The sequence below is a fragment of the Pongo abelii genome, chromosome 15 (assembly GCF_028885655.2).
Source record: "Pongo abelii isolate AG06213 chromosome 15, NHGRI_mPonAbe1-v2.0_pri, whole genome shotgun sequence".
In the NCBI taxonomy this organism is placed as follows: domain Eukaryota; kingdom Metazoa; phylum Chordata; class Mammalia; order Primates; family Hominidae; genus Pongo; species Pongo abelii.
Genome location: NC_072000.2, coordinates 108,364,631 through 108,651,343, shown reverse-complemented (window position 1 = coordinate 108,651,343; position 286,713 = coordinate 108,364,631). Strand labels below are relative to the sequence as shown.

Below are 286,713 nucleotides of genomic sequence, written 5' to 3'. Positions count from 1 at the left end.
CCAAATCCATTGGCGTTCCTTATGTGCCAGGCACCACTAAGCCGCATACCCCGGGCCAAATCATCTAACTGAGCCCCAGTGAGGTAGGGGTGAATACGAATCTCCAGTTTCAGATGAGCACAGAGAGGTTCAGTAGCACACCTGGGGTCACACAGCAGGCGGAATTTGCACTCAGATAGCCCAGCTGGTCTGGGCACTGAGGCCAGTCACTGCCCGACACTCTGTGTCTTTGTGACACTAGGTGAGCCCCACCCAGGAATGGGAGGCAGGAACTGGCAGGCCCTGGGCCGTGTGGTCCATGCAGGTGGCTTCCCAGGCAAAGTCGCCTCTCCCTGCGCTGCTGCTCTGTGATGGACAATCCACAATTGCTGTTCAGCTGACAGCAGCGTGGATTTACGAGCAGCTCTCCGCCTCCCCACGGTGGCCGAGCCACCACGCCCACCCCAACCTGGGACCAGTCCTCAGACCTCCGAGGGTCTTGGCCCACATGTCCACTGTTCCCCTGAATACAGGTGCAAGGGGAGGCCCCTGCTTGCATTCCCCACCTCTGCCTCTCACCCACCAAAACTTCTTGCTCCAAAGCCTCTGCTCTCCCCATTCAGGGACCCACCCACCTCCGCTGTGCAGGGAGCCCTAGGCCTCCAAGTTCCCATTTCCATAATGGGGAAACTGAGGCCCAGGGGGCTGAGGTCACAGGTCGGAGCTGGCTCCTGCAAGACCAGGCTCTGGCTCTCGCCAGACCTTTCCGACCTCCACCCTTTAAGGTGCAAAGGTCAAAGGTTAGTGTCATTTCACCAGTGCGAGGCCGAGGGGCTTTCCTAGGTCACAGGGCAGTTTTTGATGCTGAGTCTGGGAGTACAGCCCACCTCTGCAGCCTGGCTCATGGCGGGGAGCTGGGAGGAGGCACGGGATGGAGGCAACTGGGGTTCAGGACAGTGAGCTGCAGGCCCGGCCAGCCCCACCCTCTGCCCCCAGGCAGAATCAGGAATGGAGACAGCTAGCCTGGACCCCCGGCCTCCCCAGCACTCCCACCTCAGCCTCTGCGCCTGCCTTTCCCGCTCCCAGAGTCCCCTCTTCAGAACCAGCCACATAATTTTGGGTGGGGCCCACAGCGTAACAGAAACCCTGGGCACCTTATCCAAGAGTCGTTATGAACTTCAAGGTGGCAATGACTGGGCATAACACGGTGTGGGTCCTTCTGAGTGTGGCCCCATTACTGACCAGGTCTCAGCCCTGCCCCTTCCTTCCATCCTGCCTCCTCCACCCACATCCCACCCTCAGCAGCCCCCTTGCCCTCCCACACACCCCCTTCCCTGGGCTCCACAGATGCAGCCTACACCGGGAAGCCCATCTGCCCTGGGGGGACCCTCTGGGGGTCTGGGCCAGTCTACCTAGGCTCTGGCCTGGAAGTCACCAAGCACAGCTGGCACAGGCCACCAGAGGCCACCTTCCGACGCATGTCCTGGCCGGGTACCAGTCTGAGACAACAGTGGCCCAAAAGAAGCTTCTGGAAGAAAATGCTGGTGCTCTACTCTAGGTTCCTTCAGCGGACACTCCAAAGCATCACTGGCCTCTGAGCTGAAGCTTCAATCCCCAAACTCACAGATTCCCAGGTCCTCCCACCTCAGATCCTCAGACCCAGGACCCCCAGATCCCCAAACCCACAGCCCTGAACCCCCGACCCTGGAGCCCGGCCTCCTCCTCCCGGCAGCAGCTCAGAGGCCTCCTCTGCCCGCAAGAGCAGCCCCTGGTCTAGCACCTGAGCCCAGGTGTCCAGCAGAGTGGGCTTGGGTCCGCAGACCACCCAATCTTTGCTGGGCAGATTTGCTCCTCGTGCTTGTCAGTGGGAACCAAGGCCAAGCTCCTCGCCTCCCCATAGGCTTGCCAGGAAGAGCTGGAGGTGGGGACTGGTGGGGGAGCCCCCATGCCAGGGCTCCAAGAAGATGGACATAAGCGCAGGGCATTGGGTCCCATGACTCCTGAGTGCACGTGTATGTGCATGCATGCTCCCATGTGTGCATGTGTGTATGTGTGTGTACATGTGTGTCCCTAGGTGCATGTGTGCCCCTATGTGCATGTGTGTGTGTGGGTGTGCCCCTACGTGCATGTGTGCCCATGTGTGCATGTGTGTACATGTGTGTCCCTAGGTGCATGTGTGTATGTGTGCGGGTGTGCCCCTACATGCATGTGCACCCATGTGTGCATGTGTGTGCATGTGTGTATACGTGTGTGTCCCTAGGCGCATGTGTGCCCGTGTGTGCATGTGTGTGTATGTGTGTGCCCCTAGGTGCATGTGCGCCCGTGTGCATGTGTGTATGTGTGTGGGTGTGCCCCTACGTGCATGTGTGCCCGTATGTGCATGTGTGTGTACATGTGTGTCCCTAGGTGCATGTGCACCCATGTGTGTGCACGTGTGTCCCTATGTGCGTGTGCCTGTGTGTATGTGTGCTCATGTATGTGTGCACCTGCACATGTGTGCACACACCAAGTGATAAATCTGGCCACCTAGAGGAGGTGTTTTACTCTCTTCTGCGCCTTATTAACAAATTGCATGGCCTGACGTGCAGCTGGGGACTGAATCTCTCAGGCAGATCAGCATAACGGGAAGTAAGTAAACAGTGGCCCGCACCAGCCACCTGCTCAGCCTGACCTATGTCCTGCACCAGCCTCCAGGTCCCGCCTCGGACTAACTGAGCCTGGGCGCCCTCCTGCACCAACGGCTCAGAGCCCTGGCCATGCCGCCAGCCCCGTGACACTGTGAAGCTGTAGGGGGCCTGCTACCTGCCTCCTCACCCCCTGTACTGTCCTAGAGACCCTGGCTCCCCTCACACAGCAGCCAGCCCTGAGGAACTGCCCTCCCAGGCGCTCAGCCAGCCCGCTGGGTAAAGCTAACGGGAGCCTTCTGGGCTGCTAAGGAGGAAACAACGAACACAGGTGCAGGGGGGCCTCACTGGGGTCCCCCCGAGACAGAGTGCATGGCCCCCTTGCTCTCCAGGCCCCCACCAGGCCAGCCGGGCCCCATCCCTGCTGATCCCAGGGAGCTTCTCCGGCAGCCCAGGTGGCAAGTGGTAGAGCTGGGGTTGGAACCCAGGCAATTTCCAGTGCCGATGCTTTGCAGGCTGTCTCAGAAGCAGAGGCCCTCCTGGCTCACCCACCCTCCAGGCCAGAATGGACTGATCCCTCCTGCCTTGGCAGAGAGGTGTCACCTGCCCATGCCCCAGGAAGCCTGGGTTCCCTACGGGCAGGACCTGGGTCTCCCTCATCAGTCCTCTCTCAGCTCAGCCCGGCCCAGAGCCCAGCCCATGATGCTCGAGAAGTGCCCCCTGGACAGCTGTGTGCTGTGAAACCTCCTTCCTGCAGGTGAATTCCAACGCTCCCGGAGCAGGAGGAACAGGAGGCAGACACCTGGCTGCCCTCTGCCTGGGCCAGAGCACCCCGCCCAGTGGGTGTGCGCGGCTGCTGGCAGGCGGGGGCCGCCCAGGCTGTAGATCACACCCAGCCTGCCCTGGCTCTCAGCGAGGCTCATCCTGCCTCATAAAGATGCCAGCTAGCCCTGCGCCAGCACAGGCAGGCCCACAAATCAACCTGGGCACAGGATTTAGAGTGTCACTCCTCTGCCAGGCGGATTAGCTTTGCAGGACAGCCGCTGAGGCTGCAAGAAATACAGCCTGCCGCCCCTGGGGCTGGAGAAACGGCAGAGATTTATTCCAAATCAGCCAGCTCAGACGCAGCAGACGGCTGCTCCTGCTACAGGAGGGGAAATCAAGACACAGAAAGGGGGCACCTGCCCAGGACCCGCAGTGCAGTGGCCGGCCAGGCCCCACCCCTGCACCCCTCAAGCCCCTGGTCCCTTCCTGTCCAGCTATGCAAGGTCCCTTCAGGGTTCCAGTGTCACCAACGGCCCCGCCTGGGAGTTTCCTCTGTGAGGCACATGGGCTTCCCCTTGAGGGCAGCAGAGCCGTTTCCCGAACCTGGACCAAATGTTTCCCCAAAGGGCTGAGATAACCAGGAGCCCACTGAGGAGAGAGGCTGCCTTCCTCCGGGTCCACAGTGGGAGCAAATGGTGACCCTGTGGCCCCCCAGGAATGGCAAGGAAGTGGCAGCAGTCTCAGCCCTCCCCACCCCCAGGCCGTCCCCGCCAGGTCCACGGGATGCTTCAGAAAGCCGGCTGAAGCCCCGTATGGCAGGCAGGGCAGACTGGCCGGCACTGGCAGGGGGCCTGACACCCGGGGGCAGCACGTCCATCTGACCTCACACTCCCGGGATGGTGACGACAGTGTGAAGGCAGCTATGCAGTGATGTCACCCTGTGGGTTCTCAGGAATGTCATTACCCCAGGGCCAGGCCGTGTCACAGTGGCAACTAGCCCAGCATCGCCCGCCCTGGCAGCCAGCAGGCGCCTCCCGCATGCCATTCATCCACTCCGGGCCACCGAGTTCACCAGGGAGGCCCCAGCCTGGCACGGGGCTGCGACCCTGGACAGCACCCTCCTGGGGCATCTCCAGGGGCCTCATCTCACCTCAGACCTCCTCGGGGGAGGGTCCTGGGCTGCTCAGGGGCCTGAGCAGGGGTGGGGTCCCTCTTCCCAGGTACAGTTCCTCCCAGCAGGAGCTCCCGTCTGCTCACGGGGCCCAGATACACTTCCTTCCACCTGAGTGCTTGGAGACCTCAACCCCCCACCACGCCGGGGCCTCAGCCATTACATCCCCTCACTTCTGCAGCTTCAGAGGGGTGGAGACTCCCAGGCCTGGGGGGTGTCAAGCAGAGAACTAAGGACTGTGCGAGGCAACTGGTGTGAAGTGTTATCCAAGGGCCGGGGCAATGGCTCATGCCTGTATTCTCAGCACTTTGGGAGGCCGAGGCAGGAGGATTGCTTGAGCCCAAGAGTTCCAGACCAGCCTGGGAAACAAAATGAGACCCCCCTCTTTGCAAAAAAATACAAAACTAGCCAAGCACGGTGGCACACCTGTGGTCCCAGCTACATGGGAGGCTGAGGCTGGAGGATCACTTGAACCTGGGAGCTTGAGACTGCAGTGAGCTGTGATTGCACCACTGCACTCCAGCCTGGAAGACAGTGAGACCCTTTCTAATAATTTCTAATTTCTATATATATATAATCACACATCCTGGCGGGGACATGTCAGCCACGTGTGGGGGGGCAGGGGAAGGGGACGCACATGCCCGCAGGCCTAGGAACCAGGCAGCACCAGCTCATGTCTGGGGGCCACGGGGACCTGGGGGCAATGGTTGAGGACTCAAAACCGACGCCAGCCAGCTGAAAGGCTCCCAGTGGCCAGAGCTGGAACAGCTTTAGTCATGAAACTAATAGTATTGAATGTAACCCAAAGTACAAAACAAACATCTCTAAGTCCACACTGCTGTAAGTATTTGGATAAATTAATAAATGAGAGAGAAGAGACAAATCTCCCGTGCAGAATTCCAGGTGCTTTACGTCTCTGCCCCCAGAGGTGGAGCCCGGAAGGGGTAGCACACAGGAACTCGGGCGACCTGAGTTGGGGCCGCCACCGCCTGGCTGCATATGCTCGTAGGAGGGGGCACTGGAGCCTGCAGTCAGGTGTGGGAGCTCTGTGTGAGCCTCAGGGTTTTTCTGCAAGCCCAAAAGAAGGCTTAGTTTTAAAAGATGATTCTGAAACAAACAGCACCCCCAAAGGCCAAGGTCTGGTGCAGCTGGGCGGAGGCAGACGGGGGAGGCTGGGGGGGCCCCACATTTGGGACATGACACCTCCTCCTGACAAGGCGGCCAGGAAGGCGTTTAGGGGGGACCCTCTGGCTGCCCCAGGCCCAGGCACGGAGTGAGCACCTTCGGGGCCCCACTCTGCTCCCAGCCCTCCTGGAAGCCTCTGCCCTGAAATCACAAACGTCCCGGCTCACGCGTCCCCTGTGCCGGCCACAGGGACTCTGCAGAGGGAGACACCGTGCCCCTCAGCCTTGGCCTGTCTGAAGGGAGACAGACCTGGGCCTGGGCCTGCAGGTCCCAGTGACAACATGGGGACACAGGGACGTTCAAGGCTGCCACCAAATCCAGAGCTCTGAAGGGGGTTCCACCAAGGCCACCCGGAGCCCCAGCAGCCTCCCTGGACTCCTAGCTGCCTATCACCTGTACCCCCAACACCCACCCCACCCCACCCCATCCTCCACACCCACCCCACCCCATCCCTTCACCTGTACCCCCAAACCCACCCCACCCCACCCCATCCTCCACACCCACCCCAACCCATCCCTTCACCTGTACCCCCAACACCCACCCCACCCCATCCCACCCCATTCTCCACACCCACCCCACCTCAACCCTTCACCTGTACCAACACCCACCCCACCCCACCCCATCCTCCACACCCACCCCACCCCACCCCACCCCTTCACCTGTACCAACACCCACCCCACCCTACCCCATCCTCCACACCCACCCCAACCCATCCCTCTACCCCACCCCACCCATCCTCCACACCCACCCCACCCCACACCTCTACTCTACCCCACCCCACCCCTCTACCCCACCCCACCCCATCCCTCTACCCCACCCCACCCCATCCCTCTACCCCACCCCATCCCATCCCTCTACCCCACCCCACCCCATCCCTCTACCCCACCCCACCCCATCCCTCTACCCCACCCCATCCCATCCCTCTACCCCACCCCATCCCATCCCCTACAATCACCCCAACCCATCCCTCTACCCCACCCCATCCATCTACCCCCATCTCTACCCCCACCCAATCTCCCCACACCCACCCTCACCCCACCCCATCTCTCACCCCACCCCACTCCTCTACCCCACCTCACCCCATTCCTCTTCCCTACCCCATCCCATCCCCTACAATCACCCCAACCCATTTCTCTACCCCACCCCATCCATCTACCCCCATCTCTACCCCCACCCAATCTCCCCACACCGACCCTCACCCCACCCCATCTCTCTACCCTCCCACCCCATCCCTACTCCAACTCCATCCCCCTACAGCCACCCTCACTCCACCCCATCCCTCTACCCCCACCCCATCCCTACCCCAACCCCACCCCCCACACCCACCCTCACTCCACCCCATCCCTCTACCCCCCACCCCATTCCTATCCACATCCCCACTACCACACCATCTTTTTACCCCACCTCCACCCCATCCCTCTACCCCCACCCCATCCCTCTACTCATACCACCCACACCCACCCCACACCTCTACCCCCACTCCCACCTCTACCCCATCCCTCAAACCCAAACCCACCCACCCCACACCTCTACCCACACTCCGACCCCCACCTCATCTTTATCTCACCCCCACTCCATCCATCTACCCCCACCTCTACCCCCACCCCATCCCTCTACTCATACCTTCCACACCCACCCCACACCTCTACCCCCACTCCCACCTCTACCCCATCCCTCAACCCCAAACCCACCCACCCCTCACCTCTACCCCCACCCACTCCAACCCCACCCCACACTGCCTGCCTGTCCTACAGGAAGCCGGAGCGTCTTGGCTGGCCCAGGGAATTCCTTCCCAGCCTCTTCCAGCCTCCTGGGTTTCCTGTGTGGAAACAGGCCTGGATCCCGCCTTGGTAAACACAATGTCAGGAGGGAGAAGTCACCCTGGGCTTCCTGTTTGCTGGGAGCACATCCCAGGCCCCCAGGCACCGTGGGGCGGGGCTCGTTCCCAGGAGAGGAGCAGAGAGGGGGCCTCCACCCCAGGAATCACCCTCCCACCAGAGCTGCAGACAGGCCCTGGGGCGTGGGGCGCAGTCACGGGGCAGGGGCCTCCTCGGATTCCCAGAGAACCAGGGCGTGGGGCCCGAGACTGGTCCCCTTCTGGAGAGCCCAGAGCACCGTCCATTCCACGGCAGCCAGGGGCGGCCCTGGGGAGGAGAAGCAGATGAGGACAGGTGCTGAACCATGTTCACACACATGACCGCACACGTGAACAGGAACCTCGGCAGAGGGGGTGACTGAGGCTCGAGACACGGGGGGACTGGCAGAGCCTCCCCTCTGGCCCGGGACCCCGGGGGAACGTGGCATCATCCGGCAATGATCCCCGCTGCTGGTTATTTAGGGCCCCCATCTCGGGCACTGCAGGCGGCCCCCATTCCCCCCTTCAGCTGCTGGGGCTCAGGGCCCAGTGAGAACCCTGTGGAGGCTGCTGATGTGACCTCACTCCCAGTTCCCAGGGGAAAAGGGGTCGGGAAAGGACCAGGCTCGGGCCACGTCCTGCTGGCCTCATGAGGAAACACACAGGCCCCAGGGCAGCCAAGCGACCAGCAGGCCAGGAGGGGCGACACTGCCCCATCAGCCAGGCTGGTTGGATCTCTGCTGCCACCATCCCCAGTACTGCTGCTGCTCTGCCAATGGCCCCACCCCAGCCACCACCACAGCCTCCCTGCCACCAACGCTCCTCCGCCAGCACTCCTATTGTCATTGCTGCCACTGTTCCCATCCCACCCTAGTGTCACATCCCCATGGCCATCGCTATGGGTTGCACTTGCGGTCCCTGGGATGGTGAAGAGGAGGAGGCTTGCAGGGAACCTCTGAGCCCAGCGCCTGCTACTGAAGCTGCGGGCAGCTTCCCAGACGCCTACCACGCCCAGCCAGATAGGAGGACCCTGAGTCCAGGGATGAGGGGCCTCTGCTCTTCTGCCTCCTGCGGATCCCAGTCCTTGGAATAGGGAAACCCCCCAGCCCTCCAGGAAGGAGCGGGGCAGACAGCCTGGCAGGGCCCCGGTAAATCAGGCTGTGGCTCACGGACCCTCCGCCACTCTGGGAGCAGGGCAGACTGTGGAGTGGCTCTGTGGGCCCCCCAGGACATGTAGCTCAGCTCCTGTCCCACTGGCCTGCCCAGCCCCCCCAGCTCTGGCCTCCTCTTAGCCACCTCATGGCCCTCTGCCCCTGGTTGCCCCACCCCACAACGTGGCCCCCCATGCTAGGGCTGGTGTGGGCAGGGCCGTCCGGGCAGGCCTGGACTTACTGGGTGAGTCAGGCAGGCACCTCACTCCATGGCAGGTGCCAGGCCGGCCAGGTGCCAGGCCAGCCTCAGGGGCTACAAGAGACACCACCTGGGAAGACCTTGCCAGTGCCCGGCACAGCCCAGCAAGGTCCTTTCCTGCCACCACTCCCCCAACCCCAAACCCGCCTCAGCTCTGGCCATCCACCGTCGTCAGCTGCGTGGCTCCCCGTAGGCCGCCACTTCTCCCCACCTCAGCTGACCCTGACCTCCCCTGTGAGCCCCTCCTATCCTGCCCCTGCACACTCCAAATCCGCCCCCTACTCCTCAGGGAACACCTGCTGGAGGCTCAAGCAGCCCTTGCCCTCTCAGGGCCTCAGTTTCCCCAAGTGTCCCAGAAGGAGGCGGCAGAGGCTCCCTTGCCCTCTCAGGGCCTCAGTTTCCCCAAGTGTCCCGGAAGGAGGCGGCAGAGACTCCCTTGCCCTCTCAGGGCCTCAGTTTCCCCAAATGCACCGGAAGCAGGAGGCGGAGGCTCCCTTGCCCTCTCAGGGCCTCAGTTTCCCCAAGTGTCCCAGAAGGAGGCGGCAGAGGCTCCCTTGCCCTCTCAGGGCCTCAGTTTCCCCAAGTGTCCCAGAAGGAGGCGGCAGAGGCTCCCTTGCCCTCTCAGGGCCTCAGTTTCCCCAAGTGTCCCAGAAGGAGGCGGCAGAGACTCCCTTGCCCTCTCAGGGCTTCAGTTTCCCCAAATGCCCCGGAAGCAGGAGGCGGAGGCTCCCTTGCCCTCTCAGGGCCTCAGTTTCCCCAAATGTTCCAGAAGCAGGAGGCGGAGGCTCCCTGCAGGCTGCACTGGTGCCACTGCCTTAGCTTCGGTTTCAGTCAAAGAGCTGGGTCCTGGGCGGCTGCCACTTTCCCATCCATAAAATGGGTGACTCCTACTTGGGCCGCTCCCCAGCCAGCTTTCCAGCCCCTAATGACAGGGCTGAGGGCTTTGATGTCCCAGATGAAAGGCCGCCCTAGCTCCTGGGCTGGCCCCAGGACAGTGGATTCCACGTCCAGTAAAACAGGCACCGCCCTCTGAGAGCCAGGCCTGAACTGTGGGAAATGGGCCCGGCCTGGCCTGCCCAAAGGCCACCATCCCCAAGTCCCCAGCCACGCCAGCCCGGCAGGCAGGAGCACCAGGGTCCAGACAGGGAGGATCGAGGTCCAGGCAGGGAGGACCCGGGTCCGGGCAGGGAGGACCGGGGTCCAGGCAGGGAGGACCGGGGTCCAGGCAGGGAGGACCCGGGTCCAGGCAGCGAGGACCAGGGTCCAGGCAGGGAGGCCCCGAGTCCAGGCAGGGAGGACCCAGGTCCAGGGAGGGAGGACCAGGGTCCATGGCGGCTCCCCAGCAAGAAGCAGGCTCTGGACCCCTCCAATGACAGAGGGACGGGGAGGGGGCAGGGATGTGCTCTATGAAAGAAAGGGACCCACCCAGACACGCCTCAGCACCCACCCATCCCCTGCAGGTGAGCAGGTGCAGGGCAAGAAGGGAGCAAGAGCCCCGCACCCCGCAGTGGTCCGGGCTCTAGGGCAGCTCCCCAGCCTCCCTCCTCGGACCAGCATCACTCAGGTCCCTGAGGATGAGGTACCCTGACCCACCCAACCCCACTCAGACCCCAGCACTGTCCTGGATCCCATGGACAGAGTGCCTGGCCAGCACCTCTGTGCAGGTCAGGGGTCACAGCAGCTGCACCGGGTTTCCAGGACACCGGCCGGGTGGGCTTCTCAGGCTCTCCTGAGAGCAGGGTCCTGAGAGGATCACCCCTCCCCACCCCAAGCTCCATCACACCCCGCCCGGACCCGACCCCCTCGCCAAGTTCTCCAAACCCAGCACAGAGCCGGCACGCGTGGCCCTTGGCTTGTCGGGAACAACCCTGCCCTCCACATTAGTCTGAGCTTCTGCTGGGACGCAGCGCTGGCCGCAAACAAAAGCAGGGCTGGGGCTGGAGGATCAGGGACACCAGCGGCCACCCAGGCTGGCCTGCGACCCCAATCCCAGAGGCTGGAGTCCCAAGGGCCACCTGCGACGGACACTAGGGGCCTGAGTGCGGGTGGCCCTGTGGCCTGACCTGGGGGGCCCTGTGGCCACACGAAGGACTGGGTCTGTGTGGGACCACAGTGCAGGGCCGGCGGGAGGCTCTCTGCAGACGGCTCAGAGCTGTCCTGGACCTGCTTCCACCGCAGCCAGAGCCTCTTTAAGGGGATGATGTCATTAACGTATTCACTCATTCCTTCTTCAGCCAGTGTCTCCCCAGCCCTGCTGGGCCTAGCCCTGTGCCCAGGATCGGGGAAGGTGATGACTCAGACCCCACCAGGCAGGGAGATAGGCAAAGAGCACAGGAGTGACATGCCATGGCGGAGAGGCCTAGGGGCTTCCACCAAGGAGGGGCCCCACGATCCCCCGCCTGGAGCCAGGGAAGGGCACCTAGCCGGGGACAGGGGGAGCCCCCAAGGGAGGGAGGGGCTGCACAGCCAGCCGCTGGGCAGGGGGTCACAGCACGGGGAATGGTGGGGCCTCATGGCCAGGACCTCGGGTTGAACGTGGAGTGGAGCAGCTGGAAGCCAGTGCAAAGACGCAGAAAGGGGCAGGTGCCCAGACACAACCTTCGCAGGCCAGGCAGGCGGGGAGTACTGGCATGGGGACAGAGTAACAGGTTTAAGGAAGCTAACTGGTTCAGCTGGGGACCTACCAAATGAGAAGCAGATAGGACTCCGAAGAGGCCAGGAGGCAACCAGAGCAACAGCTAAGATGGCCCCAGAGGGCACATGTACAGGTCAGGTGAGGCCATGAGCTCAGAGCATTCAAAGGGCTGGGGATCCCCCAAAGGGCCTGGGGCCTCTGACCACGGGAAAGCCCAGCAAACTGGGGTCAAGACAGACCCAGGCCTGAGTCCTCCAGGGAAGAGCCTCCATCCAGGCTGCCCCAGGAGGGGGCTCCTGTGGTTCGGGGGTCCTGAGCCCATGAGCAAAGGCAGGCAGAAGGCAGAGGGCAGAGGATGGCAAGAAGACTCTGGGAGGGAAATGCTGCCATCACTCCTGCCTCGACTTCCCCATATAGCATAACCCAGAGAGAAGGGAGCCAGGGGCCGTTTACACAGAGCTGTTCCCTGCCAGCCCAGCCCCCAAGCCTGGCTCCCTGCCCCAGCCTCGGGACCCTAAGATCTCGGCAGAGTCAACAAGAAAGCAAATCAGAGAGGAAGCACGGGCTTGAATCCCAGCTCTTGTCATGTTCCACCTTCTCTGAAGGGCCCTCATGGCACCATGGGCCCCACAGGGGCTGCAAGGCAGGCCCTGGCACAGCACCCGAAGCCCTGGGTCCCCGTGGATGTGTCCTTCCCACGCTTACTGCCCCTCACCCTGGGGACCCTCAGAAGGCGGCACACCAGGGCGTGAGGAGTCTGCCGACACCCAGTGAACTCGGCAGCAGTGAGAACCATCGATGCATCTTTAATTCACAAATAAAAGCTGTAACAAGATGTCATCTACACATTTGTACAAAGGTTCAGACGTCCTATGCTACGCACGATCCTCAGAAAGTATGAGCCTGTCATGCGGGGACGTCGCAAACGCTGGCAGGCTCACCCCTCATCTGCACCTGCCTCCCAAGGCCCCCCACCCTGCCCAGGGTGCCCCCCAGAGGGAGCAGGCCTCCCACAGCTGGAGAGAGCCCGGCCCCCAGGACCCCTTCCCTAGAAAACCATAAAAACATAGATCATTTGTCTTCAAATTCCCACGGCAAATTCTGCATTTATGGGCAAAATGATACAAAAATATGAACCTAACAGAACCTTTATAAAACCCTACCCCTCGTCTTTGTTGTTGGTCGTGGTGGTCTGTTTTGTTTTTTGCTTGTGGTTCTGGTAAAAATTCCTGCCGTGGAAGAGGCAACCTGTACCTGGGGCTCAGCCCTTGTTAGCTGCCCTCAGGACAGAGCAGGTTCTCAGGAAGGGAGGGGACTCGAGGTCAGCCATCCCTGCCCGAGAGACCCTGGGATGGATCTGTGTTGGGAACCCCACACAGATCCCCCACAACCCGGGCTCTGCCAAGAGGAAACCATTGTAAAAGAAAAGTCATCCTGAATCCTGAAAGACCCCTGGGGCGCGCAGGTAATCCCGCTCCACAAAAACTGCTTGGCTGCAAAGAAGGCAAGGTGGACACAAACACAACCGGCGCCAGCCCCAGCCCGGACAGGCGCAGCGGGGCCTGGCTGAACACAACTTCTGCTGGTGTCTCAAGTCTGTAGCACCAAATGCAAAAGGGAGAAAAGTCCAAATCAAGGTCAAAGGCACTTGCGTTGCTGTTGGGTGGTGACGGTCTTCTGATCACGCTGGCACCCTCGCTCTGTCCACTGCGTGGCCGGCCCTCCCTCCCCCATGCTCCGTCTCCTCTCTGAGACTCCTGTCCTGCACAGAAACCCCTCCACATCCTCCCCCCGCAGCCCCCACCACATCCTCGCTCCTGTCCCACGTCCGGTCCTCCAGCCCCCTGCACGCCCCTTCCTCTTGTCCGGCGCCCAGCCTCAGACGTCCACCTCCTGCCGCCCCGGGACAGCAGCACTGGCTGCAACGCTGATGTCGAAGCAGGTGACCATCATGACGTGCGCCTTGCACAGGTTCACGCACTGCTCCAGGGCCGCCGTGGCCCGCTCCAGGGCCGCCAGGTACTCAGCTGACTCAGGCTCCAGCTCCGGGTCCACCTCAACTGGGGAGGGGAGGAAAGGGGAAGGGCACCTGCGTCAGGCCCGAGGCTGGGGCAGCCACCTGGCCCCCCAGAGGCCCCAGGAAAGGCATCTTGGCCCGGCCGACCCTGCCTTCCAGCCTTCCCACCACGAGGTACAGGAGAGCAACGGGGCTCGGGGAGGGGTGGGGAGGGCAGCTGTCAGGGCACACAGTGGGCCGGGCTGGGTCCGTGGGCGGGCAGGACTCACACTGCTCCAGCCAGCGGCCAGGCTCCAGCATCAGCCGGCCCTGGGTCTCGGCCAGCTCCTCACACAGGTGCTCATGCTTGGCCTGCACCTCCCGCAGCCGCTGCTGCCTGCGCTCCGCCAGCCGCAGCCTTGTACTGACGCATGCCAGACCCTGGGAGGCAGGGCGGGTGGGAGGCTCAGGCATGGGACCCTCTCCCCAGGGACCCCCAGCCGCCTTGTACTGACGAACACTGGACCCTGGGAGGCAGGGTGGGCGGGGGGCTCAGGCATGAGACCCTCTCTCCAGAGACCCCCAGCAGCCCTGCCGTGGGCCCCGCCTCCCTTCACCTGCCAGGCCTTGGCAGGCAGACAGTGGGGCTCCAAGGGCAGGCAGGGGGCGGACAGCCCACCCATGCCCATCTAGGTCCTGGCTCAGCTCTAGGACCACCCTCCCCACGACAGGGGAGAACTCCAGCGGACAGCAGCAGTGGCCTCAGGACCCCCCAGCCACCCACCCACCGCCCAAGGGAAGTGTCGGAGCTGCAACAGGCTTGGGCTGGGCAGGGCTGCTCCTACCTTTGCGTCCTGGGAGGAATGTGGACAGAAAGTGAGGTCAGGGGCTGCCCAGCCACACCCACAGAGGCCTGACCAGCCCATCAAATGGCTCACTCTGCCATCTGCGGCAGGCTCCCCACCAGGGCTCATAGACCCCAGCCCGCCAAAGGCCCTACCTGTGTGGGGGCCTCCCTCGGGGTGGGGCGGGGCCGCTGAAGGCGCTCCACGTCGTCGATCTCGTACACCTTGATCTCGAACGGTTCCTTCAGGGAGCCAGACAGGGGCGGGGGCAGGTCCACCCACTGCCCGGGGAGGCTGGGCTTACGGCCCAGGGCAGCGGTGTCGGGCAGTGGGGCGGGAATAAGGCGCCGCCGCTGCAGACCTGGAAAGGAAAACCAGGCACAGGGTGAACAGAGGCAGGGCCCAGCCCAGGCACAGCCCCTGCAGGGACGCTGAGGAGCCAGCCCGAGTCCTGACAGGGAGGCCTTCGGGGTCCAGTCCAGGAATCCTCAGGCTGGCGCTCTGCCCAGGGCAGGGAGGAAGCCGACCCCAAGCCAGGCCTACAGCTCTCAAGGGCGCTCCCACCACCACCAGGGCCTCCCGGTTTCCCTGCCATGACCTGAGCAGTTCTGTCCCTTGGGGAAACCCTGGCGGGGGCCTTCCAGGCAGCTGGACACTCGCCAGGGAGGCACCAGGCCCGGGACCCAAACCCAAGTCCAGTGCCCCAGCCTGGCAACCTGTGCAGGGCTGCCCTTGTGCTCAACCTGACACAGACCAGGATCAGCCCCCCAGGGCAGGGTGGGGCCAGAGAAGGGCAAGTACAGGGTGTTTATAAACTGCAGAGGGCCGTGCACATCCACACACAAAAAGCCCCAGGCGAGTCTGTAAACTGTCCAGGGCTGTGTGCGTCTGAGACCTTGAAGGCTGTGCCCATCTGTCCAGCATCTCCTGGCCCTGTAAACTGTAGAGGGCTGTGCACCTCTACACACAGAAAACCCGTAAACTGTGGAGGGCTGTGCACCTCTACACACAGAAATCCCGTAAACTGTAGAGGGCTGTGCACATCTACACACAGAAAACCCGTAAACTGTAGAGAGCTGTGCACCTCTACACACAGAAATCCCGTAAACTGTAGAGGGCTGTGCACATCTACACACAGAAATCCCGTAAACTGTAGAAGGCTGTGCACCTCTACACACAGAAAACCCGTAAACTGTAGAGGGCTGTGCACCTCTACACACAGAAATCCCGTAAACTGTAGAGGGCTGTGCACCTCTACACACAGAAATCCCGTAAACTGTAGAGGGCTGTGCACCTCTGCACCCACCTGTGGCCCTCTTCTTGGGGGACTTGAGGCTGCGGGTGCGGGCGCCTGGGGAGGCAGCCCCACTCTCGCTCATGGAGTCGGGGGCGGAGGAGGCGCTGCCGGTGGCCTCGCTGTCGCGCCGCAGGCTCTCATAGCCGCTGCTGCCACCGCTGTGGTGGAAAAGGGCGGTGCGGCCCATGGCGGGCGGCAGCTCTCCACTCAGCACGCTGCTGTTGTCGCTGCCATGGCCGCTGCTGTAGCGCTGGGGCCGCCGCGGGGCGGTCACCTTGCTGTAGGGGGAGGGCAGGGCCGGGCCTGTGGGCGGCCGCTCCTCCCCCACATTCACGCCGCTGTCATGGCCGCTGTCTGAGTCCGCCGAGCCCCACGAGGAGCCACCTCGGCCCGGGGCTCCGCTGGCTGACAGCTCATGGACGCGGCTGTGAGCAGCCCGGAGCGCCTGCTTTGTGCCCATGATGGTACCCCGGCCAGCCTTGGCCCCGACACTGGGCCCGGCCCGTGGGGCTGCTCTGGGACCGGCCACAGGGCCGCCAGGGCTCCTGCCCGCCACGGAGGCCGTAGACAGCTTCACCGAAGGCCCCAGAGCCCGCGACCCACCAGCCACTAGGCTACGGCCCTTGCCTCCACCAGCAGGGGGCTTGGGGGCCCCCACAGCCTTGGCTGCGCCGCTCCTACAGGCGGGAGCTGGACCATGTGTGGGGCTGGAGGGTGGCACACCCAGCTTGGGTACAGCCCGGGGAGGCCGCCCAGGGGCTTCCCGGCCCTTGCTGCTGCTGTGCGCCAGGCCTTCGTACCGCTCCAGAGACGCGTGTCCGGCAAGACGGTGTGCCACTTCTACCTTGCCGGCCCGGGCCTTCAGGCTGGACGTGGCCCTGGGGACAGAGTGGTCAGCCCGGCTGCTGGGCCTGGGCTCCTCCTCCCCTCGAAGGACAGCAGCAGCCCCGGCACGCGCCGGGTTCACAGCATGGGGAGGGGCCGAGGCCGGGCTGCTCCTCTGCTCCAGGCTGGACTTTCGCGTGGGTGGGGCCGGGGGGACCGCCCCACTGGGCCTCGGGAGGAAGCCCCCCTTGGGAGCCAGACTCTTCTTGCTGGTGGGGGAGGCCTTCAGGCTGCCCGAGCAGGCCACCACCTCCACGGGAGCATCCCCCCAGGACACAGCTGGCGTTGTCACACCCAGCGTGGTGGCACCCCTCCGCAGCGGTGGGATCCGAGCCACAGCCTCTGGCCTGCGGGCTGCCCTGGCTGCCACCTCACACCCATCCACCACTCTCTGGGCACAGGCTAGCATCACCTGGGCCTCAGGCAGCCGGGTGGAGCCAAGTGTGGGGCTGGGGGCCCTGCCAGCAGAAGCTGCCTGGGCATCACACTCCCCTACCCGGAGAAGCCATGGGTCCTCGAACAGGCCTCCATGGCCAGGTGGGCTCTGGCCCGGGCGAGCACAGCCCACGCGGGTGGTGGCAGAGGCAGTCCTCGGTTTCCGGGGAAGGCTGGAGTGGATGGTCTGGGCTGTGGATGCCCCCCGCGAGGGCCCGGCCTGGGGCTCCCTGCCAGGTCGGGATGGGGCCACTACAGCCACTTCCCCAGGGCACGGACCCCAGGTTGGCCCGGGACTGTCAGGTCTGTCTGGCTCCAGGAACCCAGAGCTTCTGTCCTCCAGGGAACCATCCAGGGCAGGGGGGCCCCCAGGGTCAAGCCCTGCCAGCGAGTCAGGGCTGAAGCGGGGCTGCGGTGTGGGGCCACAGCTGTCCGCAGTGCAGACACTGACCTCGCTGAGCCAGGAGCTGATGGAGGAGCCGTGACTGCTGCCGGCCCAGGCCGCCCCCTCCAGGGGACCCCCCTCAGGGGCCTGAGAGGTGTAGGCGTCAAACTCATCATTGATGCTGCTGATGATGCTGACCGGCCGGGACCCCGAGGCCAGGGCCCGCAGGGAGCAGTCACTGTCGAAGCTAGCCAGGCTGGTGGGCCGCCCAGCTCCGGCAAGCTCCCCCAGGGACAGCTCCTCCACCACCGTGAACACCAGCTCGTCCTCGCCGTTGAGCTCCACTGGCCGCTGCAGGGTAACTGTGGTGGTGAGCAGGCTCCGCTCCGGACAGCGACTACCAGCAGCCAGGCGGGGGCAGGTGGCCCCAGGAAGCATCGGGGACCCAGCCACCTGCCCACTCATGCCCACGGGAGGGGTCCGTGCCATTCTCTCAGTGCCCCCTCCCCCAGGCTCTTCTGGGGCTCTGCAGGCTTCCAGCAACTGAGGGGGTGGGGGAGCCGGGCTGGGCAGTGGCCTCCTGCCTCCACCCACTGCAGCTTTTTCTGGGACCAGCAGCTCAGGCCAAGTGCTGCTGTCCTCTCTCTGGTCACCCCAGACAGTGGCCTTGCAGGGCTCAGGGGCACCCTGGTGGATGTCTGGGCCAGAACTGCCTCGAGGGGTGCTGGCAGCCATCGGGGTGCCCACGGCCTTCCTGGGGGATGCAGCCTCTGGTGGCGAGGGCTTCCGGCCCCCTCGGGCGGGGCTGGCCTGAGCTCCATCAGTGCCTCCTGGACCTCCTGAGGGACCTTCGCTGCCGTCCATGCATTCTAGCCGCTCCTGCAGCTCCGCGAAGGTGCTGCAGCGGAAGTGGTCTGCGTCTCGGGGGCCCTTGGAGGGCCGGTGGCGGCTCAGGGCAGGGATGATGGGCACGAAGTCAGGCGGACCTTCGTTGTCAGTGAGCTCCCGGTCTGACAGCGCCGCCCCACCGGGCCCCACGTAGATGACCGTGTCACAGGACTGCTCGCTGCTGGAGGAGTAATCGGGGTCACCGGGCAGGCAAGGGGGCATGCGGTCGGGGTCCAGGGCCACAGTGCGTGGGTGGAAGGGCCGCAGGTGCGGGGGCCGACGGGACCGGCCTTCCTCACAGGAGCTCTCCCCGCCAGAGGAGCTGGAGGTGTACTGGGGGAAGGAAAGTGGAGCTGCTGAGCCCTGTCTCCCCTACACCCCCCCGCTTCCCCGACCCTCCCCAGAGCACAGGGCCAATGCTGTGGTCACTGTGATGAAAACCACAGCAGCCACCACCAACCATGTCCCGCCAAACGCTGGGAGCGGTACTGAGTCTCAGGGGAAGAACCTAAGTGACCATTCTTAGCAACTTTACAAGGAAAACGGTGTCACCCCGCACTGGGAGGGAACGGGAAGCTCAAAAGACAAGCATGCGTGCCCAGGCCAGTGGCCAGGACTCACACCAAGGGCCGTGTAACCCCAGAGTGCCCCAAACTCCACCCTCCAGTCCCAGAGAGGGGTCCCTAGGAAGTCCCTGTGGAGTTGGTGCGGCTCTCCTGAGCACCCCAGGGCCTGTGCGGGGGCAGCAGGCTGGAGTGAGGCCACATAAGCCGCATACAGCAAGCCCCGATTCTGCCCACTGCATCCAAGGACCTCAGGCTGGGCTCCCCACTCCCCGGGGAGGGCCACATGGGCATAGCCTCGTGACACCAGAACACACAGGACATCTACCCAGGCTCCAGGCCACCTGCTGACCCCCGCCCCAACCAGGCCAGCAGAGGCCTGCAGAGAACACAGGAGCCGGGAGGGCCCCGAGATGGGGCGGGCAGGAGGTGGGGAGCACCTTGGCCTTCTTCTTGCGCAGGCGGTGGATGCGGGCGGCGAGCTGCACGGTGCTGAGCGTCTCCGCGTGCTGGGCTGGCGCATCCGACACGTGGGCGATCATGGTGGTGCGGCAGCCGGCGGTGGCCAGGGACTCACGCAGCAGCATGGTGAGCTTGTGGTCCCTGGGGGTCGGGGCGGTTCAGACGCAAAGGGCTTAGGAAGGGAGCTTCGGGGACAGGCTGGCCAAGGGCAGCCCTGGGGACAGGCTGGCCAAGGGCAGCCCTGGGGACAGGCTGGCCAAGGGCAGCCCTGGGGACAGGCTGGCCAAGGGCAGCCCTGGGATCAGGCTGGTTCCCACCCAGCTCCGGCACCAGCCCAGCGTGGGGCCCCAGGCAGCCCAAGGGCAGCGAGGCCTGTCAGCTGGTGGAGGAGCAAAGCCCTGAAGAGCTGGGGGCCACAGCAGCGCCGGGCACACCAGACACGGATTTACCAGGTCACCAAGGGGCCACCCTGGTCGGCACCTGCCAGGCCCTACACTCACCGGTACGGCACATGCTTGGCTCCATTAACCAGGGCCAAGATGACGCTGCCCAGGGCCGACAGGGACAGATACAGGGGACCCCCAGCAGCCTCCCCGGCCCTGCCAGGCGGCGCCTCACAGCTGCCCAGGTCGATGAGGTGCAGGCGGCTGCGGCCTCCGGACACTGGAACCGCAAGGCAAGCAAATGACGGTGTGGCCAGGGGCCCCCAGACCCTGCTCCACATCCCCACCCCAGGCCCAAGCTGGGGACCCCACCAGGGACATCCCCAGGAGCCACTGGATGACAGGCCCCTGTGCCTGGGTCTCTGCTGACACGCATCCCACAGGGGCCCGGAGTGCGGGCATGGCACCTACTTCCTCCCCAGCTGCACTTCTCCATGCGGTACTGGTAGACGTGCAGCGTGAACAACATGTGGGAGCTGCGTCGGGCGTCCTCGCCGCAGCCCGCTCGGCTGGTGCTGCGGGCCGCCAGGGCCGCATCCAGGTAGAAGGCCGCCTTCTCGGCCGTGGGTGCCCGCAGCTCGCTCTGGTTCTGGAGCTGCAGGAAAGGCAGAGGCTGCGGCATCTCCAGCGGCTCAGGGCCAAGTGCAGCCCCCCTCCCCCAAGGTGGGACAGTAGGCAGGCGCACCTGCGCCCCACACACGGGGTCCTCCCGCAGGTACACTCCCGGAGACTGGGTGTCCTGGAGGCTGCCAGGGGCCACCTCGGCCAGCAGGTCCCGCAGGCTCTGGTCGCGCCCGCACACCTCCACGGCTGAGACCCGGACGGAGAAGCGGGTGCCGGTCCTCTCCCTGCGCTCCTCGATGAGCCTGAAGAGCCAGGAGATGGCGCAGGGCACGATGCCCAGGCTCTGGGGTGAGCTGTCCTTCCCGATCATGGTGTATGACTTGCCTGGGGGCCACGCAGGCGTCAGGCCCCACCACACACCACGCAAGGAGCCTTATGGCTCCTGGGGTCCCCGGGGCCAACCAGGGGCACTGAGATCTTAGGGGCCTCTTTGGATCCATCCTAAGCCCTCTACCTTTTAGTTCTGCAGGGGTTCACCTTCCTCACCCCATATGCCCACCACAGCCCATGTGTAGGACCAGCCTCCTTTCCCACCAGAAGCTGCCAGCAACCACCGTGATGAGGATGGGAGGGGATGGCCAGCAGCAGGACCCATCTAGGGTGGGGCAAGGGTGCTTACCCAGGCTCATGTGGCCAAAGGAAAAAATGCAGCCATCAGCCCCACTGACCACCGACTGCAGCACGTCGGCCACGGTCCCCGAGCAGACTTCAGCCTGGGGGGGGGGGGCACAGAGAATCAGGCAGGGCTGTGGCCCCTTCCTTCTGCCACATCTGTGGGCCTGAGGCCGGTCTGTCCTGGCACATGCAGGCAGTCAACCCACAAGGAGATTGGGCTGCACACCTGGGACCAAGGACAGATCCCATGTGCACACGAAAGCCCAGAACACACAAGAACAGGACCCAGGACACACTCAGGATGGACTGGCCAGACACGTGCAGACACACACCCGCAAAGCACAGAAGTCCAGCCACGGGGGGCAGGGGCAGACCACCACGCGCAGAGAGACGCACACGCAGACACACGGTGCACAGCTCAGCAGGAGCAGGGAGCACCGGGCGCCCCCAGAGCCCAGAGCCCAACAGTTGCGCAGAAAGCTTCCCGGGAGGGCGGGCTCCGGAAAACCAGGCCTTTCCCTGTGGACTTGGCCCAGAGACTTGGCAGGGGCGGGTGGAGTACACCCAAGGACGCCGGCCAGGCCAATGAGGGAGGTAAGCAGGCAGGCGCCGCAGGCAGCGGGCCCCTCGCTCACGCTTCCTCTGTGCCCTGCATGGAGAAGCGGGCGCAGATCTGACCCACGTGCTGAGCCAGCAGCACAGCTCCGGGTCTCTGGGAGGACGCCCAGTCCGCCTGCCCGTACCTGCTCGGAGTCCTGGGGAAAGACGGCGTCGAAGGCAAACATCTTGGGAACTGCAGCAGTGGCGGCTCGCCGGGGGCCTGCGCTGCCTGGGGGACCGGCGGCGGGATCGTAGAGGATCACCTGCTTCTTCCGAGGGTCCACCTTCAGGAAGGACATGGCCTCGGCCGAGCGCTGGGCCCCCTGTGCGGGCCAGATCCGCAGCATAACCTTCACCTGGGGCAGAGGTGGGCGGCACCTGAGAAGCTGCCTCCGCCCAGCTGGCCACTAATTACAGGGCAGGTGGGGCCCAGCTCAGGTGGGGACAGCGGGCCAGGCCTCACACTGGCACCCCCACCGCAGGAATGTGGACACCGCGCCCCTGCTCCAGGCGAGCGCAGATCCCGTATGAGGTCAGCAGAGCAGGGACAAGGTGAGGGCCGGCGAGACGCAAGGCCGGTGCACAGCTTGTCAGCACCGAGTGTGCGGCACAGAGAATGAGGGGGCGGCGGGCTCCAGGCGCCTCCGTGAGAAGACGGACGGACGCTCAGGTCCTGCAGGGCAGCTCAGTCCAGGAGAGGGCAGGAGGGAGGAGCACGGCCCACTGGCCCAGCCCCCGCAGGCTGCTCCCCAGGCTGAGGGGGAGCACTTGCAAGATAAGGGAATGAACTGCCCCACAGAGGTGTGAGAGCCGCACAGGGCTGGTGCTGCCAGGGGAGCCATCCAGGGGCATGGCTGCCTCCGACCCGGGCCAGCTGAGGGAACCGAACGCTGGCAACCTGTGGCCTGCCGGACTAGAGTCAGCAGAAAGCAGGGGGAAGCCCATTCGAATGCAAACGGGGACGGGCAAGATAAGAAGGATCCCATCCAGGAGAAGAGACAAATTCTGACGCCTCGGCCTCACCGGCCCCACTGCAGGCTTGGGGAGACTGAGGCTGGGGGGCAGGCTGAGGGTGGGTTGGGCTTCCAGCCTGACCTCCCGAGCCAGCAGGGAACCAGGCAGCCCTGGTGCTGGGCAGAAGCAATGGCGTCTCCAAAGCACACACACAGATCCCAAACTGGGCCGCACACAGGCACCGGACTTGGGAAGACCCTGACACTAGCCCCAGCACCCTGAGAGGGGGCAGACGCCGGGGAGGGGCAGGACCCAGGATGCTGGAGCCCAGAGCAATCACTGCAAACACTCCGAAACCCACGCACAGCAGGGACACCCCACAAAGGTGGGTCTGGTGCGTCGATGCCAGGAGGCGGCGGCTCTGACCCGGCAGAGGCTGCGCACACGAGGGCCACCCTGAACCAGGGCTCCAACATGGAGCCAGAGACAGGCCCCACTTCCTGCTGGAGGACACCACAGTCCACTCTGCGCTGAAATCTCTGATTTCTCCACTACAGCGTAAATCAAATTACCCCAGACTCATTTCAGAGCCAATATTTTTCACGGATTTAATTGTAAGTGACAGATACATAACGCCGGCAAAATTGGTTTACCGTGGGTAGTTCGCACCAGGCGCCACCTACTCCCCTGGGCACGGGGCACACTGATATGCAAGCTGCTGGAGTCGGGAGTGCCCGCTCTCTGGGGAGCAGCGTGAAGAAACACTTTTCTATTGTACTACTCAGAACCTGGGCTCCATTAGGCGAGAATCGATTCTTTTATTCCCCCGATGACGTGAACAAAACTATTTCATTTCCAGACGCTGCCGCAAAGCAGACGAAAACGTGCACTTCCCGGTAATTTTTGGCAATTTTTTTTCCAGTGTGAACTCCTCACCACTTCAGGAGCCAAATGGGCTCTGCAGATTTGAGAGAATTCCTAGCGTGAAGGAGTGGCGTGGAGAGGCCCACCGTTTGGCTCTCTACGTCTGCCGGCTGCCCTTTCCACCAGCGGCATTAATCCCACAGCAGGCTCACAACGAGGAGGAAGGGGGGTGCGGGCCTCCCCAGGGAGGGGATGGAGCAGCCCGCAGTGGAGGCACCGGCCATCTAGCCTGCTCCACACTGCCCCGGTCCCAGCGCAGGCCATTGTCTGCCGAGAGAGAACCCTGTCATTACTCCGGGGAAATGACAGGGTCTTTGCAGGAGAAGGCACAGCAAGCCTCTCCCCTAAATGTTCAGATATTACAAAGCCCCACGGAATAGCTGCCTGGGAGAGAAAAAAACACATTTTGCATTTAAAAAGGGCTTCCAGCTCTAAAGAGGTAGCCCAGGCAGGGAGGGGGAGGGGCGCTGCTCAGCACCCACCCAGACAGGGATGTCTTTTTTAATACCACAATGTGATGAATTATCTTAAGTGGCACATTAATGTCAGAAATTGAACGTAATCTAACTTCTTTTCTGTGACAATATTAAACGCCTTTCAGGAGGCATTTCTGACTATGTGACATTAGTACTAATAACACCTGGGGAGCTGGGGGGTGTGGAGGGTGGAGGGGCTGGAAGGCTGGTGACCCAGGGCTCCTTGTTGCTGGGGAAGCACTGAGCGCTCCGGAGCAGGGTGGGGGTGTGACTGCCATGGAGAGAAGGGAGAAGCCCGGCCAAGGCTGCCCCCAGGAGGAAGTGGGGCAGAAGCTGTCCCCTAAGAAACGCAGGGCCCTGGGAAAAGTGCTGCAGGCTCCTGAAGGAGCTGCTGACTCCTCTGCCCCCTGCCCCAACTGGATGGCACAAACAGGCTGAGTGCCAGGCCCAGGCCAGAGCCAGGGCCCCGATCCCAGGCTAGGCGGGGAACCTGGATGCTGCCTGCCCACCACCGCCCACGCCTGACCTCAGCGTCCTCCTGAGCTCTCGGCACAGCTCTGCAGCCCACATGGCCAGGGCAGCAGCAGCCTGGCCCTAGCACCCACCTGCCCTGTCTCAAGGGGACTGTTGAGGGTGGGGAGGACCCAGGGTGCCCCAGCCAGCCAGGCCTGGGCCCAAAACACAGGCTGACGCCACTGGCCTGGCATCCCAGGGGACTGTGGAGAAACAGAGCGTGCCGGGCACACACACAGAAATCAGGAGCCCCCTTGTTCCCCGCAGACCCCCGGCAGTGCTAGGCAAAGAGATTTCCAGGGAGGCAGTGACCCCCGGCCTAGACCCCCAACTCTGCTTCACCCACCACCCCTGCCTCACCCCAGGCCCTGCCTTGCCCCAACCCCGGCGGAGCAATGACAAGTCCCCGCTCCAGGCCACACAGCTTCCCCTGCCCCCGGGCCTCGGATGCAGAATGTCACCTCTGGAGGACAGAGATGCCAGATGCCCGCCAAGCCCTCCTTACCACAAACGGAAACCAGTGCCCAGAGGGACAAGCGATCCATTCAAACCCCGGCAACTGGTGGGGTGCTCAGGGTGGAGACCCAGAGTCAGGGAGATCAGGAGGCTCCTGGTGGTCTCACCACACACTCCCCTCTGGACACACATGCAGCTCCAAGGTGCCAACCGCCCGATACCCCCACCCGGACCCGCCATGGCCTTGAAGATGGTAGGAGCTGTCAGGTCTGCCCCACAGGCCACCCCAGAGCCCCTATACCCCACAGTGGCCCTCCCTAGGGACCCACCGCTGCCCCAGACCAGTAACCACTGTCAATTCAGGCCAGGGCTGGCCTGGAGAGGTTGGGGGGCTCAAGTCACTGAAATTAGCATTCCAGGGGCTGCAAGTACAATGCTCACTACATCACCGGGCAGGCAGGGGGCACAGCCCCCAGCAACTGAACCACTGAGGGCGGGGCCAGACACACAGTCACTTAAAGCCCTTCCCCATAGCCAGCATGTTGGGAACCCTCCCACGAGCCTGACACCTCCTGAGCTCTAACAAAGTCCCAAGATGTGGGTGCTCAGGAGGCCCCTCCAGGACTACAGAGCTGTGAAGGTCAAGCAGGCTCTCACCAGGACAGCGGGGGGTGCTCCTGGCACTCTAGACCCAGTACAGCTAGGGCAGTGGGAGGGGCCTGTGGTACCCCCAGGCCCAGGGACAGGGGCCTTCTGCCAGGGGATCTCCAACGTGGGCACAGTGTCCCCTCCAGACCCTGTCCCTGGAGAGCTGAACCCCTGGGAATCATGCTCCGAGTCCCGAGGGGCACGGAACCTGATGGCCCATGTGGGGTACAGAGCCTCCCGGGCCTGGAGACACCAGGCAGTGCGTTCGGGGTGCTGGGCAGGAGGGGGCTGGCTGCAGAGCAGGCCGAGGGGCAGGAAAAAGCCACCGGGGGCACACACAGAGCTATGTGACTGACTTCCCACCCTCCATGGGCACGAAGAGCCCACCTGACTCAATGGGCCCACGAACCAGGCACTGCCAGCTCCCAGCACAAGACAGGGCCACGTCCAGCCAGGGCAGATATTTCTCCAAGACTCGGATGGCACAACCAGCAAGCCACAGGCCCCAGGCTCAGAGCTCCGGGGGCAGCCAGGAGCCAGCCTGTCCCATCACCGATGGAGGCCCTGTGCCCTCCACAGGCCACAGTCTTCTCATGTGGTGTGCGGCGCCAGAATCAACGCATCGCACATCCCGCTTTCCCATGGCAGGGGCCCGCCTGCACACGGTGACTCTGGAGAGCAGAGTCCCCTCCTGCCCCCAGCCCCCTCAGGGCTGCGTCTCAGTGGAGCCTCCGCAAGGGGCTTCCCTGGATCAAACCCAACCCTTAGTCCCTGGGAGTCCCGTGACCTGGCTGTCCCGCCCCACGCTGAACCTAGTACATGTCCCTGGGACCCCTAGGACACGCCACTCCCCTCCCATCCCCGCAGTCCCAGCCCAGCACAGGCTCCCAGGCTCCCTGCTGCCACCTGGGCCTCAGTCTCCCCATGGCACCCCACTGACCACCCTTATCCAACCCAGAGAAGGAAGTGGCAGCCCCTCCACTCCCGCACCCCTCCTGCGTCTTCTCAGACGCCTCTGGCCTCCCCACCCAGGGCCCCGAACTCGGGGCTGCATCTACCTTCCCGATGCTGCCAGGGTTGTCCTTGGTCTTGGAGGCGGCCCTGAGCAGGCAGGGGGGCGCCGGGGGTGGCCACAGCTGCAGGACCCCGCTGAAGTCGGTGGGATAGGTGGAGGTGCCGCGGGTGGCTGGAGGCGGTGGTGGGTGGGGCTTCTTCCGCTTGGAGGCCAGGCTGAGCTTCTGCACAGCCCTGGGGAGGAGAGGCAGAGGGAGGATCAGTAATGGGTGACAGCAGCTGTTCCTGTTACCCGCCTGCGAGTCACCAGGCAGTCCCACCCTGGGACTTCATCAGCCACCATCCCAGGAAACACAGCCCAAAATGTGGCTGGGAGGCCTGCACTTCATTTCTACAGTGGACGGTTCAGGCTGGGGCCTCCGTGACGTCCCTGCCCCGGGGGCTCTGCCCAGCATTCGGACCAAGCTTGTGACACGGTCCCGACCCACACAGGCTGAGTGCCCCCCCCCGTGCTCTGCACTGAATGCCATCCCCCCACCAAGGGGTGTGCCCTCATCCCCCACCCGTAGCCGCTGTGGGGGGTCGGACAGTGAAACCTGCTCCCACCCGATGCCCAGGCTGTGGTCAGCCATGCACAGCTGTGACCTGGGCACGTCTACCTGGCCTGCCTGTGCCTCAGTTTCTACATCTCCAAAGTGGGATGAGGTGACAATGGAGGCCTCTGTGTGGCCCTAATGAACTGACACACTCAAGGCACCCAGCACAGTGACCACATACAGGAGGGGCTCAATTAATGCTGCTGTCAAGATTACCACGCCCCAGGCCCCAGGCCCCAGGTGAGGCTGCCTTGCCCCTTGCCGATCACTGAGGCCCTAGAGCCACGCCCTGCTCCTGGGGCCCTGGGGCCCCCGCCACCCTTGCCACTCAGGGTTGCTGGGAAGTGCCCCCGCTGCCACCCTGCCCCTCAGCCAGGGCGAGCGCCTCCCCACCCCAAAGCCCACCCTGAGGCTCAGCCTTGCCCCAGCACCGCCAGGGGTGGGGGATTCCTGCACCCACAGTGGCCCCAGGGAACTCCCAGAAGGTGCAGAGTCTCCCAAAGTCCCCAGACCACAGGACCTCCCGGGGAGAGGCTGACACTTGGGTTTAACACACCCTCCAGGGGAGGCCAGTGCATGCTTGGGAGCCACTGGGGTGGACTTGCCAGGGGACTTCAACATGCACACCCTACAGAGACACACACAGACACACAAAAACACAAACATGCATACAGAAACACATAGACACACATACGCATACAGAGACACAGAGACACAGAGACACACAGTCACACACATGCAGACAGAAACACAGACACACACACATGCATACAGACACAAAGAGACACACACATGCATACAGAGACACAGAGACACACACATGCAGAGACACACAGACACACACATGCATACAAAAACACACAGAGACACACAGACACACACATGCATGCAGAGACACATACATGCATACACACACACACACGCATACAGAGACACAGAGACACACATGTGCATAGAGACAGACACATGCATACAGACACACAGACATGCAAAGACACACACATGCATACAGAAACAAAGACACACACATGCATACAGAAACACAGACACACACAGACACATAGAAACACACACATGCATACAGAAACAGAGACATACGCATACAGAGACACATACAGAAACAGGCAAACACAGAGACACATGCACGCATACAGAAACACAGAGAGACACAGAAACACACACAGAGAAACATAAAGACATAGAGACACATATACAGAGAGACACAGGCACACAGACACTCAGAGACAAACACACATACTCAGACACTCACACAGAGACAAGGATACACAGAGAAAGAGAAATGCAGACACACACACAGAGATGCACACACAGACACGCACACACAGAGATGCACACGCACACAGACACGCACACACAGACACGCACGTACACACAAACGCACACTCATAGACACACACACAGACACGCACACACACTCACACACATACACAGATGCGCACACACACAGACATACACACGCAGACACGCACACACACACACAGTACAGGCCCGCCGCGCCTCTGAGCCCTGGCTGTGCTTACCCTGCTGCTGGGGATGTGTCCCCAGGTCAGATCACTGTGCCACACCTACTCATTCCCTGGGGTGGCTTCTCTGTGGCCCACCCACCCCACCTCTGCAGGGCCCCACACCCTCCCAGCACATTTTCTGCCACAGGCACCCAGAGACCCTACCCCGGCTTGTGGACCCACCAGCACAGGGACACCAGGACGCCACAGGGGTGAACGAACACATACACTGGGTGTCACCATCTCCCAACAGGAGGCGCTCCCATGCGGGCCAGAGGCCAGGATGCCACCCGGCGACAGGTGTGGTGAACGCTGCCCACCTGCGCTCTGCCGACCCACCCTGGGCTCCTCTGTCCCCTAACGTGCCCCACGCCCCCCGACAGCCCTCGGCCTCTCAAGTCTATCTTGACTCCCTAAAACTGACCCCAATGTGGAAGGACCTGCACCCCAGAGCCGGGCCGAGCTGGGCCCAGCCTCTCGCTGCCCCACTGCGGTGGCTGCAGCGCTGGCGTTTTGCTTAATTTCTTTCATCTTGAATAGGAGCTGTCTTTTAAGAGACCCCAGGGATGGCTTTCCTCCTAGTGAGGTGTCATCGTGGAAAATAAAAGTAATCTACCACACATGGTGGAGTCCTTAATGGGGCAGTGGCGGGCGGTGCCTGCGGCCACCCAGGCAAGATGTGGAGCCGGTGGCGGGGGGGGGGTGCCAGGAGGAAGAATCCCAGGAACCAAACCCAGGGCTACCCAGGAGAAGCCCCGGTAGTTCCAGGTGTGGGAAGCCCACCCGCCACCTCGGGGACTTGGGCTCCTTGCCCACAGCTGGCACGGTATTGGGTAAAATGCTGGTGATGCCGGGTGAGGTCCAGGGGTCTCAGGCACACAGGCCTGGGCCCCAGGATGCAGGTGTGAGTCAGAGCCGGGGTCGGGGCCCATGGCCGCCCCGTGCCGCACATGCTCAGGGTTCCGGCATCACTGGGGTCCCGGGTTCGTGACCTTCTGGCGGCTGAGCCACACAGGGTGGGGCCCAACGCGGCAGGGAGGCCTGCAAGGGGAGGCAATGGCAACTGCATCCTGGGGCCCAGGCCTGTGTGCCTGAGACCCCTGGACCTCACCCGGCATCGCCAGCATTTACCCAATACCGTGCCTAAGCCTCGTCTCTAAACCTCGCAACTGCCCTGCAAGGAAGAGGCCCTTGTGCCCTCCTCGCCCAAAGATCACTCACACAGCAGATCAGGGACAGGATGGAGCCCGACACAGTCGCCCACGCTGTCTGTGCGTCTGTGTGTCTGTGCGTCTGTCCACAGGGCAAGAAGCCCGGGCAGAGGGGACCACTGGGAAGCGCAGAGGGCAGAGCCACAACCCAAACCTCAAAGTGAGCCCCCATAGCAGGCAGGGAGACTGGGCAGGGGCCTGGGCGAGGCCAGAGGCAGGCAGGCAGGGCTGCATCTGCCCGTTTGGGGGCACGGGTGGGAGGAGGCTTGGATTTCACCAGTGTCTGCTCTTGGGGTTCTTCCTGCCCGCCCACCACCCCAGCCTCAGCCTCCTGTTCCAGACCCCCCACCCCACGACCTTGGGTTACACCTCAGCTTCCTGCCAGCTGCCCGCAAGGGAAGAAGCTGCAGCCCTGCTTTGGGAAACATCCGCATGTAGCAGGCAGGACTGGGACAGGGCTGCCCCACTCTGCTGCCTGGCGCTGCTCCAAGGCTGGGACCCTAGGTTTCTCGGGCGGGGAGCGGGGAAGGGTAGGGCCCTGCAGGTGCAGGTGGGAAGCCCCCCAGCCTACCTGGACAGGCGGGGCTGAGGACGGTCCCCACGGTGGCCCCTATAAGAGAGAGGGAGCCTCCCTGGACCCCTTTCCTCCTCTGGAAATGGATGTAGGGGGACGCCCAGCACAGGCCCTCACTTGGAGGGTGTTGGCTCGGCCTCAAGTGGACGGGGGGAGGTCACACCCACCCAGAGCCAGCTCCTCCACCCTCCCCTGCAGCCCCTCCCTAGGCTGGGCAGGGTCAGGATACCAGCTGCGACCCAAGGCTGTGGGCAGTAGGGCATCGGCACCCACACCCCCAAGCTTCCAGGGGACACGGAGGCCGGGCAAGCACCGGAGACTGGAGCGGCACTTGGAGAGGCCAGAGGGAGATTGAGGCTGGAGCCTTAGGTCTGCAGGGGCCAAAACCAGGCTGGCCCTTTGCCCCGTCGGCCACACGAAAGGCCACGAGGGCTCTGCCCCTCCAGTGACCCTCCCAGGAGCAGCATCTGCAGCACAGACCTCAGGTGTGCCTGGGCCACAGCGGGCACACCCAGGGCCCAGGCCGCCTAGACAGAGGCTGGGACCCGGCGTCCTCTGTGGTTCCACCAGCCCTGGAAGTCTGGAAGGTTGTTTGCCCCACATCTCCACCACACAATCTGACCTAACTTGAGGCGCCTCCTCCTCCTGGGGCCCATCGCCAACAGGCTGCACCCCAGCCCGCTGGGCCCTCCCAGTGCCTGCTGTTACAGGCTTACCTCACTGGTATGACTCAAAGGCCTGTCACTGCATTAACGAGACCCCAGAACGGGCACTTTCTCCTTTGATGAAATTCAGGCCCCCATGGAAACGCCCGTCAGACACAGCAGCCCCCACCTGGCTACCACGCTTGGGTTCAACAGCCCTTGAGGGCCCCCAGCCCTGTGGAGGCAAGAACTTACTTTCTGAGCAGTGAGGTTGTCCCCCTCAGGCCACAGCAGACACTGCCCACACCCAACACTGCCAGGCAGCGGCGGCCCTCAGTGGGCAAGTCTGAGGGGTTTGACTCTGAAGGGAAGACTCAGAAAAGCAAGAACTTCACCTGCATAAACGGCCCCCATCCTCACAGGACACCTCCTCCAGGAAGCCTGCCCTGATGCCCTGAGATGGGTATCCCCAGCCCCTGCGCCTCCTGCTTCTATAGCAACTACCCCCTGCTGTGAGACACCAGTTTACACAGCTATGTCCCTGCCAGCAGGGGGTCTGGGGGCAGATGCTCACAGAAGACGCTCAGAACATGCGTGAGCAAGGAGAAACAAGACAGCGGGCACCTGAACGGACCCCAGAGCCACCAGGTGTCTTGCTGCAATCCCACAGCCTTGCCTGGGCTCACTGGCCCTGGCCATTAATTCATGTCAACAGAAAGGGAAATATTTTCCTTTTTACAGAGAAAAATCACCTCTTCCAAACAAGAGGGTAATTTCACAGGCAGTTGGCCTTGATGGCGAGGCCCTTAATTACCCCAAGGAGACACACGAGCCTGTTCTGTCGCGTGCAGGAATCAGTTATGGCCAACACAGAGCTTCCACACTGGGCCGTGTGAGGCTGGTGGACGGAGCCCCACCCTCCCTACCCCCACCTCACCCCAGGGGCACCTGCCACCTGCCGGACCTGCCCCACCAAGGAACCAGGGCAGGCATTGGGGGACCCCAGCTGGGTCCTGCAGACCTGCGAAGGGGACCCTGGACCCCAGCTGGAGGCAGTTGGGGACTGAGGCATCAGCCCCTCCAACTCCCAGCCCTGCTGTGGCCCGCACTTCCTGTGTCCTGGATTTTCACCCACAGGCCAGAAGACAGGTGGCGAAACCTCTCCAGACAGTGCCTTCCATGCGGGTCCCCAGCTAAGCCTCTGGGCAGTGCACTCCCCCCAGGCGCTGCACTTCTGCTGGGTGCCAGCCTGACCGTCCATGGGCCTGGGCATCCAGGCTGACACAGGGGGGCTCTGCTGAGGCCACAGCGGGGTGGGGAGTGGGGGGCCTGGGTACCTGCGAGTGCCAAGAGGTGCCCCCCACCCAAGGGAAGCAACCTCCCTTAGCAGTTTTCTCGAGGACATTTGATTTGGGGTCTTGGAGGGGACCCCCATACTAGCATGGCAGCAAGCGAGAGTATGATGATGGAAGTACCTCAGAGGAGGCACTGCAGAGGCTCCCAGCGCCGGCACAAACCAGCGGGGCCTCAGACAGTGTCATCAGAGTTGCCAGAACCTTCAGGGAACTCCTAACCCCAGGGGTCACCAGAGCCTTTGGAGAACTCCTAACCCCGGAGCCACCTGGCCCACGCGCCCCACCTTTCTGAACACTTTCTGGGCCAGCATGCCAAGCTCTGTCACAGCTGCGCTGCCTCAGTCCCTTCAGCTCCCCCAGGCCCCACCCAGGGGGTGAGGGCACGGGGCTCAGCCCCTGCTCTATCTATGCCCGTTAGCATTAACGAAACTCGGGTACCCGGGCACCCATGGGATCACCCCACATCCCAGCTTCCCCATGTGGAGATGAGGAGCCCAGAGGCCACTGGAAGGATCAGGGGGCAGCCTGAGGCTGGTGCCCTAGCCGGGCTTGCGGGTGCTTGTGGGCAGCAGCAGAGCTGAGACTCCCCAGGCCCACAGGATTTAAAAACCTAAACTCCTGACCTCCACCCCATTCTGTCTCCATTTGGCAATGCTGCCTGCCAGACTCCTACTCAACCCTCAAAGCCCGCTCCCTGAGAGGCCACTCTGCCCCGGCTCCTGCAGGGGTCCCGTGCTGCCACCTAAGGCTGCCTGCACAGAGGTGTCCCTCGGTCCCTCCAGACTAGAAACTTCCCAAGGGCAGAGCAGGGGCTGGGGTCAGTGCCACCCCCTCCCAGGTCCTCTTCGAGGGTGGAGGTGGGAGCACAGAAGGTACCCTCAGCATGTGCCCAAGACCCCCGGGGCAGGGGCTGAAGTTCCACTGTCTCCTGGTGGACTCGTCCCCACTCAGAGCCACAGCCCCACACCCACAAAACCCAGGAGTGGACACCCTCTCTGATCTCACCCGAGGGTTCAGGGTACTGCAGCCCCACAGAGGAGGTCACCCACCACTGACCCCAGCCCAGGTCAGGCACCCACCGACAGTGCCCACCTGCCAGGACATCCCCTGCCACAACCTGACCCACGACCTGCCACCTGCTGTGGCCTCGCAGAAGCTGCTGAGACCCAGGGTGCCTAACAGGCTGGAAGTAATGGCAGCCGGCAGCGCCCCCGCCTCGGGAGACCCGCCTCTGGGTCCCCAGCCCGATGCGCTGGTTTCTATGGTAACTTCCCAAGGTCAGCAGGCAGAGCGGCTGGGGAGCGGCACCGGCCTCGGCTCCCAAACAAAAGGCAGCCAGGGCCGCTCTGCTGGGCTCCAGGTCACCAACGCGCCAGCCTGGGGGCCGACACCCTACCCTTACTTCCCAGCGTCAGGAACCCTCCTTGGCACCAGGGGCTTAGCATCAGGAACGGGGGGAGCGCTCAGCACTGGAGCTATTCTTTCTTTTCTGGAAGTCTCCACGTTTCAAATCCTCCTGCCAAACAGGACCCAAAGGAGCATGGCCACAGGGCTGTGCCCAGACCAGCCGCACAGGCCCTTTAATTCAGGACTAGGCGGGTTGTGACGGGGTGTGCTGTCACACACACGGGGGACCCCAGAGCAGGCTGGGCAAGACCCCCATCTGCTCCCAGCAGGGTCCCAGCCAGCCGTGCTCTCGGCACCTAATTGGGGTGGCGCTGAGGCCACCCTGGTCACGTGCGCGGCCTGGCTGTGCTCCAACGCGGTGGTGCGCTCATCAGCCCTCAGCCCGGCACACGGCGTGCGACAATGCCCTAATCATATGCCCCGTCACTCTGCAATCAGACCACACAGTCCCCAGGGCCAGCGCTGATAAGACGCCCTCGTCTCTGGCCGCCGGGTGTGATGCATGTTCAAGCTTATCAGCACCCGTGCGGGGCTGCTAATGGGACACTGACCCGCGGCTGGGCCTGCCATTACCAGGCATTATGGCAATTACATCCTGTAATCCTCATCCTTACACCATCAGGATGAGAGGAGGCTCTGCCACGGGTCCCAGGACCAAAGACCCTGCCGGGAAGGGCCCAGTGGAGGCTCCCACGCCACGCCCCTCCATGCCAACTCCTCCTCCCCACCTCTGCTCTCCTGTTCCCTCTGCCTGGCCCACCACATCCATACCACCAGTCGGTCGAGGACCTGGTGCCTGCAGGGCCTCAGGCTTGGCATTCCGGCAGTGGTGGGGATCAGCGTGGGGAAGCGCAGAGAAACCAGGCACCCTGAGCTCGGGGCCTGGGAAAGGAACCAAGTGATGTCAGAGATGGTCCCCCAGTGTGGGATGCTCCTGGTGGAGCTGGACCTGCCAACCACAAGCCCGGCTGGCACCGTGGGCACCCGCTCAAGCCCTGCTGCCCCGCCCCTTGTGCTGCCTGAAGGCCAGCCTTGTCCTCTCCGTGGCCCCAGCCTGCGCCTGCCCCGGGCAGCCCCCGATGTCCACAGCTGAGCTGCCCCACTCTGGGCCACATTCTCCGGACTTCACAGACATTTTCTTGCTGCAGTCACAGCGACTCTATGAGGAAGAGCCCAGCTGACGGGAGGAAACTGAGGCACAGAGAGGTTAGTTGATTTGCCCAAGATTGCACAGCTCAGAAGAGGCAGGGACCAGGCTCCAACTCAGGCAGGGTCCTGGCCACAGAGCCCCTCCTTGGCAGTGCTCCCCCGAGGGTGAGATGCCCCCCAACATCGGGCATGGGGCCCGAGGGGCTGGCAGGCTGCGAGCAGCTCAGCAGTTGTGGTCTGAGCAGCTTCCCATCCACTCATTTCGACAGCACGCATGCCCGAGTTCCCCCAGGAACGGCCCACAGGTCCCCAGGGGCCCAGAGCCTGGGCCATGGGGCCCCGCCCACGAGGCTGCCCAGGAAGCCCCAGGACGTACCTTATGAAGAAGGAGGCTGCAGCTGAGGGGCCTGTGGAGCCCCCCACTGAGCCCGGGGTGGGGGTGACCAGGGCTGATGTGCAGGCTCCACCATGGCCCCAGGCCTTCGACAAGCCATCAGGGCCGGCCACGGGGGGGCCTTCTCGGACCGTGTCTGCCACCGCCACGGCCGCCACCGCTGCCTCGGCCTGGAGGGAAGGAGAGAGTGTGTATGAGGAATGCAAGCGCAGATACACCACTGCCCCCAGCACCCGGAGTGGGAGAGACAGGCCTGGGCACCCCAGAGCCCAGCACATTCCTGGGGGCTCTGCACCCCCAGGGCCCAGCCTGTGAAGCCGGGAAGGCCCCAGAAATCAGGGCTGGGAGAGAGGCCAGTGGGGAAGGCCTGCCTGGGCCCTGAGGTCACATCCCCAGCTTGGGGTGTGTGGGTGGTCTGCCCCAGCAGGACTCCTTGGAGGCAGAGAGGGAGGCAGATGGTGGCCCAGGAGCCAGACTTTCCGCCTCTCCCCCATCAAACTCCAGAATCCCAGTGACCACACTGGTCAAGACCGATAGACACAGACCCCCCACCCTCTCACCCCTGAGCCTCCTGGGGGCACCCGCAGCATAATTAGAGAAATACCACAATAACTATTTGGCAGGAGCACTAATTGCCCCACGTATGGTGACGTATGGCGCTCCCCCATCAGAAATACTACTCTGGCATTTCCAACTCATTAGCTCAAATAAATCCCAGAAAGGGAGGCCTCCTCATAATGAAGCACAAACGTAATTAAACGCCCGGGACAGCCCAGCAAACATGAGCTCCACCTCCACACATTCCGTTCCCAGACACGTGGGACCCCGAACCCTCAGGCCAAACCTGGCCCTGGGCGGCGTGGGGGGATGCAACCCCAGGCAGGGCAGGGAAGGCAGCCTGCTCCAGCCTGGCCACCCCTCGCCCCAGCCGCCTTCCCCAGGGGCCCACTGCCCGAAGCTCTCCAAGGACCCCCTCGGGCACCATGGCCTGGTCAGGTCACGGTCATCCAGGTGCCAAGCGTCATTCTGCCCCAAGTGTCCAATCAATAACCACTGCCTGAGGCGTCCTTTGTGCCCAGGCTAGCAGAGGACTGGGGTCCCCGTGCTGAGGGGACGTGGGCTGGTCTGGAGGGCCCAGCATCCTCAGGGTGTCCCAAGTGGCACAGGCCAGAGGCCAGGCACGGCACATCAGTAGAACAAGCCACCCCGGGACCCAGGAGGGACACTCCAGGTGGAGGCCCTGCCGTCCCAGACAGTCTCCCTCCTCACCACCATGGAGGGGCTCACCACTCTGCCCAACCCACGGCCGGCACCAGCTTCCGGGCCCCTTTCCATATCTGCGTCACAGGGAGCCCCAAGACTTAGGCTGGATGGAAGCTGGGTGCCCCCTGGGCCATAGGCACCAGCCACTCCTCCGGGCTTCCAGAAGGACTGCCCAGTAACAGAAAAGGGCGAACCTGGGACCTGGAACAACTCACTGGACATTGCGCCAGCACACCACACCCCACCACACCACACCCCACCACCAGCCTGCAGGCCTGGAACTCCTGTACATCCCTATGAATCCAGCCCAGCCAGCCCTCTCCTTCTCCAAGCCACTCCCCTCACCTCAAATGTGAATTCTATTTTATCACTTAATGTATGTGCTCCCTATCAAAGGCCTAAACTCCTTTGCTGAGCAGACAGGAAACAGTTATCTTTAAAGTTACAACGTGAACAGCAGGTCCTGAGACCCCGGAGCAGAGCTGGGTCTGGTTGAGCACCCCTGGGCGTGGCAGTCAGCACCCAGGGCCAGTTCTCCTGGGGGCCGGGGCCGTACCACCCCCAGCCAGCGCTGCACCCACAGGTGGCTCGTTGCGATGGCACCACCGTGGGGCCACATTTGGCATCCTGGGCCAGGCCCGATCACAGTGTCCAGTGAGGCACCAGGACACCCTGCCTCCCCCACTGAACAGGGGCACCGAGGCTGGAGGGGCCACAACAGCGACAGAGCTGCTACACCACAGCCCACCCGGCCCCTCCACCCTCTTCCCAAAGGGCCCGAGCCCTCCCCCATCTCAGGCCAGCCACTCCACCTCCGGCCAGAAGGTTCCGGCCCCGCCCAGCAACGGTGCAGGCCTGCGGCCAGCTGGGCCTCCCCACACTGACCTGTCTCAGGAGTCCGGCACGCGCCTCGGCTCCACCATCCCACGCGCTGCCGGGACACCGCCCCATCCGCCGGGACGGCCACTGCCAATTCCTGCCGGAAGCAGAGCCCGGGCATGCCAAAAGAAGCCGTCTGGCAAAGCGAGAGCCGGGGGCGGGGGGGGACGGCGAGAGGGAAGACCACAACACGGGGGCAGAAGAGAGGGGGGGCGGGCGGCCAAACAGAACATGTGATGGAGGCGCCACAGCAGCAACGGAAGGAAAGGCAGGAGAGAGGGGAGCGTGAGGCCGAGGGGCGCAGAGCCAAGGGCCCCAAGCATAGCCACGCGGGACCCACCCCACGGGGAGCTTCCTAACCACAGCAGGCACCAGGCGGCCAGCAGAGAGCACCTGCGACCTCGGGGAACACCAGGGTTCCATGGAGCACAGTTTAGGAGACGCCAAGCTAACCCTCTTCTTAGGAGCCCTCCACGCCCAAACGCATCTGTAAGGTTCTGGCCCGTGAAAGACACCAGCCCCCCAGATAAACGCCTCACTGGGTGCTATTTTGTGCTGAGAAGTGGGGGACAAAGGGAGGAGGAGGGGCTGAGGAGCGGCCAGGGAGGCTCAGAGCCGAACTCTCAGTTGCCAGCGTCACCCCTGCACGGGTATGGATGTGCGCCACCCTGCAGAGCCCCATGGGGCAGACTCACCCACCCACGCGAAGCTCCAGCCTCATCACTCAAAGGGCCCTAGGGCCTGGACAGCCCTGAGTTCAAAGATTTGCCCCTGCCTGGCCCATCTCAGCCGTGAGGACCACGGGACACCCTCCAGAGCCCCTGCAGCCCAGCACAGGGGTGGCAGGAGCCCCCAAGCTGGTGCCACCCAATCTCCATGTACGGAGGCACCCCAGCTCCTCAGGGCCACCACCAACACCTCCAGCACCCCGCACTGCCCGCCGGGCCGCCCCTCTGTGGAGGTCCACGGTGCCACTTGCAACCCCCTGTGGGCTCTGAAGGCCAGAGCCTCGGTCTCGCAGCTCAGTTCATAGCGTGAAATGGGCCACGGTTCGCAGCATGTCCCAGACCATGGCAGCCTCCGGTGGTGCATGCAGGGCACTGGGGTGGCCCCCACGACCACTGTCCAGAGCTCTCAGGGCAGGAGGGGCGGGGCACAGGCACAGGGCCAGGCTCCGTGGGCAGCTTCTGCCCTCTGCAATGGCAGCGCTGCCCCAGTCCAACAGTCTGGAAAAAACCGCTGGACAGCCCTGCCAGGAGGCTCCACAGCCCAGGAGTCTCTGGATGCTCAAGATGTGGGATGTTCCAGGCCCCACCCTGGGAGCCCTGGGCCACCCACCACCCCTCCAAGGACCAGCCTTCTGGCCAGACCCAGCCACGTTCAGCATCCCCTGCCAAGCCTCGGCCGAGGCCAAAGTGCCATGGCTGGGCCCTGCCCCTCCTCTCCACATCGTGTAACAGAGGTGGCTGCAGCACCCCCGTCCCACCCGCTGGCCCCAGATCAGCGTTCGCCTTGGAACAATCTCACTCAACCCAGGGGTGGTTGACGGTCTGCGGTGGAGATTTGCAGTGCGTCTCTCCACAAGTATTTAACTCTAGAGTCTAACAGGCACCATTAACATTCCAGGGCCACGCTAATGATCGATGCCCTAGTTCAGGGGAAATTACCTCATCTGAATCCTGAAGTTCTATTTATGGTTCTAAGAATCTCCCTATTGATCGCCCAGACTGCTGTCTAATTATAAATCCATTCCCACCCACCCTGGCCATGAACAATGTGCACACAGCGCTGGGAGAGGGTGCCTAAATGCCTGCCGTTCATGGTGCGCCATCCACCAGCAGGGCTGCCCAGCAAGGGGCCTGCGATCTTCTCCACCCCCACCCGCTGGGACCCTCAGCCACGGGCAGGGTGCAGTGAGGCCGAGTGGCCCAGGGAGACAAGAGCAGGAGACGGAGGTGCCTGTGCCCACCATCCTGGGTTTCAGGCCCAGCCCCTGATGCTTCCACACAGGCCCAGCTCAATGAGACCTCCTCCAGGATGCTGCCCAGCTCACCTGCTACAGCCCCCAGCCCCATCCCCGCCCACCCCTCCCAGGATGCCCAGCTCTGGGGCCAGGAGGCACCTCATGGCAAGGGTGGGGTTCAGCTCTGGGGCCAGGAGGCACCTCATGGCAAGGGTGGGGTTCAGCTCTGGGGCCAGGAGGCACCTCATGGCAAGGGTGGGGTTCAGCTCTGGGGCCAGGAGGCACCTCATGGCAAGGGTGGGGCTCCCTCTTCTTGGCCTCACCACAGAGTTCATAGGTGGAAGGGTGTGGGTGCCGAGGCCGCAAGGGAATCATCACACCAGCTGGGACCCAGGGGGTGTCCAGAAGTTCCTCCCATGAGCCTCTATGCACCTCGACCCCTAGGGCAGCCCAGCAGCCTTAGAAGGACCAGCCCAGCAGCCACTGCCAGGGCAGCTAGTGCCAAGGCCAGCCCCCAGCTGGGGCAGGATCTTGATGTCCAGACAGGCCACCTCACCAGTCACAGGGAGGCCGAGAGCCCAGAAGGCAAGGGCAGGGTCTGCCTGGCCTCAGGATCAGTGGCCAATGTTGCCCCAGAGACTATGGGGTCTCCGCACCTCTGTCTGCCCCTGGAAACACCACCAGGCCTGGAGACCAAGGGAGAAGGGCGAGCTTGTGCTGGTTGCTGTGTGGTGACTAGACAGTGTACCAGGCAGAAACAGGGCTCTTCACAGCCACCCACATGTACCTCTGCCCCCGGGGTGCCACAGGGGCAGGCAATGCAGGGAGGCTTCTCCAGCAATTGCAACGGCTGGTCCCCCGCTCGACGTCCATGGATGCCTCACACCCCCAGGCCTCCGCACAGGCCCTCGCTCTGTCGCAAGGGTCCTCCTACTCCATCTGCCTGGTGAACCCCGATCTACATATGGTGCACTGTGCATCGCCAAGTCCTGTGCTGGGCACTGGTGGGCCCTCAGCCCCAGTCTCAAAAGACAGACAGGGAGGGGCACGTGCTCCCAGAGAAGGTATTCCCTGAGTCAGGCAGGGACCTGAGAACAGCTGCTGTGCACCATCAAGGGTGCATCTGATGTGGGGCCCCAGGAGTGTCTGGGGAACCCCCATGCCCGCAGTCCCCTCCCTTCAGGGAAGCCTTACTGCATGGCACTCAACGTGGACAGGGACCCCCGAAGGAAGCCCAGTTCTGACGAGGAGGCCAGCAGCCCCCATCCGCTGAGCAAGACACTCACCAGGCACACTGGCGGGAGGAAGCTGTTGACCCGCGAGACACTCCACATGCCCTCCAGGCACTGCTGGGCCTGGATGGTGACCGTGCTCAGCGCCCCTCCAAGACCCGCAGGTGCTACAGACACCTGGACACTGGGCCCGGGGGGCCAGGCCAGCCCCTTGGTCCTGTCTGGCCCGGCTCGGCCTGGCTGCCTCCCTGCAGGACCCGCTGGTCCTGGCGTGTCCCTCAAGCTGGTCGTGGTGCTGGGGGGTGCGAGGCTGGGGCCTCCATGGGGGGCGTCGAGGTCCTCGTGGCTGGCAGGGGCCTGCAGCAGGTGCATGGCCTCCCGTGTGAGCTGCTGCAGGTGTGTGGCACAGACGTCACAGCGGCGCTCGGCCTCTGGGCGACAGGCTGGCAGGGCCCCAGGTACCGGGAGCTTGTCGAGAAGCAGGGCAGAGAGGCAAGGATCCTGAGGACAGCAAGGGACAAAGGCAGGGTCAGTGCCTGGGGAGGGAGGGCCAGCACCCAGAGCCCACCAGCACTCTCACCCTCCATGACGCTGCGAGCTCCCGCCTGGCCACCACACCATCCGTAACAGATTAATAAGCCCAAACAGTTTCATCCACATGAGCCCAGCAGGAAAATAATTATCGGGCTTCATCGTGAGGCTCGCAATGTCCTTGTTAACTGCCCACCTTCCCGAGCCGTCATTAACCGCCCCGGCCTGCGGCTAACAAGGCAGGTTTGCGGCTCCCGGACAACCGGACCACAGTCAGCTAAGGCCGCCTGGCCGGGGACACACAGGAGACTAGTGAGAAGCAGGGCCCCTTAAAAGCAACGTCTCTTCAGAGCCACGAGGGCCTCCCTCACCCACACTCACTCAAGGCGGAGCCAGGGGCAGGAGACCCTCTCCCTTCCTCTTCAGGTCTCCAGCCCCAGTGGGGCAGGTGGAAAATCAAATCAGTGCTGCTGTAAAGGTGTCAACAGAAGCCAAGGCCGCCCGCGGAGACACTCCTAGAGGGCACATGAGCTCACCGCAGGGCGCAAAGGCCGCAGGATCAGGTACAGCCCAGGGCCCCGCCCCCTGCCGCACACTCCATCAACTCCCCCCCAGGGTCTGAGCTGTACGCTGGGCTGCACCCTGTTTGGTGACTGCCCCCTTCCCTGAACTGGGGGGACACACAGGTTTCTCTGGCCATGAGACTGTGTTCTAGAAACGGCTAGAAACAAGAGCCAGGAGAACCCAAAGGAGGATGCTCCTCACCCAGCCTCAGAGTCAGGGAGGGCTTCCTGGAGGCAGTGACATCTTCCAGGAGGAGGAGGAGGAAGACCAAGAAGGAGACAAGCCACAGAGCAAAGCTCACTGGGAGGGAATCGACCAAGAGGCTCACTCCTCCCTGGGGCCCACCCGTGTCCCTCGTCACCCCACCAGGCTCTGGCCTTGCCCCTCCCTGGGACCACTCTGCAACAGTCAGGGCCAGAGCCAGGACCAGTGTCTGTCCTGCTCTCTGGGGAGGGGGCCAGACCCTCTGCGTCTGTACCCCCTCCCCAAGGGGTGTCTCAGCTATAGGGCACCCAGCCTGGGCAGCCCCCAGGACAGCACCAGCCCAGCCCTGCTGTGGCTGTGACCACCCAGGGCTTTCCGAACACCACCCAACAGGGGTCCTCCACCAGCCCCCAACTTCCCCACCACCCAAAACCTGGCACCAAGCAGTCCCTGGCTCGATGGCTGGCCACATTGCCCCAAGGGATTCCAGGCAAGACCAGACTCCAATGCAGCCACGCTGTTGGCCACAAAAGGCACTGCAGCCTTCTCAAACATGCCCATTTCTCAGATGAGGAAGCTGAGGCCATCATCCCAGGGAGGGGGTGTCTCATTCACCCCACCCACATCCCTTGAGCCTGCCCTTGGCTGGCTGGGCCCTTGTCCACAGACGCCCTGGAGGCTCACAGTGGTAACAGTTGTGGTCCAGGGTGGCCGGTGCCAGCCAAGCATGTGCGGCAATCATGTTCCCCCAGGACCACCTCACACTCCCCACAGTCCCAGGCACGTCGCATGAAAGGGCGACCCCCACCAGGCCCAGTTGCCTGATTTATGGGCCACTCCAGGGGCCTGGATTTCCTCCAGCCCGGGGCCTGCAGAGCCTCTGAAGTGCCTGGCGCGTCTGGTCCCGATTAGCCAATGCCCCTCCCTCCTGCTGCTTCGGGGATTCGCTGAGATCAGCCACAAGGAGCCCTGTAGAGGAGGACGAGGAGGAGGAGGAGGAGGGGGAGGGGGACGGAGAGGGGGACGAGGAGGGGGAGGGCCCTACCAGAGCAGACGCTGCAGGAGCCCCGCTTAGCTCTGCTGATGCGGCCAGTGGACACACAGGTCTACATGTGGAACCCAGAACTGGCCCCTGGCCTCAGTCCCCAGCCACAGGCTGAGGGCAGACAGGGCCTGTTTTCCAGTCAGGCTCAGATTATGCTGATTTTCCACTCAGCAGGAGGCTGCCCTGGTGGCCCGTGTGAAGGGGAAGGAAGTCCCCGCCTGCTGGAGCCATTAACTCAACCTGACAGGCAGCCCGGCCCCCAGCTCCCCGTTCTGGAGCCTCCAGACAGGCCAGGCGGCCTCTGCCCGTCCAGCGACCTCAGGCCTTGGGAAGCCCACTCTGCCCTTCCCTCCAGGGCTGCACAGCAGGAGGCAGGAAGGACACTGGAGGACAGGGGAGGGAGGAAGCCCGGACTGACCTGAGAATGCACCGCCCACCACGGGCTGGCCAGGCAGAGGGGCAACAGGGAAAAGGGGACAGGAAGCCAGAGCGGCCCCCGCCCAGTGCCCCCCGCCCAAGCCCCCACCCAGCTTTGCCATCAAGAATTCAGACAGCAGCTGCCAGGGAGGCCCCAGCCCTACCCAGGCCTCGGAGCTCCGGGCATCCAAGTCTCAGGTGTTTGGGGGCCAGCGCTGGAGGGGGGCCCATCAAGCTGAAGCCCCCGCTGGGGACAAGCTGAAGCTGCTGGTCACCTGCTCAGCAACAGCGGCGGCCCAGGCATCTGGGCCAGGGTACCTTCCCCCAGCAGACCAGGTGCCAGCCAGCATCCTGGAGGCCGGGCCCCACGGCGAAAGCCCACGAGTGAGCCACGCACCCCTCCCCAGGACGGGCCACCAGGCCCTCCTCTCAGGGACTCTCACCACCCAACCCTGACCCAGCAGGCTCCATGGGGGCACTGAGAGGCCCACCCAAGGCCCCAGGAATTCAAGGCACAGGGCAGGGGCCATCTCTCCAACGCTAGTCACTTAGGCGAGACCAGCCTAGGGCAACACAGCAAGACCTGAATGGGACCAGGCGCCATCACCCCCACCACTGAGCCATCGCACCGGCCAGGCCGCACCAGGCTGGCACAGCACAGGGGCCAGGGCACACACTGCTCAGGTAGAAACAGAACCACAGGGCTGCTTGCCGGGGCCACTCAGAGCCACACAGCCCAGCCCAGGGGGACCCGAGACCTCCTATTTGCGGGACCAGCCTGGGGCGCAGCACACCGTCCAGCTAAGACAGGAGGAGAACTCGGCACCCCGCTCAGCACGCGGGACCAGCACTCAGGGCTCCAGGGAGGGGCTCAGGGAGGCCGCTGCTGACATGGATGGCTCCCAGGGATGGGCATCTTGGGCCCCAGAAGGCGAAGGCGAGGGTCTCCCACACCACTGACTGCTCCCCGCACAGCGGACCCCAGACGCAGCCCTCAGAGACAAAGGCCGCCCAGCCCTGCAGCCCTGCCCCTCCCCCTCCCTGCCGCGCACAGCCCCCGCCGCCAACAACAACAAATCCTGCTCTGTGGCCACTTCCTGCACCTTCCAACCTCTGCACAGGCTGGGCAGTGGGACCAGGCCTCCTCTCCCAGCCATCCCGGCAGCTCATGGGGTCCTCTGGCCCAAGCCCCCAACGGGTTACTGCCCCAATTTCAGGAATCTGAACTCCTCAAAGCCCCAGCCAGCAGGCCCGCCTGTCACCCAGGCCTCCACAGCCTGGTGCCTTAAGGAAGACAGTAATTACTCCACTGCGAAATATGACTTTTAATTTTCTCTTTATGGTCTAATTACACAGATACTTTACTTGCATTTGGAAAATGTTTTTCTTCATTTGATTCAATTTAGCATCAAGCATAGCCCACCCATCGCGCGCCTGGGTTTTAGGGAGTCTCCGTCCTACTTACAAATCATGACTTTGTTCTTTATTTTGTTTCTGGGGTCTCCAAGTTGCTTTAAGTAATCCTTCCATTTTCTCCTGCGTGTGAGGCCCGGGGGACTTTACCAGGGACTCCCTGCTCCCCATCGCTGCAGGAGAGAAGTCTCCCCGCTCCAGCCAGCCAAGCCACTGCCCATGGGAAAGAACAGCTGATCAAACCTCCCCGCCAGGCAAGGCCACCCTGGGACAGCGAGGGGGGTCCTGCTCCCAGTTCAGAGACGCCACGTCATCAGGCCCCCGGACCTCAGCCATACGCGGCCCTCCCTGAGTCCCCATCACCCGTCTCCACAAACGAGCTCTGGCACCCACCGGCAGGGCCGCTGGGAGGGCAACTAGGCCCCGAAGCCCCTCCCCTACCCACGCAGTGAGGCCTGTGTGTGTGGGCAGCCCTCGTAAGGACCCCACGGGCCGTGACTTCCAGATCTTGCCCTCCCTTTCCTTCCCAAACAAAGCGTGTTGGGCTGCAACCCCGAGCAGCCGCTGTTTCCGGAGCTGACAACAGATCCAGGAAGGGACCCCCGGCCAGGCGGCAGCCCGCGCAGGTCCTGCTGTCCAGGACATTTCCACGTCTGGTGCAGCCCATCAGGGTGAGGGGCAAGGAGCAGGCTCGGTGCTCCAGTCTGGAAACTGGCTGGCCACACCTGGCTGCCCCGGTGCTCCTCCTGCCCAGCTGGGCACCTCTCTAAAGGCCCAGACCCTCCCTGGTCTGCCAGCCAGGACTCCAGGGGCCATTCCCATCCTATGGGTCTGCAGCTCTGAAGGCCTCCTACCCCCTTCCTCCTCTGCTGGGAGGGGAGGGAGCGGGGACACAGCCCAGTCCACCCAGCACTGGCCGGCACGCCATCCCCAAGGGCCTGTGCCAGGCGCCAGCCCAGCTGGGCAGCTCGGGGCACAGACAAGCTCATTGAGACCCTCATCCCCTCAATGGCCTCCCCTGTCTTCCATCGCATGCCATGACTGGGATCTGGGGCTATGGGTGGTTAAAGGCCAGACAGGCAAGGATGGCCCCGGCGAGGTGGGGTGGCAGAGGGGCAGGCTCATCAGGACCCCCAACACTCAGAGACGTGCTCAGTACACCGCAGGAGCCTGAGGGTCACCTGTACACTCAATCCAACTCCGTGCAGGCTGCAGTCACCGGGCGAACCAAGGGGCCCCATGGACTCGGTTTCAAATCAGGCCCCTGCCTCCCAGCAGCCCCAGGCATCCCTGAGCAGAAACCCGGAAACCTCTGCATGTGAGGAGCCACAGGACTGTCCACACCACCAGCCCCTCCTACGAGGCGGCCAAGAGTGCCCAGGATCCCAGGGCTGGAGCACATCTCCACTCCAAACACAGCCCCCAGAGCGCCTGCCTCCTGTCACCTGGCCTGCCCCGTGACGGTCTCCACGTGAGCTTCAGCCAGGCCCATCTCGGGGCTTTTCGCACGCCCACCCCTTGGAGACCCTCATCCCGTCTCCTGGGTTTAACTCTCAGATCAAACACTGCCGCCCCAGGAGCCATCCGGATGCGGGGGGACTGCACCTTCCCAGGGCCCTTCCCATGGTCACAGCAGTTTGCTTATGGAAACACAGTGGCGAAGGAGAAGCCAGGGAGAGCCTGGCTTTGTGGCTGTCCCCACTTCTTCCCCACCACGTGAGGCAGCAGCGGGCACAGAGGATCTGCGGTGGTCACCGCCCTCCGCATCCCCACTGCCCGGCTCCTCAGGCCCGAGCCCTCCATGCTCTTCACACCACACGGTAGGCACAGGGATGAGTTCAGACCTCCCGGCCTCTGCCCTCAGGCCCCTCTCCTCACAGGCCTCTGGGGCATCTACAGAGGGCAGGGACCCCATGCCCCACAAGCTACAGCCCCTCCCACAACACCAAACGCAGCCAGGAAGCTGGGCAGGACCAGGACGAGCCTTCTCCCAATCACCCAGCAGGTAGGCTGGGCCCCTGGCACCATCCCAACACCCAGACACACCCCTGCCAGGCACCCCAGGCCTCCCTGCACAGCGCTAGGGGCCACCCACCCCCAAAAACAACCACCCTGGTCACCGGCTACCATGAGTCTGTGACCCCTTTATAGACTGAGGCTCGGAGAGACTGAGACACCTGCCTCTGGCCCCACCACCAGGGTCGCAGAGCTGGGGTTCCAACTCAGACCTGGGTGACTCCAGGGCCCAGAGACGCACCCTTGCCACTGCCCTGCTGGCCCCTCTTGGGGAGCCTCTGGGCTGATGGGGGGGCCCCAGCCCCATCCTCAGGGGAAAAAGATGGAAAGCCAGGCATGGAAGATAAAGCTTGGAGCCAGGTCGCCTGACACTTCTTCCTGGTGAAGGCAAATTTGCGGGGGTGGGGGAGAGGGGGCCCTAGGGACGAGAGCAGGAGGGGCCTTTCAGCCTTGCCCACGGCAGCCCCCATGGGCTAGGTCAAGCGGCTGGAGGATGAGAGCTTTGTGGAGGCCATGTTGGCGGCAGGGGTGAGGGTTTTGGAGACAGAGCTGGGTTATAGCCGTGAACCGAAGCTATGAGCTGGGGAGGGAAGATAGGGACAGGACATTTAGGAAGAGCTCCCTGAGGGCACCAGGCAAGGGCCAGCATACAGCACGCTCCACCAGAAACAGAGGCCAAAGCTCAGGCAACACCCATCACATGGGGTCAGAGGCCAGCGCAGGAGGGACGCAAGCACATCCATCCCAGTCCCAATGCAGCGTGCTGAGCTGAGTGACCTGGCGCTGGGCCAGGCGGGACTATACATTGCCATCAGCCCCGGGCACCGGGCTGGGCCACCCACCCCTCCCCAGCCCTACAGCCAAGGCCTGGGATGCTGCTGGGGTTGGGGACAGGTGGGCTGGGGAGTCTCCACGGAGCACAGTGCAGCCCTGCGGAGGGCCTCGGGCCACCCCAGCCCACGGGTCCCGCCTAGAAGACTCCATCCTGGAGAGGCAGCTGTGGCCAGAGCATGCCCGTGAACAAAACGGAGACACTGTGACACTGGAAGTGACCCTGAGCGCCAGAAGCAGCAGCAGTGATGATGCAGCCCAAGGACTCTGTTCACAGGCGGGAAACGGAGGCCCTGCAGGACAAGGACACACTGTGGTGGGGATAGCAGCCTCCAGAGCCTGCCCTGAGAAAGTCTCATCAAGCACAGTGTTCACCCCAGCAGGAAGGGAGCAGCGGGGGTGCAGAGCTCAGAGGCTGACGAGGGCTGCCCGTTCCTGGGTCAGGACTTCCAGAGGCCAGACCACCCAGCCTGGCTCCCATCAGGAACCGGGGAAAGCCCAGCTGACAGCCACTCCCCTCAACAGCACAAGCTCTGTTTCCATGGACCAGATGAACAGGCTGAGGCAAACACGACGAAGGCACAGACAGTCCACTTTTACTCTTATTTATTTACCCATAGCCCACACTGTCTTGCACAAAGATTGCGTGGTGGCTCGCAGGAACTACAAAATACAAGCTAAAAACAAAACCATGAAACTACAGTCAGTCATAATTGGAACAAAAAGAATGATCCGTTCCCATTAGAGACAGAAAAAAGTCCCACGCGGCCCAGAGGTGAGTAACAGATTTGCTGTGAGCTTCCTAGCAGGCAAAGGAAGAGAAGAACTAGACTTTCTTTGTTACTCAAGGCAAAAACCAGCTCTTCTGACTCCCAAATCAGAGATCCTTCCAGGGTACTTAAGGGAGCTTTGGGAAGGCCCCAGTCCCATCCCCTTAGCCCACTCCAAACCCTCACAAGCCCCTCCAGCAGGACTCTGGGCAGCTGAAGGTTTGAGGGTGGCCTGCAGTCCCCCTCCTTCCCTGTCCTCTACCGGGCAGCAGAGAGGAAGTGAGGCCAGCGGCCACAATCCCATCCCCACCCAACCCACGTGTGACCACGGCCAGACTCCCCCAGAGCACGCCCCTGCCCCGACATAAACCTTGTACCCCGGAAGCGGCTAGGGCTCCATCTCTGCTTCTGGCTGGTGTTCAGAGGACAATGGTTCACATCCCTCAAGCTCAAGTGCTCCCCCAAATGCCCATCCTCAATCCCTGGGACCCCAGAGCAGCAAAAGAGACAAGACGAGCACAAGGACGTGCCCTCCATCCATCACATGCTGAACCACAGGGAATCCCGGAGGCAGCACTGCCCGTCCAGGGAAGAGAAAGCCCAGGTCCCATAGAGGCTGCACAGTGAGACTGGGCCCAACCAGCCTTCCTCCCTCCCAGCCCTTCCCTGGGCTCTGTCCCCGACAGTAACTCCGAGCTCCACGGCCTCCCGAGCAGAGCCCTTCCTGGTAGAGTTAGCCAGTGCCCTGTCTCCCAGCCAGGGAGCCGTGCCCCCTCACACCTCCCCAGGCTGCCACCGAAGCCTGCGACACCTGGGCTCAGCTGGGAATGCTGCTGATGCCAGGCACCCCACCCTGTGGATCCCCGAGGCAGGTGCCACTGCCACTGCCAGGCACAAAGGTGGCCCCGGCAGCAGTGGAAGCTGGGCCAGGCTCCAAGCAGCGAGGGAAGGTGGCAGCCCCAAGTCTGGGGGCCCAGGGGCTCTGACCACAAGTGGCAAGCTTCCATCATGGGACCACTCGGGCGCAGCTCCCACCCTCCCAGGACCATTGCCTATTTGGGGGCAACAGGCCTGGGGGTTGTGGAGACAGAGACGCCCCCACCCATCCAGGGGGCTAAGAGGGCTTCCTCGGACAAGTGACAGAGGAGGAACGAAAAGCTGGCAGGAGTCACCTCCAGTCAAACCAGAGAGGCAACGGGAGAAGCAAACAGAGGCCCACGAGCGGCCTCCAAGGAGAAACAGGACTCGCCAAGCCACACAGAGCGTTAGGAGGGCTCCCAGCCTCAGACCACGACAGCTGACTCCCTGTACACAGGGGCCACCCTGGAGCTTCGCTGGGAGGAGAGCCCAGAGCCACAGCCTCGATGGACAGCTTCCCTCACTATTCAGTTGCGTGGCACCAGCAGGCAGCACCAACAGTTGTTCTGGAGTTCTTGGGGGCATAAGGACGAGGCTCCTGCCTGGATAAGCAAGAGATGCACAGGAGCTAAATGAGAATTGATCATTTTCTCCATTGGGGGCGATAATCAATTCAGCACCGGTATTGACACTTCAAATGTCACGGGGTCTCAGGAGGAGTCGACGCCTCACATGACGTGTCTGTCAGCAGCTGGAATGGATCCCCAAACAGGGACCCTCTCCTTGAAGCAGGGAACCATCCTTTGTGGGGGAGGGGGATGGTCATCCTCCATGGGAACTGTCATTTTGAGGGGCGGATAGCCGGAATCCAGCCCCAGCAGTCCCGGGGGTGACCACCAGCAAGTGGGGTGTGGGAGGAAAAGCCTGGTCATACAGTCATTCAACAAACACCTCCGGGTGACCCGGACCCCATGCCTGACCTGGCAGAGCTCCTACTTGTGAGAGAAACCAGGACTGGGGTCGAGGAGAGGGAAGAGGTCTGCCAGAACCAGTTCGTGGTGGTGGGTGAGCACGGGAAAGGGAGGGGGGCCTCGGATGTGGAGAAAGAGGGAGGCCCCAGCTTTGCCTGCTGAATGGGAGGCACCGGGCTGCAACCTCCCACAGGGACATCTCAGAGTTGGGGGCACCCGAGAAGGGCCAGAGCAGGGACACTGAGGGGCCTCCAGCCCAGGGAGGCCAGGGGGTCTGGGGATGAGGACAGCATCTATGGCAGGGCAGACAAAGCAGCCCATTACAGAAAGGTCCCTGGAGGCCACGGGAGGCCAGGCCACAGGGGGCCGCTCCAGGCCATGGGGGTCCTGAAGTAGTCAGCCCGGAGACAAGGCCTGAGGACCCTGGTGAGAGCAGAGGGCACAGTGTGGGGGTGCAGTGAGGAGCAGGAGCCACGGCCAGAGGCCCATCATGGGGCTTCCCCTCCACACCCAGGGCCAAGCACCCTTCTCAGATCAGGAAAGACAATCCCGTGGGGCTCCAACCTGGGCAGGAAGACAATGTCCCCCTCCCCTACAGCCCCAGACGGGGCAACAGGGCTCAGAAACGTGGGGAGGGCAGAGTCTTATCCATGCCACGGGGATGAGGTCCCCGGATAGGGGACCATGGTCACCCTCACTGCCCAGACAAGGGAACTGAGACAGGCTCAGGCAGACGAGAGCACACAGCAGCAAGGGAGAGGTAGGCGGGAACCGGGCTCCAACAGCCCCAGGCACCATGACTCAGAGTCCCTAACTCAGCAAACAGCAGCAGCAGCCGCCAAGGTGAGAGTGTGTCCCTTCCAGGCATTGCTCTACGTACCTGTGCAATGGGCACAAAAACGGTCCCATGCCGCAGAGGAGGAAACAGTGACCAAGAACTCTCGGGAACCTGTCCAAGGGAACTGCCTCCTGGCAGGGGGGTGGGCAAGGGCCCAGCAGGGGATGAGCATGGGCAGGACCATGGGGGCATTGCGGGCTGGCTAAAGAGCAACACATTCAAGGAGACCCTGGCAGGCTGGCCCTCGACCCTCTAAGCCTCCCTCTACGACGGAGACAGGCAGGGAGCCCGGAGGCGAGGGCCTCTAACGGCCAGGCCGGGTCCCAGCAAGTCTCTCCATTTCTCTGGGCTTCTGAAGATCCAAGCATGAGACAGGTGGATGATCGTGAAGTTCTCTGTAAACTGTAAAGGGCTATCCTCATAGAAGCTCATCTCTCCCCTAAAAAATACTAAATGGGCCCCTGGGGAAATCCTAGAACACCAACCCTAAATACCCCTTGCCACGTTGGCCTTAGAGAGCAGAGGCCAGGGCCCACTGGACAGTGCACCGGACTCCGGGGAGCATACTGGGGTCCCCCTGGCCACCCCAGAGATTTCCCTCCCAACCCAAACACAACAGCAGCCATGTCCACACATCTGGGCCCAGCAGGCCAAGTCAGGGCTGCAGGCTGCAATTTTGCTGGGACTCTGGGGACAGCCCAGGCCCACACAGGGGACAGGACAATGACACCCTAAGGCCCCAGGATGGCAGGCGCAGCCCCGCATGCCCTGTGGAGAGATAGTGGAGGATGGGGCCTTCTCTCCCAGGGGCACAGCACCCTGCAGGTGGGACAGCACTTCACAACAGGCCCCAGGTGACAGACGAGACCACAAAGCAGAAGAAGGGGGCCCAAAGCAGAACAAAGCCCTGGCTGAGACCAGCCTGGGACCCCGGTGTGCTGAGTGCCAGCGCCAGCCAGGGAAGGGGGAGCTCCCAGCTGGCACTCAAGAGGAGTTTCCAGTGTCAAAGGCCAAGCTCAGGGGAGGCTGGAGATGGGTGATCTGGGGCTCCCCTGACGACCTATCTGCCAGAAGAGACCAAGACACCCCCCTAGATGAGGAACCTCGAATCCACCAGGGACTAGTATGACCTGCAGCCCTCTCCACTAGGACCCCTGGCCTGCCCGTGACCAGGAGCCCCCTCCCCTCCACGAGTCCATATCAGGACCATGGCCCCAGGGCTAGGCAGCATCAGCAGTCCAAGCCCACTCCAAGAATGGGGAGACCAGCTCAGTCCTAATGCCCCTCCTGTCTCTGGCCTGTTTCCCCTAATGGGGCAGCAAGATGGGCCTTTAGCTCTGGCTGGCCCTCTCCAGGGGGCCCTCAAGGGTCTCCTGCTGCCTTTTAAACTAGATACAGGCCACTGGGGCATAGAGTATGGCCAAGGCTGCAGCCTGTCCAGAGCAGAGGACAGGGCGGGTCCAGCCCCACCCCAGGACAGGCCCACAGGCGCCTGGCCTGAGCCAGAGAGAGAGGCTGCAGCAATCCTATCCCTCGCCAAGACTCCAGAGGGCCCGGAGAGGGTGCCCAGGACAGAAACCAGACTGGTACCCTGCCCCACCCTGCCCTGCCCCAGACAGGGCAGTCAGGGTCTCAGCTTACTCCAACCCCCACAGCCCTCCTTAGAGAACTATATTTAGATTCAATGGGGATTATGTAGACTTCCCAGGAACTCTTTCATAAAGGCTGAAGGTCGGGCAGCGGGCTTCCTCTGGAGACCCTCACCCGCCCCCAGCCTTTGCAAACTTCCAGCATGCATTGTTCCTGGAACAATGGTCCCTGCTCCCTCCAAAGCCGGCAGGCCCACTGGCTGGAAATCCAGGAGAACCCCTCCCCTGCAAGCACCTGCCCCTGGGGCTGGAGCCTGGGGAACCCAGAGGGCCCAGACTCAATTCCCTATGGGCGGCCACTGCCTCAGTCTGTCCCAGGAGATGTGGGACAACAGTTCTTATCCTTGAGGCTGGGAGAGGAGTAGGCAGGGACCCCCCAGCTGCTGTGGCCCACCCTTTCACCTGCCAGGCCCCCCGGCCCCAGGTATGTAATTTCCAGACACCTGGCTGGGGGCCCAGGTGCCCCAAGGGCCACAATGCACCAAATAACCTCTCCCTGCTGGCAGGGCAGGAGCTGCCCCGCCCTGGGTGGAGTCCCTGCCATCCTCTCTCTCCCCTCCTCCTCCCACACAAACCTGTGTTCCAGCTGTGGGACATCTGGGCTGGGGGAGGTACGCCAGCCCAGGCCCCTCCCATCCGAGGCAGCAGGGCCCCTCGAGCTGAGCTCCCTAGCTCACACATGGTGTTACAGACCGGGAAATTGAGGCCCGCAGAAGGGAAGTCCTGGCTGATAACTCTCTGTGGAAACAGCAGCAGGGAAGGAGTGGAACCCTGCTTCCCTCCAAGCCCCAAGTTCTACCCAAGTTCGGCGTGGCCCTGCCCGGAGGGGTCGGCCTAAGGAAGTGTCACTTACCCGGAGGGTGGTCCCGGGCCCGCTGACCAGCTTCCACGCCTGTCGCTTGAGCTCCACGAGCTTCGTGTGGCAGTGGCGGCACCAGCCGCCTCCGCCGGCCGAGTGGCCCTGCTCTGGGCCGGCCCCGGCGCCCTCGGGCGCAGGGCGGCTGCCGCATGGGTCCTGGTCGGGCCCGGCGGGTAGCCTCTTTCGCGGGGACACCTCCAGCAGCGGCGGCGGCTCGCGGGCCGGGCCGCCCTCGGCCACCTGCAGGGTGTGGGGGCGGAAGCGGACAGTGAGCCTGGGACGTCCGTCGGCTCCAGACCCCTGCGCGCCCTGCCCCAGAGTGACGCTCTCGCCAAAGTTAGGAGCCCTGGGCACGACCCTGGCGCTCACCCACTCCCTCCATCCCCTGAGGTCCCGCCTGCGGGTCCGCTACCCTCAGCAGGAGGCCCGGCCCCCAGGGATCCAGCGCACACCGCGAGTATCTTCGCCGTCCCGGGCCCCCGCCGCCCGCCTCCCTCTCCAGGCCGGGCCGCGCGTACCGCGGGCTGCGCAGCGCACAGAGGGACGCCGGGGCCGACCATGGCCGGGGCGCGGGAAGAGCCCGGCGGGCGCTCCCGGCCACGCTGGCTCTCCGGGGGCGCCGCGGCTACGTGATCCGGCCCCGAGGCGCCCCCATGGCCCGGCCCAGCCGCTCGGAAGTTCGCAGAGCCTGCGAGTGTCGCGGGGCTTGCGGTGGCTTCGGTGGGCGCGCTCCGGAGGCGAGGGCGGGGCCGGGGAGGGGCGGGGCTCGGGCTCCGGGGGCGGGCGGCGTGGGGCGGGAGCCCAGAGAGTGCCCCGCCCTTGCCCAGTGCTGGGCGGCGCGTGGGGGGTAGGGTCCCCGCTTCCCCGCGCGGCCCCGCGCACTCCAAGGACCCCAACCTGTTAGGTGAGTCCCTGCCCCGGGGAGGGGCGCTGGGGGCGACGGCGAGGAGCTAGTTGCACGCGCGCATGCGCCTCCCGCCCCTCTCCCGGGACACCAGGGCTGCGCGTCTCCCAGGAGGCACCTACGCCCCTCCCTCTACAGGCGGGAAAACTGAGGCTGCGGAGGGGACGCTCTTGCCCAAGTCCCACGGCGAGGTGGGCCGAGGAAGGGGCGGGACCCGGGCCCCGAGACTCCCAGGCGCCTTTCCAGCAAGCCCAGCGTACTCTGCGTGTCGCGGGCCACTTTGGGTCTGTCGCGCGTGGGTGAGTGTCGCCGCGGTGTGCGCCTCGAGCCGAGCAGCGACCGCGCCGGCGTATCTGTGCCTCGGCGCGTCTGCGAGAGGCACGTGTCTTTACAGCCGCGCGTGTGCCCGCAAGTGGGTGTGCGCGCCGTGCCGCCCGGGAAGCGGGAGGTCCTGCGGGCGTGCGTCGGACCTGTTGTCAGCAGGCCTGGCAGATGGGAACTCAGCTCCGGAATTAATTGCTTGTTTGTCTCCGGCTGGGAGGCCTCCCACCCCCCGCCCTTCCCCGGCGACCAGTTGCTCTGTGCCTAACAGGGCCCCAAATGTCTTCGGCATCCGCGGCCGCAGGCAGCTCCCGGGCCTGGCTCCGGGTCAGCCCCAAAGCCCGGGTCAAGGAAGGCGGGCGCGGCGGGCGGGCTCCCCGTGACACGAGCGCCCCCTGCCGGCCCTGCGCACACGGCTCCGAGACTGGGGAGACCCAGCACCGCGCGTCCCAGGCCTGAGGCACACTCGGAAACTCCGAAGGTCGTGATCCTGGCGGAGACCAGGACACGCGGCTGCCGGCGCATACAGTGAGGCCTTCGCACAGACTCAATACGTCAAAGTGACCCTTTCCGTTTTGCCCACCCGATTTTACTTGGATAAGCCTCCTCGCCCACGCACGCACTCCCCAGAAAGTGGGGTGGGTGATCCCCTCCCGGCTTTCCGGGTCGTTGATGACCTTAGGGGTTCGAAAACGCAAGGGGGTATGGAATAAAGTGGCAGGGGTTCTCCACTCTCTTTCTGAGATCCGTAAGCCTGCAGTCCCTTTCCGCCCAGCCTGGGGGCCCGCAAGCGCTTCCCCTACCCATCTCATCGCAGCCTGGAGAATGAAGACGGGCATCAGCCCACATCCGGATCTGGGTACCCAGGACAACACCCAAACCCCACCCCGCACTGCCGGCAGACAGCACCGCCTCCCGCCGCTCCACTGCTCCGGGACACACACACTCTATATCCCGTCCCCCCACCCACACACGCAACCCAGAAGCGCGCAGCGGTCGGGAGCCCAGATCCTGCGCCCCTGGCCAGCCACGCCCGCAACTTCAGCGCTTCTACCGCCGCGGCGCTTCGGGAAGCACAAGCTCACATCCCATATCCGCAGAACACGGGGTGCACGAGGGGACTGGAGTCACCTCGGGGGCTCACGATCAGTCAGAGGCCCCGACCCCCTACTTTGCCCATCCTAGCAAGGCGCAAGGTGAGCCCGAGAGTCCCTGCGCTGCGCTCTCCGCCCTAGCCACAGCCTCCGAGTGGGTCCGGTTGGGACACAGCTTTGAAGGCAGAGGGAGATAAGACAACGCTAATAGGGGAAAGTGCGGCAGCGAGTCCCAGCCCGGGCTGCGGGACGCGGCTCCGGACCTGCCGTCTCCTTCCCGGCGCAGCACCCCGGGCCGCGCGAGCCGCGCGGCAAAGTCGCAGGACGGCGCCTACGCCGCCCGCCCCTCCCGACAGCCCTCACCTTGCCTCGTCGCCGCAGGAGGTGGCTGGTGAAGCCCAGGATGATCTCAGAGTCCAGGCAGAGCGCCCCCATCTCCAGCAGGCTGGGAGCCTTGCGGGGCGCGCCGCGGGGCGGCTCGGGCGGCTGGGGCAGCGCCATGGAAGAGCGAAGCGCGGGGAGCGGCCCCTAGCGCCTCCCGCCACCGCCGCCCCGCCCGCGCGTTCACTGGCCGCGCGCCCGCCGCCGCCGCGCCCCGCACCGCGCAGGGCCGCCCGCCAAGCCCCCGGTCCTCCGCGGCCCGCGCCCCCGAGCCCTGCGCTCGCTCCGCGCCGCGCGCCCCCGCGCTCCGGCCCCGCCCGCCCGCGCCGACAGCGCCCCCTCCGCCCCGGCGGCGAGCCAGACACCAGCCACGCGGACTGGAGGTGTGGGGCGACGGCCCCGCGCGCCACGGGGCGGAGGATGGAGGCCAGAATCGGGTCGCGGTCCGCGCCCACCTGCCTCGCTCGCCCCCAGACGTCGGTGTCTACTGCCGGGTATCTGGCAGGGAGAGGGCAGCGCGGCTGCTGTAAAACCCTTCCGACTGGGGCATAATCGCAGCCCCTTCCCCCTCCAATCTGTCCTGAGGACACGGCGCGTTGGGGTCCTGGCCCATGGAAACGCTCAGAGCCCAGTGACCTGTGCACTCCACCCCGCCCACGCTCCAGAGCCCCCATTCAACCTTGGCCAATGGACCTCCAAGGCTCACCCCAACCGGACCACGGAGCGTGCGCAGCGGGACCCGCAGTCTGCGCCTCCACTCCGGGATCCCGATTCTGCCGCCACCCGTGGCCTTCCCTGCCCCGACCCCGACTCCCTGAGGGCTGGAAGATTAGGGCTGGCTGCCAGGCACGACGACATTACTTTCAGGGTCCGGAGCTAGGGGCGGGGGTGGGCGCTCTGCCTGGGTGCAAACTCAAGCCCGGGTCCCGCGCTCCTCCTGTGGGCTGCCCCAGCCTCGCGCGCAAGTGGGTGGGATGCCTGGATTGAGGGAGGAAGGGGGAGGATCAAGCAGGCAGAGAGGTTCGCCTAAATGCGCTAGGCCCACGCGGAAGGTCTTTGGGAGTTAAAGAAGTGTCAGGGACCCTGCCCAGGGGACATTATGCTCCTTGAGCAGGACCTGGAAGGTGGACAGGCAAGGGAAGGAGAACGTTTTCAGCGGCGCCAGCGCGCACCTATGGCCTGGCTGGGGTGCTAAGGCTGGGCTAGACTTTCTGTGCTCTCTGCCCCCTGCACTCCTCTACTCTCCCCTAGGAAGGACCATGGCCACGCCCCACAACCCCACTGCCCCAGCGCCTGAAGACCGTCCTGCTCCCCGGGTCCTTCACCTGACTCCCCCCAGTGGAGGCTGAAGAGCCCAGCGCTTCCATTTGTCTCCAACAGAATCACCATAAACGCTGGATTTGCTGACCACATGGCCGATTGTGACCACCTGCTCTGTACTCACCCCGGCTTCCGGTCAGGAGAGAGGCGGGGAAGAGCTGCCCCCTCCCTGCGTCCACCATCACTCCTGGCCTGGGATCAGGGCAAGTTATAAAGGGGGCCAGAGCCCCCCCTTTCTCTCTGTCCCTCTCCAGGACACTCTGGGAACCACCCACCCTCCTCCCTCCCCCACAGGAAGGGGACTGGGGAAGACTGTCCTCTTCCCCCATCCTGTCTCATCCAAGACCCTGAGCCTGGGGTGGCGGGGCAGGGGGGGGGCTCCTCCCTTCAGCGGACCAAGGGCTTCTGGGAGGCCACCCGCCATGTCAGTGGATTGATTAAAGTCATTGTGGGGATTTCTTTTAACATTTAATTTACCAGGCACGCGGCCGCTGGTCAGAGCTGTCCCCAGGGAAATCTAGACCAAGGGAGCAAAACAGAAAAAACCTCCTACCATTCAGCAGGGCCCCTCTGATGGGATTAATTGCCGGAACTCAGCTTCCAATTAGACCACACGCAGCAATGTTTCAGGGAGGGAGGAGGACATGGGGCTTGAGTGCTCAGATTCCTTCCCTGGGTGCTTGGAGCCCAGGGCCCTCCATACCGCCATCTCTCCCCAGCCTGCTGGTGCCGGTCAAGAGCCCCGCCCCCCACCTCTCCGCACCTTCGTGTCTCCATGTGTGATGAGGTGGACGGTACCTGGAGGCAGACCGGTCCCTCCAGAGCTCACCCCACCCCCATCCACGTCCCTTCAGCCCTGCAGGGTGAAAGCTGGGAGGCACCCCAGACACGCTCCCATGGAAATTGAACACTTGCCAGAGGTGTCTGTAGTAGTGGAAACCAGCTGGGTAGGAATGGCCAGTCTTCACTTCATCCTTGGCGACAGTGGATGGACGGCAGGTGGACCCGGGACAGGGACGGGCACGCAGTGTGCGGCACAGCCCTGTTCGCCTTTGCAGAGAAGGTTTATGCTTGTGAAGGTGGGGACCTTTCCTGGGACAGACACAAGCAACAGGTAATGATTGTTGCCTCTGGAGAGAGCGTAGGGGTGGGGTTCAGGAGAGGTTTCACTTCCATTTTACACCCCTCTGCATGGTTTTGACTTTTGTGGGGTTTTTAACCATCCTGTTTAGCATTTAATAAAGAGTTAAGGAAGGGTTACAGGGCCTAAACTGTCCACAATAAAATGATCCAAGGCCCATGGCCCTAGGATCACACCTGGCATCAGACAAACCCTCATCCTCTCCAAGAGTTGAGGGGGATGAAAAAAACCCTTCTCCTCAAGGAGGCCTCGGGACACTCCCCACACTTTCCCAGGTTTGACCAGCTCCCTGCTCCCTGCTCACCTATCCCTCCTGGAGGCCAGGATCATGTCTGGGGTGCAGGAGAGAGGATGCCTCAGGAAGGCAGCCACAAGGGAGGCCGACCCCGGCTCAGGGCAGGGCCTCCTAGTCAAGTGAGGCCCCTCCTCCTCAGCACCAAGGGCAGGCTTCAGGTGGTCACTGCACCAGTTCTTCAGAGGGTGTCTGAGTGCTTGGGGGAGGGTGGCCGGCCGTGGGGTTTAGCCAACACCCACCTGCTCTCCGGACCAGGCTCTGTCTTACGCACTTGGTAATATCCACTCATTTAATCTGCCCAACAGCGCTAGGCATGGGTATTGCATGATCACCATTTCACAGGTGAGGAAATGAGGCCCAGAGTGGGGAGGTCAGTCTCCAGGTTTCACCCAGGAGTCTGTGCCCCTAAGCACTGTGTTTACAGCCTCCTTCCCCCTTCCCCCAGGGCCCAGCCTCAGGAGTGCGGCTGCAGAGCAAGGGACCCCAGCCCTGGCCTCGGAGCCAGGACGGAGCAGGAGCAAGGGTGGTCAGCTCTGAACTGAGCTCTGGGAGCCCAGCCAGGATCCCACGGAGAACCCTGTGCTAAGGATTTGCTGAGTAGGGAGAGACTGGGGATGCTCGCTGGTCACCAGCTGACGGCTCCGCAGACCTCACCCAGCGCCAGAGGAGCCCCAGGTCCAGCACAGAGGGACAGCCCAGGACGCGGCTTCAGCACCTTGGCCAGCGCCAGGAGGGGGCTTCTGCAGGCGAGGGGAAGGGGGATGGAGGAGTGTCTCCTGGGGTGTCAAGCTCTCCATCACTCATTCGCTCATTCACTCTTTCTTTCTTTCTTTTTTTTGGAGTCTTGCTCTGTCTCCCAGGCTGGAGTGCAGTGGCACAATCAGCTCACTGCAACCTCCGTCTCCTGGGTTCTCGCCATTCTCCTGCCTCAGCCTCCTGAGTAGCTGGGACTACAGGTGCCCGCCACCACGCCCGGCTAATTTTTTGTATTTTTAGTAGACATGGGGTTTCACCATGTCAGCCAGGATGGTCTCAATCTCCTGACCCTGTGATCCACCCGCCTCGGCTTCCCAAAGTGCTGGGATTACAGGCATGAGCCACCGCACCCGGCCTCGCTCATTCACTCTTTCAATTCAGTCATCCTGGAGTCGTCCTTGACTCCTGCTTGCTCACCGCCCCCACAGCCCATCCATCAGGATCTCCTGTCCCCACCACCCTAATGGAATGTCAGCCCCTGGAGGGGGTTCTGCAATGCCATGCCTGCTTCAGCACAGCCGCCAGGTGAGCTTTTAAGAAGGCGGTGGGCTCCTTCCACTTCTCGGCCCTGGCTGACCCCTCTCCTCCTGCTCTGCACCCCCTACGCATTCTGCTCCAGCCCCAAGGGCCTCCTCGCTGTTCCCAAACGTGCAGTCACCCCCATTTGAGCATTTGCTCCACTGTTCCCACTGCTAGGGGGGCTCTTCCCCTTGATATCCACATGCCTGACTTTCTCCAGGTCTTTTCTTTTTTGAAATAGGGTCTTGCTCTTTCACCCAGGCTGGAGTACAGTGGTGCAATCACAGCTCACTGCAGCCTCGACCTCCCAGGCTCAACCGATCCTCCCACCTCAGCCTCCTGAGTAGCTGGGACCACAGGCACGCACCTCCACACTGAGATAACTTTTTGATTTTTTTGTAGAGACCAGGTTTCACTATGTTGCCCAGGCTGGTCTTGAACTCCTGGGTTCAAGCAATCCTCCTGCCTCAGCCTCCCAAAGTGCTGGGGTTATAGGTGTGAGCCACCAGGCCTTTTCTAAGCAAAGCGTTCCCTGCCCACCTTACCTAAAACGTCTGGCCCTTCCCGCATCCTGCAGCTTCGCCCATGTTTCCTCTCCCTCCTTAGCACTTACCAGGAGCTGACTTAGATGTTGCTTACTTGTCTAGTTTATTGTCCTTCATCCCCTTTAGAATATCAGCTCCACGAGGGCAGGAAATGTTTGGTTGAGCACCTGGCACAGCATTGAAGCTCATTCACATTTGTTGAAGAAATAAAGGAATGCATGAACCCCAGGCTTGTTCTCTGTGCCGCCAGGTCCTGCCGCATTTCCCCTGCAGAGGGGCTCCTGTCCTTCCTATCCCAGCCTTGTCCCGGCCCTGCCATGCCCCCACCCTATATTCTGCCTGGCCACCTCACTGGCCCCACCCTGGCTCCTCCCACCCCCCACCACACTGCACCTCGAGGCTGCAGTGCCAGACCCCACCCTCAGGATGCCTTGCCCGGGCTCCCACAGCCCAGCCCTAAGTCAGCCAGGTTGACCTCATGGGACCTGCAAGCCAGTGTGTGGCTCCCAGCTGCCCCAGCCTGAGGACTTCCTGGGCCCAGGTGGAAGCATTCCTGATCTACCTGCACCTTCTCTGTCTCCTGGGACGAAATGTGTGTAGCACCAAGTGGCCTCCAAACCTTCCAGCCAGTGCCCTCCCCACCAGGGTGGAGAGCCCTGGCCTCCAGCCCAGCCTGCAAGGCCTGCAGCCTGGATCTCTTCCCGCCGTGCTTGGCTCCCCTCTCCCCTCCCACACAGGATCTGGCTGCCTGAACCTCCCTCCATGCCCACAATACCCAAGCCCTGGCAGGACTCCGGGGTCTCTACCTCCGTCAGCCACATCTGAAACAGGGACACTGTCACTTGTGGCCAGCAGATGGCACACTTTGGCCACGGTTTGTGGCCAGAAGACGATTAAAGCACTCTCTTGGTCCAGTTCCCCTTTTATGCAGATAGAAAGACTGAGGCCCTGAGACAGTGAAGGGTGCACCAGGACATGGAGTCCAGGGCTCACCTTCAAGGCCCACCAGGCCAGCCCTACGGCCTCACCAGTGCCTCCACTCCACCTAACAGGCCTTGGTGCATCTAACCCCATACCCCTGACTTCCTTCTCCCCTCCTGTTCCTGCCTCTTCTCCCTCTACTCCTTGTAGGCTGGGCTCAGCCTCCAGCTTGAGGATAGGCAGTGACCAGGGAAGAAAGACACCTGGGTCAGGAGTCTTACTGAGTCCCCAGCCACTTTGGCTGAAGGTGCAATCTGCAAAACTTTGAGAAACCCCTTAGCACAGGTGCATTGCCTAGACAGCCCCGCCACCATGCCAGAAGTGGCCCTGCTCCTTCCTGAAGAGCCTAGGGGTGAACCTCATACAAAAACCCAGCTTCCCTCAGCTCTGGATCCCCAGGGACCAGGGCTGGGCATGAAGGCAGCCTCATGAGTAGAGGGTGTGTGTGTGTGTGTGTGTGTGTGTGTGAATATGGCTTCACATGAGAGTGTAGAGCATTGATGCACCACACAGAGAGTGAGGTGCTGAATCAGTGAAGATGGGAATGCTGAGGGTGCCACTCCCTCAGACCCTGGGGTCCAGGCAACACCATTCACCACATCAAAGACACCACACACTTCAGGAGCTGCCACCCGGGGCCAAACAGGATATGGCATCTCCACAACTAGTCCTGAGCATGCCTGTGGAATTTCCTCAGAGAAAGAAAATATTGACTTCCATGAATTTAAGTGCAGATGCAATTCAGAGGACAATTTAAAAAGCACTTGGAAAATAAAAATATAATAACAAATAAAATTCAAGAAAGAGGGTGAAAGATAAAATTAAGGAAACCTCCCAGAAAGTAAAGAAAAAAGAGTTGGACAATAAGATGGGAGCATTTTTTGAATTACAGAATTAGAGAGGAAATTCACTATCTGAATCACAGGAGTTCCTGAGGACAGAAAAAATATGAGTAAGGGAATAATGCCAAAACATTTGCCCAGAACTAAGAGCTAGAAATCTTCAATGCCCAGCACAAGAAAGGGGGGAAGGAAAGGCCAAAATCTTGAAATTTCAAAATAACACCAGGAAAAAACAGAAGACACTAAAAGCTTCTGGGGGTGAGAGGAGGAGGATGGATCAGGAAGCCAATTGACATCTGACTTCTCAACGGAAACAATGAAAACTAGAAGACGATGGATTTCAGTGTCCAAAACTGAGGGAAAATGATTCCCTGTCTAGAATTCTATACCCAGCTAAACTATTAATATCAGCTTAGCCATAAAAGTAAAGACAAAAAGGTTTGCCTTTGATTTTTCTCTTTCTTTAAGTTCTTGGATAATGGGCACCCCCACAGCAAGGAACTAAACCAAGGAAAAAGAGGATGTGGAATCAAGGAGATGGGAGCTAACCCAAGAAAGTGGTGAATGGAGATCAAGGATGTCCACTGAACCGCAGTCCCAACAGGTCCATATTGGAGCAAGCATTAAGCACTCTTTACAGGTAGGGAGAAGGAAAAGAAGGAAGGAATTAGATTACTTCATGTATTTTAACACATTTAGAAGAAATTTAAACTTCTATCAAAGAGCATGGGGCTGGGCATAGTGGCTTATGCCTGTAATCTCAGTACTTTGGGAGAATGAGGCAGAAGGGTCACTTGTGGCCAGGAGTTCAAGACCACCCTGGGCAACATAGTAACACCCTGACTCTACAGAAAGAAAGAGAGAAGGGAAGGGAAGGGAGGGGAGGGGAGGGGAGGGGAGGGGAGGGAAGAGAAAGGACTAAAATTAGTCAGGCATGATGATGCAGGCCTGTAGTCTCAGCTACTCAGGAGGCTGAGACCAGAGGATTGCTTGAGCCCAGGAGTTTGAGCTTGCAGTGAGCTAAAAATCACACCACTATACTCTAGCCTGAGTGACAGAGCAAGATCCCATCTCAAAAAAAAAAAAAAAATCAAAGAGCATGGGAATTATTCATAATACAAAAAATAATTATGCCAATTTTAAAATAAAACAATTTTTAAGTTTAAAGCTATATTGGAAAAGAACTGTGATCATAGTATGCTAAAAGGCTCAGTTGTGAATGATCTTTACATAGCTCACAATCCTAATGTAAACTCTGAATGCTGATTTAATCAAAAATTGTGACCAAGCTATAAGAAGGATAGGAGTAGGGTGGACAGAGAAAATGGTCAGAGTAATATAAAATCTTCAGCTTCCATAGTAGATCCCTAGAAAGGACATAAAACTGAAAAGTAAAAATTGCAGGAAAAGTGGGTTATTTGGAATACAGAAGCAAATGGGAGAAGCAGCTAAAAGAGGTCACTGCCAAGAAGTGGAACTTGGGGTAGGAATAGGTGGGGCAGGAGGCTTCTGTTTTTCTTCTAACACTAACGATCCTTTGACTTCTTACATTATATACTGTTTAAATTTCATTTTAAAGTAATTATTTGTTTAATTTAAATATGTAGATATATACTTCTGAGTAACTCCTAGAAGAGATCTCAATGGAAATTGTAAAGAAAGCGAGTGAGTAAATACTACATATCACCATGTGTGGTCTGAGACCAAAGTGGTTCTCAAAGGAAAATTAAATCCTTATATGTGTCTACTAGGAGGCAAGAAGGAGTATTAATAAAAGCTAAATAACACTTTGGGAGGCCGAGGCAGGTGGATCACCTGAGGTCAGGAGTTCAAGACCAGCCTGGCCAACATAGTGAAACCCTGTCTCTACTGAAAATACAAAAATTAGCTGAGAGTGGTGGCACCCACCTGTAATCCCAGCTACTCGAGAGGCTGAGCCAGGAGACTCGCTTGAACCTGGGAGGCAGAGATTGCAGTGAGCTGAGATTGTGCCACTGCACTCTAGCCTGAGCGACAGAGTGAGACTCCATCTCAAAAAAATAAATTAATAAATAAAAAGACTAAATAGGGCCAGGCGTGGTGGCTCACATCTATAATCCCAGCACTTTGGGAGGCCAAGGCGGGTGGATCACGAGGTCAGGAGATCGAGACCATCCTGGCTAACACGGTGAAACCCCATCTCTACTAAAAATACAAAAAAATTAGCCGGGCCTGGTGGCGGGCACCTGTAGTCCCAGCTACTCAGGAGGCTGGGGCAGGAGAATGGCGTGAACCCGGGAGGCAGAGCTTGCAGTGAGCTGAGATGGCGCCACTGCACTCCAGCCTGGGCAACAGAGCGAGACTCCGTCTCAAAAAAAAAAAAAAAAAAAAGACTAAATAAGCCAGACTGCAAAATGTGCTACTCTGTGCTGTCTTAGCTATGGAGTGTTGCTTAGCCTGTGTATTGGCATGTCTTTCCAATAAACTATTCAGTCGGGAGGATGATTTGGGCAAAATTTTAACTGGAACTAAAGGAAGGCTGGCAGGGAGTGAGGTGGGGGAGGGGAATATCTGGAGAGTTCCCTCAGAAGGGACTGAGTTGGGCTGGGCGCGGTGGCTCACGCCTGTAATCCCAGCACTTTGGGAGGCCGAGACAGGTGAATCATGAGGTTGGGAGATCGAGACCATCCTGGCTAACATGGTGAAACCCTGTCTCTACTAAAAATACAAAAAAAATTAGCTGGGCATGGTGGTGAGCGCCTGTAGTCCCAGCTACTCGGGAGGCTGAGGCAGGAGAATGGCGTGAACCCAGGAGGCGGAGCTCGCAGTGAGCCGAGATTGTGCCACTGTACTCCAGCCTGGGCGACAGAGTGAGACGCCGTCTCAAGAAAAAAAAAAAGGGACTGAGTTGGCTGTATTACTTAGACATCATCAAGTGGACACTTCTAAACATACCTCTCCTGCATGGTACTTCTGCTGACCCCTAGCCTTCAGGGAAGTTGTGTGAGTATGTGAAATGGTACATATATATACAACTTGCTTATGATAGGTGAACACACGTCCCATCCCTGAGCCTGTTGGTACATCTGAGCCCCCAGGAGAATGCAGCAGGTGGTGTGAGGAGTCTGGCAGAGCTCTGGCTCCAAATGAAGGCCTAACAGAGGGCGTGGCACAGGCCACCAGGGCGTACCTGCAACAACATTGGCAGGCCCTGGAGACAACCACGAATGTCTCAGGAAAGGGAATGTGGTTAAAAAAAATGTCAACAGTCATTACAGGTAGGAGTATGAGCCAGTGTTCTTGGGGTAATAAGGAGATGGGTAAGGACTTTCACTCTGAGCCAAGATAAAGTAACAGAGACCAGATTTATACTCCCACCAGAAATAACTTAAACATTGGACAAAGCATATGAAACACCAGTTTACGGACATTGTCTATCAGGCAGGACAGGAGAGTGATCCCTGAGAGCAGGAAAACAAAGGTGAGCCCTGACTGCCCCAGCCTGGAGAGAGGACAGGCCTCAGCATGAGAAGGGAGGACCCAGGAGGGGCCCACAGATGCCCCTAAACAGAGGAGACACAGTTGAGAGTCTGGAAAGACCAAGGTGGCTAGAGAATGCAGAATAGAGTCTGCACAAAAACTTAGCTTTGGAGATCTGCAGAGAGTGCCCCTTGAATCTTCAGCTGAGTATGGATCAACTCATGAGAGTCCATAAATTACCCAAGCCTTTGGATAAAACCACCTAAAAGGAGCTGAGGGAAAGCTGCCCACATTCCACACCATGCTGGGAGCTAAAGCAGATGTTTGTGTACCTATGTTCACAGTAGCCAACAGATGGAAGCAACCCAAGTGTCTGCCAGTAGATGAATGGATAAACAATATGTGATATAGCCATACAATGGAATATTACTCAGCCTTAAAAAGGAAGAAAATTCTGACACATAGCACAACACAGATGAACCTTGAAGTTGCTATGCTAAGTGAAAAAAGCCAGTCACAAAAGGACACATACCACAGGATTCCATTTAGATGAGGTCCCTAGAGTCATCAAATTCATAGAGACAGAAAGGAGAATGATGGTTGCCAGGGGCTGGGGAAGGGGAAATGAGGAGTTATTGTTTGCGAGGTAGAGAGTTTCAGTTTGGGAAGATGAAAAGTTACAGAGCTAGCTGGTAGCAGGTGGTTGCACAACCACGTGAGTGTACTTAATGCCATGAACTGTACACTTAAAAATGGATAAAATGGTAAATTTTACATTATGTATTTCCTCAAAAAAATTTTTTTTTTTCTTTTTTTTTTTTTTGAGACGGAGTCTTGCCCTCTTGCCCAGGCTGGAGTGCAGTGGCGCGATCTCGGCTCACTGCAAGCTCCGCCTCCCGGGTTCACGCCATTCCCCTGTCTCAGCCTCCCGAGTAGCTGGGACTACAGGTGCCCGCCACCACGCCCAGCTAATTTTGTTCTGTATTTTTAGTAGAGACGGGGTTTCACCATGTTAGCCAGGATGGTCTCGATCTCCTGATCTCGTGATCCACCCGCCTCGGCCTCCCAAAGTGCTGGGATTACAGGCGTGAGCCACCGCGCCCGGCCAAAATTTTTTAAATTAAAAAAAAAATTTAACCCATGGTGGGAATAGTTTCTGTTCCCACCAACCAGAAGGAAAAAGTCTTATCATTTAGAAGACATGGGGTAGACTACTCAGAAAGGTCGCCTCATTGTTGGGGAAAAATTAGTCCCATAATAAAGGCTGAACTGGTCCCACTTAACAGAGCTAAAAGCAAGCCTCAAAAGGATCAAGCTATTTGCAAGTAATGTAACCACATCCACAAACAAAGCTCACAAATATTTATAGGAAATGAAATTATCCAGCACCCAACAATGTAAAATTCACAATGTTTAACAACCAACAAAAATTACCAGGCATGCAAAGAAACAGAAAAATACATGATGAGATGAAAAAAACCTATCTGTAGAACCCAAAAATGAAGCAGGTGATGTAATTAATAGACAAGAACATTAAATCTGTTTTTATAACTATATTTCAATATGTTCAAGAGGATATGGAAACATTGAGAAGATATAAAACAAACCTAATTAAACTTCCACAGATGGAGAATATAATGTCCAGGATGAAAATTACACTGGATAGAATTAATAGCAAATTAGACACTGCAGAAGAAGTAGTTATTTGGATAGCAACAGGAACTATTCAAAATGAAACAAGAAAACCCAAAAAAACTATTTTTAAAAATGAACAGAGCTACAGTGATCTTTGGGACAACTTTAAGTAGCCTGATATATATGTAATTAAAATGCTATAAAAGGGATAGGGGTTTGTACACAATATTTAAAGAAATAATGGCTGAAAACTTTCAGAATTTGGTGAAAACCATAAACTCACACATCCAAGAATCTCAATGAACCTCAAGCACAAGAAACATGAAGAAAACATCAAGGCACATAATCAGATTTCTGAAAACAAGTGATAAAGAGAAAATCTTAACTACATGGTAGAGGGGAGGCATATTAAATGCAAATGAACAAAGATAAGAATGACAGCATTGTTCTCATCGGAAATAATGCAAGCCAGAAGACACTGGAACAACTTAAATGCAGTGAAAGAAAAAAACACTTTCAATCTAGAATTCCATAGCCAATGAAAATACGTTTGAAAACCACATGCAAAATTAAGACTTTTTCAGATGTTGAAAAGGTGAATAATTTATCAACAGCAGACCTGTACTACCAGAAATGTTAAAGAAGTCTTACAGGCATAAAGCAAATTGTACCAAATGGAAATCTGGATCAACACAAAGGAGCACCAGAAATGGCAAATATGCTGGCAAAAATAAAATATTTTGGCCAGGCATGGTGGTGCACACCTGTAATCCCAGCACTTTGGGAGGCCAAGGCGGGTGGATCACCTGAGGTCAGGAGTTCAAGACCAGCCTGGCCAACACAGCAAAACCCCATCACTACTAAAAATACAAGAATTAGCTGGGCATGGTGTTGCGCACCTGTAGTCTTAGCTACGTAGGAAGCTGAGGCAGGAGAATCGCTTGAACCTGGGAGGTGGAGGTTTCAGTGAGCCAAGATCACACCACTGTACTCCAGCCTACATGAAAGTGTGAGACTTTGTCTCAAAAACTAAATAAAATAAAATCTTTTTTCTCTCATTTTTACATCTCTTTAAGAGATAACTGACTAAAGAAAAAACTCACTATATTGTAGGGCTTAGAACATATATAGAAATAAAATGAAGAATAATAACAGCACAAAGCCTGGGAGGGAGAAATGGAAGTGTACTGTTATGTATCTATGAGGCTGCAAGATTCTAATACTATACATAATTTTTTACACTGTACATAAATTAATATTATTTTAAAATGGAATATGATAAGTTAAAGATGTATATGTAAGTCCTAAAGCAAACAATGAAAAAACATATCAAAGAGTTGTAGCTAATAAGACAACAAAGAGTATAAATTTGAATCATGAAATAGTCCATCAATCCAAAAGAAGGCAAAAAAATAAATAAATGGAGAACAAAAAAATGAATAGGACAGAAAGAAAACAAAGAGCAAGATGATAGATCAAAATTCAAATGTGTCAATAATCACAGTAAATGTAAATGGTCTAAATATCTCAATTAAAAGGCAGAGATTGTCTGACCAAATAAAAAAATAAGATCCAACTATGTGCTACCTACAAAAAAAAGCTTAAATGTAAAAAGAGAAATAGGTTAAATGTAAAAGGATACAAAAAGAAACACATAAACACTAATCGAAATAAAGCTGGGATGCCTATGTTAATAACAAAAAGGCATATTAAATGCAAATGAACAAAGATAAGAATGACAACATTGTTCTCATCAGAAATAATGCAAGCCAGAAGACACTGGAACAACTTTAATGTAGTGAAAGAAAAGAAATTTCAGAGCAAAGAATATAATCAAGGATAAAGAAAGCAATTTCAGGCCAGGCACGGTGGCTCACGCCTGTAATCCCAGCACTTTGGGAGGCTGAGGCGGGTGGATCACGAGGTCAGGAGATCGAGACCATTCTGGCTAACACAGTGAAACTCCATCTCTACTAAAAATACAAAAAAATTAGCTGGGCGTGGTGGCGGGTGCCTATAGTCCCAGCTACTCGGGAGGCTGAGGAAGGAAAATGGCGTGAACCCAGGAGGCAGAGCTTGCAGTGAGCTGAGATCGTGCCACTGCACTCCAGCCTGGGCAACAGAATGAGACTCCGCCTCAGGAAAAAAAAAAAAAGAAAGCAATTTCAGAATGATAAAAGGCTTATTTCAAGAAGAGGACATAGGAATTATAAATGTTTATTCACCATATAACAGAGGTCCAGAAATACATGAGGCAAAAATGAATAGAACTGAAAGGAGAAATGGGCAAATCCATAGTTATAGTTGGAGACTTTAACATTCCTCTCTCAGTAATTGATAAAACAGCTAGACAGAAAATCATAAGGATACAGTGGGCTTGAACAACACTATCAACCAACTTAACCTAGCTGACATTTATAGAACGGTGCCCCCAATGACAGCAAAATATACATTATTTTTCAGTACATACAGAAAATTTACCAAAATAAAACATATTATGGGCCATAAAACAAGTCCAATAAACTTAATAGGACTCAAGTAATACAGAGTATGGTTTCTGACTATGATGGATTAAATTAGGAATCAGTATCAGAAAGAGACTGTGAAAATTCCCAAGTATTTTGAAACTAAAACCTATACACTCCCAGGCCAGGTGTGGCGGCTCATGCCTATAATCCCAGCACTTTGGGAGGCCAAGGCTGGTGTATCACCTGAGCTCAGGAGTTTGAGACCAGCCTGGGCAACATGACAAAACCCCATGTCTACAAAAACTACAAAAATTAGCCAGGCATGGTGGCGCACACCTGTAGTCCCAGCTACTTCAGGGGCTGAGGTGGAAGAATTGCTTGAGCCTGGCAGGTAGAAGTTGTGGTGAGTGGAGATTGTGCCACTGCACTCCAATCTGGGAAACAGACTCAGACTCGTCAAAAAAAAAGAAAGAAAGAAATGAAAGAAAGAAAGAGAGAGAGAGAGAGAAGGGAAAGGGAGGGGAGGGGAGGTGGGGAGGGGAGGGGAGGGGAGGGCAGGGCAGGGCAGGGCAGGGCAGGGAATTCTAAATAATCCAAATGTCAAAGAAAAACTCAAAACGGGAATTAGCAAGTATTTTAAAGTGAATGAACCTGAAAGCACAATACATCTAAATTTGTGTAATGGAGCTAAAGCAGAGCTTAGAGGGAAATTATAGCAATAAAATACTATATTAGAAAAGATGAAAGGTCATGTATCAGTGACCTCAGCTTCTACCTTAAGAAAAAGAAGTTGAGGAGATGGTCAAATGATTCAAAATTTCAGTTAGGAGGAATAGGTTCTAGAGATCTATTGTATAACATGGTAACTATAGTTAATAACAATGTATTGTACTTTTAAAAATTGCTAAGAAAGTGTTCTCACCACAAAAAAAGATAAGTATGTAAAGTAATGCATTATATTGATCAGCTTGATTCAGGCATTCCATAATGTATATGTATATCAAAACAACATGTTGTACATGATAAATGTATGCAATTTTTATGTGTCAAATAAATAAATAAAACATTAAAAAAAAAACTAGAAAAAGAGAGCAAATCAAAGTCAAAGTCAGGAGAAGAAAGGAAATAATAAAGATCAGAGTGGAAATCACTGAGATAGAAAACAGAAAAACAATAGAGAAAATCAATAAAACCAAAAGCTGGTTCTTTCCCAAAATTGATAAAAATTATAAACCTCTATCCAGATGGATCAAGAAAAAAAAAGAAAACACGTAATTAATATTAAGAATGAGAAATGGTTCATCACCACAGAGTCTACAGATATTAAAAGATAATAATGGAATAGTATGCATAACTTTATACCAATAAATTCAACATTAGATTAAATAAATCCTCTAAAAGAAACAATCTACTAAAACTCACTCAAGAAGAAATAGATATGCTGAATGGTCCTATATCTGGAAATATGTTGAATTTGGAGTTCTTTCCAACAAATAAAACTCCAGGGGTGGGAGGAGTTGGGGAAGTAAAGAGGGATCACCAAGGGCTGGATGAACCCTGCAGGTAGCTGTGTTTGGTCAACTGTTTATCATCTTGACATCATGGTTTCACAGATGTGCACATCTATGTCAAGAGTCATCAAATTGTACACTGTAAACCTGTGCACTTTACTGTATGTCAATGGCATTTCAATAAACCCAAGAAAAATAGTGACACTTCCAACAAAGACTGGAGGGCTCAAGGCAACTCTGCTTCTATGTGTGCCCTCCCAGCACAACTTTGCTGCCCGGGCAGCCTCAGAACCACAGAAAGATACTCAGAAATCCAGTCACAGTGACCCCACAGCCCTGTGACGGATGTGCTGTCCCATGGGGCTTATCTAATCACCTAGGAAGGAGCCATCATCTGTCCTGCTGATGATTCTCAACTGCAAATACATTGCCATGGCTTGAGTGCTTGTGACCCCTCCAAAATTCATGTTGAAACTTAATCCCCAGTGCAACAGGATTAAGAGCTGATGCCTTCAGCAGCTGACAAGGCCATGAGTGCTTCACCCTCATGGGTAGGATTTGTGCCTTATAAAAGGGCATGAGGGGGCGAGTTTGCCCTTCCTGTCCTTTCTACTGTTCATCCCTTCTGTCATGTGAGGACATGGTGTCCCTCCCCTCCAGGGCACCCACGCAAGGCACCAACTTGGAAGCAGAGACTGAGACCTCACAAGGTATTGAACCTGCCAGCACCTTGATCTTAGACTTCCAGCCTCCAGATCTGTAAGAAATAAATTTCTCATGGTTCTTTATAAATTATCCATCTCAGAGGTTTTGTTACAGCAGCACAAATGGCCTGAGACCCGCATATACAATCAGATTCCATGAGCCTCGAGTGGGCACCCCCAGACCCTGGCCTGGCAGGTTACCTGTGCAGCGGGCGCTATGGACTCCTCTGGGAAAGGACAGAGAGGCTAAGATGCAAATTCTACTCTAGGCTCCTGCTCCCAGGGAGTAGAGGCCAGGCACCACCCATAGCTGCAGATTCAGGGCCTGTCTCCCCTTCCCCCAGCCTGTCTCTCTTCCTGAGGTCTCTCGCCTAAGACAGCTGCTCTCAGCCTTGGGCATTTATCAGGCTCGCCTGGGAACTTGGTGAAGACCCAGATCCCTGCCACCCATCCTACTCACTGAGCCTGGGCCTCTGTGGTGAGTCAGAACCCCGGCCTTCGCATACTGGTTTAGCTACTTTAACAGAGACCAAAATAACACTGGCTTCAAAAGGCAGAAGGTTCCTTTCTCTTGTGGAAAAGACAAGCTGTTCAGCTGTCCAAGTGGGTAGGGCAGCGTGTGCATGAGCTGGTCCCACGTAGGGTGATCAGCAGTCCCAGTTTGCCCCAGACTCAGAAGATTCCAAGAACGTTTCAGTGCCAAATCTGGAAACATGCAGGCACACCTGGACAGGTGGGTCGGCCTCGTGCAAGGATGCCTTGCCCTGCCCCGGTGTGGCCCTCCAGCAGCACAGCCGGCACGTCTCAGCACCACAGTGCCCCAGTTCCACCCAGAAGTTGCATCTGCCTCTGTTCACACTCCCCTGCACAGAACGGTGGCATGTGTCTCCACCAGCAGCCCAGGAGCCCCACATGCTCAGCTTCCCTTCAGGAATTCCATGGCTAAAGGAATGGACCCCGAGAAGCCATCCTCCACCTGAGTCAGGGGCAGAGGCTGGAGAGGCTGGAGTGGAGGGGCTGGGGTGCCGGGAAGCACAGGTCTACTCTCAGCAAAGTAGGGGCCTGTCCTCCTGGTGTCCCCAGGGACCAAGCAGGGGCCTGTTGTAAGACCACACCTCATTGCCACCTGAGGCCTTCCATTGGTCCTCCGAGGCCCTGGCTGAAATTCGGCCTCTCCAAGGATCCCCCACTGGCCCTCCCACATCAGCTCCAGTGACAGCTTTAGCTCTGCCCAGCTGAGCACTCAGAAGTTTGCTGCATCATCTCAGAGGAACCTCCAGCGAGCTCCACGTCATCCTACAGAAGGAAGAAACAGGTCCTCCGAGGGGATAAGGGACTTGCCAAGGTCACTCGCTTGTAGGCATAGAGCTGGGGTTTGAATGCGCGACAGACTCTCAGTCCCCTGTGCCGGGGCAGGGAGGGTGGAGGAAGGTGCCTCTGTCTCTTCAATCCCTCAGCCCTCCCCACCTTGCTCATGCTCCTGACCAGATCCCCAGGGCCTACAGGCGCCAGCGGGAATGAGCGGGAGCCAGCCAAGGTCCCCAGGGCCTACAGGCGCCAGCGGGAATAAGCGGGAGCCAGCCAAGGGACCAGTGTTGTGGTGAGTGGGGGGAGTGGGAGCAGGCTGGAGCCCCTGAGAGTGGGGCCCCTGGGAGCCAAGCCCTTTCCCCAGCCTGGCTCCTTGAGGCAGTGCAGCTCAAACCTGAGGGAGGGGGGTCTGGCCCAGTGGCCCAGGGGAGGTCACTGCAACGAGAAAGCTGGTGGCAGAGGCTGGGGGCTTCCCTGGAGACCAAAGTGCCAGAGGCAGAGTTGAGGGAGGGTCTTGGGTAAGGACCAGGCCACTGCCCCCCCACCAACCATCCTCATTTCTGCCTCTCTGAGATTAGAAGGAAAAGGGTGGCTTGCTTTCGAGGGAGAAACCACGCTGAGGCCTGGGGGAAAAGGACAAGCACCCCAGGGACACAGCGATGCTTTGGAACATGTTTATTGTTATCAGTCTAAATTGTACAGACGCACACCGGACAGAATGCCTCCAAGCCACAGAACAGGGACACAGCCGCCATCCCCCACCTGAGCCTCGGCCCCTCTCACAGGGCTACTGAGGGTTGAGGGCCCATGCAGAGGGCATGGGGGAACGTGCTTGTAAAATGAAATGGCTACAAGGGGCTGCGGTGGTCAGCAGGCAGCAGCTGGGGAAGACACTCCAGCCCCTCCGATGCCACAGACCCACTGGGCGCTCCCACGGCCGAAGCTCTGAAGCCAGAGCCTGAGAGGTGGCCACAGTGGCATTTACTGAGCAACAGAGGAGGTGCTGGCCAGCGGTGGATGCTCCCCGGGAACTCCACTCCCCCCACCTGGGTGGCCCGGGGACCCTGCTGTCCTGCAGCTGGCCCTCTTCTGGAACAGCCCTCCACAGTCACCTCCTGTCTCCTCACATCAACCCCCTACGTGTGCAGGTCGGGCTCAGAGAGGGCAGGCGACTGGCCCAAGGCCACCCTAGCAGGCCTCAAACCCAGGCCTGCCTGACCCATCTGCCAGGACTCCCCGCAGCTCTCTAAACACTGCGTGAGGAGGTGGGGACTGGAAGGGGACCCTCCATCCCAGAGGGCACAGCAGGCCAGGCAGCACCAGGCAGAAGACCCCGGCCCCTGGCTGGAGGTGGGGACAGATTCGACCCTTTGCTGAGTCCCTCCCAGGGCCGCCTGGGGCTTCACACGCAGATTGACGCCCACACCTCTCCTGTGCGCGCTACCACGAGGTTCCAAGGAGGCTCTGGCGAAGGCACCTGTCATCATGGGCACTGCTTCTCTTCTACCTGGGTGTGGTCTCCAAACTTCCTCCCCACCCCCAGTTTCTGTGCCTCGAGGTCCTTCATGAGTTTAGCGCGCACTCGTAGGAGCCGCGCAGCGCTCCCCAAGGCCTCAGTGAGTGGAGAAGCTCCGGGGAGCCGGCAGCGGGAACCATCGGCCGGCCAGCAGGCTGCGGCTGCCGGCAGCCTGATCGGCAGCTCCCAGGAAGCCCAGGGCAAAGAGCACTCCTCAACCCTACGGGCCCACCGCCATTTCCTCGCTGGGAATTCCACGGAGTTTCGAGGTGCGGGCCCTCGGGGCGCAGGAGGGCGGCGGCGGCGTCTCCAGGCCGGCAGCGCGCCAGGAGCGTGGGCGACCCAGCGCGCCCCCACCCAGCGGTTCCCAGAGCACAGCCCGGCCACGCCCGGCCACCTCCCAGCAGCACTCGGCTCTCCGGCCGAGGGTCTTCCCTGGCAGCAGGTGGAGCCAGCCAGGCCCTGGGGACTGCGGGGCGCGGCGCATGGGGCGGCCGACCTGGAGGGCGGAGCGGGTCCGTGGGCTCCTCTGGATTGGTCGCCGGCGCGCCCCTGACAGTAACTCTGACTCCAGGCCGCGCGTGGGACGCTCCGTCGCTGTCGCCGTGCCCGCCGGGTCTAGTGGTCCTAAACATTTCACAATTGCGCTACAGAACTGTTGAACTGTTAAGAACCACTGGACCCAGCGCGCGAGTCCCCAACACCGTCGGTTCGCCGAGCTGTGGAGAGAGGAGCCCCCGACGCCCTTGGGACCGCCCGCGTCGCCTGCGGACCCCGGGGACCGGCCCCTGCGCCCAGATCCCCGCTGGTCGTGCACCCCCTACCCTGCTGCAGCTACCCGGCCCCGACGCCGTACCGGACGCCTTAGACGCCCTCGCCTGGCGCTGGAGGATCCCAGCCGCCAAGCCCAGCCCCGCCGCGTCCTCGCTGGCCCCGGCGTTCCCTCGTCCCGCGGGCCCCGCGTGGCAGGGCGGCTGAGCTCCGAGCGGCAGCGGCCAGCGCGGCGGCGCCTTTTATGCGGCGCAGCCGCCCTTCCCGGCGCCGGAATGTGCCCGCGCCGCGCTGGCCCGACCGGTTTTTCCGGGCGGGGCGGCTCCCGGGCCCATAGGTCCCGCGACTGATCCTCCACGGCCCGGGGACCTGCTCCGCGCGCCCGCGCGGGGGTGGCCCTGACTCAGCGGCCGCCCCGCCCCACCCGGCGCCCCAGCCTCCAGCGCCCGGCATGGGCGCACCTGGCCTCCCGGGTTCTGGGTCCCCGCCGGGCCACGCCCGAACCGTCTGGTCTGGGCCGGGGGCGCTCGGGCGCACGGAGTGCCCTGGTTCCACCTGGGCAGGGTTGAGGCCCAGGGTGGCCCCAACAGGTGAGGACCAGCGCCCGACAGGAGCCCAGGGCCGCGCTAGCTCTCCGGTGGGTGTGGGGGCTGGGCTGGACACACCCGCCCCAGCCCCTCTCACTTCAAAGGGAACTTCGTGGGAGGGGGAAGGGGAGGGGTAAAGAGAAAGTGAAACTGGAGGGAGGGAGGTTTCTGCTTCTCAGACCCTGAACCCTGAAACCGCCCAGCAGGTTTCTGCTTCTCAGACCCTGAACCCCCACCCCGCAGCCCACAGGGGTAGCCCCGTACCTGCCTCCTCATTTCCCACGCGGGGGCAGGGACGCCCTACCCCCTCACACAGCAAGGACCTGCGCCTCGCTCCCCCCACTCAGAGCCCAGCCCCAAACGTCCTGGCGCAGCTGGCCCTGCCGGTCCTACCCACTTAGTCACCTGGAGGTGTCCAGGCCTGACCAGTGGCGCCTCCCAGGGACTCTGCTTCAGCAGAACATGGCAGCTGAGGGGAGGGCTCAGGCTCTAGGAAATACAGAGAAGTGGGGAGGTGACCCCCTTCAGCACTTGCCCCAAGTCTGGAGCCATTGGTGTGTCTGTATGGGGTTGGGCAGCAGGGTGGTGACCATTCATTCCAGTGCAGGGTGGTGACACGCCATCCCACCACCCGCCCAGCCAGCCAGGAGCCAAGAGCTCAGGAGCCAAGGCTGGCCCCAGACCAGAACACAGCCACCAGATCTGAGGGACCCCCTAGACATTTCCACATGTGCTGTGTGTGGCTCAGCTATCGCAGCCACCCTGGAAAGGGAATCAGAAAGGTTTTATTTTCATTTTGCAGTTGGGGAAACTGAGGCTCAGGGAGGGACAGTGACTTCTGGGGACTGCACAGCTCTTGGTGGTAGAGAAGGGATGACAGGCCTTGCCATCACTGCATCTGCGGGGCTCAGTGCCTGTGTGTGGAGTCCGAGGGGCTGCGGCATGGGGGTGGGGATGGAAGTGGGCATACGGGAGCTTGAGATCAAGAACAGGAGCTTGGGAGCTCCTCCCCCACCACAACTGCATGGGCAAGAAGAACCCACCTCTCTCTCTTTTTTTTTTTTTTTTTTTTTTTTTTGAGACCTAGTCTCGCTCTGTTGCCCAGGCTGGAGTGCAGTGGTGCGATCTTGGCTCACCGCAACCTCCATCTTCCCAGTTCAAGCGATTCTCCCACCTCAGCCTCCCAAGTAGCTGGGACCACAGACACAAACCACCACACCTGGCTAAGGTTTTTATTTATTTTTTAAGAGACAGGGTTTCACCACGTTGGCTGTTCTTAAACTCCTAGGCTCAAGCTATCCACCAGCCTCGGCCTCCCAAAGTGCTGGGATTGCAGGTGTGAGCCACCAAGCCTGGCCACCTCTCCTTAATTCTAAGCCCTGGTCTAGCCCAGTCCTGGGCAGACTCTTCCCGACACACAGCCACTTGGATAGGCTCTCCTTGCCCAGGTGGCTCCTGTAGCCAGCATCCAAGGGGACTGATGAGAGAGGACGGGGAGGAGGTGACAAGTACAAGCACCTGCAGTTCCCACCAGCAGCAGGAAATACTGAGGTGTGACCAGAAGGGGAACTTCCTAGCATACATGAGAAGTCTGGTTACCTCCAGCTGGGGAAGGGCGGTCCTGGAGGGCCCTCAACTGAGAAGTCTGATTTTAAGATAGAAAATGCTGGTAAAAAAAAAGACAGTAGTCGTGATGGAGAGATATTTCCCAGAGATAGCCCTGGGATCCAGGTGATTCGAGATGGGCTATAGGAACCAAGGCCTCCCCCAGCATGAAATTACCAGGTGTGAGTGACGCCACCCCACTGTGGGGAGGCGGGTCCCACACGCACCGGGCGCCCGGCTGTGCCTCATTCTTGTGTCTCCCATGGCCTCATGCCACAGCGAGAGACAAGGCGGCCCTGATTCACAGCCCAGCTCTGGCCTGTGCCAACGCAGAGCCCTGGGCGCAGGACGGGGCCACTCTGTGCCTTAGCTTCCTCAGCCATGAAGTGGGATAGACGGGGGCCCGGTGCCCTCCTACAGGCACAGTGGGGACGAAACACACCAACAAAGCGCAGGACACGAACGCTCCAAGCCTGTCTGTCCCGGCTGTTCCCACTGCACACCAGAGAGCCAGAGGCCTTGGGGCCAGGTCACTGCCCAGCGCAGAGCCCAGGGAGCCCCGAGCAGTGGCCCTGCACCTCGTGCCACTTCTGGGTGATGCTAGAGGAATCCCCTTACCCAGGGCCCCTCTGGCCTCTCCCCAAGGGGCACAAAACGGCCCCCAAGGAAGCTCCCAGACTCAAGCCTATGACTTCACAGCCTCCTGAGACACTGGCCCAGTCCCGGGGCTCCCTGTGGTAGGGCCCTACATCCCACGAGGGTTTGGAGGGGCCTGACAATGGGGGTCTGGCTGCCCAGCCTTGTGAGGAGCTCTCCGCATCTGCCCAGCCCCTGTGGCCCCCAAGCCATCTCTGCCGAACTCTATCAGTGACCCAGTTGGACAAAGGCCAGCTTGACAAATGCTCTCTGCGGGACAAGCAGGATGAGTGGGTGTTTCTATACTACAGGACACTCACCCCAGGCGTCAGTGGGTGTGTCTACACTGGCAGGTTGGCACCTGCTCTGGGAGGGTGCTGCCATGTGGGCTAATGCGAGCCACCTGCAGCTTTCACAACCTGGGGCTCTGAGGGCCTGAAGCAGCACTGAGCAGGGTGGCGTGAGCAACAGCCTCTGCCCAGCCCCTCGGGAGCTGAGGGAAGCAGGTGGGCACTGCCGTGTGCAGGAGCAACCGGGGAGACCAGGTGGGCTCAGCCCAGGGATGCCGGAGGTAGTCCCACCTCTTCTCACCTGCACCAGGCATTTGTCCAGATGCCCCACCGCCTCCCCCAAGGCCCCCCGAGGGTCCCGGCCATCCGGGGACAGCAGGGGCTCCTGGCTCTGGGGCCCGGTGCCACCCTTCCTCCACCTGCAGCCTCTCATGGGCCTCACCAGGGTGAGGAGCAAAGGCTTCCCCGGCCCTGCCATGCTCGCGTGGCATCACCTGTTGTGCAAGGCCCAGGCACACCTGTGTTGGGGTGAGGACAGCAAGGATGCCGGCGGCAGTACCAGCCAGGCTTGGGAACCAGGCTGAGGAGCCTGGGGTATGCCCAGGTGCCAAGGGCCAGCTCTGGGGTCACGCTTTTGCCCTCCTGGGCCTCCAGTCCAGGGGCCGGCCAAACAGAGGGACGGACAGGAACCGTCACCTGGGCAGGTAGAGAGGCCTGGAGGGAGGCAGCCTCCACACTCCTCACACCCAGCAAGAAGGGGTGAGGGGCCGGGGGCAGCAGCAGGGAGTCCCTGGCCATCCCAGGCCAGTGCATGGACACATGGTGGGGGCCAGGGGTCCACACCCCCGATTTCAGCCCCAGCTGAAAGAAGGCACGAGGCTGCCCCTGGCCTTGGAGCACCACCCCCACCGGGCAGCAGCAGGGCCCGCCCCACCCACCCACCTGCCCAGGCTGTGCAACCAGGCAGGCACAGGTCACCCCTCCCCTTACAGGGTGGCCTGGCTCACGGTGGAGGCTGCATCAGGAGCTTCAGGCAGAGCAGGGGCTGGAACGGTCCCGAGGGGCTCACCACCAGAGTGTGAAGCCCCCTTGACAGTCACGGGCTTCCACAGCCCCATGGAGCCCGGTGTGGCCCTGGCCTGAGAGGGGGGCCGGGTGCAGCGATGCTGGGGTGACAAAACCAGACAGCAACTGGGACGGGACTGTGAGGACTAAAGAGTTAAGCAGAAGCAGCATGCTCGTCCAGGGGTTGGAGGGCTGCCTGGAGGAGGGGACTTCAAGCCCAGAATGAAGGCGCAGGAGGTGAGGAGATGGGCAGAGGGTGTCTGGAGGAGGGACCAGCCTGGGCAAAGGCAGGGTGGCAGGAAGAGGGAGGGGCAGCTGGGAAAGGACCGCTTGGCCGAGTCACCTCCGTGCACCCCACCCCGCCCAGCTCACGCTCACAGCTGCCTCCGGAAGGATGGGCCAAGTGCCCACCCCCAGAGACCCCACAAAGCCTGGGCCTGACTCCCCACACACATCCACAGTCCCGGACCCAGACAGAGCCTCTCAGAGCCAGGCTGTACAGACCCGGTGAGGGGATGTCAGAGACTTTATTGCCATTCTGCCCAACAGAGGCCTTCAGGCTTTGCATGAGAGCAGGCTGGGAAGCAGCCCCAGCAGTGGGGTCATGCCTGAGACCCCTCCAGCCGGTCACGGGAGGAAGGAATGGCTTACACTGCAGCAGGACGGCTTCAGGTTAGACACCAGGCAGCACTTCCTGAAAACATGAAGGCTCCTGAGAAGGATACCCAGGTAGTGTGCGAAGGCAGGGCAGAGAGACAAGCCCAGGCACCCCGTCTGTGCGGTACAGCCCAAGAGCCTGAGCAAACCCAGCTTGAGACTATGGGAGGGCCACACAACCGAATGGGAATGGGGGTGTCAGCTGGGAACTGGCCTGGGAGACATACGGAAGTACCCAGCCTAGGAGGTCCCGGGGGGGGGCAGGGTGCAGGGGCAGGTAAGGGGATGCTGAGCCCTGGCTGGGCCCTCAGTGCTCAAGTCTGGTCAGTTCCTTCAGGAAGCCCTCCCTGACTGCTCCTTTCTCCTTCTCCTCACCTCTAAACTGTGTTCCACCCTGGACAACCCCAGGAGGGGCTCTGCAGACCCTAAACTGGCTGAGATCCATCTCAGCCTCCTCCGGTTCTGTCCCGCTTGGTTACGCCCCCCGAGCCGGGATCCAGCCCTGCACTAGAAGCTCAATGTGGGGGTGTCAGCCCTGCCTGGGGTGGGGACTTACTGGGCATGAGGCCTGGGCACCAACCGCACCCTCCAGGCTCTGTAGAAAGGCCACCACTGCCAGGTTCCCGGCTGCCTCTGCCTATGGGGAAGCAGTGGGGAGAGGCTGCCTTGGGGCCACTGATTAGCAGCCTGGCCCAAGGACCCCCATCCCCAGGATGCCCTCCCGTCTCCAGCCCACACACACAGGGCCCCAGCAGCTTCTCCACTCTCGTCACCCCCACCGCTCAGAGCCCCGGGAAGGGGACCCAGTCTGTGCGGGTCCTGCATGGGGAGGACCGGGCATTTGGGGGAGGGGCAGAGCGGGGAGGGGCAGAGCAGTGAGCTGGTGAATTGTCCAGGTGTCCTTCCTGGAGGTGGCAGCCTTTGGAGAGGGTGCAGGGGGTGGGGGCACTCACGACATGCAGGGCGCTGTGCCCATCATAGCCTGGCTGCCCCAGGTCAGCCCCTGCCTGCCACCACACCTGCAGGCCTTCGAGGTCGGCCCTGTATGCCAGCCTGGGGGTGGGGGCAGAGGAGGAGTTGTTGGGGCCTGCTGGGCACCTGTCCATCTGCCCACCTGCCTGTCCCCCAGGTGGCCTGGACACTCTTACAAAGCCAGCCCCAAACAGCTGACCCAGCAGCGACCTAGTCCTGGGGCAGGAGTCGCTGGGGGCCATCGGGCAGCCTGGAGCCTGGTTTCACCCAGTGGGTGGGACTGCGACTCAAGTCAAGGGTGCACATGCACAAACATACATGAACACACATGCACACACAGCGGCATCACAGCAGCATACATGCACACACAGGAGCACACAAGCACACACCCACACATGCACAAGCACACACCCACACATGCACACACACACAAGCATATGTGCACACACACAGGAGCTCATGCGCCTTTGCACACACATATGCATGCCCACCTGCCGAGCAGCCTACGCCAGTTTCGTGTTTCACAACACTGCTCTTCCCGGGGCGGGGTCCGCAAAGGTGGAAGTTTGAGGCAGCCCAGCGGTTCAGAGAGGGGGACACAGGAGGCACCCCGGGATAACAGTTGGCCCTGGACCCCGGCAGACTGCATGGGGGGTCCTGGCTGGGACAGGGGTCTGGGCCCACTTGCCCTGGAGTGGGGAGCACCTGCCAGGCCCTCGCCAGCTCCTTCTCACCCTGCCACCCTCCTGGGAAGAACTCACTCCCCACCTGGGGAGGCCAGGCGCAGGCCAGGTGGGGACCCGGCAGGGAAGGCTCCACCCACCCATGGTGTGCAGGGGCTGGGGGAAGTGGCCTGGTGAGGAAGGGGCTGTCCCCTTCTCCGGAGGGCCCTTAGGGACTCTGCACCTACCCAGGAAACAGCAGCAGCCCTGCAGTGGCACTGGGTAATCTCTGCGGTGAATCTGCTGGATGGCCTCACTGGCCCCTCCTGGACCTGCCCCAAGAGGCCAAGCTCCACACACACACTGGCCCCTAGGAAGGCCTGGCCGAGGGGCTCAAGTCTAGCCAGGAGCTCGGGCTGGCCAGGCCCACTTCCAAGCAGAGTCCTAGACCAGGGTTCTGGTCCCAGCTCCCACAGGACCTGACTACTGCCTCAGTTTCCCCATCTGTCAATGGAGCCAGCAAGGCCTGTCTGGAGTGCAAATGTGGACCAAGTCACCCCAGAAGTCCCTTCAAAAGCAAGACCAGGGGTTGTGGGCCGGTCCCAGAGGAGGAGTCAGAGCTGCTAGTCCTCCTCCTGCTGGGCAGGAGCCTGAATCCACTCCCCTCCCAGCCAGTGAGCCAAGCCCCTGCCATCACCCACTCCCCAAGCCTGGGACTCTGGACTTACAGGGACACAGACCCCGCCACTCACAGCACCCCCACCCCAGCCACCATCTGCACCTGGCCCAGGTCTCCTGCCTCCAACTCTCCCTTTTGGGTCCCTCGGAGTCGTCCTGGCCTCGGGCAGCCCAGGCGGGGCACAGGAGGCAGCGCCAAGTCACCAGGCACAAGGCATGGGGTGGGAGGCAGCGATTCTGGCTGCGGCGGACAGAGTAGGATCCCTGCATCCCTAGCCCACCTCCACCGACAACCAACACCCTCACTGAAGGCCTCCCTGCGCCTCAGTCTCTCCAACAATAACATGATGTTAGAAGGCCTGAGCCTGCCTCGGTGGTCACTCGGGCAGCGTGAGATCGGAAGGCACACTGGCCACTGGTGCCATGCGGCCAGCAGGTGGAGGCAGGGCCTAGGTCAGTTTATCCCAGGACAAGAACCACGCTGGGGAGAACAGAGCTCACCAGACCTATCACCTGCCAGGGGCTTCAGCTCCCCGGTGCCCCACCTGCCCCAACCTCCCCAAATGCAGCCCCAGCCACCCCCCAGCCCACACCCCAGCCCCCTCACACCCAACCACCAATTCCCATACCCCTCCTCAAGCCCACCACACACACACACACATGCAGGCACACACACGCATACACACATGCACACACGTGCACATACAGACACCCTTGCTGGACTGTTCGCTCAGCTGAAAACAACTCCTTCCCCTGCCCCATGACATGGTCCAGGGTAGACAGCTCTTCCCATCAGCCAGGCTGGTGCACACTGAGGTCAGCGGGCCTCGCCTCTGAAAGCCCCCACACCCTGACTCACTTATGCCTCCCAGCAGGTCTGGCTTCCCTTCCCCAAGCTATGTCCCCCACATCCCTGGAAGAGCAGGTGCTCTAGCTGCGCTCACCTGCACAGCTCCGTCCCTGCTTCCTCCAGCTCCTGGGTGGACAGGGAGGCCCCGGCTTCCCGCAGCAACCCAATGACACCCGGATGCCTGTGTGAGAATGAGCATGCTGACCTTCTGCCCTGGCCAGCCCAGCCCCGCTGTACCTCACTCAGGAGCCAGCAGGGCTCATGTCCTGTGCACAGGGACAGGGACCTGCCTGCCCAAGACTCCACAGCCCTAGCCTCAGACAAGGGCCCATCCCCCCATCCTCTGCCTAGGCCCATGCAACATCATCCCGGGATCCCACCACCTCCATTTGTCCAGTACTCCTTCTTAGGGCAGCTGAGGTCTGCAAGGGGTGGGGTCAACTCTGCGGCAGCCCCGCACCCAGCACCCAAGGGAGGGCATTGGTTGGTGCTAGCAGAATAGCTCCTCCCAGGGCAGTTTCCCTGACCCATTCCAAGGGGACAGCCCATTCCAGAGGACAGCCTTACATGAGCTGACTGGCCCCACTGCACACCCAAACGCTGATCACACCCCGTGGTGACCTCCTCAGCCAGGCGCAGCGGACACTGAATCAATCCGGCCGACTGCCCTTGGGGTGGAGTGGGGGCAGGGCACCCGGACAGTGGAGTCTGTGGGGGTGGGGTTGGGGCTCTAGCCAGGCCTTGGAGCAGAGGCACAAAGGCTGGAGGCCACACAGCCCGTTGCACAGGGTGACCTAACGATTGTGCCATAATCACTGGCCGTGCTCCCACCCCTGCAAAGCACCACAAATCCCCCCGTCACCCCATTTAGGGAGCCTGGGAATAGGTATGAGGCAGTGGCCTCCCCACACCCCACTCAGGCACAGCAGGGCCAGGCAGGCGGCCTCAGGGAGCCTGGCGGTGGAGCGAGGCTGGGAGACCGGTTGTGGGGGGTGCTGTGAGCCTGGTCCTGTGAGTTAGGAGGGGACGAGGGGGCGGGACTGTGTGAGCTCATCTCCGCCACCACCCACACCCAAGGACTCCCAGTCTAGAATCTCCAGTCCGGATCACCCCAGCCCTGCTTGGGGGGACCCTCACAGCCCCGCCCCCTCTTGTCCACCACCCTGTTCTCTCCTATTGTTTTGAGCACCCTGTCAATGCTCACAGGAGCGTGGAAAGAACCTTCTACCCCAGTCACCCACTTCACAAAGGGCACCACACCCCACCCCAGGGCTCACTGCTGGGGAGGGGAACCCACAACTGAACACATCAAGGTCACATGACCCCAGGCTCAGACACCCCGGCCTTCTCTCCATGGGACTCCTGAGCACTCCCTCCCCGAAAAGAACCCAGGGTCCTGCAGGCCAAGTCCTCCCACCCGCAGGGAGGAATCCCCAGGAGCCCTGGGATCTCTGAGCAGCCCCATGGGTCTGGGCAGCGGCACTGGCAGACAGGTCCTCGGCCTTCCCAGGCCCGGGGCTGCTGGGCGTCCAGGGGCAATAAAGAGTAGGAAGGGGAGACGGGACGCAGATCCCACCAGTGCTGGCCTCACCCCCCATGCAGGGGCACAGGCATACACTCCGTCTCTGCTGCTGCTCTGGACTTTGGGAAGAGACACCAGCCAGGGCTTGCTGGCGGGGGCAGGGGACCCCCACATGCATGGGCTGGGCCTGTCCTCCAGGGCCCAAGTTGCCTGTCACAGCCCCAGATCTGCTGCCACGTAGCCTGCTTTTTATTGACCGCGTCTGGCTGCTGGGCCAGGACCTTCTGCCCCACCTCCACCCCAGACCCCCATACCCATAGCTGCACAGAGATGACTCAGGAGCACCGGGTCCTCCCGGCTTTGTCCATAACATTTTTGTTTTCTAGGAACTCTGGGCCGGAGTCTTACTGGGCCCCGGGCTGCGGGGGCAGCCTTTAGGAAACAGGTGTCCTCCACCTCTCCCAGCCCAGCCCCGGGAGGCTGTTTGAGTGCAGGAGCCCATAGCTTCTCTGTGCCCACCTGTCCAAGGCAGCTCTGTGCAGCCCCTAGCCCCATTACCTGCCCCGCACGGCCAGCAGCAGCGGGCTGAAGCCGTCTGTGTCCCGGGTGTTCACATCCACACCTCTCTGCAGCAGCATGGTGACTGCCTCTGCGTGGCCTCCCCGGGCGGCCGCGTGCAGTGGGGTTTGGCCGTTAAAGTCCACCAGGCCCAGGTCACTGCCCTGGAGTGACACAAGGACATGCGACTCCTGAGGGAGGCCCAGGTGGGGCCAGGTAGGCCATGGGGAGGGTGGGGTCCCTCTGAGGGTAGGGCCCAGCACAGCCCCTGCACCCACCCTCAAAGCCTCAGTGAGACCCCACAAGCTGGCAGGACAGTCCTGCTGCCCAGTCTGGCTGACAAGGGCTTAGTGTGGTCAGTGGGTGGATGAAAGGCCGTCCTGCCTACAGGGTTCAGAGCCCCTGGGCCAGGAGTGGCTGGGGCTGGGCCCCCAGGGTGAGGGAGGCTCACCAGCTCCACAAGCGCCTGCAGCGCCTCCAGGTCACCGGCGTGGGCAGCAGCACAGGCCAGGCTGGGCATCAGGGCATTGCGCAGGGCATCTGCCTCCTAGGTGGGGAAGGCGGCACCCTGGGACCCACGCCTCCCTTTGGCATCTGGTGGAACTGGCAGTCCCTGGTGCTGTGTGACCCCTGCCAGCCCACACACAAGGGCCCGCAGATCCCAGTGCGTGGGTGAGAAGGAACCTGAGCTGCCACGTCGGAAGGCCTGGGGTTGAGCCTCACCACCCCACCCCACCCAGGCCCACCTAGGACCCCTTCCCCTGGAGCTAAGGCCAGGCCATGAGACCACCATCCAGCCCTGTCCCCAAAGGGTGTGTGGCCCAGTGCCTGCTACCCACCCTCCAAGACTCCCGTCTGGTCCCACCGCTGTCAGGACGGAATCGTAAGTCACCCGCGTAAGGAGAGCATGAGAAGCGGAGCCAGTCCCCTCCCCTGGAAGGAAGGTCCTGTTCCCACAGCTGCACCTTCCCAGAAGAGCCACCTGCCCCCAGCACCGGGCACCCAGGAGCTCCCCAAGACGCCAAAAGGCCACGGTCCTGGCAGAGGCCCCCAGGGGCCACCTTACCCAGCGGTCCTGGCAGAGGCCCCACAAGGGCCACCATACCCAGCGGTCCTGGCAGAGGCCCCACAGGTGCCACCATACCCAGCGGTCCTGGCAGAGGCCCCCAGGGGCCACCATACTCAGCGGTCCTGGCAGAGGCCCCACAGGGGCCACCATACCCAGCGGTCCTGGCAGAGGCCCCACAGGGGCCACCACACCCAGCGGTCCTGGCAGAGGCTCCACAGGGGCCACCATACCCAGCGGTCCTGGCAGAGGCCCCACAGGTACCACCACACCCAGCGGGCACAACGTGGCCTGGTGACAAGGCTGCTGCCTCTGGCCTGCCTCCCTACAGCATTCAGGCCCCATGCAGTCACCCTAATAATAGGCATGCACGCCAGTCCTTTCCATCTGCCCGTCACCCGCCCCAGCAAGTGGCAGTTGCAGCACATGGCTCACAAGACAGGTCCATCCCTATGGGGGGAAACTGAGGCACTGAGGCTGGGGCAGGACCCCAGGCAGTGGGGAGCAAGGCTGTCTGGCCTGCCAGGCCCCATGTCAGGCCTGGATGCTTGGCCCAGCAGCCAAGCGGGCATGATGCGGGGTCCAGGGAGGCCCCATCCCCCTGAAGACCCCAGGCCTCAAAAGCCCCCCTTCCTAGGTCTGGGCACCCCAGTTGTGCAGGGGACGTGCTCAAAGGCTGGCCCTCACCTCCGGGTTCAGGTGGGGGCCTGGAACCCCTGGTACTCAGAGCCTGGGAGAGCCCAGAGCAAGCACCGCCCCCACTCACCCGCCCTTCTTCTGGACAGGCAGCTCCCAAGGCAGCCCCGCACTAAGGCAGCACTGCCAGTCAGAAGGCAGCGACCTGCCGAGCCCCGGCCCCAGCCTCCCTGCTGTGTGCCCACCGCCTGGCCCTTCCTGGCTCCTACCCTATGGACCCTGCAAACCTTCCTTGCTGCAGACCCCAAATCCTCCTCCTGGGCCCCAGAACCCGGGTGTGCCTAACTGTTTGGGCTGGAGTGATGGCTACAGGGGCTCGTGCCTGCCTGGTGCATCCCAGGGTGACCAAGAGGGTGCACAGCCCCCAGCTGCCACTCAGGCCCGTGTCCCACGCCATTACCTGGCTGCCGTTCAGACTGAGGAGCCAGGAGACCCCACGGCCCAGTGTGTTGCCCTGCAGTGAGGGCCGGCGCTCTTCCACCGAGGGTGGCGTCATCTCCCCACGAAGGTCCTTGGTCAGCAGCTGGGGGAGAGAACAGAGGCGAAGTGGCTCTGCCAGGGCTGGATGGGCAGCCCAGAACAGCCTGGAGGTTCAGGCTACCCGGGCACAGGCAGGGGTTGCCCTGGGCCTGAGCCTCGGCCATGTGTGCTTCATCCCTTGGGCCAGAGTGGGCCGGGTCCCCTCACAAGGCCAGCCCCACTCCCCGGCCCTACCAGCTCAGGGTCTCCAGGGGCCCCAAAGCCTCTGCCCAGCCCCAGGGGCTGGCAGCCCAAGGGTCTGGGGCCAGCTGTGTCTGAACCCCACCCTCCAAGAAGAGTGGACAGCAGGAGAGGATTTCCTGGTGACAGTTAGGGGAGCCTCAGGTCTCCATGCAGGCTGAGAAGGCACAAGGACAGGCAGAGCCTGGGCTGGGGGTCCGGTGAGGGCTGTGGGGAGCCTGGGCCCAGAGCTGCCCTTCCCCACTATAGGGAGCCACATCCCTCCCCTTCCCAAACAGGACACACCCTGGGCCGGCCCCCAGGCTCTTCCAGCATCGCCCCAGACATGCCCCTGGGAGCCAACTGACATGCCTGTGCACACCGAGGGTTGCCCACAGCCCGAGAGCGCCCGCACCTCCTTCCTGTCATCCAGGCTCAGCCCTGGCTGGCCCAGCACATACGATAGCTTGGCCAGGGCGGCCTCCGATGTCATGTCGAAGCCTGAGATGACGCCGGCTCCCGCCATGGCCTGTGAGGAGGGGGTGTGTGGGCAGGAAGGGCAACTCACCACGGCCCCCTGCCCATGAGGGGTGGGTCAGAGCCCACCTCTGCCAGGCCCTCAGGCTGTCCCCTTCCCCGCCAGGCCCTGATCTCCCGGCACTACCATGCCAGCTGCATAGTCTGTGGTCACAGCCCCCTGGAGGCAGTGGGTACAGTTGACGATGACCAGGCCGCGCTCGGTGGCCACCCGCAGCTCCTGCAGCAGGTCGGGCTTGGTGGGTCCGTTCCCCGAACCGAAGGTCTCCATGACCATACCCTTCAGGGGGGGCTGCAAGAAGGCCCGAACCTGTGGGGCGGTGGGGTGGGGGCTGGATGGTGAGGGTCTCTGCCCTCGGCAGCACTGAGACTTGCCCCGTGCCCTCCCAAGGAGGGGGACCCCAAGCCAGGGGCAGCTGGTGCCTGCTCTGCTCCCGGGACAGTGGGGTTCCTGGCAGGCGTGCATGGCTGCTGGCACCTGGAGGGCCTGCTCCCCCCACATTCTCCCAAAGGGTCACCCTGTCTGTAGGGACGAAGGCTTTGTGTGACACAACGCCGTGGAAACACTTCAGAGAGGTGGGAGAGGAACCAAGAAAGCCATCAGAGGCCCCAGCGCAAACACCCTCGTCCAGCACAGCAGGGGCGGCTCCCAGCCAGCTGGAATCTGCAGGAGGATGCTGCCTCTAGAAAAGCACGGACGGAAGACCCCGTTCTGGCTGTGAGCTGCGCCCCAACCCTGCCCACTCCCCAAGAAGCTGGAAAGCGCCACGACCGATGACAGGGGACAGGGCCTGGGGCTGGTGGGGCCACATTGCAGACATCTCAGGTCCATGCGGGGTCTGCACTGGCTGGTGAGGGCCCCAGGGAGCCTGAGGGCCATGGGAGCTGCAGAGGGCTGGGGCTCAGGGCTGTAGGGGCAGGATGGCCGGGGCGGTCCCTACCAGGGCGGCAGGGATCCCAGGGTAGAGGCGCAGCAGGCCCACGTCCTGCTCCATGCTGCTGTGCACCACCAGCCCAGCCTTCCTGTCGACCTTCCGCACCAGCTCCCTGTTGACTGAGGACAGGGAAGGGCCTGTGTGGTGCCTTCAGGCCTTCCACCAGCCGAGACCCCAGCCCAGCGCCTGGCCCTCTGCACAGGCCGCCTCCTCCCTTGTTTTCAGAGCCCTGAGCCTTCGCGGCTTAGCCCCCTTGCCCTGTCTCCTCTCTGGAAGGCAAACCGTCCCATGCTTCGGCGCAGTCAGGCCTGTGCCAGGCTCCGCAGCGTGCACAGGGCTGCGGGAGGAGGCACTCGTTGGCCAGAAAGAGACCGATGGCCGAGCAACGGGCAACACAGTCTCAAGGGTGAAGCCCAGGGAATCTCCGCTGGCCAGGCGAGGGGGCAGGAGGGTCCTGCAGAGATGGAGGCCCGGCTGTGTCTTGCAGGCCACATGGGGGCGTCGGTCGGGCGCAGAGGCGAGGAGGGCAGGCGTGCCCAGCTGGGGAGCCACCAGCAGTCACTGCGCTGGGTCACAGGCGTGGGGCAGCATCGTCAAACCAGCCAGCCTCCTCTGCCCCTTGACGGGCACCCACTGTGCCCACTGCCCACCGGGTCAGTGGTTGAATGAGTGAACAAATGGACTTTCGGACCCCTCACCTCTGGGGAGAGAAGGCCTCTATCCAGTTCACCCCAAAATCCTAATGTGTGCCCATCACCCCCTCCCCACACCCAGGGTGGGTGATGGTGGCGGTGCAGGCTCCAGGTAAAGTGGGGAGGGATGGATATTTGGGGTCAGTGCCCGTTGAACCCGTCCATGCAGAGGGGCTCTCCAGAGGACACGCCTGTCCTCGAGCTGAAGGCCGCCACTCTGGCAGCACTCGACTCCCCAGGGTTCTGCCGACCTTCCTGCTCCACTGTGGGTGGAGGTGGGAGGCTGATGCTGTAAGCCCGGCCCCCAAATCCTCAGAGGCCAGCGCCAAGGATGGGGTCCATTCCCTCTGCCCCTCTCCACACTCATGGCAGCCTCCAGCAGAGCAGGGCTGGACACCGGGGACTCCCACCGCACTGTGCGGTGTCAGAGCCTGCCCAGGGCAGTAAACACCCCGGAGGCTGGAGAGCCCAGCCCAGGGAAACCAAGGCCCAGGGGTGGGGAAGGGCCTGGGTGCCTGGAGAGCCCAGCACAGTGCTGGGACAGGAACCCGGGCAGGAGGACCCCCGCACAGGGCTCTTCGTCCTGCCCACAGGGAGATGTCACCCACGTGTCTCCGGCCGCTTCCACCAGAGCAGCTTGCATGCAATAAAAAGGACTTTCCTGGCACGGTGGAGCTGAAGCGGGTAGATGTGGGGTGCTGCGGATGAAAGAGGGGGGAGCAGAGACCTGGCAGTGAGGCTTCCACCCCCACCAGAGCCCACAGCATCAGTCAGCCCCACACGATGGCAGCATGAGATGCCCTTTAACTGAGGGCGTGTGTCTCAGCCGGACAAGCAGATAAGGCGTCAGGACAGGGAAGGAGGGGGCACCGCTGCCACCGGCAAAGAGTTATGGCTGAGAGGGGGCTACACAGAGACAAAGAGGGCCCACGCCCAACCCTCACTGACCTCCCGCCTCCTGAGACTCTGTGGAGACCACCCCTGGGATCCCAGTCCTTCCTGTCCAGGCCTGCTGGAGGCCAGGGGAAACGTGACCCCACGCCCGGGGGCAGAGAGGAGCGGTGGTGGCTCTATGGCCCGGCGAGGCCTGCTGGCTCAGCCCCTTAACCCCAAGAGGGGCTATGGCCCTGTTTTACAGATACGGGAGCTCAGCACAGGAGCCGAAGGGTGTAGTCTGCGGCCTCAAAGCTGGATGCAGCACAGCTGGGGTGGCTGGGACATGTCTGGGAGGGAGGTGGCTTCTCCCAGTGCACAGAGGAGGGCTCTGGGGCTCTCCGTTGGGGTGACCCAGCGTAAGGACCCATGGCTGGTGAGTGACAGGCCTGGCCTAACCCCACAGCCATGTCCACTTCTCCACCCTCCTCTGCTCCAAAGGCCCCAGCAGAGTGGGCCAAGGCCAGGGTTCAGCACAGAAGGGTAAGTGTGCAGGATTTGCCTGGGAGTGACAGTGTGTTCTCCTCAGACACATGGAAAGGACAGGGCCAGCAGGGCCTCCTCCAGCCTCCCACGCACCCCCCCACCCCTTGGCGCTGAGCCAACTGTGGACAGGAGCATCAAGCCCGCCCATGTCTCCTGGACCAGCCCAGCCCCTCACTTCCCAGACAGTAGGTAAAAAGCCCAGGACAAGCCCTCGACAGGGTGCTGGCAGCTGGCATCCCAGCCCAGGCTGGCACTGCTACCCCCAGCTGGCTCAGAGAGGCTGAGGGTGCACACTGCCAACCCGTGCCCCTCCCCAGGGGCCCCAGCAGCCACGCCCTGGGCAAGGCCTGAAGTTTCTCAACACCAGGTGCCAGAACCGGCCCGGCAGCCTGGCATCAGGTTCCCACACCCACACGCACGTGGGAAACACTCAGGGGTGGGGGGCTGGGGCCAGGGCAGCCTCCCACCCAGACCAGCCTTAGTGCTGCGCCCAGGAGCTGATCCTCGGCCCTGGGCCTGAGGCCGGTGTGTCTTGAGCCTCGTGGCCTGCCCGGGCTTAGTACCCGGTGCTGGCGGAGTCCCTGGAATCCGGAGCACGGTCCTCTATGCACTGCCGGGGCGGGGTCCACCCACCAGCAGAAGCTCCACTCCTGAGCCCCAGATAAGGTGTGAATCAGGCCCCATGGGGGAGCCGGGCCTGCAGGGCACCGCCCACACCTCTTGCTGCTCCTTCTCCCTGGGCTGGAGGGGCCGAGTGCCAGCATCCAGCATGGGCAAGCAAGCCAGTACCCGACCAGCACCAGCTCACAAGCCACCTCTTCCAAGAAGCCTTTCAGGCTGCTCTGGCCCTCGGTGAGGAAGTGGACCCCTGCCCAAGCCCCTGAGACCCGGTGTGCTGCACACACGGTAGACACACTGATGTGTTCTGGGCCTCACACTCCCTAGAAGGTGCTCAAGGGAGCAGCAGGAAGAAGGGATGGGGTGTGAGCCCAGGACAGGAGACAGTGCACAGGCTTGAGTCGGTGCCTCCCTGTGGGAGCCTGCCTCTCTCTGCCTCCATTCCTCACCTGTAGAACCAGGCAGTTTCCTCTGTCCTGTCCTGCTGAGGGGCCCTGGGGCAACAAGCAAGTCAGCCACCGAGCCCAGACTCCCACATGCTGCCTTGTCTTGAGATCCAAAGATGCCGGGGACTTTCGGAATCATTTGCCTCCACCCGTTTCTGCAGATGGCCCCACAGCCAGACATGCCCAGAGCCCCTCCTGTCCCCCGGCTTCTGGTGGATGCTCCAGGAAGGTCCCTGCCCTGCCAGACCCTTCCCAGGGCCCCCTCATGCCAGGCCCTGGGGCTCCCCAGGGTCCTTGCCTGTGTCTGGGAAATCTTCCGGGAAGCTGTGCCCCAGCAGCCCATAGCCCAATGCTTTCTCCAGGAGGGTCTGCTCCTCCTTAAAATGGGGGAGTGGGGAGCCTCTGCTGCACCGGGAGATTCCCTAGGAAGTGCCTCCTCAGGCGTCCAGTGACCTTGTGGGCCTGACCCACCAGCCCGCCATGGCCCAGGCCTGGACAGAAGCCCAGCATGGGTGAGGGGGCGCCTGCACCCCACCCCACCCCAGACAGGAACAGCTGCTTTGGTCCTGGGCAGGCAGCCCCACCCAGCCCCGGGCAAGGTGTCAAATGCTCCCAAAGGAAGCCCAGTGCTGCCAAGCCCTGGAGCCTCCCCCGGGCTGGACCCCACCTCAGTCCATCAGGATGAGACACAGGGCAGATCTGGGGTTCCCTCGAAACAGCAGGGGGCCAGGGCAGGCAGGAGGCATCGCGCAGGAGGGAAGGGACGCTCCAGCCGCCTCAAGGAGGGGTGCTGGGGTGGGGTCAGAAGGACTGGCCATGCCGGCCGTGGACCTGGAGCAGGCAGGGGCCGGGTAGAGTCCAGGAAGCAGGGGCTCCCTCAGCAGCAGCACATCCCAGATGGAGAGACGGTAGGCCAGGGAGGGACTCCCGGGCAGGCCATTGGAGTGGCCCTGCATCTCAGGTGAGGCCTGGCAGGGCACCGGTCTCTGAGAACAAGCTCCAAGGCTGCTCCTACAGCCAGGGCCAGGGAGCGGGCTGGGCCCCCCGCCAGGGGGAAGCCTCAGGACACAGGACCGCTCGAGTCAGCCCCACAAGGATGGCCAGGCTGCCCGCCAGAACCAGAGGACAGAAAGACTCCCTGAAACTCCTGGGGACGAGGCTACGGCACACAGAGGTGCAGCAGAGCCAGGTGGTCACTGAGGACCTCCTAGGCCTGGGGCCAGTGGTTGGGCAGGACACACGAGGGCCAGATGCCCCAAACCTCTCTTCCAGGCCTCCCGCCTCTGAGCCTGCAGGGACCTGTGGAGGCCCCCACCTCTGCAGCCACCCAACAGCCCTGTCCACGTAGCCCTGGCTTCCCCACAGCCCAGGGCAGAACCAAGCCAGGGCAAGTCAGAACCAAGCATGGTGCTCTCAAATTCTGCTGAGTCCCAGCCACGAGCTCCCTGCAGCAGCCCCTCACCCAGCACCAGCACTGGGCAGGCACCTGGCCCTGCTCTTAAGGGGCTTACTTGTGATGTCAGCACCCACTGTGGCCAGAGGCAGCAGGTTCGGGGAGCAGAAGGCCGCGAACCTCCGAGCGTCCACCTTGGTCGTCCGGTTGCCCCGAAACAGCTGATTCTGGAAGAAGAGGCAGACCTGCAGGAAGGGAGCGACAGAGTTCAGAGCAGTGGCCACCCTGTCCCCGACCCCTCTGCCCTCCAGCTTCCTCCCTGCCATCAATGGGGTGCCCAGACCCAGGGGGAGGCGGGACTGTAACCCCACCCACCGCAGGCAGAGACCCTCCTGGGAGCAGGTACTGCCCCTCTCGGGCCCTTTCCTGCCCTGCCACCTACCCCTGAGCCTGCAGGGGCCTGGGGACCCCAGGGCCTGGGGCGTGCAGGTGGCTGGGTGGCAGGAGGGTACCGTACTTCCTTCCCTTCCCACCTGCACTGCCCCCACCCCTGCTTCTTAGAGAGCCCTGAGAACTCATCCCAAAGGTACAGCGAGCACAGCTGATGCTGGAGGCCCCTGCCCACGGTGAACGGGAGTCCCTGAGGCCCATGATCAGGAGCCTGTGTCGGGGCTCTAGTCAAGCTGCTCAAGAGCCTTGGGTAAAGCCCCTGCCCCAGGGCAGGGGAGATCTTTGCACACTCCTTCCTGGGGCGCCACAGGAAACAGGGAAAGACATGGAGGAGGGAAAGTGACACCCTTCAGAGCCCTGCTGGCTGCAACCTATTTTTATAGAAACTTCCATACATATCTCTAACGTAAAACTTCCATACGTATCTCTAATGTAAAACTTCCATACGTATCTCTAATGTAAAACTTCCATACGTATCTCTAATGTAAATATCCACAACATAAGATCTAGAAGACAGTGCACCCAGCTATCGGCAATGGCGTCTGGGGAGGGGGCCGGGGGGACTTTGTTTCCTGGCTGCTCTCCGGGCTCCCGCCCCCGCCCCCGCCCCACCTGCCCCGCCTCCACGTGCGCCAGGCAGGTACCTCTGGGATCACATACTGGCCGGCCATGAGCAGTGCCCCCAGCAGGTTCTCACGGCCGTCGCTCCACAGGGCATGGATGGGCACCTGGGGGAGAGGCCACAGAGGAGCTGAGGCCTGGGAAGCCCAGAAGCCCAAGATGTCTGGCTCATCTCTTCAGATAAACCCCCAGACCCAGCCCAGGAGCCCCAGGTGGGGTGTGGGAAAGAGGACAGGCAGGCTTGGACTGCAGCGGGCAGCCTGGAGATGGGTGCCTTGGGGGAACGGGGCACTCAGAGGAGCTGGGCAGTAAGCCCGTCTCCAAGGCCGCCAACAACAGCTGTCCCTGCAGACGATGCCAGCCTGCACCCAGGGCCTCAACCCGCCCACCAGCTCCCTCTACAGGTCCAAGAGCCCAGTGCTGGCAGCAGGGGCCAGCCGGTCCCCATACTGGAGAACGCATCACAGGCCTCCCACCACAGCCGCCCTGTCCAGCTCCCTCGCTACCCCAGCAGAACTGTGGGCTGGAAGGAGGGTGGTGGGGGTGAGGGGTGGGTGGGCTGTGACAGAAAGGAGCTGCCTCAGGATGCCAGGCACAGTACAGCTCCTCCCGCAGCTGCCTGTATCTAGCATGGGCGACTGTGCTATGGTTGACTGAGCAGCGCGTCCCAGGAGGGCGCAGGTGGCCGTGCAGAGGCCAGGGTCTTCAGGACCGGGAAGACCATGCAGAGGCGGCTGGGAAGTGGTCAGTGCAGGGCCTCTGGAGGGAGAGAGCCCTGGCAGAGGGTGGCAGTCCTGGGTCCTGGGTGCTCCCTGGCTCAGCCCTCACGTGGTACATGGCTGTGGGTGAGCCCCTGACCTATAAGCCTCAGTTTCCCCACAGGTATAACAGGGATAAGGATGTCCCGGCACAGGCCAACATCAGAGTGAGGAAAACACACAGGTGAACGTTCCTGGGGCCTGCAGTGCTCGTAACTGTGCCCTTGATCCCCTAGAGAGGCCCACGGGATGTTCCGCTCCTACAGGGCTCAGGAAGGTCTGGGAAGAGGAGAACCAGCTGGAGCCCTGTCCCTCCTTCTCAAGTTCTGGGGCGGGAGGCGCTGCTCCACTGCTAACAGGTGTGTGCAGTGGGCCCTGGGGAGACCTTGGAGGGACAAGGGAGACAGTGCCAAGCAAGCAGAGTGGGGTGGCTGAGCCACCTCCCCAGACTGCTCCCCACAGACCTCCTAAGAGGGCCTCCATGGGGCTTTCTGGAACTGCCACCAAGCTCAAAGGGACACAGGTACCGGTTTCCCATACGAGACCTTAGCCTCGGCCGTGGGAAGGATCCCAAGGGGTTCAGGTGCCCACTGCCACCCACAGGCAACAGGGACCCCTAATCAGCCGCTAGCCAACCTCCCCTGCCACCTCCCCTCAAATCCGGTTTTCCAGAACACTCTACTGGCCTTGGCTTATAGGATTTGTGCTGGGTTAGGGTGAGAGAGGCAGGGAAATCGTGTGCCAGGGCCCCCAGGATGGCATCGCCTGGAACCACAGTGGGCGGAGCAAAGAGAGGAACAAAGGCAGGGACATGGCTGGGGCCTCCCGGTGCTGCTCTGTGCACGGCCACCCTGCTGCGCCAGATGGAGAGGTGGGCAGCAGCCGTGAGGAAGCATCGGGAGGAGAGGAAGGGATGCCTGGCACCCCCAGGGCCGAGGTGGGCCTGGCTCTGGGTGCTCCAGGGCCTCACAGCTCCCGGGGCCACCAGCAGATGACGACTCCCCCTCCCGCGGGGCAGGTGGTGCTGGAGATGACCCCCCCTCCTGCGGGGCAGGTGGTGCTGGAGGTGACCCCCCTCCCACGGGGCAGGTGGTGCTGGAGGTGACCCCCCTCCCGCGGGGCAGGTGGTGCTGGAGATGACCGCCCTCCCACGGGGCAGGTGGTGCTGGCACCCGGGCAGGATCTGAGCATTTGTGAGCCCCAGCACGGGCCCTGCAGCAGCCACCTCAGGAGCTGCTGGGCTGAGCAGGAAGCCCGCGGTCCCGCAGCGGCCACCCACAGCGCTGACTTGCCCTGTGGCCTCAGCAAGCCCCTATTCCTAGGATCCCCGGGCCCCTGGGATTACCTGGGCCCCAGTGAGGATGACAGTCTTCTGCAGGTTCTCCAGCATGAAGGACAGCATCGAGGCAGCAAAGGCCATGGTGTCAGTGCCGTGGATGACCACAAAGCCATGGTACTGCTCGTAGTGCCTCTGCAGGAGGGGCGCGTGCTCAGGCAGGCCAGCCCCTCGGCGAGCAGGTGTGGGGGAGGGTGCAGCATGGGGGAAAGGGTCCAGATGCAGAGGAGAGGACTCAGGGGAGGCGCCCGTGGGACCCTGGCCTGGAAGTCCCTCTCTGGAAGATGAGCCCCTGGTGTGGAGTCCTGGGACTCCCACGCTCTCCCTGCCCTGAGGCTTCCATGCCACTCAGGTGCACCCACCACGCTGAGGCTCCCCTCAGAGCACTAGAGAATGAGTCCCTCTAAGGGGCCTCTGCACACTCCCCAAGGGCGGGAGAGCGCCTCTCCATGGCAGCAGGGGGCTGTGGTGGTGCATGAGCCTCGAAGCCCAGACCGCGGGTCAGGCAAGAACACAACGGTGGGCACAAGGACGCCTGCAGGGTCAAGGCACAGCCATGGCCGGGAGCCAGCAGGTGATCCTGGAGGTTGCCTGGATCTGGACCTGGGCGGCCGGGCAGGACACTGAAGGGCAGCAATGAAGCTGGCCATGCAGGGACATCCTCCGGCCACCACCCCCTGGAGGGTGGCTGGCCCAGGCTGCGGCTGCCAGGGCACCGTTCCGAGAGCCCAGGGCCCTATACTAAGCCTGGGCCTGCCGGGTGGGCCATTAAAAGACCCAGCCTTGTAGGCCTGGGAACTGCAGAGGAGCAGAAGCCAAGGAGGGGAAGGGCGCTCTCTGCTGGCCACTCGCGGCAAGACGGCAGGTTGGGCCACCTGAGCTGAGAGAGCCTTTGTGAGGCTGTCCAGGGCTGGTCCCTGCAGCAAGGACCGCAGGGCACCTTCATGGGCCTCAAAAAGCAGTCAGGCCTTGCCTGGTGAGGGCTGCCGGCCACAAATGGAGGAGCCTGTCCTGGGTGGTGCTGCCTGCCACCCCGCTGCTGGGAAGGGGAAGCCTAGATGTTCCCATTCAGGGGAGCAGGGGGGTTATACGGGAAGCAGGTGAGATTGGGACTGGAGGGGGCAGGAGGCCCCCTACCAGGGGAGGCAGCTCAGGTAACATGGGAGCGTGTTGTGATGGGGGAGAATGGAGAAGAAAAGCTGATGGGGCGGGGGGGTGGTTCTGCCTGCAGGGTGAGCACACAGGTCGCTGTAAACCACAAGAGTCTTGGAGAGGTGCTGTGGTCCTAAATCCACTAAGACTCCAACTGGGCGGGGGACGGACAGAGGGCAGTGAGCAGGTTACCAGCCACACACAAGGAGCTTGCTGGCCCTCAAGGTAGCATCACACACCACATACCATGCCCCAGATACTAACTGGGGCAGGCTAAGACAGCTGTTCCCGCTGTGTCCTCATCTGGGAAGTCGACTTGGCCCTATACGCCCACCCCCAGCTTGCATGGGGGAGAGGAACTCAGAGCCTTGCCCACAGCTCTGACATGTGGACCCTGCCCTTTCCTGAAGCTGCCATTCCCAGATGCTCCCAGGCCCCAGGCTGGGCAGGCCGACTCCACCCCAGACCCTGCAGCTCCTCACCTGTCCCAGAGTGTTTCTGCCGGCCACTGCCCATCCACCAGCCCCGCCCATACCCACAGCCCCGCCCACACTCATAGCCCCACCCACACAACATAGCCCCACCCACACCCTACAGCCCCACTCACAACACAGCCCCACCCACAAAACACAGCCCTGCCCACACAACACAGCCCAGCCCACACCCACAGCCCCGCCCAGCACTCCTCAGCCCCACCCACACCACAGCCCCACCCACACACCACAGCCCCACCCAGCACTCCTCAGCCCCACCCACACACCACAGCCCCACCCACACACCACAGCCCCAGCCAGCATTCCCCAGCCCCACCCACACACCACAGCCCCACCCAGCACTCCTCAGCCCCACCCACACACCACAGCCCCACCCACACACCACAGCCCCACCCAGCATTCCCCAGCCCACTACCTCGATGGTCTGGGCAACGCGAACCCACTCAGCGATGGTCATGTCACTAGAGTCGAAGAGGGGCTGGCACTCCAGCACGGTGTAGAGGATCCTCTGGTTGCGGCTGGCCGGGCTGCGGGACAGAAACAGCACGAGGCGGAACAGCAGGCTCCTGCTCTGCACCTCCTCCTGCTCTAAATGCCCTGATCCGCTCTGTTCTCCTCCGGCAGAGCTGGGGCCCCTACGCCAAGGGCTCTGCACATACCAAGTTCTCAGCATCCCAAGTACGGGGCCCGGCCCCCCTTCCACCAGGAGCCCCCCACAGAGGCAAGGACATGGGTCAGCATGGGCCACTCCCAGCGGTCTTCTTCCCACACCAGCTTGAAGAGGGGGCTGGGACCAGCCCATGCCCAGGCAGGAGAGGATGCTTGCAGGAGGCTCATCTATGGCGTCTGTGGCGGTCAGCCCCAACGAGGGCAACTGCCAGCTCACCCCCAGCTGTGGGGACATCAGGGAGCTGGGCCCAGGGCTGAAAAATGGAAGGACCTCTATGCTGGGGGCAAGGCCACCTGGAACAGCCGACTCCTGATATACAGGGTCCCTAGACGGGGAGCCCTCATCACACTTGCCGAAGGAGCCTGGCTGGGGGTGTGGGAGGAGGGTGGGGAGGGAAGGTGGGACCAGGCACGGGGGCACCCTCAGAGGTTCAGGCTCTGGTGGAAGGCGGCTGCTGGTCAGTCCTAAAGCCCTGTAAGCCGAGCGGATGTTAGAGATGGGGGTGAGCAAATGGCTCACGTGGGCCTGGCCAGCAGTGCCCAGCCTCAGGATCGGTACCCCCCAGCAGCCATGCCCTGCCCGGGACCAGGAGGAGCCCATACTCACGGCAGCACCAGGGTGTCCTCAGAGAGGCCGTGGGCTCGGGCATGCTCCTCGTCATGGAACATGGGCAGTGTCCTCAGGATGGCAGCCAGGCCCGTCCCGGGCACAAGCACTGCAGACAGAGTCCAGGTGGATGCTGGGATCAGGGGCTGAGAGCCATGGCCTCCTCCTCCCTCACTGAGGGGCAGGACCAGAGCTGGTGGGATGGGGCTCCAGTCTTATGACAGTCAGAGGCTGGGAGGAAGGGCTATGGCTGCCCCTGGGACCCCTCACAGGGCAGGTGGCTGACCCGTGTTTGGAAGCCATGGCTTCCTGCCTTGGAGCCCATGGTGATTCCTCATTTCGCACCTGGACAGCCCCAGGAGCTCTGCCCAGGTCTCCAGCTGCTCCACCCAGGCCCTGCCCCTGCTCCCACCTCCTTCTCCAAATACTTAGTCCACACTCTCCACCAAGGCCCACGGGGCTCAGCCTTTGCCTCACTGTGGATATGCTGTGGGCTCTGCCTGGAAGTCCTGCCTCATTCCCACTTCTCACCCAGTAGGTTTCTCAAGGCCCAGATTGGGACACCACCCCCAGGAAGCCCTCCCAGATGCCCAGGCTGTAGTGCTATTCCCACATTCTCCCTCACTGGCCCTCAAGCTCCCAAAGGGCATGGACTGTGTGACTCCCTCAGGGTCCAGCCCAGGTCCCCTTCCCCAGCTCCCTGACCCGGAGGGCCTAGCACACAGCAGGTGCACAGACGGGTTGGTCCCACCCCGAGCAGCTCTGTCACCTTCCTGCAGCCTCTGCATCTCAGTTCTGTCCCTTAAATGGAGACCTGGCCACACCACTCATTCCCTGGGGCCAGCTGCTCAGTATAAAGCCCTGACCCCTCAGCCACCCCTCCAGGGCCTCCAGCAAGCCCCAAAGCTCCCTCCCCCAGCAGCAATGCCCCATCCTATCCTGCAGACCCCAGCCATGGTCACCTGCTTTTCCCCCTTGCCCTCTGCAGCTGTACCCATCTCCTATCACTGGCTCACAAATTAACCCCAAACTTGGCGAGTTAAAGCAGCCCCCTCTAATATCCCTCCAGCCGCATCCCTCCCTGCCATCGCCCTCCACTGCTGGGCTCAGCCTGGTCTCCACATCTCTGCCCGTTAAGTCACTGGCCCCGGGACACCAGCCCCTTGGCCCCGTGAAGGTTTATGGCACCGTGATACTCCTCTGGCCTTACACAAAGGCCCGTGGAGCCCCAGGGACATTTGCCAGAGGACTGGACGATGCAGGTCGGCTGAGGTGCAGCTGCTGACAAAATCACCCCGCCAGTAGGGCTCAGCCAGCAGAGAGGGGAGGCAGAGCCCGCGCATGTTTGTCTGCCCGTCTGCCCTCCGAGGCGCCCAGAGCACAGCCAGGACACGGGCTGCCGGAACAAAGGTCTGGACTCACCAGCCTTGTGAACCCCAAGGACCCAACCTCAGACCCTGGGCATCCGGGGGGCTCAGGGTCCACCCCACACCGGTGTCCAAGTGTCCCCACCTCATGTGCAGTAGGTTGAAAAAGCATCCTAGATGTCCGCATCCCAGGGCCGGGCGCAGTGGCTTAGGCCTGAAATCCCAGCACTTTGGGTGGCCGAGGTGGCAGATTGCTTGAGGTCTGGAATTCAAGACCAGCCTGGCCAACATGGTGAAACCCCGTCTTTACAAAAAATACAAAAATTAACTGGGCGTGATGGCAGGTGCCTGTAATCCCAGTTACTTGGGAGGTTGAGGTGGGAGAATCACTTGAATCTGGCAGGCGGAGGTTGCAGTGAGCCAAGATCGCACCACTGCACTCCAGCCTGGGTGACAGAATGAGATTCTGTCTCAAAAAATTAAATAAATACATAAAAATAAAAAAAGATGTCCACATCCCAATGCCCGGTACCTGTGGGTGTCACTTCATATGGAAGTGTCTTTACGGATGTGATATTAGGGGTCATGGGGCGGGAGGTGGCCCTGGACAATCCAGGTGGGCCCTAAATGCCCTCTCGTGTTTCCTCACAGGTGGGAGGCCACACGGCACGGGGAGGGGAAGGCCATATGACGACAGGGCAGAGCGGCCCTTGGAGATGCTGGGCTGGATGACTGGAGTGATGTGGCCACAAGCCAAGGATTGCGGCAGCCACCAGACAGTGGAGGTGGCAGGGGTGGCTCCTCCCGCAGAGCCTCAGGAGGGAGCGGTGCCCTGCAGCACCTTGGCTCAGCCCGGGGAAACCCTTCTCAGGCCTCGGCCTCCAGAACCCAGAATGAACTTCTGTGATGTTCAGCCGCCCGGCACCGTGGCCACAGGAAACGAAAAGTCACTCTCCACTCATCACGGCAGGTGAAGCTGGGGTGTCTTATGGGGAAGGTGCAGGGGGCACATCTGGTTTGGTTTTGTGGGACATGCTCACATTGTGCAAGGTACCTCCAGCTGCTGCTGACTCATGTAGGGGAACAGCTTCCAGAAACGTCCAGGAATGCTGCAGAGTGGTAGGCGTGGATATGGGCCCTGCTGTCCCTGCTGGGGGCATGTGTGGGTACCACAGGCGAAATCAGCCAAAGACAAGACTAAACTCTCTTGGTGTCCTCTTCTCTCAAGCAAAACACTCCATGTGTGCTTTTGCAGTGGTTTTTATGGCTCACACCTGTAATCCCAGAATTTTGGGAGGCTGATGCAGGAAGATCATTTGAGCCCAGGAGTTCAAAACCAGCCTGGCCAATTTCTTTCTTTTTTCTTTTTCTTTCTTTTTTTTTTTTTTTTTTTTTTTTTGAGACAGAGTCTCGCTCTGTTGCCCAGGCTGGAGTACAGTGACGCCATCTCGACTCACTGCAACCTCCACCCCCAGAGCTCAAGCAATTCTCCTGCCTTAGCCTCCGGAGTAGCCGGGATTACAGGCATGCACCACCACACCTGGATAATTTTTTATTTTTAGTAGAGATGGGGTTTCGCCATGTTAGCAAGGCAAGTGATCCACCCGCCTTGGCCTCCCAAAGTGTTGGAATTACAGGCCTGAGCCACCATGTCTGGCCAAATGTTCCTTTTTCAAACCTATACCATCGCCAGTAAAGTTTTCTTACCAACCTGCAAATGGACCACTTTCCAACTCTGGGCTCCAGCACTCACCCCACAGTCAGTGTGTTGTACATCAGCAGCCATTCTAACAGGTACGTAGTGACATCAGTATTTTTTGTTTGTTTGAGACGGGGTCTCACTCTGTCACTCAGGCTGGAGTGCAGTGGCGCGATCTCGGCTCACTGCAACCTCCACCTCCTAGGTTCAAGCGATTCTCATGCCTCAGCCTCCCCAGTAGCTGGGACCACAGGCACCTGCCACCACATCTGGCTAATTTTTTTTTTTGTATTTTTAGTAGAGACGGGGTTTCACCATGTTGTCCACGGCTGGTCTTGAACTCCTGACCTCCAGTGATCCGCCCACCTCAGCCTCCCTAAGTGCTGGGATTATAGGTGTGAGCCACCGCGCCCGGTCAGCCGGGGCAATTTCTTTTGTTATTTTAAATAAATACCGGCTTTCGGCAGGGCACGGTGGCGGGGACCTGTGGTCTCAGCTACTCGGGAGGCTGAGGCAGGAGAATGACATGAACCCGGGAGGCGGAGCTTCCAGTGAGCCGAGATCGCATCACTGCACTCCAGTCTGGGCATCAGAGAGAGACTCCGTCTCAATAAAATAAAAATAAATAAAAAATAAATAAACACCGGCTTTCACACCTAACTCTGATTTTGTAACTTGTATTACTTTTCTCAATGAGGGCCCTCCAAAAGGTTCAAGGGCTGCAGAACCTGAACCCTCTGGCCCTGCCTGGAACCTCTTCCTTGGCCCATCCAGGCAACTGCCTGAGTTTGCTGGTGACTCGGAAACTCCTCAGCCCCCTGCCAAACACCTGGAAGGGAGGCTTTGCTCTCGAAGACAATGGGCCCCACTGTCACCAGCGAAGTCAAGCTTAGGCTTAGAACCTTGTGAACGTGTAGCACCCATTCAAGAAGGAGGTCCAGGCCAAGGGCACAGCCGCCACTGCAGTGACCAAGAAGCCACAGGCATCCCTCCACTGACAGTCTCGGCTGCTGGGACTTGTGTGGCCACTGGGCAGGGAGCTTCTCTCAGCTGCCTGGCCCCAAAGCTCTGCCCTCCCTGCTGTGCCTGCAAGGAGCCGGGCTCAGGAGGGACTTTGGGACAGGCCAGCAAGCGGGTGGGGTTCCCAGTTTGACACAGGAAGTCTTCAAGTTTCCCGGGTGTATGGAACGTGGCCACTGATGCCAGCTTGGGCTTGGGGTTATCAGCCGTGTTTGGATTCACTATGTCCCTTGACCTGTGATAGCTTCAATGAACTCAGAGAAGGGATGGGTCGAGGGGCGTCCCCGCTGGCATCACCTCTGCCCTCCCTGAACTCTGGCAGGGCTCCAGGTGTGCAGCGTTCCACCCACAGGTCACTATTTACCAGCAGGCGCAGAAGCCGTTCCAACAGCGACAATCAAACAGCTTTACTGTGGCAAAGCCACCATTCCCCTCTCACCTCCCCAGGGAAGGCCAGAGCCCACGTCAGCAGTGTGGAGGGAGTAAATCATTGACGCCTGACAGTCTGGCTGCTCCAACCTCACGAGGGGTTGGGGGAGCCCATTCCCGCGGGTTCCTGGAAGTGGATGCCCCACATGGGTCAGCTAGCAACAGCAGGGGGTGACCTCGCAGCCACACGAGGACGGGCTGCTGAGCACAAGCCAGGACCCCAGTGCACAGAGCACTGAGGGATCTCAGAAGGCTGCTTCAGGTCTGAAGACTGACGCCCCCACACCCAGTTTCCAGCCTCAAAGTCTCTTATTTCCCACCCAGACAAAGGACCTCACAGCCTCTTTCAGAAATGCAGTGCACACGTGTGAGTGCACCCACAGGCTGCTGCGGCGAGCACGCGGGGGCCAAGCGAGACGGGCGTGTGGTGGGGTTGCAGTCAGAGTCCACCTGCCCCTGCAGCTCGGACTACTCAAGAACTATGTGTTGAGCTCAACCAAATTGCAGTTGGCCACACACCAAGCCTGAAGGGGTAGCGTCAGGGGCGTCGGACGAGGCCCCAGACAGAGTCCCCAGGTCCTGTCACCACTCGGGGGCAGCTCTGGCAGGCTCCAGCCCTGCTGGGCTCCCCACTCCTCTTTCCTGCACCTTGCAGGGCTGCTCCTGGCCTGGCCCTCTCCCATCTTTGTCCTGCAGGCCTTGTGTCCTCAGAAAAGCCCTCCCTGGGCTGCCTCAAAACTCCACGCCACCCACACACCGGGCCCAGACCGTTATCAGCCCACAGCCCCTACAGGGCCCTGGCAGATTCTGCCCCGGGACTAGCTCCTTAATGCGTGCCATCTCTTCAATGGCAACCTCTCTCTCTCTAGCTTGTGAGGGCCAAGCACAGGAACTGTGTCACTCTGTGTCAGTGGAGTGTCACACAGGGGCGTCTGCCAAGCTGTGAATGACTTTGTTCCATTCACAGGCAGAAGAAGTGCAGAGGAGGCTCCCAGCAGCCTGGACAGCCACGTTCCTGGGGCCTGAGTCCCTCGTGGACGAGCCCCACTAGGCTTTGTCTCCTGGGCCTCCAGAGGGGTCTGCACCGGCCACAGTGTGGTGGGTGGAATCTGAGAGCACCGACAGAGTGCTGGTGGCTTCTGAGCGGCCACTTCAGCGGAAAGGGGTGGCCAAGAGAGGCAGCTGCCAGGGAACAGGCCGTGAGAGGGGATGGGGAAAGGAGGGGCGGGGAAGTGGCTGGCAGATGGGCGAGGGACAAGAGAATGTTCTGGTCATGCCAGGGGAAGCCGTGGGGCTCTGGCAGAGCCGGAGAGGGTCCCAGCCGTCTCAGGAGAGAGAGCTGCGCTGGACACAAGCAGGAGTGTGGGCAGTGGCCAGGGCAGCAGGGAGTGGGAGGAGGAGTGGAAAGGGCTCCTGAGGGAAAGGCAGGCAGTGGCCCATGGAGGGTCGCAAACAGGTTCAAGACAGGGTGAGGGGGCTGTCCTGGCCCCCAGGGAGGGAGCACCCCACATCACAGCACAGCCCACCTGGGGGCCCCAGGCAGTGTCCTGCCCTCCTGGGGAGTGCCCGGGCATTCTGGAGGCTCCAGTGCAATGTCCTCTCCCCATCCTGGTGGCCTCAGGCTCCCCAGGCTACCATCCTTCCTGTGCCCAGCCCACGCTGGCAGCACTGTGCTGGAGTACCACAGAGCTCGGTGCCTGTCCCAGGCCCTGACCCCACCCAGGCAGAACTCAGTCCAGATGCAATCGCTGGTCTCTGGTCAACCAGGTCCACGCAGGGGCAGAGGAAGCAGGGCTCTGAGGCCACCTCGGGTGTGAACACGTGCGTCCCCGCCGATGCCAGGTAGCCCCAGTATCGTGCCAGCCACTGCTGCCTGACCAGGACCCCAGGGGACTCAGAGGATGGGGACACCCTCCAGGGTGTCGCAGGTGAGGGGTCCTTGCAGCCTCCTAAGCCTTCTCCAGGGCAGCCTCCTAAGCCTGTGTCCAGGGCAGGAGCAGCAGGCCAATGCCCTGGGGCCCTCCCGCCCATATTCCACGACTCCAGGACGCTGGCCCTCAGGGGCACAGCGGCAGCACAGGGGGCCTGGCCCCAGGGTCGCAGGGCGCTCCCGGGAGCACTGCGACGGCGAGAACCCACCGTGACCTCCTGTCCAGGTGGGGGCTCCGCGCGCGGGGACGCCGGTGGCCGGAACCGAAGGAGAGCGACCCCAGCCCGCACCCCCCATCCAGGCGTGGATCTGACTCCCCAACGACCCCCGTGGGTGCAGGAGGGTCCGAGGCTCCCGGTCGCGGCCAGGTCCAGAGGCCTACCCCGCCCAGGACGCTGGGTCTCGGACTCACCGCCGAGCTCACTCCGCATGCCAATGGTGCCGCCTGTGTAGACGGCCAGCAGCCTCCGCTCGGGCCCCACCGCGCGCGCCATGCCGGACCGGGGACCTCGGGAGTGGACTGGGGGTGCAGCGGGGACGCGGGGCCTGCGGGACTCAGGGACTGCGGAGAGGAAGCCCGGGACGCCGGGGGCAGCCTGGGAGGGCGGGGCCGGCGGGGGAACCCACGGGGAGGGGGCGGGAGTGGAGTCCGCCCGGGAGGGTGGGAAGCCCCGCGGAGGCGGGCGGGGGGCAGGACCTGGGGGCGGGGTGGGTCCCGGGGACTGTCCAGGGTCGGAGAGAGAGGCGGGGCCTGGCAGGGTGCGGGGCGGGGCGCGGCCTTGGAAACGTGTAGGAAGAGGTGAGGTCTGTGAGTGCGGCAGGGGGAGCTCCTGCCTGGGCAAGAGATTGGGTGGGGCCTGCTTGAAGGTCGGGAGCGCCTGTCCAGGGACTAGGGGGCAGCCAGAAAGGCAGGGACAGGGGTGGGGCGGGTCCTGAGCCGCCCTGCGGGGCCATCGGCCCTCCCTGGTGGCCCTGGGTGTTTGAGTAGCTGTGACATGTGGTGCCTAGCAGACCGTAGTGCCCGAGGCCCTCCACGACCTGCGCACAGAGGGGGCTCCGTGTCCTCTCAAGCAGCCTCCACAGCCCCGGTGCTCCAAGGCCGGCATTGCTGCCCAGGCCCTGCTGTCCCTCCTTTGGATGGCCAGAGGCAGGCAGAGCTGAACCAGCCCCTCCACATGTGCCCATTCACACACCATCCAAGAGAAGAGCCCGAGGGGCCCCCCAGGGCTGGAGCGGGACAGAGCAGGAGTATGGCCGTCTTGGACAAACACCACCATTTTAAGTTCCCTTTGATTAAAAAGCTGCTTAAATCCAGCCCAAAACACATCAGCCTAATAGCTAATGTCAGCACGACCATAAACCACAAATAACATCTCCAACCAGAAACATGCCAACCTCGAGATAACCTCCCCTCCAACCAGAGACATTCCAAGTCCGCAATAAACTTTCCCTCACATAGAAACATTCCCAGCCTGCGACAAGCTCCCCGCTTCCTAAACCCTTAAAGATCCTTAGTCTGTAGGAGAGAAGGCTCCTGACCAAAATCGGCCAGAAGTCCCTCTCAGATTTATTCTCCAAAATAAACCTGTCTTTGTTGAGCCGCTTTTCATGTTTCTTTCCTCTTTCTTTAACTCCTACAGAGCCCACCCTGCTTCACTCCCATGAGAGCCCAGGAGGGCAGGGCAGTGGCGGGTGCAGGGTCCCAGGAGGGTCCCAAGCTGCAGGCTTGCTCCCAGGTGGACAGAAGATCCACGGCCTCCTCATCTCCTGGCACCTTGACTGCCTGGGGCACTGATGCACTTTGGTGGGAAACTGTGTGTTGCCCCCAGAAGGCGCCAGCATTTGACACTGATTCCATAATAAAAATTATTATTATTCTGTTGCCTGGAGGGGCAGTAGCAAGATCTTGGCTCACTGCAACCTCTGCCTCCCAAATTCAAGCAATTGTCTTGTCTCAGCCCCCCGAATAGCTGGGATTGCAGGTGCACACCAAACCAGGCTAATTTTTTTTTTTTTTTTTTTTTTTTGTATTTTTAGTAGAGACGGGGTTTCACCATGTTGGCCAGGCTGGTCTTGAACTCCTGACCTCAGGTACTCCACCCACCTCGGCCTCCCTAAGTGTTGGGATTACAGGTGTGAGCCGCCACGCCCAGCCCCATATAATTATTTTGATAGCAATAGTGCAATAGTGCAATAGTGCAAAAGTAATCTTGTCTGCAGAGAAGCAAAGGCATTCTGCTCAGCAAAGGTCTGTGTTAGTTTTCTGGGACTACAGTAACAGAATGAGTGATTTACAGTGCAAGGAGGTCTTCCTCTCACAGTTCTGGGGAGTGGAAGTCTAAGGTCAGGGTGTCACGGGTTGGTGTCTCCTGGGCAAGCAGACGGTGCCTTCTTGCTGTGCCTCACAGGGTCTTTCCTCTGAGCAGTCATGCATCCCTGATGTATCTCCAGATGTCCAGACTTTCTCTTTTTATAGACATACCAGTCATATTAAATTTGGGGCCTTATTTTAATTCAACCATCTCTTTAAAGTCTACCTCCAAACACAGTTGCATTCTAAGACACTGGGGTGTGGGGGACTTCAACATTCGAATCTAAGGAGACAATCCAGCCCATCACAGCCCCTGAAAATCCAGTTTCACATCTGTCTGCACAGAAAATAAGTGTTTGCAAGGATGTGGAGACATTGGAATTCTGGTGCACTGCTGGTGGGATTATAAAATGATACAGCCACTATGGGAAACAGTAGAGGCTCCTCAATAAATTAAAATTAGAACTACCATAGAGTCCAGCAATTCCATTTGAGAACAGAGACAAAAGACTGGAAAGGAAAGTCTGGAAGAGATGTTTGCACACCCACGTTCATGGCAGCACTGCTCACAAAAGCCAAGAGGTAGAAGAAACCTGTGTCCATCCACAGATGAGTGGATAAGCAAAGTGGTATCTCCATAGAAAAGGAAGGAAATTGGCCGGGCGCGGTGGCTCACGCCTGTAATCCCAGCACTTTGGGAGGCCGAGGCAGGTGAATCATGAGGTCAGGAGATCGAGACCATCCTGGCTAACACAGTGAAACCCCGTCTCTACTAAAAATACAAAAAAATTAGCCGGGCGTGGTGGTGGGCACCTGTAGTCCCAGCTACTCGGGAGGCTGAGGCAGGAGAATGGTGTGAACCCAGGAGGTGGAGCTTGCAGTGAGCAGAGATCGTGCCACTGCACTCCAGCCTCGGCAACAGAGCGAGCCTCCGTCCCAAAAAAATAAGAAAAGGAAGGAAATCCTGCCACGGGCTACAACATAGGGTATGCTAAGTGAAATAAGCCAATCACAGAAAGACAAATACAGATGTTTACAATGGGATTATGTTCTAATAAACCCATCATAAGTCAAAAAATCGTTAAGTTCAACCATCGTAAATCAGGGGCCTTCTGTATAATAGGATCCCACTTATATGGGGTACTAGATGCTGTGGTCTGAATGTATCCCTCAAAACTCACTTGTTGGAAACTTAATCCCCAATGAAACTGTGTTTGGAAGTGGGGCCTTTTAGGAGATGTTTAGGTCATGAGGGCGTGCCCTCGTGAATGAGTTAATGCCACTATAAAACAACCTGACTGAGAGAGTTTGGTCTTTTTTCCCCGTCTGCCATGTGAGAACACAGACTTCAAGGTGCCATCTTGGAAGCAGAAGCCCAGATCCTCACCAGACGCCAGATGCCAGCTCCTTGATCTTGGACTTCCCAGCCTCCAGAACTGTGAGAAATAAATCTCTGTCGTTTATAAATTACCCAGTCTCAGGTATTCTGTTACAGCAGCACAAAACAGACTGACTCTATGAGGAGCCAAACATATAGAGACAGAAGTGGAATGATGGTTGCCAGGGCTGAGAGGAGGAGGGACTGAGAAGTTGCTGCATAGGTGCAGAGTTTCAGATGTGCAAGATGAAAAAGCTCCAGGATCCCTTTCACAACAATGTGAATATACTTAACACGACTGAACGGTGCACTTAAAAACAGTTAAGATGGTAAATTTTTATGTTTTCTGCCACAATAAAAAAAGTGAGCAGGCAAGGATAGACTAGAAGAAAATGTTCACAAGACATATACCAGACAAAGGACTTGCATTCTGACTAAAGAATTCCCACAACTCAATAAAAATACAAACAACTCCCCCAAACAGGGCTCAAGACTTGAGCAGATACTTCACAAAGGAAGCTACGGGCAAATTTTAACATAAAAAATTGGGGGACCAGGTGTTGTGGCTCATGACTGTAAACTTAACACCAGGAGGCCGAGGCAGAGAAAATTTTTCTCTACAAAAATTAAAAACTAGCTGGGTGTGGTGGTGCACACCTGTGGTCCCAGCTACTCAGGGGGCTGAGGCAGGAGGATCGCTTGAACCCAGGAAGTGAATCGCACCACTGGACTCCAGCCTGGGCGACAGAGCAAGACCCTGTCGCTAAAAAAATAAAAATAAATGTTTAGTTAAAGGGGATTAACTACTGAGAAGGGTAGAAACATGTCTAAAGAACACAGGAAGAGAAGATGTGCAGCAGCCTCTAGGATCAAGGACAACACCCATGGGAGGAAGAAACCTGGAACAGCCCTGCTCCCACACCCAGAATGAGACTCAGACCTCTTCGGAGAGAGAGTGGCTGAGGCCACGGAATGGCCAGAGGTGCAAAGGCTGGGCCTGGGGGCAGGAAACTGCTTATTGCTGAGGTGCTGGGAGGCCACCTGCTGGCAAGAAGCACCAGAAACAGGAAGAGCAGTTCCGCTCCTCTTGCAGTGTCCCTCCAGTGTCCTCTGCCGGCAACGCCTAACATTGCATCAGCTGGGAAAGAAGAAATGTTTACAGTCTAGCTCCAGGACGCCAGACGGCAAAGGTGGATTGAGGGCTGAGAGAGAAAAGCTCCAACTAGCACGGAATGTAAGTATTACAACCGCTTTAGAAAATTTGGTAGTTTCTTACAAGATTAAACAACCACCTGCTCAATGACCCAGTAATCCCACAACTCCTCGGTATTTATCTAAGAGAAACAAAAATATCTATCTACAGACTTGTTCACAGAAATTTTATTCATAATAGGTAAAAAGTGAAAACAATCCAATGCCCATCAGTAGAAGAATAAAGAAGAATAAAGCGTGTGTGTGTGTGTGTGGTTTGAGACGGAGTCTTGCTCTGTCACCCAGGCTGCAGTGCAGTGGCACAATCTCAGCTCACTGCAACCTCTGCCTCCTGGGTTCAAGCAATTCTCCTACCTCAGCCTCCGGAGTAGCTGTGATTACAGGGGCCAGTCACCACCATGTCTGGCTAATTTTTGTATTTTTAGGAGAGACGAGGTTTCACCATGTTGGCCAGGCTGGTCTCGAACTCCCGCCCTCAGGTGACCCACCCACCTTAGCCTCCCAAAGTGCTGGGATTACAGGCATGAGCCACCATGCCCAGCCAAGAAACTGGTATATTTATACAATAGAAAACAAAAGAACAAGTTATTGACTTAAACGTGTATCTTGGTCTGTTATGTGCTGCTATAACATAAATAAACCTCAAACAAACATTATATGGAGCAAAAGCAGCCTGATACAAAACAGTACATACTGTAGGATTCCATTTACATGAATTTTTACAAAAATCAAAACTAATCTATAGGCTGGTCACAGTGGCTCACACCTGTAATCCCAGCATTTTTTGGGGCCAAGGCAGGCAGATCACTTGGGCTCAGGAGTTTGAGACCAGCCTGACCAACACGGTGAAACCCTGTCTCTACTAAAAATACAAAAATTAGCCAGGCATGGTGGCTTGAGCCTGTATGGGCAGCAAGCCACCCAGGCACCGAGGCAAGAGACCGAGGACACGAGCTGTTCCGGTATAATAAAATATAAAACAAGAATAGTTATACCAGATATAGATCTTAGATATGATTATATATGAATATGATTAATCATTAGTTGGTAGTAATTACTCTTTATCCCAATATTATAATAATCCTCGCTCTATAATCATTAACCTAAGAAAAACCAGGCCATACAGAGATAGGAGCTGAGGGACATAGTGAGGAGTGACCAGAAGACAAGAGTGCGAGCCTTCTGTTATGCCCGGACAGGGCCACCAGAGGGCTCCTTGGTCTAGTGGTGACGCCAGCGTCTGGGAAGACGCCCGTTGCCAGGCGGACCGTGGTCTAGCGGTAGCGAAAAGTGTCAAAGAACAACACCCGCTACTCAGCAGACAGGAAAAGGGAGGCTCCTTTTCCCTGGGGGAGTTTGGAGAAGACTCTGCTCCTCCACCTCTTGTGGAGGGCCTGACATCAGACAGGCTTGCCCGCAGTTACCTGGAGGCCTAACCGTCTCCCTGTGATGCTGTGCTTCAGTGGTCACGCTCCTAGTCCGCTTTCATGTTCCATCCTGTACAGCTGACTCTGCCTTTTAGATAGCAGTAGTAAATTAGTGAAAGTACTAAAAGTCGCTGATATGCAGAAATAATGGCGTAAGCTGTCTTTCTGTCTCCTCTCTCTGCCTCGGCTGCCAGGCAGGGAAGGGCCCCCTGTCCAGTGGACACATGACCCACGTGACCTTACCTATCATTGGAGATGACTCACACTCTTTACCCTGCCCCTTTTGCTTTGTATCCAATAAATAACAGCACAGCCAGACATTCAGGGCCACTATCAGTCTCCGCGCATTGGTGGTAGTGGTCCCCTGGGCCCAGCTGTCTTTTCTTTTATCTCTTTGTCTTGTGTCTTTATTTCTACACTCTCTCTTCGCTGCACACAGGGAGAAGCCCACCGACCCTGTGGGGCTGGTCCCTGCAAGCCTGTAGCCCCAGCTACTTGGGAGGCTGAGGCAGGAGAATTGCTTGAACCTGGGAGGCAGAGGCTGCAGTGAGCCGAGATCACGCCACTGCGCTCCAGTCTGGGTAACAGAGCAAGACTCTGTCTCAAAACAAAACAAATCTATAGTGAAAGTAATCAGAAGGGCGGTTGTATGTATGGGAACTTCCTGTGGTGATGGAAATACTGTTATCCTAGTAACGGTGTGGTCACATGGGTGTATCAATTCATCAACGCTATATCTGCACTATAATTGAGATCTGTACATTTCTCTGCAAATTATGCCTCAAACAATTTTAAAGGGGAAACAAGAATCTCTAATCTACAGCTATCTGAAAAAAGGAGGAGGGAACACAGACTACCAATGCTGAAGTTCTATTTCTTACCCTAAACTACCCTTTAGTTTTACACCATCCCAAATCAAAAGTTGTTACAATGAACCTAAATGAGCAATAACATCAAAACTCTTAATATAACAGTTCTCCAAATTCTTTTTCTTGTAAGCAAACATTGAGAATGTTATTAGAACTTGTTTATTTCTCCATTGGTTCATATTACACAGGCTTACATGTGCAGCTAGGATGGGCAAATGTAAGCATACTTTCTCTTTTTCATTTTTTTGAGACAAGGTCTCGCTCTGTCACTCAGGTTGGAGTGCAGTGGCACGATCATAGCTCACTGCAGCCTCAAACTCCTGGGCTCAAGTAATCTTCCCACCTCAGCCTCCCAAGTAGCTGGGATACAGGCACATACCACCACACCTGGCAATTTTATTTTTCTGCAGATGGGGGTCTCACTGTATTGCCCAGACTGGTCTCAAACTCCCGGGTTCAAGCCATCCTCCTGCCTTGGCCTCCCAAAGTGCTGGGATTACAGGCATGAACCACCATGCCCAGTGTCTTTTTAAACTTTTCTTTCTTTTGATAGATTTAGGGGGTACAGATGCAGTTTTGTTACATGGATATGTTGCCTAGTGAAGTCTGGACTTTTAATGTAACTGTCACTCTAATAAAAGTATACATTCTACCCAACAGGTAGTTTCTCATTCCTCACCCCCATCCCACCCTTCCACATTTTCCAAATTCTTTCTAAATATGCCTCATGAAGTTGGAAGAAGCTATGCTTTCTTAACTTGCCATTATTTCCCATCAATGTTTCCAGTTGTTGGGGGTTTTCTTCAGTTCTGAGGTATCTGCTTCTATTAATAGTTTGCAAGCTAGTATTTAGAGAAACTTCACCTGTTGCCTACAAAGTCAAAAGCTGCAGAGGCAAAACCTGAAGTTCTGAGAGAAATGGGCTAGATGGCAGTGCTGTTCTCTCAGTGACATTTCTCAATTTACGAGGGGAAAAAACGTCCCCTAGTCTTGAACTAAAGCCCAAGTATAAGGATCTCATTATAAAATACAATTTAAGCAGAAAATATTACGTCTGCGATTCTATGCCCCTTTCTAATTACAGATCTTCAGAAACACAGTCTAACCTAAGACTCCCCTAAAGCCTTTGCCAGTCAGATTTCCGCATCATACTACGGCCATGCACCACATCATCACATTTTGGTCAACAGACCACCTAGAAGACAGTGGTTCCATAAGATGATACTATATTTTTCTTGTACTTTTCCATGTTTAGATACTTACCAATGTGTTACAATTGCCTACAGTAGGCCGGGCACGGTGGCTCACGCCTGTAATCCCAGCACTTTGGGAGGCCAGGGCAGGTAGATCATGAGGTCAGGAGATCAAGATCATCCTGGCTAACATGGTGAAGCCCCGTCTCTACTAAAAATATAAAAAATTAGCCATGCATGGTGGTGGGCGCCTGTAGTCTCAGTTACTCAGCAGGCTGAAGCAGGAGAACGGTGTGAACCCAGGAGGCAGATCTTACAGTGAGCCGAGATTGCACCACCGCACTCCAGCCTGGGCGAAAGTGCGAGACTCCGTCTCAAAAACAAACAAAACAATTGCTTCCAGTATTCAGTAGTCACATGCTGTAGAGGTTCTTAGTAGAGGAATAGGCTTCACCAGATAGCCTAGGTGTGTCATACGCTGTACCATCTAGGTTTGTCTAAGTGCACTCCATGACGTTCACACAACAAAATCGCCTAATGGCACAGTCCTTGGAACGTATCCCTGTCAAGTGACACGCGACTGCACTTCTCTAAGGTTATAATGGCATCTTTCTCTTGCTTAAAAAGCCTTTTCAAATGAATGTACTAAGATAGTTCTTCCAAATACAAAAGTGAATCCAGAGAATAATCAAGAACCTGCCTAAAGGCCGTAGCACTTCCTGGCCCTGCTATTTCATTACAGCATCTGCTACTGTGCCCTAGTTTCTTAGTGAGTCTTAACGTGGCATCAGGAACTGGGTCATGTCCATCTTCTGTATTCCTTAGGGTGGTTACTTTATGGTGGAGAGAGAAGATGTTTAATAAATGCTTTGGTACCTGAATTGATTATTGAGATACCGCCTGTGCTTCTAAATGGAAGCAAGCCTGAACTTTTCAGAGTAGAGAGTAGGCTTTGGTCGAGTTACTTTGAGCTTAGGCAATTGTGAATAAATAGCCTGGAAGCAAATATACATGACCACATGCAGTCTAGGATACCTCATTTACTGTGGTGTCTTAATTCCCACTTTTAATACTCCATCTGCAGCTTAGCACTTTGTGATTGAATGTGTTTTCTTTTGATTTCTTGAGTTTTTTTAGTATATACTGTTTCAAACAACTATGGCTGCTTGTAACACAGACCAAACCTAACAGAGGCTTTAAAAAGTTAATTCCTCTCCCACATGAAAGAAGTCTCCAGGTAGGCAGTCCAGGCTGGTGGGATGGCTCTATGGTTGAGAGGAACCCAGAATCTGCCATTGTTTGTCAATGGTTTCCATTCTTAAGGTCCCCTCAAAGTTGAAGATGGCTGCTGAAGTACCAGCCATCATGTGTGCACTCCAGGGAAGAAGCAGGAAGACATCTAAAGGAACAAAAGGGCCCATACCACCTGTCTCTCTTTTAAGGGAGGAGGCTTTAATCACTTCCTGCTTTCATCTCATTGGTCAGAACTAGCCACATGACCATGCCTAGCTGCAAGAGATGCTGGGAAATGTAATCTCTTAGGTAGGCACACTGCTGCCTTCTCAAGAGAACCAGTTTCTGTTACAGAAGAGAAAAGGGAGATAAACTATAAATTCTGCCACAGACAACTACTCATGGATTTACGTATCTTTGGTGAGTAAATGTGATCAAATGCATGCATCTGAATAATCATGTTCCCATCTATCCACGGCTCCCTCTCTCCCTTTACCCTCATTACCACCCAGTTCCACCATCTCCCACCTCGGATGACCGAGGTCATTATCTAGAACATCCTTCCACACTGTTCTCTGTGCTCTTAATCCCATCCCAACACGCACAAGCACACACACTTACACAGATACATCTATGCGGGTTTTCTGGTTACTGAATTTTTTTTTTTTTTCACAGAGTCTCACTCTGTTGTCCAGGCTGGAGTGCAGTGGCACAATTGTGGCTCACTGCAACCTCCACCTCCCAGGTTCAGGTGATTTTCCTGCCTCATCCTCCCAAGTAGCTGGGATTACAGGCACATGCCACCATGCCCAGCTAATTTTTTATATTTTTAGTAGGGATGGGGTTTTACCATGTTGGCTGGGTTGGCCTTGAACTCCTGACCTCAAGTGATCTGCCCACCTCAGCCTCCCAAAGTACTGAGATTACAGGTGTGAGCCTTTGCACCCAGCCTGGTTACTGATTTTTAGGAAGATATTACGCACACTTTTTCATCTTTCTTTCTCACTTGCCGTATCTTGTGGACATCTTTTCAGGCCAACAGCTGTAACTCTCACCTCACTCTTCACATGGCTGCACGGTATTCCTTGACATTGACTGCTATAATGTGTTTACCATTTCCTTCTGTGCGACATTCATCATTTCTAGTGTTCAGTTATTACACTGTACAGTTGTCTTGACATATCTAAGTCAAAGGGTATGCCTGTTTTTAATTTTCCCAGATGTTGCCAGATTGATTTCCAAAAGAAACTGGAAGACATCATACATTTACCAGCAATATGCAAGTATTTCTTCCCTCCACCTCCCCAACAACAAGCCATACAGCTCTTTTTAAAATCTTGCCAGTCTATAAAGCTCACTGATTTATGATTCCCTTACTACTAAGGAATTTGAGCATTTTCACGTGTTAGTCATTTGGACAGTTGTTCATATCATTGTCATGGTTTCCTATTTGACTCTTGTACTCTTCCCTGACAATTGTTTTAAATTTTATTTCTCAGAGTCTTGCTATGTCACTCAGGTTAGAATGCAGTGGTGTATTCATGGCTCACTGCAGCCTCAAACTCTTGGGCTCAAGCAATCCTCACGCCTCAGCCTCCTGAGGTACTGGGACTACAGGCACTCACCACCTGTAATTTTTTTTTTTTTTAAAGACGTCAGGTCTCAGTCAGGCACAGTGGCTCACACATGTAATCCCAGCACTTTGGGAGACCGAGGCAGGCAGATCACTTGAGGTCAGGAATTCGAGACCAGCCTAGCCAACATGGTGAAACCCCATCTGTACTAAAAAAAAAAAAAAATACAAAAATTAGCCAGGCGTGGTGGTGGGCACCTATAATCCCAGCTACTCAGGAGGCTGAGGCACGAGAATCACTTGAACCCGGGAGGCAGAGGTTGCAGTGAGCCGAGACTGCACCACTGCACTCCAGCCTGGGTGACAGAGTGAGACTCCATCTTAAAAAAAAAAGAGAGAGAGAGAGAGAGAAAGAGATCAGGTCTCGCTGTGATCTTGAACTCCTGACTTCAAGCAATTCTTCTGCTTTGGCCTCCCAAAGTGCTGGGAATACAAGTGTGAGCCACCACTCCCAGCCTTGCCTGACAATTTTTAAAAAGGTTTTTGTGTATACATAGTAACCCTTTGTTGTTTACATCAATCTGTCCAATCCAACCTATCCACTGATTGGTTATGGTATCTTTTGCTACATGAAGTTTTTAAAATGTTATATCGCCAAACATGGGTATCTTTTGTCATATGGAGTTTTAATGCTTATGTACTCAAATATGTTTGTATATTTTTACATGGCTTCTGATTTTCCAATCTAGGTTAATATACCTAAAATGTGCATACAGTAGAATTCTATTCTTAGGCATTTATTCATCTCCACAAATTTTAAGATACTTTTTATCCAATTCTCAAAAGACACTGTTGAGATTCTAATTGGAATTACATTTTCATATTAACTTGGGAGAGTTGACAAAAATGATATGAAATCTTCTCAGCTATGCTTTTTCAGCTGTCTGGATTTTACGTCTTTTTTTTTTTTGAAACGCAGTTTCGCTCTTGACGTCCAGGCTGGAGTGCAGTGGTGTGATCTCAGCTCACTGCAACCTCCGTCTCCTGGGTTCAGGCGATTCTCCTGCCTCAGCCTCCCGAGTATCTGGGATTACAGGCTCATGTCACCACGCCCAGCTAATTTTTGTATTTTTAGTAGAGATGGGGTTTCACCACGTCAGGCCAGGCTGGTCTCGAACTCCTGACCTCAGGTGATCTGCCCACCTCGGCCTCCCAAAGTGCTGGGATTACAGGCGTGAGCCACTGCGCCCGGCTGATTTTGTCTTTCAATAAGACCTCAGTTTTCTTCGCTTAGGGATAGGTCCTGCACCTTCATTCTAAAACATCTTATTTTTTTTCACCACATACACAGAATTTTTTTTTTTTTTTTTGAGATGGAGTCTTGCTCTGTCGCCCACGCAGTGGCACGATCTCGGCTCACTGCAAGCTCTGCCTCCCAGGTTCACACCATTCTCCTGCCTCAGCATCCCGAGTAGCTGGGACTACAGGTGTCCGTGACAATGCCTGGCTAATTTTTTGTATTTTTAGTAAAGATGGGGTTTCACCGTGTTAGCCAGGATGGTCTTGATCCCCTGACCTCGTGATCCACCTGCCTCGGCCTCCCAAAGTGCTGGGATTACAGGCATGAGCCAGCACACCTGGCCACACAGAATGTTTTCTCCATTGCTAGGTTCTTATTGCCACAGCGGAGAAGGCCATGACTTTTGTATCTTTAGCTTATATCCAGAAGCCTTAGCAAAGTATCTTACTATAGCAGGGGTCTTCTAGCTTATGCAGAAAAAGAATTCACACAGCAAGCCCAAGACTGCACTCCTTAGAAAGGTCTGCTTCCAAAGTTGGCCCTTGATTGGCAGCCGGTAGCCTGAATTTTAGGAGGGTTCCCATCATTCTCTGACATGGGTGTCTCACTGTGCCTCAACTATTTGAACAAACAATGTGGTCTACACTGAACTGGGAGTCTGGAATTTTGGCACATGCTAGGCAGAGGGTTCCTACGTGACCAGTCTCCAATAAAAACATGGGCACTGAGATTCTGATGAGCTTCCCTGGCACACAACACTTCACCCACATTATCACAACACACTGTGGACAAACTAAGAATGTCCTGTGTGACTCCCCCGGCAGAGGACCTGATTTTCTCTGGACTTCATCCCGTATCTTTTCCCTTTGATTTTCTCTGCATCCTTTCACTATAGTAAATCTCACCCATGAGCACAACTACATGCTAAGTCCTACGAGTCCTGGTGAATTACTGAACCTGGGGTGGACTTTGGCATCCTCAACACGTGTATACATCAGAGCAGCAAAAAGAGCTTTATCTCTTCTTGTCTAATGTTATGTCGGTTATTTCATCTTTCTTTTCTCATTATAATTTCTAGGCCTTCAAGTCATTGTTAAATAACAGCAATAGTAGACATCCCTGAAAGTTTCTAATTTTAACTGAAATGGCTTTAATGTTTTGCCACTTAAAAGAACGTTTACCATTATTTTTTTATTTTCATCACATTTCAGTATGAGTAGTCCTTACTTTACATAGTTGTGATATGCACACATTTCTGTTACCATAGTTCAGTAACAAAGGTACCCCCCAACAGCACAATTCAAGTAACGGTTTCCCTGGCATACAACCCTGAGAAACCGCACGAAGAGTAAACTGTGCTGCCAACTCTTCAACCCACAAATGTGCAAATCACAGGCGTGCATCAGATTAGTAACCCATCCCGACACTTCTTTCAAAGCCCGTCAGGAACTGATCACTGAGCACCTGTTATTCAGCTCACACAGACAGAAAAGTTTGTTGCCTCCTTGCCTCCCAGTGATAAGCCCACACGACAGTTTATGAAAATGGAAAGAGGGAACCAACCCACAAAGGTGAAAATGCAGCAAAGAAATGAAATGTGACAACCCTGGAAGTGACATTTGAATCAAACCTAAGTGAGGTCACAGAGAAAACAGCTGAGGGGGGGAATGTGGACGCTGCTGCCAACCAGGGGCTCCAGTGGTGCAGCCAGAGAGGCTGAGAGGGGGCAGCCTGTCCGCGTAAATGAGTGTATTAAGGTGCTCTAAAGGGACAGAACTAATAGGATATATGTATATACGAAGGGGAGTTTATTAAGGAGTATTGACTCCCATGATCACAAGGTGAAGTCCCACAATAGGCCGTCTGCAAGCTGGGGAGCCAGGAAGCCAGTCCGAGTCCCGAAACCCTCAAAGCAGGGAAGCCAATAGTGCAGCCTTGTCTGTGACCAGAGGCCCAAGAGTCCCTGGCAAACCGCTGGTGTAAGTCCAAGAGCCCAAAAGCTAAAGAACTTGGAGCATCCAACACGGGAGAAAGATGAAGGCTGGAAGACTTAGTAAGTCTCTCTCATTCCACTTTCTTCTGCCTGCTTTACTTTAGCCACGCTGGCAGCTGATAAGATGGTGCCCAACCAGATGGAGGGTGGATCTGCCTCTCCCAGTCCACTGACTCAATGTGAATCTCCTTTGGCAACACCCTTACAAACACACCCAGGATCAATACTTTGCATCCTTCAATCCAATCAAGTTGACACTCAGTATTAATCCTCACAATGAGCAAACAGTTGTGACGAGAAGGATGAAGACAGCCTGCGGGGTGTGATGCCAGCAAAAACCCCACATGAAAGGAACTCTGGGAGGCATTTTGCAACACGAGATGTGCAAATGATACAGTGTTGGAAGCCGATCCAACTAGAAAGGAGCGTGGCAACTCAACAGGCCCCGGAGAAGATGCTCGGCCAGAAGCCCAGAAGTGGAAGCTGTAGGAAGAGGAGGCAGTGGCGGCAAGTGCTGTTTAAACTACTATTGACAGGACTTTAGAAGGAGACAAAATGCTTTAATCCCAATGTTTCTAATGTTTCAAATCACAGTGTGCTAAATACATTAGTTTTATTGCTCTTTTCATTTCTCTACACATTTGTAACCAATAACAAACAGTGCGAGTTTTTACTGTACTGCTTCACAGGTGATGGAGCAGCTGCTTCTCAGTAGGTTTGCTCTGCACAGTTTCGGCTTGCAGAACCACCATTTTTATGATGCCGGCCCTCCACGCAATGCAAAAACTACTGTAGCTTTTTCCTATTTCTATTTTACATGTTTTATTTCTTCTTTTAAGTTAGGAATGGGTGCTGAACCTCAAATGGATGCCTTTTCAGTATCCACTGATAGTCACATATGATTTTCCCACGGTATCTACATTGGGCTTGGCCAATGATTCTGGCTACAGGTGAAGTTCACAGGACAGCTGCAAGTGCACGTCCAGGCTTGACTAGAGGCCTTGTACACCTGCTGCTGCTCGGAGGTGCATTGAGAAAAAAACCTATGGCTGCAGGGTGAAGAATGAGAGAAAAGGCAGCAATTCGAAATTAGGAAACTCCATCTACAAGGCACCCTGACTCCAAAATCACAACCCTGTTGATATGGTTTGGCTCTGTGTCCCCACCCAAATCTCATGTTGCATAGTAATCCAATGTTAGGGGAGGGACCTGGTGGGAGGTGACTGGATCCTGGGGGCGGATTCCCCCTTGCTGTTCTCATGATAGTGAGTTCTCACGAGATCTGGTTGTTTAAAAGTATGTAGCACCTCCCCCTTCACCCTCTCTCTTCTGCTCCACCATGTGAAGATTGTACCTGCTTCCCCTTCACCTTCCTCTATGATTCTAAGTTTCCTGAAATCTCCCCAGCCATGCTTCCTGTACAGCCTGCAGAACCACGGGCCAATTAAACGTCTATTATCAATAAATTACCCAGTTCCAGGTATGTCTTTAGAGCCATGTGAGAACGAATGAATACAGAAAACTGGTACCAGAGAAGTGGGGCATTGCGATAAAGATGCCTGAAAATAAGGAAGCAACTTTGGATGGAAGTGGGTAACGGGCAGAGGTTGGAACAGTTTGGAGGCCTCAGAAGAAAACAGAAAGATGAGGGAGCGTTTGGAACTTCCTAGAGACTTGTTGAATGGTTGTAACCAAAATGCCGATAGTTATATGGACAGTGAAGTCCAGGCTGAGGTGGTGTCAGATGGAGATGAGGAACTTACTGAGAACTGGAGTAAAGGTCACTCTTGCTATGCTTTAGCAAAGAGACCAGTGGCATCATGTCCCTGGCTCTAGAGATCTGTGGAACTTTGAACTTGAGGGAAGTGATTTAGGGTATCTGGAAGAAATTTCTAAGCAGCAAAGCATTCAAGATGTGGCCTGGCTGCTTCTAAAAGCCTATACTCATTTTCATAAACAAAGAAATGATCTGAAACTAGAACTTACATTTAAAAGGGAAGCAGAGCATAAAAGTTTGGAAATTTTGCAGCCTCATTATGCAGCAAAAAAACAATTTCCTGGGGAAAAAGTCAAGGCTGTGGAAATTTGCATAAGATGAGCCAAATGTTAATTAATAGCCAAGACAATGGGAAAAATGCCTCCAGGGCACTTCAGAGACCTTCACTGCAGCACCCCCCATCACAGGCCTGGAGGACTAGGAGGGAAAAATGGTTTTATGGACCAGATCCAGGGCCCCACTGCTCTGTGCAGCCTCAGGCCATGGCACCCTGTGTCCCCGCCACTCTCAGCTCCAGCCATGGCTAAAAGGGGCCAAGGTACAGCTCTGGCCGTTGCTTCACAGGGTGCAAGCCCCAAGCTTTGGTGGGTTCCACATGGTGTTGGGCATGTGGGTATGCAGAAGACAAGAGTTGAGGGTTGGGAGCCTCCACTTAGATTTCAGAGAATGTATGGGAACACCTGGACGTCCAGGCAGAAGTTGGCCTGGGCTCCCATGCAGCCTGTGGGTGCACAGAAGTCAAGAATTGAGGTTTGGGATCTTCTGTCTAGATTTCAGAGGATGTATGCAAATACCTGCATGTCTAGGTAGAGGTGTGCTGTGGGGGTGAAGCCCTCACGGAGAACCTACTAGGGCAGTGCAAAGGGGAAATGTGGGATTAGAGCCTCCACACACAGTCCCCACTGGGGCACTGCCCTAGTAGAGCTGTGAGAAGAGGGTCCCCATCTGCCAGAACCCAGAATGGTAGATCCACCAACAGTTTGCCCCATGTGCCTGGACAAGCCACAGGCACTCAATGCCAGGCTGTGAAAGCAGCTGCAGGTGCTGTACCCTGCAGAGCCACAGAGGCACAGCTGCCCAAGGCCTTGGGAACCCACCCTTTGCATCAGTATGGCCTGCATGTGAGACATGGAGTAAAAAGAATCATTTTGGAGCTTTAGGAATTTAATGACTGGCCTGCTGGGTTTCAGACCTGCATAGGGCCTGTAGCCCGTTTTGGACAATTTTCCCTTTTGGAATGGGAGCACTTATCCAATCCCTATACTCACATTGTGTCGTGGAAGTAACTAACTTGTTTTTTATTTTACAGGCTCATAGGTGGAAGGGATTTGCCTTGTCTCAGATGAGATTTTGGACTTGGACTTTTGAGTTAAAGTTGGAATGAGTTAAGACTTTGAAGGACTTTTGGGAAGGCATAATTGGTTTTGAAATGTGAGAAGGACATGGGATGTGGGAGGGGCCAGGGGCAGAATGATATGGTTTGGCTCTGTGTCCCCATCCAAATCTCATGTTGAATTGTAATCCCCAGTGTTGGGAGAGGGCCCTGGTGGGAAGTGATTGGATCATGGAGGCAGATTTCCCCCTTGCTGTTCTTGTGATAGTGAGTTCTTACAAGATCTGGTTGTTTAAAAGTGTGTAGCACCTCCCCCTTCACTCTCTCTCTCCTGCTCCTCCATGTGAAGAAGGTGCTTGCTTCCCCTTTGCCCTTCTACCACGACTGTAAGTTTCCTGAGGCCTCCCCAGCCATGCTTCCTGTGCAGCTGGCAGAACTGAGTCAATTAAACCTCTTTTCTTAATTACCCAGTCTCAGGTAGTTCTTTATAGCAATGCAAGAACAGACTAATACACCTGCCATTTCCGACAAAGTGCGAGTTTAAAACATTTTTTTTTCTTTTTTTTTTTTTTTTTGAGACGGAGTTTCACTCTTGTTGTCCAGGCTGGAGTGCAATGGTGCGTAGTCTCAGCTCACCACAAGCTCTGCCTCCCAGGTTCAAGCGATTCTCCTGCCTCAGCCTCCCAAGTAGCTGGGATTACAGGCATGTGCCACCACACCCAGCTAATTTTGTATTTTTAATAGATACAGGGTTTCTCCATGTTGGTCAGGCTTGTCTTGAACTCCTGGCCTCAGGTGATCCACCCACTTAAGTTTAAAACATATTAATCAGCATTATACGAATGATGAATTTTCACTGAAAAAGTATTTTCTTAAATGAATTTCACTAAGTCAGTATACTTCTTTGCTCAATTTTCTAAACAAAGTAGTTTCTACTTTTTATATTTTCTTTTTAAAATTTCCTAAAAGATTTTTCATCAGGTTAGTTCTCTTCCAGACAAGCTTTGGGGAGGCAAGTTCTGCCTATGTTTTTTTTGGCGACAGCATCTGTGTACGGATTATCTTTGGGAGCCATTATTTTCCTGGGTCAAATTTTACAAAGATGGCTGTTGTCTCCATTTTTAGACAGTAACCACTGTCACTGGCTGTGGTTTTAGGATTATTCCTGTCAAGCTTACTTTTCCCCAGGTAAATTCTAACAGTTTTCAATGTTACCATTAAATGTAATTCTTTAGCTTTCTATAATACATTTTATCATTGTCTGCTGTATTTTGTGTTTTCTACCAACTGCGTTTACTAGGAATGGTATCAATGATGGGGCTGTGTCTACCTCCTGGCTAAGCCATAAGAGGGTTGCACCAAGTGCTGAGGACAAGGTGGTGAAGTGCCCTTCAGTAGAGCTGAAGACAAGGAGACGAGCTGAGGCTCAGTGGACCACCTGCCTCTCACTCCCTTGGCAAAACAAAACCAACAGAAACACTAAACCTGCCAGCGCCTGGCAGCAGATGGGGCTCACTCTACAGAAAACAATCAGCATACGTAAAAAGAAGGACATCTTGTCATTTGTGACAACATGGATGAATCTGGAGAACATTAAGTTGGATGAAAGAGGCAGAGAGACAAATCCTGCATGATCTCACTCACATGCAGAACCTACAACAGCTGATCTCATAGGCAGACAGAGTAGAAGGGTGGTTACCAGAGCTTCGGCGGTTGCAGGGAGTGCAACGGGGAAAGATGTTGGTCAACGGATATATAATTACAAGGGGCGGGACGTCCAGAACAGGCATGTATATAGAGACAGAACAGGCAAAATACAAAGACAAAGCAGATAAGTGATTGCCTGGGGACAAGGGTGAGGCTAGGGTGGGGAAAGGGTGGAGTAGTGAGAAACTGGGATGACCTCAAATGGTTCCAGAGATTCTTTCTCGAGTGATGAAAATGCGCTAACGTTGATTGTGGAGATGGCTGCAGAACACTGTGAACATACTAAAATCACTGGACAGTACACTTTTAAATAGGTGAATTACATGGTATATGAATTATAACTCAATAAAGCTGTTTTTTTTTTTTTTAAAGAAGGAAAACAATGTGAAGGATCTGGCTTCAAAAATACCAGGTTCTGCACCACTGAGTTCTTCTCACTGGCTAGTATTAATCTCTAAAGAAAGTTGTGGTACTCACTCTTCCACAACTTCACTGCTAAGTTTATAACATCATTATCACCACCAAGAAAAAGCATCAGGCCAAATAAAGATAAGAAATCAAACATCTTAGTGGTTCTGGACACTTCAGGAAGTCCCAGCACCCAGACCTCCACATACTCCCTTGTCCCCTGGCAGGGAAGGGTTTCTAAAGATGGACATCAAAAGACGAGAGGCAGGATTCTGTCCCCCACTGGAGTGACAGCGTACAGACTTTAGGGCAGCACACACCACTTGGCTGTGGTGTATAATCCTTCTAATGTGCTGTTGGATTTGGTTGCTAGCATTTTGCGAAGGATTTGTGAATTTACATTCATAAAAGTATCAGTTTGGCCGGACGCAGTGGCTCATGCCTCTAATCCCAGCAATTTCGGAGGCCGAAGCAAGTGGATCACGAATCAGGAGTTCAAGACCAGCCTGGCCAACATGGTGAAACCTCATCTCTACTAAAAATACAAAAATTAGCTGGGTGTGGTGACACGCACCTGTAGTCCCAGCTACTCAGGAGGCTGAAGCAGAATTGCTTGAACCTGGGAGGCAGAGGTTGAAGTAAGCCAAGATCATGCCATTGCACTCCAGCCTGGGCAACAGAGTAAGACTCTGTCTCAAAACATAAATATAAATATATATAAGTATATAATATATATATATCGGTCTGTAGTTTTCTTGCAGTATCTTTGGCTTTGGTATCAGGGTAGTGCTGGTCTCATAGAATGTGTTAGGAAGTGTCCCTTCTGTTCATTTTTTGGAAGAGTTTGCAAAGGATTGGAGTTAATTCTTCTTTAATGTTTCACAGAACATTTGGTGGTGGGGCTGTCTGTTCCTGGACTTTGGTGGGAGGATTCTTACGGAATGGGAGAAAATATTTGTAAATCACATATCTGATAAGAGTATAATATCCGGAATGTATACAGCACTCCTAGCACTCAACAAGAAGACAAGTCAATTTAAAAATAGCCACTAGGGCCAGGTGTGGTGGTTCACACACCTGTAATTTCAGCACTTTGGGAGGCTGAGGCAGGAAGATTGCTTGAGCTGAGGGGATTGAGACCAGCCTGGGCAACACAGCGAGATCTGGTCTCTACCAAAAAGAAAAAAAAATCAGCCAGGCGTGGTGGTGCATGCCTGTAGCCCTAGGTACTCTGGAGGCTAAGAGGAGAGGATCACTTGAGCTCAGGAGATTGGGGCTACAGCGAGCTGTGACTGTGCCACTGCACTCTAGTCTGGGTGACAGAGTGAAACTCTGTCTCAAAAAAAAAAAAAATAGTCACAGGACTTGAACAGATATTTCTCCATAGAAGATACACAAGTAGCCAACAAGCACATGAAAGATGATCATCATCACTGGGGATTAGGGAAATGCAAATGAAAACCACAATAATATATGCATACCCATTAGGATGGCTTTAATTTTTTTAAAAAGGGGGAAACTAAGAAGTGCTGTCAAAACTGTAGAGATACGGGAATCCTCAGACACTGCTGGGGGGAATGTAAAATGGTGCAGCCAGTTCAGTGTCTCCTCCAAAAGTTAAGCATAGAGTTACCACATGACCTACCAATCTTCCTCCTGGGTATATACCCAAGAGAAATGAAAAAACACGTACACACCAAAACCTGTACACAAATGTTTATAGCACCATTATTCATAATAGCCAAGAGTCTGAAACAATCCAAATGTCCATCAACAGATGAGTAAATAAACCAACTGTGGCATCCACATCCAGCAGGATATTATCCACCTAAATAAAGGATCAAGGCACTGATACACGCTGTAACGTGGATAAACTCGACAACATTATGTGAAGTCAGGGCAGCCAGACACAAACGGTCACCTACTGTATGATTCCTTGTATATGATGTATCCAAAATAGGTAAATCCATAGGGACAGAAGGCATATTAATGGTTACCAGGGTATGGGGGAAGGGGAAGGGAAAAGGGGAAATGGTTACTTAACTGGTAAGTACTTACTTAATAAGGTGCTTTTTTGGATAATGAAAACATTTTTAAACTACAGAGTGTTCCAGAACATTGAAAATACAATAAATGCCTGAATTACACATTTTAAAGTGGTTAATCAAATTACATCAATTTCACCTCAATTTAAAATTAAGTAAAAAGATGGAGAAAGACACATCATGCTAACACACAAATCAGAAGAAAGCTGGAGTAGCTATATTAATTTCAGACAAGCAGACTTCAGAACTAAGGACATTAGAAGGGCTAGAGAGGGGCATTACCTAATGATAAAGGGGTCAATTCTCCAAGAAGACGTAACAACCCCAAATGTGCATGTGCCTAACAACAGTGTCCAAATACAAGAGGCAAAAACTGAGGGAACTGCAAGGAGAAATAGACTAATCCACTATTATAGCTGGAGACCTCAACATGCATTAGTAATTGACAGACTGGCAGGTGAAATTTCGGTGAGGATACCATTGAACTGAACAGCATCATCAACCAACTGGATCTAATCAACACCTACAGAATGCTTCATCCAACAAGAGCAGAATACACATTCTTTCCAAGCTACATGGGACATTTGCCAAGGCAGACAACATTCTGGGACATAAAACACTTTAATAAATTTAATAGAAATCATAGAAAGTATGCTCTCAGACTACAGTGAAATCAATAACAAAAAGATGGCTAAAAATCCCATATTTGGAGATTTAAAAACGTATTTTTAAATAACACATGGGTCAAAGAACAAGGCTTAAGAAAAACTTTAAAATATTTTTAACTAAATGCAAATTAAAATACAACTTTTCAAAATTTGTGGCATGTGGCAAAAGTAGTACTCAAAAGGAAATTTATAAAATTAAATATATACATTAGAAAAGAAAAAATCTAAAATCAAAAAATTTGAGCTTCCATCTTAGGAAATTACAGAAAAGAGGAGCAATATAAACCTAAAGCAAGCAGGAAAAAATAAAAATAAAAATTAGAGTAGAAATCATGAGACTGAAGACATGTAAAACTAAAGAAATTGATCAAACCAAAAACTTGTTCTTTGAAAAGATCAATAAAATTTATAAAACTCTAGCCAGGCTAACCAAGAAGAGTCAAGAAATATCAATTACTAATAACAGAAAATAAAGAAGGGCCATCACTATTGATCCCATGGGCATTAAAAGGGAAATTAAAAAATATTATTTGCAACTATATGCCTACAAGTTTGATACCTAAGATGAAATAAACCAATTCCTTGAAAGACATAGCCTACAAAAACTCACACAATGAGAAACAGATCATCTGAATAGGCCTACATCTACTAAAAAACTGAATCAATACTAAATAACTTTCCAAAAAAGAAAGCGCTAGGCCCAGATGGTTTCACTGGTGAATTCAACCAAACATTCAGGGAAGAAAGGATACCAATTATCTACAATCTCTTCCAGAAAATAGAAGCAGAAGGAATATTTTCAAATTCATTCTAGAAGGCCACCATTACCCTAATACCAAAACCAGATAAAGACTTCACCAGAAAGGAAAATTACAATCAGTATCTCTCATGATCCTAGATGTAAAAATCCTCAACAAGATCTTCAACAAAGATTAGTGAATAAAACAAAGATGAGCAAATAGAATCCAACAATGTTTTTAAAAATTATACACCACAACCAAGTGGGACTTACTCCAGTTATGCAGGGCTATTTCATCATCCAAAAATCAATTAATGTAAACCATCACATCAGCAAGGCCAAAGAAGAAAAATCATACAATCATATCAATAGGTGCAAAAAAAGCATTCAACAAAATCCAAAACCCACCCATGATTTTAAAAACTCTCAGCAAACTAGGAATAAAAGGGAATTTCCTTAATATAAGAAAGGTCATTTATGAAAAACCCACAACTAACATCGTATTCAACCTCAATGAAGAATGACTGAAATCTTTACCGCTAAGCCAGAAATAAGGCAAGGATATCTCCTTTCACCACTCCTATTCTACATTGTCCTGGAAGTCCTGGCTAATACAGTAAGACAAGAAAGGGAAATAAAAAGTAAAACTATCTTTGTTCACAGATGATATGATTGTTTACACAGAAAATCCTAAAGAATCTACTTCGAAAAATCCTCCTGGAATGAATAAAGTTGCAAGATACAAGGTTAATATACAAAAATCCATTGCTTTCCTATATTACAGCAATGAACAACTGAAATTTGAAATTTAAAACACAGTACCATTTGCATTAGCACCAAAAAAGAGAAATACTCAGGTATAAATATAATAAAATATGTGTAAGAGCTATATGCAGAAAATCACAAAACTCTGATGAAAGATACCAAAGATCTACAGAAATGAAGAGATATTCTACTTTCTGGGCTAGAAAGACCCAATATTATTAAGATGTTAGTTCTTCCCAAGGTGATCTAGAGGTTCAATAGAATCCCAACAAAAACATTTTGTGATATTAAACTGATTTCAAAATTTATATGGCGAGTAAAAAGACCCAGAATAGCCAACATAGTACTGAAGAAAAGATCAACATTACCCAACTTCAAGACTTACTATAAAGCTATCATAATCAACACTGTGTGGTATTGGTGAAAACAGACAGACAAATGGAACATAACAGAGACCCCAAAGACATATCCACACAAATACAGTCAATTGATCTTTGACAAAGGAGCAAAAGGCAATTCAATGGAGAAAAGACAGTCTTTTCAACAAATGGTGCTGGAACAACTGGCCATCCACATACAGAAAAATCAATCTAGACATAGACCCTTACACCTTCTACAAAATTAACTCAAAATGGATCATAGACCTTAATGTAAAATGCCAAACCATAAAACTTCTAGAAGAAAACACAGGACCTGTGTGACCTTGGATTTGATAAGCTTTTAGTTTTACCACCAAAACCATGACCTATAAAAGAAAAACATGTTAACTTGGGAATTATTGATATTAAAAATATCAGCCGGGTGCAGTGGCTCACACCTGTAATCCTAGCACTTTGGGAGGCTGAGGTAGGCGGATCACTTGCGGTCGGGAGTTCGAGACCAGCCTGGCCAACATGGTGAAACCCCGTCTCTACTAAAAATACAAAAACATTAGCTGGGCGTGATAGTGGGTACCTGTAATCCCAGCTACTCGGGAGGCTGAGGCAGGAGAATTGCTTGAACCTGGGAGGCGGAGGTTGCAGTGAGCCGAGATCACGCCACTGCACTCCAGCCTGGGCCACAGAGTGAGACTCTGTCTCAAAAAAAAAAAAAAAATTTAAAAGCATCTGCTCTGTGAAAGGCATAAAGAGAATGAAAAGCTATATACTGGGAGAAAATATTTGCAAAAAAAAAAAATCTGATAAAGATTGTTTCAAAATATACAAAGAACTCTTAATTAAAACTCAACAAGAAGAAGACAACCCAATTCAAATACAGAAAAGATCTGAATAGACACCTCATCAAAGAATACATACAGATGGCAAATAATCATAGGAAAAGATGCTCAACATCACGCCATTAGAAAAATGCAAATTAAAACAATAATAAAATACCACTACACATCTGTTAGGATGGCAAAAATCCAAAACACTCACAGTAAACGCTGATGAGGACACGAGGCAAAAGGAATCCTCATCCACTGCTGGTGGGAATATGAAATGGTACAGCCACTTTGAAGAGAGTATGACAGTCTCTTACAAAGCTAAACACACTCTTACCATAGGATCCAGCAATTGCATTCCTCCGTATTTACCCAAATGAGCTGAAGGCTGATGTCTATGCAAAAACTTGCACACAAATGTTTATAGCAGACTTATTCAAATTGCCAAAAACTGGAAATAGCCAAGTAGCCCATTAACATCCATAAATGCAAGTAGCCAATTCGCATCCATAATTTTTATTCCTGGAATATTATTCAGCAATAAAAACGAGTTACTGAGCCTTGAAAAGATATGGAGGAACCTTAAATACACATTGCTAAGGGAAAGAAGCCAGTCTGAAAAGGTTCCATACTGTATGATTTGAACTATTAATGTATGTTATTCCTTTGAAAAGGGTAAAACTCTGGAGACAGTAAAAAGATCAGTGGTGGCCAATGGGAAGGGAATGCGGGGCAGGATAAACAGGTGGCGCACAGAAGATTTTTAGGGCAATGAAACTATTCTGTATGATACTATAATGGTAGACATGTCACATCGGGCATCTGTCAAAATCCACAGAAGGTAAAACACAGTAAACCCTGAGGATGTAAACTGTACGCTTTAGTTAACAATGTATCAATGTCGGTTCATCAACTGTAACAAACGTACCACATTAACACAAGATGTTAGTAATAGGGGAGCTGTGTGGAGAGAGAGAGAGAAGAGAGAGGCACAGGGGAACTCTCGGTACTATATGCTCAATTTTTCTGTAAAAGTAAAACTGCCTTAAAACAATAAGGTGTGTTAATCAACTTTTAAAAAATAATATGTTAACTGAAGTTCTAGAACAGGCAAAGCTAATCTGTGGAGAAAATACTCGGAACTGTAGGTGCTTATCTGTGAGTCAGAGGCTGCCTAGGAAGGGAGATGAGCGAATTTTCCGGGTGATGATAACGTCCTGTATCTTGGGGTTTGGTTCCATTCACCAGTACTCACTGGATAAACTTAAGATTTACATGTTTCACCGCATGTACGTGTCACAAAAAAAGAAAAAAAGAAAACACTGCAGTTAATATGTATGCTGAAGTATTTAGGGGAAGTGTAATGCTGTCAAGTTTACTTTGAAATGCATCAAAAAACAAGATGGACTGAAGAATAGAGGAATTGATAAATAAGTGATAAAACAAGTGGTAATGTAAAATCTAGGTGGTGAATATACTGATGTTCACTGTAAAATTAACTTTGCTGTATGTTTGAAAATTTTCATAATGCCAAAAGAAAATAACTTTTACAATAGCAAAAACATGAAATACCTAGGAATAAAACAGTAGTGAGAGAAGGTTAAAGAAGAGTTAAGTAAATGGTGAAAGATACCTTGTTCATCAGTTTTCAAGATGTGCTCCCCAAATAGTCACAGACTCAACACAATCTCAATTGGAATTCCAGCTGGCGTTTTTGTAAAAATTCATAGGCTGAGCCCAAACTTTATATGGCAAGGTAAAGATCTAGAATACTAAAACCATTTTGAAAGAAACAAATTTGGAAGAATTCCACAATCTTATTTCAAGGCTTAGCATTTTAAGCTGCAATAATCAATATTGTATTGTATGGCATTACTGTTTTAAGGACAGACATATAAACCAGTGTAACAGAAGAGAATCCAATTGTGACCCTATATGGTCAACTGATTTTTTACAAAGTTTTCAAGGTAATTGAATTTAGGGTCAGAGTATATTCTTCTCAAAAAATGTGTGGAAAAGCAAATCAAGCTCTCATCACCGCTGATCCCCCTCCCCCCCCCGAAAAAAAAAGCAAAAAATTAAAAATAAAATTTGAAATGGGTCACAGCCCTAAATATAAAAGCTAAAACTATAGAACTTCTGAAAGAACACCTAGTAGGCAACCTTTGCAATTCTTATATGTAAATTTTACCTCAGTAAATTTTATGTACAAAATCAAACCGTAAGAGTACCAGAAGTAAATATGGGAGAGAATTCTAATAATCTCAAACTAGGGGAAACACTTTTTGAGAAGGCATAAAAATTCATAAACTAAACTACATAACAAGATCAATTTTAACACAAAGAAAGCCTGGCAAAAGATATAAACAGTTCACATACAAGGAGAAGCCAATGGTCCTTAGCATCTGAGGATGCTCAGCCCACTCATAAGCAGAAACTCAAGACTACTCATCTGCCAGAGAGAAAGGGCATCTCCTAAGTGTCCAATACTGTCCTAACTCGGAGGGTGAGAGTCTGGGTATGGACTGTCCTATAGTGCTGGGGGGAGCGTGTGCTCTATGGAGAGCGATGTGGCAACATCTAGGAATGGAGTGATTTACTAAATGCCCTCTGACTCAGTAATCCCAATCCTAGGAAGTTATTCTATAATAAATTATACACATGTGAAATGACAGGTGTACAAGGACATCCACTGCAACACTGCGTATAACAGTAAGACTAGAAACTATCCAAATGCCCATTGCGGGGGTGTCATTAATTATGAAACATCAATAAAATGATATAACCATGAAGTCCTTAAAAAGAATGAGGCACCTCTTTGTGCAGGATCTAACAGTCAATCCACAACAATCAGTGAAAAGTCAAGGCAGAGATCAGCATGTGCAGTATGCAACCACTCATGAAAATGAAGAGGCTTGTGTCCATACACAAAGAGGAGCTCCGAAAGGACCCCGAAGACACTGGCTGGATTCTCTTCCTGGGGCCACCAGGACACATAACCACAAACAGGGGGCTTACAACAGAAACGGATTCTCACAGTTCTGGAGGCCAGAACTCTCACACCAAGGCGTCCAGGGCCACACTCCCTCCGAAGGCACTGGGGAGAGCCTGGCCTGGCCTCTCCCAGCCTCCAGCAGCCCCAGGTCTTCCGTGGCTGTGGCCACATCACTGCGATCTCAGCCTCTGCCTTCACTGGCCTTCTCCTCTATCAGGACATTTGTCATTGGCTTCAGGTCCCATCTTACATCCAGGACAATCACCTCATTTTGAGATCCTTAACTCAGTCACACGGGCAAAAACCCTTTTCCCAAATACGGTCCCATCTACCGGGAGTTGTGGGGGTTTGGACATGGATACAACCCCAGACTATGTCCAGGGAGGGGGTCAACACTCTGCCCACCACCATGGTGCCTCCAAGAACCTTCTCCTCTGAGCCGCGGTGCCGCGCCTGTCTCTCTGGTGCACATTCTGTCTGGCCACCCTGCCCTTCCACTGCTCCTACCCCTGCTGCACGCCAGTGTCTCTCCCTGGACTTAACTGTGCTCGTTTTGCACCCTATGCCCCATGCAGCAGCCAGAATAATCTTTCTCAAAACGTCATCAAGGCATGACACTCTCTTGTTCAAAACCCTCCAGGAGTTCCCCACCTCACTCACAGTAAACTCCAAAACCTGCCTGTGGCCCACCTGGGCTGGCTGCTCTCCAGCCTGACCACCAGTACCCTCCACACTCTGTGCCAGCTGCACGGGCTGCCTGGCGGCTCCTCACGCGCACCAGGCCTGCTGCCTCCTTGGAGCCTCACGCACCTCCTCCCAGCTATTCCAGTGCAGCCTAGGCCAGGCCTCTGCTTGAATGTCACATGGGAAAGGCTGTCCCCAGCTGCTTCTCTAAAGCAGTGTCACTCCCTGTACTTCCCCCCATCACAGGATCAGCAGCTAAGACCCAAGCTCAAGTCTGATGCCTGTTTTCATAAATCAAGTTTTGCAGGAACACAGCCCTGCTCATTTGTTTATGGCTACTCCTGAGCTTCAACACAAAGCTGAACAGCAGCAGCAGCAACGACATGGCCCACAAAGCAAAAACAAGTGTGCACGCTCCTGTCCTGCCGCTTGACAGCTCTCACTCTGTCGCCTGACGCATTTGACCATCTGCCTCTACCCACTGCTCCCTGAGTGCAGTGAAACCTGGGCCACTTTGCTCAGAGTGGATCTTCAGCGTCCGTGACAGTGTGTGGAACACAGGGTGTGCTGACGGGATGCACCAGGATGAAACAACGACTGCCTCTGAGGAGCACTTGGGCTGGGCATGAGAGAGACTTCACTAGAGACCCTTTTCAAATGTCTTCATTTTATGTCATGGACATGTATTATTATACTAACATTAATATGTATTTAAATGTGAGGAGAATTTTGCAAATAAACAAGGCAAGTACCCTCTTAAGATAGATAAGGAAGGCAACGCATTGAAGTGCACCACTTGGTTTTACAGAAAATAATTTTCTTTGCTATCTACAAAATCCATGTTACAAAGCACAATGACTGACCTGGCCAGTGATATTGCTGTGACCGTGCAGAGAGATAGCAAAGAAGGTGCAGAACAGTGGGAAGGAGACAATATTCATCTACTGCTCAACAGCTGATGGCTAAGATGGCAACCATGAAAAAGCAGAACAAAAACATTCCTCAGCAAGATGACAGCAATTCCAGAAAAATATAGGGAAGAGTTAGTATGGTTTCCTTTGAGAGTTGTGTGTTTCTGTTTTTAAACAAGCCTCTTGGTACTACTTTTTTTTGAGACACAGTCTTGCCCTATTGCCCAGGATGTAGTGCAGGGGTACAATCACAGCTCACTGCAGCCTTGAACTCCTGGGCTCAGGCAGTCCTCCCACCTTGGCCTCCCAAAGTGCTAGGATTACAGGTGTGAGCTACTGCACCTGGCCTACATTTTTAATCACTTACTAAAAGTCTGGTTAAAAAGCGAACAGAAGGAGTGCTTGACTGTTGTTGAGTGCCCCTACTGCTAAGGTCACACATGGTAACTTTGCGCACATGGACTAAGTACTCATAGGTTGGCAGAGCAAAGAGAAAAGGCAATCAAAGTGTCTGCTGCCTTCCCCAGAGGCTTTCTCAGAGGGCTTTCTGACGACGGGGAAAACCACTTTAAAGCGGAACTAAGTTTTGGACGTGCTCAAAACCTTCCAAGAGCCCTCCATGTGTGCCAACTTGGTATGACTGCTTCCTGCCTAAGGCTGGGAAGCACATTCCCAGGCCAGGACAGTGGCCCAGTGACAGGGGTGCAGTGCTGCCCAGCCACCACAGCTGCTTGGTGGTCTTCCCACTTGGCATCTGCCAGCTTCCCGCTGCTGGCCAGCGAACCCACAGAGGCCCAGCACAGCGCCGATGCTCCCCAAGATGTGACGGCTTCCGAGACCCCACACAAGCTCCCGTTTATGATCCCAAGTTGATGCCCACACACATGCTTCTCCTGTTTCCTCACGATCTTCAAATTGTCCATCTAGGACAAGTCAGTTTAAACAGAGCATTTCTCTGATCCTACAACTTCCCTCTCACGTGTGAGCTCACCGGCGTCTTTCACGGCTGTATTTACAACAGCTCTGTTCTTCTGACCAAACCCTGACTGATGTGAGTTGAGTTTTTAAAAGAGGTCTGTATCCCTGTATCAGTTTTACAATTTCAGATTTTTTGGAACTAAATACATCTTAATCTCCTCTGACTAAAAACTGTCAGAAACAGAAACTTCATCTAATGCTTTTATTGTTTTAACACAGATAAGCTATGGCCATGTAATCTGTAATCTCTGATTTCCAAAATGTGAAGCAAGAACTATAACTCAACTTAGTCTTACAAAAATTAGATATTTTCCCTCATGGAAAAAAAAAATCAGAAAATACTACATGGTTTTTTCGTTTTTAAGTTTTTTCCTATACTACTGGTTTAAATCACTGTAACAGAACAGAATATGTAAGCACATTCTGGAACCTTACATCTAAGATTAACTACTTATATTTACCTTAATAAATTTAAAGCAAAATACAGCTCTTTATCCAAACAGTCTTCTTTCAGAACAATTTTTCCAAAATATTTAATACAGTGATTTTCTGTTTCTAGAAAACACTAGAGTTTCCAATCCTTCCCACCTGAACAAAAACACCACTCTCTGACTATCACCCAAAGAGAAAAGAAGAAAGAAAAGGCCTTTAGGATGCAGTGGACACAGACTGTAAAGCCCAGACACAGAGGAAAGTCAGTCTGCAGAGGGAGCCTGGAATCCAGCCTCCGCAGCTTCCTGAGGGGTGTGCTGGAGGCCACCTGTGGACACGCTCAGGTGCCGAGCACAACCAGTTTGTGGAGCTGGTAGAGAAAGGTGTTCTTCCCTCTGCCGCTCTCGTGGTCGGCCTGCTCCATGACCAGCTTTGGATCAACCTAATGGGGTAGACAAGAGGACCAGTCAGGCTCTGTGACAGGGCTTTTCCAGACATAAAATACACATGCATTAACATCCAGGATGCACAAAGTATAATTCAGTTCTCCAAAAATATTTACAGAACCCTTCTCTACTCTCGCACTTCATATGTTTGATAATTCATTTTTAATTTCATGTTTAAATAACCCCATTAAAGATGGACAAAAGACATGAACACTTCTCAAAAGAAGACATTCAAGGGCCAAAAACATTTAAAAATGCTCCACACATCACTCATCATCAGAGAAGTGCAAATCAAAACCACAAAATACCATCTCACACCAGTCAGAATAGCTATTATTAAAAAGTCAAAAAACAACAGATGTTGGCAAGGCTGCAGAGAAAAGAGAATGCTTATACACCATTGGTGGGAATAAAACTTAGTTCAGCCACTGTGGAAAGCAGTTTGGAGATTTCTCAAAGGTCTTAAAACGGAACGACCATTTGATCCAGCAATTCCATGACTTGAGCATATGTCCAAAAGAAAACCAATTGCTCTACCAAAGAGACACAGGCATTTACACATTCACCACAGTATTATCCACAATAGCAAAGACATGGAACCAACCCAGGTGCCCATCAGCAGTGGATTGGATAGAGAAGACGTGGTGTACATATACCATGGAATACTACACAGCCATTACAAAGAATGAAATTGTGCAATCGGGACGCAGCTGGAGGCCACTACCCTAAGCGAATTGATGCTGGAATAGAAAACCAAATACTGCCTGTTCTCACCTAAAAGTGGAGCTAAACACTGAGTACTCATGGACATAAGATGGAAACAAGAGACACCGGGGACCACTAGATGGGGGAGGGAGGCAAGGACTGAAAAGCTACCTATTGGGTACTATGCTTAGTACCTGGGTGATGGGATTACTTGTACCTCAAACCTCAGCATTATGCCACATACTCAAGTAACAAAAGCTGCACATGTACCCCTTGAATCTAAAATAAAAGCTGCAAACAAATAAATTCATGATCAATACTACAGCAAGCTTCACTGAGAAATCTCCCGTGCACGCCTAATCGCATTACAGTCTTGAAGACACTGACAGTCTCTAAAACACACTAACCTCAAAGTGAAATTCTGTTTTCAAACAAAGTCCTGCTACTTCATCACCCTCAGACACTCCAACCGAGCCTGATGGCCACGGGGGCTGGTGTGGCCGCCCCTCTCCTTGCCCATGGAGCTCTGCACACAATGGGGCCAGCTGCCAGGATCAGCCTTGGGGTCTCTAAAGAGGGACCTAGGCGCAGGGCACAGGGGGAGCAGGCGAGCCTCACAGCAGGAGCAACCTTGAGGCGCAGGATGGGACACAGTCCTCCAAGGTAGAGCCTCACTTAGATTGTCAAAGGGGAGGGGAAGACTGCCCCTGTATCTAGAGACATCCCTGGCTCTAGAATTAAATCTCCAAACTCCTTTGGGCCCCTTTCTCTGAAATCACATTTTATTCCATTTCTAGCCCTACAGACAGGAAGTACCAGGGAGACTATGAAGGGCTTTGTCCTTCTTCATGACTCAACTGTGGCCCCTGAAAATTCCTTCACTGAAGCCCGAACCCCCACTGTGATGGTATTTGGAGATGGGGCCTCTGGGAGGTGATAAGGGTTAGATGAGGTCACAAGGGTAGGGCCCCAAGGATGGGATTTGTGCCCTAAGAGAGGACGTCTCTCTTTCACGTGAGGACACAGTGAGAAGGTGGCCATCTGCAGATGTCCCTCAAAGGTCCGCACAAGGACCCACAAACTGGCACCTTCCCTAGGACTTCCAGCCTCCAGAGCTGTGAGAACAAATGTCTTCTGTTCCTAAGCCCCTACCCACGGTGGCACTGTGACAGCAGCTCAAGCAGACAAAGACAACAACCAGTACAGCCCGAAAGCCACCAAGCCAGCCACATGGCAGGAACAGCCAAGGTGCATTTCACAAAGACCAACAAGAGCAGGAAGGTCCAATCCAGACCCTCATACCTTTTTTTCCCAACTCACAGGCAGTGAGTTATCCTGGTGTCTGACTCTTTGCCGGGACATCACATAGAAGACACTGTGCAGAAACAGCCTGTCTGGTCTGAGACATTTGCCGGCTGGCCCCCAAAGCCATCCACTTTGCCTCCTGTCTCTGCCTCTCGGACCCTCGGTGAGCCCTGGCTCTGAACTCCGGGTCTGCCCAGGGCCTGTCCCCTCCTCCACGTAGCCTCTGCTCACGTAGCAGCCTGTGTCCCACTCACCTGATTCCACTCGTAGGGCTTTTCATGCCACTTGGGAACAATCTTCTCCCTTGGTTTTGACTGACAAAACAAACTATAATTTTAAAAAAAAGAAATTATCTTAATTATATATTAGTAACTGAAAACACTGCTGTGATTTTTTTAAAGATTTAAATCCTGTATACTTCCCACAGAATTGGAACTAGAATAAACTGTTTAAAGGTCAACATTTATGCAGTTATGATCAGAAAATATTTTAATCTATAGCATATTCAAAAGCAGAAAGAAATGGAGTGTAGCAGATCTGTAAGACCTAGTCTTGTCTCTATGTTCCCTTAGCAACCAGCACTGCACATCACCACACGAATGAGTCAAGTTCTCTGAAATGTAACAGGACATTTTGTACCATTAGCTCTCAAGCAGTCATGACAAGTTGGAAATATCATCAGCTTAAAAAGATAGGAAATTTGAACAATGAGGGAGTAAAGAGTTCTGCAGAGCCTCTCCCCACTAAAAAACTATAAAACAAGGCAAAACTGTAAACAAACACACATACATACATACATACATACCAACAACCATTTGAAGGCTCTGGAAATTAACCAAAGGCAAAGGCAAACAACAAGTTGAGAAGCATTCATTCATGACAAACTGCCAGCTCCAGGTGAGAACAGTGGAGTGTGTGGGGTTCTTGCTGGGGTAGGGAGCCGCTCCCACCCCATACACCTCCCCCTGAACCCAGCACCACAGCACTCCCAGGGCCATAAAGCCTATGTGATCTGGATCAGAGGGTGAAAAACCCTCACACCTTGACTTGGAACATTGTCAGTAAAAACAGCAATGAAGGAAACAGACGGGGAAAGCCCATAGCTTTCCAGCCTCAGGCCACATCCTGCTTGCGGCCAGCAGCAGACCAGACTACTCGGCAGGTAAACGGGAGACCCTGGAAAGGAGAGTGCCACAGAGGGAGAGCAGGCCCTCCACACATCCCTGACTGATGGAGGGGTGCACACACGTGGGAAAAACCTGGGAAGCCCTGAGAAAAATAGAGGCCAGGGAAGAATCAAAAAGTGCCTGAATTCGGAGTGCACTTTTCAACCCATACTTAGCTCCAATGGCAAAGGGCAGAAGACTTCAGGGCAGTATTTAAAGACAACTTCTGACTGATCACTGGCTAAGCACTAAGCTGTGCGGATCAGATACAAGAACAACACCTAGGAAGCCAGGCTAAAAAATAAGAATAAGAATAAACAAAACAAAACGAGCTGGGTGTGGTCACATATGCCTGTAGTCCTACCTACTTGGGAGACTGAGGCATGAGGATTGCCAGAGCCCAGGAGTTCAAGGCTGCAGTGAGCCATGATCACATCACTGCACTCCAGCTTAGGCAACAAAGTGAGACCTTGTTTCTATAAAAATTAAAATTAAAAACATAACAAAACACCAGAACCCAGACATCAGTGACCTCACATCATGGGGGATGGACTTACAGGTTAAGTCTAGGCACGTTTCTAAAGTGAAACAAACAAAACAACAAAACCCAAAAACAACAGCTCTGGGGGAATTGCTCCAGTACATTATCTAAAGTACCCAATTTCCAACAAAAAAATTAGGAGACATCAAAGACACATGAATGTGTGGCCCACACACAGAAGAGCAGCCAGTAGAGGCTGAGTGTGTGGCCAGCTGTGGGTTCAACACTCAAAGACCTCAAGGCAGCCACTGTGAACAGGTGCCAAGAAATTTTTTAAAAATAGGATAACAACGAATCAGAGATAATCTCAATAAAAATTAAAAACTACCAAAGAAACAACAGAAATCCTAGAGTTGAAAAGTAAAATGACTGAAATGGAAAATTCTCCGTACCACATCCATGTCGATCTGAGATGAAATAATAAAGGATCAGTTACCTTAAGGATAGATCAACAGAAATTAACCAATCTGAAGAACAAAGAGGAAAAAGACTGAAGAAAAGTAACCAGAGCCTCAAAGACCAGTGAGGCCGTATCGATCGTGTTAGCATGTGTTTAACACCAGTGCACTAACAGACGTGCAAAGCAATGTCTCCCTAGGGGATAAGAGAGCAGGCACGAGGCAGAAAAAAATATTTGAAAAAATTCAAAACTGCAAATATACTGTGAGTAAAAGGACAGAAAAAGCTATGCTACACAAATGGTAGCTAAAGAGAGCTGGGGTAGCTATATTAATATCAGACAAAATAGGCCTTAAAACAAGAAGTACTACTAGAGAAAGAAAGCTTTCATAATAATAATGATCTTGTATGTAGGAAATCCTAAGGAATCTACAAACAACTACTAGAATACAGAAGTTTAACAAGGTCACACGATAAAAGACCAATATATAAAAATCAACTGTTCCTTTCTAAAAAAAAAAATTCAAAAACAAAATTAAGAAAACAATTTTATTCACAATAGCATTAAAAGAACTAAAATATTTAGAAACAACTAAAGTGCAAGACCTGCACACTGAAAATTCTAAAATAGTGTTAAAAGAAATTAGAGAATACCCAAATGAACAGACACTCCATCTTCATGGACTGGATGGCTCACTACTGTTAGGATGGCAATTCTCCCCAAACTGACTCACAGGTTCCACACAATCCCTGTCACAATTCCAACAAGGCTTTTTATACAAACTGACAAGCTGATCCTAAAATTTACATGGAAAGGAAAAGAATATAAAAGAGTAAAAATAATTTTGAAAAAGAACAGGCTGGGTGCAGTGGCTCACGCCTGTAATCCCAGCACTTTGGGAGGCTGAGGTGGGTGGATCACGAAGTCAGGAGATCAAGACCATCCTGGCGAACACAGTGAAACTCCGTCTCTACTAAAAATACAAAAAAATTAGCCGGGCGTGGTGGTGGGTGCCTGCAGTCCCAGCTACTAGGGAGGCTGAGGCAGGAGAATGGCATGAACCCAGGGGACAGAGCTTGCAGTGAGCCAAGATCACGCCACTGCACTCCAGCCTGGGAAACAGAGCGAGACTCCATCTCAAAAAAAAAAGAAAAAGAAAAAGAAAAAGAATAAAACAGGAGGACTAATGGTACAGCAATTAAGACAGTATAGCACTGGTACAAAGATAGATATAAAGTAATTGAACAAAACAGAAAACCCAGTAATAAATCTTTACATTTATGGCCAATTCATTTTTGACCAAGGTACCAAGGCAATTCAATAGTAAAAGTATAGCTTTTCAGTAAATGATGTCATCACCACTAGATATTCATACGCAAAAAATGACTTTAGGCTCTTGTATCACGTACCATATACAAAATCATCTCAAGATGGATCAAAAACCTAACTATAAAAAATTACAAAAAGAGAGAAAATGATTGTGACCTTGAGTTTAACAAGGATTTTTTTAGATATAGCACCAAAAGCATAATTCATTTTTAAAAAAGATAAAGCAGGCCAGGCGTGGTGGCTCACCCCTGTAATCCCAGCACTTTGGGAGGCCGAGGCAGGCAGATCACGAGGTCAAGAGATAGAGATCATCCTGGCCAACATGGTGAAACCTTGTCTCTACTAAAAATACAAAAATCAGCTGGGCGTGGTGGCATGGGCCTGTAATCCCAGCTACTCGGGAGGCTGAGGCAGGAGAATTGCTTGAACCCAGGAGGTGGAGGCCGCAGTGAGTCGAGACTGCACCACTGCACTCCAGCCTGGACGACAGAGCGAGACTCCGTCTCAAAAAAAAAGATAAAGTAGTGTCTTAGTCCATTTTCCCCTGTTATAACTGAAGACCAGAGAGTGGGTCACTTATAAAGAAAAGAAATGTATTTCTCACAGTTCTGGAGCTGGGAAGTGCAGGAGCATGGCTCTAGCACCCGGCCAGGGCCTTCTTGCTGCATCATGGCATGGCAGAGAGGCAAGTGAGTACTTGAGACAGGAAGAGGCACCGGGGCAGACCCACTTGACAACAATCCATACTCTCTTGATAACTAACCCTCTCTCGCAATGATGACATGAGTCCAGTCAACCCCTTATTATGCCCAACCTTCCAACACTGTTACACTGGGTGTTAGGTTTCAAACATATCACATTCAAACCACAGCAAGTAGATTTCATCAAAATTAAAAATTTGTGTTCTTTGGAAGACATCATTAAAATAAGAAGACAAGCTACACAACGGAGAAACTAATCGCAAATTACTTACCCAATAAAAGACGTGTATCTAAAATTTAAAAACAATTTCTACAACTAAATAATGAAAAGACAAATTTTAAAATGGGCAAAAGATCTGAACAGACATTTCACCAAAAAAATAAAATAAATAAATGACTGGCTAAGAGGAATATAAAAAGTTGCTCTACATCATTAGTCATTAAGGAAACAAAAATTAATGCTACAATGAGATACTACCATACTCACCAGACTGACTGCAGTAACAATACATGCCGGTGCCTTGTGCTGGTGAGAATGTGGAGAAGCCAGAGCCAGCCTATGTTGCTGGTAGAAATGTAACATCGTACAGCTATTTTGGAAAACAGTTTGGCTATTTCCTTTTTTTTTTTTTTTCCTGATAGAGTTTCGCTGTTGTCACCCAGGCTGGAGTGCAATGGCGTGATCTTGGCTCACTGCAACCTCCGCCTCCTGGGTTCAAGCGATTCTCCTACCTCAGCCTCCCAAGTAGCTGGGATTACAGGCATGCGCCACCATGCCCAACTAATTTTTGTGTTTTTAGTAGAGACAGGGTTTTACCATGTTGGCCAGGCTGGTCTGGAACTCCTGACCTCAGGTGATCTGCCCACGTCAGCCTCCCGAAGTGCTGGGATTACAGGTGTGAACCAATACGTCTGGCCCTGGCCTTTTCTTAAAAGATTAACATAAACCTACCAATACAACCTACCAACTCCACTCATAGATATCTTCCCGAGAGAAAAATACATGTTCACAAAAAGACTGTATGTGACTATTCATAGCAGCTTTCTTCATAATGGCCAAATACTGGAAATAATCCAAATATTTTATCAACTGGTGAATGGATTAAAAAAGTGGCATATACAAACAATGAAATATTATTTAGTAAAAAGGAACATGATACAACATGGATAAACCTCAAAAGTACTAAGCTAAGTGAAAGAAGCCAGATTTTAAAATTAAAATGTGATTCCACATATATAAAAATGTCAGAGAAGGCAAATACATAAACAGAAAGCAGATCAGTGGTACCTGGGCTGGGGTGGGAACAAGACTGCGTGTAAATGGACAGGGGGAACTTTCGATCCTCAACACAGCTTTACTGAGGTGTATTTTACATATCCTAAAAGTCATCAACTTTAGGAACATAATTTATTAGTTTTAGTAAATTTATGGGGTTGTACAAACAATGACACATTCTGTTTTAATATATTAGTCAAGCAGGTGGCATCTGTTGCCTGCTGCCAGGAGAAGTCGGGGCACCCCTGCATCTTGTCTTGGAGTCGCCAAGGAAAACACACATAGTCAGACCCTGGCTGGAACGAACCTTTACTTACAGAGAGAGGGGACAGGACAGGATCAGCTCTAGTGACTGGCATCGGTCCCTGTGGCCAGCAGGTACCTCCAGAAGACAAGGCAGGCCTGCAGGCCTCTCTCTTATGTGGCAGCAGGAGAGCCCTGTCCCATCCCTGCAGTGGTGGGATTGACCAGGTACTGTATGACACCCAGACTTAGGCAGGGAAGAGCCTGAATCAAGGAAAGATCTTCCCACACATGGCAACGAGCCCCCCACAGGCTGTGAGGACCCTTAATCTTATGGGAAGGAAGCGTTCCAAGCCCAAGGCCTGTTCTCAGACAGCAGAGAGGGGATCAAAGGCTGCCTGCACGAGACTGCATTTCCTGACAATACTTACGAGTAAACTTTGGATGACAGAAATGCTGAAGAACTAGGTTGTGTTGACAGACTGCACAACTATAAATTCACTAGAGTTACTGAATTGTTAAAACAAACAAACCAATACCTACCTATGGCATAATAAGGCATGATACAGTTACCCTTGTTTTGGGGGCAGGGAGTGATGGTGGCTACAACCACACCCACACACCCTAAGAAGCACCAGGGCTCTGACCTCGGTGCTGGCCACATGGGCATATACCTGTGTACTTAAACTTCAACCCACATTTTACATAAAAATATTTTTATCGGCCAGGCATGGTGGCTCACACCTGTAATCCCAGCACTTTGGGAGGCTGAGGCGGGTGGATCACCCGAGGTCAGGAGTTCACCTGACCAACATGGTGAAATCCTGTCTCTACTAAAAATACAAAAATTAGCTGGGCATGGTGGTGGGTGCCTGTAATCCCAGCTACTTGGGATGCTGAGGCAGGAGAATCACTTGAACCTGGGAGGTGGAGGTTGCAGTGAGCTGCGATCGTGCCATTGCACTCCAGCCTGGGTGACAGAGCAAGACTCCATTCTCAAAAAAAAAAAAATTACCAGCTTAGGCAACATAGCAAGACCTCATCTATATAAAAAATTTAAAAATTAGACAGGTGTGGTGGTGCACACCTGTAGTCCCTGCTACTAGGGTGGCTGAGGCGGGAAGATCATGTGTGCCCAGGAGTTGGAGCTGCAGTGAACCATGCTCGCACCACTGCACTCAGCTTGAGCAAGACAGTGAGACCCTGTCTCTAAAAATAAATTTAAAAATATTTAAAATATTTTTATATAAAAGAAAATGAAGAGAGAAAACTAAAACTGGCCTTTCTCACCATTTCTAAGACAGCTATATATAGCTTTTTAAAAAATGCTTATTAAACTAAAAGAAACCAACCCAAAAGGCATAGGAAGGAGAGAAGTGTCACCGTGATACCAGATGCCACCTGCTTTCACAGAGCTCCAGGTCCCAGCCAGCACAGGACACTGTCAGGCAAGGAAGGACCGGGCCCTGCCCAGGGAGACTGGCTGTGGGGCAGGAGCACAGGACTGGGTAGGTCTCCTCCATGGCCACTCCCACTCTTCCTGGCCTTCCCGGGGCCCTCAAGCTGCCTTGGGCTCATGGGCTACACCAACAGGAGCCTCTGTCTCTGCATTCTGGTTTGGTTTGTCCCACGGAGAGTCCAGCAAGAGGTGAGAGACAGGGAAGTCAGGTAAGAATGCTCCTTCTCCGACCTCCCCTGCAGAGAGGTTCAAGAGAGGCCCAGCTCTGTAAGGCCCAGTCCTACAAGCCAGACTCCCCTGATCCCTAAGACACCCACCACTGGGAATGGTGGGTGATGCGTTACCCACTGTGGCTTCCCATGCCCTGCCCATGCTGTCCCTTCAAGGGACACACACACACGGGACAAGGGTGCTGCTCTCCACAGGAAGGGCGTGCCTACATTCTGATGCATGCCAGTGCTGCCTCCAGCACTGGCACTCCACTTCCGTTGATCGATATGTCACATTGCCTACACAATTCAAAACAGCCATGATCAAGGCAGCTGAGAAAGTTGACTGGGAAGAAAAGAAGCCCGCGTCATCACACAGCTTACCCTAAAAGCTTCTGACGGGCACTATCTTGAAGCTGCGCAACTCTCTCTGGCCCAAGACACTTGCATCCATTTGGTCCATCACAGACTAGCTTGTTAATAGCAGCCCTGAGAATATTAACCTGTAAATAAACAGCAACATAAACACTCATACGGCTCCACCGTAACTGAATTTCATCCCATGTTAGAGAATTCATAGCATTCAGAGTTAGTATTCTCTGTCATCAATATGGTTTATCCACTCGCCTGCTGAAGGCATTTTGACTGCTCCTAGTTTTTAGCAATTATGAATCAAGCTGCAATTGACATTCACATACAATTGAAAACTAGCGTTTTCAAATCTCTTGAATAAATACCTACAGATGGGATTCCTGGGTCATATGGTAGATGCAGGCTTAACTTCATATGAAACTGTCTTCTAAAATAGTGGTACTAATCTGCATTCCCACCAGCAATGAACAAAAGGTCCCCGGTGCCCCTGCACCACATCCTTGCTGTTGCTGGTTACTATCAGGTTTTGGATTTCAGCCATTCCAGTTAAGTATGTGGTGCTATCTCATGGGAGTCTCAATTTGCATTTTCCTAATGACATATGATGCTGAGCATCTTTTCATGTGTTTATTGCCATCCATATTTTAATGTTGTTGCTTGTTTTCTTATAATTGAGTTTTAAGAGTATCTTACATATTGTGGATTCAAGTCCTTCGTCAGATATGTAACCTGTAACTATTTTCTCCTGGTGTGCACTTGGTCTTTTCTTCCTCTGAGGAGGGTCTTTTGCAGAACAAAAGTTTTTAATTTTGATAAACTCAAACCTATCAATTTCCCCTTCACAGATTGTGCTTTGGGTGTTGTATTTACAAACTCATGCCACACCCAAAGTCACACAGATTTTCTGAATTTGCTTGTAGCACTTTAATAGTTTTACATTTTCCCATTAGGTCTATGGCTTAAGGAGTATTTTCAAGCCCACAAGCCCCTTCTTGTGACCAGGCAATTATGACTTAACAGCTGCAGAGACAACACCGACACCTGCCCCCGGAGCATCGGCAGCTGTCTCTGCAGCTCCTCCTTTCCCCTGGCCCTTCAGTGTGGTATGTTAACCTCACCCGTCTGATGGAACTTCTAAGAAAGAAAGGCGATTGAGTACTTAGAAAGTAGCATTTCTCAAACTATTTGTGGTAAACAATCAGTTTTGGTTTTCCCACTTTGTAAAATGCAATAAAAATAAATTACTCCAACGATGAAAGATTTTTTTTAATGTACACAAATACGAGCCCACATTTCCCATTATTAGATTCAAATGACATACAAATACTTTGTGTACTTGCTACACAGTTTCCCTGTCTGCCTTGCCACCTCACCCCAGAGCTAGTGCGGTGCCCGGACAATGCTGCAAGCAGCTCAGCTCTGCACTCACGCTGACCCAGCCCTCTGCTCAGCATGGTCACCAGGCCGGGAGAAGGGCAGAGGGGCAGGACCTTGTGTCCTCCTTTCCCAGTAAGAACTAGCAAGGATGTTCTACTTCCTGACTTGGAATGAGACCCAAAGCAGCCCTACAGCCCCGTGGTTTAGCTCATTGACCAGAAAAGCTTATGCCAGGAGACACCAAATGAGAGATTCAGAGAGCACCATCTATCAGGAAGTTACTTTTCACAGGAAAGATACATCAAACTGGCAAGTTAAGGAGCGGTCCTCCTGGAGGGCAACCCCAGGAGGGACAAGGAATGTGTGCATCTCCAGGACCAGAGGTGTGCGTCTGCACCACCAGCTCCACAGCAGACCCTGCACTCACTGTCAGGTAAGCAAAACCAGAGAGAGACAGGGTTGTGGCGCCGTGATGCTGCGCTACCCTTACCTCAACAACGTCCTCCACGCTGAACTGAACGTCAAACGCAAGCTCCATGTCGTGCTCGGGCAGTATGGAAGCCCCTGTAGTTGGATTCCACCCCAAACCACAAAGGACTCCAGTATAGTACTTGCCATTCTGATCAATCCTAAATGGAATGTTTTCAGAAGAGTCCATTATTTCAGAATTGTTAAAGTACATGTTTTAGCATGTAAAAATTGACCGATAAAATTATCCTAAATTCTGCCAGCCCTAGTACAGCAATTAATTTCATTTGTGCATTTTTTCTGCCAGTTTTCACAATCAAAATATAGTTATAAAATATAAGAACAGTAAATTCAGTATTTTTATTAATATTTAATATTTAATTTGTATTAATACTTTATTAAGTTTCTAATGTGGTAGATAATGAAAAGAATATTTTATCATGAATGGGTTTTTTTTCCCTTGCCTTCGAATTCTTTCCATGGGTTAAATTCTTATTAGGGAGATTTCTGGAGAAAGGGCTATGCACATATTTATGACTTGTGAAACAAGTCTAGCACTTAGTAAAAGCCTAAAAAAATGTTCCACCTTCTCATCCTAAAACAATGGTGCACACTTACAAAGTTTTGTATCCCAGTTTTATCACCACCCTCCTCTGACCACTGGCACGTCCTGTCACTTTTATCACTCCCTAAATCTGTTAGCCTCTCCATGGCTGCTGCCAACAGCCTGGTCCAAGCCACTGCCATTTCTCACCTGGACTTGGTAACAACTTTCTGACCAATTCCCTATCTCTTACTCCTGCCTCTTCCAATCTTTTCTCCATATAGCACACAGGAGTAGCTTTTCAAAACAAACACAATGTTACTCCCTTGCCTAAGGCATCTCAGTAGTTTCCAACCACACTGTGAATTACAGTGGGACCTAGAAGCCACAGTGGTCTACATGTGACTGTGACTACAGTAAAACTCACGCTGTGTGGCTTCTGCAGCTAGATTACAAAAGGTGACACAGGCCAGGTGATATGGTTAAGCTTTGTGTCTCCACCCAAATCTCATCCTGAATAATCCCCACATGTCATGGGAGGGACCCTCTGGAAGGTAGTTAATCATGAGGGTGGTTAACCTCATGCTGTTCTCGTGATGGAGAGTGAATTCTCATGAAATCTGATGGTTTCGTAAGGGGCTTTTCCCCCTTTTGCTCGGCACTTCTCCTTGCTGCCGCCATGTGAAGAAGGACGTGTTTGCTTTCCCTTCCACCATGATTGTAAGTTTCCTGAAGCCTCCCCAGTCGTGCAGAACTGTGAGTCAATTAAACCTCTTTCCTTTATAATTTACCCAGTCTCCGGTATGTCTTTATTAGCAGTGTGAGAATGAACTAATACACTGGGCACAGTGGCTCACGCCTGTAATCCCAGCACTTTGGGAGGCTGAAGTGGGCAGATCACTTGAGGCCAGGAGTTTGAGACCAGCCTGGCCAACATGGCGAAACTCCTTCTCTACTAAAAATACAAAAATTAGCCAGGTGTGGTGGTGCACACCTGTAACCACCAGATGTGAGCCTGGACACCCACCAGCCTTCAAATCCTTCAGCTGGAGGCCCCAACATTGGGAGCACAACAAGCCATCCCTGTGTACCCTGACATAGTTCCTCACCCACAGAGGCAAAGAAGGTTGCTGTAGCCCACTGAAGTTTTGGGGTAACTTGTTTTTAGCCACAGTAGCCGGAAAACCCAGTTAAACAGTGAGAGTCTTCTTTCAATCCACCCTCATTTAATTTTTGTGGGTACATAGTAAGTGTATATATTAATTTTTAGGCTTTAATTGATAGAACTTCTTGTTGTTGTTGTTTAAAGATCCCCCCACTCTCTCATGCCTGTTCAGAAGCACCATCTTCCCAGGGTTACAGCACTGCCCTCAACACGTGACTTACCCTCTAAACCATGGCCAGCATTTGGCAGTCTCCCCAGTAGCAAAATCTGGCTCCAAGAACCAAGGGAAGGAGGTGAGTACAGTGTTCTTGTCACTACACCAATAAGAGCGTGTTCTCAGATGTCTGCTCCCATCCTGGAGGTGCCAGGCTCTGCTACCATGGAGCATTCTGCTCACCCATGGAGGCGGCCTCCACGAGGTAAACAATGATGATGCCACTGAATCCAGGCTGACACCATCAACTACTCCAACTGTTCAGGGAAAACACCTCGAGGACAGGGGCAGCAAGAGGAGTGACGCACTCCAGGGACAGATGTGTGGTGGATCAGCTCCACGATGAAGGGAAGAGGAAATCTGGCACCAAGGCTCAGTCACCCTGAGTTACGGAGGGGCCAGCTACAAGCGAAGGTCACATGGCAGAAAGAACAAAGGAGGGGAGACAAATGGCAGCTAGGTCAGTCCACAGCCAGTTGGCAAAGAAGGGGACAGTGGCCTCCACTTAGATGTCTCTGCTTATGAATGGGGGGTAACACATATCTCCTTTCCCTTTTTAAATTGAAAATCAAGATAAAATTAAGTTTTCTGCTTATCTTCCTTTCCTGCCACTATTGTACAAAGAGTATGTTAGAGGTGGCAAAAAATTATCACTTAGTCGTAAAGTTTAATCAGTTGTGACAGGACAGTGACACATGTGGAGGGAGAAAAGACTTTACCCAGAGACTGCAGGTTTCGCGTTTAACAACGGGGGCCAGGACAGCCTCTAGCACAGCAGCCAGACGCCACCCGAACAGGAGACGAGTCCAATGCAGGTGCGCATTAGAGAGGTGGCTCACAAAAGGAAGCAAACGGGCATGGGTGCATGGCCTGGCAGCGGCTCTCAGGAGCTGTGGGCTTTGGAGGACAGCTCCCCTCTGGAACGCACCTAAGACACAGTGATGGGACCCCTGGGCCAGGTCTGTACTGAAGACCCCCTCCTGCTCGCTGCAGAAGACTACATATTTAAAGTGAAAGGAAAGGAGAATGCTCATCCCAAATCAAACAGTTCTCATCTTTCAAAGTTTCTCAAAAACAATTGTTACTCACTCAACAAATTAAAAAAAAAAAAAAAAAAAACTCCAACCTGAGAGACAGAGTGAGACCCTGTCTCAAAAATCAAAAACAAAATAAAAAACAGCAACAAAACCAAGCTTATACAACTACTCAGAGGCAGGCAGAGTTTGGAGGAAAATCAACGAGGCCCCCCTGCTATCTTTCCGATAATCACCTAGTTAAGCCTGTGGATTCAAACACTGTCACATAAACCGTCCCAAATCTGGCACATTTCAGTTAATTCAACAAAATGAATATAACCACCAGCAAAGCACTGTGTATTGTTATATATAACCTTTTGCTATTAAGCTTGTGCTTTTTCTAGAAAGATGCTGTTTTAAATACCAAGTATGTCAGTATTTCTTGAACGTCTACAACCTAAACACTTGCACTCTGGAGTTGTGAAAATAACACACTATATTACTGAAATCCTCAAAAGCTGGTGTTTAAAAGAGGTGAAGCAGGAGCTTTGTCTAGTTAAAAAGGCAAGCAGGGAGTCCAAAGTGCCACGAGAGGAAGGGACCTGCTTCTGCACCAGCCAAGTCTCAGGCCTGCATGTGCACAGCGTGCTATTTGCTCATGAGATAATCCCACTGCCATGTGTGGTTCCTACACATCTGTCTCCCCAACGAGGGCTCCAAGATACCTGAACTTACAGAGATATTTATTGCATCATCATTGCAAAATTAGGCCAAATTTCAACAATTAAAGGCATATTCAATCCTTTCAGAACAACAGCTGCTCAGAAACAAGTGCCTGTATAATTAAGACAGGGCGGTATTTTTGTAAGCCATCATATGCCCATTCAGTGATATATGATGCAAGTATCAAAATGGATATTTACAAAGATATCATAATATGAAAAACCTGATATTTGTGGGAAAAGAATACAGTATAACAAGAATCTTAAATAAAAATATGTATATACATATAAATTTAAAATAAGTATACTAAATATTTAAGTTTAAATCTATAAATTTAAAAGTGTTAATTTTTCCCATTCAGCTTTTTCTAAATAGCACATATTTTAATGAAAAAAATATTCTTACAACTAAAAAAAAAGCACTACACATTTTGAGATTGCACTGTCAGATTCTGAACAGGTGTAATGGCAAAAAGGACTGAGTAAACGGTGGGGCCCTTCCACCTGCCTTGACTGAACTCAGCCCCCTAGGTCTATGGACCACCCCCCCATGCTCACCAGCTGACTAGAAAAGAAGAAAAGGGTAACTTTCCATGCCCCGACTCTTGAAGTGCTACCAGGCCTCTGCTGCAGTCTCGTCATGGCCATTTCCATCCTGCCCAGCAGAATGTGAGTTCCTAAAGCCCAAATATTACTCTTTTTCTAGCCACCCCCACCCACTGCTCCACTAAAACCTATGTTAGTGCTTTCCCCACAGAGAATGCTCTGTCAATCCCTAGTCTGCAAACAAAACCTTACACAGCAGCAGCCCCCACTGTGAGGGTGCCTTTAAGAGCTCTGCTCCTAACATCACACACTCCTCTCTATCCAAGTCTCTGGGAGAAATCCTGGCTTAATCATGGCACTAACAAGAGCTACAATCTGCTGGGCAATCTGCCTTCTGATGTCATGGTTACCACAGGAAGGGGGACTGACAGGTTCTTGTCGACAACTGGTCACCAGAAAACTTGGAATCACATTCACCACCCATTAACAATGGAATGTCCATCACCATGACATTTATTTTGAGCCTCATTCCTAGCTCCATTTTTAATTTATTTTGCCCCACTTTTGCCTCAAGCTCCTATGTGACACTGTGTGTACCTTTACAAGCTTTCTGAGCTTCTTTCAAAATCAGCCCAAGCATAAATAAATCAATAACAATACAAGCTTCACCCCAAGCAGCGAGACGTGCCGTGGCTAGCTTCCGTAAAGGCTTTCTTTCCAAAAGGAGCAAGGAGAGGCACCCATTTTTTCCCGCCCAGGTTCTTATTTTACAAAGCCTATAGACAAGAGGGATGCCCGTACCTTAACTCCATCACCGGTGAGAATAACATGCTGAGGAGAGCCGGGAGGCCAGGGATATGAGGCATCAGAGAGGTTTCTCTCAGCAGCATCGTAGATCCTGTTCAAGTCATGCTAAATCAACATCAGGCATTAACTCACGCTGCTCAGGGCAGCGTTCCCTCCCGGCCCGCTCCTACTCATCTGCAGGCATCCCCTCCTCTGCTGAGTCTGTCCAGTCCCCACAGGCCCACCCCAATAGTAACGTACACTCCCTGTTCTCTGTTCCCACAGTACCCTACAGAGAGACACTCCGCTATGATGCGTAAGCTTTTACCCCACTTGGGGATAGCTCCTATTTGGTCACTCTTTGCATCTCTTTCCCCTCATCAGGCTATTGGGTTTTTCCCAGGGCCAAGAGCTTGGATGTATTCTACTCTGTAGCCAAGCAGGGTGGAATGAATGAAAGATCCAGGGGTCAATTATTAATACTTCCCACATCTTTGTATAAAAAGTGAGAATGCTCCACTGAGTAAACTCGCACCAGCCAAAGCAGTCAGAAAATGGCCTAAGAGAACAGCATGTAAGCTGGGCGCGGTGGCTCACACCTGTAATCCCAGTACTTTGGGAGGCCAAGGCGGGTGGATCACGAAGTCAGGAGATCAAGACTATGCTGGCTAACACAGTGAAACCCCATCTCGACTAAAAATACAAAAAATTAGCCAGGTGTGGTGATGGGTGCCTGCAGTCCCAGCTACTGGGGAGGCTGAGGCAGGAGAATGGTGTGAACCCAGGAGGCGTAGCTTGCAGTGAGCAGAGATCGCGCCACTGCACTCTAGCCTGGGTGACAGAGTGAGACTCCGTCTCAAAAAAAAAAAAAAAAAAGAATAGCACGTAAGTGTAGACTTGTTCACCAATTATAGGATAAGTTGTTCCTAGTAGCTGAAGTCAAGGAAAAGAAAAAAGAGAGGACAAGGAACAAACAGGATCTTTAAATTACCAGTCGCATTGATGGAAAGGGAAGCTGCAACCAGCATTCTCTGGTGAAAATCTTCAGGGGCATCACTGATAATGACAGAGTTGATGCTCTCCTTCTCAACCCAAACACACCTAAAAGGCAGGAGCACCAGGAGATGGGGTGACTGATCCACCAACCAGGCAATGTGCTATGCCAATGCACAAGCAACCCATTTCAAAAATATAAACAGGCAACTGCGATAATAGACGGGAAGAAATATTTAACCCCCCATTCTCCTGCACATCTCCTTTTACTGGACCACCTCTTCACATAGGAGTCCTCAAGCCGGTCCTCAGCCCTCTTCTCTCTCCACTCCCTCGTGCATGATCCCGACCACTCCTTGGCTTAGGAACCACACACACGCTGTGGATGCCCGAACCTCCACCTCCGCTCGAGACCCTCTGTCCTGCACTGTCAACCCACAAGAGCCATCACCTGCATCCTGGCAGAGGGAACTGAGTGTGGTCCACTCCACAGTTCCTCCGTCACCTCTCAGCAGAAGCCTGCTGCAGCCCCAGCAAGGGCACACTTAATTCTTCCTCTTCCCTTCAGCACTGACTCTAATGCAGCTCCATCCTGCTGCTTCCGCTCCAGAAATGCATTCCACACCAGCTGCATTCCACACCAGAAATGCGCTGGTGAAGCTGTTCCTGTATCTCCTGCCATGGATTCAGTCTCCCATATTCCCACCCTGGGTTACAGCAGGGACCAGCCTCAGAAGCACAATACTGCCTGAGGATCTTTCTACTCTGAAATCCAATGCCGGCTTCACACTGGGGCTCATGAGACTGTAAGCGCAGGCAGGTCGCCAGAGGCCTTGTGGAAATGCAGGCTCATTTGGAAGGCCCAAGGGGACCTGGGCATCTGCATTTCCAGTGCGCTCCCCGGAGGACATTTTGAGAAGACAAGACTTACCCCAAAGGCATCATTTTAAAATGCACATAGTAAGGTTCACCAGCCCTTTCAGAATGAAGTCCACAAAGCTTGCCCTCGTCTACCACAAGCTTGGCACCTCCCTTCCCCCCCCCCCCCATTTCTCCAATCTTACTAAACTTACTCGAGTTACACGTGCAAACTCTCAAAACTCAGGCCTATGCACTTGCCAGTGGAGCCACCCTCATCCCACCTCCCCTCTCTTCCTCCAACACCTGCACCTTGGCTGACGCCTCTGTATCCGCCAGGCCTCAGATTTCTCTGGAAAAGCTCCATGATCTTTCAAGGGTGGCTGGGCCCCCTAGATGCTTTCATGATGTTCTGTGCCCTTATCAAGAGCCCTATCACCCTATGTTGTAGTTACCAGCTTCCTCTACGCCCCCCACCCACCAACTGTATCCATAATTTTCATGAAGACAAACAACTGTTTCTTGTTCACTACAGTTTGCCCCAAACCACACACTGCTCCTGGCATACAGTGGGCTCTCACAGCTTTGCTGAAGAACAATTGTAACAAGAACAGAAAAAAATATAGTCTCTGATAAAAGATACTCAAAAATATCTTATATAGAATGGCTTTCACGTGTGTGAGAGAAAGAATACCTTAAATCAGGAGCTGGGAGAGAAATGAGAAGTTAGAAAAGATAACACATTCAGGCCGGGCGCAGTGGCTCACGCCTGTAATCCCAGCACTTTGGGAGGCCGAGGCGGGTGGATCACAAGGTCAGGAGTTTGAGACCAGCCTGACCAACGTGGTGAAACCCTGTCTGTACCAAAAATACAAAAATTAGCCAGGCGTGGTGGCACGTGCCTGTAATCCCAGCTACTCAGGAGGCTGAGGCAGGAGAATTGCTTGAATCCGGGAGGCGGAGGTTGCAGTGAGCCGAGATTGCACCACTGCACCCCAGCCTGAGTGACAGAGCAAGACTCTGTCTCAAAAAAAAAAAAGAAAAGAAAAGATAACACATTCCAACAGTTTAGACATAAAGATACATTATTTTCTGATGAGGTCTATAAATAGAAATGCAGAGAAAAAAATTCATGGAAAACTTAAGTTAATCATACCTGAATTTGGATATTCTGGTCAAACTATGGCACTTTAGTTCATAAGGGTTAAAAGGCCCATGAAGTTCTGCCTGCATGCACAAAATATAGGAACTGTTACCAATAAGCAAGATAACACTTAACATGAATTTTTAAAACTCAAAAGTCAGCTCATCCTTTAAAGGAAAAAAAAAGACATCTCATTCATAATGTCTTTATGATTCAGTTAAGAAAAAGTGCCTTAAAGAAGGTATTTTTCTGGGATGTAACTCATCCTCTTCAACGATTTCACTAACATTCCTTGATATACATGTTTAAGAAAGCCTTTGAACAACAAAAAAGGAATCATTGACAAATAATTTAGTGAAAATACTATTATTTCAATTGCAGCAGACCAATCCAGTTGCACAGGTAGACCTGAGACCACACAGCCAGAGGCTGGGGAAACACAAGTGGAGTCCCTGAACAAGGAGACACCCTGGCCAGCCCTCCTCTCCAAGCAGGTGGGCAGCACCGGCTCTAACAGCCAGCCAGGGAGTCCAAGGCTGGCACCAGTTCTCTGAACCCACATGCTGTGCTTCCTTTAGTCTGACAAAAAATCACATGTCAGGAGGGTTTTAAAAAAAAAAAAAAAAACTAGTCAAAGCTTCTCTCTAAACCCCACTAAACACTAAACCCCAGGGTTTTTTCTTATTATTATAAGAGGATCCATTGTGAGAAAAGTAACAGCATTAAAAGCCAGAAAAGAAAAAACCACCATGACTACTGACTACAACTCTTAGCACATAAATGTAGAATGATACTAAGCTTTTAAATTACATGTTAAAACTCCTACAATTACCTTACAGTTTGGAGTACCCAGTTTATTGGAAGAAAAGCTCTCTAACAAAATCCGGATGAGATATTTCTCGTCGTCTTTCATGGGAAAGGGCACAGAGCCATCTGTCATGTTTTCTACTGACTTGGAAAAGAGGCCCTTGAGAACTTCATGGCTTTGCTGAACAAACAAGAAAAGTTTGTTTTGTTAAAAGAATACATTACAAGCACTTTCTTCCAAACTAATCAAAATATTTCATAGGCACAGTCTTACTCTGATTTCTATGTCATTAATTAAAGTATAGGGAAATAATTTTATCGAGTTCATTTTAAGATTCAAACAAAAGAAATAAGACGGGATTTACAACCTTATTTCTTCAAACAAAAGAAATCCGGCAGCCTTTGCAACATTTTAGCCATTAGAGAATTTAAGAGAAATAAACATTTTTTACAGTTTTTTGGGAGTTTTTTGTTTGTTTGCTTGTTTGCTTTTTTTTGAGATGGAGTCTCACTCTTGTCACCCAGGCTGGAGTGCAATGGTGCAATCTCAGCTCACTACAACCTCCGCCTCCCGGGTTCAAGCAATTCTCCTGCTTCAGCCTCCCGAGTAGTATGATTACAGGTGCCCACCGCCATGCCCAGCTAATTTTGTATTTTTAGTAGAGATGGGATTTCACCGTGTTGGTCAGGCTGGTCTCGAACTCTTGACCTCAGGTGATCTGCCCGCCTGGGCCTCCCAAAATGCTGGGATTACAGGCATGAGCCACTGCACCTGGCCTACAGTTTTTTTAATTTTTTTTTCTTCTCTTACTATCGTTTGCAAGAGAGAAACATTTTTACAGGACTTTTTTATATGTAAAATTTTGGTTTTACACTGGAAATATTAACATAATTCCCTGAAGTGTTTTTATATAAATTAAATACAGAATTTAGCCAGCACTCTGGCTAACATTTTGCTAGACTGTCCTTTCCTGATACCCAGTATTCTTCATCCCCAGCAGAAATAACAGAAGTAAAAGACCTTCAACATCAGCTTCAAAAGTGGCCTCTCTGATCATCTCAATAGATGCAGAAAAAGCACTTGATAGAATTCAACATTACTTCAAGATAAAAAATTATCAGCAAATTGGGTATAGAAGGAACATATCTCAACGCAAGAAAGGCCATACATGACAAACCCACAGCAAACATCATACTGAAGAGGGGAAAACTGCCATCTTTTCCTCTAAGAACAAGAACAACACAAGGATGCCCACTTTTACCATTTATATTCAACAAGTACTGGAAGTCCTAGCCAGAGAAATTAGGCAAGAGGAAAAAAGAAAGGGCATCCAAATTGGAAAAGAGCAAGTCAAAATGTCCCTCTTTGCAGATAACATGATCTTACATATAGAAAAACCTAAAGACTCCACCAAAAAACTTTTAGAGCTGATAAACGAATTCAGAAAAGTTGCAGGATACAGAAATCAGTATACAAAAATCAGTAGCATTTCTATACACCAATAACTAGCTAAAAAAGACATCAAGAAAGCAATCCCATTTACAATACCTACAAAAATAAAATAAAATACCGAGGAATATATTTAACCAAGGAGGTGAATGATCTCTATAATGAAAACTACAAAATATCAGTTAAAGCAATTGAAGAGGACACAAACAAATGATTAAGACATCCCATGTTTATGAATTGCAACAATTTATATTGTTAAAATGACCATAGTATCCAAAGCAAGCTATAGACTCAATGCAACTCCAATCAAAATACCAATGACATTCTTCACGGAAACAGAAAAAACAATCCTAAAGTTCATATGGAACCACAAAAGACCCCAAAAGCCAAAGCAATCCTGAGCAAAAAGAACAAAGCAAGAGACATCGCAGTACCTGACTTGGAAATACACTACAAAGCTATGGTAACCAAACCAGCATTATACTGGCATAAAAACAGACACACAGATGACCAATAGAACAGAATAGAGAACCCAGAAATAAAGCCACGCATTTACAGGCAACTGATTTTCAACAAAGTCTCCAAGAACATTCATTGGGGAAAGGAGAGTCTCTTCAATAAATGGTGCTTGGAAAACTGGACATCTAAATGCAGAAGAATAAAACTAAGCCCCTATCTCTTGCCATATACAAAAATCAACTCAAAATGGGTTAAAGACTTAAATGTAAGACCTAAAACTATAAAAAACTACTAGAAGAAAACAAAAAGAAATACTTTAGTACACTGATCTAGGAAAAGATTTTATGGCCAAGACTTCAAAAGCAGAGGCAACAAAAACAGACAAATGGAACTATATTACACTAAAAACCTTCTGCATAGTGAAGGAAACAATCAACAAAATGAAGAGACAACCTGTAGAATGGGAGAAAATATTTGCAAACTACTCATCTGACAAAGGAATAACATCCAGAATATACAAGGAACTCAAACAGCAAAAAAGCAAGTAATCCAATTAAAAAGTGGGCAAAGGATCTGAACAGACATTTCTCAAAAGACGACATACAAATAACCAACAAATATATGAAAAATGATCAACATCACTAATTATCAGGGAAATTCAAATCAAAACCATCGTGAGAGACAGCATCTCACCCCAGTTAGAATGGCTATTATCAAAAAGACAAAAAGTAAATGCTGGTAAGGATGCTGAGAAAAGGGAACTCTTATACACTGTCGGTGGGAAGGTAAATTAATACAGTCTTTACTGAAAACAGTGTGAAGGTTACTCAGAAAACTAAAAACAGTACGAACATACAATCTGGCAATCCCACTACTGGGTATTTACCCAAAGGAAAGGAAATCAGTACATCAGAGATACCTGTATCCCGTGATTACTGCAGCAGTGGTCACAACAGTCAAGATACAGAATCAACCTAGGTGTCCGTCAACAGATGAATGGATACTGAAAATGCGGTATATACAAAATAAAATACCATTCAGCTACAAAAAGAAAAAATCCTGTCACTCTTGGCAACATGTATGAGCCTGGAGGATGGTATGTTAAGTAAAATAAGTCAAGCACAGAAATATAAATACGACATGTTCTCATTTATGTGTAAGAGCTAAAAAAAAAATTGAAATAATGGAAGTAGAGAGTAGGATTGTGGGTATTAGAGGCTGGGTAAGACAGGAAGGGGAGAACAGAGAGAAGTTGGTTAACAACACAAAATTACAGCTAGACTGGAGGAAGAGGTTCTTGCGTTCTGCAGCACTGTGGGGTAAATATGGTTAACTATAAGGTATATTTTCAAAAAGCTAGAAGAAAGTTCTTGAATGCTTACAACACAAAGAAATAATAAATGTCTGAGGTGACAGATTTGCTAATTACCCTCACTTGATCATTACACATTATATACACATATCAAAATATGACTCTATATCCCATAAATATGTACAATGATTATGTGGCAATTAAAAAAGGAAAAAAAAAGTGGCCTCTCAAACCTTCAGATCGTGAAAAATAACTGTAACACTGATTTTGAAAGAAATAGTTGAAAGAAGTTTTGAAATGCTTGAAATATTTGAAATATTTTATTAACTACTTCCATTAGGGAGATAAATCTTGGAATCCATTTTTAAAACTCCCCACATATATAGAACATTTTCAAATCTATCCTAAGAAGATAAAAAGCTGAATACGAGGCTGGGTGCAGTGGCTCACACCTGGGAGTACTCTGGGAGGCTGAGGCAGGAGGATCCCTTAAGCCCAGGAGTTTGAGACCAACCTGGGCAACACAGGGAGACCCTGTCTCTACTAAAAAATATGTTAAATAAATAAATAAATAATTTTTTAAAATAAGCTAAATAGGAGACAAACAAATACAATACTCACCAACAAAAACAATACCCAGCCACCATAATTTAGTCTCAGAGAAATCTAGAAGACATTTAAATTGGTGCCGCCAGTCTTAACATAAGTACAGCACACCAAATGGTGAAGAGGAACACTGTCCGCATCCTCCTATCTCAGGGTCCACAGAGGAAGGAAAGCCCGCCCCGTTCTCTCTCACACAAACGCGTGCTCCAGCAAGGGCAAAAGCACACACCTTGGACTCATAGGACTCCTCCGTGAGCTCGGCATAGCCCTGCTGGATGAGGACGTCTCTTATGTTGATGGCATCCTGGACCCCCGAGTACTGGTACACGTCCACGTGCAGGACACTGTGCACCACAGAGAACACCTTCACAAGGAGGGTGCAGCCGCTCACCAGAGAGGCGAACCACTGGCTGGCCCCATCACTCCAGTGCTCGCCACAAACAAGAGACTTTGCCGATGGTCTCATTTTGCAAATCTTAAATTCCAAAGCCTACAAGGACAGAAGGGCACAGCTCAAACAGCTTTATAAATAAGTAAAACACTCATCCCAAATACCACTGAAAACAGACCTTGTTCATGTATCTTCAACAGTATTTTCATAAAAGTCCCAATAAAACTGATGTTGGGGTAGTGAGAATTTCCTAAAGAAACTTGGTTTGCTTTTTAACAACAGTAAGAAATATTTAGAATAATTTTTAGATTGTCTTCATACTGATGGTAAGGGCATGTGTGACTATGTCTGTGGCCTACCTAAAAAGTCTGTCTGGTTTCAACATAACCAGAAAACTCAGAAGCAGTATTAGAAGATACTACTGGATTAAAACAACTTTTTTTTGCTAAATCTGAAACCTTTCATGTATTTTTGGAAGAGCAGAAACCAAATTTGGCTACTGTGACAAAGCAAGTCCCTTCCCTGTCCTGGGCCTTGGCTCCCCCAGCTGTAAGCCGAGGAAGGGCACCATATGACCCAGGAATCTACCCAGGAATCCCGTCCAGCATGCAGCATTCATTCCCTAGAGTCTTCTCTACCTTACCTGGAAAGGAAGTTCAAGAAATTGACAGGGAATCTCCATCAAAAGATGCAGATCTACATGAGACTTATTGCCATAATCTACAAAGAATACCTAGAAAATAAAGCAAGTATACACTTTACGACGGGGTCAAAAACAATGCCCTACCTGAGCAATAGCAATGCAGCAGTCTGCTCTAATCCTATAATTATAGAATTCTTAGAGTGACCTGAGCTTAAATCCACATATCAATGAAGGAAACAGACTACTTTGCTAACTGCAATTATTTTAAATTTAATTTCCACCTACAATTATAAAAGATATTTGATAAACTGCTGTATGTCTGTCTGTCTCATTTCCCTTCCAGTGACTTGTTACAGAAAAACCTACCTCAGCAGAATTTCCAGAAACATAAAGGACTTGAGCTCTAAAGTAGCGCTGTTTACCAAAATCAGAAAAAGGTGCCAGACAGACCAAGTCTGGATGTGGGTAAGTGGGCAATGGCATCAGCGTCAGTTGGTTGATTTCAGCAGTAAGCTTTTTCAGAATCTCTGAGTTTTTTTCATCAATCCTGTATCCCCAAAAGTGTCCCACTTCAACCACCTAAAAAGGAAGAGGAGGAGCAGAGATGAAATCTAGAAAGGACTTTTGTAAGGAGGAAAATGAGCTTGAATCATAGGGCTGACACCCTGTGCTGTACAACGTCTCACCAGCGTAATCCTTGGAACACAAGTATTCTACAGGTTTTTAACAGGTGTTTATGAGACAAAAAGAGGGGGTCCCCTGGTGAACTAAGGTAAGGAAATGTGTGGAATATATCCTTTTCTTGGCGGTACAAGACTCATTCTTACATAAATAAAGGTTCTGACGTCATATAATCATTTCAGCGGGGCACAGTGGCTCACACCTGTAATGCCAGCACTTCGCGAGGCAGAGGTGGGCAGATCACTTGAGGTCAGGAGTTCAAGACCAGCCTGGCCAATGTGGTAAAACCCCATCTCTACTAAAAGCACAAAAATTACCCAGGCATGGTGGCACACACCTGTAATCCCAGCTATTCAGGAGGCTGAGGCAGGGGAATCGCTTAAACCCAGAAGGCAGAGGTTGCAGTGAACGGAGATCATGCCACTGCACTCCAGCCTGGGCAACACAGCAAGACTTTGTCTCAAAAATATACATACTTTTTTTTCCTCTAACATGTACCTTGTTAAATCTGATTTATTTCAGCATTTTAAATGTACTTGATATTTTAAAAATTAACTTTGATTCTAGAATAAGTATGTTTCAATTTCCATTTTAGTCATATTTCAATTTAACAAGTACAGTGATAATTCAAACTCACCCACATTAACAAGATTACCAAGGTGCACAAGTTCTCTGTGTGTGTCTGTGTGTGTGTGTGTGTAAACTTCCTGTACACAACATGATGATTTTAGATTAAGAAGAAGGAAAAGCTCAATTACTTCATCCTTACCTCTGTGACATCAATAGTTAGAAGGAGATCTGTAACTGTCTGGGACCTGTCTGATGTGTTAAAGGAGACTTGCATAGGATCTACCGTCTGCTTCTGGAAGTCCACATTCACCCTACATAATACGAATTTTTAATAAAATAAAAATCAAGTTTTACAAAGAAAACACATTTACATATGTGAAATTATCACTTGAACTATTCTAATATTTCTACAAGAGAAGAACATTTCAATAAAATACCTAAGCCAGAGATGACAAATTTGATTTCATCTCAAACATGAATTTCTGCTGGCTTTTTGAAGAGCTCTGGAAGGGGTACACATCCCAACAATTATATACTACACCCTCCAGGTAGTATGCAACTGTGAAGGCCAAGACTCTCAGAGAATATCTACTTTCATGGTATTATCAAGATAAATAAATTATTAAATTTAGACTTTCAAGGTCTGAGATAAATTCTAAATCTCAGACCTGCAGTGTTTCCTAACTTGTGTTTTCAAATGTGCACCTTGACATTTAGAAAACTAGAAGAATCCATGCTTGGCTCAATGCTATGTTAGAAAACACACACATGATTTTCCAATAAACCCCAAAAATATCATTTTCCCTTAAAGGCAATAAGATAGTAAATGCTAAACTTCTGGAATACAAAAGACAAATTTGATAGAAAATAAAAATTTCCTAATACTTTATTCTAAAATGAAGAGAAAGAATTATAAGAAAGATCTTGATACAACTCTTTTCCCAATCTCTAGACCCATTTTTAATGAGTGACTCAGGCAATGAGTGACTCCCCGGCATTCGATTACAAAAGTAAGTGAAGTCTGACCTCACTAGAGCAGGACAGGCCTTCTCTGCATGAAGGACTGAACCCACTACCCTCCCAAACTCTCAGAAACCAAAAGTCACACACTGGGTGAAACCAGATGGAACAGATTTCCCTTCCTCCACCAACTCCTCAGATTCCTGTTAAGTTCCTCCTAGAACTGAAAACTCTACAATTAAGAAATAATAAGTGAGACTTCCCACATATGTGACTATGGGGATATGGCCAAAAGGCAAGCAGTCTGTCACAAATACCATGGGTGACTCAGTTGGGTCCAAGAGAAGAAGATCCACCAGGGTGATGACAGCTGCATGCAGCAAGTGCTCCTGCCCTGGGCTGACCAGCCTTACAGACAGCCCTGGCCCTGTACCACTCTCTGGGTGGGAAGGAAAGATGTCATTTGGCAAGGAAGGGCAGCTTACGCTGGTAAGCAACTAGGTGCTCCCAGCTGCATCTCCATTATGTCCCACTGACTGCTGTGTTGAAGACAAAGAATATTCCACATTACTTAAAAAGAGAATTTGCAAAACAAAACGCATAATCCTATCTAGGAAGACAGGAAATTAACATTAGATTTAATCCCTACTATTTAACTAAAAATTACATCAATGATATCACTCAATCCTCTCAACAGCCTTACACCATAGGTATCATTTCTTTTCTTTTTTTTTTTTTTTTTTTTTTGAGATGGAGTCTCGCTCTGTCGCCCAGGGTGGAGTGCAGTGGCGTGATCTCAGCTCACTGCAACCTCTGCCTCCCAGGTTTAACTGATTCTCCTGCATCAGCCTCCTGCGTAGCTGGGATTATAGGTGCCCGCCACCATGCCCGGCTAATTTTTTTGTATTTTTAGTAGAGACGAGGTTTCACCATGTTGGCCAGGCTGGTTTTGAGCTCCTGACCTCAAGTGATCCTCCCTCCTCGGTCTCCCAAAGTGCAAGGATTATAGGCATGAGCCACCTCACCCGGCTGGTATCATTTCTATTAAACAGAAAAAAAACTGAGGTTCAGAGAGGTTAGGTAATGTGCCCAAGTGCACACAGTGAGGAGATGATGCAACCAGAATTCAACAGCAGCTCCACTCAACCACAAAGCCAGTGCTTTTTTATTTATTTATTTATTTTTTTTAAGACAGCGTCTTGTTCTGTCGCCCAGGCTGGAGTGCAGTGGTGCAATCTCGGCTGACTGTAACCTCCGCCTCCTGGGTTCAAGCAATTCTCCTGCCTCAGCCTCCCGAGTAGGTGGGATTAAAGGTGTGTGCCACCAAGCCCGGCTAATTTTTGTATTGTCAGTACAGACAGGGTTTCACCATGTTGGCAAGGCTGGTCTCAAACTCCTGGACTCAAGTGATCTGCCTGCCTCAGCCTCCCAAAGTGCTGGGATTAGAGGCGTGAGCCACCACATCCAGCCAAGCCAGTGCTTTTAACATGAGCTGAAGCAAGGTCAGATCAACAGTCATTTACAAATAGTATCTGAAAATGTGAAAGCAGGTACAGCATGTCTGCCACCCCCCTCGTGAAAGTACCTTGTGTTCCTGAGCTTTGAGACATTCATGCCTCGCACCTTCCCTTCAATTTCCTCTGCAGAATGGACGTTAAGTTCAAGTGAAACTTTTAGTTGAGACATCTTAATTGCCATATATACTGCAGGAAGGGTTTTAAATCTCTCTGTTGGATTTCGTGAGAATTCCACAAAGGCTCTGTTCCACAAACGTAAATTTAAAAGTAAATTTATCAGGCATCTGATTAAAAACTGCATATTCATTTCTCTCAAGATTAGACAGAAATTCTGTCACATCTCTCCTTATAATCTTATAATCATGAAAATGCCAGTAACTCTTCAATCTATAATTAATCAATAACATGTATTAATTTCTCCAATGGAAAATTATTAATTTAAGAGAAATAAAAGTTATAATGACATGTCATTAAACCAAAACCAAGTATCATCCTTGTATAACATAATGCAGAATAAACACTAAAGTCACATGGAATTTGTGGCAAAGAAATCTTACTTGATAATTACTTTCATAATTGCAAAAGAATTTTCATGATTATAACAGAATGTCTTTCTTTACTACCATAAAATAAAACAGATACAGAAAACCACACAAATGTATAGCTCAGTGATCTTTGTAATTCCCCTTCAAAAAAAACCATTAAATTTATTTATTCTTTTGAGATCTAGTCTCGCTCTGTCACCAGTGCAGGGGTGTCATCTTGGCTCACTGCAACCTCCGCCTCCCAGATTCAAGAGATTCTCCTGCTTTAGCCTCCCGAGTAGCTGGGACTACAGGCGTGTGCCACCACGGCCAGCTAATTTTTGTATTTTTAGCAGAGACGGGGTTTCACCATGCTGGCCAGGATGGTCTCGATCTCCATACCTCATGATCTGCCCATCTCAGCCTCCCAAAGTGCTGAGATTACAGGCGTGAGCCACAGTGCCTGGGCCAAACCATTAAATTGATTGCCAAGTGATATGGTTTAGATCTGTGTCCCTGCCCAAATCTCATGTCGAATTATAATCCCCAGTACTGGAGGAGGGGCCTGGTGGGAGGTGACTGGATCGTGAGCGCGATTTCCCCCTTGCTGTTCTTGTGATAGTGAGTTCTCACAAGATCTGGTTGTTTACAAGTGTGTAACACCTCCCCTTTGCTCTCTTCCTTTCGCTCCAGCCATGTAAGAAATGCCAGCTTCGCTTCGCCTTTCACCATGATTGTAAGTTTCTTGAGGCCTCCCCAGAAGCAGCAGCCTATACAGCCTGCAGAACCATGAGCCAGTTAAACCTCTTTTCTTTATAAATTACCCAGTTTCAGGTATTTCTTTATAGCACTGCGAGAACAGAATAAAACACCAAGAAATGTTGATAAATGCCCTCTCTTGCCCCAGCCCATATTTCGGTGTCCCATTCCAGCCCCTCTCTGGGGCATGAGCAGCAGACATGGAGCAAAAGGTACCTTGCTGGACGTGCCAGGCAGAAGGAAGACAGCATCAAGTTTACCTTGCTATGCATGCACGTTCTAATGCCCCTGGGATCCCACATCATCACAGAGCCACAAAAACAGACCTGGGCCCCTTCCTCTACTATAAAAATGGTCCTGTAATGAGCTCTCTCCTGGAAATGTACACCTTGAGCAGTTTGGAAAGATGCCTGGCAGGGGAGGTGTGTGAAGCAGGTACATGAATCGACCCTGACCCGCTCCGCCTCCTCTGCTCTCCTTCACGCCCCATCCTCTTCACTCATAAATGCATGCATTTTCCTTCCACCCACTGCCTGATTCATGCCCTTCTGCTTTATCTCCCTTCTTTAGAGTCTCTCCTAAGACTCCGTAGAAGTAATTTTAAACTCCAGACCTCAGCATCTTCTCCTTGAAGCTGCATCCTCCCCAGCATCCAGGCTGGAAAGCCGGATGCTCTTGGGCTCCTCTCTCTTCTTTGCCCTCCACATGCAATCACCAGCCAAATCCAAGACATCCTCTTTCCCATCTGTTGGCTCCTTTTCATGTCAAACACCACCATACTGGCTCCACATCTCAGTACCTCTGCTTTGGACTACTGCAAAGACTCCAGGCCGGCTTCTTCTCCTCTTATCTTGACCTTCCGCTTATCCCTGAGTAAGTTCCATAAAACACAGCTCTGGACAGAACACTCAAAGGTCTCCAAGTGCCCACCTAGTCATATACACACTCATCGGTCTGCCAGAAGACTGTCCCAAAGTCAGCACCTGACCTCCACAAAACAGACTCCATCTGACACGGAGCAGCTCTGCCCAAATGGCTACCAGCTATGTGTGCACAGTCTCAGCTTTCCCCCGTCAAGATCAGCTAATGACTGCCTCCTGCTGGAAAACCACCCTGACCCTGCTGCACCACCTCTGCCCTGGTCACTGCACCAGCCCGAGGCGTCACAACCCTCCAACGTCCACCCAAGGAAGTCTCAAATTAATGTTACTGCTCTAATATTGGGCCTGAGATAGAATGTCTTCTTCTGACCTTCTCGGCCTCTCCCATGACTTCTCACAGCAGGCAAATGTCTGTGAAACCAATTTGACTCTCCACTCCTACCACGAAGTTGAAAGCTTCTTATGGGAGAACACGATACGCCCAGGTACCACCTGTGCCCATCTGCCCATGCGCCCTTGGCACCTCACAAAGTCTACACGAAGTCACCCCTGCTCTATGCCAAAAGAAATACAGTTCTTATTCTTTGAATCACTATATCTTCCTTTGCCTTTAAATACTTGAATCCCAAGAACTGGTACTGGTACAGAAAGAATACTGTTACTTCCCCCAAAAAATTGCTATGACATTTGTATTACGACTTGAGAGCTGGAAATATGAGGAATGCAAAAGATATAAACACCTATAAAAAGGGTCCCAGGCAATGGGAGGCAGAGGTCGCAGTGAGCCGAGATTGTGCCACTGCACTCCAGCCTGATGACAGAGCAAGACTCTGTCTCAAAAATAAATAAATAAAAATAATAAAGCAAAAAAATTCCCAGGCAAGAAGAACAGGAAACAAACACAGAACCCAATCCAGTTGTAAAGATGAGTGAACAAAGATGCTGCAATCTTGGGAGCCAGGACTTCAGACCACTCAAATCAGTCAAAGGAGCATCCATGCAGAACTGGAACCTCACCCAGGTAAGCGGACACACAATATTCAGGAATGAGTTTAGCTGTGTGATTCCAGCTTTAAGTAAGCTACTTTATATATGTGACTAAGAATCTTACTAGAATTTACATCAGAATATTTAAGAAAAGTTCAGACACTACAAGTTTAATTAATTCTCTAAGAGTTGTTAAAAGCACTTAGGAAGGTTTGGCTTGTTAGGTAGTTGTGCATTTGCCTCATGAGGCATTTACAGGCCTACAAAGAAAATCAATATATTAATCATAGAAATGGAACTTAAAATGCTGGAGGGAATTACCCCAAATTGAAAATGGACTTAATGTTCAACTTGAGTGAACTGGATATTAAAGAAAAAGTGTTTGTTCTTATTTACAAAGCTTTGTCAAGTTAAATAAAAATTTATACAACATTCACAGAACACTGGAAAAAATTTCTAACTTTAAAAATTAAAAATCCTACTTTAGGCTTTTTGGTACATAAACATTTCCTGTTAGAAATAAAAACTCAGTGATGCTCCAAAACATACCATTTGTTCCTTACATGCAGTAAGTAGAGCCAAATTGAGTTTTTACAATGTTTGCCTTCCAAAAATATTCAAAACATATCTGTCTTAGACAATATAAGCAGATCCACCCTATTTTGGAGCATCTTCATGGCCCACAAAATAACTCTTACTAACGACTCACTGAGAACATCTCGGACAAGTGCGTGAAAGTGAGGATCACTTTAAGAGAATCTGCCTTAGCATCACACTGAGTTACTGAGCCTTCTTGGAGTGACCACGCTTGACCACTAACCAGCAGCTTAGTTCCTTTAGGAGGTCACTTAGCAAAAAGAGAAGATAAATTGCTTCTGACCATAAGATAAACCAAAGCTACATTCTGAAAGCCAACTGCAGCAGCCCATAGGAGGACCCATTCCCATGGGCATTCCGTTTTAAGAATCAGCAACTGGAAACATTTGAATCTTTATGCCTCCCTCATAATTGCAGTTGATTACAAAAATATACTTACTTTGCACCATCAAATACAATGGATTTGACTTGACCACACTGTCTAAAGAGAGACTGTAGTTGTTTATAGTAAAGAAATCCATAGGGAGGAATGTGCTTCAACTGTAAAATATAATACAAAATCAGAGCAGATTACTAGAGCTAACAAAATAGTTTCAACATTCACAAGCTCAAAGCTGCTGCACACTGTTTTAGTTTCTAAAAACATAGTTTACTATCTTTAACCATAATATATAAACTCTACAGATCAGTGCATTTAATGACTTTTAAATTCTAACTAAGTTCTATAATAAATGTTAAATAAAGGCTAATTCTATCCCTGTTAAAATGGTGTAAGTCTAATACAGCAAAATTAAGATTTGTTTACTTCTGTTTTCCCTTAAAATAATCAAGCTTACTAAATATTTCTTTTCAAAACATATTTCTACATAAGGAATAATGGGACTGTAAACTTTAAAGGAAAATGTCTAACTAATGAGGAGTATGTATTTCCTCATCACCACAGTGGAAGGACCAAATAGCACATGATCAAACTGGCAGTGACTTTTAATGTATAAACTCTCAAGGTACCATGCTGGGTTTCTGCAAAGCATTCCATACTTTCTTCTGGACCAGGACAACTCCTGTGCCACCCCAGCTCTGCATGGGGCTCCATGACAGAAGGCACGTAAGTGAAGGCATGGGCTGGGGCTCAGATCCAGTTAGATCCTGTCTCCTCACTCCCTGAATCCGCATGTCTCCTTAGGCAAGTTACAGAGTTGCCCTGAGATCCAACTGCCACATCATGAAATAGGAATGACATGAGAAATCCCCAACTCAAAGGGTGGAGTGAGGCTCAGAGAAGAATAAAAAGTACCTAACACACAGCCTCTCAAGTGCTAAGTAAAGCCAGCTATTATTGAGCTTTTATGATGTACACACTAGGTAATTTTGGGCCCCCAGACTAGGCTTTCTGTGGTCGAGGGATGCAGACACAGCTGCTGGACGTCTGAGGAAGAGTCCTATAGAACCCTTCCCGTTACGCACAGCTGAGGGAAGAAAACCACGAAGGGGCAGAGGGGTGAGAGAGGAAGCCAAGCAAAGAGCTTAGTCAAACCTGATGGCCAGCAAGAGCACAGGTGCCAATCAAATGATCCTCAGTAGCTATAAAAAACTAATGACTTCCTTTTAAAGTCCCTTCCACAGGTATCAAGTGTATCTCAGCTGCCTCTCTCATCTCCAGAGCACCAGCTCCTTTTGGTGCTCATCAAAGACCTCCAGTTGTAATCTCAAGTCATCTGTGCCCTTTCCTTATGAGCTATTTATTTCTTCAGGATTAACAGTGGTGGTGTAACAATAACCAGGATAAAATCTGGCAACGACTGAGCCCTTATGATATGCCACAAAGGAACTTCAAGTGCTTCTCACCCCACCTTATCAGATAAAGGCACATACTGGAACCAAGTGATCCAAAACAGTCCAGTCTCAGATGCTTTCTTCCAGTGTGAGTCTCCCTGCTGCTGGGCTTTAAACAACTGGGTTGCAAACCTGATTCAATGGTCAGGGCCTGTGGCTGATCATTAGATATGCCCAAAGTACACACTACTTGAATGCTGATTTCTAGGGCATACTTTCTAGCTCAGATCTCACAGGGCCCTCAGATCTGAATTTCAACGAATATAAATAAAATAAGCACTCTCTAGGTGGTTCTGTTGGGCATCCAGGTCAGGGGATCACTGGCTTAAGCCACAGCACTCAGCTGCCAACCAATAACATTTTATTTTGTATGAAATGAAGTTGTGAATTAAGAAAATGTTCTTAAACTTTTAAGTGCCTTAAATCCTTCAAAATAGCACATGATCAAATCAGCATTGACCTTGAACATATAAACTCTCAAGGCTTCCTTATAAGGCCAGGTCTGTGAAGGGAGGCAAAAGACTGAGGAACAAGTAGATATACCTGAAAAGGCCAAACAAGCCTAATATTCACTCCAGGGGAATATTCACTTAGGACTCACAAAAATAGAAACAATTAAAGAACAAAAATTTTCTGTCTCACCACACCCCAGAGAGGGCTGCCTGCCCCCAGCACCTACCACGACAGTTGTCTTGGGGTCCTTGCCAGCCAGCTCCCTCACCGCCATCTCCTCATCGGGCTGTCCAAAAGTAAAGTAATTTGGATAGAAAGCACCTGCCAATACAACCTGAAAAAGAAATTTATTTTTATGAAGTAACAGCATTGTTTTATCAGTTATTCTCACCAATATACTAATCTCAACCCAGCATGATATGACATCTATAAATGTAAAAGATGGTTATCATTTGTATGGAAAACTAGACCTTTCACCAACCAAGCAGAAAGTCACAATTCTGGTAATTTCATCTAACAGAAACACTAAAAAAGAAACACTTTTTTCACCTAACAGAAACATCTTTCTTCAAAAGAGCTTGAGTACTTCTCAGAATGAGGCTTGGGAAACAGTGGCAAGTTGAACAAGGACACAAACCATCCTACACACAAAGCCCCAGGGTTGGCCAACTTTCTCCACTTCTCCCCACACACATCTATGTGCAAGGTACTCTCAGATGTTCAGATAAAACTCCAATTGGAGCATTCAGACTTAGGGCAGCAGGCTGGCGTCCACTATTCACCTCTAAAATGCACTCTGCAAAGAGTCCCTTCTTCAATAAAAATATACCAGTTTGAAAACACCCACCAAAGACTCCCCCAGCCTTAGAGAAATTTTACATCCAGGAAAACACTCGCACATTTCCAGCACACCCAGTTTACAGGCATCTACCTCAAACCCGATTCTGTATGCATCAGCCAACCCTTCCAGGAAACCCTACAGCAGAGGCAGTCTCCACTGGCCAGGACACATTTCTCGCTCGCTACATTCCATCTAACTACTAGTAATCTGAATCCATGGCCTCCAAAGTTAATATTTTCAGTGTAGGGGAATAGCTACATACACTGAACGATATAAAGGGCACTTCACTTTCTTAAAAGCTAAAACAAAAGGATCTCTCCTGAAGCAGTGATAACGCGGGTACTCTACAGAAACACTCCCCTGGAAATTAGAAATGGGTCTGAATCCATTAAATATTAATAAATAAACAATAAATACTCTCTAGGTGAATCATCAACTCAACAAATAATGCAAACTATGAAAGAAGAATGTTTCCTGGTTCCCAAACACAGTATGAACACTATGGACCTAAAATCTCCTTTGAGGTTTGGTTTGTATCAGAGAGCAGGAATAAGCAGTTTCTCGACCACAAGACCTTGTAAGCACAAAGAATCAGGAAAAAAAAAAAATATCCAGGAAACTTCAGCACACCTGTAGGATGAATCGCTGCTTATATATATACTCTTGGTCCATGACAGGTCGCCGAGAATCAACATGCATGTTGAACTGTGAGATTCTAGTCTTCAATTCTTCATATAATTCAGCCACCTAAGAAAAATACATTGAAATCTGATGTCTCAAATGTACATATGTTATCAGAGCAGTGAAAACACTAGAAAATAAGTGCACAATGGGTAAAGTATAAACACATCTACAGAATGAAACACTGCAGCTAATTAAGAATCATCTTTTGGCTGTGCGCAGTGACTCACGCCTCTAATCCCAGCACTTTGGGAGGTCAAGGCTGGGAGATCACTTGAACTCAGGAGTTTGAAACCAGTCCAGGCAACATGGCGAAACCCAGTCTCTACAAAAAAAATACAAAGTTAGCTGGGCGTGGTGGCACACGCCTGTAGTCCCAGCTACTCAGGAGGCTGAGATGGGAGAATCACCTGAGACTGGAGAGCAGAGGTTGCAGTGAGCCAAGATTGTGTCACTGTACTCCAGCCTGGGTGGCAGAGTAAGATTCTGTCTCCAAAAAAGAAACGAAATAATATTTTTAAAATTTTTATTATTATTATCTCTTTTTTTTTTTTGAGACAGTCTTGCTCTGTCGTCCAGGCTGGAGTGCAGTGGCGCAATCTCAGCTTGGTTCACTGCAAGTTCTGCCTCCCAGGTTCACACCATTCTCCTGCTTCAGCTTCCCGAGTAGCTGGGACTACAGGTGCCCACCACCACGCCCGGCTAATTTTTTGTATTTTTAGTAGAGACAGGGTTTCACCGTGTTAGCCAGGATGGTCTCCATCTCCTGACCTCGTGATCTGCCTGCCTCAGCCCCCCAAGGTGCTAAGGTGCTGGTATGACAGGTGTGAGCCGCCATGCCTGGCCTAAAATTTATTTTTAGAGACAAGATCTTGCTATATTGCCCAGGCTAGACAGTGCAGTGGCTATTCACAGGCACAATCCCACACTGATCAACACAGGAATTTTGACCTGCTCCCTTTCCAACTTGGGCTGGTTCATCCCTCCTTAGGCAATACAGTGGTCCCTGGCTCCCAAGAGGTTACCATATCAGTGTTCAGTTTAATGCAACACCCAGTCGGCATGGTGCACTACAGCCCAGAACTCCTATGCTCAAGTGATCCTCCTGCGTCAGCCTCCCAAACAACTGGCAATACAGGTGTGTGCCACCATGCCCGGCAAGAATCATCTTCTTAGAAATTAATTAATAAGTAATGTTAAAGATGAACAATATAACACCTAAGAGAAAATACCAGAATACAAAATCATATATGCTCCATGATCTGTTTATAAACACACACCCCTGAGATAGGAACCAATGCAAACGTGTAACTGTGCCCACCCAGAGGTCAGAATAGCAGAGAGCCATGACCACAGCCTTGCTTTAGGTCCTTGAAACACGTCCCAGCCTCTGCCATGAACATGTACTACTTTTGTGATTAAAAACAGAGTAAGTGACCTATGGCCAAATAGTCCCACCAAACAGGAAAATAAAATCAATATCCAGTTTTAAATAAAAACTGTTTCACACAAAATGTCAAACTTTAATTTACACGTGAAAATACACAACTCCAAATACCTATGAACTGATCATAAATTAAGTCACCACAAAATTATCTCAATTACAAAAAGAATACAGTCACAAGTGTGAACATAACTGGGGGAAATAACAACTAAAAAGAATTGAAATGACAGAAAAACTCAGCAGCCACTATCTCTGTGGAGGAAGGAAAAGCCTGGGACATGGGAAGCAAGGGAGAGCACACTCAGGTGCTCGCCTCTGTACCCCTGAGGGATGGAACTCTTTCATGTGACTGTGATCACATGTAACTGAACTAATTAAAAACCAAGACTGTGCCACTCTCTATATTAAAATGCAATAAAATCAGAAATGAACAACAAAAAATATATTTAAAAACATTTCAGGGCTGGGCACGGTGGTTCACACCTCTCAGAGCTTTGGGAGGCTGAGGCAGGAGGATTGCTTGAGCCCAGGAATTTGAGGCTGCAGTGAGCTATGGTCATGCCACTGCACTCCAGTCTGGGAGACAAAGACCCTGTCTCTAAAAAATAAAAATAAACTCTTTAGTCAGAGAGGAAACCAACACTAAAAGAAATTATAGACAAGAATGTCAAAAATCAACGGGATGTGGTGGCTAAAGCTGCTCATAATAAAATTCATAGCTTTAAATGCTTTTAATTAGAAAGACTGAAAATATTATTATTAATAATATATACTAATTTCAGAAAGACTGAAGTAAACTAAAAGTCACAGGAGAACTAAATTAACGGAAAAAAAACAAAAAGCAATGATTTAGAATCCCCCACCTACTCCTTCCCTCCCAAAAAACATACACAAGAAAACTGACAAATGAAACTAAGAGTAAGCTCTCTGAAAATAAAGTAACACAAAGGAAACATCTTGCAGACTCTGTGGTAAAGGAGTAATCCACCAGGCCTGGCTGTCCAGACCATGCACATTCCAAAAGGCTTGGTCCTGGCCCAGCTCCTGAAAAGTCATTGCCAAGCCTCCAGGGACTCTTATCCTCCCTGATAAGAGTATGTATGCTTACCTGGCACCTTGGGCCACACAAAATAGTTTACGCTAGAATGTGATTTATGGTGGGGCCTTGGGCCATGAGGGTAACAGTTTCCTCTGGAGGGACTGAAGACTGAGTAACTAAAGTCAGTCACATGGGTACTCTAGGCCTACATAACCAGTGCTCAATAAAAACCCGGGACACCAAGGCTCAGGTGAGCTTCCTGGTTGTAATACTTCATGCCTGTCATCACACACTGTTGCTGAGAGAATTAATCACTGTCCATAAGACTCTACTGGGAAAGGACACCTGGTAGCCTGCACCTGGTCTCTCCAGGACTCCTCCCATGCACTTTTTTTTTTTTTTTTTACCTTTGCTGATTTTAATCCATATCCTTTGGCTAAAATAAATCATAAGCATAAGCATAACAGCTTTTCTACTTCTGTGAGTCCTTCTAGCCAATCAGTGAACCTGAGGATGGTCTTGGGGACTCCCTGAATATACAAATATAATCAAGAAACGATGAGAGTACACAAATACACAATAATAAGAACAAGAAAGGTGTTACCACTTGACAAGAATTTGAAATTAAGAAAATTACGTGTAACTATACATCAATAAACTTCATGATCTGGATTAAATGGGTACCTGAATGAAAAAACGTAACTCATCAAAAATGACTCCAGAAGAATTAGAATCCAGAATGGATTAATAACTACCAGGGATATTGAAATTTTTTAAAAAATTGATCCCTCAAAAAGGCACTAATCCCAAAGGTGTTTTTGAATGTGTTCTATCAAATATGTAAGAAATACATTTCTAGTCATTAAACTGTTGATTAAAATGGTTACTGGGCACAGAAAGATGTTCATCCTACCAGGGTGGTATCAATAACATCTCATAGTATTGTGCACGCATGTGTGTGTGCACACATGCACACACACACGTAAACCAGAGGCCAATTTCACTTATAAACATAGAGGCAAAAATTCTAGAGAAAATATTGGCAATCAGAACCAAGCAATGTTTTGGGAGAAAACATTACAAACAAGCAGAGTTTATTCTAAGAACACGTGGTTGAGTCAACGGTGGGAAATCCATCATGCATTCATGTAGAAGTCATGCACCACACACCAGTGTCTCAGTTAACCATGGACACGTATAGAACTGTAGACCCATAAGACTGTAACAGAGCTAGAAAAGTCCTGTTGCCTGGTCACATCATAGCTGTTGTAGTGCAACACGTTTACTCACGTGTCTGGGGTGATGCTGGTGTAAACAAACCTACAGTGCTGCCAATCATATGAAAGTCTAACACATACAACACATACAGTACATTTCAGTTCACCCCTGAAAAACATGGGGTTGAACAGCGAGGGCCCACTTATACGCAGGTTTTTCTCAACCAAATGTGGATCAAAAATACAGTATTCAAGGGATGCAAGCCCGAGTATATGGAAGGCCGACTATTCACATGGGTTCCACAGGGCCAACTGTAAGACATGAGTATTCACAAATTTTGGTATACGGGGGTCCTGAAACCAACCCTCCTGTGTATACCAAGGGACGATTGTACTTGGTACAACCGTACTTGATAATACTTGATAATAAATAACTATGTTACTGGCTTATGGATTTATCCTACTATGCCATCATTATTTCAGAGTATATACTATTTATTTTTTTTTTAATTAACTTCACATGTCTTGAAAGAAGCAGCAAAAAAAAAAAAAAGAAAAAAGGAAACAAACAAAAAAAGTTAATTGTAAAACAGTCTCAGACAGGTCCTTCAGGAGATATCCAGGAGAAGGCACTGTTATACTGTAAGAGATGACAGCTCCATGTGTTACTGCCCCTGATGACCTTCCAGTGGACAAGATGTGGAGGTGGAAGACAGTGATATTGATGATCCTGACTCTGCGTACACCTAGGCTAATGTGTATATGTATCTTAGTTTTTAACAAAAAAGTTTAACAAATAAAAATTATTTTTTTAAATAGATAAAACCAGCCTGGGCTACAAAGTGAGACCCTGTCTCTACAAAAAAATAAAAGAATAAAAAAAACTAGGCCAGGCACGGTGGCTCACACCTGTAATCCCAACACTTTAGGAGGCCAAGGCAGGTGGATCACAAGGTCAGGAGTTCAAGACCAGCCTGGCCAACATGGTGAAACCTCGTCTCTACTAAAAACACAAAAAAGTAGCCGAGCGTGGTGACGTGCACCTGTAATCCCAGCTACTCAGGAGGCTGAGGCAGGAGAATTGTTTGAACCTGGGAGGCGGAGGTTACAGTGAGCCAAGACTATGCCATTGTACTCCACCCTGGGTGACAGGGCAAGACTCCATCTCAAAAAAAAAAAAAAAAGAAAGAAAGAAAAAACAAATTAGGAGTGGTGACATATGCCTGTAGTTCCAGCTACTGCAGAGGCTGAGGCAGGAGAATTACTTGAGCCCAGGAAGTCAAGGCTTCTATGAGCTGTGATCATGCCATTGCACTCCAGCCTGGGCAACAGAGTGAGATCCTATCTCAAAAACCAAATAAATAAGGAAATAGATAAAAACTTATAGAATAAGGATATAAAGAAAATATTTTTGCATAGCTGTACAATGTGTTTATGTTTTAAGCTAAGTGTTAATATAAGAGCCAAAAAAAATTTTTTTAATTAAAAAGTTTATCAAGTTAAAAAAGTTATATTTATTATGCTTACAAGATTGCTCAGTGGTAGGTTATGTGAATAATTTAGTTGCACCTTTAATTCTCATGATTAAGAAATTTAGATATTAATATGTATATATAGAAAATATCTTCCAATGAAAAGATGATGTTGGTGGTGATGACATTTTGCTGGAAGTGTAAAAAATATGAATATAATTATTAAAATTGCTTTTTCAAGTTGAAAAAAAAAAGTTATATTAAGCTATAATTAATTTTTTAAAAATTTTTATGAACTTAGTGTAGCCTAAGTCTGCAGTGTTTATAGTCTACAGTCATGTGCAGTGGTGTCCTGGGTCTTCACATTCCCTCACCACTCACTCACTGACTCACCCAGAGCCACGTCCAGTCCTGCAAGCTCCATTCGCAGTATTGGTATACCATTTTTATCTTTTATACCAGTGATCCCTAACCTTTTTAGCACCAGGGTCCAGTTTCATGAAAGACAATTTTCCCATGGGCTGGAGTAGGTGGGGATGGTTTCAGGATGAAACTGTTCCACCTGAGATGTGGCATTAGTTATATTCTCAAAAGGAGGATATAGCCCAGGTGTTGGGAAACCCTGTTTTATAACCATATTTTTACTGCACCTTTTCTATGTTTAGTTATGTTTAGGTACAGAAATACTTACCATTTTGTTGTAATTGCCTACAGTGTTTAATACAGTCACATGTTGTACAGGTTTGCAGCCTAGAAGCCATAGGCTACACTATACAGCCTAGGCGTGTAGTGGGCCATACCATCTAGGTCTGTGTAAGTATGTTCTATGCTGTTTGCACAAGGATAAAACCATGTAATTACTCATTTCTCAGAATGTATTCCTGTCATTAAGCAATGCAAGATTGTATTAGTAGGTTAAAAATTAAAACACCATATGTTTATCTTTTTCTTTTTCAAGACAGGCTCTCACTCTGTCACCCAGGCTAGAATATATTGGTGCGATCACAGCTCACTGAAGGCTCTGCCTCTCGGGCTCATGCAAACCTCTCACCTCAGCTTCCCCAGAAGCTGGGACTACAGGTGTGAGCCACCACACCCAATCTGTTTATCCTGACATATACTGAAAAGACATACAACAAGATTACACAACCATCCCTCATTAAACTATATACAGGGAAAATATACTCCTTAACTTGAAAAGGAGTATTTATTAGAAACCCAAGTAGTTCTACTGAAAGGTGAAAACACAAGAGACACTCCTACTAAAGCTGGAAACAGGCAGGAAATACACTTCTTGGAATACTCATTACTACCCACGTACTTAATAAATATTGTTGTTACTTAATAAGTATTTCGTAAGTCAACTTTATTTGCATCCATTTGGTCAAAAAACTTAACTTACCTCTCTAATTCTCTTGATTTGAATGTAATTTAACCGTCCCCAATTAAGTTCATCCTTTAAATATATAAAAGCAGAATACTCAATATTAAGGTAATAAATCAGAGCTGAATTTAGCTACTTTAATACATATTTCATCCAAAAATTTAATGATGAATGTAAATTACTGAGCTACTCAAGTTGACCGTGGCACTCCCTCTCCAGGTACATCCAATTTTACATTGAAGCCAGAGAGCATAATACTCAAACATAAACACAATACAGAAACTCTTCTGAGTTCACCTGTCTCAAAAATTAAAGGTAGACATAACTTGATTATCTTGAAAAAAGATGTCTGACAAATTATACACCAACAAGAAAAACAATATAGCTGAGCCTTTAAAAGACTTTAAGCCAGGCACGGTAGCTCACACCTGTAATCCCAGCACTTTGGGAGGCCGAGGCGGGCAGATCACAAGGTCAGGAGATCGAGACCATCCTAGCTAACACAGTGAAACCCCGTCTCTACTAAAAAATACAAAAAAAGTAGCTGGGTGTGGTGGCGGGCACCTGTGGTCCCAGCTGCTCCGGAGGCTGAGGCGGGAGAATGGTGTTAACCCAGGAGGCAGAGCTTGCAGTGAGCCAAGATCACGCCACTGCACTCCAGCTTGGGCGACAGACCGAGACTCTCAAAAAAAAAAAAAGACTTTAAACAGCTAACTCATATATGTATTGGTAGAGATATATCTAAGCACAGCAAATCTCCACACAGAAACAGCAGACCTGTAAACAGTCTGTTGAACCAAATACGTTTAGAAGAACAGCAAAGCCTGACCAAAAAAAACAATAAAATGGAGGGTAACAGATTACATTTCTTCTAAACCCGTTATCTAAAAGAGCTGAAAACAGAAACAGCAGCCACATGGCCCTCAATTTTGAACTGACACGTCCAACCCAGTACCCACAGCTATGAAATACAGCCAAAGAGGCTGCAGACACCATGGCAAGATCAGTACAATGCAGAGCCGTGAAACAAGCAGCACAGCTCCAGCACAGGCCTGAGAGCAAGCAGCCTTCTGGGAAGTGATGGAAGCAAAAGGACCAGTCTGCAGAGATTATGGCCTGCCACTCTTGGGACAGCCGTGCGAGCCCTGACAGTGACCTCGACTCCAGCCGCAGGCAGCACCATCATGATTCACATGCTATGACTGTGCCAAGACAGAGTCCTTCTCTCATCACTCCCAGCCATCTAGACAGCAGCAGGAAAGGGCTCACCAACCTTCGGGTACCGCAGCTCCCCTCTCTGTCTGCAAGCCTTCCATGTCTGAAAATAAAGGATCCAAAGTTTCAAAATAATGTGTTGGCTCACTGAATTTCTTTTAAGTACAATTTCAACAAACCTGAAAATTTACAACATAAAAATTTACAAATTTAATTTTTTCAATCAATTTCATAAAATTGGACTTCCATCTCACTCACTTCTTCCAGCACAGTTAATTTAACATTGGACACCAATAACCCTGATAATACTTTCACAAGAAAAACATTGTCTCTCTCTACCTCATACGTTTGTGGTATGAAAATGTACTAACAATCGTGGTAGCTGCTTTCATGGTTTACGCAACAGAAAACTTACTTTAAATGCCTCAACAAGTGCAATACAGTCACTCTTGCTACTGCCAGAGAAATTCACTTTGTTCCTATAAACAGATAACAGTGTCATTCAATACCATTAAAATACAGTGACACTTTAAAATATGAATGTTCAGTACCTATATCCATCGAGATGCTGCCGGAAAGGCATTGCAAAAAAATTCTTCAAAGAAAGAGCTGCCGCTAACCATAAAAAATAAACAAGAAGAATGTAAGATTGTGAGAGTGGTGTTTATATAAACTTCCCATTAGCATTTATTTGTTCTCACACTTACCTATAATAAGACATTCATCTAGACATCCAAATACATGTCCAAGGACTATGAGTTTACCAAGTTGCTGATTTACAGGAAGTTGGGCTAAAACTCTTCCTAAGAAGGTCAATTCACCATCATGGGGGTTTTCATCTTTTCTCTGCCCACTCACTGCAAGTGCTCCAACCTTTATAAAATAAAATTAGTGTTATTATCAAGCACTGACTTACTCATACTTCTTCCTCTTAAGGTGGAGAGTCCAAAACAGGAAACAAAGACCGAATTTTGGTGAATAACGTTCTAAGTCAATTTACAAAAGGTTGATATGCTACCAAAAAAAAGCTTTTCTAATTTTCCCTAGAAACTTAGAACACATTTTACTTTTTTTTTTAAAATATGATCCTGGGAGGTAACACTAAGGACTTTCACAGAATTCTACTCATCTCACTCTTGAACAAATACGGCATGCATAGTAGTAAGTGAAGGCTCTCCCAGCTGTCACTGTCAACAAAACCTTACTGAACTATGTATGGGGAAAAACTTCCTTAATTGACACAGTGTATTTCATAGAAACCCAAGGAGGTATCATATTTAAAGGCAGCCAAGTATGGTGGCTCACACCTCAGTCTCAGCTACTTGGGAGGCCATAGTGGGAGGGTCACTTGAGCCCAGTGTTTGAGGCTGCAGTAAGCCATGACTGCATCACTGCGCTCCAGCCTAGGCAACAGAGCAAGACCCAGTTAATCAATCAACCAATCATAATAAAGAAGGTAAAACACCAGAGGCATCCTCAACTTCAAAGGTCGGAAACAGAACATCCACAGCCCCAGCACAGTATGCACACTAGGATACAGCTTGTACCAAGGCCTTGGTTACAAGTTCAAAGAGCAGAGTATGAGTCAGGTGTGCAGTCAAAGAATCCCAAGTAGGAAGAGCAGGGTTTCCAGGAATGGATGAAGAAAGCCAGAAGGAGGCTGAGGAACAGAATTAGCGGGAAAGTGAGGCAGGAGGAACAGAGTTAGCGGGAAAGTGAGGCATAGACTGAGGGAGCCACAGTAGAACACAGCTCTACAGATGCCAACAGTACTAACCATCAGGCAGTCCTACCTCCTTTAGTAGAAGGATGGTGCGCTCAATGTCACTCAGACCAGGTGGGGAAAGGGCAGTGGCCAGCAGAGCTCTCGGCTCACCCATGTCGAGTAATTTCACTTTCAAAATCGTGCTTCCTAATGGACAACGCTGAAAAGAACCAAGCCTGAGATTAGAAATAATAACATAACTAAATCAGTTAGCCGATTCACATAACCAGTGCTTCAGAGGGAAAGAGGAGGACAGAAGGAGAGCAGAGAAGAAAGAAAAATGGAGAGGATTGAGGGAGGAAGAGAAGAGAAGGGAGAGAGAAGGAGAAAGAACAGGAGAGAAAGAGATGGAAAAATAAAAAGATGGGGAGAAGGAAGAAAAAAGAGAAGGAAAAGAGGGACTGAAAAGTGGGAGAGCAAGAAAGCAGGGAGAGGGAAAGAAGAAAAAAGAGAAGGAGGACAAAGGAAGGGGAGAGACACAGAAAAGAGGAAGGAAAAAAAGCTGATCCCACAATTACTCATTATAAAGGGACATAGAAAACAGCAGCATTTAAAGACAATCCTATTATGGAGCCCATAGATACCAGAAAACATCCTCTCATTAAAACTGTAAAATGTGGGTAATGCCCTCCTAGACAGTAGCCTGATGCGTAATCAATAGTGAGCCCAGATTGTGAGTGAGGGAGAATGTGGCAAGACAAGGATTTTTCTGAAATCAAAATTAGATGACACTAGAAATTACATTACTTAGACTATTTGGCAAAACTATCTATAAAAAATTAACTTTGACACTTTGGGAGGCCAAGGAGGACAGATCACGAGGTCAGGAGTTCGAGATCAGTCTGGCCAACACAGTGAAACCCCGTCTCTACTAAAAATACAAAAAATTAGCTGGGCATGGTGGTGTGTGCCTGTAATCCCAGCTACTTAGGAGGCTGAGGCAGCAGAATCGTGTGAACCCGGGAGGCAGATTGCAGTGAGCCAAGATCATGCCACTGCACTCCAGCCCAGGCAACAGTGCAAGACTCCGTCTCATTCATAAATAAATAAATAAATAAATAAACTTTGACAATGACCAAAGTGAATTACCAACATCTCAGGAACAACATGATCAGGGATGGAGTTGTCCCAGAAATCTTTGTGTACCAGCCGGTAACAGTACCCTCTAGACACTCGTCCAGCACGGCCTTCAAAGGAGAGATGTGCAAACAGCATTTGGCATTAATTACTTTAACATCAGCACGAAGATATCTTTTTAAACAGTCATCAAATATTAATTAAGCAAAGCCTTAAGTATCTTCCACCAGACTATGTCAGTAAAAACTTTAGAATACATTAGTGTATTCTTAATAAGTTATTATTTTAAACATTATTCTAAATAAGAATGACTATCCTAAAAAATTAGAATAAATAGAACAAGACTAAATGCTGACTTCTATTCAGTGACCAATATTACAAAATCCAATGCATACTTCTGAAGAAAACAACCTTGGCCCAATATGCAACAGAAACCAAGTACACCCTTCTTGAAAATGCACAGTACATAACAGAAAGTCACGAGATTGGCGACAGGCCCTACGATGCCATCGAGGAGCTGTCTCAGCACCCTGTGCTTCCCACAGCTCCTTGCCCCACTGCAAAGCACCCTCCCAGCTGTCAGCCACACCGCATTACGTGACCGAGTGAGGAACAAGCAGAAGGTTCAGAACCAAGGCTGGCCCACGGAGACCATGACATAAACTGTTACTCTCTTGCGTCTCTATCACCTATGAAGTAGCAACTCTTTTATCCTAACACATAATAAAATTGTCCAAGGAGAGAGAGTGAAGGGAGGGGTAGGAGGAGTCTTAAAATGCAGCTTTAAAAGAAATGGGGCAACCCAAAAAGCATTCTTTCCCCACCTATGGGGATCTGGATCTTAACAAAAGATATCTATCTAGAAGGGTGAAGGCCTCTTGGCAATGTTTTCTTTAACCTATGATGTAGGTCAAGAGGGGTGAACCAATGTTTTGTTTCTGACTGATTATGGATTAACAAAGGTACTATTAAAATTTTTTATCTAAATCTATCCTTTGTCTTTTGTTATTAAGGCATAAGATACATGCTAAAACAGACCAAGTTGTTTTTTTCTCCTACTAATAAAAACAAAAAATCCCAACACAAAGAGGTCCCCGCTACTCTAACCCTTATAAAAAAAAAACTTAAAGTTCTTGTTCCCACCTGACAAAACTCACTGTCTCAATCTCTTGGCTCAAGAGATTGAGCCAATCTCAATCTCTTCCCAGGGAGATCTGAGACCAAATAAACACATTTACAATGGTGACAAAGTGACATCAATGCCTAAGGTTTTGGTCAACCTCTTAATCTTGACAGGTTGACCAAAGGGGAAAGTTGTTAAATTAAGTTTAGCCTACACCTGTAATCCCAGCACTTTGGGAGGCCGAGGCGGGCAGATCACGAGGTCAAGAGATGGAGACCATCCTGGCCAACATGGTGAAACCCTGTCTCTACTAAAAATACAAAAATTATACAGGCATAGGGGTGCGCGCTGTAGTCCCAGCTACCTGGGAGGCTGAAGCAGAGAATTGCTTGAACCTGGGAGGCAGAGATTGCAGTGAGCCGAGATCACGCCACTGCACTCCAACCTGGCAACAGATCAAGACTCTGTCTCAAAAAAGAAAGAAAGAAAAAAGGTTAGCCTAAAGATGCCTCCTTACATATTTTAAGTTCAGCCTAAAAGTCTCTCTGCATATAGTAAACTATAACCTAACTAGATGTGTAAAAAGACTATAACCCACTCTTATGCCAATCACCGGGTTTCAGCCAATCAAAGGCAACCAACTGTTCAAACCACATTCAAAGAGGACCAATGCCCAGGTGTAGTCAATTCGGCCATTTCTGTACCTCACTTCCGTTTTCTACACGTCACTTTCCTTTTTCTGTTCATAAATCTTCCTTGACCATGCAACAGCACCAGAGTCTCTCTAAACCTCTTCCAGTTCAGGGGCAGACCAATTTGCAAATTGTTCTTTAAAACTCTGTAAATTTAATTTGTCTAAAATTTTTTTTTTTTTTTTTTTTTCAAAACAGCATCTCACTCTGTCACCCAGGCTGGAGTGCAGTGGCGCAATCATGGTTCAACTGCATCGACCTCCCAGGCTCAATCTATCCTCCCACCTCACCCTACTGAGTAGCTGGGAGTACAGGCACATGCCATCATGGTTGGCTAATTTTTGTATTTTTTATAGAGATAGGGTTTTGCCATGTTGCCCAAGCTGATCTCAAACTCCTGGGCTCAAGCAATCTGCCCACCTCACCCTCCCAAAGTGCTGGGATTACAGGCATGAGCCACTGTGTCTGGCCAAAATTTTTCTTTTAACAGTGGTGCTGGCAAAGATACGGAAAAAATAGATCTCACACATTGCTCATGGAATGTAAAATGACACAGCCACCATGGAAAGAGTTTATAGTAGTTCCTTATAAAACTAAACATAGGCCAGGCACAGTGGCTCATGCCTGTAATCCCAGCACTTTGGGAGGCCGAGGCAGGCAGATCACGAGGTCAAGAGATGGAGACCATCCTGGCCAACATGGTGAAACCCCATCTCTACTAAAAATACAAAAATTAGCTGGGCGTGGTGGGGCACGCCTGTAGTCCCAGCTACTTGGGAGGCTGAGGCAGGAGAATTGCTTAAACCCAGAAGGTGAAGGTTGCAGTGAGCTGAGATCACGCCGTTGCACTCCAGCCCAGTGACAGAGTGAGACTCTGCCTCAAAACAAAAGAAACTAAACATAGATTTACCACATCACCCAGTAACTATATTCTTGGGTTTTTATACCAGAGAAATGAAAACTTATGGCCACACAAAAACCTGTACATGAATATTCACAGCTGTTTTATTCACATGGCAAGAACTGGAAAAACCTCAAATGTCCTTAAACAGGTAAATGTTCAGTGGAATACTACTTAGTAATAAAAAGGAATGAGCCACTGATACATGCAGCTTATATTGGCTTAGATGGCTCCTAAGAACACTATGGTAAGTGGAAAAAGCTAATTTCAAAAGGTCACATACTGTATGATTCCATTTATCTAACATCCCTGAAATTACAAAGCTGCAGAGATGAAGACAGGTCACCAGTTGACAGGCAGAGTGTTAGGGGCAGGTATGGCTGCAAGAGGGCAGCACAGGGCCACCCCTGCATAGCAGTGGGACAGGACAGTTCTGTGTTCTGATCATAGTAGTGGTTACACAAACTTACACATGGGATCAAACTGCACAGAACCATACACACAGTACAGGTAAAACTGTGAAACAAGGTGTATAGTCTAACAGTGTTACACTATGTCAATTTCCTGGTTGACTGTACTTATAAAGATATCCTACTCCAGGGGAAGATAAGAGAAGGATTCAAAGGATTCTATGTACTATTTTTGTAATATCTTATAGAGGAAGAAATTTTATAATAAATATCTAATTATAGAAATTTTGAATATACAAAAAGGTAGACAAAACTCCTATAATCCCAAGACTGATCCAAAGATAATCACTTTTAACATTTTTGTATATTTATTTCTAGTCATTTTTTATTGAGGTTTGTTTTTTGTTTTTTTTGAGACAGAGTCTTGCTCTGTTGCCCAGGCTGGAGTGCAGTGGCGTGATCTAGGCTCACTGCAACCTCCACCTCCCAGGTTCAAGCAATTCTTGTACCTCAGCCTCCCAAGTAGTTGGGATTACAGGTGCGTGCCACCACACTCAGCAAATTTTTGTATTTTTTAGTAGAGGCAGGGTTTCACCATGTTGGCCAGGCTGGTCTCAAACTCCTGACCTCAAATGATCCACCGGCCTCAGCCTCCCGAAGTGCTGGGATTACAGGCACAAGCCACCGCACCCAGCTATTTCTAGTCATTTTTTAAGCATAGTTTTTTAGGAAGTTTGAGGGGGAAGGTGGTTAAATATAGTGAGGTGATTACAGTTTAATATCCTTTTTTCTCTTAACTTCATAACAATACTTAAGTTTTTTCCAAAGTGATGAGAACCTCTGTGACTTTTTTTTTTTTTGAGACGGGGCTCTCACTCTGTCACCTAGGCTGGAGTACAGTGTGTGCGATCTCCGCTCACTTCAACCTCCACCTCCCAGGCTCAAGTGATCCTCCCCCTTCACCCTCCTGAGTAGCTGGGACCACAGGTATGAACCACCACGCCCAGCTAATTTTTTGTGTTTTTGGTAGAGACAGAGTTTTGCCATGTTGTCCAGGCTGGTCTCGAACTCCTAAGCTCAGGCATCTACCTGCCTCGGCCTCCCAAAGTGCTGGGATTACAGGTGTAAGTCACCACGCCTGGCCTCTGTGACCCTATTTTAGCTGCTTAGTCATTCTCTTAACCCCTCTCTAGGCAAGTCATTTCAGGAGAGGTGATATAACAAAAAGGTTAAGAATGCAGACCAAAGCCAGATTCCTGGGTTCAGGTGGGAAACCTCATTCCCACCACTTCCTACTATAACCTTGAGCAAGTTACTATTTCTGTGCCTCTCAGCTGCTTCACTAAGAAATGGGAAATCTTAATTAACACACCATGTACGTTACCTCACGGGGTTGTTAAGAAGATTAAATGAGTTAATAAATACTTAGAAGAATGTCTGGCATATGGTAAACATTCAATGTTCCCTTTATTATTTTGGGGGGTGTATTTAGTATTTTAGTATTCTTGAAATGGTCTTTTATCTACCCTTCCCAAAAGGTTCTCTAAAAAACAAACAAAAAAATAAGCCACTTCTCAGTCTGCACTGAGAATACTGTCTTGTAAAATCAGTTCTTGCCACAGGTGATCTTAACCTGTCCCAGGTATGTCATGAATATACCTCCACTGTGGCTGAAGCATCCCAAGACCCCAAAAGTGACCCCACACACCCTCATCTCTGCCCAGTGATACATGTGGCTGATGCAGCAAATCCGGAACTCTCTGCGGAACCACTTTAGGAAAACTAAGCCTAGGAAGATCAAAGTTAAACAGAAATCAAATCATCAAAATTACTGAAGTGATCCACTTGGTTTCCATAGTTCTTCACCAGTAATTTTTTAATTTAACTTTAAGAAAAAAACATAGTGTCAGGATGATGGGGTTTATCCATTATGTACAAAGACTTCATACATTAGAAGAGAGGAGAAGCATGGATTTAAATGGACACTCTGACAATATGAGAAGCCATTGCTAAAAACTTAAAACTGGTTCCAAGAAAGGAAATATCTAAGTAAAAAGTGCAAAAAATGAATTTTTTAGGAAAGCACCTGAATGGCTGGGCACGGTGGCTCACGCCTGTAATCCCAGCACTTCGGGAGGCCGAGGCGGGCAGATCACGGAGTCAGAAGATCAAGACCATCTGGCTAACATGGTGAAACCCCGTCTCTACTAAAAATACAAAAAATTAGCTGAGAGTGGTGGCAGGCGCCTGTAGTCCCAGCAACTCAGGAGGCTGAGGCAGCAGAATGGCAAGAACCCGGGAGGCGGAGCTTGCAGTGAGCCGAGATCGCGCCACTGCACTCCAGCCTGAGCAACAGAGCAAGACTCCGTCTCAGAGAAAAAAAAAAAAAGGCACCTGAATGTGCCACTGTGTCACCAATCACTCATTATTGTGCTTTAACACAAATGTCTTACCTTTTCTCTGATTACAGCTGGTTTTAGAGGCCCAACTCAATCGCAGACTCTGATAATTTGTATCTTCATCACAGACCAAAGTTCTAGTCAAACAAAAATCTATAACTGCCATTTAGAAAAAAAAAAAGGACTGTAAACACCATGCTAATAAGAGATCATTGCATAATAAATCACAATGCATAGTGATAAAGCCATTTGAAACATGCAGCCTTAAGAATTAGTGAACAGGCAGAAATGTTTGGCCACGCACTGACCACTCCTGCCCAGGATAGGGAGTTGGTGGTCACATCCTTTCTTGCTGACTACGGGGAGTCTCTGGGTGTGAAGAATGCATAACCTGTAAGACCCAACGTGTCATAAGAAGGCCTACCTGGACTGCACCCGAAAGAGTAACGTTCTCCAAAAGAGCATCATTACAACAGCAGTACAGAAGAGCAGCTGATGCAAGGGACTGCCAGAATTCAAATCCCGCGTCTGTGTGTGCCTGTGGGTGAATTCTGGGTGTCTGGGTATGTGTGTGTCTGGATGGGTGTGTGTATCTGTGCGTCTGTACGTGTGGGTGGGTGGGTGGGTGTGTGCAAGTGTGTGTGTGGGTGTGCCTGGCTGGATAAGCTGCCGAGTGTCTCTGTGCTTTAGTATCCTCATCTGTGGCCTGCCTCTTCCCCTCCACCACACCTTTCCCCCTCACACAGCCAAAGCACTGGGGATCTCCCATCGGCAACACTCACTCCCCTGGGCCACCCCTTCACTTACTGCCCCATTTCCTCTGCTTCCCTACAGCAGAACACCTGTGGAGTGTTGTCTGCCACCACCGGTTCTTGGTTCGTTTCTTCCCATTCTTTCTTGAGCCCATTCCAAGCAGACGCTTGCTTCCACCAAAGCTGCTCTTGTCAAGGTCACTGACAACAGCCCCAGTGGGAGGTTCTCCATGACTCGCCATGGGCATCTGGTGCACTCCTCCACTCCATCCCCTCAGGACCCTTTCCTACTGGGTGTCTAGGCCTCTGTGTTCACTGGCTTTCTTCCCACTGCCCTGGAGGCCCCTCTGCTCTTATTGCCCACCTTTAAACACCGGGGCCACCCTCCCTCTGTGCACTCCCAGAAGAGCTTGGTCAGGTTCCTGCCTTCCAACACCAGTCACCGGCTGACGCCCCCGCCAGCTGCTCCCTGGCCCTGGTCTCCAGGCTCACACAGCCAGATGCTTCCATGACACCTCCACCTGAACATCTAGCACGTCTCAGCCCAAATCCCAGCTCCTCACCTACCCCACCCTGCTCCTTCCACAGCCTTCACCATCTCGCAGGAGCCTCCATCCTCCCGGTCTCTCAGGCCACATGTCTAGAGGGCCAACCAAATGTGTCTCTCACAATTTCTCTATCAGAGACCTCAGCACATCCTCCCCAGCTCTGCCTTCAGAATCTCCCTGTGATCTGCCCCCACCTCCTGTCCCCTACCGCTGCTGTCCTATTCTAAGCATCACCAATTCTCACCTAGATTCTTGTGACACCCTCCTAAGTCTCTTCCTTTTCTCTCCTTTGCCTCATTCTAGTCTATTCCCAGGGAAATCCTGTTAAGTGAACTTCAGGTTATGTCATTTCTGTTCTCAAAACTCACCAACGATTCTCCATCTTGCCCAGCACAGCAAAGGTTGTACCAGGCCCTATGGGCCCTACATGGCCCCTGCTACCCCCAGGCCTCTCTTCCAGCTCCTTTCCCCTTCGTTCACACTGGTCCAGCTGCCCTGGCCTCCTTGCTTGATGGTGCTGTTTCACAACCGTCAAGCACACTCTTGCCTTCTCCTACCCTAAACACTCTTTTGCCAGGTATGGACCTGACTCCCTCCCTACCCTCCTTCAGGATGTGACTTGTCACATTCCCTGGTCACTCCACCTACAATATCAATGGTGCTTCCCTAACACTCCCTACCCAATAACCCCCTCCTTTTGCTTCATACACTCACCATCATGTGACTTACTCCATATCTGTACTTATCTACCCACCCCGAATATGTCACGAGAACAAAGGCTTTTTGTCTATTTTTCTTACTGCTATTTCGCCAGTACAGAGACAAAACACCTGCTCATTATCATCTGCCCTGGTTTACCCATTCCAGCCACACTGGCCGTGTGCTGCTCCTCAAACCCGTTCCCTACACCCCAGCCACCTTTTTGCATGGCTCGCTCCTCATTTAATTCAGGTCTCTATTAAAATGTCACTTCCTCAAAGAGGTAATTCCTATCTGAAAGATCCTATCTGAAAGATCATTTTTTCCCAGTAACTGTAACCCCTTCCCATGATTTATTTTCCTACACAACATTGACCTGTACCTGAAATTGTAAAAACCTTTCTACCTGCTAAGCATCTCTCTCCCACCAGAACGTAGCAGCCATGAGGACTGGATTTTGTCTTACTCACCACTGTACTGCCAGCATTGAGAACAGTGTCCGACACGTGTTAGGTTTTCAAATATAAATTAATGAATTTAGAAAACTCATTGATGAAGGAATCTCACAAAGTAATCACAGACACATATGCAGAAGATGAGATGACAAAGTGGGCTGCTCCAGAGTTGACATGGTGTCCTGCCAAGCAACCTTCAGAGCTGAGATGGCCTGAGCTCCTCCCCACATCTGCCTCCCTCCAGTCACAGAACTCCACCTGGCAGCCCCAAAGCTGTTTCCCACAAGGCCCAGTGGAACACCCCAAACACTTCCTACGAGCCAGCTTATCCTAAAGCATGAAATGGTACACTCAGAGGAGGAGGTGGTGAACTGAGAGTATGGGAGAAACTACGTAAACCTACTTTTCTCAATTCTGTGTTCCAAAACGGGAGGAGATGGGAAGGAAGAGAAGAACAATTCCTGAGTGAGGTGAATAAGCCAATAAATACAGCACTACAGCTAATGCCAGGAGGTAAACGGAGAAGTATCTTACCATATTTGACATCTGGAACTGTGACAGAACTCTCTGCAATATTGGTGGACAGAATAATCTGTTAAACATCAAAGAAAAAAGCTGACATTCCTACTATATTCTGGACATCATTAGGCAAAGTTTACAAAAATGCAAAAATTATTTTAAAGCTTCTGAACGTAAATACTGAACTCAGGTTTCAAAATTAGCCGTTTTACTATTTTATACACATCACAATTGATCGAGAAGCTCCTGATGAATGGAAACCACCCACATACAACACAGCAAAGGCTTAAACACAGGCAGACAAGACACAGGCAAAGGGAGCTATTCCTGACTTCTGGTGTGGTAACTTTGGTGGGGTGGAGAGGGGTCCTGGAATTGCCCAGGGGCACAACCAGGTTTCTAGAAGAAGAGTTGTTGCCTGTACTTGCCCTAGAATACCACCCAAGGCTGCTCCTAGGGATTCCAAAGCAATCAAGGGGGGAGAGGTTGTCAGCTCAGGCCCCCTGATCACCTCAAGCAGCTCTAGAAGGGTCTTGTTAAAACAACTCCATCATTCACACATAATCTGAGATAAAGAAATCCTCTGAAGCAGGACCTAGAATATGGCTTCTAACCAGAGTCACCAGAGTGGTTTCAAGGACATGAGAACAGTCCCAAAGTTAAAGAAATGCTAAAGAAGAATTAAAAGCATCAGAATTCCTGAATTGAGAAGACAAAAAATCTTAGCTTTTTAGCAAACTGATTTACAAAATAAAACACAAAACTAAACAACATAACTGGCTCATTAGGTAAATATTTGTTTAAGTGACTAACCACTAACTACAGAACACACTGCTGAAATGTGATTTTTTTTTCTTCCTCTTTTTTTTCTTTTTTGAGACAGAGTCTTGTTCTGTCACCCAGGCTGGAGTGCACCAGTGTGATCTCAGGTCACTGCAGCCTCCACCTCTCAGGCACAAGCCTCCCACCTCAGCCTCCCAAGTAGCCGGGACTACAGGTGCATGCCACTGCACTCAGGTAATTTTTATATTTTTTGTAGAGATGGGGTTTCGCCATGAGGCTGGTCTCAAATTCCTGAGTTCAAATGATTCACCCACCTCAGCCTCCCACAGTGCTGGAAACACAAGCATGAGCCACGACACCCAGAAAATATTTTTCATGAGTAGAGTCTCTAAGGAAAATTTACCTAAAGTGCTTATAACTTGTTTTCCCAGTTTTCCTACCTTTCTGTACCCAGGGACTGGACTTAAAAATACATTATTCTGTTCTTCTAAAGCCACACTTGAATGGAGTGGATAGACCTGCAACCTAAGAAATTACTAAAATAAAATCTCCATAAAGAATAGATATACATGAGATACAAAAATAAATACTGAGATAATTAAAACTATTTAAGGCGGAAACAATGCAATGGTTTAGAAGAATACAGCTGTATCATTTTCAACATACCTTTTATGAACCAGGTTTGTGAGAAGTTCATGCATATAATTTATTTCACCCAGACCTAGGGAAGAAAAAAGTGGAGGAGGGAAATAAACATGTTTGTATTTACTGCTAGAAACCAACCTTTAAATTAAAATGGCATATCTTTCAAAGAAGGCCCTACCAATTTATTTGACTTCTTTATCCGCTTTGCCTAAATATGCCAGAAACACAAGTAAAAGTACACAGTGACATTGATTAGTAGTAACTCAAAAATATAGGGAAAAAACATATTATTCCAGTTTTCCTTTACACAGCAGTGACTCCCTGTGGGTGTTAGCTATATGAGTAATTTTTGTATTTCTTTTTTACCCCCAGATTTTCTAAATTTTCTACAATGAGCATGCAAAATCTTTACAATCAAAAAATAAAATTTGTAAAGTTTTGGTCATGACGATGTGCTAAACCATTTCCATCAGGCCTCCGTCCTGTTTGCTGAAAGCTAAGCTACCATGTGCTTTTGCCTCACCCTGATTCTCAAATCTGAGTCTGTTATGGATTGAACTGTGTCCCCTAAAAAGACGTATTGAAGTCCTAACCCCAGTAATCCAGAAGGTGGTGTTATCTGGAAATAGAGTCATTGCAGATGTAATTAGTTAAGATGAAGTTATACTGGAATGGGGTGAGCCCTTAATCCAAAATGACTGGTATCCACACAAGAAGGGAAGAGGCACAAACGACAACAGAGACAGGAGTGATGCAGCCACCGGTCAAGGAGCACTAGGGACTGACGGCCACTACCAAGAGCTGGAAAGAGGAAGAGGCTCAGAAAGGGCATGGCCCTGCTGACAACTCGATTTTGAACATCTAGCTTCCAAAACAAGGAGAGAATAAATGACTGTTCTTTTAAGACATCTAGCTTGTGGCACTTTGTTACAGCAGCCCTGGAAAACTACTATAGAACTGTTCACAAAAGATCAATTAATACATAAACATCTATCAAACTTGAATTCACATGAACATATTAAAAAGACAGTAACCCTAAATGTAAAATATCACTTATAAGTATTTTCTTCAGGCAATGTTTAGCAGGTAAAAAGTATTTATCAGCCAGGAGCAGTGGCCCACACCTGCAATCCCAACACTTTGGGAGGCTGAGGCAGGTGGATCACTTCATGGAGATCACTTGAGCCTAGCAGTTCAAGACTAGCCTGTGCAAGCTAGTTAAACCGTCTCCACAAAAAGATACCAAAAAAAAAGATTTGGCCAGGCATAGGGTGCATGCCTGCAGTCCCAGCTACTTGGGAGGCTAAGGTAGAAATATCACTTCAGCCCAGAAGGTAGAGGCTGCAGTGATCAGGGTCACACCACTGTACTCCAGCTTGGGCAACACAGCAAGACCCTTTCTTAAAAAATAAATAAAATAGAGTCTTTATCTCATGCTAGGTTTTTTGTTTTTTGTTTTTTTTTTTTTTTGAGATGGAGTCTCACTCTTTCACCCAGGCTGGAGTGCAGTGGCGTGATCTCAGCTTACTACAAGCTCTGCCTCCTGGGTTCACACCATTCTCCTGCCTCAGCCTCCCAAATAGCTGGGACCATAGGTGCCCGCCACCATGCCCAGCTAATTTTTTTCTATTTTCAGTAGAGATGGGGTTTCACCATGTTAGCCAGGATGGTCTCGATCTCCGACCTCGTGATCCGCCCGCCTCAGCCTCCCAAAGTGCTGGGATTCCAGGCGTGAGCCCCCGCGCCCGCCCGTGTTAGGTGTTCTTAAGCCTCAGCCTCCCAAAGTGCTGGGATTCCAGGCGTGAGCACCGCGCCCGGCCCGTGTTAGGTGTTCTTAAGCCAGTATCAACATGGCTCTACTTGGGTGATTTTTCCCCTTAATACAATATGATGCACACAGAAGTCATTTGATAAATATTCACCAAGGCACATGCAACACCACCCTACTGTCAGCTCACGGTTGTTCCCTGCATGTAAACAAATCCTTATCGGCTAAGCAAAACATGACAAAAGTTTGAAACTCATATGTTGCATTCCAAAATTAAGTAAACTATTTTCATTGCATGTTTTTCATTCTCCATTACTGTAAGAACAAATCTGTTTATGCTCTATATATTACAACAGAAAATAATTGAATTATTGTCATGTTTCATCAAGCTATACCACTTGAATTAAAAATTAAGTAATTTTGAAAAAGTACAATTTAACATAAATTCATCTTTTCAGAAAGGTATTTTAAAAGCCTGTCTTCTCAAACACTTCTTGAGAAGGGAACTCAAGGATTACCCTGATGATTCTCATGGTATTATAATAACAGTGTGTTTTACTATTATAAATAAGCTTTCAATGCAAACTGATGACAGTTACCTCACATTTATAACCATATATGTAAAACGCAAATTTAACAAAGCCAAATAATTTACTGGAAATTTTGAAGGTGGCAAGACTGCCTTCAAAAAGTAGAACTCTAGACAAGCATGGTGGCGCGCGTCTGTAATCCCAGCTACTTGGGAGACTTAGGCAGGAGAATCACTTGAACCCAGGAGGCAGAGGTTGCAGTGAGCCAAGACTGTACCCCTGCCTGGGCAACAGAGTAAGACTCTGTCTCAAAAAAAAAAAAAAAATTGAACTCTTAATTATTAATAAGAAATCTTTTTCAGAAATACAAGGGTTGGCCAGGCACAGTGGCTCACATCTGTAATTCCAGCACTTTGGGAGGCCACAGCGGGCAGATCACAAGGTCAAGAGATCGAGACCATTCTGGCCAACATGGTGAAACCTCATCTCTACTAAAAATACAAAAACAAGCCGGGCGTGGTGGCGTGCACCTGTAGTCCCAGCTACTTGGGAAGCTGAGGCAGGAGAATCACTGGAACTGGGGAGGCAAAGGTTGCAGTGAGCCGAAATCGTGCCACTGCACTCCAGCCTGGCAACAGAGCAAGACTCCATCTAGAAAAAGGAAAAGGAAAAGGAAAAAAAAAGAAATGCAAGGGTTATAATAAAAAGCCAAACTGAAAGTTACATTTGTTCACATACTCAAAGTGTAAAAAGAATAAAGTCCTATGGAGGATACTATCTTTCATAATCTATGTTAGGCACAAACTTAGCCTCTCTCCAGAGTATTATGATTCCAAGTCACAAAATTATGATGTTCTTACCTGGCAAAAACACCAACACACTGCTTCGCTCCAACACAAACTGGGCCCCCGACCAGCCCTTGTTCCTGTTAAAAATGTGATGTGCACAAATATTAATGAAGGCTAATAACAGCTATTGCTTCTCTACAATCCTAATATTACAGGCTTTTAATCCTGAAAGGCTCTTACAGGTCATCCAATGTAATGTTCTTTATTGTACATAAGAAAACACAGAAGCCCAAAGAGAGGAGAAAACATCCAAGGCCCCATGGTCATTCAGGGGACTTAAGCCTTTTGACTCCCAATACTTTCTCCTATCAAAAGTTACTATCTGCAGAAATTTTCCTTGAAATTTAGTTATTGTAATCCAGAACTTCAAAGTAAAAAACATTTAAAATAACTACAAGCAAAATTTAAATGTTCAGGAGTCCAAACTATTAGAAAGGATTTGTACAGACCAAAATCTCAAATCATCTACTCGCCTCCTTGCTACTGTCAATATATTTACTTTTGTGTGAATTTAGAACTTTCATTCTTCCATGAACCTGCGAGCCCTTCCTACAGGCCAGGCCCTCCTCTGTGTAAGATAACAGCAGTAATAAGACAGACAAGCTCCCTGCCCTTTGGAGCTTACATTCTAACTGGAGAGATAGACAGGAAACAAGAAAACGGGCAAGGCACCTTCAATTTAGCAATAAGACCTAAAGAGACACATGGGGAAACACAGTAAGCAGTACTAAGGGAGGTGCATGTATGGAGTGCTCTCAGGAGGGCTGGCTGGGAAGGGCCTCTCTGGGGAAGTAATGGGAGCTGAGGAGGGAGCCATGGAAAAGCCATGCAGCGGCAATCCAGGCAATGCCTGGGAACAGTCACTACAAAGGAGAAAGGGGTGTGAGGGGTAAACCAGTCACTGCAGCACAGGTGGCTCAGCGTCCATGGTCACTGCTCCTGCTGCTCCTCCATCTCTCCCTATGAGTGTGAGCCACACCTATGACCTCAGGCGGCAGCCACCACCATGAAAAACACAGCCCTGGTTTGTAGATGGGCCTGCATGGGAAACACAGCCCTGGTTTGTAGATGGGCCTGCATGGGAAACACAGCCCTGGTTTGTAGATGGGCCTGCATGGGAAACACAGCCCTGGTTTGTAGATGGGCCTGCATGGGAAACACAGCCCTGGTTTGTAGATGGGCAACAGCCAGGGGCGAACATCTGCTGCATCACAGCCCCACCCAGAGGAGAGGCTCACACACAGTGAGTGGGGAAGGGAGCTCTTCCCAGTGAGCAGAGGTCAGGCAGTCCATCTGGTGGTACCGCTCTGGGTAGAAGGAGATATGGCCATGAGGCTGGGTTCACCCCAATCAACAGGCAGAGGCTAATAGCTTGGTCAGCTGGTCAGGGATGTGGAAATGGCAAGACTGATAATAAGGAGATCTGATGGAGAGGTAACAAGAAATGCCCATAAGACAGCCACAGTGGAGGAGGCTTTCAGTCACCAGACGGGCAAGAGGCCCTGCCTGTGGACGTGACCCAGCCTCCTTCTCCAGTCCCTCCAGGGTTGGACAACGCACAGAGTGGATGGGTAGCAGGGATGAAGGCTTACACACAAACTCAACACCATGCACTTTCCTGAGATGAGACTCATCCGGCTGCTACCACTGCTGGAGGCCAACCACACAACAGCAAGGGCCAGTGCCAAGTCCCAAATATGGCACCATTCCCTGGGGGACCAGCCCAGCCAGCTGATGACAGGTTGATTCCATCATGAAGGAGATACTGATTTACCCTCATGGAAATAGATACAGATCCTATTCTGGATTCAGGTCTGCCTTCTCTGCAGCTAAAGCTCCTGTCATACCCCCATCCATGGCCCTAAAGATGCCTTTCTCGCTTCCACTATTTCCTGCACAGCATGGCCCCTGTCAAGGAGCTCAGTTTAGTAGTCACTGGACTCATGAAATTCAATGGTATTACCACGCATCCAAAAGCAGGTGGCTTAAAAGAAAGATGAAGATGCCTATTAAAGGCTCAATTATTGTGCCAGTCCTACAGGAAGTCATAAAAGCCATAATGAAATTCAAAGACAAGGTGAAATCTTGAAAGTAGCAAGAGAACAATGACATGCCACATACAAAGAAAACCCCAGTAAGAAAACAGCTGAATTCTCAGAAGAAACAATGGAAGCCAGAAAGCAGTGGGATGACATATTCAAAGTGCTCAAAAGCAACTGTCAATCAAGATTCCTGTATTCAGTAAAACTCTCAATAATGAAGACTAAATAAAGACTGTCCCAGATAAACAAAAAAATGAGAGTATCTAGCAGACCCACCTTACTAGAAATACTAAAGGAAGTTTTTTTGTGCTGAAAACAGCTGACCCCAGAGAGTACTTCAAATCCACATGAACAAAGAAAGAGAACTGGTAAAGGTAATTAGGTAATGACAAAAGATACTATAAATACATATTTTGCCTCCTTCCTTCTCCTTAGGTGATTTTAAAAGTAACCAGATACAAAAATTAGCAGGGTGTGGTGGCACGCACCTGTAAGTCCCAGCTACTCACGAGGCTGAGGTGGGAGAATCAATTCAGCCCAGGAGGTCAAGGCTGCTGTGAGCCATGATCACTCCACTGTAGCCAGCCTGCTCAACACAGTGAGACCTTGTCTCAAAAAAAAAAAAAAAAGTTAAAATGCCACATTGCAAAATATGTATTAAATGCAAAAGAAAGCAGTAAAAGAGAAACAGAGGAAGAAAAAGAATATGAGACATACAGAAAGCAAAAAGCAAAATGACCAACATAAATTCAACTATATCAGTGACAAAATTAAATGTAAATGGATTAAGCAATGTAAACGGATTAAACAACCCAATCAAAAGGCAGAGATTGTTAGACTAATTTTAAAAATACAGGCCAGGCGCGGTGTCACACCTATAATCCCAGCACTTTGGGAGGCCGAGGCGGGCGCATCACGAGGTCAAGAGATCAAGACCATCCTGGCCAACATGGTGAAACCCTGTCTCTACTAAAAATACAAAAATTAGCTGGGCGTGGTGGCACATGCCTGTAGTCCCAGCTACTCGGGAGGCTGAGGCAGAAGAATCGCTTGAACCCAGGAGGCAGAGGTTGCAGTGAGCTGAGATCACACCACTGCACTCCAGCCTGGTGACAGAGCAAGACTCAATCTCTAAAAAAAAAAAAAATGATCCCACCCAGAATATGTTGTCTACAGGAGATACACTTTAAATGCAAAAACACTAAGTAGATTGAAAGTAAAAGAATGAAAAAATATGTGTCATGCAAACAGCAACTACAGAAAAGTGAAATGGCTATACCAATACACAAAACAGGTCTTAAAATTAAGTGTTACAAGAGATAAGAGGGGCATTTTATAATGATAAATGGGTGAATCAATCAGGAAGATGTAACAGGTATAAACATATATGCACCTAGCAACAGAGAACCAAAATACATAAAGCAAAAACTGACAAAGAAGATTGAAGAAATAGGCAATTCAATAACAATTGTTGAGGACATCAATATCTCATTTTCGATAATATATAGAGCAACCAGGCAGAAGATCAAGAAGTAGAAGACCTGAACAATACGGTAAGTCAACCACACCCAAAAGACATGTATAGGACACTCCATCTAACAACAACGAGTGACACTATTCTCAAGTGCATGTGTAATATTCTCCAGAACAGTCTACATGCTAGGCATGCAACAAACCTCGATAAATTTAAAAGAACAGAAAAAATATAAAATATGTTCTCCAACCACAATAGAATGAAATTCAAAATGTGTAACAGGAAAAATTGGGGGAAATTCACAAATACATGCAAATTAAACAACACACTCCTAAAAACCAGTAAGCCAAAGAAAAAATCAAAACGGAAATCAGAAAATACTCTGAGATGAATGAAAATGAAGACACAACATAGCAGAACTAACGGGACACAGCTAAAGAAGAACACAGCAGGAAATTTGGAAGATGAATGAACAAACTGTGGTACATCCAGACAATGGAATTTAGCACTAAAAAGAAATGAGCTATCTAAGCCATGAAAAGACATAAAGGGAACTAAATACATATTACTAAGTAGAAGAAGGCAACATGAAAAGGATACATACTGTATAATTCCCAACTACATGACATCCTGGAAAAGGCAAAACTATGGAGACAGATGTAGTAAAATTAGTGCTGTAAAGGCTCAATCATATGGTGTGTGTGTGTGTATATATATATATATATATATTTTTTTTTTTTTTTTTTTTTTGAGATGGAGTCTTGCTCTGTCACCAGGCTGGAGTGCAATGGCACGATCTCAGCTTACTGCAACCTCTGCCTCCCAGGTTCAAGGGATTCCTCGGCCTCAGCCTCCAGAGTAGCTAGGACTACAGGTGCACACCACCACGCCCAGCTAATTTTTTGTATTTTAGTAGAGACAGGGTTTCACCATGTTGGCCAGGATGGTTTTGATCTCCTGACCTCATGATCCCCCCACCTTGGCCTCCCAAAGTGCTGGGATTACAGGCATGAGCCACTGCGCCCAGCCATATTTTTAAAATTATAAACTCTAGTCACCACTTATAACCTATAACTGTTCCTCAGGGAAAATGTTCCAATTTTCAAAGAACCAGCTAAATGAATGAACATCTGGATTACAGAAGGAGATTGCTTAGGGTCAAGAATATGTCTTTATAGTAAATGAAAACAAATGCAAAGAAAGTTTCAACAGTTTCTACTAATGTAGGATTTAAAGTTTTACCCCAGCATTAAGAGTGATAAGACTCCTATATGTCTGGAAAAACTATTTTCAGGCTATAAATCCTAGCTTTTAAAACTATCAGTCCTAACACTGCACTCAGCATGGCTTTAATTATTTAAAATAGATATTTCCAGTTAAAAAAAATTCCAAAATACTAACCTGATTTTAAAATATATACAGTAACTACTGAAAAAGTACCTATAGTTATACCTTCTTATAAAAACACTAAAACGTTTCCAAATGAATAATTTTTTAAATCACATATACATTAAAGTGCATTACCAACTTAAGTATCTCTTACCCACTCTCCTTCATATCCAAGTCATCAAACATCTGAATGAGAGAGACAGCAACTTCATATATATCCTTAGTTATCACCGGTTCCTCCAGGAGATGAGGAGAGAGCTAAAAACAGTGAAAGAAAAAAGTCGCAATATGAAAACAGGATTACAGAAGAAACCTGGCGTTGGATGGGACTGGCTCTCACCGTTAGTACAACACTGTAACAAGCTCTCTAAATAAAAGTTCTCAGTTTTTATTGGCAGCAATGTCTGAACACGTGCTGTGTGCCAAGCACTGCTCAGGACAGTGGACACATAAAGTACCATACTTATCAATCTCCTCGCCTAGTCCCCAGAGCAAGAACGGCTCAGAGGGCCCAGACATGCACACGCAGTGTGTTCGGCAGGATGTCTACTTTGAAGACATCGATTAAGTCACACCAAATGTCTATGGAACCCAGGAGGAGTTCCTCATCTCAATGCCAGTGCCCTTCCCCTCTGTCAAACCCCTACCTCAAAGAGCCCTAAGATTTCCCTAAGATTTCATGTGTGAAAAGTAACCTTGTATATCAAAAGTACCAGAAAACTGTAACGTCACATCTGTATCTACCAATGTGTGGTGATAACATAACCTCATGATGAGGTATCCGTCTACCAAGGTTTAGGGGTTCCTCTACTACTTTTAATTGTCTATTAAAGCAAAGACACCAAGACCAGATAATGTAAACTTGCCTCTCAGGCACCGCTACCAAACACTAGGCACCAACCACAAGTGGCAAACTCTCCAAGTCAGGCTGTGCATTAGTCCATCTTCATGCTGCTGATAAAGACATACCCAAGACTGGGCAATTTACAAAAGAAAGAGGTTTACTGGACTTACAGTTCCACATGGCTGGGGAAGCCTCACAATCATGGCGGAAGGCAAAGAGAGAGAGCTTGTGCATGGAAACTCTCCCTTACAGAACCATCGGATTTCATGAGACTTACTCACTATCATAAGAACAGCACAGGAAGGACCTACCCCCATGATTCAATTACCTCCCACTGGGTCCCTCCCACAACAGGTGAGATTTCAAAATGAGATTTCGGTGGGGACACAGCTAAACCATATCATTCTGCCTCTGGCCCCTCCCAAATCTCATGTCCCCACATTTCAAAACACAATCATGCATTCCCAACAGTCCCCACAAAGTCTCAGCATTAACTCAATTTCAGCATTAACTCAAAAGTCCATAGTCCCAAGTCTCAAAGCAAGTTAGTTACTTCCTAGATACAATGGGGGTACAGGTATTGGGTAAACACAGCCTTTCCAAATGGGAGAAATTGGCCAAAATAAAGGGGCTACAGGTCCCAAGCAAGTCTGAAATCCAGTAGGGCAGTCAAATCTTAAAGCTCCAAAATGATCTTTGACTCTATGTCTCACATCCAGGTCACGCTGATGCAAGAGCTGGGTTCCCATGGTCTTGGGCAGCTCCACCCCTGTGGCTTTGCAGGGTACAGCCTCCCTCCCGGCTGCTTTCATGGGCTGGCATTGAGTGTCTGTAGCTTTTCCAGGTGCATGGTACAAGCTGTCGGTGGATCTATCATTCTGGGGTCCGGAAGACAATGGCCCTCTTCTCACAGCTCCATTAGGTGGTGCCCCAGTTGGGGTCTGTGTGGAGGCCTGAACCCCACATTTCCCTTCTGCTCTGCCCTAGCAGAGGTTCTCCATGAGAGCCCCACCCCTGCAGCAAACTTCTACCCTGACATCCAGGCATTTCCACATCCTCTGAAATGTAGGCAGAGGTTCCCAAACCCCAATTCTTGACTTCTGTGCACCCACAGGCTTAACAACATGTGGGAGCTGCCAAGGCTTGAGGCTTGCACCCTCTGAAGACATGGCATGAGCTCTTTGTTGGCCTCTTTCAGCCATAACTGGAGCGGCTGGGACACAGGGCACCAAGTCCCTAGGCTGCACACAGCACGGGGGCCCTAAGCCTGGCCCACAAAACCACTTTTTCCTCCTAGGCCTCCAGGCCTGTAATGGGAGGGGCTGCCGTGAAGACCTCTGACGTGCCCTGGAGACATTTTCCCCATTGTCTTGGGGATTAACATTTAGCTCCTCATTACTTATGCAAATTTATGCAGCTGACTTGAACTTCTCAGAAAATGGGATTTTCTTTTCTATTGCATTGTCAGGCTGCAAATTTTCCGAACTTTTATGCTCTGTTCCCTTTTAAAACTGAATGCCTTTAACAGCACCCAAGACACCTCTTGAATGCCTTGCTGCTTAGACATTTCTTCCACCAGATACTCTAAATCATCTCGTTCAAGTTCAAACTTCCACAAATCTCTAGGGAAGGGCAAAATGCCACCAGTCTCTTTGCTAAAATATAACAAGAGTCACCTTTACTCAGTTCCCAACAAGTTCCTCATCTCCATCTGAAACCACCTCAGCCTGGATTTCATTCTCCATATAACTATCAGCATTTTGTTCAAAGCCATTCAACAAGTCTCTAGGAAGTTCCAAACTTTCCCACATTTTCCTGTCCTTCTAGGCCCTCCAAACTGTTCCATCCTCTGCCTCGTTACTCAGTTCCAACGTGGCTTCCACATTTTTGGGTATCTTTTCAGCAGTGCCCCACTCTACTGGTACCAATTTACTACAGGTGTGACTGTCCAGCTTTCCCCGAGCTGAGGCCACAACTACACAAGCATCTTTCTACAGTATCCAGCACAACAGATGTCTCTGAATTTCCGAAAAATCTATTTTATGGCGATACTGGGTTTTTTTCACCCAGAGTAAGAAGCTTTTTAAATTAATAATTTTACTTGTTAAACACTATGTGCAGAACATTGCATCTGATTTTGTTGAGGACAAATCAAAAGAAGTCTTCAGGTGATCAGAGAAGCCAATCACAGAGGCAAATTTTTTTTCCAATTTTTACTTAGAGTAAATTAAGTCAGCTAGTTTCCAAATAATTTATAAAAGTTGACTTTTAGGCTGGGCACGGTGGCTCATGCCTGTAATCCTAGCACTTTGGGAGGCTGAGCCAGGTGGATCATTTGAGGTCAGGAGTTCAAGACCAGCCTGGCCAACATAGTGAAACCCCATCTCTACTAAAACTACAAAAATTAACCAGGCGTGGTGGCACACACCTGTAATCCCAGCTACTCAGGAGACTGAGGCAGGAAAATCACTCAATCCTGGGAGGCAGAGGTTACAATGAGCTGAGATCGCGCCACTTCACTCCAGCCTGGGCAACAGAGTGAAACCCTGCCTCAAAAAAATAAAATAAAATAAAAGTTGGCTTTTATTAATAATTTTGAAGAAGCATGTCTAATAAATCTATTCCTAATATTTAACCTTTTTTTGAGGCAGAGTCTCGCTGTGTTGACCGGGCTGGAGTGCGGTGGCACGATCTTGGCTCACTGCAACCTCTGCCTCACAAGTTCAAGTGATTCTCCTGCCTCAGCCTCCTGAGAAGCTGGGATTGCAAGCACTCACCACCATGCCCAGCTAATTTTTGTATTTTTAGTAGAGACAGCCTTGTTGCCCAGGCTGGTCTCGAACTCCTGACCTCAAGTGATCCACCCGCCTCAGCCTCCCAAAATGCTGGGATTACAGGCATGAGCCACTGCACCCAGCCACAATATTTACCTTTTATCTTAGTTTTCTACTTTATCCAAATAATAATATTTGTCATAACACAACTATACAAAAAAAAATAGGAAAAAAAGGCATACTTTTCACAAACGCCAACAGTGGCATCCAAACTCATCTAGAAGTCTTTTCCTACAAACAAGCCATGTAAAAGGCATGGCATTGACTCACAAGTTATTTCACTTAGTTCCAAGCCAGTGAATATTTTTTAAGCACACTGATAAGATACCAAACACAGCCTGCTTCTCTAAGCCAGGCCTGAGACAACAACGAAGCGCACCAGATGCTGGCCCACTGACCCACTTGGTGAATCGTCCCCACCTGTGTGCCACGATAGGGATGAAACATGAGAGACAGCGCCTCTGCTTTCCTGGACCGCACAGCAGTAAGTCAAGGCACACTATGTCAGAGGAGATGCTCTGACAAAAACCGAGGCAGGGGCAGGGATAGGGACATGGTGGGAGCACCATGATTCATACAGATGGAGTCAAGAAGGGACTCTGCCATTCCTCTCACAGAAGTGCTCAGCCAATGTGACTTTGTCCACACAATAAGGCAGAGTGACAGTGTTTCTGTCCCAAGCTGAGGCCTGGGAACCTGGCACATCTGCCACACATGCAGCCTGTGAGAGAGTGCGCGCTGCAGGTAGGGGGGAAATATATGGTGCTAAGACACTCATACTAGAGGAAGAAGACCTCTTACCCCATGTCAATCCAAAATCCATCTTAAATGGATTCAAGACCTAAAGATGAAAAACAAAGCCATAAATTGGATTATGTAAAGCTGCACCCGAAGGTGGAGAGGTGAGGGCCAAAAGTGACACGCTGCAGGTCAGGCACAGAGGCTCATGTCTGTAATCCCAGCACTTTGGGAGGCCGAGGCAGGCGGATCATGTGAGGTCAGGAGCTCAAGACCAGCCTGGCCAACATGGTGAAACCCTGACTCTACTAAAAATACAAAAATTAGCCAGGCATGGTAGTGCACGCCTGTAATCCCAACTACTCGGAAGGTCAAAGCAGGACAATCACTTGAACCTGGGAGGCAGAGGCTGCAGTGAGCCAAGATCACACCACTCCTCTCCAGCCTGGATGACAGAACAAGGCTCTGTCTCAAAAAAAAAAAAAAAAAAAAAGGGGACCCACAGCGAGTCCAGGTGGGGCGGGGGGCATGCTCTACTACTGGACCTGGGTTGTTGATCACGGATATTCATTTCACAATTTCATTACAGTACACATTTACATTTTATATAACCCTTTTTCTAAGGGTGTTCTTTCACAATTTTTTTTTGTTTTGTTTTTTGAAACGGAGTTTCGCTCTTGTTGTTCAGGCTGGAGTGCCATGGCATGATCTTGGCTCACCACAACCTCTACCGCCTGGATTCAAGCAATTCTCCTGCCTCAGCCTCCTGAGTAGCTGGGATTACAGGCATGTGCCACCACACCTGGCTAATTTTGTATTTTTAGTAGAGTTGGGGTTTCTCCGTGTTAGTCAGGCTGGTCTCGAACACCCAACCTCAGGTGATCCGCCCGCCTCGGCCTCCCAAAGTGCTGAGATTACAGGCATGAGCCACCATGCCTGGCCTCTTTCACAATTTTTTAAGAAGCTGAATGTAAAGGATGAAAAGGACTCTCCAAAGGACACTGAAAGGGAACAGCCAGAGTTGGCAACAGAAAAACCAGGAGGGCACCACAGAACCCAAACAGAGAGTGAGTTTCAAGAATCGAAGTGGTCAACAGTGTCAAATATTGCAGAAAGGCCAGGTAAGTTTAGGGCTGAGCTCTCCTAACAAGGAGGTCACTAGGGACCCTGGCAGGTGCAGTCTGAGTGGCAACAGGGGACACCACCCTGCAATAAATGAATTGCCTGCGGGAGGTAGAAAAGTAGAGAATGTGAGAGTCCACAGGCCAGCAACGACTGGAGAGTAGCCTGAGACCTACGGTGGGTGTTCACAAGGGTGAAAGAGCTTCAGTTATGTTTCATTGTGGACAAGAAAAGGACAGCAGAGAAAGAGACATTAATAGTAACAATGGGGAGGGGGAAACAGTAGATCAGACGAGGTCCCTAAGAAGGTAAGAAGGATGAGACATGAAACCCAGGAGGCGTGGCTGGCGCTCCATGAAGAAAGGGGGCTTCTCCCTTGTAACAGCAGACAGTGTGGTGAGATAACATGACAAGAGTAGTGACAGTAACACAACCGAAATTTTAACTAAGGTCCTCTGATTCTGAAGCTGTATAACAGGATCTATACAAAACAACACCATTTTTATAAGCTCAAAATTAACACAGACTGTCCCTGATTTACAATGATTTAACTTATATTTTTAGACTTTACAGTGATATGAAACCATTCTGCTTTTTACTTTTAGTGCAGTATTCAATAAGTTACTGAGATATTCAACACTTTATTATAAAATAGGCCTTGTATTTGGTGATTTTGCCCAACTATAGGCTAAATAAGTGTTCTGAACTCATTCAAGGTAGGCTAGGAGGACAGGTGTATTAAATGCATTTTCAACTTAATGATTTCAACTCACAATGGTTTTATCAGGGCATAGCCCCATTACAAGTCAAGGAACATCTGTATACAGCTAAGTGTTGCATATTCATTCACTGAAATATTTACTGAGCACCTATCAGGTACCAAAAACAAGACGTTGGATAAATATTGCTAAAGCTGGACATTCTCTATTCTACTGAACATAACCTACCCATGAGGCAAGGGGGCCCTGGGTGCCTAGAAGCTGGGTTGTCTTGACCACACGGGCTCAGACAGCAAATGGCAAGGCCTGATCCAGCTCCTCAGCGGGTCCATAAGGAAGCATCTAAGTGTTGTGAGCTCTGACAGAAAATACACAATGAACATCAATAGGAATTAATTAGACTTCAGCCAGCTGGAAAGAAGACTGGTAAACCATCATCACTCTCACATTTCAAACCAGTCAGAGGCCAGGCATGATGGCTCATGCCTGTAATCCCAGCACTTTGGGAGACCAAGGCAAGAGGATCATTTGAGGACAGGTGTGGGCGGCAAGCCATCCAGGTGCCAAGGCAAGAGACCGAAGGCACGAGCTGTTCCAGTATAATAAAATATATAAAATAAGAGTTATACTAGATATAGATCTTAGATATGATTATATATGAATATCATTAATCATTAGTTTGCAGCAATTACTCTTTATTCCAATATTATAATAATCCTCACTCTACAATCATAACCTAGGAAAAACCAGGCTATAGAGATAGGAGATGAGGGGACATAGTGAGAAGTGACCAGAAGACAAGAGTGCGAGCCTTCTGTTATGCCCGGACAGGGCCACCAGAGGGCTCCTTGGTCTAGCAGTAACGCCAGCGTCTGGGAAGACGCCCGTTGCCAAGTGGACCGTGGTCTAGCCGTGGTCTAGTGGTAGCATCAGTGTCAAGGAACAACACCCGCTACTCAGCAGACCGGGAAAGGGAGTCTCCCTTTCCCCGGGGGAGTTTAGAGAAGACTCTGCTCCTCCACCTCTTGTGGAGGGCCTGACGTCAGTCAGGCTTGTCCACAGTTATCTGGAGGCCTAACCATTTCCCTGTGATGCTGTGCTTCAGTGGTCACGCTCCTAGTCCGCTTTAATGTTCCATCCTGTACACCTTGCTCTGCCTTTTAGATAGCAGTAGTAAATTAGTGAAAGTACCAAAAGTCTCTGATAAGCAGAAATAATGGCATAAGCTGTCTCTCTCTCTCTCTCCTCTCTCTCTCTGCCTTGGTTGCCAGGCAGGGAAGGGCCCCCTGTCCAGTGGACATGTAACCCACATGACCTTACCCATCATTGGAGATGACTCACACTCCTTACCCTGCCCCTTTGTCTTGTATCCAATAAATATCAGCACAGCCTGGCATTCGGGGCCACTACTGGTCTCCGCGTCTTGGTGGTAGTGGTCCCCCAGGCCCAGCTGTCTTTTCATTTATCTCTTTGTCTTGTGTCTTTATTTCTACAATCTCTCGTCTCCGCACACGGGGAGAAAAACCCACCGACCCTGTGGGGCTGGTCCCTACAAACAGGAGTTCAAGATCAGCCTGGACAACATAGCAAGACCCCATCTCCACAAAAAAAATGTTTTTAATTAGCCAAGCATGGTGGTAAGCATCTGTAGTCACAGCTTCTTGGAATCTCTTGAGCCAAGGAATTCAAGGCTACAGTGAGCTATGATCGCACCACTGCACTCCAGCCTAGGTAACAGAGCAAGACCCAGTCTCAAAGAAAAAATAAAACAGTCAGAAAATGCAAATTGTTTAAATGTTGTAAATGTAAGTGCTACCTCCTCCCTACCTTGAATAGAGCCTCACCTGGCAACTTGTTTCTCAAGAGTACAATGTGGAAAGAAGGCAGTAATGCATAATGGAGAAACCTGGCAAATGCAACCTTTCCAGTGATCAAAGTCTGTGTCATCAGTGCTATAGTTTGTCCCCTCCAAATCTCATGTTGGCATTTGATTCCAGTGTTGGAGGTGGGGCCTAATAGCAGGTGTGTGGGACATGGGGGCGGATGCCTCATGAATAGATTAATGCCCTCCCTTGATGGGGAGACTGAGTTCTCGCTGTTATTGGTTCCTACCAGAGTTCCCCCTGAGAGGTGACTGTTACAAAAAGCCTGGCACACCCACCTTCTCCCAGTCTCACCATGTGATCTCTGCACACACCAGCTCCCTGAGCAGAGGCCAGTGCCATGGTTCTTGTACAGCCTGCAGAATTGTGAGACAAATAAACCTCTTTCTTTCATAAATTACCCAGACTGAGGTATTCCTTCATAACAGTGTTAAATGCTATTCACAATAGCCAAGATATGGAATCAACCTAGGTGTACAACAGATGGAGAAAGAAAATGGAGAATATATACACAATGGAGTATTATTCAGCCATAAAAACTGTGAAATCCTGTCATTTGCAACAACATGGACGAAACTGGAAGACATTAGGTTAAGTGAAATAAGCCAGGAACAGAAAGTTAAATACCACATGTTCTCATGTGGAAGCTAAAAAACAGTTGAATAGAAGTAAAGAGTAGAGCAGAAGATACTAGAGGCTGGGAAGGGCAGGGGAAAGGAGGCAATAGGGAGATTTGTTAAAGGATAGCAAAGGACTGCTAGATAGGAGGAGGAAGCTCCAGTGTTCTACAGATAACAATAATATGTAATTTCAAATCGCTATAGGAGGCTACTGAATGTTCCCAACACAAAAAAAATGTTTGATACAATAGATACGCTAGTTACACTGAGCTCATCACCATGCATTGTATGTATCACATCACTATGTACCCCACGAATTATTATGTGTCCATTTAAATTTTTTAATTAAAAAAAACATTAAACAGACTTAAGACAACCAGTAAAGGTCATGTTGATAGTGTATACCCTTGATATGTGACAAAAATGGCACCTCAGCCTGTGGTCTTCCTCCCCAAAACCAATAACCTCAGTCTAACCATGAGAAAAACATCAAATTCCAGTATAAGGGCGTCCTACAGAATACCTGACCAGTACTCTTCAAAATCGTCAAAGTCTTAAAAAATGAGGAAAGTCTGAGAAACTACCACAACCAAGAGGAGCCTAAGGAAACATGGTGACCAAATCTAATGTAGCATCCTGGATGGGATCCCAGAATAAAGGACATTATGGAAAAAACAGTCAAACCAAATAAAGTGAAGTTTAGTTAGTAGGTCTTTTTAAGTGTTACTAAGTAAATGTTAACTACAAATAGATGTCCTGAAGCATTTTCCCTATGTTTTCTTTCTCAAACTCCTGGGCTCAAGTGATCGGCCCACCTTGGCCTCCCAAAGTGCTGAGATTACAGGTGTGAGCCACTGTGCCTGGCCATGAATTGGAAGAATTTATACTATTAAAATGACTATACTACCCAAAGTGATGTACAGATTCATACAATTCCAATCAAAATACCAATGACATTCTTCACAGAAATCAAAAAAACAATCTTAAAATTCATATGGAACCACAAAAGATCTCACAAGCCAAAGCAATCCTGGGCAAAGAGAACAAAGCAAGAGGCATCACATTACCTAACTTCAAAATATACTACAAAGCAATGGTAACCAAAACAGCATGATATTGGCATAAAAACAGACACACAGATGATCAATGGAGCAGAATAAAGAACCCAGAAATAAAATAACATATTTACAGCCAACTGATTTTTAAGAAAGGCATCAAGAACATTCACTGGGGAAAGAACAGTCTCTTCAATAAATGGTGCTGGGAACACTGGATATCCAGATGCAGAAAAATAAAACTAAACCCCTATCTCTCAATATACACAAAAATCAACTCAAAATGGATTTAAGACTTAAACTAAATCCTGAAACTATGAAGCTATTAGAAGAAAACATAGGAAAAATGCTTCAGGACATCTATTTGTACAAAGATTTGATGGCTAAGACCTCAAAAGCACAGACAGCAAAAGCAAAAGTAGACAAATAGGATTATATCAAACTAACAAGCTTCTGCACAGCAAAACAAAAATAAAGAAAAAAAGAAATCAACTGAGTGAAGAGACAATCTGCAAAATGTGGGGAAACATTTGCAAACTATTCATCTGACAAGGGATTAACACCCAGAATATACAAGGAGCTCAACAGCAAAAAAAAATCCAATTTTGTTTTTTGTTTTTTTTTTTTGAGATGCAGTCTCTCTCTGTCACCCAGGCTGGAGTGCAGTGGTGCGATCTTGGCTCACTGCAAGCTCCGCCTCCCGGGTTCATGCCATTCTCCTGCCTCAGCTTCCCGAGTAGCTGGGACTACAGGCACCCGCCACCACACCCGGCTAATTTTTTTGTTATTTTTAGTAGAGACGGGGTTTCACCGTGTTAGCCAGGATGGTCTCGATCTCCTGACCTCGTGATCCACCTGCCTTGGCCTCCCAAAGTGCTAGGATTACAGACGTAAGCCACCCCACCAGGCCCAAACAATCCAATTTTTTTAACGGGCAAATAAGTGAGCTGAAAAGACATTTCTAAACAGAAGAGATACTACTGGCTAATACAGGAAAAAATGCTCAGTATCACCAATTGTCAGGGAAATGCAAATCCAAACCATATTGAGATATTATCTCGCATGTGCCAGAATAGCTATTATCAGACAAATAAAGGCTGGGTGCAGTGATTCACACATGTAATCCCAGCACTTTGGGAGGCTGAGGCAGGAGGACTGCTTGAGCCCAGGACTTCAAGGTTTCAGTGAGCTATGATAGTGCCACTGCACTCCAGCCTGGGTGACAGAGCAAAAACCCTATCTCTAAAATAAATAAGTAAAAATAAAAGACAAAATATGACAAATGCTGGCAAAAATGCAAAGAAAGGGGAACTCTTGTATACTGTTGGTAGGAATGTAAATTAGTATAGCGTTTATGGAAGACAGTAGGGATGATCCTCAAAAAACTAAAAACAGAACTACCATATGGCCTAGCCATCCTACTACTGGGTATATATCCAAAGGAAAGAAAAACAATATGCTGTAGAGACAGCTCCACTCTCACGCTTACCGCAGCATTATTCACCATAGCCAAGATATGGAATCAACCTAGGTGTACATCAAGAGATGAATGGATAGGCCAGGCGCAGTGGCTCACGCCTGTAATCCCAGCACTTTGGGAGGCCGAGGTGGGCGGATCATGAGGTCAGGAGATCGAGACCACGGTGAACCCCATCTCTACTAAAAATACAAAAAATTAGCTGGGCGTGGTGGTGGGCGCCTGTAGTCCTAGCTACTCAGGAGGCTGAGGCAGGAGAATGGCGTGAACCTGGGAGGCGGAGCTTGCAGTGAGCTGAGATCGCGCCACTGCACTCCAGCCTGGGCGACAGAGCAAGACTGTCTCAAAAAAAAAAAAAAAAAAGAGAGAGATGAATGATAAAGAAAATATAGTATATACACACAATTAAATACTACTCAGCCATAAAAAAGAATGAAATCCTATCATTCTGGGCAACATGGCTGAGTGAAGTTAGTGAAATAAGTCAGGCACAGAAAGATAAATACCACACATTCCCATTCAAATGTGGATGCTAAGAAGGCTGATCTCACAGAAGGAGAGAGTAGAAAAGAAGTTACTAGAGGCTGGGAAGGGGAGGAAATAGGAAGAGGTTGGTTAATGGACACAAAATTATAGCTAGATAAGAAATAACTTCTAGTGTCCTTTTTAAAGAGAGATGAGGGTCCCACTATGGCTGGAACTACAGACCCCCACCACTATGCCCAGTTTTCGTGTTCTAGAGCACGGTACGGTGACTACAGTTGACAACAACTTATCGTTTATTTTCAAATAGCTAGAAGAGAGGATTTTAAATGTTCCCACCACAAAGATAAATGTTAAAGATAATTAACAATGATAAATGTTGGAGATGATGAATTTGCTAATTACCTTGACTTGATCATGACACATTATACCTACGTATCAAAATATCACACTATACTCCATAAATATGTACACGTAGTATGCATCAATTTTAAAATAATAATTTTCTCGCAGGGCCTTACAATCATAGGTGATGAATGCAGGTTTGATCAAATACAAGAGTACGCTCACTATAAAAGAAACAACACATTCTAACATACCTTGCTGTGATGAATGTGCTCCAAGTCATTAAGATAATACTCTTCAACTGAATGGGGCTTGCCTTCCACTTCAAAAATATATGCAGGATTCATCTTGTTTTGAACAGGAACGGCAAAGTAGTCTGCAAACTCTTTACAGTTGATGGTAGCCGACATCAGGACCACCTACAGAGTAAGAGAAAACATTAAAATAAAACAATAAGAATCATAACCAAATTAAATACTTCTAAAACTGCAGGCTTTTCTTCTGCTTCACTCCTTATCTAACAACTTTTGAGACTTTAAACAGACCACCCTGATTTAATATCTAGTGTAATTACTGTAGTTTAAACAATGTTCAGAGATACCAACTTTTACTATTTCTCTTCGAGTACCTTTTCAAATGATAAATTTTATTTCCAATAAGGGTAAATTAAAACCATTTTTCTGAAAGAAAACTTTACATCAAGAAACTAATTTTAAAAAAGAATAAGGCCCAGGTAAACAAAGACACTGTGGCTCACACTTACAATCCCAGCACTCTGAGGCGGGAGGACCACTTGAGCCCAGGAGTACAAGACCAGCCTGAGCAACAACATGAGACCACTGTCTCTACAAAAAAATTAATTAATTAAAAATAAATTTTAAAAAAAAGAGTAAGGCCAGGTGCCGTGGCTCATGCCTGTAATCTTGCACCAAGAGTTTAAAACCAGCCTGGGCAACATAGCAAGACCCCATCACTACAAAAAATTTAAAAATAGCTGGGCATGATGGTGCCCTCTTGTAGTCCCAGCTACTCAAGAGGCTGAGGTGGGAGGATCACTGGAGCCAAGGAGGTCGAGGCTGCGGTGATGTATGATCACACCACTGCACTCTAGCCTGGGCAACAGAGCAAGATCCTGTTTCTAAAAACAAAAATAAAAAATAAATTAAAAAGAATAAGTTACTCTATGATGTGTTCCAGAGAAATGACAGAGTAAGCCAGCAAAGAAGACAGGGGATCTAGAAAACTCTAGCTCCAACTCAAGAAACTGGAGAAGTCCCAGGACGACAGTGGTGCAGTAGCAGAGGAACAATCCCAGACTGGGGCAAGATGAGTGACTGCAGCTTTCAGTTTTGTCAAAAAGCAAATATGAAATGATATCCTTAAGAAACTCAACCATGAATGACAGGAGCAGTGCATATAGCCCGAGATGTGCCAGGAGAAAGTGGCTGATTATGGAGGGTCTCCCAGCTCAGCAGTCTCCACAATGCTACGTGGGGAGTGGGCACAGCAGTCCGGCTGGCTGCTCACCACCTACTGTACATCGCAAGTAGAGTTATCTAAGTGGAAATCCTAGCCAAAAAGTACACTTTTTTATTTTTGAGACAAGTTCTGGCTCTATCACCCAGGCTGGAGTGCAGTGGCATGATGTCAGCTCACTGCAACCTCAGCCTCCTGGGCTTCAGTGATCCTCTCACCTCAGCCTCCCAGGTAGCTAGGACTACATGTGTGCACCACCACACCTGGCTAATTTTTGTAACTTTTTTTTGTAGAGGCAGGGTTTCGCCATGTTCCCCAGGCCAGTCTCAAACTCGTGAGCTCAAGCGATCTGCCCACCTCGGCCTCCCAAAGTGCTGGGATTACAGGCGTGAGCCACCACACCCAGCCAAAAAGTAAACATTTCATATAAGCATTGTTGTTGCAGTTATTGAGTAAAGAAAACGTCTGTATTTTCCCCTTTGGAATGAGATACAAATGGTAAAAACTGTACAGACTAAAACTCATTTTAAGAAGAGATGTCTGAAGTTAAAAAGAATGCTCTCAGAAGCCACTTGGAGTGGAAGAGTGGCTCCTAAGAGACACACCCCAGTCACCATAAATGATCTCTAAACTAGGTTTTAAGGAACGATGAGGCCAGTGAACTGCAGGACACTGAGTGCAGCCTGAAAACAAGAGGCCAAGCCTGGAATGCAGGGAGCAAGGAGGACTCCGCCTGGCCACCAGCCTCCCTCATCCACCCTCCCCCGAAGCCCTCTGCCTCTTCTCCAAACAGACAAGTCAACAGACACCCAAGACAACTGCGTGTCTGAAGTGGGCCTGAGCTGAGTCCAGTCAGCGAGAAGTGACAACAAGGTCAGTGGCTGGAGGACGGTATAGAGGAGGCACTGAGAGGAAGCCAGGTCGGGGGAACCACAGGGACCTAAAGGTTGGCGGGAGAGGAAAGGGGAGGCCTTAAAGCCCATGTGCCCGTGCCCCACATGCAGGTCCTCTTGACAGCGGCACTCTCTTTAAAAGCTAATAAGATTTTTTGAGAGTTTTTTAAAAAACTCTTACAAAACCATCTAGGATATGGTGTCTAATTTCTTGGCCCAACTACATGTACCATATAAGTTTCTAAATCGAGAAAATATGCTGCTTCACATATTTGTTAATAAATCATGAACATAGTGAAACTGACAAACCATATCTTACAACTTATAAGTACCAAATTCCTTACCACCATGTCCATCGGTGTAGGGTTTTGTTAATCCACTAACACTTTAACTCTTTTTACCACTGAAAACTAAAAAATGTGTAACCAACTCATTATTCTGACTTGAGTGAAAAATAAGAGTCTTAAATGACATTCGAGAAAGGTCTCAATGTGAATAATCTTCAATGGCAGCTTGGTTAAGATTCCAAAAAGGACTGAAATAGCCAAATTCTCTCATTCATTTCATAGTCATCTCAAGCAATAAGACAACTGATTGCAAGTGTCGAGTTCCATTCATTCAGCACCCACCCAGTGAAAATATGAACATCCTAAGACAGAAGCTTCCCCACCTGGGGACATGGGAAAGAGAAAGAGAAACTTTTTCCTCAACAAATAAACACGTGAAGACAAAATGCTTTATGGTTTAGAAAGCAACTGCTTTCTAATAACAGCAAATCCCTTAGCAGCCCCATCATAGAATAACTGAATATCTCAACCATGCGGCCTTTTATCAAGCTGTTTCCCACAGACCTCTGCTTAGCACAGCTGGGTTAAGGTCGACCTATGAGTAGACTTATTTAGATTGCACAATTATTCTAAACCCTTCGCCATTTTGGCCTAGTTCACACCTTCTTCCTTTTTGTTCAAATAAGAAGTAAATGATATTTATGATTCCCATCAACTTTCATTTAACTCTACTTACGTCTCTCAAATAGTGGTACATACTCTGTTCTCAAACTTCAATGCACTTTGGTGCTATTTCAAACACAGGGATTGCAGATTCATTCACTTACTTTTTGTTTTGTTTTTGTTTTTTTTTTTTAAATGGAGTCTCTCTCTCTGTTGCCCAGGCTGGAGTGCGGTGGCACAATCTCGACTCACTGCAACCTCCGCTTCCCAGCTTCAAGCAATTCTCCTGCCTCAGCCTCCCGAGTAGCTGGGATTACAGGCGCCCGCCACCACGCCCGGCTAATTCTTGAGACAGGGTCTCATCTATTACCCAGGCTGGAGTGCAGTGGCGCAATCACAGCTCACTGCAGCCTGGACCTCCCAGGCTCAAGCAATCCTCCGTCAGCCTCCCAAGTAGCTGGGACCACAGACACACACCACTATGCCCAGCTAATTGTTGTATTTTTTTGTAGAGATGGGGTTTTGCCATGTTGCCCAGGCGTCTTGAACTCCTTGGGCTCAAGCAATCTGCCCACCTTTGCCCCCCAAACTGCTGGGATTACAGGCGTGAGCCACTGTACCGCCCAGCTTCATTCACATACCTTTAAACTATGGTACTTATTCAACCAAAAGCAAAGCTCAAAACCCAGCATGTCATTATAGTCAACTAGACCATTTTCTGTAGCCTGGAAAAAATATGAGAATTTAAGGCAACACAATAACCAAAAAGTATCCGTACTCTGATCATAAAAGAATGCCCTTTAGTCGGCTTCCTGGCAAGATCTGGTGTACTACACACGATCATGAATTTTAAGCGTCATCAGTTTCAAATGTTTCTGTTAAAATACAGTCAGCCCGGCCAAGCGTGGTGGCTCACACCTGTAATCACAGCCCTTTGGAAGGCCAAAGCAGGCAAATCAGTTCAGGTCAGGAGTTCAAGACCAGCCTGGTGCAAAACCCCATCTATACCAAAAAATACAAAAAAAAACTAGCCTGGCGTGGTGGCGGGTACCTGTAGTCCCAGCTACTCAGGAGGCTGAGGCATGAGAATTGCTTGAACCTGGGAGGCAGAGGTTGCAGTGAGCTGAGATCGCACCACTGCACTCCACCCCGGGCAACAGAGTGAGACTCCATCTCAAAATAAATAAATAAGTAAATAAACAAACAAACAGCCCTGGGCCAGGCACGGTGGCTCACGCCTGTAATCCCAGCAATTTGGGAGGCCAAGGCGGGCGGATCACGAGGTCAGGAGATCGAGACCATCCTGGCTAACACAATGAAACCCCGCCTCTATTAAAAATACAAAAAATTAGCCGGGCTTGGTAGTGGGTGCCTGTAGTCCCAGCTACTTGGGAGGCTGAGGCAGGAGAACGGCATGAACCCAGGAGGCGGAGCTTGCAGTGAGCCGAGATCACGCCACTGCACTCCAGCCCGGGCAACAAAGCGAGACTCCGTCTCAAGAAAAAAAAAAAAAATACAGTCAGCCCTCTGTATCCAGATTCTGCATTTGTAGATTCAACCAACTGAAAATCAAAAATATTCAGAAAAAATAAAAATACAAATTTAAAAAATAGAGTATAGCAACTATTTACAGGGCATTTACATTATATTCAGTATTGTAGATAACCTAGAGGTGACTTAGAGCATATGGGAAGATGTACATAGGCTACATGCAAATACTTTACTATGCCATTTCATGTAAGGCACTTGAGGATCCTCAGATTTTAGTATCTGTCGGGGATCCCAGAATGCTCTATAGACACCAACGGACTATAGAGAGAAACAAAACTTAACAATGAATCTTAACCCTCAATATGTCTGTTACTCATGAAATCAAATTTACCTTCACAAAACGTGAATTTGTTCTTAAGAGTTTGCGGACTATCAATAGCAGGAAATCCATTTCTTCTGTTCGTTCGTGTACCTACAAAATAAAAAAGGGGGCACCCCCCCCACATGGCATCAGGCAACACACATGTCACTGCTGACAGAAAGGCACCCGTGGGGGACTGGGGACTAAACCAGTTCTCTCTGCTAAATGCAGTTCCTCAGGGGGCTGGTATCACTCCTGGTTAAGAGGAAGCAAAGAGCATCGGCCAACAGACCACAGACCACCCACTCAGTCACGGCCCCCAGTGTTTCTCCTTAGGGCCCCCTGAGAGACGGCAAAGTAATGTTCTGCACCCTCGCCCCTGCTCATTTACTGCCAACTGTGCCCAAGGTCACTGTGACAACCAGAAACCTCTCCACCTACCTCGAGCACAGAGAACCACTGGGCCAGCCTCCCATGGTCCCTGCTTGCCACAACCCCTGCCAGGCCTGCAGGTACACTGTCATCTGAGCAAGCAAGCACAGGGAAGAAGACGTGCCAGTCCAACACTGACCGGGAGCCATGTGACCCCTACAGGACACATTCCATGATGTGCATAACTGCAGCTCACAAGGGTGGGCAAGGGCTGGTTCTGGAAAAGCTGGGTCAGTCACAAGCAGGTAAACCAGAGCAAGGTTAGGACCCGAGGTCAGTAGCACTGACACTCGGGGACAGCAGTCAGGGAGGCAGCACCTCAGACAGACCTTGCAGCCCTCCTCAGACAGAGTACCTCACAGTCAGAGCCACCCCAGGACCCACTGCCCCCCCCACCCCACCCCACCCCAGAACCAGCTAGCACTCAAGGGCTAGGCAGCCTGCTATTTTTCTAAAGAAGCCAGTTACTCTAGAACTTAGGAAACGTCAATGTACAAGGGGACAGTAAGATTCTATTCTGGGACATTTCTCAGCCTAAGTGGAGAGATAATTACTAAGTTTCAAAGAGGGAGTTCTCCTTTCCTCAGTGTAAGAAGTGTAAGGATTTATTCTGTAAGTAATTCTATTCCAGGCCCTACTATCTTCTGAACTTCCCACTGAAGGAGATGTCTAGAGAAGTAGCATAGAGAAAAGAAAAACAAAAATCAGTAGCTAAAAGGTATTTAACACCATCATAAATCTCATGCTGTCACTTGACTTCAGAACATTTCCTCAGCACAAACATCCTCTCTTTTACTTGAGAAGAAAAATCAAGGCTATCACCAGCGAAAAGCCCCAAAGTGAGCTCTCCTCAGCTTGTGGCAGTCTCTCCTGAGTTCACATTCCCATCATCTCCCCTCTGCCCCGCAACCCACTGGCTCCAGGATCCCTGCACCAGCCTTTCTAACACATAAACATGCACACATCAGCAGATGTGTCTGCCCAGTACTCATCTTTATAACCTCTGCCCCTTAGGAGGCACCTTTTCCATACCAGTACTCAAAAAAAAAAAAAAAAGGTTATTGAATGAATGATTTGCCTAAAGCTAGTTTCTTCTTTTTTTTTTTTTTTTACACAGAGTCTTGTTCTGTCACCCAGGCTGGAGTGCAGTGGCGCGATCTCCGCTCACTGCAAGCTCTGCCTCCCAGGTTCACGCCATTCTCCTGCCTCAGCCTCCCGAGTAGCTGGGACTACAGGTGCCCGCCACCACGCCCGGCTAATTTTTTGTATTTTTAGTAGACATGGGGTTTCATCGTGTTAGCCAGGATGGTCTCGATCTCCTGACCTGGTGATCCGCCCACCTCGGCCTCCCAAAGTGTTGGGATTACAGGCGTGAGCCACCACACCCGGCCAAGCTACTTTATTCTTAAGAGCTGGAAAGTTAAAAACATTATTCCATTTTAAACTGGCTGGCCATCTTCAACTTTTGTTCTTGTATTTGTTTTGAAATTCAAATAATCCCAGATAATGCAAACGATACTACATGTAAACCTAAAACTTCAGGTAGTTGAATCCAGTCCATTCATTTATGAAGCAAATAATCCCTGGGGCATCTACGAGGTGCTGAAAACGCACTGGACAGAGGCAGAGCAGAAGGCTGTCGTGATGGCGCGATGGTCTTGTTGGTTACCGCTCCCCAGTAGGGCAAGCTCTCGAAGAGAGGAGCTAACTTTTGCTCGGCTATTATGGCAGAGCTTGAGAAAAGGATATAGTCAATAACACAGCATTGATGGATTTATCTGTGTCACTCAAATATGGGTGTGCAAAGGCCACGTAGGCAGAGAAATATGTCAGACACACAGAAAATAAATGCAGGCACCAGCACCACAGGCTCTAGAGTAAATTACCCAGGGATGAACCCAGCAATATCACTGATTACTTGTGGCCTGAGCGTTGAACTTCCTTAAACTTTAGTTTCCTTTTATGTAAAGTGGGCTCAATTACACTAAAAAGCCCAATGAGTAACTATTATAACCTTCATAATGCCATCTTTTGGCATATTATCTATCAAATCTGAATTTGTCTCTACCTACTATAAAGATATTCAAAACTGCCATAAGTCATAAAGAAAAATTCTGAACCGTATTATATATCACCCTATTTTGTAAGAAACAGTAGATCATTTTCACCCTCTCCTACTCTCCCGCCAAATGCCCTACAATAATTTAAAACCAAGTGCCTATACATAAGATCGCAAACGCACTGACTCAGCTTTGCCTGGAGTACATGTTGTATTATTAGTTATCCCATGCATCAAAATAGAGTGCGGAGACACTACTCTAAACAGTTGCCCAAGTGGGTTTATCCTTTTGGTTGTTATTGTTGTTTTGAGACACAGTCTCACTCTGTTGCCCAGGCTGAAGGGCAATGGCGCAAACTCAGCTCACTGCAACCTCCACCTCCCAGGTTCAAGTATTCTCCCACCTCAGCCTCTCAAGTAGCTGGGACTATAGGAGTGTGCCACCACACCCAGGTAATCTTTTTTTTTTTTTGGTATTTTTAGTAGAGACGGGTTTCACCATGTTGGCTAGGCTGGTCTCGAACTCCTGACCTCAAGTGATCCACCCACCTTGGCCTCCCAGGTATCGGGATTACAGGCATGAGCCAGTTGCCCAAGTGGTTTGATTTCAGACTCTATTAAACACCCTAGCCTCGTCTCACAACCTCTCACAAATCCTATTTATTTGCTGATGTGTCTAATTCCTCTAGAAATAAGTCATGCTTCCCAAACAGAATTACTGATAAGGTTTAAAACACAAGAGTTTGAGGAAGAACCAGTTCCAAAGTTCCTGGGAAAGTTATTCAAACACAACATTCCCCACCAAAAAACTCATGTTTAAAATATAAACAAAATCAAAAAACATTCCATCCTTACTGAGAAAAGTCCAGAAAGTAAAGGGGAAGGAGAAAATAAAGAAAGCTGAGACAGGCACAAAGACAGAGTTCACAATACTCTAAGAGAGTTTTTTTAAGAGAGATAAATATGACCTTTACAAGTAGCTGACATTACTTACTTCATCAATGATGATATGTGTGAATTCCATCAAACTCTTGGCACTAACTATTTTCTGAAGCAGGACTCCAGTTGTCATATAAATTAGCCTGGTGTCCTCCGTTGCTATTTTCTCTAGCCCTACCTAAAATTGGAGAAGGAAAAAGGAAAGGAAAAAAGAGAAAAAAAAAAGTTATGTCCATTTTATTAATATAATGGAGGTAAGAAAGGGAATGAAAAATTATGGTATTTCCAAAGATACACAGGCTCCAAATTAAAAGTGACATTCTCAAGTCAATTATTTTCTCCTTTTTTGGGGGGAGTGGGGCAGGGGTTGGCTCATCTAATCACACTGCTGTAACATTTTTATGTTAAAACAATTGTGTATCAAGATATCGTCTAGATTACAGAGATATAATTAAAAAGATAAAATTATAAAAGTCATAAGCATGAGAATTCTCACTGCTTTCCTATTCAACTGGAAAGAAATTACAATTTATTTTCAAGAAAATTTTTTTTTTTTTTTCGAAACAGAGTCTCACTTTGTCACCCAAGTTGGAGTGCAGTGGCGTGATCTCAGCTTACTGCAACCTCTGCCTCCCAGGTTCAGGCAATTCTCATACCCCAGCCTCCTGAGTAGCTGGAATCACAGGCATGTGCCGTCACGCCTGGCTAGTTTTTGTATTTTTAGTAGAGACGGGGTTTCACCATGTTGGCCAGGCTGGTCTCAAACTTATGACCTCAAGTGATTCACCCACCTCAGCCTCCCAAAGTGCTGGGATTATAGGCGTGAGCCACCATGCCCAGCCTTATTTTCAAGAAATTCTGTTTCACTGCTTTTTAAAATTATGCCACAGTTCTCTTCTATAAGCAACTGGTTTCTTTTTTTGTTTGTTTTTTGTTTTGAGACAGTCTCACTCTGCTGCCCATGCTGGAGTGCAGTGGCGCGAGCTGGGCTCACTGCAACCTCCGCCTCCCAGGTTCAAGCGATTCGCCTGCCACAGCCTCCCGAGTAGCTGAAGCTACAGGCATGCACCACCACACCCGGCTAATTTTTGTATTTTTAGTAGAGGTGGAGTTTCACCATGTTGGCCAGGCTGCTCTCAAACTCCTGACCTAATGCGATCCGCCTGCCCCGGCCTCCCAAAGTGCTGGGATTACAGGCATGAGACACCACTAATTTTCAGCAGAAAATGGTCACGTACTATCAACTTACACACACAAAAACTTAACAAAATTAAGGAATAGAGAGACGGCTGGCTCTCTTAGTCCCTCCCTCCCTCCCAGTCTCACCTGGTAGCCCACCACACCCCCCAGGGTCCAGGCACGCTCTTTACTGATCCACCTGGCGATGCTGCTTGCCCCTATCTTCCGGGGCTGGGTGACCACAATGCTGCAGTAGGCGGAGCGCTGAACGTAGTGGTCCAAGATATACTGCGGGAGCTGAGTGCTTTTACCGCTTCCCGTGGCCCCATGGATAATCACCACGGAATTACTTTCTATCAAAGACACAACCTAGAAATTTAAAAAATTCTTTCAAAATCAGCACAAAATGGCAATGTAAAGTATCATCTATATTAGGAAGTCTTTCAGGATTTATTTTTCTTTCATCTTAAAGTTTTGTTTTGTTTTGTTTGAGATGGAGTCTCGCTCTGTTGCCCAGCCTGGAGTGCAGTGGCACAATCTCGGCTCACTACAACCTCTGTCTCCTGAGTTCAAACGATTCTCATGCCTCAGCCTCTCAAGTAGCTGGGACTACAGGCGTGTACACCACCCCCAGCTAATTTTTGTATTTCTGGTAGAGACAGGGTTTCTTTCACCATGTTGGCCAGGCTGGTCTTGAACTCCTGACCTCAAGTGATCCGCCTGCCTCAGCCTCCCAAATTGCTGGGATTACAGGCGTGAGCCACCACGCCTGGCCTTAAAGTTATTCATTAACCATTCTAAACACAACACAAGAGAGCAAGGAGGCGACAAACAGTTGCCACACTTAAACGCAATTCTACTACCTATTTAACAGTAATTAGTGACTGGGCACGGTGGCTCACACCTGAAATCCCAGCACTCTGCGAGGCCAAGGTGGGCGGATCACGAGGTCAAGAGATAGAGACCGTTCTGGCCAATATGGTGAAACCCTGTCTCTACTAAAAATACAAAAATTAGCTGGGCGTGGTAGCGCACGCCTGTAGTCCCAGCTACTTGGGAGGCTGAAGCAGGAGAATTGCTTGAACCCGGGAGACAGAGGTTGCAGTGAGCCAAGATCACGCCACTGCACTCCAGCCTGGCGACAGAGCAAGGCTCCATCTCAAAACAAACAAACAAAAAAAACAAAAACAACAACAACAAAAAACAGTAACCAGTGATAGCTGTGGAAAAACCAGGCCAGGTTAACTCCAGCTTCCTGGGTCTCGACTGCTTCTGTAAAAATGAAAATGTAAAATTAGATTTCTATGGCTCTTCCCAAGTTTCTATTATTTTAATATTTTGTAATGAATCTGCAAATAATTCTACTGAACATGAAAAAAAGAGCTGTTACTACATTCAAGTGGTTTTAAAATGTCATCTTAAATTCTTCAGACATATTTTTATCTATTAAATATCTGTTTATTTATTTTTAGACACAGGCTCTAGCTCTGTCACCCAGGCTGGAGTACAGTGGCACAATCATGGCTCACTGCAGCTTTGACCTCCTAAGCTCAAGCCATCCTGCCACCTCAGCATCCCAAGCCAGGACCACAGGCACGTGCCACCATATTCCACTAATTTTGAGGGGTGTGTTTTGTAGAGATGAGGTCTTGCTATGTTGCCCAGGCTGGTCTGGAACTCCTGGCCTCAAGTGATCCTCCCACCTCCAGACATATTTGGAAACAAGTAACTTCCACTTTTCCACTTACAGATTATATGCAGCATTTTTAAAACTCCACTCAAATTCCTCCTCCAGAACTCCCCGACCTCCACTCTAAACTTATTTAAGCTCTTACCCTTCTAACAATTGATATGGTCAGGGAATACAAATTAATTTGAATACTGGCCTCTAATTTTTGGTTGCATGATTTACTCTAAAGTAAAGTAAAAATTAAATTTGAAACGTTTCTAGTTTTATCTATAACTCCTTTTTCCAGTTAGTTAATAAAGGTTTCGGCATGCTTACTTTTAACGATGCTTAATAACACGCAAGTAACTAGGAACTTAATCATCCTATTGCTACATCTGCCTGGCATTGTTAATACAATGGTATGTCAATGATTGATTACATTAATCAACAGGTAGAGAAAGGGCCAACACTGTAAAGAAAACCCAGTGGAAATGCTAGGGTTTGTCATTTGCTTCAGAAAAACATTTAGCAGTGAGTTTATTTAAACAAGAAGCTCTCCGGGGGAAGATGAAGTGTTTACTTACAGATATTTTGAGGAAGGAAAGACTAGATAAACTAAATGTTAAGAGATGTACTCAGGTGAAGACTAAATAAATTAAAGCACAGATCAAAAGAAAAGCCATCGATATGGTTACTACACAAAATCATCTCCAGGTAGCCCTGAGCACACCCTCCTCTTATCCACCACAGAACCTTGTACACCACAGAAGTGTTCACCTGGCAACTGGTAACTTTCACATTAGAAACCAAAAGTATTGGGCCTCAGACATGTATTCAAACAGCAAAATTACAGTATAACAAAACAATTTTACCTCTTCCTTATATTGACTTATAGGCAAATCAGGATATTTGTAAGTTGTCCCTGGGATGCACGTCACACTGCTTAATTTAGCCAAAGATGGCCTTGGACCTGGATTAAGGCAAAAAAAATAAATATAATGCCATTTTTTATCTGGAAAAGATAACTCAATGTTCTATCTAATCTATATATACAGCATACACACACACACACACACACACACACTCAAATACAAAAATACATTTTCTACAGGCTAAAACTGCCATCAGGGCAATACCAAAGACATGGAACGAACATAGGTATCCATCAATGGTGGACTGGATAAAGAAAACATGGTACATATACACCATGGAATACTATGCAGCCATAAAAAAGAATGAAATCATGTGCTTTGCAGCAAGCAACATGGATGCAGCTGGAGGTCATCTAAGCGAAACAAAAAACCAAATATCAAATGTTCTCACACTGGGAGCTAAACCTTGGGTACACACGAACATAAAGATGGGCACAACAGACACTAGGGACTCCAAGAAGAAGAGGGAGGGAGGGGAAAGGGCTGAAAAACTTCCTACTGGGTACTATGTTCACTATACAGGTGATGGGATCAATGGAAGCCCAAACCTCAGCATCACCCAATATACCCTTGTAACGAACCTGAACATGTACCTCCAAATCTAAAATAAAAAGCTTAATTTCTTAAGAAACTTCCCTTAGCAGCCCACTATTAATCTTGTATAAAAGCAAACTGAGAACATTCTATCCCTCCATCACAGCCACCAATACTGCAAGCTCAGCACTACCTTCTAAAACAGGCCTGTAAAACATGCACCATTGCTGATTCAGTGGTACCAAAACAGTTAAAGAGAAAACTTTTCCTTGGAATTTCAACAGAATGCATCAATTTAAGTGTTTATTCCCTGCTACTAAAATACATCAGTGATAGTAATAAATAAATCAAACAATTTACGAAATACAGGTATCAGGAAAGCAGGCAGCTTGCCTCTGCTCAGGATACATGATACAGAGCTCTGACCAGGCACACTTCTCTGCCCTCTTGTAAAAATATGCCCTGCTTTCTGGCTGCACTACAAATTCTAAACCTCTGGTCATCACTTGACAAACTGACAAATCATCAAATCTCACAGAAGACAAACTTTTGCTGGGAAGTAAGTTTTACTTCCAAAATAAACTCTTAGCCAAATTTAGCACCACACTCATTCCCTTACCCCACGACTCACCTTCCCTTCCTATCAGCCCCTTGTTTCTGACCAGCATCTCCTGCTGTGTCACCCTCGGCCTTTCCTAATAAAACACACAACCAGGCTTCTCTCTTGCTTTCCTACATCTTTTCCCTACATATATTCCCATTTTCCTAATTGGTCTAATAATATATAATTAAAATGTGGCTATTTTCCCACATTGGAATCAAAGTTATGTGGTCCCTGTTCTCAATTATATAAACAGAGGAGCCAGATCTGTCATACTTTCTCAAAGCAAAAATAGCTTCTTTGTGAGTATGTTCTTCCTAAAGCATTAGTGACCCCTAACTTGGGAAAGCTGTCCTGCCAATATGGCTTTTTTCTTTTTTCTTTTTCTGGACAGAGTCTTGCTCTGTCCCCCAGGCTGGAGTGCGGTGGCGCTATCTCGGCTCACTGCAACCTCTGCCTCCTGGGTTCAAGCAATTCTCCTGCCTCAGCCTCCTGAGTAGCTGGGATTACAGGTGCCCACCATCACACCCGGCTAATTTTTGTATTTTTAGTAGAGATGAGGTTTCACCATGTTAGTCAGGCTGGTCTTGAACTCCTGATCTCGGCCTCCCAAATTGCTGGGATTACAGGCATGAGCCACCACGCCCGACCTATGGCTTTTTAATCTTCTAATCAGCCTAACTAGTGATTGCCAAGTTCACTAAAACAGGGGGATTTTCTTTCCATTATCACGTCTCACTTTCCTTCCATTACTCTTCTCAGTGCTATGGTAATTACTGATGCCTTCTTGTTTTCCCAGTTAATATACCTAGGCCTTCTTGAACATCATGAAAGAAGGGGAAGAGAATTCCCATGGCCCTTGTGAACTGGACTGAGAGAAAAAAGGCCCTGAGCCCAGACACAGCATGCAGACAGAGGGAGAGGCAAGTATTATAATAAGGAACAGAGTGGGAGTAAGAAGCTGAGGAAGAGCTATCCAAAGGGAAAAGAAGGTGACAAAGATTGTTTTAGAAAGACGAAAAAGGCTGCAGCCACATTTGTTTTGCTAAAAGACTTCAAGCCCTGGCTCATATGCTGCTAAACAAGCCCTGTTACTTAGACAATATTGGCTTACATGACTTGATTACATGCATTTTGAAGATTGCTACTTAAAGACAGAAATTTTACAAGAAAAAATGCCAAAAGTCCTAACAGTACTGTCTATACTATAGCCCCTTCTCCATGTAACGCAAAACACAAGCTGACGTTTTTAGGTCACTGGCTGAAGCAGACCCGGCACAAATCAAGTCCTGCCTCTGCGTACATTGCCAAAGGGCAGACAGGAAACGAAACAGCAGAAATGTTCACAGCTGTATGGTTCTTGCACCTTTGCATCAGCAACAGAGTAAGAAGGAAAACAATCATGGATAATTTAAGGCAAATCAACAAACTACATACAACAAAGCAAAAATCCAAAAATGGCATGAGAAACAGCTCAACCTTAAAATTGACTATTCTTATTTTCTTGCTGTCTCTTTATCCCACATGATTAACAACACAATATTTTACACGAACTGGGGAAAACTGGAAGCCATAAAAATTGCTAGTTCTCTTCACTAAGACATATCACTATATCATCATCAACCAAATATGAAATCTAACCAAAAAGTTCAGCACTTAGAGGTTCTAAACAGTATGTAAGGAATTTTAACTGGTAAGTATGTCAGCTCATACGGTGAACTTAAGACTTATCTTAAAATCTACACACTATATATTACAGAAAATAATTTTAATTACTGCATTGCTGATTTAACCATAAAATTAAATCTTCAAAATAGATAATTATATATGACTTCCTCCAAATATGGACTAGTATTCCGAATACAAAATGAACTTGAAGGAAGAATAATGTTTCCCCTTCGGTTATTAGCCATTCCACATAGGCCATTCTCTTAAAACCAGAAGAAAAGCTAAAAGGAGGATGAAAACAGCCACTAAATATATCACCACATTTAAAAGGAGGCAGCACTGTGGAATTTAACTACAATCTAAAGACTCTATCCCAGGACAAATTCAAATTGTCGTGTGAAAGCAACAGAACCCTTCAGGAGTCAACAACCTAGAACTAGGCTCACACTGGTAGGAAAGATTTCATTTATCAATGCAAATAAATCTGTTTTTAAAAAATGATTAATCTTTAACCATGTAAAATGATTCTAATGTAATCGATAGAAATTCACTGAATGGGTGTCCTTGGATTTCTATTTAGAAATAATTTTTAATACTTGTAAGTGAAATAACACCTGTATCAGACTAAAATCAAAAGTGTTTTGAATCAAATTATTTTATAACTGGATATAACCAAATGTTCATGCTGAAACCTGTGGCACTGGACTGGAATTAGAGGCATCAGTGTAATCTCACGGTTTTAATAGAAACAGACATAGAAATAGCTTTGTGTCTGCGTGTGTGTGTATGTATACATACACACATACACAGACACACACACACACACGATAACCTGACATTACTTCTTCAATGCTCCAGAGGCACTTCAACACTTCAAAACATTTAGCAGACATGATGGTGACATGTTTATAGTCCCAGCTATTCAGGAAGCTGAGGCTGGAGGATCGCGTGAGCCTAGGAGTCCAAGGCCTGCCTGGGCAACATGGCAAGACCTCATCTCAAGGAAAAAAAGTGGACAGCACCCCTCTGCTTCCTGTGGCCTCCTCCCCGACCCTGTGTCCAAGGCATCAGCAATTCCCGTCCGGTTTGTCCTTCAACCGGCTCCATCCTCTGTCAAAGACACCATCAAATCTCACCTGGACCAGGACAATGCCTCTAATTCTCCTCAGGTCCACTCTGGCCCCTCCAACCAATTCTCAAAAATATGACCAAAGCATTTCTTGTAAAACACAAACCTAAACACATGACATTCCCTTCCTCCCTTCACAGTCATCCCAAGAAAAGCATGGAAACTTTCATAGCTTCCCACTGCTCTGAGTATTAAGACCAAAACTCTTCGTTACAGCCCACAGGCCCTGTTACTAGTCTTGCCTATCTCATCCAGCCTCATCCAATACAAGTGTGTTAGTTTTTTACTGCTGCTGTCACGTTTTACCTCAAACGTAGTGGCTTAAAACATGCATTTATTCTCTTACAGTTCTGGAAGCAGAGGTTCAAAGATGAGAAGGACAAGGTGTTGGCATGGCTGCTGGATCCTTCCAGAGGCTCTGTAAGGAAGAATCTATTCCCTTGCCTTATCAGCCATGGAGAAGCTGCCTGCACTGGCTCATGGCCTCTTCCTTGTATCACTCCAACCTATGACTTCTGTTGTCACATCTACTACTGACTGATCTTCCTGCTTCCCTCTAGGAAAAACCCTGTGATGACACTGGGCCCACCTGGAAAATCTTCCCATCTCAAGATCCTTAATTTACATCTGCAAAGACCCCTTTACCATGAAGGTGACATATTCACAGGTCCTGGGGATTAGAACATGGACCTCTTTAGGAGGCTATTAGCCTCCAGCTGACCCTGCCCAGCTCTCCCACACCCACTGTCTACTCCCTAGCAGCACTGGCCCCTCTTTCAGGGCTGAATACCAGGCTTCCTCCCAGCACAAGGCCTCTGAACACATTTCCCTCCCTGCAGCCCCATACTGCCTCAGTAAGGTCCACTCATTCTTCAGACTAAGCTCAACTGTTACTTTCCTGACACCGCAGCCCAAGTCAAATCCTTGTTTTATGCCCCCACAGAGCTGGCTTTCAGATAACTTATTTCCAAAAAGCATTTATTTGTGTAACTGGATGACTAAATGATCATCTCTATAATGATCAGAGTTAAAGTCTTTTTTACTTGTCATATTCTCACTGTCTCATACAGCCCCTGGAACACACCTTGATAAATGTCAGTGGCTAAAAAACCTCCATAAGTAGCCAAAGCCATAGTTGATCCGACTGCCCAGAGAAAAGCCCCAAATACATTATGATACCATGCACAAAGAAAGCAAAGAGAGTTTCACATATGAACTTAAAAGTATGAGAACAGACACTTTGAGTTACAGGCATTCATTTGTAATCTAGCTAGTCCTAAAGAATGGTAATCCACCTGGCACGCTACAGGCCCAGCACACAGGATGTGCCGGGCTCCTGCCTGTGCCCCCGGGCCAGTACATGAGTGTGACAAGAAGGATCACATCATAGAGAGTCATCTATAAACTAACTAATGTGCTTTCCAAACAGAAGTATTAGATAATGGCTCTCTTTCCACAATAACACATATGGCTACTTCATACCTCCAAAGCTGCACAGTACTCTTCCTTTGTACAAAAGACCAAAGTCACCAATCCTCTGTTCACTGGCATTTAAGAGATTCTTAAGACTTCCCATAGATTAAGTAACAATTCAATAAACATTCTTATACATACAAGTTTGTACTTTTCTTAACATAAGTAGAAATTGGACCAGAGATAACATACATTGCAAATGCTCACTTCCGTTAATACACTGGGTTGTTCAGACAAATCTCCTTCCTGAGGTCAACTAAAGATGTTAGATGAAATACACAAACCTCTCCTTAAAAGCACCGAAGGGCTGATGAAATAGCAAGGAGACATTAGGCTAAAGCCTGTGATGAGGCAAGAACACAGAAAGGGAGGCAAAGAACCAAAGGCTGCTTTTACCTTAAGGTGACAGATCTAGCAGAAATTAACCAGAACAGAGCACACTGACCAAAAAAATGAAAAACACAAAACTAAATGAAAGAGTGGGCTATAGATGATGGCTCAGAATTTTCCTGGACTAATTAAAAGATACCAATTGGTATAGTCAAGAAGCCCAAATCAATCCCAAGAATGATAAGGATTAATCTACTATTATGTATCGACTGTATTTCATACTTTTTAAAAGGCTAAAAAAGAAAGTGTTACTTGAACCCACACTTGTGCCCAACTCTGAGCACACTAATATGCAGGATGGCAGGACAGGAGGCAGAGCTTCTCAACTGAACTAGCAGAAATCTATGACAGACGACCTCTCATAAAGCAAAAAAAATCAAAAGATAACTTCTATCATATGAATAGGGCCTGGTGCTAGTAAGATAATTTGCTCAGAAAAAAATTCCATACTCATAGAAAGTAACTAACTGTGAACTCTGAACAGTTGTAGTCTTGGGAACTGGGAATTTAAGAAGGACCGTTTACTTTTTATTTTATACATTTCTGCATTGTTTAAAATTTCATTTTAATATCTTTATTGTAAAAAAAGTAGTTTTAATTAATAGCAAGGTAAAAGACCATTATTAGTCTTCTGAAGAACAGACTATTTAGGATGATCTCAGCTCACTGCAACCTTCGCCTCCCAGTTCAAGCGACTCTCTTGCCTCAGCCTCTCGAGTAGCTGGGACTACAGGCATGCACCACCATGCTCGGCTAATTTTTGTATTCGCCACTATATTTCTTACAGGCTTCTAATAATTTTTTTTTTTTTTCAGACGGAGTCTCACTCTGTTGCCAGGCTGGAGTGCAGTGGCACGATCTTGGCTCACTGTAATCTCTGCCTCCCAGGTTCAAGTGATTCTCCTGCCTCAGCCTCCCATGTAGCTGAGATTACAGGCATATGCCACCACACCCAGCTAATTTTTGTATTTTTAGTAGAGACGGGGTTTCACCCTGTTGGTCAGGATAGTCTCAAGCTCCTGACCTCGTGATCCACCTGCCTCGGCCTCCCAAAGTGGGATTACAGGCATGAACCACTGTGCCTGGCCTAATAATTATATATATATATATATATTTAAAATATATTTTTTATATATTTATATATATATAAATATTTTTTGAGAGAGGGTCTCCCTATGTTGCCCAGGATGAACTTGAACTCCTAGCCTCAAGTGACCCTCTCACCTCAGCCTCTCGAGTAGCTGGGATTACAGATGTACACCATCATATCCAGCTAGTTTTTTTATTTTTTGTAGAGACAGAGTGTCACCATGTTGCCCAGGCTAGTGTTAAATTCCTGGCCTCAAGTGATCCTCCCACCTCAGCCTCCTGAGTAGCTGGAATTACAGGCATGCACTATGAACCTAATATTTTAGCATGTGAACCACTCATGCATCCTATCTAAAATATTTAAAGAGACCTGTTTACCTGGCCCACTGGTTGGTTGGCCACTGCGACACACATTAAGCTCTTGTGCTTCGAGCTGTCTGTATTTGTTAATATACTCTACTTCTGAGCTCCTTTGGCTGAGTGACCTGAAAAGAATAGTAAAAGTTAGTATACTATTTCCAAAAAGCCAAGAAACCCTTGTGTACTAGAGAAGTTTTTCACATTAAGTCATGGGAAAAAATGCAAATAGTCAATAAACAAATGAATATACACTCAAATTCAGTTACCAGGCAGATGCAAATTAAAACAATGACAAACCATTTTTTCACCCATCAAATTGGCAAAAAGAGCAAATATTTTCAGAATATTTATGAGGAGAGATATATTTATGGTAAATGGGTATGACCACTTATTCTGAAGGGTAGTTTGCAGTATCATTTTTTTGAGGCAAGGTCTCTCTCTGTCACCCAGGCTACAGTACAGTGCTGTGATCATAGCTCACTGTAACCTCAACCTCCTAAGTTCAAGCAATCCTCCCACCTCAGCCTCCTGAGTAGCTGAAATCAGCTAATTAAAACTTAAAACAGCCAGGCATGGTGGTTCACACCTGTAATCCCAGCACTTTGGGAGACCAAGGAGGCTGGATCACTTTGTGCTCAGAAGTTCAAGACCAGCCTGGGCAACATGGTGAAACCCCATCTCTATAAAAAATATAGAAATGAGCCGGGCGTGGGCTCATGCCTGTGGTCCCAGCTACTCAGCAGGCTGGGGCTGGAGGATCCCTTGAGTCAAGAAGTGGAGGTTGCAATGAGCCAAGATCATGCCACTGCACTCAGCCTAGGCAACAGAGCGAGACCCTGTTTCAAAAAAAAATAAACAGGCTAGGCACAGTGGCTCACGCCTGTAATCCCAGCACTTCGGGAGGCCAAGGCGGGCAGATCACTTGAGGTCAGGAGTTCAAGACCAGCCTGGCCAACATGGTGAAACCCTGTCTCTACTAAAAATACAAAAATTAACCGGGCTTGGTGACAGGTCCCTGTAATCCCAGCTACTCAAGAGGCTAAGGTAGCAGAATCACTTAAACCCAGGAGGCGGAGGTTGCAGTGAGCCAAGATGGTGCCACTGCACTCCAGCCTGGGCAATAGAGCCACATTCCATCTCAAAAAAAATAAATAAAATAAAAACTAAAAACCAACCAAAACTTAAAACACACGTCTCCTACAATCCAACTTTTCCTCAGAATCTCTGTTAAACATCAGCACATGTAAACGAAGCACGTGCAAAGACATGCATGGAAACATTCATTTGCTTAGCAAATACTTACTGAACACCTACTGCACAAAAGGCACTGTCTCCAACACTAAAGACACAGCAGGAAACAAAACAAAGTCCTTGCCCGCATGAAACTACCATTCTTGTGAAGGAGACATAATAGATACGTAAGATGCTGATTAGAGATGTGGACAAAATTAAAATCGGGTGACGCTATTAAGGATTCCAGGGAGGAAGGGTATATTTTCATAATATTTGTAATAATTAAAACCTGAAAAACATGTCCAACAGGGGACAAGCTAAAACAATGGCATACCTTAGTTAATGTGTATCATTTTTAAAGTGTCATGGCTCTATTCATGCCAATAAACATGTCCAGAATATTAAGTGAAAAAAGACAATTGTGATATGTATTATATGCTATCAACTATGTTTTCCTCATCAGTGTCTAGTTCAAATGCACTGTTGTCAAAGAGACTATATGATACTGATTCTTGAAATTTGAGACAAACTTTATGTAATGGTTAATTTTATGTCAACTTGACTGGGCCAAGGGATGCCCAGATAGCTGGTAAAACATTTTTTCTGGCTGTGTCAGGGTGTTTCAGGAAGAGGTTAGCATTTGAATCAGTAGGCTGAGTAAAGAAGATCTGCCTCAGTAACGTGGATGGGCATTACCGAGTCCACTGAGAGCCCACCCAGGCAGAACAAAAAGGATAAGGAAGGGTAAATACTCTCTTTTTGAACTGGGACATCCAGTCTCTCCCGCCCTGGGACACTAGAGTTCCTGATTCTCAGACCCTCAGGCTCCGAGATTCACACTAGCCGTCTCCCATCCCAGGTTCTCAGGCTTTGTCTTGGATTGGGAGTTACAGCATCAGTTATCCTGGTTCCCAGGCCTTCAAATTCAGACTGAATTTCACCACTGATTTTCCTTCTTCTCCAGCTTGCAGAAGGTATATAGTGAGATGTCTCAGCCTCCATAATCACGTGTGCCAAGTATCATCACCAATCTCCCCCTCTTACAGATCTATATATATCTTATTAGTCCTGTTTCTCTGGAGAATCCTGTCTAATACACTTTAATAAAATGCTGTTTGCATCAAAGCCAACTTTTACCTGTTTCAAAATATCAGCATTCCTCTGGTTACTGTTTGCCTGACATTTACTCATTAATCCACTCAACAATAACAGTGTACCAGGTGCAGCTGAGAGAGTCAAGATGCCTGGGTGGCTCCCACAGGAGGGGGTGGGAAGAGGATGATGAGAAATGGAGGGTAGGGAGCAGAAGGGTATGGAGAAGAGCTGGAAGTACCAGGGAGGAGCTGGGAGTAATTATAAAGATTTTGGCTTTTGTTCTGAGTAAGATGGGTTTTGAGCAGAGAGAGAAATAACAATATCTACCTTTCAGTTTAACAGCATGGCTCTGACCAGGTGAAGGGGAGTAGGTGATCATCCGAAAGAAAACATTTGCAGCAAAACTTTAATTCCTGGCTGGGCATGGTGGCTCACGCCTGTAATCCTAGCACTTTGGGAGGTCGAGGCGGGTGGATCACCTGAGGTCAGGAGTTTGAGACCAGCCTGGCCAACATGGTGAAACCTCATCTCTACTAAAAATACAAAAATTAGCCCGACGTGGGGGCGAGCACCTGTAATCCCAGCTACTCGGGAGGCTGAGGCAGGAGAATTGCTTGAAACCTGGAGGCAGAGGTTGCAGTACGCCAAGATCGCACCACTGCACTCCAGCCTGGGCGACAGAGTGAGACTCTGTCTTAAAAAAAAAAAAAAAAAAAAAAAAAAAAAGAGAGAGAATTCCTATAAATCACTAGTATAAGAAAAAAATGCATAGAAATGTGACTTTTAACTTTAAAAGGTAAATGCAGTAGTATTTTAATTAAAATACTGAAAAAAAAGAAATTCAATATCAGTTTCTCCTTAAATATTAACTGCATTTTTTTCAATCTTTTTATTGTGGCAAATATATATAACATAAGGCCGGGCACGGTGGCTCACGCCTGTAATCCCAGCACTTTGGGAGGCCGAGGCAGGCAGATCGCAAGGTCAGGAGATCGAGACCACCCTGGCTAATAAGGTGAAACCCCATCTCTACTAAAAATACAAAAAAAATTTGCCGGGCATGGTGGCAGGCCCCTGTGGTCCCAGCTACTCGGGAGGCTGAGGCAGGAGAACGGCGTGAACCTGGGAGGCGGAGCTTGCAGTGAGCCGAGATCGCACCACTGCACTCCAGCCTGGGTGAACAAGCGAGACTCTGTCTCAAAAAAAAAATATATATATATATATATATACACACACACACATATATACATATATACACACATATATACACATATATACATATATATACGTTAAGATGGTAAGTTTTATGTTATATATATACACGTATATACATATATATACGTGTATATATATAACATAAAACTTACCATCTTAACTACTTTTTTTAGAAATATTTCCTTTTATGGCTGGGCATGGTGGCTCACGCCTGTAATCCCAGCACTTTGGGAGGCCGAGGCAGGCGGATCGCAAGGTCAGGAGATCGAGACCACCCTGGCTAATAAGGTGAAACCCCGTCTCTACTAAAAATACAAAAAAAATTAGCTGTGGTCCCAGCTACTCGCGAGGCTGAGGCAGGAGAACAGCGTGAACTCAGGAGGCAGAGCTTGCAGTGAGCCGAGATCACGCCAGACTCCGTCTCAAAAAAAAGAAAAGAAAAAAGAAAAAAAAAGAAATATTTCAGTTCATTTAAATTGTGAAGTAGAATATAAAACTGAATTTGTAGCTAGTACCAGAGAATGGACTTAACTGGTGTTTAATGAGAACAGCTTCTACACAGGATCCCAAGAGACTTACAGGAAAGGGGCAAAGCCCTAATATTAAGCAAATAAAATGTTTCAAACAGATTATACAAAAATTTATACTTCATTTCCCTTTTTTGATATTTAGAGAGTGCAGATTTAACAAAAGGTAGCCATATCCTTTCTATGTACAATGCCGATTATAATTATGCAAACTGTCAGTGTGTTATCCAAAAGTCCCAGTGTTTAGCTCTCAAACCTTAAGTCATGGAATTAAGTAAGAATTAAAGGGGGTTAAAATAAAAAAGCTAATGCCACATTCCAGATAAAGGGAAGCAACAAATACATTAATCTAACAACAATAAGTTTAACCTGAACTTTTCAAAAAGCTTAACATCATTTTAGTGGAAAATTAGGGATTATTTGACAATGCTGCTTTTTACTAGTAGTAAACAATGATAAAGTCAAGTGCAGGATTAACCTAACAACCAGTGAGGCATATAAAATTGTGTTTAGGGCACTCGCTGAAAAATTAATGGATTTTTTTTTGTTTTTTTTAACAAGGAAAGATCTTTATTTGGGAATAAAGCATTGCAATGGGAATTACACATACCACAGTAAATTATTTGTGTATTCAGGGAAGTAAAGAAAGATAAAGGTTTTTAAAGGAAAAAATGAGTAGTACATAATTGTTTTGAAATAATTATCCTTGGCTACAAAGATCAAAAACAGGGTGATGCTAGTCTGAAGCTGGTCAAGCGGTGACTGGGCAGATGTCCCTGGAGAAATATTTTTTGAGAAAGGTTGTGATGGCCTTTGTGCAAGGTTGTGGGTTTTGTAGAGTCTTTTTTGTTATAAAACATACAAGTGTAGACTCCTCTCTTCATGGCCTTCCCTGGCTCTGTTTGTCAGGGTTTTAACATTAATGACTCCATTTTGACTCTGACACATTTCACACATGCAGTTTTTGCTAAGCATTTGACGAGCAAATAGATGAGGTACACAATATTTTATTCACATAGTGTATCTGGTCCATTATTTACTAGACTGAACCTCTAACATTCTCTCTAACCTCCCATGATCAAATGTCACGTTTCCATATCCTTCCATAATGCAGACTTCCAAGTCCTAGACCTGGGGTCATCTTCCTGTGTTCTTCATAAGAAGATTAGTTTCTAAATTCAAGATTAAATTGCTCAGAACAATAACTGACAAAATACCTCCTGGAACCAAATACATAGTTTAATCATTGTGGTGGAAGAAGGGACATTTATTTGATTATGAAATAGAAACCAGCCGCGTGCGGTGACTCATGCCTGTAATCCCAGCACTTTGGGAGGCTGAGGCAGGTGGATCACCCGAGGTCGGGAGTTCAAGACCAGCCTAACCAACATGGAGAAACCCCATCTCTACTAAAAATAACAAAATTAGCCAGGCATGTGGCACATGCCTATAATCCCAGCTACTAGGGAGGCTGAGGCAGGAGAATCGCTTGAACCTGGGAGGTGGAGGTTGCGGTGAGCTGAGATCGCACCACGGCACTCCAGCCTGGGCAACAAGAGCGAAACTCCATCAAAAGAAAAAAAAAAAGGAAGGAAGGAAAGAGGGCAGGGCCCATCAAAAGAAAAAAAAAAGGGAAGGAAGGAAACAGAAGAGGGCAGGACAGGGCAGGGAAGGGCAGGGCAGGGCAGGGCCTGATTTGTTTAAATTGGCAAAGCCGGCCGGGCATGGTGGCTCATGCCTGTAATCCCAGCACTTTGGGAGGATGAGGTCGGCGGATCACCTGAGGTCGGGAGTTCGAGACCAAAATGGTGAAACCCCGTCTCTACTAAAAATACACAAATTAGCCAGGTGCAGTGGAGGGGCAGGCGCATGTAATCCCAGCTACTCGGGAGGCTGAGGCAGGAGAATCACTTGAACCCGGGAGGCAGAGGTTGCAGTGAGCCGAGATCCTGCCATGGCACTCCAGCATGGGTGACAGAGTGAGACCCTGTTTCAAAAATAAAATATTTGGCAAAGCCAGCGTTGTTTAGAGCTTCTGTGTCTTCATGAGTCATAACCTTCAAAGTTATTGTTGCAATCACAAATATATGAGGCTAACCATTGTGTTATTCATATTGCACGACTCCCTGGGTGTCATAACCAGAAGCAGTAAGAACATACATGAAATTGTTTATAATCAGAGGTCAAAGTAGAACTAAAACCAGGACCTGAACTGACTATATTTTGGATTGTTTTTGTTTGGAGGATTTACTCCCCTGAAAAACACTTCAATCTGCCAACTTCTACAAAGAATTCTTCTACTAGCAAAATGAATTACACATTGCAAGACATCATCATATAATCTCATCTAGACCCCTGCTTCATGGATTTTCATAGCAGATACATCCCTATGTTGTTTGCTTATGTGAGCCAAGAGGTCATTAAAATGCTATTCATGACACAGAAAGACTTCTCAATGGAAGGTGCTGTCCTAAACTTAGCCTCTGCTAGAAATGAATCATGCTATTCACAATTCTTTCAACAAAGGTATCCTCCATCTTAACTATTTTTAAGTGTACAGTTCAGCGGTATTAAATACATTCATGTTATGCAACCTTCACCACCATCCATCTCCAGAAATCTTCATCTTGTAAGACAATCTCTGTACCCATTAAACAATAACTCCTCATTTCCCTCTATTCCTAGCCACCAACAAATACCATTCTACTTTCTGGCCCTATGATATTGACTCCTTTAGGGAATCTCATATAAGTGGAATCACAGAGTATTTGTATTTGTCCTTTCAAAGATTTTTTTTTTTTTTTTGAGATGGAGTCTCACTGTGTCACAGGGTCTTGCTCTGTTGCCCAAGCTGGAGTGCAGTGGTGCAATTATAGCTCACTGCAGCCTTAAACTTCTGGGCTCATGCAATCCTCCCATCTCAGCCTCCCAAGTAGAAGGAACTACAGGCACACTCCATAGTGCCTGCCTAAAGTATCTGTCCTTTTGTGACTGGCTTATTTAGCATAATGTCCTCAAGGTTCATCTATGTCAGAGCATATGTCAGAATTTTCTTCCTTTGCAAGGCTGAGTAATACTCCTTTGTATGGATATGGACACTCAGGTTGCTTCCACATTTTAGCTATTGTGAATAATGATGTTATGAACACAGGTGTACAAACATCTCTTCAAGGTCTTCCTTTAAACTTTTCTGGGTATATACCCAAAAGTGAAATTGCTGGATCACATAGTAATTCTATTTTTAATTTTTTGAAGATCCACCATACTGTTTTCCACAGCAGCCCCACCATTTTATATTCTCACCAACAGTACACAAGGGTTCCAATTTCTCCACATCCTTGCCAACTCCTGTTTTGCCGATTTTGAATCAACTTTTTTGCCAGGTGCAATGACTCATGCCTATACTCCCAGCACTTTGGGAGGTGAAGGTGGGAGGATCACTTGAAACCAGGAGTTCAAGACCAGCCTGAGCAACATAGTAAGACCCTGTCTCTACAAAAAATAAAAAAATAAAAAATAGCAGGCACACTGCTGCACACCTATAGTCCCAACTACTTGGAAGGCTGAGGCAGAAGGATCCCTTAAGCCTAGGAGGTCGAGACTGCAGTGAGCTATGATTGCACCACTGCACTCCAGCCTAGGCAACAGAGTGAGACCCCCCCACTTAAAAAAAAAAATAAAAATCTGTTTTTTTCTTGTTGCATTTTGGGAAATCTCTATACATTCTATGTATTAATCCCTTTTCAGATACATGATTTGCAAATATTTCTCCATCTTCTGAGCTGCCTTTTTACTATTCAGTGTTTTGATATACAAATCTTTCATCAAGTCCAATTTGTCTCTCTTCTTTTGTTGCCTGTGCCTTTGGTGTCATATCCAAGAAATTATTGCCACATACAATATGAAGTTTGTGCCCTCAGTTTTCCCCTAAGGGTTTTGCAGTTTTAGGTCTTACTTTTGAGCTTTAATCCATTTCAACTAAATTTTTGTATATGGTGTAAAGTAATAATCCAACTTCATTTTTTTGCCTGTGGATTTCCACTATTCTCAGCATCATTTGTTGAAAAGACTGTCCTGGCCAGGCATGGTGGCTCATGCCTGTAATCCCAGCACTTTGGGAGGCCAAGGTGGGTGGATCACGAGGTCAGGAGATCAAGACCATCCTGGCAAACACGGTGAAACCCCATCTCTACTAAAAATACAAAAAAATTAGCTGGGCGTGGTGGCGGGCGCCTGTAGTCCCAGCTACTCGGGAGGCTAAGGCAGGAGAATGATGTGAACCCGGGGGACAGAGCTTGCAAGTGAGCAGAGATCGCCACTGCACTTCAGCCTGGACGACAGAGCAAGACTCTGTCTTAAAAAAAAAAAAAAAAAAAGACTGTCCTTTTCCCCTTAATTGGTGTTGGCACCCTTACTGAAAATCATTGACCATGTATGTGAGGGTTTATTTCTGGGCTCCCTACTCCATTGGTCTATGTGTCTTTATGCCAATACCATACTGTTTTGATGACTGTAGCTTTGTAGTAATTTAAAAATCAGGAAATGTGAGTCTTCCAGCTTTGTACTTCTTTTTCAAGATTGTTTTGACTATTCAGGGTTCCTTGACATTCCATATGAATTTCAGGATGGATTTTTCTATTTATGAAAAAAAAGTCATTAGGATTTTGGCAGAGATTGCATTGAATCTGTAGATCACGTCGTGTGGTACTGACATTTTAACAATATTGTCTTCCAATCCATGAATAGGGGATGTATTTCCATTTACTTATGTTTTTAATTTCTTTCAGCAATGTTTTGCACTTCTCATTGTCCAGACTTTCACTTCTTTGGTTAATCCCTGAGTATTTTATTATTTTTGATGCTATTACCAATAGAATAGTTTTGTAATCTCCTTTTTAGGTTGTTCATTGTTAGGGTATAGAAATGAGACTGAATTTTGTGTGTTAACTTTGTAGACTGCTACTTTGCTGAATTCAATTATTAGTTCTGACAGGTTTTTGTGGAATCTTTAGGGTTTTCTACATATAAAATTATATCATCTGCAAACAAAGATAATGTTACTTCTTCCTTTGCAATTTGGATGCATTTTATTTCTTAATCTTCCTTGATTGCTCTGGCTAGAAATTCTAGTACTAAGTTAAGTAAAAGTGGTGAAAGGCGGCAACCTCACCTTGTTCCTGATCTTAGAGGAAAAGCTTTCAATCTTTCATTGAGTATAATGTTAGTTGTGGGCTTTTCATATATGGCTTTTATTATGCTAGTAGTTTCCTTCTATTCCTAGTTTGTTGAGTGTTTTTAATATGAACAACTCCACAGAAATGTACTTTTTACCTTAAGAAAAATGAACCAATAACCCAGAACTTTTAATTCAGTAGCAAAATGAATTAAAAACAGGCTGGGCACAGTGGCTCATGCCTATCCCAGCACACTGGAAGGCTGAGGTGGGAGGATTGCTTGTGCCCAGGAGTTCAGGACCAGCCTGGGCAACATGGTGAGTGGACCCAGTCTCTACCAAACATTTAAAAATTAGTCAGGCATGGTGGCATGTGCCTATAGTCCCAGCTACTTGAGAGGCTGAGGTGGGAGAATCTCTTGAGCCCAGGAGGCTGAGGCTGCAGTGAGCTATGACCATGCCACTGTACTCTAGCCTAGGTGACAGAGCAATACCTTGTCTCAAAAAAAGAAAAAAAAAAACAGAAAGATATGAGTCTTCCCACAATGAAAAATCCTTCTTTGATTGCAATCAAGTGCTGTTGAATACTATATAAAGCAGCCCTGATTGTAATATATAAAAAGTTATGCCTGGCTCCTTAGCTTGCTTTTCAAGGTTCCAAAATTTTGTCTTTCTAAACTTTTCTTTTTATGTACTTCCTTACAGATCTTAAAATTTTACATAGACACACATATATTATGCATGATATGGTCCTATTTCATTTTAAGTCTTATAAAATTTAATACTTAGCTAACAAGGTGTAAACTAGAAAACTATGACAATGACCAAAAAGCAAAGGACCTAATAGCTTAAGCTTTATGCCGTGCACACAAAATATCCTAGTAAGTTTGCAATTCATCAGAAACAATTCATTTATTCAACTCATTATAATGTAAGATAAATATACAATCCAAGATACTTCCTTACCTTTGCTTACAAATATTTATGTTCTCTATCTACACAGTAGTAGAAGAAATACTGTAATCAGAGAATTATTTGGGTCTCTACTTCAATCTGATAATCTCAGGAGACAGGACAAAATAAAATTTGTAAGGCAAGTAGCACACACTAAGTACTAGAAAAATTGGTTTACACAATTAAGTTCAAAGGAAGGTATACTCAATGTGAGTTAAAGTGGTAAGAAAAGTTCTGAAAAGGTCTTTGGTAATGGTTTCAATGGCAAGACAGGTGTCAAACAAGTAAGTGGACAAGGAAGATTGCCTTCAAGAAGCTCTTCCAGTGGCTAGCTCATTGATCTCTAAATCTCTGTTAAAAAGACACCCCCTACCCAAAAAGGTCTTCTCTGACCTCCAGTTCTAAGTGGGAGAAGTGTTTCCAGTATATTAATAGATTATGACCATCTATAATTACCTTACTGGATGATTTGTGTACTTATATTTGTCTTCACATTTGGAGGCTGGCTCCTTGGGAGTAGGAACTAGGTCTGTCTTGTTCACTGCTACACCCCAGCCCCTAACTATCCAGGCCCTGGCAGACAGTCAATAGATATCTGTTAAGTGACTGAAAGCCAGCAATTACAGTAGAGGACACAGCAGGATCTAATTGGAAAGCATTAGGAAAAAGGGAAAAGAAGCTGGGCATGGTGGCTCACGCCTGTAATCCCAGCACTTTGGGAGGCCAAGGTGAGCAGATCACTTAAGGTCAGGGGTTCAAGACCAGCTGGCCAACATGGCGAAACCCCATCTCTACTAAAAATACAAAAATTAGCTGAGTGTGGTGGTGCACGCCTGTAATCCCAGCTACGAGGGAGGCTGAGGCACAAGAATCACTTGAACTCAGGAAGCAGAGGTTGCAGTGAGCCGAGATCATGCCACTGCACTCCAGCCTGGGCGACAGAGCAAGACTCCATTTCAAAAAAAAAGGGCGGGGGGAGGGGGGTGGAGAGAGAACAGGAACACAGACCAAACCAGTCTTTCTATCAGTTTAACAGTGAAGATAAATAAAATCAGAGTTCAAAGGAAAAGTAGGGCCAAGGAAGATGTTCACATTGACCCTCAGGTTGAAGGAAAAAATGAGTTGGTATTTGAGCTGGTCCATGAAAAAGAGAATTACTATGTGGATACATGAAAAACACAAAGAAGAAGCTTTTCAAAAGAGAAAAAACAGTTGAACCAAAGCTGAAGGATCAGAAGTAAGCATGGCAAGTGTCAGGGGGCAATGTGGCCTGGCTGAAACAAAAGGTGTGCTCTAGGGTCGAGCAAGAAAGCCAGCCAGGTAAGGAGGGTTAACGTAAGACTGCACAGGGCCTTCAACAGAAATTTGGCTTAAGTTCCATATCCAATATGTTCTGATATTTTTGTTACCATTTCAGAGGAAAAAAATTTATGCAGTAACAAGGAGGTTATTCAAAGGAGTATGCGGCAAGATTCGCTGTAATTTTATTATAAAATTTGGTAGGACACTTCTGTCATGATAAACTTTACTCCTTTCTTTCTCCCAACAGTATATGCAATGTATATATGCAATGTAATGTGAAAACCTTCTAGTTGACAATAATGAATCCTGACATCTGGCTTTTTCTAACATATAAGCAATAGGAGCTGTAGGATGACCACACACATCACTCTTGATCATGCATGACATGCAAGTCTGATGTAAACAATGTCTATTCTTCATGGCTCATTTGAAAGGAAAAGCAACAGAAAAAACAACTATAAAAGGGAAAACCACTATGCAGTCGTTTAACAGAGAACTGGGGAGTAAAAGACCTTTTATACTGTCTACTCTTTAGCAAAAGACAAACACTTGCATAGGAAATTAGCACAGGCCAGTACAGCGGCTCACGCCTGTAATCTCAGCACTTTGGGAGGCTGAGGCAGGTGGATTACTTGAGCCCAGTTTAGAGACCAGCCTGGGCAACACAGGGAGACCTTATTTCTACAAAAGAAAAAAAGAAATGTATGTGTGTGTGTATATATGTGTATTATATATGTGTGTGTATATTTATATATACATATATAATACATATACATGAGTATACCTATGTGTGCATATATACATATATTACATGCATATATACATATATGTACATATATAAAATACATACATATATGTACATATATAAAACATATATGTATGTACATACGTGCATGTGTATATATTTTTTTAAACTAGTCAGGCATGCCGTAGCATGCACCTGTGGTGGCATGCACCTATGGTCCTGGCTACTCAGGGGGCTGAGGTGGGAGGATCACTTGAGCCCAGGAGGTTGAGGCTACAGTGAGCCGTGATCATGCCACTGCACTACAGCCTGGTTGACACAACATGACTCTGTCTCAAAAAAAAAGAAAGAAAAAAGAAATAGCACAATAACGACCATTACAAACCAATATGCACCTAAACAGTAAATATAAGTTTTTCATCCTCAGCTCCAAAAAAAAAACACTAAAATGATTTTTCTATGATGAATTATAAGATTTTGTTTTGAACTTTGTATGTTCTTATGCCTCTATTTTTCCCTGACAACCAATTACTGCCTTTTTACCATATTTTCAGAGATTATAAAGTATATTTTATAAAGTATATTTTAAAGTTATCTAGCTAAGTGTTTATTATGTCCCCTAGCATTTCGACTTGCTTAAATATACAAATTTAACTATTTTGCAAGAAAAACAAAATGAATACAAAATGTAACATTTGCTAAGTATTTCACAATTATAATTCACATCAGCATTCTTTACCTATTTCGCTCAATTACAATGAGCTTTCTCAGAATGTATGTTTTGCAAATAGTCAAGTCTGATCTATTTTTCCTGTTTTCACTAGAGGGGACAATGACCCGGCTTCCAAATGGCCTGAAAGTTAAGCTGAAGAATAAAAGCAACATGGTTATTTTTAGAGCTCTACAGGCATAAAAATACAGCACTAAACTGTGACCTACAGCTATGCACAGCAAAGCATCACATCATGCGACAGTCTTCACTCTAGCTCGGAGCGCATCTCTGGTGTTTTAGACGACCATTCTTCATTTCATTACCAAAGACATGTCGGAATGCATTTAGGACCAGCATCCATAGCTGCTGGCATTTTTTTCAAATAGACTGAGCTACATTGAAAAGGCAGACCATTATATAACTTGTGAAGACTAAATAGTGAGTTATTTTTGTCATTTCTTCTAGCTTACTTACAAGGTGAATTAATGAGCATTCTCTCCAAATGAAGACATCACAGCCTCATTCCTAACACAAAAAGTTATTTATTTCAAATACAATTTCGGTGGGTAAATAAGGTGGCGCATTCCTTCAACAGAGGACACATCTAGGAGAGCAAGATATGTCCGAGTGAAACACAGCATCGTCACCAACTTCAGTCAACTCTTTGGCAACATCACATCAGCCCATCAACTTAACAGGTAAGCTTTAAACCTTTTCTGTCCAAAACATAAATCAAAAGTATTTGTAGGCAGCACTTGCCCCGACATTAGTATTTTAAGTCTCCTAAGAACTTTTCACAGCAAGTGTTAGTGTTATTTTCAGAAATCATTCAGTCTATATGTTATCTCTGACTTTGTATATCTAATTTCTGCTAGGCTACATAAAAGCATTTTCAAAGCTTGGTTTCTGCCACTGACCTAGTTAAAAATTAAGACGTTAATCCATGTTCTAATCTTATTTTGACCTGCATAGCTAAATGTGAAAAAAAATCATGCACTTTTCAGGCAAATTTATTGTAAAGAAACAAATATTTGATCAGAAGAACCATAACATTTTGAGCAAATAAACCAGTGAAAATATTTCCATAGGCTAAAAATGCCACTTTTTGGCTGGATGAAATGGCCCAAAAACGATTCCTACAAACCCACACACTATCCTGGCTCAGACGTAGTGACAAAGACTCTGCTTCGGGAATTAAAATGGCACCTAAAGGAGCGAGAGAGATTAATACAAGAAATCGAAAATGAACAAAAAGTGAAAAAAACAGGTGTGGATTACAACTGGCTCAGAAACTACCAGAATCCCCACACAACTATCCCAGTGACTGAACAAAGACAACTTGAAGTTCTTTGCTCACAAGTTCAACCTTGCCAAACTGGAACTATTCTCAGCAGGTAAAAATACTATGTTCTCTTATGATTCCTGCTACTGCTAAGTCTAAGTTCCTCATATATTTTGACTAGAAATTGTACTCTATCATGTAAATTCTTTAACTGTGTAGATATCTGGTGAGCAATTGTTTTAAATTACATTTAAAATTTCTTTACTAGAAGCATAATTTTAAAACAACATGCATAATACTCAAAAGGTGGGTAACTTGTATACAAATACATTATTCAAGCTGTATTTTGGAGATAAAGAGATATAACAAAAAATGTTCTAAACTGAATATTCATTACCACTTTCCCTCTAGATTTCGAGAAGTTTTGGCAGAAAATGATGTACTGCCATGGGAAATAGTCTACATCTTCAAGCAAGTTCTGAAAGACTTCCTAAGTAGTTCTGACAGAGGGAGTGAGCAAGAGGACCTGGAGGACTCAGGGAGCATGGACTGCCCTGCTCCTTCTGTGATCCCAGGTGACAGCTCCAAGAGGGCAGACAAAGATGAAATACCCACCATTTCCAGTTACGTAGACAAAAACACAAAGGACAGGTTCCCAGTGTTCTCACACAGAATATGGAACCTACCATATTATCACCCATCTAGTTAAGTTACTTACAACTAGAGGAGTTTTTATGACCACCTTAGAACTCTTAATATTAAGAATAAGAAAAAGTGATGTGACTTCAAGTTTTTCTTTGTTACAAGGTCAGTATCCTGTGGATGTATCCTATGTTTTAAATAGTATTCTTTTTTTAACCACTCTAAACATGCTATGTTTTCATTGAATAGTATGCTTTTAACTAAAATGTTTCCTAAGTATTTTGAAAACGTTTGAAGTATTTTCTTATACCTCAAACCCACCTCACAGGAACTAAAGCAACTTTAGTATGAAGTTTGACAAATTCTGTACAAAACTTAGATATTAACCTTGACTTTTATTCTACAATGAAGCTACGTATAGAATTAAATAAATGATTAATACGAATCCTATCTTTACAATATAACAGAAATGAAAAGTCAACATCCCATTATACGATCATTCTCAGCAGGGGATGGGGAGAAGGGCGGTGAGGGAAAAAATAACATGTAGTTTAAAAATGAAGCAGGGCTTTAACCCAACACTCAGCTTTGGTTTTAATCACAGTACTTTTAAGCTCAAGATTAAGGGAAAGTGTAATAAAACTCAGCTCTATCAGTAAAGATAAATAGACTGACTTAGCAACATGAGTAGCTGCTACTCTCAAAGAAAAACATTCACTGTTGGTGAATAATTTAAACTTATACTCTGGTGAAATAGCAAAATATTTAATATATAAAATCTAGCTTTTCATAATTTTATTAAAAGTAGGAAGTTATACATTAGTCAGATTTTTTTTATAAAGTGCTAGAATTCATTCTTAAAGTCCAAGGAACCTAATTATAACTTTATATTTGAAGATTTACTGGTTTTCTTTCATCTAAAAAGAAAAAAATGTACGTATCAAAACTGGAACTAGCTGGGTGTGGTGGCACATACTTGTAGTCCCAGCTACTCAGGAGGTTGAGGCAGGAAGCTCACCGGAGCCCAGGAGTTAAAGGCTGCAGTGAGTTATGATCGCACCACTGCACTCCAACCTGGGCAACAGAGAAAGACCTTGTCTCAAAAAAAAAAAAAAAAAACACTTTTTTTCAAAAAGACTAGAACTAAATATACACAACAACAACAAAAAAATACCTTCTAACTTTATTATCCCTGCATTCTTGGCCAACTTGTGTACCATTTTCAACTGACCTCAATTTGGTCTTAAATCCCAATCACGTAATGCAACCCACCTGATCAGGGTTTAACAGGACAAACACAGTCCCAAGCAGATTTAAAATAAAGACACCTCTCATTCCTGCTCTGAGATTTTCAGTTTTCCTACATACTACCTTTGGCTTCTTCAATCACTGTAAGATTTCCTAGAGTGGAAACTGCGTGTGGGAGAGATAAATGCCACGAAAAGTACACAACTGCTTATTGTGCAGTGAATACGGTAAGTAGCAAACATGAGTTTTAAGAAAATATCATTGCCTTAATGGTGAGAACAAAATTTTCATTTAAAGAAACATGGAGAATGTGAAGTTTGTATATGAAGCCCGGTACTAGAATTGGTCATCCCACCATACATATCAGGAAATGTATGCCATGAAGAGATGCAAATCATTTCCTTCACTCTCCAAGGCTCCTCAAGCAGCCACTGGACAACACCATACCACTTGCAAGAGAGGGTCATCCTCTGTATTCAGACAGGGAGAAATAACTCCCGGCAAAAAGCTTCTGGTGACTGAAGCAGCTATGGACAGTTCAAGATGAAAACGAATCCTAGCCACTCTAAGTCACCCACATGCAATTAATTAATTTTCCACCCAAGCTTGAAAAAAGAAAGGAAAAATATATTAAGTTTTGAGTTTCCATCTCTCACTTTGTTGTTGGCAAACCTAATACTCATATCCTGTGAGAGTATTGGTATATGTAATTTAAAACTGTAGTTATTTCTGGAAAATCTATAAATCAAATAGAACTTTTAATACAAATAACTTCCTGAACAGTGACAGATCCATGTTTTTATACACTAGGCTATTTATAATACCTAAAGCTGGCAAAGGAATCAGGATCAAAAATATAAAGAGGGGCCGGGCACGGTGGCTCACGCCTGTAATCCCAGCACTTTGGGAGGCCGAGGCAGGCGAATCACGAGGTCAAGAGATCGAGACCATCCTGGCCAACATAGAGAAACCCCATCTCTACTAAAAATATAAAAATTAGCTGGGCATGGTGGCTGGCGCCTGTAGTCCCAGCTACTTGGGAGGCTGAGGCAGGAGAATGGCATGAACCCGGGAGGCAGAGGTTGCAGTGAGCCAAGATCACGCCATTGCACTCCAGCTTGCGCAACAGAGCGAGACGCTGTCTCAAAAAATATATACATATATATATATATTTATACACACACGTATACATGGGGCACAGGTGGGAAGCGGACAACTGGAATGCTTCAGGTGTGTTTTATCAAGAAAAAGCAGCATTCGTTCAGGAGCTACAATATTTAGCTAGGGAATAGAAAGAATAAATGAATCCACATAAAAGCATTCTGCACAATCCCCGACATATAATAGGCTCTCGAGGTAGCATTACTAGCCAGCCCAATCCATTTAATAATATTAAAGTAATTCTCTTACACACCAGGCACATACGAAGCACTATGAGTGCATTCTCATTTCATCGTAACCTTATAAAGTAGGTGATACTATTCCCATATGACAGATGAGCAAACTGCCTCAGATATGTCCAATGGCTTGCTCAGTATAGCAATAACTGGCAGAGCGGAGATTCACCTCCAGGCTGCCGTGTCCCTTCCCCAACTGAGCTCTGAGCTCCAAATGCACAGAACCAATTGCCTATATGACACCTCCTCTTGGATGCTCACAGGCAACTTAAAATCAACATGTTCATCCTTCAGTATACTCCATTCAAAAAAGAAAATTTAAAAAAAAAAAGAAAATCGACATATTCAAAACCAAAGTCATAGAGAATTTTGTGTGTTCTAAAGGAACAAACAGAATTCAAGAAAGGAACCGGCTAGTAACAATACACTCACACACCCTGTAAAAGCATAATTCTTCAAACATTTCATCAACTAGTATTTTCTATCTCAGTAAATGACAGCACCACCCATCTACTCAATTCTACAAGCCAGAAATCTCAGAATCATTCTGGTCCCCCCTTGGGATCGGGGAGGGGCCAAAAACACAATCACAATCCAAAGGTAACTGGCAGAGCTGGGTTTTGGCTATCACAAACAAGACTGGATGGAGGCAGGAGTTCAGTACTTGGAGAAGGTTAAAAAGTTGTTTAAAAGACTAGAGAGACTGGGAAAGAAGGGAGGGGAGGGCTGCTTTAGCTACGGGGGTCACAGGAAACTTCTCTAAGGAGGTATCTGAACAGGGTCCCAAATGAAGAAAGGAGCCTGTCATGGGAAGGGAGCGATGGGAAGCACTGAATACAGAAGAGTCATTGTGGAAGCTGCAAGGTGGGAATTAGCTTACTATCTTCAAGACACAGAAAAAATGCCAATGTGACCAGAACGCAGTGAGAGCAGCAGACGAGGAGATGCCCAATGGAGGAATGCTCGCCAAGCCTAGATGCAGAGTCAGATGAAATTTTATCCTAACAGCAGTCGATGCCACACGAGATCACACATGTGCTCAAAGAACCTCAGGTGTGAAGGTTTACTCAAGAATTTGTTCATTCAACAATTTTTTTTAAAGAGACAGGCTCTTGCTCTGTTGCCCAGGCGTACAGTGGTGCAATCATAGCTCACTGCAGCCTTGAACTCCTGGCTTCAAGTGATCCTTCTGAGTCAGCCTGCCAAGTAGCTGGGACTACAGGCAGGCACCACAACACCCAGCTAATTTTTAAATATTTTGTAGAGACAGGGTCTCCCTATATTGCCCAGGCTAGTCTCGAACTCCCGGCCTCAAGTGATCCTCTCACCTCAGCTTCCCAAAGCACTGGGATTACAGGCATGAGCCACTATGCCAGGCCATCATTCAACAAATATTAACTAAGCATCTACATCATGCCAGGCATTCTTCTAGGTGCTAGATTATTGGGGAGCAAGGTTGAAAAGTCAGGAGACCAAACATAGAAGATTTCTGCAATAATCCAGGCAAGAGATGATAGCAGTGGTTTGGTCTAGAGTGGTGACAGTGTAAACTGTGAGAAGCACCCATATTCTGGAAATATTTTATAGTACACTTGCCAGGATATTGTGATTTTTATTGTTTGATTATATACCTATATACACACTCTGATACACTCCTTAGGAAAATCCACTATGGCCTGAGGAGTAAGCCAGAGATTTATGATTCAATCAAGACAGGACTGCATGAGGAAGCAGCTCTCACCATGTCTAGAATAAGGACATGACATATTGTAAGCATTCAATAACTGGGGTCTCCTAGGTTGAGCATGGTGGCTCATGCCCATAATCCTAGCACTTTGGGAGGCCAAAGTGGGAAGATCACTTGAGCCCAGGAATTTGAGACCAGCCTGGGTAACATAATGAAATCCCGTGTCTCCAAAAACATTTTTTTAATTTGTCAGGCATGGCAGCATGCACCTGTGGTCCCAGCTACTCAGGAGACTGAGGTGGGAGGATCAAGGGAGGATCACTTGAGCCCACATCAAGGCTACAGTGAAACGTTACTGTGCCACTGCATTCCATGTGGGGCAACAGAGGGAGACCCCATCTGAAAAGAATAATTATCCCGAGTAATTACCTTGCTTCCATTTTCACACGGTAAATAGGTAACATCACTCTGCCACACTTATCTACTCACCAAATGCCCTGCCTTCCCTCTTGCAAAAAAAAATTATTATTATTCTTGTGACCTCCTAGGCCGTTCATTCAAACAGATATCTGAGTTCCTAATATGTCAGGTACTGCACCAAGAGGTGGAGATTCCCTGATAATCTGTACCCTTAGTAAGTTCTTATGTGCGAAAAATAACATACAAAATCATTCCCATGAAAGTGTTAAGATATGCATGTGCAGGGCACTAAGCAAGCTGTTGTTGATTAAAGTGGGCCTCACTCACCTGGTGTCCCTCTGACCACTTGTTCTCAGTCTCCTTTGCTCACTGCAACTCATCCACCTATAAACACTCAAGCACCCCAGGTGGGCCCTTCTCTCTACACCCACTCACTAGGATACATCCTAGTTAAGGGATCTCATCAGTCTCAAAGTTAAACTTCCCAATGTCTAGCTCTGCCAGACTTCCTTCCTCAACTCCAGACCACCTACATGTATTGCTAACAGGCATTTTAAAGTGAACATGTTCAAAATCAATCTTGGTATCCCCCCACAAACTAATTCCTCCTGCAGTCTCGCCTTCCTACCTGAAGGCAACACCTATCACTTGCTAGGCCAGAAACCTTGGTGTCACCTGTGATTGCTCCCCCACTCACATCCTATACTTGCTCCAGCTACAGAGTCCTTGCCTCTAGCTTAAGAACATGTCCCAAATGCCACCATTGCTTACCACACCCCACATCCTCCACTCTCAGCTACCTGCCTGGTCTAAGCCACCATCCTATCTCTTGCTTGAATGATATGTCAGTCATAGTTCTCTAAAGAAACAGAGTCAACAAGATGTGGAGAAAGAAATTTATTTTAAGGAATTAGCTCCCATAGCTGTAGAGGCACAAGTCCAAAATCTGCAGGATAGGCCAGCTAGCTGGAGACCCAGGGAAGGGTTGCAGTCCGAGTCTGAAGTCAGTTGGCTGACACAGTTTCTTCTTGCTCAGGGAAGACCAGTCTTCGCTGCATTCAGGTCTTCAACTGACTGGACAAGGCCCTCCTACCTCAGGGAGCATCATCCGCTTTACCCAAAGTCCACAGATTTGCAATGTTAGTCTCATCTAAAAAACACCTTCAAAAAACATCCACAGTAGTGTCTGACCAAATATCTGGGCACTGTCGCCCAGCCAAGTTGACACACAAAGTTAACCATCACAGAGGACATCAAGAGATTCTTCCCTGATCACCCTGCTCCTGTCCTTGCCCCACTTCAATCCACTCACCTCTGTCGCCCGGGCTGGAGGGCAGTGGCGCCATCTCAGCTCACTGCAAGCTCCGCCTCCCGGGTTCACACCATTCTCCTGCCTCAGCCTCCTGAGTAGCTGGGACTACAGGCGCCCGCCCACCACCACGCCTGGCTAATTTTTTGTATTTTTAGTAGAGACGGGGTTTCACTGTATTAGCCAGGATGGTCTCGATCTCCTGACTTCATGATCCACCCGCCTCGACCTCCCAAAGTGCTGGGATTACAGGCGTGAGCCACCACGTCCGGCTAGGACATACCTCTTGATCTTCTGTTAGCTCCGTGACCACACCTATTCTCTCCCTTTCAAACACTCTACTCCAGCTGCACATAGTACATACAGAGGACATGCACCAGCACTTTTTTAATCAATGGGAAAATTACTGAATAAATGAAATCTGTTAAACGACCAAAAGGTCTTAAAAATGTGGACTTTGGCCAGGGCAGTGGCTCATTCCTATAATCCCAGCATTTTGGGAGGCCCAGAGGAGAGGACTGCTTGAGCCCAGAAGTTTGACACCAGCATAGGCAACATAGTGAGACACCATCTTTACAAAAAATAAAAAATAAATTAGCCAGGCATGCTGGCATGTGCCTGTAGTCCCAGCTACTTGGGAGGCTGAGGCAGGAAAATTGCTTGAGCACAGGAGTTCAAGGCTGTAGCGAGCTATGCACAGCAGCACTGCACTCCAGCCTGGGTGACAGAGCAAAAAAAAAAAAAAAAAAGTGGATTTTGCGGGTGAACAGAAAATAGGAATTCTTGGAGAGTTACAGAGTCATACACTAACATCTATGTGAGGCCTGAATACCAAAAGGCAACAAGACAAAAAGAAAAAAGCAATATGCCTTGGAGTCCAACACACCCATACATTATATTGTATATCTACAATATAATAGGTATGTGGACTTAGGACAAAGTAAACTTCAACTTCTCTGATCTTAACTTCCCCTGTCTGTCAGAAGGGCCGGGATGGCTCATTTCCTGTGTCACCTGATACAATGCCCAATACAGCAGGCATTCAACTTCAGTAAGAGACAACAAGTGCAAAAACCAAGACTTAGGGACCTGGGCCAGATGCGGTGGCTCACACCTGTAATCCCAGCACTTTGGGAGGCCGAGGCAGGCAGACTGCTTGAGCTCAGGAGTTTGAGACAAGCCTGGGCAACATGGCAAAACCCTGTCTGTTTTTTTAAATAATTTTTTTTAAAATAGTAATAGTAAAATAAAATAAAATAGGGAACTAGAAGAAAGTAATCACCAGATAATGGAAATCTGAAAGCTTCCTATGATGAAGGCTTCCCAAAGACAAAGAACATTTTAATAAGGTGTTGAACAGTCAAAGACACAAAAGCGAGAATTAAGTAAGACCTTCATGAGCCAGGAGTTAATGTGAGCTGTGAAGACAGGAAAGTCCACGGCAGAAAGCACAAAGAAACACAAGGCAGAAGGAAGCTGGGAGTGACGCAAGGCTCCCAGCCATGGGCTGCAATCCACAGGAAAGCTGGTGCTACACACTGGAGAATGCTCAAAATGGTATATCACAGCCACTGAGGTTTTCTTCTTCATATGCCAAGGTGAAGACACGAGAATGTAAGGATAACAGAAAGAACAATCACCATCGAAGAGTAAAATACAGTACCATGTGGAAAAGGAGACATAGGGAAATCCGTAAAAATCACTGGAAACAAAATTTATAAATTGTTCCCTACAGGCACTCCGGCAACACCTTCATCGCGGAGTAAGATTCACGCTGGGACCCACAGGCGCCCACACCATCTCCGGCAATTCTTGTCTGAACTACTTATGACGTAGTCTGGCATTTTCTATTTATTTTTTAATGCTGGTGGTCACTACTCATTAAGCTGATTAAAACAAAAATTGCCCATGTTCTTCTGCCGATTTAAGCTGATTTAATCATTAAGCTGATTTAACAACACTCTCCCAGACCGGACTGCAATGACTTGGTGTACACTAATTTTACCATTGAGTGACTATCTCTAACAAATACATTTTAACTGTGCAATACCCTATGCTTATAAAAGCCATCCCTCCCGGCCGGGCGCAGTACCTCATGCCTGTAATCCCAGCACTTTGGGAGGCCGAGGCAGGCAGATCACGAGGCCAGGAGATCGAGACCATCCTGGCTAACACGGTGAAACCCTGTCTCTACTAAAAATACAAAAAATTAGCCAGCTGTGGTGGCGGGCGCCTGTAGTCTGAGCTACTCGGGAGGCTGAGGCAGCAGAATGGCGTGAACCCGGGAGGCAGAGCTTGCAGTGAGCTGAGATGGCGCCACTGCACTCCAGCCTGGGTGACAGAGCGAGACTCTCTCAAAAAAAAAAAAAAAAAAAAAGGCATCCCTCCCCTATGTCAAATGTTCTCTCACTAATGTCAATGCCTCACTCAACACTCTCCTTCACTGGGAAAAATAACATTCAACAAGTATCCAAGTATCCACTATGTGCCAGGCACCGTGCAGGGTTCACAGGTCGGCTCACCCCAATCCGAACTCAGCTCTGCCACCAGATTTGTACCCTAATGCAGTGCTGCCTCAACAAATCGCACAAACATAGCAGTTTCAAACAAGGCAAATTTATTACAAGTCCAGGTGAACTCAACTGGATCCCCTGCTTAGGGTTTCCTAAAGCTAAATCAAGGTGTTAGCAGAATTGCGTTCCCTACTGGCAGCGCATTCAGGTTGTTGGCCAAAACCAGACCCTTGCAATTGTAGGATCAGTCCCTTGCAAACTCAGTCCCTTGCAATTGTAGGACAGAGTTACCCATTTCCTTACCTGCTGTCAAGTGGGATCCAGTCTTTGCTCCTAGCTGCCCATATTCCATTCTCATGCTTTCCATGTGGCCCCTCAGAGCAATGACATTTTAAATCTCTCGTTTCAAATTTATCTGACTCCAGCCTGAGAAAGTTCTCTGCTTTTAAGGGCTCATGTGATCAGACTGGGCCCACTCAGACAATCTAGCTAATCTTCCTATCCTATGATCTGTAACCTTAATCACAGCTGCGAAATCTCTTTCACCATGTAACATTACATAGTCACAGGTTCCAGTGAACATCTTTGGGGGAGTCATTCTTCCCATCACCACCATTTGCTACGGGAAGTTGGGCAAGTCACTTTACCACCAAAACCTATTGCTTCATTCTACAAAATCATGAAATAATCAGTTGATGATAAAGCCATCAACCTCAAAGTGTTGTTGTGCGGATTCAATAATATAGCTATATTTAGCTGAGTGCCTGCTACGTGCTGGAAACTCTGGCATTGAATACATATGCACCTAGAGCCCAGGAAGCTACTTCCAGAAGAATTTCATCAAAACTAGCACTACTCATAGACCAACATTGTCTGTAACTGGTTAAATACAGAAGTTAAAATGTTTACATCAATTTCACAAAGTAATTTTACATATGTTGAATTTTTTTTTTTTTTTTTTTTTTTTTTTTTTTGAGACAGGGTCTCATTCTGTCACCCAGGCTGGAGTGCAGTGGCACGATCTCAGCTTGCTGCAACCTCTGCCTCAGGGACTCAAGCAATTCTCCCACCTCAGCCTCCTGAGTAGCTGGGGCGGCAGGCACAAACCACCATGCTCGGCAAATTTTTGTATTTTTTTGGTAGAGACAGGGTTTCACCATGTTGGCCAGGCTGGTCTTGGAACTCCTGACCTCAAATGATCTGCCTACCTTGGACTCCCAAAGTGCTGGGATTACAGGTGTGAGCCACCACACCCAGACTGAATCTAATAATTTTTTAAATGGGATTAGTATGTTGTCTTTTTTCATTTCATTGCTCTGAAAATTCATTTTCATTGATTTTATAAAAGTCTCAGTCCATGAAGGACTAGAAATCTTAAAAACTTGTCCTTAGTGCTTAAAATGGCACTTAAATCTATAGTTTCTGACAAGGTCAATAATAATTTACTTCCAATATCACAATGAGTTATTTAATAGCAATGCTGTTCACACTGTTAAGACTAAGGAGTGACGGACATTAAGTAGGGGAGGCGGCCCACAGGATCATTTACCAGAGTAGCTCAAGGAAATAAAGTGTGCAAACATACAAACAGCAACTCCAAAGTTGCACAAGGGGTCTCTGGGTCCCCTCTATGCCTCTAAGAACCAAATTTACCAAAGATCCCAAGGGTGTACTTGAAAGAACTCTACAAAGGCTTGAAGCAACCCACGAAAGCTTGACCCAGAGTCTGGGCCTATCCATCAAATCAGACAAGACTAACAAACAAGAGTAACTTTAAAAAAGAAAAATAAAGCCAGGCACAGTGGCTCACACCTGGAATCCCAGCACTTTGGGAGGCCAACATGGGCAGACCACAAGGTCAGGAGTTCGAGACCAACCTGGCCAACAAGGTGAAATGCTGTCTCTACTAAAAATACAAAATAAGCTGGGCGTGGTGGCACACGCCAGTAATCCCAGCTACTCAGGAGGCTGAGGCAGGAGAATCGCTTGAACCCAGGAGGCGGAGGTTTGCGGTGAGCCAAGATTGCGCCACTGCACTCTAGCCTGGGCAACAAGAAGAGCGAAACTATGTCTCAAAAAAAAAAAACAAGAAAAAGAAAAACAAAACCACCTTCTCAACTGTAAAGGGTGGTGGACTTGGGGACTGAGCAATAGTGACGGAGATACTCCAAGCTAGAAGTACTTCTCCCAGGGCCTTTTTAAACAGCGAGAATAGAGAGCAGGTGTTTCTACTCACCAAATCTAGGTCTTTCCTCTAAAAACAGAGGATATACTCTTGCTTTTTATTTCCACCAAAATCAAGTGAACAGAGTAACTGATGGTAGCTACTTAAAGAATAGTGAGACGAGGAGGGAGTTTGTGAAACTGAACAAAGATTCAGCATTTGCACTCCTTGGTATTTACCCAATGAGTTAAAAACTTATGTCCACACAAAAACCTTGCCAAAACTTGGAAGCAGGCCGGACGCAGTGGCTCACGCCTGTAATCCCAGCACTTTGGGAGGCTGAGGTGGGCAGATCACCTGAGGTCAGGAGTTCTAGACTAGCCTGGCCAACATGGTGAAACCCTGTCTCTATTAAAAATACAAAAATTAGCCAGGCGTGGTGGCGTATGCCTGTAGTCTCAGCTACTTGGGAGTCTGAGGCAGGAGAATCGCTTGAACCTAGGAGGGGGAGATTGCAGTGAGGCGAGATGGCGCCACTCCACTCCAGCCTGGGTGACAAAGTGAGACTCCATCTCGGGGGTTGGGGGGGGGAACTTGGAAGCAACCAAGCTCTCCTTTAGTAGGTGAATGGACATAAACTGTGGTACATCCAGACAGTGGAATATTAATCAGTGCTAAAAGGAAAGAAGCTATCAAATCATGGAAAGGCATGGAGGAACCCCAAATGCATAATAATACTAAGTGACAGAAGCCCATCAAAAAGGCTACACATACTGTGTGATTCCGACTAGATGACAGTGTGGAAAAGCAAAATTATGGAGACAGTAAAAAATCAGTGGTTTCCACGTGGTGTAGGGAAAGGGAGGCAGGAGCAGGTGGGGCCGAGAAGATCTGCAGGGCAGTGAACTCTGTAATGCGTGACGTTAGGCGTTTGTCCAAACCCACAGAAAGTCCAGTACGAGGCGTGAACCCTCCTGTAACGATGGCCTCCGGGTGACGAAAACGCAGCGATGCGGGTTCGCCGGCTATCACAAATACCCACACTTTACACAGATGCTCACAGGGGAAACTCTGGGAGGGAAGGGGCCTATGGGACCTCTGCCCTCCGCTCCATTATCCTGAAAACCTAAGAGTGCCTCAAAAACTAGTCTGTTAAACATTAAGAACCGGAAAAAAAAAAAAAAAAAAAAAAAAAAAAAAAAAAAACTCTAGCTCAGCTTCCTTGCAGGCACCGCTCCGGGCCGCGCGTCGGATTGTGTAGTGACCACTCGCCCTGGACGGTCAGCGTTCCCTGGAGCCCCGCGAGAGGGCACGGACTCGCGAGAAGGATCTGGATGGCCCGTGCCCTCGTCGCCAGGCCTCACCCGGCCGCCCTCGAGCCGCCTCCGCCCCTCCCGCGTCCTACCTTTGGAACGCAGCGGCCGGCCGGGCCGGAGCTTGGGCCAGAGCCGGAGCCTGGGCCGCGGGACCGGCGCCGGAGGCCACGTCCTGGCGCTGCGCCTCCTCCCTGGCCGCCCCGGCCGGGAAGGCGGGCGGCGCGCCCAGCAGCTCCACATTGGTCACGGTCTTGCCGATGGTGAACCAGTCGTTGATCTGCTCGAGGGTGAGCTTCCGCAGCATCCTCAAGGCCCGGGCGTCGGCATCCCTCAACTGCCGGGTCTCCGTGGCGGGAACAGGCGACGGCGGAAACGCGGCCTGAAAGCACCGCCCCCGCTCGAGGCCTTCCAATCAGAACGCGCCGCGCGCCGTTGTGGGCGGGCTCCGGCCCGGCGCGTGCTGCCCGCGCTGCCTGGTCCTCGTGCCGCCAGCCCCGCCCCGCCGCGCTAGGCCTGCCGGGAGCCGCCGCCCCGAGCGAGCCCAGGGTGAGCCTTTGTAGTACCTCAGGGGAAGCTTGAGCGCCGCGGCTGGCCCGGGCGTCTGTTTGACGGGAGTTCCGTGGCAACCCCTGTGTGTACAGAAAATGGCCTCCAGTCACTCCCTGGCCTCCCTGTTTAGAGGCTGCTACCTCGGAGGTTTGTGCACTTCGAGCGGACCGGGACCTTACATACGTTTCTTGAGCACCTCAGGGTGAAGAGATGGAAGGCAAACCAGAGAAGGGATTTGCGTTCGTGGGTCAGACGTACCAGGACATCCTTGCACCTAATATGGGGGGAGAGGGGCAAGAAGAAGGTCGGGAAGGTGTTGGAGAAAATAACGCCAGGCGGACCCCTGCAGGATACGGGGGAATGCGCCAGACGGACGACCACCCAGGATTGTAGGGGAGGGCAGGCGGCCCTGATGGCTGAGCTGAGGATCTGGGAGAAGTTCTTTGGAGCCGGATCATAACTGAATTCATCTTCCTTCCTAAACTTGTGACTCACAGCTGGACACAAACAGGTGCGGACAGGAGGTCCCGGTGATCACATGGACAAAAGTTACAGGCTGAGGTGGTCCCGGCCGAGCTCTAGAAGAGTGAGGGTGGAGAACAGAGCCCTAGCAAACTCCCCAAAAGAAGGAGCAGCGGGAAGAAATCCAGCAAAGGATGCACAGGAAGGCAGCCACATGTGCGAGGGAAGGGAGGGTCAGAAGAGGGACATGGCCACCTGCCCGGGGTATGTCCCCCTCATTGCCCAGGGCAGGATCTGTCTGGCCTCTCATTGCCCAGGGCAGGATCTGTCTGGCCTCTCATTGCCCAGGGCAGGATCTGTCTGGCCTCTCATTGCCCAGGGCAGGATCTGTCTGGCCTCTCATTGCCCAGGGCAGGATCTGTCTGGCCTCTCATTGCCCAGGGCAGGATCTGTCTGGCCTCTCATTGCCCAGGGCAGGATCTGTCTGGCCTCTCATTGCCCAGGGCAGGATCTGTCTGGCCTCTCATTGCCCAGGGCAGGATCTGTCTGGCCTCTCATTGCCCAGGGCAGGATCTGTCTGGCCTCTCATTGCCCAGGGCAGGATCTGTCTGGCCTCTCATTGCCCAGGGCAGGATCTGTCTGGCCTCTCATTGCCCAGGGCAGGATCTGTCTGGCCTCTCATTGCCCAGGGCAGGATCTGTCTGGCCTCTCATTGCCCAGGGCAGGATCTGTCTGGCCTCTCATTGCCCAGGGCAGGATCTGTCTGGCCCACGTGGGCTCTCAGGAAAGAGCCATGTGAACAAATACAGAGACGGTATCAAGAGCATGGCTCTAATCAGCAGTGTAAAGCCTACGCAGTGGCAAATAAGAGGGCGGTTTGAAAACAGTGTAGACAGAAATCAGCCAGGTAGGTTGAGCTATTGGTGTCTCAAAAATTGAACCCATAATCATACTAAGCCAGGAGTTCTGGCTCCAAATCCTGGCCTAATGAGCTCTGGACCTCATATTAGGACTTTGCCGAATATGACGGGTTCCAAAAAGTGCCTCAACACACTTTGCCAGGAAGAAATAACTTGTTTTTCTTTTTTCTTTTTTTTCTTTTGAGGCAGGGTCTCACTCCCGTCGCCGAGGCTGGAAGTGCAGTGCTGCAATCAGGGCTCACTGCAGCCTCAACTTCGGGGGCTCAGGTGATGCTCCCACCACAACCTCTTGCATAGCTGGGACTACAGGCTCACGTCACCACCACACCGGCTAATTTTTTATATTTTTAGTAGAGACAGGGGTTTCGCTGTGTTGCCCAGGCCAGTCTCAAACTCCTGGGCTCAAGCAATCTGCTTGGGAGCCCTTGGCCTTCCAAAGTGCTGAGACTACAGGCATGAACCACCATGCCCAGCTATGTTTTTCAAAAAATAAGAAAAAGGGTAATCATAAAGTAATTGAGACTCATGGATTGATTGGAAAATATTGTAACTTCACACTGTATGTGGAGGCTAGGACATAATTCAAAATTTTACAAAATATATTGAAACCACTTGAAGCAACTCCAGAACTCACTGACACTTGTTTTGTTTTGTTTTTTGTTGTTTTGAGACGGAGTCTTGCTCTGTCACCAGGCTGGAGTGCAGTGGCGCAATAGCTCACTGCAACCTCTGCCTCCCGGGTTCAAGCAATTCTCCTGCCTCATCCTCTGGAGTAGCTGGGACTACAAGCGTGCGCCACCATGGCTGGCTAATTTTTTGTATTTTAGTAGAGACGGGGTTTCACCATGTTGGCTAGGAAGGTCTCAATCTCCTGACCTCATGATCCGCCCTCCTCGGCCTCCCAAAATGCTGGGATCATAAGCGTGAGCCACCGCGCCTGGCCTGTTTTTCTAGGATGTTGCTGTTCCCGTGTGCTGTCATCCCTTGTTGATGTCACAATGGATACGATTTTAAGTGGAAGATGCTTTTCAAAAACATTTTCTGGGGGGCATTTTCTATATTCTTTGATCTTTTGGGGCTACTAGCTAATCCTGAGTTTTGATCTTTTTTTTTAATTGCAATCTAAAGATACTCTCTTGATGCGTCTTTGGAAATTTGCCAATTTGGAAAGTTGCCATAGTGTTTCCTGACCAAACACTAGTTAACATTCTGAATCATCACAGACTGAATGGCTTTGAGCACCCTTCATTTGATTCAGTAGTTCTCGATGCTCCCTACTCACTTGGTCAAGTTCACCTTTCATTCCTGTCCAAAGTTCGGAGTTAAAAGAAACAGCTTGGGCTGGGCGCGGTGGCTCACGACCGTAATCCCAGCACTTTGGGAGGCTGAGGTGGGCAGATCGCGAGATCAGGAGTTCAAGACCAGCCTGACCAACATGATGAAACCCCATCTCTACTAAAAATACAAAAATTAGCTGGGTGTAGTGGCGTGCACCTGTAATCCCAGCTACTCAGGAGGCTGAGGCAGGAGAATCGCTCTAACCCAGGAGGTGCAGGTTGCAGTGAGCCGAGATCGCACCGCTGCACTCCAGCCTGGGCGGCAGAGCAAGACTGTGTCTCAAAAAAGAAAAAAGAAACAGCTTGACCTCAGGTAGATCTTCATGGACTTGTCACATCTAGGCCAGAACACATGGGAAGGCCACTGAACCCCTAGTGAGCCATGGTATTTTGGGAAGGTTTTGCATATTTGCATTCACTGAGCATTTGGAGCATTTGAGCGTCCACCAAAAAGGGGAAACTAACAGCTGAGAGCAGTTACAGATGGTGTTGGTGCCATTAAGCAGCACTCTCCTCAAAGCAGAGGGAGCTGTGCTCGAAGTATCTTGCTGTCTTCTCTAGCCTTCCTACCACAAGATGCAGCATTCTGCACTTTGAATAAATCTGCTGAAGTGGCCCTTTCCTTAAACATTTGGGTTTTTTTGGCCGGGCGCGGTGGCTCACGCCTGTAATCCCAGCACTTTGGGGGGCTAAGGCGATCACGAGGTCAGGAGATCAACACCATCCTGGCTAACTCGGTGAAACCCCGTCTCTACTAAAAATACAAAAAATTAGCCGGGCGTGGTGGCAGGTGCCTGTAGTCCCAGCTACTTGGGAGGCTGAGGCAGGAGAATGGCGTGAACCCAGGAGGCAGAGCTTGCAGTGAGCTGAGATCACGCCACTGTGCTCCAGCCTGGGCGACAGAGCAAGACTCCATCTCAAAAAAAAAAAAAAAAAAAAAAAAAGAAACATTTGTTTTTGTTTTTTTTTTTAAGATGTGCGTTTCTTAGGGTGTTTTGGATTTGAAACTAAAGACATTAAAACTCTCTTGGTCTGAGCACAGTAGCTTACGCCTGTAATTCTGACACTTTGAGAGGCCAAGGTGGGAGGATCACTTGAGGCCAGCAGTTCAAGACCAGCCTGGGCAACATAGCAAAGTCTATTGATCTCAAGTCTAGTTGGAAGTTCAGAAGCTCTGTCTTGAAGCAGCTCTCCATGATGTTCTTCCTTAGGTTTTTCCTAAATGCTTGTTCTTGTCCTCAGCAGTGTTGTAAGTCATTATAAATCTAAAACTCTAAAACATTTTTACTATAGGACAGTGGTTCTCAAACCTGGTCCGGTCTCAGAACCCCTTTACACTCTTAAAAGTTGCTGAGGACCCTGAAGAGATTTTGTTTATGTGGGTTATGTCTATCAGGGATTACAACTGAGAAACGTTTTTACTTATTTATTTTGAAATGATAAACCCGTTTGATGTTAAAGAGTGTATTTTTGTAAAACGTCACTATGTTTTCCAAAAAACATTGTGTATGTGTGTGTGAGAGGAATAACACTTTTACATTTTTGAAGATCGCACCACTGCACTCCAGCCTGGGCGACACAGCAAGACTCCATCTCAAAAAAGAAAAAAAAAAACGATTTTAACTGGATCCTGAGCCTTTTTATTATTTTATCTTGACACATCTGAGCTCATTTTCCTTGTGCCTGAATAATGAACATTTATTTTACTGTGGATCTGGTTGTGATTATTTCAGTCCTAGCTGCACCATTTTATAAACCACCCACCATTTCATAGACCCTGGTCAGAGTGAAACATTCCATGGGGGCTCCGGCCATAAGAAACATCCTGCCCAACCACCTGACTGCGGGAACATCCTTATCACATCCTGCCAGGCAGCAAGCCATACTGCCCAGACCTATAATTACCCCAGCCTGGAAGCGGCAGTGAGCTTGGGCACTAAGCTGGTTTCCCCCTCCACGGGTTTTTGCTGGCAATAAACCTGTGTTGCTGTTGAAGCCACCATCTCTCTCCCCTCTCCCCTCTCCCCCTCCCTCCTTTGTGTGTGTGTGTGTGTGTCTGTCTTGTATGTCTGTCTTCAACCCTTGCCTTCCCTTCAAAACCTAATAATTTCCTCTTTTTTTTTTCTTTAAAGATGGGATCTTAATACATTGCCCAGGCTGGTCTCGAAATCCTGGGCTCAAGCAATCCTCCCAAAGTGCTGGGATTACAAGCGTGAGCCACCATGCCTAGCACAATTTCCTCTTAGTTTGTCCTGTCTTTATTTCACCTTCTTTTCTGAATGCCAATTTCCCTGTGTATAGAATACCCTGTGTATAGAATTCTTGATTGGCCGTTATTTTCTTTGAGATTTTATCTTTATCTTTTCTATGGCTTTATTGTGAGATTTCAAGGTATTGATTTATTTTTATTTATCTGCCTGCTTGGTTTCTGTAAGGCTTTTTGTTTGTTGGTTGGTTGGTTTTTGGGGGGTTTTTTTGGTTTTTTTGAGACGGAGTCTTGCTCTGTTTCCCTGGCTGGCGTGTGCAGTGGCGCGATCTCCACTCACTGCAAGCTCCGCCTCCAGGGCTCACGCCATTGTCTCACTCAGCCTCTCGAGTAGCTGGGACTAGAGGCACCCGCCACCACCTCCGGCTAATTTTTTTGTGTTTTTAGTAGAGATGGGGTTTCACCGTGTTAGCCAGGATGGTGTCCATCTCCTGACCTCATGATCCACCTGCCTGGGCCTCCCAAAGTGCTGGGATTACAGGTGTGAGCCATCGCACCCGGCCTCTGTAAGTCTTTTTGAATCTTTGGCATGATTTTTTTCTCATCACTTTTGGAAAATTCTCAGCCATTAGCTCTTCAAATATTTCTGCGTCACCTCTTTAATTTCCTTCTAAGATACCAATTCCCCGTATGATGGCCTTTCCTGCTGTATCCTCTCATTTTCTGAATGGCTTCTTCTGTCTTACAGTTTATTCTTTAACTGTCTAATCCGCCAAACCCACCCAATTGTTTTTGTTTTGTTTGTTTGAGACAGTCTCGCTCTGTTGCCCAAGCTGGAATACAGTGGCGCCATCTCAGCTCACTGCAACTTCCACCTCCAGGGTTCAAGCGATTCTCCTGCCTCAGCCTCCCAAGTAGCTGGGATTACAGGTGGGCACCACCACCACACCCAGCTAATTTTTGTATTTTTAGTAGAGAAGGAGTTTCACCATGTTAGCCAGGCTGGCCTCAAACTCCTGAACTCAAGTAGTTTGCCTGCTTTGGCCTCCCAAAGTGCTGAGACTACAAATTACAGGCCTCCCAAAGTGCTGAGCCACTGCGCCCAGCCTCCATCCAATTTTTATTTGGCTTTTTTTTTTTTTTTGAGACGGCATTTCACTCTTGTTGCCCAGGCTGGAGTGTGATGGTGAGATCTCGGCTCACTGCGACCTCTGCGCCCAGGGTTCAAGTGATTCTCCTGCCCCAGCTTCCTGAGCAGTTGGGATTACAGGCACCCGCCACCAAGCCCAGCTAATTTGTGTATTTTTAGTAGAGATGGGGTTTCGCCATGTCGGCCAGGCTGGTCTTGAACTCCTGACCTCAGGTGATCCGCTTGCTAAATTGTTTTCTTTTATGATTTCTAGTTCTCTACTGGAAAATATTTCTGAAAAAAAATATATATATATATATTTTTTTAAGACTATTAAGTCCAGTGTCTGGAGCCCCTGTGGAAGTTTTATATTATCTGCTGAGAAGAATATGCACAGAATACAGACATAAAGATATGCAGAGCAGGCCGGGCGCGGTGGCTCAAGCCTGTAATCCCAGCACTTTGGGAGGCTGAGGCAGGTGGATCACCTGAGGTCAGGAGTTCAAGACCAGCCTGGCCAACATGGTGAAACCCCGTCTCTGCTAAAAATACAAAAACTAGCTGGGCGTGGTGAGCGGCGCCTGTAATCCCAGCTATTCAGGAAGCTAAGGCACGAGAATCGCTTGAACCCGGGAGGCAGAGGTTGCAGTGAGCCGAGATCGCGCCACTGAACTGCAGCGTGGGCGACAGAGTGAGACTCCGTCTCAAAATATATGTATTTTATACATGCAGAGCCAAATAATTAACAATACAAAGGGACAAGACACACCACTAAAATGGGAGACTTGACTTAGTCTTTAACATAACAGTAAAGAGGGTGCCTTTTATTAGGTTAACCAACCCTCCTGGTATGCTAGAACTTTCCTAGTTTCAGCGTTGAAGGTCCCGCGTCCCAGGAAACCCATCAGTCGTGGGAAGATGTGGAGGATTAGCCAGCCCATAGTGACACACGCGGGCACACCCCTAACGTACCCTCTCCCCGCCCCTTCTTGCCTGCGACACCAGGCGGCCGCCGGGGGCGCTGTGGTGCGCAGGCGCCGCTGGGGAGGCACTCTGGCCTTGCGGCGTCTCTGCTGCTTCCGCCTTCCCGGCAGCCCCTGCGCGCGCCTGCGCGTTCGGTGACCTTTCGGAGTTAACTGCAGATTTGTGGTGCTCTGTGAGCCGTCTGTCCTGCGCCAAGGTGAGTGCGGGGACCTGGACGTGGCTCCGGAGGTGCGAGACGGCGGGGGCGGGAGGGCGAGAAGCCGCTTTGGCCCCAGCTGACCTTGGGGTCCCACCCCTCCGCCGGCATGCGCCTGCTTTTCTGCCCGGCTTTCCCTTCTCTGAAGGGAGGTAGGCCAGGGTCGGTTGCCAGAGGGAAGCATCGCCTAGGCCTGCGCCGCGTTTCCCTCCTTGGCCTTAACGCGCTCAGTGCAGCAGAATTCTCCCACGCTTTTGACAGGGAGCGCACCTTGGCCTTGAGAGGTTCAGCTGCCTAACCCAGAGGCTACGCAGAGTTAGAGAAGCCAGAGTCCAAGCCAAGAACTCTGACTCCACATCCAGTCCCTTCTCACCTTTATAACTCAGGTTTCCTTGCATCACACTTGTCCTCCACGTTATGCTATACATGACAACTTGGGTGAGGCAACAGGGAAACTGAAAAGAGATCATACGGTGGTGATTGACATTGTAGGAACTCGCCGGTCTGACATTTCCCATTTCCAGTGTCAGGTAATAGTTTGCCCTTAATGTATGCGCCAAAACTTTGCAGACTTAAGTGGATACAGTAGACACACGTTTGGCCTATGAATAAGATGGATTTTTAAAAGGTCTGGTGCTGTGAAACTGACACACACAGCTAGGAAATGTGCCTGGGCAGGATGGACTCAAGAAAGGGGCCGGCCGGGCGCGGTGGCTCACGCCTGTAATCCCAGCCTTCTGGGAGGCCGAGGCGGGCGGATCACGAGGTCAAGAGATCGAGACCATCCTGGCCAACATGGTGAAACCCTGTCTCTACTAAAAATAGAAAAATTAGCTGGGTGCGGTGGCGGGCGCCTGTAGTCCCAGCTACTCGGGAGGCTGAGGCAGGAGAATCGCTTGCACTCGGGAGGCGGAGGTTGCAGTGAGCCGAGATCGTGCCATTGCATTCCAGCCTGACGACCGAGTGAAACTCCGTCTTAAAAAAAAAAAAAAAAAACTAGGGGCTGTCGTTTTATTATGTGTTGGGAACATGTAGCTGGGCGCGGTGGGTCACGCCTGTAATCCCAGCACTTTGGGAGGCCGAGGCGGGCGGATCACGAGGTCAAGAGATCGAGCCCACCCTGACTAACACGGAGAAACCCCGTCTTTACTAAAAATACAAAAAATTAGCCGGGTGTGGTGGCACGCGCCTGTAGTCCCAGCTTCCCAGCTACTCAGGAGGCTGAGGCAGGAGAATCGCTTGAACCCTGGAGGCGGAGGTTGCAGTGAGCCGAGATCGCGTCACTGCACTCCAGCCTGGGTGACAGAGCGAGACTGTCCCAAAAAAAAAAAAAAAAAAAAAAGTAGGGGCCGGCCGGACGCGGTGGTTCACGCCTGTAATCCCAGCCCTTTGGGAGGCCGAGGCGGGCGGATCACGAGGTCAAGAGACCGAGACCATCCTGGCCAACATGGTGAAACCCCGTTTCTACTAAAAATACAAAAATTAGCTGGGTGTGGTGGCGGCCTCTTGTAGTCCCAGCTACTCGGGAGGCTGAGGCAGGAGAATCGCTTGCACCCAGGAGGCGGAGGTTGCAGTGAGCCGCGATCTCATCATTGCACTCCGGCCTGATGACCAACTGAAACTCTGTCTAAAAAAAAAAAAAAAAAGTAGGGGCCCTCGTTTTATTATATATTGGGAACATGTCACTTGTCCAGGCAAATATGGCAACTGAAGTCAAGGGGAAAGGAGGAGGAAAGGTATTTGCAAGCTACTGTATAGCAGGCCCATGTTGCACTGGGGACCAAGGGTAATTTTGTAAGGAGACCATACCAGGGTGCCTGGGCCCCGAGCAAAATGTCACGATGACTCAGTTTCTTTAGTCCCTTCTTACCGTAGCCATTGTACCCTCCCAGTTTACTTTGCCCTTTTCCTTCTAGACCCTCATCTGACCTTGCTCTGTCCAAAGCCCCTACCTGGCCTAATGAGGGCATCTTTTTTAAGCCTTTCTTCTTGTTAGAATCCCAGTGGCTTAGTATTAATTATAGCCATCAACTGGATATGTGTATGAATTCTGTTACTGCTGTGATCATTCACTGAATTCTCTTTTTTTTTTTTTTTTTTTTTTTTTTTTTGAGATAGAGGGGGAGTCTCTTGTTGCCCAGGCTAGAGTGCAGTGGCACGATCTTGGCTCACTGCAAGCTCCGCCTCCCGGGTTCAAGCGATTCTCCTGCCTCAGCCTCCCTAGTAGCTGGGATTACAGGCGCCCACCACCATGCCCGGCTAATTTTTGTATTTTTAGTAGAGATGGTTTCACCATGTTAGCCAGGCTGGTCTCAAACTACTGCCCTTAAGTGATCCGCCCGCCTTGGCCTCCCAAGATGCTGGGATTACAGGCGTAAGCCACCGTGCCCAGTCCATTCTCTGGATTTTTATTCCATACCAGGCACTAGGCACTAGGCTGGGTCCTTTAGGTTTCCCCTTTGTTTTTGTTTTTGAGACGGAGTCTCGCTCTGTCACCCAGGCTGGAGTGCAATGGCGCAATCTCGGCTCACTGCAAGCTCCGCCTCCCGGGTTCACGCCATTCTCCTGCCTCAGCCTTTCAAGTAGCTGGGACTACGGGCACCCGCCACCACGCCCGGCTAATTTTTTGTATTTTTAGTAGAGATGGGGTTTCACCGTGTTAGCCAGGATGGTCTTCATCTCCTGACCTCTTGATCTGCCCGCCTTGGCCCCCCAAAGTGCTGGGATTACAGGCATGAGCTACCGCTCCCGGCCTAGGTTTCCTCTTTGAATTGCATTGACAGCCCTGTGGGGGCAGGTGGAGGTATCCCTGTTTCACAGAAAAAGAAACCTCTGGGCTGGGCGCAGTGGCTCACGCCTGTAATCTCTGCACTTTGGGAGGCCGAGGCGGGCGGATCACAAGATCAGGAGATCCAGACCATCCTGACTAACACAGTGAAACCACGTCTCTACTAAAAATACAAAAAATTAGCCGGGCATGGTGGCGGGTGCCTGTAGTCCCAGCTACTTGGGAGGCTGAGGAAGGAGAATGGTGTGAACCCGGGAGGCGGAGCTTGCAGTGAGCCGAGATCTGCCACTGCACTCCAGCCTGGGCGACAAAGCGAGACTCTGTCTCAAAAAAAAGAAAAAAAGAAACCTCTGAAACAACAGCTAAAGGGACTTGCCCACAGTTGAGAGCTGACCAGGCAGAGCTGGTGTTGGAGCCCAGGATTCCCAGGCTTCCAAACCCATCGGTCCTGTAGAATGCTTCCTTCCAAGTCGTTGCTGAGAGACAAGGGATTCACTCCATGCCTCTGAACTCTTCTAGTCTGGGGCTTCCAGAAACCTCCTCTGGGTCTTGTTTGGATCATCTGTGACATATTCCCAAAGCAGGGCTGTTCATTTCTTGGAACCTCACACTCTGTCAGAGCATTCGAGTAGTTTGAGGACAGGAAATTTGAGGGCGGACTATCTGCAAGGTGTTCCAGGAGAAGGACACAGTCGCATCCTGCAAGGTCACACCTCAGGCCACCCTCACGACCATCCTTGCCTAAGTAAGTCCTCTCATAGGGGAGAGCAGGAAAGCAGGTGTTGGAAGTAAGTTCTCGTCATCGGGAGCATGACGTACAGATTTGGTGTGAGTGCAGTCCTGCTAACCTGCTGCGGGATCTTGGACAGCTTTCTCCAAGTACCCACTTTATAGGAGTGGGAAGCAGTGTAGGAAGTAAGTACGAAAAGCACTTTTAAAATGCTGTTAAAGGGCTAGAGACAGAACTAACCACAATCAGGGCAGTCCCTGCTGTGGCTCTGGCCTGGCCTCCCCATTCTTGCCTGACTCAAGACACTAACTTAGTTCCTGGTTCGGTGCCCTGTTGGTGCTCCTATGTCTAGTAGCTTAGCTCCCATGGTGGGGGAGGAATCGAAGGGGCTCTGCAGCCCCCACCAGCTGCCCTCGAATCCCATCCAGGCCAGTTCCAGATTCTAAACTGAATTTTCTTCATATTGTCAAAACAGGAAACAAACAAAAAAACCCTAAAGCAAAAAAAAAAAAAAAAAAAGTTGTTAAATTTAGAGAACAGTTTTAGAATAAAAGCTAAATTCTGTGCTAGCCTCCAAGGCCCTTAAATGACATGGCCCATCTTCCTTCCCATAGTCCAGTCATGGTATTTTATGTAACAAGCATTTAATATACAGTACCAGACACTCAACGCTTGACATAGAGTAACTCTTATGTTATTCTCCATAACAACCCCTTGAGGTGGATCCTGTTTTTATCCCTGTTTTACAGATGAGAAAACTTAAGCGGTTTAAGTTAGCTAGTAAATGACAGCCAGGATTTGAATCTGGCACTGTGGCCTCCCTATTCCTTCCAGCTCTCCGAGTTCATTCTGACCTCGGAGTCTCTGCCAATGCCGAGGATTCCTCTCCCAGATATCCTGACCCTTTATTGTTTCTCAGCTCCTAAAACAATGTCTGGCACCTAGTACATGCTCAGTGCACATTTGCCAAGTGAATAAATGACCACACGGTCCGGGTTGCAGTGATTTGAGGGCCGCCATTTGACCTTTACTAGGTTGGGCTTGTGAAGGATTCAGTGCTGTAAAGCTGACACACACAGCTGCGAAGTGTGGGAAAGGGAGCACACTGCCGAGCAGTAGAATTCTGTGGATCCTGAGTAGTGATGTGAAAGGAGCAGTGAGTGGGGGGAGGGAGGCAGCATTACAGCCGCAGCCAACGCGAAGTTCTTTCTTTCTTTTTTGAGACAGAGTCTCACTTTGTCACCCAGGCTGCAGTGCAGTGGTGTGATCATGGCTTACTGCATCTTCAACCACCCAAGCTCAAGCAGTCTTACCACCTCAGTCTTCCAATAGCTGCAACTAACATAAAAAGTTAGCCCCGCAAGTACCACCACACCTGGTTAATTTTTTATGTTTTGTAGAGACGGGGTCTCCCTATGTTACCCAAATTAGTCTCGAGCTTCTGGACTCAAGTGACCCTCCCACATCGGCCTCCCAAAGCGCTGGGATTACAGGCATGAGCCACCACACCCAACCAAAGCAGTTTCCAAGTGAAATGAGAAATGCTTAGATCTAGTCATTCCTGACAGCTATTTGACTGTGGTTTAATGGACCACTTCAGATGTTAAAAAGCATATTAAAATGAAAATGAGGACATCTAATTTGGGGTCTATAGTAGAGAGTAAATTGTAAAAGTAATAAAAAGCATTATTTTGAGACCTGCACATACAAGCAAACTGTAAGTTCGGAATTTAATGGCTTTTCCCAACCAAATTCAGTAATTCATTAAGTAACTACCTTTATTGATTAAATAAGTTCTATCATAATTGGCAGTTCTTATAAAGTGACCTCGTTGTCTTGTGTCATCTGTTTTGTATTTAGCAATAGACTTCAAGATGGAGATACAGCTGATCAGAGTGTGCCGAGCCTGGCATTAGTTTCACAAGGAAATCACCATGCCCTGGCCATATTCTTTTTCAGCTTTGAATGCGACATTCATAACATGAAGATGAGAAGATACTAATTTTTCAATTTAGACATTAGAGTCATATGCAGTTCGGGGCATGGCTTCAGGGTGGGAGAGGTGCTGGATGAGCTCTGTGATGTAAGGAAGGAGAAGTGGCTAGGATGGCCAAAGGTGGGAGGAGGGGGCCCTGGGGATGGGTTGAGTTGGAAGAGCTGTGGAAAGCATCAGTCCCAGGCCAGGCCCTGTGGCTCACACCTGTAATCCTAGCACTTTGGGAGGCCAAGGTGGGCAGATCACTTGAGGTCAGGAGTTTGAGACCAGCCCGGCCAACGTGGTAAAACCCCACCTCTACTTAAAAAAAAAAAAATGGCCGGGCACAGTGGCTCACACCTATAATCTCAGCACTTTGGGAGGCCAAAGCAAGGCAGATCGCCTGCGCTCAGGAGTTTGAGACCAACATGGCAAAACCCTGTCTCTACTAAAAATACAAAAATTAGCCAGGCGTGGTGGCACGCATCTGTAGTCCCAGCTACTCGGGAGGCTGAGGCAGGAGAATCGCTTGAACCTGGGAGTCAGAGGTTGCAGTGAGCCAAGATTGCACCACTGCACTCCAGCCTGGGCGACTGAGTGAGACTCCACCTTAAAAAAAAAAAAGGCGTGAGTCCCTTGTGAGTGCAGAACAGGTCTGACACAGGCAAGGCTCCCTAGCAGTCATGGGAAATAAGGTTGGACTTAACAAATTAAAATCTTTTACCAGTTAGGTTTAAAGAAGTAATCATTCTAATTTTTAATCACTGTGTTCATTTTCAGATGCTTCAAAGTATTATTAAAAACATATGGATCCCCATGAAGCCCTACTACACCCAAGTTTACCAGGAGATTTGGATAGGAATGGGGCTGATGGGCTTCATCGTTTATAAAATCCGGGCCGCTGGTACGTTTCCTCATGTTTGATTTTCTTGAGGTCAGGAAGAAAATTATTTTCAAAAAGAATCACAATTCACATTATAAAGGAACTATGGGTTTTAACTAGGTATGAACATTAGAGCTACCTACAGTCCTTCGTAAAAAATACAGGGAGCATATGTCAGCTATAAAAGACATTTGGGAACAGTGGGGAATTTTTTTTTCTTTTTTCTTTTTTTTTTTTTTTTTTTTTTGGAGACAGTCTCACTCTGACGCCCAGGCTAGAGTGCAATGGCACGATCATGGTTCACTGCAGCCTCCACCTCCTAGGCTCAGGTGATTCCCCCACCTTAGCCTCCCAAGTAGCTAGGACCACAGGTGCCTGTCACTATACCCAACACCACCACACCTGGCTACTTTTTTTTTGTACTTTTTTTTTTTTTTTTTTTTGGTAGAGATGGGGTTTTGCCACGTTACCCAGGCTGGTCTTGAACTCCTGGCTCAAGCAGTCCTCCAGTCTTGGCTTCCCAAAGTGCTGGAATTACAAGCGTAAGCCACAACACCTGGCCCAATTGGGGAACTTTGAACAAGACTTTAATATCAGAATTGTGAGTTTTCTTAGGTGTGAAAGTAGTATTACATTCGTTTTAAGAGATGAAGGCTAAAATATTTAAGGTATGGTTTCATGGCATGTGGTATTTCATTGCACCCTTTCAACTGTTCTGAATATTTGAAATTTGTTTGTAAAAAAAATTTAGAGGGGAGGAATAACCACTTGGTTCTCAGTAGAGCAGAGCAGTGTGGCCCAATCACATGTTACTAAGCCATTGATTACAAAGAGAAAAGAGAAAACTTTATGCTGCAAGACTAGAGTTTAGGACATTGTAGAAGGTAAGGAGCCCTGCAGATTTGAAAGGGCTGTTAGCTGTTCATAGAACACCTTTGGTAGGAATTTTACCGTTTCTTGGCTGTAAGACATATTTTCTGAAAGCTTCCTGAATTGCTTTACCTAAGCTACAATGCCTTCAGCTAAATGTTAATTTTGACAAAGGCATTTTTGTAAAGCATTGATATGACTGCTTTTTTTTCCTTCCTTTTATTTTAGATAAAAGAAGTAAGGCTTTGAAAGGTAAGATTTTTGCTTCTGAAAATGGTTGGGAATGGAAAACAGCATCATGTCTTTTCAGGACAAGGTATATCATTGTTCTCAATTGAAACTGAAACACGGTTCAGTACATATGTAAGGTGCAGTCCAAATGCTTCACAGCTTGAAGTTTGCTATGCCTGCTGGGAAAGAGAATTCTGAATTTCTGCTTTTTATAGTCAAGTGGATCAAGTAAAACTTCCAGGAGTAATAGAGGAATGGATTAGTTAGAGGTAGTCGATATCATCACCAATAGGGAAGCACAAGCAAACTGTGCGAGCATGCTGTCCTAGAAGTTCCCTAATGATGTGGTTTTATTTTGTTTATTGTTTTTTGAGACGGAGTCTCGCTCTGTCGCCCAGGCTGGAGTGCACTGGTGCAATCTCGGCTCGCTGCAACCTCCGCCTCCCGGGTTCACGTCATTCTCCTGCCTCAGCCTCCCGAGTAACTGGGACTACAGGCACCCGCCGCCATGCCTGGCTAATTTTTTGTATTTTTAGTAGAGACAGGGTTTCACATAGCCAGGATGGTCTCAGTCTCCTGACCTTGTGATCCACCTGCCTCAGCCTACCCGTAATGATGGGTAATGGTTTTGTTTTGTTTTTTTTTTTTGGAGAGGAGACAGAGTCTCGCTGTGTTGCCCAGGCTGGAGTGCAGTGGCACAATCTTGGCTCACTGCAACCTCCACCTTCCAGGTTCAAGCAATTCTCCTGCCTCAGCCTCCCAAGTAGCTGGGATTACAGGTGCCCGCCACCATACCCGGCTAATTTTTTGTATTTTTAGTAGAGATGGGGTTGGCCAGGCTGGTTTCAAACTCCTGACCTCAGGTGATCCACCCGCCTTAGCCTCCCAAAGTGTTGGGATTACAGGCGTGAGCCACTGCGCCTGGCCTTTAATGTATTTTGAAAGAAAGCGCCTTATAAATTTATGCCAGAGTGACAATGAAACTGTAGCCATTTGAATGTTACACAAACCCAGGACTGGCTACATGAGTTTGAGGAAGAGGTGTTTCCCTGCCCCTCTCTTCTTTGCACTGTGGGTGACCACTGCCTGTCTGCTATCATTACATGAACCCTTAAGCACTCTGGGTGTTTCATATAGAAATAATCCTACTTTTCAATAGTACTGAAAGGTGTCATTTATCTTTTTGGACTGTTGATCAACTTCTTTTGATACTTGTTTAATAAATTACATCCAACTTGTTCCTTCCTTCTTAAATTGTATTTATATATGCATCTCTTTCAAAAGCTTCGGCGCCTGCTCCTGGTCATCACTAACCAGATTTACTTGGAGTACGTGTGAAAGGAAACGTCAGTCTGCCTATAAATTTAAGCAAGCCGTGTTAGATGAGGAGCGTGGAACGTCACTGTACACTTGTATAAATACCGTTTACTTCATGGCATGAATAAATGGATCTGTGAGATGCACTGCTACCTGGTACTGCTTTCAATGTATTCCCCCCTCAGCCCCCTCCGGTGTGTCAGACATACTCTGAGTAGATAATTTGTCATGCAGCAGATGCAATCAGAATCTCACTGAGCCACCCATCATTGTGAAATAATTATCTCAGTTGTCACAGGAGTTGGTGATCAGGATCCAGGCACTCACTTGGATTCTACTGCTTAATAAACATTTGTTAAACTTGATCCTGCTACTTATCTTGTGACCTCTCTGTTTTCTTATTTGGAAAATGGAGATGTTAATTATGTAAGCTCTAACGTACAGTTATTATGAGGATAAATAAGAGAAAGATTTAAATAATGAAATCCTTTAGAAATAAGGTAGCATTCAATGACATAGTAGTTGAAATTATAAGCTGCAGGAGAAAATTGCATCAGGAAATAACCACAAGGCAAAGTACATAATAAGCCAATTGAAAAAAAAAAGCCAATTGATTCTAGTTAAGCTAGTATCAAATGCATACTGCATAATATTTATCTCCATCTAAGACAATTACCAAGATCCCTAAATTGTGCACTAAAAAGATTCTAAAGCAGCAAGCATGGGGGTAAAAGTGAGTCCAGTTTGAAATCTGGCATTCTGCAGGTGGGTAGGAGAGCAGCTGTGGAATGGGGGTGGTGGCTGCACCCTGGGTGTCCTGTCCTCTTGAGACCATCCTGTTTATCATCTGTGTCTCTGGCATTTAGCCTCATTAGGTCTGGCCCATGGTAGATGTCCAACAGACGACCGAGTTCTCTCTGAGCCTCAGTTTCTTTTGTAAGACAACCAATACCTGTCATGTCTTCCTCCAGCAGCCTCAGGGTTGTTGGGCTGTGTGAGAAGTTTGCAGGAAAGCATTACACAGCATCAGTGGAAGTCAGCGTCAGGTCGTGTGAGATTCAGAGGGTTTGGTTCTGACACAGGAATCACATTTTTCCTGTGAACGCATTTTGTTCTCTTCTGCCTCCAGAAGATGAATCTGCTGTGGTACAGAAAGGCCCTACCTTTAAAATTATCCGTCTGCCTAGCTGCTCAGGCTTGAGAGTGCATTAGAATCACCTGGAAGGCCCTAACAGCCAGCTGGGCCCCAGTGCTTCTGATTGCACTGCTGTAGGAAGGAGCCCAAGAACTTGTATGTCTAACAAGCATCCAGGATGTGCGGATACCAGGACCCCAGTTGGAAAATTTCTAATGATACAAAGAACCAGGCCTTCCCTACCATAGCCTTCACATCCACTGCATTGGCACCAGGCTCCAACCCTGTGTCACGCGTCTTAGTGCATTTAGTCTACCTTAGAACCTAGTGAGGCATCAGTACAGGCCCTGACTTTCAGAACAGGAAACAGGCTGAGAGGCAGTAACACACTACAGATGTCACAGTTAGCAAGCACTGGGGCTGGGACTTGAACCCCCAGAACCTGAACTCTCGTCCAAAGCTGCCCTCCCCGCCCCCACCCCCCACCTCACCCCCAGAAGCAGAGGTTGATGTGTCTGACCCAGGAGGGCTTCCCCACAAAGGCTGGGCCATTCCTCTTCTCCCTTTACTACTTAAGGCTTCCTTCAGCAAATTACCAGGGTAGGTTGGGCGCAGGGGCTCACGCCTGCACTTTGGGAGGCTGAGGCGGGCAGATCGCTTGAACCCAGGAGTTTGAGATCAGCCTGGGCAACATGGCGAAACCCCATCTCTACAAAAAATAACAAAAATTATTCAGGCGTAGTGGTGTGCACCTGTACTCCCAGCTACTGGGAAGGCTGATGCTTGAGGATTGTTTGAGCTTAGGAGGTCGAGACTGCAGTGAGCCAAGATCACACCACTGCATTCCAGCATGGGCGACAGAGTGAGACCCTGTCTCAAAAAGAAAACAAAAAATAATTGTATTTGCTATCCCAGAACTCACTCACACACTGAATCCCTCGGGGTTTTGGAAACAACCAGGTCTTGTCCCAAAGGCAGCCTGTAGGTGGAGCCAGAGGATGTCACCTGGGCTTCCCCGTGGGCGAGGAGTACCGGGCCAGGAGGATCTGTTTAAAGGAGCATTTGGAGGGCGGTGCCAATGGGTAAGAGGTATGCACAGAGAGCCACGGGAGTGGACAGGGCCAGTTCAGGAAGGAGTCCCAGAGGCTTTTTGTCCCAAAGCCTACGCATTCATGCTGCTCTGACTCAATGCAGTGCTCTTCCAAGTGTGCTACAGAGTAACGACAAAGGCTGGGAGGAGAGAAAGTGGCTCCCAGGCAGCTGAAGGTGTCATTTTAAACAATGTACTCTTAAGTTAGCCTCAGATGAGCCTCTGGGAGAAGACATGGTGTTTCTTCTTGATTGTCACTGTATCCCAGGGGTACACGCACCCCAACCAGAGGCTTTGGAGGGTGTGCTTCCTGCCACCCTCAAGGGAGTTGTCTCTGTCGAGCTAACGGATCCCGAGTTCTGGGGTGCCAGGCCGTAGTCTGCTTCATTTTTATCTGCACAATCATCTGTGAGCCCCTACCATCACCCCATTTCACAGCTGAAGAAACGGAGCCCCAGACAGGATAAGTAGTTTGTACTAGAGGATAACTACCTGGCTAACAAACCAACTAGTTAATGGGTCGGCCAGGATTCAAAATCTGACCCGCTTCAGAATCGGGACTCGGACCACAGCGTGGCTTCAGAGAGCTCCTTCACCTGTGCTGGGAGTGTGTTACCGTCGGGGATGCAGCGGTGGTTAGCACACGTTCCCTTCACTCCCTGAACACAGAGGCTAGAGAACAGACCTGCAAACACAGAGTGCCAGTGCTTGGCAGACACAGTCCTGGACGTCTGTGCTGTTAGGAACCGTCTGACGGGCACCAGCATCAGGCCTCGCTGCACACGGGCCTTGGAGCAAGCACAGCACCTGCTCAACAGCCAGCTCTGAGAACGGACCCTGCTTCCACCCTTCAGACAAACCAGCCACAAGAGGCATTTCTGGTACGTACAGAGAAATTTGAACGTGGACTGGGTGTTAAGTGATGTTGAATTGTTAATCTTATCAGGTGATCAACACCACAATAGTGGTATTGTAGTTATTAAAGAAAATGTCTTTGGTTTTAGAAATGGAGGTGTAGGCTGGGCACAGTGGATCACCCGAGGTCAGGGGTTCAAGACCAGCCTGGCCAACATGGTGAAACCATGTCTCTACTAAAAATACAAAAACTAGCCAGGCGTGGTGGCATGCACCTGTAATCACAGCTACTTGGGAGACTGAGGCATGAGAATTGCTTGAACCCAGGAGGTGGAGGTTGCAGTAAGCCAAGACCGTGCCATTGCACTCCAGCCTGGGCGACAGAGTGAGACTCTGTCTCAAAGAGAAAAAAGAAAAATGCAGGTACAATTATGTAGGTGTGAAATGATACCTAGGATGTACTTTAAGATACACCAGCAAATACTAGCCAGTCAAAACAGATTGGGAGGATGGAGTCTCTAGATGGGATGAGATTGGTAATGTGTAGAGGATAGGGGGTGGACATCTAGAAGTGCATTACAGAATTCACTCTCCATACATTTTAACTTTTCCCAATAAAAGGTTTTTAAAAATGCTTTAAAAAAAAAGCCATGTGATGGAAGCCTGTGTTAGTATTATAATAACTGTTTGAGAAGCTAGCACTGTGCAACCCCAGGAAATGAAGTTAACGACTCTGCAGGCGGCTCTGTCAGACAGTGGCCATCTCATCGCCACTCTTCGCAAGAACCGCATGCCCTGATGTCTCTTACTACAAAGGAAGTCTCAGCTTTTTCACTTGTTTTCCCTCTTAAAGAATGATGTAATATAGGCCAGAGTTAATGAACACCTAAGTCTAGAGGGAAAATGTCAGGAAACTCTCATTTAGTTAAGAACAAAAACTTACTTTTTAAACCAGGCACAGTGGCTCATGCCTGTAATTCCAGCACTTTGGGAGGCCTAGGCCGGAGGATTGCTTGAGGCCAGGAGTTTGAGACCAGCCTGGGCAACATGGCAAAACCCTGTCTCTGCAAGTAAATTTTAAAATTAGCTGGCCGTGACAGCTCATGCCTGTAATCCAAGCTACTCAGGAGGCTGAGGTGGGAGGATCGTTTGAGCCTGGGTATCCAAGGCTGCAGTGAGCTAGGGTTGTGCATTCCAGGTGGCAGAGTGAGACCTTGCCCCCCTCAAAAAAAAACCTTACTTTTTAAACTAAATTTACAACTCCGGACTGAACTGTTTATGGTTATAAAAACATTTTTAAAACTACAACTCAGGACTGAAATGTTCATGGTTATAAATGTTTCCGTGCTGTCTTCCTGATCTGCTTTTTTTTTCTTCTTTTTTTTTTTTTTTTTTTTGAGATGGAGTCTCGCTCTGTCGCCCAGGCTGGAGTGCGGCGGCATGATCTTGGCTCACTGCAAGCTCTGCCTCCCAGTTTCACACCATTCTCCTGCCTCAGCCTCCCGAATAGCTGGAACTACAGGTGCCCGCCACCACGCCTGGCTAATTTTTTGTATTTTTAGTAGAGACGGGGTTTCACCGTGTTAGCCAGGATGGTCTCGATCTCCTGACCTTGTGATCCACCTGCCTCGGCCTCCCAAAGTGCAGGGATTACAGCCGTGAGCCACCTTGCCCGGCCTTTTTTTCTTTTCAAATAAGATAATACATTCAGTCTTTTCTGCCATCTTTATGGCTCTTGTCGCCCAGGCTGGAGTGCAATGGTGTGATCTCAGCTCACCGCAACCTCCGCCTCCTGGGTTCAAGCGATTCTCTTTTCTCAGCCTCCCGAGTAGCTGGGATTACAGGCATGCGCCACCACGCCCAGCTAATTTTGTATTTTTAGTAGAGACGGGGTTTCACCATCTTGGCCAGGCTGATCTCGAACTCCCAACCTCAGGTGATCCGCCCGCCTTGGCCTCCCAAAGTGCTGGGATTACAGGCATGAACCACCGCGCCCGGTCTTTTTTGTTTGTTTGTTTTTGTTTTTGTTTTTGAGACAGAGTCTCGCTCTGTCACCCAAGCTGGAGTGCAATGGCACGATCTCCACTCATTGCAACCTCCGCCTCCCAGGTTAACATCATTCTCCTGTCTCAGCCTCCTGAGTAGCTGGAACTACAGGCACCCGTCACCATGCCTGGCTAATTTTTTGTATTTTTAGTAGAGACGGGGTTTCACCATGCTAAGCAGGATGGTCTCCATCTCTGGACCTCGTGATCCATCCACCTGGGCCTCACAAAGTGCTGGGATTACAGGGGTGAGCCACCGCACCCGGCCCAAGATCCATCTTTACGTTTGAAAAAATATATTCCACTTCACAATGAAAAGGCTGAGTATTGCAATTTCAAAAACTTCCAATATACAACATCAAATGAATACTGTTTGGCTGAGAAAAATTTGAATTGACATGTCACTTTAAAGAAAAAAAGTTGGCCAGGCGCGGTGGCTCATGCCTGTAATCCCAGCACTTTGGGAGACCAAGGTGGGTGGATCACCTGAGGTCAAGAGTTCGAGACCAGCCTGGCCAACATGGTGAAACCCGGTCTCTACTAAAAATACAAAATTAGCCGGGCATGGTGGCGCATGCCTATAATCCCTGCTACTTGGGAGGCTGAGTCAGGAGAACTGCTTGAACCCAGGAGGTAGAGGTTGCAGTGAGCCGAGATTGTGCCACTGCACTCCAGCCTGGGCAACAGAGACCCCGTCTCTGTCGAAAACAAAAAGTCGGATAATTAAAAAAATAAATTTAAGCATTTGGTATTTAGGTGTCTTAGAAGCCATCAAAAGAAGAGCCAAAGGTTTAGGCAGCTCAGAGCTGCAGGGAGCAAACCTCGGCCCTGGCATTATTGTAACCAAGGGACCAGGTCAAGCCAATTAACCAGTGCTTAAGTTAAGTAGCGACGCAGAGCCAGAATTGCCCAGGCATGTGCAATGGGAAACGCTTTAACCTCCTCACCCTTACCAGCAGCCTGGCCAGCCAGCTACATTGGCATCACCTGGGACCAGCTAGGAATGCCATGAAAGCTGGACCAATCCCCAGCTCAGGGAGGCAGAATTAAGCGTTGTCTGCCATCTCCTTGCAATGAAGCTTTTTTCTTTCGTGGAAAGCTGGTGCCATAGTGTTGGCTTCTGTGCGTGTCAGACACTGCGCCCATTGCTGAGTAACGTTATGTCATTCCTGAGCTACCCTCGCTGCACTGGTAGCTCCCTGGGATTCCAGGACCGAATTAGAGCAGGCAGCAGGCAGAGTTTGATGTGGCACCCTTGCTCCAGCATCCAGAGGAGGTGGGTTTCACAGAGTGGGAAAAAGTGTGTTTCAGAGAGGGAGTTATTCACCACTAGCCATTTCTATAACCCCGAGCAGGTCGTGCAACCAAGACAGTTCACCCAACCCCACCAACACCCACCTAACAATGCTGTGAGGAGGCGGCAGGCTCCCACAGAGCTCGCCCTCCCCCCGCAGGAGAAAGCGGCAGGCGGCGCTGGCCTCCCTAGCCCTGCTTCTACCACTGCCGCTGGCACCAAATGCAAGGGGTGGGAAAGAGGGTCAGGGTCTCGAGGTCAGCCACGCTTCTTGAACTTAGTGGAGCGCACGCCATGCTCGGGACAGTGGCCGTGGAGAGGAAGTCAACGATGCTGCTCCCACCTCAGTAAAAACTATAAACTAGGTCACGATGTTGGAGTTGGAATATTATAAGTGTTTGTAGAACTGATGAAAATTAGGAGTGGTAAAAGAGGAATACTAAAATTTTTAAAATTGTAATAAGCCTCACGTAAAAAGCACACAGAGTATCATTCTGGTTTGTTTGTTTTTTTTTCTTTTTTTTCGAGACAGTTTCACTCTGTCGCCCAGGCTAGAGTGCAGTGGTGCGATCTCTGCTCACTGCAAACTCCACCTCCCATGTTCACGCCATTCTCCTGCCTCAGCCTCCCGAGTAGCTGGGACTACAGGCACCCGCCACCGTGACCGGCAAATTTTTCGTATTTTTTTGTATTTTTAGTAGAGACGGGGTTTCACCGTGTTAGCCAGGATAGTCTCGATCTCCTGACCTTTTGATCCGCCTACCTCAGCCTCCCAAAGTGCTGGGATTACAGGCGTGAGCCACTGCCCCCGGCCCATTCTGGTTTTATTGTGCCATGTAAAAAGTGTTTCCAGGCCTGGCTGTAGTCCCAGCTACTCAGCTACTCAGGAGACTGAGGCGAGAGGATTACCTGATCCCAGGAGGTCGAGGCTGCAGTGAGCCATGATCACGCCACTGCACTCCAGCCTGGATGACAGAGTGAGACTGT

At 50.2% G+C, this 286,713-nt stretch overlaps 5 protein-coding genes across 10 annotated transcripts; 2 read left to right on the top strand and 3 right to left on the bottom strand.

The window, feature by feature from the left end:
• Nucleotides 1-11,817: 11,817 nt before the first annotated feature.
• Nucleotides 11,818-56,663, bottom strand: KIF26A (kinesin family member 26A). 4 transcript variants are annotated; one of them, XM_054530581.2, is made up of 15 exons: nucleotides 56,489-56,663; nucleotides 53,801-54,046; nucleotides 40,895-41,341; nucleotides 35,486-35,673; nucleotides 26,692-26,881; nucleotides 21,806-22,018; nucleotides 21,067-21,160; nucleotides 20,509-20,771; nucleotides 20,235-20,418; nucleotides 19,881-20,043; nucleotides 19,359-19,521; nucleotides 15,772-18,688; nucleotides 14,621-14,826; nucleotides 13,911-14,061; nucleotides 11,819-13,684 (listed from the first exon to the last, which is right to left on the bottom strand). In XM_054530581.2, exons 1-15 carry the CDS (start codon nucleotides 56,624-56,626, stop codon nucleotides 13,503-13,505), a joined length of 5,745 nt encoding a protein of 1,914 aa, XP_054386556.2. In that variant the 5' UTR covers nucleotides 56,627-56,663; the 3' UTR covers nucleotides 11,819-13,502. The 4 variants fall into 4 exon arrangements, with proteins under 4 accessions (XP_054386559.2, XP_054386556.2, XP_054386557.2 ...); XM_054530582.2 differs by lacking the exon at nucleotides 56,489-56,663 and adding an exon at nucleotides 54,325-54,538 and having other exon boundaries at nucleotides 12,266-13,684; XM_054530584.2 differs by lacking the exon at nucleotides 13,911-14,061 and having other exon boundaries at nucleotides 11,818-13,684.
• A 21,419-nt stretch (nucleotides 56,664-78,082) lies between these two features.
• ASPG (asparaginase) lies at nucleotides 78,083-108,006 on the bottom strand. 2 transcript variants are annotated; one of them, XM_002825148.4, is made up of 16 exons: nucleotides 107,805-108,006; nucleotides 100,948-101,056; nucleotides 100,087-100,198; nucleotides 98,035-98,160; nucleotides 95,955-96,038; nucleotides 94,979-95,105; nucleotides 90,299-90,411; nucleotides 89,485-89,667; nucleotides 89,236-89,349; nucleotides 88,522-88,644; nucleotides 86,811-86,906; nucleotides 86,360-86,523; nucleotides 84,374-84,460; nucleotides 82,071-82,170; nucleotides 81,674-81,754; nucleotides 78,083-81,154 (listed from the first exon to the last, which is right to left on the bottom strand). In XM_002825148.4, the coding sequence occupies exons 1-16, from the start codon at nucleotides 107,884-107,886 to the stop codon at nucleotides 81,134-81,136; spliced, it is 1,722 nt and encodes a 573-aa protein (XP_002825194.3). In that variant the 5' UTR covers nucleotides 107,887-108,006; the 3' UTR covers nucleotides 78,083-81,133. The 2 variants fall into 2 exon arrangements, with proteins under 2 accessions (XP_002825194.3, XP_063571822.1); XM_063715752.1 differs by lacking the exon at nucleotides 82,071-82,170 and having other exon boundaries at nucleotides 80,483-81,154.
• Nucleotides 108,007-138,282: 30,276 nt separating this feature from the next.
• Nucleotides 138,283-263,064, bottom strand: TDRD9 (tudor domain containing 9). Its single transcript, XM_024231679.3, has 36 exons — nucleotides 262,820-263,064; nucleotides 235,815-235,921; nucleotides 228,493-228,590; nucleotides 226,099-226,320; nucleotides 224,828-224,950; nucleotides 221,373-221,453; nucleotides 216,426-216,590; nucleotides 204,206-204,309; nucleotides 199,159-199,223; nucleotides 196,022-196,076; nucleotides 195,796-195,880; nucleotides 194,588-194,645; nucleotides 191,654-191,758; nucleotides 186,087-186,184; nucleotides 185,026-185,157; nucleotides 183,940-184,105; nucleotides 183,784-183,847; nucleotides 183,648-183,711; nucleotides 183,291-183,335; nucleotides 182,036-182,089; nucleotides 175,411-175,527; nucleotides 174,166-174,273; nucleotides 172,093-172,193; nucleotides 167,974-168,147; nucleotides 165,628-165,739; nucleotides 164,544-164,756; nucleotides 164,178-164,267; nucleotides 163,373-163,633; nucleotides 159,342-159,497; nucleotides 158,522-158,592; nucleotides 156,506-156,615; nucleotides 155,530-155,626; nucleotides 150,544-150,682; nucleotides 148,689-148,807; nucleotides 141,235-141,307; nucleotides 138,283-138,966 (listed from the first exon to the last, which is right to left on the bottom strand). Exons 1-36 carry the CDS (start codon nucleotides 263,032-263,034, stop codon nucleotides 138,865-138,867), a joined length of 4,149 nt encoding a protein of 1,382 aa, XP_024087447.2. The 5' UTR covers nucleotides 263,035-263,064; the 3' UTR covers nucleotides 138,283-138,864.
• RD3L (RD3 like) lies at nucleotides 249,013-251,121 on the top strand. The gene is made up of 3 exons (XM_002825147.4): nucleotides 249,013-249,450; nucleotides 249,841-250,146; nucleotides 250,446-251,121. The coding sequence occupies exons 2-3, from the start codon at nucleotides 249,848-249,850 to the stop codon at nucleotides 250,741-250,743; spliced, it is 597 nt and encodes a 198-aa protein (XP_002825193.1). The 5' UTR covers nucleotides 249,013-249,450; nucleotides 249,841-249,847; the 3' UTR covers nucleotides 250,744-251,121.
• Nucleotides 263,065-270,334: 7,270 nt separating the features above from the next.
• On the top strand, nucleotides 270,335-279,453 carry ATP5MJ (ATP synthase membrane subunit j). Of its 2 annotated transcripts, none has more exons than XM_024231907.2 (4): nucleotides 270,335-270,513; nucleotides 276,787-276,910; nucleotides 277,988-278,011; nucleotides 279,275-279,453. In XM_024231907.2, exons 2-4 carry the CDS (start codon nucleotides 276,787-276,789, stop codon nucleotides 279,301-279,303), a joined length of 177 nt encoding a protein of 58 aa, XP_024087675.1. In that variant the 5' UTR covers nucleotides 270,335-270,513; the 3' UTR covers nucleotides 279,304-279,453. The 2 variants fall into 2 exon arrangements, with proteins under 2 accessions (XP_024087675.1, XP_054386555.1); XM_054530580.2 differs by lacking the exon at nucleotides 270,335-270,513 and adding an exon at nucleotides 273,837-274,046.
• The last annotated feature ends 7,260 nt before the right edge of the window (nucleotides 279,454-286,713 follow it).

Excerpts from the sequence above, each read along its gene's own strand:
- KIF26A (XM_054530581.2), bottom strand. The coding sequence starts at position 56,626 with ATGGCGCTGCCCCAGCCGCCCGAGCCGCCCCGCGGCGCGCCCCGCAAG. Across the intron at positions 35,674-40,894 it reads TCCTCCCGCCAGTGTGCCTG|GCCGAGGCAGCGGTGGCGGC; the intron begins GTGAGTGTCTTG and ends CCTTCCCTCCAG. Across the intron at positions 13,685-13,910 it reads TGGCCGCTGGCTGGAGCAGT|TTGAGGTGGACCCGGAGCTG; the intron begins GTGAGTCCTGCC and ends TCCCCTCCCCAG.
- ASPG (XM_002825148.4), bottom strand. The coding sequence starts at position 107,886 with ATGGCGCGCGCGGTGGGGCCCGAGCGGAGGCTGCTGGCCGTCTACACA. Across the intron at positions 86,907-88,521 it reads TCAGTCTGAACGGCAGCCAG|GAGGCAGATGCCCTGCGCAA; the intron begins GTAATGGCGTGG and ends TTCCCCACCTAG. Across the intron at positions 82,171-84,373 it reads GCAGGGACGGAGCTGTGCAG|GCTGGCATACAGGGCCGACC; the intron begins GTGAGCGCAGCT and ends CCCCACCCCCAG.
- RD3L (XM_002825147.4), top strand. The coding sequence starts at position 249,848 with ATGCCACTTTTTGGCTGGATGAAATGGCCCAAAAACGATTCCTACAAA. Across the intron at positions 250,147-250,445 it reads ACTGGAACTATTCTCAGCAG|ATTTCGAGAAGTTTTGGCAG; the intron begins GTAAAAATACTA and ends CTTTCCCTCTAG.
- TDRD9 (XM_024231679.3), bottom strand. The coding sequence starts at position 263,034 with ATGCTGCGGAAGCTCACCCTCGAGCAGATCAACGACTGGTTCACCATC. Across the intron at positions 226,321-228,492 it reads TAAGTCAATATAAGGAAGAG|GTTGTGTCTTTGATAGAAAG; the intron begins GTAAAATTGTTT and ends TTAAATTTCTAG. Across the intron at positions 183,336-183,647 it reads CACTTGTTGAGGCATTTAAA|ACATGGAAGGCTTGCAGACA; the intron begins GTAAGTTTTCTG and ends CTTTATTTTCAG.
- ATP5MJ (XM_024231907.2), top strand. The coding sequence starts at position 276,787 with ATGCTTCAAAGTATTATTAAAAACATATGGATCCCCATGAAGCCCTAC. Across the intron at positions 276,911-277,987 it reads TTATAAAATCCGGGCCGCTG|ATAAAAGAAGTAAGGCTTTG; the intron begins GTACGTTTCCTC and ends CTTTTATTTTAG. Across the intron at positions 278,012-279,274 it reads AAGAAGTAAGGCTTTGAAAG|CTTCGGCGCCTGCTCCTGGT; the intron begins GTAAGATTTTTG and ends CTCTTTCAAAAG.